The sequence below is a fragment of the Episyrphus balteatus genome, chromosome 1, assembly GCF_945859705.1.
Source record: "Episyrphus balteatus chromosome 1, idEpiBalt1.1, whole genome shotgun sequence".
NCBI lineage: Eukaryota > Metazoa > Arthropoda > Insecta > Diptera > Syrphidae > Episyrphus > Episyrphus balteatus.
Window position 1 is genome coordinate 131839779 of NC_079134.1, and position 288358 is coordinate 132128136.

General features: G+C 31.2%; 6 protein-coding genes, 3 long non-coding RNA genes, 1 other non-coding gene and 1 pseudogene across 16 annotated transcripts; 8 read left to right on the plus strand and 3 right to left on the minus strand.

Annotated features, from left to right (window-relative positions):
* The first annotated feature begins 3468 nt into the window (after positions 1 to 3468).
* Positions 3469 to 6873, plus strand: LOC129907217 (odorant receptor 46a). The gene is given in 5 exon segments (XM_055983315.1): positions 3469 to 4151; positions 4153 to 4416; positions 4479 to 4528; positions 6032 to 6260; positions 6578 to 6873. Coding segments are annotated over 5 exon segments (1176 nt in total). The 5' UTR covers positions 3469 to 3572; the 3' UTR covers positions 6632 to 6873.
* Positions 6874 to 9767: 2894 nt separating this feature from the next.
* LOC129905800 (zinc finger protein 728) lies at positions 9768 to 21986 on the plus strand. The gene is made up of 14 exons (XM_055981366.1): positions 9768 to 9880; positions 10073 to 10511; positions 14966 to 15087; positions 15149 to 15318; positions 15379 to 15528; positions 19540 to 19683; positions 19745 to 19874; positions 19936 to 20109; positions 20166 to 20441; positions 20504 to 20732; positions 20789 to 21024; positions 21085 to 21272; positions 21334 to 21419; positions 21483 to 21986. Exons 2-14 carry the CDS (start codon positions 10088 to 10090, stop codon positions 21728 to 21730), a joined length of 2577 nt encoding a protein of 858 aa, XP_055837341.1. The 5' UTR covers positions 9768 to 9880; positions 10073 to 10087; the 3' UTR covers positions 21731 to 21986.
* Positions 21987 to 22983: 997 nt separating this feature from the next.
* LOC129905905 (uncharacterized) lies at positions 22984 to 32031 on the minus strand. 3 transcript variants are annotated; one of them, XM_055981533.1, is made up of 3 exons: positions 31920 to 32031; positions 25067 to 25408; positions 23675 to 24179 (listed from the first exon to the last, which is right to left on the minus strand). In XM_055981533.1, exons 2-3 carry the CDS (start codon positions 25374 to 25376, stop codon positions 24076 to 24078), a joined length of 414 nt encoding a protein of 137 aa, XP_055837508.1. In that variant the 5' UTR covers positions 25377 to 25408; positions 31920 to 32031; the 3' UTR covers positions 23675 to 24075. The 3 variants fall into 3 exon arrangements, with proteins under 3 accessions (XP_055837507.1, XP_055837508.1, XP_055837509.1); XM_055981534.1 differs by lacking the exon at positions 31920 to 32031 and adding an exon at positions 25790 to 25981; XM_055981532.1 differs by lacking the exons at positions 25067 to 25408; positions 31920 to 32031 and adding an exon at positions 24268 to 25047 and having other exon boundaries at positions 22984 to 24179.
* Positions 31598 to 31679, plus strand: Trnas-cga (transfer RNA serine (anticodon CGA)). The gene has a single exon. It is a non-coding gene; the product is annotated as a tRNA-Ser (tRNA).
* A 6209-nt stretch (positions 32032 to 38240) lies between the features above and the next one.
* LOC129906036 (uncharacterized) lies at positions 38241 to 39594 on the plus strand. Its single transcript, XR_008770708.1, has 4 exons — positions 38241 to 38508; positions 38588 to 38658; positions 38710 to 39262; positions 39347 to 39594. It is a non-coding gene; the product is annotated as an uncharacterized LOC129906036 (long non-coding RNA).
* Positions 39595 to 41105: 1511 nt separating this feature from the next.
* On the minus strand, positions 41106 to 42604 carry LOC129910831 (cytoplasmic dynein 1 intermediate chain-like; annotated as a pseudogene).
* Positions 42605 to 45447: 2843 nt separating this feature from the next.
* On the plus strand, positions 45448 to 47019 carry LOC129905308 (origin recognition complex subunit 4). The gene is made up of 2 exons (XM_055980758.1): positions 45448 to 45716; positions 45773 to 47019. The coding sequence occupies exons 1-2, from the start codon at positions 45525 to 45527 to the stop codon at positions 46949 to 46951; spliced, it is 1371 nt and encodes a 456-aa protein (XP_055836733.1). The 5' UTR covers positions 45448 to 45524; the 3' UTR covers positions 46952 to 47019.
* Positions 47020 to 55049: 8030 nt separating this feature from the next.
* Positions 55050 to 55855, plus strand: LOC129915073 (uncharacterized). Its single transcript, XM_055994537.1, has 2 exons — positions 55050 to 55320; positions 55389 to 55855. The coding sequence occupies exons 1-2, from the start codon at positions 55120 to 55122 to the stop codon at positions 55800 to 55802; spliced, it is 615 nt and encodes a 204-aa protein (XP_055850512.1). The 5' UTR covers positions 55050 to 55119; the 3' UTR covers positions 55803 to 55855.
* A 7287-nt stretch (positions 55856 to 63142) lies between these two features.
* LOC129921371 (uncharacterized) lies at positions 63143 to 182113 on the minus strand. Of its 5 annotated transcripts, none has more exons than XM_056003175.1 (11): positions 181997 to 182113; positions 153090 to 153220; positions 135802 to 135959; positions 94134 to 94206; positions 90642 to 90809; positions 90275 to 90473; positions 84137 to 84414; positions 77359 to 77440; positions 73794 to 74153; positions 66124 to 66362; positions 63143 to 63486 (listed from the first exon to the last, which is right to left on the minus strand). In XM_056003175.1, exons 2-11 carry the CDS (start codon positions 153204 to 153206, stop codon positions 63472 to 63474), a joined length of 1689 nt encoding a protein of 562 aa, XP_055859150.1. In that variant the 5' UTR covers positions 153207 to 153220; positions 181997 to 182113; the 3' UTR covers positions 63143 to 63471. The 5 variants fall into 5 exon arrangements, with proteins under 5 accessions (XP_055859150.1, XP_055859148.1, XP_055859149.1 ...); XM_056003173.1 differs by lacking the exon at positions 181997 to 182113 and adding an exon at positions 173706 to 174521; XM_056003174.1 differs by lacking the exon at positions 181997 to 182113 and adding an exon at positions 154173 to 154221.
* On the plus strand, positions 66062 to 66647 carry LOC129921372 (uncharacterized). Its single transcript, XR_008773509.1, has 3 exons — positions 66062 to 66182; positions 66244 to 66493; positions 66558 to 66647. It is a non-coding gene; the product is annotated as an uncharacterized LOC129921372 (long non-coding RNA).
* On the plus strand, positions 159056 to 169694 carry LOC129921373 (uncharacterized). Its single transcript, XR_008773510.1, has 2 exons — positions 159056 to 159223; positions 169295 to 169694. It is a non-coding gene; the product is annotated as an uncharacterized LOC129921373 (long non-coding RNA).
* Positions 182114 to 288358: the final 106245 nt, after the last annotated feature.

Below are 288358 nucleotides of genomic sequence, written 5' to 3' on the forward strand. Positions count from 1 at the left end.
GCCTTTTTACAAAACGAAAAAGAAAATTATAAACAACAATACCGAAATAATAAAAATTTGGTCTGCTCTTAAATGTAAGTTGTTTCTTTAAATGATTTTTTTTATTGGAGTGGATTAATAGTAGGTTTCCTGATTCTTTCGATCTCTGGCACAATGATTTCACGAATGACACGAATTTTATTATTATTTTCGAATGGAAAGCTAAAATTTATTTTTTGAAAATGATGTTTTTTCAAATTTGGTAACTGTATATTTTATTTACCATCGGGAACCCTCCACAGGATTGAACCGTCCCGTATTTCCATTTTCATCTAAAAATTTCTCTGCGTTCATGTACCATCTCTGCTCATCAAAGAACTCATTATACACTGGTCAGCAAAATTTAACAACAGATATTCTTCTTTCAAAAACAATTTAATTTTTTCCGATATCTCTTTTGTTGCTCGGGTTATCTTAAGTTTAAGTTACTGGCCACAAAATTTTTGCCACAAGAACCAAAATATACTTTTCTGAAGGTTTTGGGGTTGCTGAACTCGAGTCCGCAATCAGAAAAATTCTATTAGCCTCCGTTCTTGAAATATAACCGTTATAAAAACCGTTACAATAACGGTTTAAAAAACCGTTTTTTTTTTTTGGTATTTTAAAACGGTAATATTTCAAAAAACAAAGGCTAATAAAATTTTTCTGATTGCGGATTCGAGTTCAGCAACCCAAAATCCTTCAGAAAAGTATATTTTGGTTCTTATGGCAAAAAAAAAGTTTTATTTGGTTGGCCAGTGCTGTTTCTGAGTCAAAGACCGCTTCATAAATTTTAAATATCTCGGGCAGTAAAAGAGATATCGGAAAGATTTAATTTTTTTGAAAGAATAAAACCAGTTCTGATAGGCACAGTTACAAATTTATTCATAATGAATTACCTCCCATAGAAACATAACCTAGAAAATAGGCAAAATGAAGTTTTTTGACATTTTCTAACGGTAATATTTTCTAACTTCAGATTCAAGTTCAGCACATCAAAAACCTATAGAAAAGTATATTTTGGTTCTTGTGGAATTCTTTTTAACCCTCTGTAGGCACACCTCTTTTTTGTTACGTGATAGGCACACGGGTGCGAATTTGTTTTATACTTTTTCATGTCGCTAGAACTTTTTTCGGTCAAAATATTTTATAGAGAATCAAGTATGAAATTGATGTATTCACAATTCCGAAAAAAAATATTTTCACCCTTATGAAGAGACTTTTTTTTGACGACTTTTTGGAAAAATCGTAATTTTTTTATTTTTGTCCTGCCAAATTCGCACCCGTGTGCCGACAGAGGGTTAAGGGATGCTTTTTTTTTAACCCTTTCATCGATAGAATTTATACGGCTTGTTTTTATTGTAAGTGAATTAAACAATTGAGAAATACTTTTAGAAACATTCACTCACTGTCACGATAGCATTTATAGTGTTTTTGTTTAATGGAATTTGTAAACGACTTCATCGATTTTTATGCAGTTTTTAAAGGTTTGTACTGCTGAGCCAATTGAACACTTAAAATAAATGTTGCTCTAGAAAAAAACTCAACTGCCAGCCTATTTTAAGAGCATCTTAGTTCTTTTGAAAACGATGTTACGATTTGTGGTTGTTTTTCTACACGATATTTGAAAAGTAGTTTTAGAAAAATCATCCAACTTCTAACCAATATTTTTAATATATAAGTATCTGGGAATGCCTGTATAGATTTTGATAAACGAGTAAACATTTTGAAAATTTAGAAAAACCCGCCAACTGCCAAATCTACTGAATATGTTAGGTTTTCGGAATCGGCTGTAACGATTGTGTTAATATGTTGGTTATTTTTGATTAATCTGCTACAGAGTGCTACCCCCATTTTTCTAATACGCTAGTACTAAAAATGAAAGGTACAAACAAAAGTTTCTAATTTCTATAATAATTTTCGAAAAGATGTATTTTATTTAAAAATATCATAAAAAATAAAACAAAAGAATACAAAAGCTAATTTTTTTTACGACCTTAGCAGGTTCCAAATATTTTTGTTATATCAGTCTTCAAACTAAAATATATCAACTTTAAATATCAATATTTCAAAAACACAATGGGCACGTTCAGGAAATATTAGGGACTAAAAATTTAGGCAACGTCATTTTCTGAACGGAAATTTGCGTTAATTGACTAAAGTAGTTTGGATATGATGTTATTGTCAAATTTCGAAATTTAATTAAGACCGCATGGGAAAAACACCGAATTTAACTTTACTTTACTAAATAAATATTATTTAATATAACCGATAATGTACTTTTAATTCGTTTTTCACACAAATAAATTCAATTTTGCTAACGAAATTCTGTAATTGAAAACAATCAGCTGTCATGTTGACAAAAAAAACTTTCCTAGATTTTTAGGTAAAATTTTCTTGCCTAATTTTCCAGTTAGCTTTCCAATAAAATTACCTAAATTTTAAGGATTTCTTTTGACAGTTGACCAATCAGAGGCCGAGAAATTACCTAAATATTTAGTCCCTAACGTTTCTGAACCTGCCCAATGTAGAAATAAATTCTACTCTGTCAGCTTTATTTTTTTGTAATAACATTTGAGATCAATTCAGAAAAGCTAGGTCTTTGTATGTTTTTAAGAAAATGTATAGCTTTTTTACAATTACAGACGATAAGAATAAATTGAGGCTTAACTTACCAATAACCCTTAAATTTACAGATTTATTTATCTAAAATGAAATAATTTCTCATTAATTTATCGTAGGTATTCATATTGAAGTTAAAATTTTTACAAAAATTAAAGATGTTCATTGTTTACATTAAAAAATTAGTTCACTTATTTTAAGCAACAGCAGTCTTCTTTGAAAAAAAAACATGTAGAAATCCACTTAATTTAATACAGATTCCATTTATATTTAGCATATCTTTTTTCTCAGTGTATAAAATGATATGAAGACAAGCAATTACCTTTAAAAGGCATTTTTGTATTCATTGTATCTTATTCCAATTCCAATTCCAATTAAAAAATTAAACAATCCATTGATGGTAAAAAAATCACTAAAAGAAAAACTAGAGCAAAAATAAAACAATTCGCTGATGCTTAAATTTGTATGGGGTCAACATTAGAAAAATGATGTAATAGAAGAGGAATCTAAATCCTCGATTTAAGATTTAAGAAGAGCGAGCATATTTCTCAAGACTTGACTTAAAATGAGTAGATGAGTGCAACTTAAGTTTATCAAAGGTACACTTACTGCAGCTACACTAATGTACCTGCATTATAGATATAAATTTGAATTTTGAAACAGTATACAACAATTTATATTATACCCACAAAAATAAAGTTAATTGGCCATTATTTTAATAATTATTTCCGTATAGATATTGCCTAAATATTGTCCCTACTTACATAAAAATTTAATATGCAACTAATTCTTTCTGCAATTATTGCCAAATTGCTTCTCAGAATTATTAATGAATCAAAATATAAAAGCATTCATTTCAATAAATTCCTTATATATAGAGCACTTCGAGGTCTTGTCACAACAAAAATTATCATTTTCAAGTTTAATTCAAGATGAACGCTAACCATCACGATAAAGTCGAGCAATTTTATAGTATTCAGGAGACCATCTACCGAATATTGGGTGCTTTTAAACTTACTAACAACAACTCAAAGACCAAACAGATGGCCCATAAAATTCATCGTATGCTATGTTTTCTTTGGGTAGCAGCCTATACTCTTAGCCTATTGATATCATTCATAATTCTACCATCAATATTGGATAAGATTATGAAAGTTTTCTACATGCTGGGAACAATGATTGGAGCAATGGCAAAATTAGCATATGTCAAGAAATACGCTAACCTCTATCGAGAACTCGCAAAAATTCTTCACAAAAACATTTTCAATCCATTGGATAAAACCGAAAACGATATATTTTTAAAACATTTTGAAATGAGCAAATTTATTCGAAATTGGTACGGCTACGTTTCATTCATCTCACTCATTTATTCTTTTGTACTACAGCAAGTACTCAATTCTCATGAACTCCCAGCTGAAATGTATACACCTTTTAACATGGATATCTCAACAAATTTAATGATGGCAAAGATCTACTCGTTTATTGCTGTGGGATGTTTGTGTTTTTTAAATATGTATTGCTTTCGATTCTTGGTGTACTGGATTTTTGATTTTTACCCAAGCACAGTTGGAAATTTTGGAATATCGATTGGAAAGAATTGGAAAATATTCGACAAGTGATTTTGAAATAAATATCGAATTGAAGAGTTGCATTCGACTGCATGCTGAAGTGTATGAAGTGATTGGAAAATTGGAAAAGGCAATAGCTTTTCCTGTATCATTGCAAATATTTTGTTCAATGCTGGTTTTATGTTGTAATTTTTATGCAATATCATTTGTAAGTTATTGATTTATCTTCAAGTTGTTCTCGTTTTTATCTTTTTTTTTTTGTATTTTAAGACTTCAATTGGTGATAGTCCAATAGCATTTTTGAAATTTAGTACAGGAAAGTTAGTAAAAAAACAGGCATATTGTGGAACGAAATACAGGACGGCTGAATTTTTCAAATCTGAAAGAGGGGTATTAGAAAAGCTTAAGTCCTGGTTTTCGGGACGGCACCCCCCTGGCGAAATCCGCCATTTTGAAAAACGCGAATCGCTCTATATCTCCAAAACTATAGGTTCTATAGAATTGGTTATCAGACCAAAGTTCTTGGAAAATTAATTTTATTTTTCTTTGTAATACATTATTTTTCTAAGCGGGCAATAGTTTTGAGGTTATGTTGTTTTTATTTGTTTTTCGGCTTTTTTTTAAAGTTTTTATCATTCCCGGTAATAGTTACATAATTTCTTAAACAATAATAGTTATAGACCATCAAATTTCCAATAATTTAGTATATTTTTTAAAATCATGCGATGTATGAGTCGAAAGTTATTGATTTGAAAACAATAGTTTTAGTACGGGAAAGTTAGTAAAAAAACAGGCATTTTGTGGAACGAAATATAGGAAGGCTGATTTTTTCAGATCTGAAAGAAGGACATTAGAAAAGATTAAGTCCTGGTTTTCGGGACGCCAACCCCCTGGCGAAATCCACCATTTTGAAAAACGCGAATTGGTCTATATCTACTTAACTATTGGTTTGACCTAATAAGTTACTTAACCAAAGTTAAAGGTAATATAAACATCTTTTCTTGTGCACTCACTATTTTTCAGCGAGAACAACACTTTTGAGGTTATGTCGTTTCATTTTTTATTTTTTCGGTTTTTTTAATTTTTCTCAGTCCTTATGATAGTTACATAATTGTTTAACATCATAAAAGGTGGATGTTTGACTTAAAACAAAATAATTATGTATACCACAATATTGTAAGTTTTACCATTATTTTTTGTTTTTTTAATATTAAATTAATATTTAGAGGAAATTGTCCGAACACCTAAATAATGAAAAAAACACCTCCTCTCATATCAAATTTTTCTTGTTTTCGCATATCGTACACGAGTTAGCCTTTTTTCATACTTTATGCAATAAAATATTAGTATATTGTTTGAAAATTTTGAGAGGGATTGCTCTTTAAGGTTCTGTATCTTTGGTTCGAAAAGACATATAATCTTCAAAAGTATACCAAATTAATGGAAATTTGATGCTCTACAACTTTTGGGATGATAAAAAATTATGTAACTATCATAGTGACTGAGAAAAATTAAAAAAACCGAAAAAATAAAAAATAAAACGACATAACCTCAAAAGTGTTGTCCTCGATGAAAAACAGTGAATGCACAAGAAAAGTTAATTATATTACCTACAACTTTGGTCAAGTAACTTATTCGGTCAAGCCAATAGTTAAGTAGATATAGACCAATTCGCGTTTTTCAAAATGGCGGATTTCGCCAGGGGGTTGGCGTCCCGAAAACCAGGACTTAAGCTTTTCTAATACCCTTCTTTCAGATTTGAAAAAATCAGCCGTCCTGTATTTCGTTCCACGAAAAAGTCTATCTTTCCTGTACTAATTTAGCATTTATCAAATTGCAATGCTATCGCAGATTTTTTTGATTTGCTATTTTGCAAATGAAGTTACTTTGGTAAGTAATAAGTTGTCACATGCGCTCTACTCATCGAATTGGATCGAATGGAATAAGATTAATCGAAAACTTGTGCTATTAACTATGCTGCGTTTTCGTAATCCAATTAAAGTTAGATCGCTAAATCGATGTTATCATTTCGATTTGGAAGCTTTTACATCGGTGAGTTCAAAATATTGGGGGCTATCGTGAATCAAAAAATTTCCCTAGGAACCTTTTCCATTTTTTAAACATAGGGCCCAACAAAGATCATGAAAAGTTTCCTTCGGAATTTATTAGTATCGGCATTAAATTTCCTAGGGAAATTCAGCTGTGATTTCATAGGATTTTTTTGTTCCCGCCTGGAAATAAATTCCGAGGGAGATTCTTGGTCGCTCTCAAAGGGAAATAATAATCAGAGAGAATTCCTCTGGAGATTCACGATAGGGCCCATTATTTATCAAAGTTGTTTTATAATACTATTGGATTTTTTGTTGCAGATTGTCAACACTTCGTACAGTTATTTTGCTTTGTTAAAACAAATGAATAACTAAAAACATTGCATGTTTACACATAATAGTGATTTAATTGGCAGTGAAGAATTAAAAACAACCCATATAAAACCTCGCTTTCTACATCATTATGATGACCTTTAACTTATAACCCATCCACTAAATAAACAAAACATATTCGTTACCTAAACAAAATTTACCAACAGAATAGCTATAAACTTCAGCTAATGGTCCTCAGCTTTGCAAAACCGCTTAAGACACACGTTTACCAGCACATAACTAACGTCGTCAAAATTAGTAAATATAAACTAACCAAAAAATGACTGAGTAAAAAATCGTTGAAATGTGTAGGTAAACATTGAAAACGGTTTTTTTGAGGATAACTTGAAATTTTGAGGGTCTATGACAAATTTCAAGTGCCGAAATATGATGTACTCAGTTGTACCTACAACTACAACCTCTGCTAGGTCACTTCCAAAGTAATTGACATGATTTTTATTTTGTAACACAGTGAATCGATCTGATAAAAATTAGTGATTCAATGTTAGTGAACTAAAATCAAGATATGAGTGGCACATAGTTGCTATATGGCCTTTAATATTTCTCTTGTTTAAGTTAAATATTTTTGAATGCATATTTATACCACAAAATGACTGAGTAAATCGTTGAAATCTGAAAACATTGAAAAACGGGTTTTTGACGATAAAGCCTATGTACGCTGCTGATGCGAAAGCCTAGTACGCAGATCGCGCTAAAATTTATCTTTCATACAAATTTCCTCCAAAGATAAATTTTAGCGAGGATTTTTAGCCAGGTAGTACGCAGTTCACGCGCTAAATTCGAATTCTCATCTACTACTTCCGCAAAAAGTCCTCCAAAGATAAATTTTAGCGAGGATTTTTAGCCAGGTAGTACGCAGTTCACGCGCTAAATTCGAATTCTCATCTACTACTTCCGCAAAAAGTCTCCACTCAATTTAGCTCGCGAAATAATGCTCAGCGCATTTTTTCACAGATAAATTTTGACATTTTTGTGGTTGTTGTTGTTGCTGCAAGGAATAAGAGACAAAAAAAACCTTTTTAATATATAAAAGAAGAGGAATAAAACAAAATGAGAGTGTAAAAAAGGTATTCTGCAGGTAAAAAAAATATGTAATGTAATATTGAATGTAAGCTGGTATAAGTAAATGAAACTGTGATTCAGCCGTTATTTTTAAATTCAAATTTATCTTGGCTTTTAGCGAACGCGTGTAGAGATAAAAATTGTCGAGATAAAATTTAGTTTAGCGCGATCTGCGTACTGGGCTGAAACGAAAAATTTTCAAGTCTCCAAAGTCGACAACGAAAATGCTAACGAAAAAATATCATCGAGTTTTCTGTCAAAGTCAAAATAAAAATATTCAAAATTGATTTAAAATCAAGAAAAATCAACAGAAAATAATTTTTAAATCAAGCAATAAATGAAAAAATGAATTAGAGGGTATACGGTAGCGGTACGGGTAGCGGTAACGGTACTTCTTGTATGAACAAAATTCCAAACTGACACATCAACGTTCAGATGTGGAATTTTTTTAATACAAATATCGTTAACGCTACCCGTACCGCTTCCTCATACCCTCCGGTGTGGCCAAGCCTTAAGTCAAGAAAAATGCACAGGACAGTAAAAAATAAGTGATAAATGAGCGAAAACTCTCCAATTTTTCGCTAGAGCTGCGTACTGAAAAACGAAAAGCAAAACGAAATTTTCCGTTCAGGTGGCCTAAAATGGCCCCAATAAGGAAAATGTCACATATCTCGAAAAAAAGCAAAATTCAAACTTAAATGCTATATTATTTTCAATGTTTAGTATATTACTCTCACATTTTTTCCCTTGCGAGTTAAAAAAAATCCAAAAATTATTTAATTTTTTTAATTTTCAAGACGTCTACAAATTTCACCGATCAAATTTACCCTGGTAAAATATGGCACACTGTCCAAACATAAGTGATTTTAAATGAAAAATCGAGTCAAAGATCTCCTTTTCCATTTTCTTGGAACAAGTGGTGCTTAACCCCCCCCAAATCTTTCTACGAGTCATTCAAAACCCTGTTAATGTTGGTTGGTCGTCTCCTTAATGTAGTTTATGCAACTTCGAATGTTTTGGATGTTTTTTTCCAGATTTTGGACCGAATATTTAGCCACCATTTTCCCAATAAAAAAATAAAAATGTGAAAGTCACTATAAAATGCCATGTGAAAGTAAGTACCTATGCCATTTTACTCGAGTACTAAGTAGGCCATTTTGGGTTTTTTTTAATTTAAGTTTTATACCGTTATAAAATCGTTCTTAGCCAACTTATTTCATTAAATTAATAAGAAATACTTCATGCATACATACATTAACTCCTTTTTCCAAAATACAATGTTTTTTATACTTTTTTTTTGCAAAAAAAAAATTCACAAATTTCTAACGAGTGTACTTTTTGAGGTGGTTAGAGACAGTTTGACCTGTCAAATGTCAAATAATGGCTTGAAGTTGCTAAAATTTCGTATATGTCGGTTTTGCCAGATAAACTAAAGAATAGCGTTCATAAAACTTTCTAATTATGTTCGATTCTACGATTTCTAGCAAGGGGGCCATTTTGCCTTGGGGTGCCATTTTAGGCCACTTTCTCCTACTTTTTTTAATAAAAAAAAAAAATAAAACAAAACCATCAGCAAAAAAATTTAACCCAAACTTAACCAGGTCCCAGAGCCCAATAAATTTTTAACAGCTGAAAATTTTTTATTCACCTCAATAGTGTCAAAAATTTTACACGGTGTTAACTATTTAACGCAATTCACACACGGCCTTAAAACATAAAAATTTAAATAAAAAACATTCAAATTATTTAAGAATCGGACTTTATTATTATACAAAAATGAAGATAAAATATTTTTGGGAACTATTATTAAGTTTTTTTTTAACCATACCGAAAAATGAATAAATAAAGTACATTTTATTTCAAGAATTATTTGAAAATGTTGATATTTGACGTTTCTGTGCTTTATTTTATGAGACAAAATCCTTAAGGGGCCAGCTACTAGCAACTCTACCCTACTACTATAGTATCATTGAGACAGCACTGACAGGTAGTACTGATTTTTTAACACTCCAAACCTGAACGCCAAAATGCTTTAACCACATGTCAAACTTGACAAGTTGTTGGAAATTCGTGAAATCGATGTAGAAATAAAATAATTTTGTATTTTTTGCCAAAAATAAATAAACAATAACTAAAATTTATTAATTATACAATTAACATAAAAATACAGTAAGTTTTAGTAATTATAATTTACAATAATTGAATTATTGGTTTTATCCTCTCCTGCAAGAAACAACACCAATCTTCCGATGTCTTTTAAAAATTTTCTAATTTCCAAACTTATTAATTTGTTAGAATTATTTGCATTTCAACTGCCTGGCGGTTATTATTTAATTATAATAATTTATTATAAATATTTAGGAATTTAGATAAAATATGAAATTCAATTGCTTGCGATGCAATAATTCATTGGAAAATGAATTCCAATTGATTTTCGATGAAACTGGCATCGAACTGCAGTTGGACAAGCTTCTAGCTGATATCTTTGAAATCTCTGTTGTCAGAGATCCATCTCTAACTCAAGCTCTGTGTGATGGATGCGTTAACTTGCTTATAGAGCTTTACGATGCACAAAAATTCAAAGAAGAAGAAAAGTTAGATTTGCCAGAGGATAATCATAGCAATCAGCAAATAGAAGAGATTACCTCTGAAATTGATACCAAAGAGGAAGTGCTGGAGGATGATATGATTATTGAAGAAATAGAAGAACAAACTGAAAATGAAGAAGAATTCAAGGAAATTATTGAAGAGTCTAATTCCATGGACAACGAAGAGTTTCTTGGTTTTAAAGAAACTGAAGGTACCTAAATTTAATTTTTATAAAATAAAAAACAATACATATTGTACACACCTTATGTTTTCACCAAATTTCGTAGAAAAATTTTTGTTTTTAAAAAAGATAAAAATAAAAAACCAAAAACTCCGTTTTTTGAATTTTTCACATAAATTTTGAGGTTATGTGAAAAAATTGTTGATACAAAAGTTGTAGATCTTTTTATTACCTACTACTTTGTCATACAACTTTTTTCTATAGGATTTGTAGTTTTGCCGGAAATCGAGATATACCATTTTTTACCAATAAAAACTCAACCCACCCACTTCCCGAACTCGGCTCGCCCGTAATTTATTTTTCCTTTAATTTTCATCATGTTCCCCTCCTTTTCCAATGGGTTTCATCCTACTATGATTTTTTTGTACTTTTTAATGGTTTTGAAGGCATCGGCACTGGTCTATTAGGGAAAATTTATTGTTAAAATTAATAACTAGAGTTTCCTTAGACCTCAGAGTAATTTAAAAATGATATTAAAATTTTGAAACGCATTGGTGGATTAAAATCGCTAAACTTGGACCAAGACACCCTAATAAGGAATAAAAGATACTTTAGACATAACACGGTTAAAAAAAAAATAACAAAGTGTGAATGTGATCTATTCTCACTTCACATTGGGTGATGGCATGTAAGGTCAGCCCCCGCCAGTAGTCAGCCACTACGTCATAAAATCCAGCAAAATAGTAAACGCAAAAGATTTTTTTCTCTGAATATTTTTTTTTTTTCTAAAAGCCTAACTATTTTTCTGTCTGGGTGAAAAAAATTGTTACAATGCAGCTGCTCGTTCTCTTGTAAAAAATACCAGTTTGCTCCAAGTTTTCGAAAAAGTCATATTTGTGACTATTTCATAATTTAAAATTAGTGAAAGTGTTTTTTAAAAAAAGCTATAGCTGTTAAAATATTAAAGGTAAGGGCATTATATGATTATTTATAGGTTATTTATAGTTTTTATTTCACTTTTTCTACAAAAAAAATTACAAAATATTGTTAGTAAATTATTTACATGGGCTGACCTTAGGAGACAAATTATTCTTAATTCTCCTAAGGTCAGCCCCCCCCGGCTGACTACTGAAAACTCCTTTTTTAAAATTTTTTTTAACCTGAATATGCAAGATTAAGAGAATTTTGTTCTCTTTTAGATTGGCGCAAAAAAAATATGAAAAAAGTTAATAGTTTCAGTAGTCAGCCGCCCATAAAGGTTATGATAGAATGGGTGGCTGACTAAAGATGACACATATTCTAATGTCAGCCGTATAGCCCTACTAACAATTTTGCTTTTATAATGCTTTACAGAAGCAACAATTGCATCTGTAAAGCTTTATAGAACCAAAATTGTTTGTCGGGAGGTATGTTTAGTTTTTAGAAAAATAAAAACATATGGAAACCTTTGCCGTTTTCCAAAATAAAGTCCGGAGTGAAGAATTATCTACAAAATTATTATTAAAATTATGGAAATCAAAATTTTAAAGACTTAAGCCTACTATGCTGCTAAAGCGAAACGAAATTTTCCATACAAAAAAGCTCAAGGAAATCTTGAACGAAATTTAATTTATTTTGTTTTAGTGTCAAAACTTACTTTTTGATGTTTTTTCTTGAATTTTATTTGCAATTTTTCTATTTTCACTCTGACATACCTATTACTCTATGATTTTTGTTCGTTAACATGTTCGCTATCGAAGTTGGAGACTTAAAAATTTTTCGATTTGCTTCAGCTGTGTACTAGACACACAAAAACCTAAAAAAAAATTCCACAACTACTCGGAAGAGGCAACTACCTGGAGGAACACTGCAGGACCGAATTCATGGTAGAGTTGAAGAAAAATCTAGAAAAATGGGACCCGATACAATACTGAAGGCGGCGGAGGAACAAACTCAGCGAACTGGCTTATAAACCTTGCAAAGTATGGTTTTCTACAAAAAGCAACGAATCTCTTAAACACAGTCCAAACATTTATTCGTGATGATAAAAGGAAGAATCCCCTTTAAAGATGATCTGCCTGGAAAGTCGTGGTATTACGGATTTTTAAAACGTCACCCGGAATTGTCCATCAGAACACCAGAGGGACTATCAAAAGGTCAGATCAGTGACAGAAGAGTCGGCCAGGAAGTGGTTCCGGGATCTGAGGGCATATCGTGGTAGGATGGGGTCAGAAACATTCTTCGCGTATGTAGCCAATAGTTTTGATGGATGGCTTATAGAACAAAATATAAAACAACCACTATTATTCCTCGTCGATGGCTACAAGTCCCACCTGACCATGTCAACTATGTTTGAAAGCATAGATTATGAAACTTATTTTATTTTGTTTAATTAACTTGAAGATACCTAAGTGTCTTTTTTACATACTTAAAGACTTAGGAACTTTTTATTGATTTATTTTTATATTTTGTTTTATAACCATATCTTTTTGCATTGTTACATTAGTTAATAGATTTATTTATCTTCAATAAGGTTTGACTGAAATAAAAGTTCCTCTTTTACCTACTTATTATTTTTTTATAAAATATTTAATTCTGAAAGGAAGACTTGTTGATACTTTTAACAATGATAACCATTTGTATTATAAAAATGAATTTACAAGTTGGGGCTGACTACTGGAAACTCAAGGGGCCGAAAACAGAAGCTCGTGGGGCTGACTACTCCAAAATCACACTTCCATCTAAAAAATGGTCTGTAATTTGTTTTGAGTAAAAAACTCGCTAAATATGTATAGAATTTTATAATCCACACATATCAACTAATCATAAAATGTACATATTATATTCAACAATTTAATATTATATTTTTAAGGTCTAGTTGAATGCAAAAAAAAAGTTAAAGGGCTGACTACTAGTGCCATCACCCTACAAATATTCCGGGGAAGACTTGTGTCGTTCGCGAACTAACTAGTTCAATGAGCTAGTTCATTACAGTGAACTTGTTCACATAAGCTGTGTTTTATTTTCCTCGTAATCCAGATCAGATTATTGTATTTATTTGCGAAACAATAACAAAACAAAATTCTGCTTTTGTTGTAAATAGGAAAATAAAACATAGCTATACTTAAACTTAGTTCAATTTAATTCACAATTAGCAAAGAGGAACATTTGTTTCGATCCATTGTATTGGGAATTTCTCTCTAATGTCATTTTACTAACAACAACGAATTGTTGTTATCACTGAGATACACTAAACAACGATACATAAAGTTCGATTTTCCTGCACATCTGAATTTGGAGGAGAATTTCTTATACGTCTAGTTTTAAGAATAAAGGCTTCAGACTTAAGAAAACAATTGTATATAGAATTTCATCCAAATCTTTTGTAATAATAATTTTAACTATAATAGTTTTATATCCCTGTAAAACTTAAGGTCTTTTAAATGCAAAAAAAAAAAGTTTTACTGCTCTACTTCAAGATTTAGATGTAACAGTGCCTATGTCACTTGGTCCAATACCAGCGTTTTTTTTTTTTAGGTTCCACTACTCTGATTTCTGAGCACAAACAAGTTCCTGTTAATCTGTCTTTTCCTAAAATATGTAAAGCAATATTACTATCTTAACTGTGAACTCTAAAAAAGTAAATTAGAATAAATAAAATATTTATTTTTATTAACTTGATGTTTATTTTATATGTAGAATGCTTCATTTTAACTTAAATTTTGGTAGTTTGAATAAGCTATTTTTTTTTTAATTTTTGGTAGAATGGACTTATTAAACTAAACTGAAAATTGATCGATCGCTCAAATGAACTAAAGTGCCCAACTCTATTCCGGGGTTAAAAAATACATAAATGGTCGTAAAAAAAACTGTAAAAAACCACTCATAAAGGAGTAAAAGTTTACCCTTGCTACCAGTTGTCGGTGGATAAACAAGATACAGAGCGAAAAACAGTTATAATTTGTAATGTTAAGAAAGTAAATAGAATAGTCAACAGTTCCAATCCCCTGAAATGGCGGAATTTTGAAAAGACACCACCACTAAACCAAGAACAGAATTGTTTGCGATTGAAGTTTTTGAAATCGTATACCTACCTACCATATGGAAAGTTGAAGTGTATTTCTTGATATTTTTGAATCAAAGAACATTTTATTTTGATGTCCCTGATGAGTGAAACTATCACTTTTATGTTCTGAAAAAGGAGAAACCATTTTGAGAAAGTAATCTACTACGATGTTATTTAACTTCAATTTCAAATGTGAAATTGAAGTATTTGCAAATGAATATTGAAGAAACTTGTCCCTTAATTATCTAGTATTTGTGAACCAGTATACTGGATTTTTCAGCAGGATCACGCCTCCTTCCACAAAAAATGCATAGTAAAACATTAGAATGAAGTGCAAAATTAAGAAGTACTTCAATATCTGCAATAGTAAACAGACTTGAACCTTGTACCTATTCTGATGTAAAGGAGTGTACAATTAACCTTTATTTTTTTTTTATAGAAAAAGAAGATAAAGATGAACATAATTCTTCTCTAAATGAATTAAACCTGCAGCATTATCTGGAGGACGTTATTAAGAGTGATTTGGAACTCATATCCTTTGATCAGAATTCTGTTTGTAAAGTAAGATTCAAATAATTAGTTTTACTTTAACTGGAGACTTAATTTTAAGCTCATTCCATAGCTTTGTGATGAAACGTTAAACAGCCACAAAGCTTTGCTTTTCCACATTTCAGATAGTCATAAAACCGAGTCTGAACAGTATCCATGCATTTTCTGCGAAGAAGTAAGTTATTTTGATTCCATCACAAATCTGGCTGTGCATGTTGTTCTCAAACATTATGATTTGAATTCGTAAGTTAAAAAAAAAAATTATTCAAATAGAATGACCAAACTGATTAATGATTCTTTTAGAATAACGATATATTGTACCTGTCCCGAGTGTAATACAAGATTTTCATCGTTCCTAGAATATAATAAGCATTCTTGTTACAAACAAAGTTATGGCAGTCGTTTAATACAAGAGTGTGATCAATGTTCGAAGAAATTTATTTCCAATAAGAGGTAAGAATTAAGAACTGGTTTTTTTTTATGTAATATTCACTTTGATATCGGCATTGTAATATTCACTTTGATATCGGCATTGCATGCATTCCTGTATTTTTTTGCTTTTATTTTACTATTTTTGTTTTGTAATTGGTGAAACTCTTATAAGCAATTCGCTATTTTATTGCAAAACGATCAAAACCGTAGCACCTGGACGATAGCTAATAGGAATCGTTTTAGGAGCATTCATTAGTTTTTGTATACAATTTACATTAAATTATGTTTAATTTAAACGATGTTTATTTATTTCATTATTACACTAGAGCGAGGCCTTACATAAGCTTAAATAATAGTAATAGCTCATAAAAGACAAAATAATCAAAATTGTTAGAAATTTAACTAATATTATGAAAAAATAATAATTCTTTTTTAATGCTTTTGTTTTTTTATTTGCAATCATAGTTCTTTTTAATGCAATTTTGTATTTTTTTTTTACGTACATATCAATCATTTGCTGATATTACTTGTCTAAAAAAAGCAGATTTTGAAATAAAAAACAGTTAGTTTCTGATTTTTCGCTTTTTCCATACATTTTTAATTGAGTATGAAGTGAAAAACTATTCATATGAGCCAATTGGAAATCAGAACAGAATAGTTATACCGATTTTACTGAAAGAAAGAAAATTGTATCATGTTTTTTGAGATTATGTTTTTGAAATATGTTATTGCTGCAGCAAATGAGCAATTTGTAAATGAATAAAAAAAAATTTGAAGATTCTCAAACTGTTATGTGCAAAACAACATTTTCACCATTGTACACGTAGTTTATTTTTGATACTCGAGAACAAAAAGATATTGGCAGGGCTTTACGGTGTATGACGCATTACTCCAAAGTTTTGGAAACCAGTTAACACTTTTAGCAAACTAATAATACCATTCTGAATTCAGGTGCGTTAAGAGGAATTGTAGCCACATGGCCACTTAAAGAAATAAGCGACCATTTACTTGTCCACGCTTCTTGCACCAACAACTTTTCGTTGCTTTTACTCATCTAGAAACACTCATTTTGGCAATACGAATGGATCGATGACACATCAGAGGTCAAGATTTTGTAAACGTTTTTTGACTGACCGTGATTGTATTTTTTAGCATTTCCTTGCACAAACCTACACGATCTTTTTTTGAGTGATTGTAAAATTATGCGGTATCCAACAAAATTTTTCTATGGCTTTCGAAAATAAAAAAAAAAAATCGCATTTATGATGATGCTTTTATTAATTGGATTAAATTGGAAAATGCCAAACTTTATGAAAATAATAATGGTTGTCATCTGACAACTCTACCGTTGCTAGAACTCACAACTGACAAGGCTACCTACATAAGTCAGTAAACGTTCTTAACCCTCTACTGCATAGGAAGCCAAATATGGTTTTGTCTGTTTGTATGCACTTTTCTCTTCTCTGTGACCAAAAAAATGGTAAAGATTAAATACAATCCACTTCTTTGTGTTTCTGAGAACCCATAGAGATAGTTTTTTCGTGTGTTCGACACAAAATAAAGGTGTATTTTATAATCACAGGTGAGTCGATCAGTCGCACTGTGGGCTAGAAAGCTATTTTAGCTGGAATTAATTAAAATGTCAACTTCTTCCAAAATTGATAATTTTGGTCTCATTCGATAGATAAATAAACTAGCTATAGTTTCTCATTCAAAGTTGAGGTCAAAACATTCATTGGCTACATCAAAAAACACAATAAAACACAATCGAAAGCAATTTTTCGAAAAAAAAAAAAACAAAAAAGGCCTATTTTTCCTCTATCCAGATATTCGTTTACTGAAGTTGTTTTAACGGATTGATTGTGAAAATTTTGCTAGTTTATCAACGAGTGATGTGTCCAAATATAGTATTTGCTAGTAAATTGTTACTATATTGAACTTTTGTGTATACATTTTAAAGTAAAGTATGTTACTAGCACCGATTTTATATAAAACGAATGTTCCTAAGCTTTAAAAAAAGGCACGCGTAGGCACACTCTAGAAATAATTTTAAAAAGTAGCTAGCCTATATGGCTTTATGTTTTATATAAAACTATGTCCTACAAGAGCAAACTTTTTTCGCTGTAACTCCGAAAGTATAGGGAGCAAAATATTCAGAAAAACCACTTACGATTAAAACAAAACGAGTTGAATGTTTTCATATAACGGTTTTTTTTATTTGCATTAACATTTTACATTCCATATTAAGTAAAAACAACTTTTGTTCGCTTTCAATGATACCATTTTCGAATTTGATGCGTTCAAACTTTAAAGACCCCATTTTTTTGTTTTTTTTAGACCAATAATATGTGTTTTAAATTTGAGAACCTCATTTTATATAATAATTCGCCTATTTTTGTTGTTTTTCTTATCATTAGTGTCTGTTGTGCCATAAAATTATCATTATTATATCATTCCACATCATTTTAATGCCTTTAATTGCAATTTTAGACTGTTTTGAGAATTTCTATAATTAATTCCAGCTAAAATTAATAGAGTTCTAGCCCACAGTGAGTCGTGTGCATTAAAATCGAAAGTGTAGAATATATTCATACTTTAAGCGTTTGTTTAGAAAGTAAAGTGGAATTAAAAATGTATTTTTGATCGATTGTCTAATTGTTGAAAAAAAATTACTGGCCTGGTCTTGGGAGGGCAAAAAGTACGGAAGCCATATTTGGCTTCGTATGCATTAAGGGGTTGTAAATCTACACAATTTGTTAATTTTTTTTGTTGGAAAATTTTGTTTCTTTACATTGTTATTTTGCTTGGAAGCTATGTTTTGCTTCAGAAATGGAGCCCCTTCGCCTTTAGAGACATTTTTCTCATGTAAACCCCATTTCCAGCGGCGTAACCACAAAAATTTTAGGGAGAGGGGGGCTCACCTATAATATTTTTCAATCATTTTATTACTTTTTAGTTTTTGTAACATCTGGGAGTCGGTGAAAATGTTGGAGCAAGACTTACTTCGACAGTGGAAAGAATGTGAACCAGAAGAAATATTTAAAACGGACAAAAACAAATTGCTTTTCTCGGTTCCATGTCATAAAATGAGCCAAATTTGAATTAATTCTTAACCTTTTGTAATGCAATGTATTTATTTTACTTTATTTTGTTTTTATATGATAAATATTTATCTTTTAATATTTTTAATTGTATTCTTTACATAATCTGAATAGATAAAATTAGTAAAATTTCTTACCCTATAATGCATACGAAGCCAAATTTGGCTTATAAACAATTTTTTTTAAACAAATTAATTTAAACAAATTTTTTTAATGAAAACCGTTTTGAAACAACCCAAAGAACCCATGTAAAGCATTTTTTAATTTTTTCGTCCGCTAATATTAATTCATGCAGTAGAGGGTTAACGCCATATCGAATATTTGAAAACAAAAAAAAGCTTTCTGTAATTTACAGAAATTCCGTCAACCCGTTTGAGTTGGAGATCAATGTATAGAAGGGGGCAATGACGAAAAGACATATCGCCCATAGTAAAATTAGTTTTAGTTAGAAACTTGACTATTTTTAAAATCAAAATTTGCCTTATAGAGCAAATAAAAATTGATTAAATTGATAAATAGTGTTAAAGAATTCAGCCGTGTTTTATTGGTAACTCAGTACTTAGCTCTGTAAAATTTTGCTCGGAAAACAACAACTGATTGTTAAGGATAAACAAAATTGTTTTTATTTGTTGGTTTACAGAGAATTTTTTTCTTCTATACTTATCTATACATTTTTGACCCTTCAACAATAAAAGGTTATTAATAATAAATAAAACTAATTGTTTGTTGTTGCTTACAGCATAAAATGTTTACTCAGTAAAATACTGAGTACCAATAAAACACGGCTTTTATAAGTCGTCGGCGTAAAGCAAAATTGTTCTAAGTCCTTAAGTATGTAAGTATCCTATGTACTTAGAACAATTTTGCTTTACGCCTACGAAGTGTTAAAAAACAAACTGATTTCTTAATTATTTACTTCTATTTGAACTAGGTACCGTTTCCATTTACAATTTCATCTAAACAAGCAAAGGCCTAAAGCTTGTTTCATCTGTGATATTTTATTTTCTGATGAAAATGATTTCTTTGAGCACATTATGTTTGCCCATCAGAAGGAAGATTCATTCGTATGTAAAAAGTAAGTTTAAAATTTACAAATAAACCTGTTACTAAGTTATTAAATAAACAACATTTTATAGATGCGATCGAGTATGCACAACAAAACAATTGTACGACAATCATATGGAACTTCACAATTCAGTTAAATCATTTCACTGTCAATACTGCCCAAAGTCATATTTTTACAACCAAATGCTAATTAATCATGTTGTAAGATATAATTGCAACTAACTAAATTCAAATAAACTTATTTTGTATTTGAATATTTAAGCAACAACAACATTCTGATAAACAACAGCATCAATGTGAAATCTGCAATAAGACTCTTACCAACAGACATCTACTAAAACGACACATGCAGATAGTCCATATGGAAGAAACTGAAGATGATGTGTTTGTATGTTCAGCATGTGGACTTATTGGAATTTCTGAAGAAGAAATTATGGTAAAGAAATTTTTCTAACAAGAAATCAATGAATTTATATTTGATTTATATTTCAGTTTCATTCAGAAGATGATAAATGCCTAGGAGCAGAAACAATCATTGAGTGTTTGAAAATTGCTTATGCCTGCGAGTTTTGTGAACTTGCTTTCAAAAGCATCGACACATTAAAGCAACACAGAGAAATCCATCAAGATAATGTATTTAAATGCTGGATATGTGAGGGCACATATTTGGAATTTAAAAAGCTTAAGACTCACATTCTCACACATAACAAACTTGAATCCATACAACAATTATTTCCAATTAACAGGCATTATGTTTGCGATATTGATGTAAGCCTATTTTATTCATTTCAAAGCCAAAAGTTATTTCTCAATTTTTTATTTTATTTTAGTCGTGTGACCAATCCTATCTGACATGGCCATCTTTGCGAGCTCATAAAAACCGCCACGCAACCAAATTTACTTGTGAAATTTGTTCTCAAGCATTTACCACCGAATCAAAGCTACATGCTCATCTTAAATCTCACGACACAAATGAAGAGTACCCCTGTCAATTTTGTCCAAAATTGTGCATTTCTCAAATGTCTCTTTCCGTTCACGTTGCCCGGAAGCACAATAATAGTAAGTTTCTTCATTAAGTTTGTCTTCTTTTGAAAATTAATCGAATCTTTTTAAAGATTACAAAACATGTCCAACTTGCAAGTCAACTTGCAGTTCGGAAGAAGCTCTCATAGAGCACATTGAAATGCAACATACCGAAGCGAAATGTGAAATTTGTGGTAAAGTAACGAAAAACAAACGCAATCTTCAAGTTCACATTCAAATGATACATAGCCAAGTTAAGAGGTTCTTTTGTTCCGTATGCAACAAGGGTTACTTTAATAATAGCGATTTAAAAAATCATGAAAGAGCAGTAAGTATGCTTAAAATACTGGCATTTTATTTTAATTTGTCTGTATCGAATGTTTTTAAGCTCCACCAAGAACCAAACAAGTTCAAATGTGAATATTGCAACTTTAGTTCGAGCTATGAAGCCTCTTTTAATGCTCACATACTTAAGCATGAACAAAATAAACCTTTTAAATGTGATGAATGTGGAAGGGAATTCACTCGAAAGTCATCTTTCAAATTGCATGTGTTGAGGCATTCTGATAACAAACCGTAAGATTATTTTTTCAATTCCATAAATGAAACTCTTTTCTAGCTACGTTAACTTTTGCAGATTTGTTTGCCCAGTTGAACTGTGTGGTAGAAGTTTTGTCATGCTGGGTGTTTTGAATTCACACATCAAAAATTCTCATCCAGATTGTAAATGTTATTTTACTTCAAACAAGGATGCAGTAATTTATTTTGGTTTGTTTGTTTTTACAGGTGAAGAAGTTAAAGTTAAACAAACTTCTAAAATACGTTCAGTTAAAAAAAAGAAACAAAGCAAAAAAGCTCTAAATCAAGACATCGATTCAGCGAATTCTTCTGATTATGTGATAGCAGAAGTTTATTCTGAAAGCGAATATATTAAAGCGGAAGAGGTTGATGGTGATATTGTGATATTTGATGGATCAAATGCAGAAGAAGAAGTTGTATTGGAATGCTCTGAGGAAGCAGATATGTATATATAGATTGAAATTGAACAATGTTTGTTTTTTTTTTTTATTCAATTTTTGCTAAGGACTAAAAAAACATTTTTGCCAGACAAAAATTATTCAGAAGAAAAATTTTTTTAAAGAAGTTTGAAATCTATTTTACTTTGATTGCAATACATACTACTGTTTTGAGTTCCAATTATTCTGCCGAAATTGGCAGATAAACGAAAAACTTTTATAATGTTAAAGCTTTGTAAAAATGTATAAAAGAATAATAAAAAAAATTTAAAGAAATGTACAAATATAAAACCTAATTTTAAAATTGGAAATTGATATTTATTTTGAAAATCGTAAGAGCCGTTTTTTAATATTTTTTTTTAAATAAAAATATCCAAACATCAAAAAAATATAGAATGTAATTCTTATAAATTATAAAATAATTAAAACAAAATTTCAAAAAAATCATCGGCCTCTTTTTAAAAAAAATTGATTTTTCAAAATATTTGAAATATTTCAAAAATATATTTTAGAAATTTTGAAAATTTAAATATTATACATAGCTACTCAAACATTTCACTTGTAATCATAATAAATAAATGTTGTCATTATAATCATTTTGTGATTAAACAAAATATATTGTCATATTTTACACTTTACGCCGGATTGGTGGTCAAAAAAAAAAAAAAAGGAACCTCATAAAACTTACTTGTTCGTTTAAAAGATTCAAGTATTTGTCAGAATATTTCTTAATGTTAAGTACAATCGAAACACTTCATTCCCGTGAAGTGGTTCCATCATTATCATGAACTCATTTTAGAAATGCGTAGTGGTGCTGAAACTATGGGAGTGACTGATACTTATATTTAGAACTGTGTAGGAATAGTGGTCAATTTTGTGAGTACCGAAGGAATTACATAAACCAAAGGAATTCTATATAGAACGAGTGCAAGACTTAAAAAAAAACGTTATTACGAAAAGCTTAAACGAAATGATGTCCTCAAAAGATCTGCAGCGAAAATATGGGCTGAAGTCAGTGCTGGAATTTTTCCTTGCATCCCGAAAGATGTTGACCTTAATGCGTCATCATCGTTAAAGTGCACCACAAAAAAAGTTTTCCTTAAGGGAAAAGCAGTGGAGGAAGCTACTTTCTAGCGGTGGAACGGAAGTAAGTTTGAAAGAAATAGACGTTAAAAACTTTCCAATACGACTGCGAAGTACCTTCCGGTGCAAGGAAATTGATAAATAAACAAAAACAAGCGTTTTGGTTTTTAAATTGTATTTTTTTTTTTTTTTTTTTTTTTTGTTAAAATGATCCTTTTTTTAAGAAAGGTCTGTTTTTATAAATTAGTACATCTACAATTCTACATAGCTGTATATTGGAGTGTATCGAGAACTTGATGTGATAGAGCATTTCTAACTTCGAAATCAGATACAAGATAATAAAATTTATTGAAAAACAAAGGACTGTAATAAAAGATCTTACCTTTTATTCAATATTCTTATTAAAACTCAGGTATAGTTCAACATTAAACATCATTTTCTTGAAAACATTTCATTCCGGTTATTCTTATAAATTCAATACACTCAGAAGATGATGATTTCTATGAAAAAAATGTTGATTGTAATTTGTGTTCATTATTTCCACTTAATAATATAGCAAAGGCTTGCATTTTGAAAAAAATTCTGTTTAAGAATAATCTTGAAGCTTAATTTCTTGAATATTGAACTTGAATTAACTATATTAAGGAAAGGAAAAAAAATAAATTAATTTTTCTTTTATTTCAAAAAAAGGAAATCAGTATATTTGGTATGAAAAAAAAGCATCATTGTTTACGTAAGCCTACAAAAAAATTTACATTCTTAAAATGCACATTATATATATTTTAATTGCCTCATTTAATTTTTTTTTTTTTTTTTGTATTTATTTAAAAAGTATAAATATTTTCTTTTAATAGTAATTTATTTTTTTTATTTTGTTTTTTTTTTTTTTTTCTTGTAAAACTTTTGGCTGAACTACATTTTTATATTAATTTATCAGAACATTTTTTTTATACATTATTGCCTTCAACTTTTGAATTTTGACAAAAATTTTAAACAAACAAAAAATTAATTTTAATTTTTTTTTTAAGAGAACTATAGTAATAATTTTTTTTAGTTTTGTTTTTGTATTTTACTTTTAAATATATTTGTGTTTATGCTTTTATTTTATATTTAACATTTTAGTCAGTATCACATAGTACTTAGCTGTCAACGCACTCCGTTTTTATTTATTTGCTTTTCGTTTTTTTTTTTTGTTGAAGACAAGGAATGTTATTTTTTTTTTATATATATTTTGTTAAACATAAAAAAAATAATATAAAAGCACTTTATTGTTATAATATTCACTTTTGCTTAATCTTTTTTGATTTCTTGTTATTTTTTTGTTTCTCTTGTTTTTTGTGTTCCTTTTCCATTAGAGATTTGTACAACTTATAGCCGAAAAGAGCTGAAAAAAAAAATACAAATATAAATATAAATCAAGCATGTGCAATATGAAATGAAAAAGATAAAAAAATGTAACTTCTTTTCCTAACCGAAGGTAACAACAACACCAAAGTAAACCAACAGTGAGCCAATGAAATACTGTTCGTAAGGCTCCTGTTCTGCAGCCTTATTTTCAATAGAAGATATCGTCTTCTCAAAGGAATCTCCCATTTGTTGTGAGAATTTTTCTTTTTCGCTGGGGGATAGTGTTTCGTATTTTGATTTTAAACTAAGTAAACTATTTAGAATTTGTTCCATAGTCTTGGAATCAGCCCTATTATTTTTAACAATCACTTTTTGCACTGTGTCCCGCAATCGATTAAGTAAATCATCGCCACCAGCCTCAGCGGCGGCGCCTAGGTGATCCACAGAAGCCATAGCCATAATATTTGATGGGTGTTATGCTTGCGGTTTATTTTGAAATACTAATTGTGACTTACTTGGTGCAAATTCTTATCGAAGCAATTACTGAGAATAAGATGTTCAACAACCACTTTATTTATCGATAGGTGGTAAATAAAGTTCGATCAAACAAGAATGTTTGAAATGTGAGATACCATTTTATTGTCAATTTAAAATCGATTTATTTGGAAATCGTTATCTTTGATGGTGATAAGGAAACCCGGTAGACAGAGATAAATTTTATTTTGGTTAATTTAGTATGCCAATTCTAATCGTGGGGGTCAAAAACCTATTTCTATTTCATTTGCATAATTGGAAGTTTTTAACGTATCTCGGACCAGGTGGTTACAGAGGTTTACATTTACAAAATTTTACATAGATATAATTTCAATATTCGTAATTTAATAAAATTTGTTATTTTTTTATTTTCGATTCATCTGTGCTTACCAAAAACCAAAGCAATCAATCCCACCATTGCCATGAACAAAAAATAATCAATCGAACTGGGTCCAATTTGATTAGCTGCTTCAAATTGTTGGCGCATTTTATCTGTGGTCGCTGCATCTGGGAACATTATACTCGATTTGAGATTTTCACGTTCCTCATCGGAAATATCTTTCATGCTATCGATAAGTTTCATAATATCATCCATGCTGGGCATTTCAAATTTGCCCGAGTTAATCATACTGCCCAAGCCGGAGCCGACTTCAACATCTCGATCGATGAGAGTTTCTTCGTGAACAATTTGTTTTTCCATATTTTAAGTTTTTTTTTTGTTTTTGATGCTTGCTGAATATTAAATAGTTTATTAATAAAATTTTATTTATTGACTGAATTTGTTGTAATATTAATTTCCAGTGAGATTTTTAAGTTAGTTTTGTTGTTGTTGTTTTCAGTTATTAATTGGAATATCCTTAAAGACGGTTAGCGTGAAAGAAAAAACATTACGCGACGCATTAGGGCAAAACTTCAATTTATAATTTATGTTTTTTTTCTAACATGCGCCATTGAAGTAGGTATATTTTAAAAGTTTTTTAAATACGAAACATGCCGGATTCTATTAAACAATTTTGAACAAAAGCTAGAAACTCTAAGTACATGCAAGGTGAATTGTGTTATAACAAAGGAATATATTTCTACATCATTTTTTTTTTTATAATAAGAACTAACATTTTATATTTTTTATGGGACTTGAGCACTTAAGGGTACTTTTGACAGAAATATAAGCGATTCAATCAAGAGTATATACTTAACGTGTAGCTTGTGAATTTTTTAAAGTTTCGTATGATTTCTTGAAGACCCATGAGATAAGATTACGAAAGTATCTAATCTTAAGATTTGAATTTATTACTGATTATTTACGATGTTATGTCAATAGTAATTTCATAAATAATAAGTAATAATTTTGTTGAAGATAAGTATACATACATAGCTACTTGAAATATTCAGCTACCAAGAATTTGCTATCATTTAATTTTTTTTTTTGTAAATCACTTTAAGTATTTCCCCGATTTTGTTTTTATGATACAATCCCTTTCAATTGATTAGGTACATTTAAGTAAGAAACATTTGTGACACATTGCGAGTATAAATACTATGGTAGGTATACGATTTTCTCACTTGTTTCGGTAAATGCCATTGCGATACCAACGTATACCAAAATTGTTTCTTGTTTAAACTAATAATAACGGTACCTTCCCTAGATCCCACTATTTTAGTTGCTTAATTAAGGTTTTGTTTTAAGTTGTCCAATAACAACTCTTTCATAGTATCATAAATTCATTTTTAGTGGAGTAACTAATTACTAAAGCTAAAAATATTAGGGAACCCGGTCGAACAGCTCCGATTTGGATGATCTTTTTTTTCAAACGTCGGTAAAACTAAAAGGACTTTAACCTCAATAGGTTAGAAATTTCCGCAGTTGTCGTATTGTCTTTTTTTTTTAAATTTAGTTGAAGATTTTTGAAAACAACAAAAATCAAGGGGCACGGTAGTGCCCAGCCAAGTTCTCTAGCAACTTTGGCACTACACCCTTATTTACAGGAAACAACTCAGGCCATTTTCGACCCCCCTCTAACTTCCACACCAAAGATGCTAGAAATTTCAAACTCGCTACATTTATTGAGCTTGTCAAAACAAAACTCCTCACAAAATTTCAGCCTTTAACGATGAGTAGTTTCTGAGATATAGGGCTTCAAAAATCGCAAAAACCGTAACTGACTGACTGACTCACTCACTCACTCACTGACAGATCATCAAAATTATGGAGAACTTCCCGTTAACGTAGAAACTTGAAATTTTACACGGTGATAGGTCTTGTGGTGTATACAAAGGGAAAAATCGCAAATTTGAGATTTTCAATTCAGGGGGCGTGGCATCCGCCCATTTCCGCTGAATTATCATCAAATATTATAGAGCACTTCTGATTATCGTAGAATCTTGAAATTTGGTAGAATGGTAGAGCTGGTAGTTTATACAAAGGAAAAAATTTAAAATTTGAGAATTTCAGCCAGGGGGCGTGGCAACCGCCCATTTCCGCTGAATTTTCATTAAATATAATAGAGCACTTCTGATTATCGTAGAATCTTGAAACTTGGTAGAATGGTAGAGATGGTAGTTTATACAAAGGAAAAAATTTAAAGTTTGAGAATTTCAGCCAGGGGGCGTGGCAACCGCCCATTTTCACTGAATTTTCATCAAATATAGAGATTTTCAATTCTAAAGCCATACCTTGCAAAAAGTAGTGAAATCACAACAAAAACATTACTGTTAAAAAAGGAGCCAAGTTCTCCTATTATGAAATTATGCTGGCACAAAAAGTACTGAGATGTAAAAGTGTACCAAGTTCTAAAGTTTGGGTTCAAATTCGTATCAATAAAATTTTGATTGTTTACTTGGCAATTTTTGAAATAACTTTAAAAATCGATGGTTAAGAAAAATTGTCAAGAGAACAATCAAAATTTTATTGATACGAATTTGAACCCAAACTTTAGAACTTGGTACACTTTTACATCTCAGTACTTTTTGTGCCAGCATAATTTCATAATAGGAGAACTTGGCTCCTTTTTTAACAGTAATGTTTTTGTTGTGATTTTGTTTTCGAAAATTTTGCTTAAATTTATCGGATTATGGAACTTTTTATTGGACTTTTGTCTACCGGAATCAGCTAAAGACCAAATTATAAATCATTTTCAAAGTGTCCAAATGCCAATAAATTTTATAATATGAAATGTATCTTTCAATACGAAGATGTAAACATTCCCACATGAGCGCTTGATCAAGGGAGATGATCTCATCGAGGATGTTTATACATCGTATTGAGCTGAAGCTACGTTAGTTTAAATGACAAAATGTATAATTCAATACTTCCTCTCAGATTTGTATCTGAAACACCTAAGTATTTTGGTCTTAGGAACAAAATATTAATAAAAAATGTGAATATGGAATTAAATATCCTGTTTGAGAGTGTGTAATATGATATGTACTACTACATTTTTTTATTTTTATTTAATTAATGTCGTATTCGATATCAGAAGGCTTCTGGACGGCTAATCGAAAATGACATAAATGAAACAAAAATATTTTCAAGTTAGTTTAATGGCGTTTTCGATTGGCAGTCCGGAAGCGTCCGAAATCATTCTGAAAGCGTTTTATTCGCACAAAACTAATAGTTTTGTGTGAATAAAACTTTTTCAGAATGATTCCGGACGCTTCCAGACTTCCAATCGAAAACGCCATAACTTTAAAGAAATTTTTTAAGTGTAAATTAATAATTTCAAATAAAATATTCCTGATGAAGTCAAGAAATGACAACGAAATGTAGAGAAAATGTATGAAATAAAGTACTATTTGCATATGGGAATGTAAAAACAAAATAGCCCGATCTAGCATAAACATTTAGTTTCTTTTATTAAGAATTAAATCAAAAATTGGACCGATAGGAATCGAACCAGGAACCTCTACCTTTAAAATCGAATACACCATCTAATTTATTAGCATTTTTTGTAGGGTTAGCCCACTTTTTTATTAACAAATTATTTGAAACCGAATCAATGTTCATAAAATGATATTAATGGAATGTATGCCAAGAAAAACTCTTGTCATATCACCTAAAATCGAGCTGAATGTGTTTGGAATTTATAAATATTTCTACAAAACTCTTTCACCGAGTATGCCTATAAGCTATCTAGCTTAACGGGTACAATGGTTGGTACCCCCGATTTTGGAACTAATTATTGGCACCCTTTATGCAATAAAGCATTTCACAAAAACTACTATTCCCAGTCACAAAAATCATGTTTTTTCATAATTTGTATCAATTCTCCACAATTCTGCATTTTTATTCCGGTTTATTTCATTCTCAGTTCCTTTTAGTCAGTGACAAATTAAAGCCGTTTTATGTTCGTGGAAAAAGTCCTAAAAATACAGTGTTCCTGCTAAGGACACTGAATTTGATAACTGTCCGTTTTTGATTATTTTTTAAGTTTTTGAATGAAGATTCATTTTTTTTAGTTTAAAAATATAATAATTTAAATACATATTTTTAATTGTTTATTTTTTTTTTTTTTTATAAAAAATATTTAAGTTGTTAAAAAGGGGTGTCAATAGTCGGTCCCATATAAAGTAATGGTTTTATTATTGGCAGGGGTGTGCCAATAATGCGTGCATTGGCACATCAATTTTTGTCACTGTTAATAATTGTACCCTTAAGACTGCTACTAATTAAACCTTGTATCCGTTATAAATTTTAGTTTGAAAAATTAGGAAAAAAGAGCTGAAACGGATTGATGGATTTGCTTAAAACTCGGTACAAACGATTTGTACGTGATTTCCAAGACCTGTTTTTAATTTTAATATGTATTTCCTTTTTAACGGATATCTCACATACATATAAAGTTTTCAATTTTCTCGAAAACGAATCTAACGATTTCGATTTAATTTGGTGTACTATACGCAATATTCTAAGAAATTCTAAAAAAAAAACCGTACTTGCGGTACGATTTCTTAACGGCTGATTTTCTCGTAACTACGCAACTGTTTTCAATGAAAATTTTTATATAAAAATGTCTTATACTAGAAGTAAAATAATAAAACTTAAAAAAAATATTTTTGGATTTAAAAAAAAAAGTTAATTATGTATTTTTTGTTTTGTTTTGAAAAAATCAATTTTTTTAATGACCTAATAAATTTTATTGAAACTTTGTTTTTACGTGCCAATTAACATTTTAATGGCTAACTTTAGCTTTAAGCCAAATTTTAGGTATATTAATTTTTAATTTTTTTAATTTTTAAATTTCTTAAAAAATCGTTCATACATTTTTGAAAATCTTTTATATTCCTAACATTTTTTTTTATTATTTTTTTTTTAATTACGTTTAATAAAGTATTTTTATTATTTTGAAAAGTTGCCTTGTTATTGTAGTTTTCAAAAAAGTATAAAAGTTTCCAGAGTTGCAGTTAGATCGCAAAATATTACAATTTGAATTCAACAAAGCAGGGTTTTTCAGAGCAAAAAACAATTAAAAATAAACAAATTTTCTCGAACTGTTATTTGTTTATTTTTCTTTGAACAAAAGCTTCTATTTTTCGTTGTATTTTTTCTCTGAAAAACCCTGTTTTGTTGAATTCAAATTGTAATATTTTGCGATGTAACTGCAACTTTCTAAACTTTTATACTTTTTTGAAAACTATGTACAATAACATGGCAACTTTTTAAAATAATAAACCATTCTCATACCGTACAAATTTTTTTTGCAGTGTTGCTCTCAAATAAAAGTTAGAAATAGATTTTGTATAAAACTTGAAACTGTTAGTTAATTTGCAGCGAAATGGCGTATGAAATAAAAAATATTTTGATTAATTAATTGTTCCTAATTATTTGGCAATGTTTTCGTAAAAGAATTAAAAAAAAAAAAAACAAAAATCAATAATCAATAATGGGCGCCGGAAGCAAAATGATGTTGCCAAGTAGGGATTTTTAGAAATTTCATACGAATTGCATTAAATCGAAAACCGTAAGGATTTGGGATGAACGAGTTACCAAATTCTGAGAGCCCTTAAGTTCCCCAATCAGCATATTTCGTTTGATCCATTACTTTTGGGACACCCTGCAGATATGTATTAAACTGTTTTTAACTAAACTTTGGTCAAAAAAACTATCACGAAAACCACTTGTATTTCTTTCAATTTTAAGGGTGCCAATAATAATTGTACCTTTGGGTACGTTTTCGCTTGTTTTTTCTATTTTAATATTTTAATAATAGCGAGTCTTTGTTTATTAAACATTTTTTTTTTTTCTAATAACATCCAAGTAGGAAATTGTTTAAACTTTAATTTGACATATAAAAACTAATGCTTATTTTTAGAGCAGTCATTGTTTGTTGTTTTTTTTTTTTAATTGAAAGTAATTTTACGGAATCCACCTATGTATCTAGTTAGTAAATTTGCCTAATCTTATATAAGTTCTAGTATAAATTCTTTTGAGTTGCATTTTTATATGGGTGCTATATTATGCCTACATAAGTAGGAGCTATCTTTCATATAAATGAACTGAATTATGTACATATGTAGGTATTTCGACCGAAATTTTTGAATAAACAAAAATAATAACCTCATAGATGACACAATTTAACTTCGTAGGCATTCGTTCTTACATAAATCTTCAAATGCTTAAATAAATATGTTTTTTTCTTTATATTCAATGATAACATTTCAAAATCGAATTATCAATACCCACAGGTTATCTTTAAGACAACTCAACAAAACAAAAGCACTGATTACCCAAAATGCAACGTGGACAAACTAAAAAAAAAAAAAACGATAATACAAAATTTATTGAACATTGAACATTTTGAAATTTCAAAATGTATGTGAAATTGCTCAAGATTGTTGTTGGATTAAAAGAATAAAAATTTAATTTCAATCTTCAATCATGAAACAAATGTTTATGTGCAAACTTTTGACATCATTTCGCAATCAGCAGTCGTGGCCGAGTGGTTAAGGCGTCTGACTCGAAATCAGATTCCCTCTGGGAGCGTAGGTTCGAATCCTACCGGCTGCGTAAAATTTTTTTTTATTTTTTAACATTTTTTTTTTATATTTTTATCTTCAATGTGCATTTTTATTTGAAAAGATTGAGAAATTAATTAAAAATTACTTAATTTTCAATAAAAAAAAACAAAAACACCTGATTCAACTTTTAACCAAAATACAAATAACCGCCAATAAATTGGAAAACAACAACAAAACAACCTTCAATATCACGAATAGGAAATAAACATTTCAAATTATGTAGTACAACCTCTCGAGAGACAGTGAGAAAATAGTATAAAGAACCAAACTGGAGCTATCGATACGATTCCGACTGACGAACAAAATTCAACTGGATATGGATAATAATTGAGACTGCTGCCAGCGGCAAAAAAAATGCGAGTACAAGTACCTAGGAGGTACTCACAATTCATAAATCGCTGCCGGCTTCGGCTTTATTGATACAATTGCTTTTTTTTGTTTTTGGATTAATTTTAGATTTTTTCTGAAACGTAAGCATTTTTCGTCAGCAGCAGCGAAAAAAGCGTGATTGATATCTGAAAGCTCACGACTACTTCCATATTCATTTGGGTAAACAATTTATATATTTTTTTAAATCTTAAAGAGAAAGATATGAATTTCGAAAAATGCTACCGACAAGAACCGAATCGAACCGAGGCGAAAGGCGACCCACACTGGGGCCAAATGCATGAATTCTTGTCAGAAATTAAAAAAAAAAATTGGGGGAAATCAAAAACAAAATAGCTGAACTGTACAGTTTAATACCGAAACTATGCAAAAACGTGATAGTTTTGATAATTCTGTTTGCAAGTTGACCACGTCATTCATTTGAACTTGTGTATTGTGAGAAGTGATTTTATCAGCTGCGATTAAATCGAAAAAAACAAACAAGTGTTCAAATCAAATTTTTAGTAGTCCTTTAATTTTTATAATTTTTTTAATGGATTTAGCTTCCCACAGGTTTATTTACGATATTTCTGTGAAATTATAATTCTGTGTGATTAAATAAAATTTTGGGGAATTTTTGAAATTTGAGTGTAATTTTGGTGAAAAAAAATTGTTTTTTCTTTCTTTCATCTAAAGTTCTATTTATGATCAGATCAATTTATACCTTTGAAATTAGTCTTATTTGTTAGTATATTTGTTTCTTGTGGGAATATCAATAAAAAGCTGCGCATATTTGTGCTTTATAGAAAGTTCGCTTCTCGAATGGGTTAGGGTCTTGACTTAAAAAAATATTTTTTTTTTTTAAAAGGTATCTTTTTTTTTTTTTTTGAGGATCAGATTCAAGTGATATTTTTATTACGAGGCGAACATTGTTTGGGCATACATATGAGGCATTCAGGCTATGTCATAGCAACAATTCAATCTTCAAATTTGAAGGAATTCATTTCAAAAAAATGTTTGCGTGAAACATAAAATATTATTATACAGGGTGTCCCACAGTCATCGCCCGAAATGAAAACCATCGATTCCTGACGTCATTTTAAGTCCAAAAACTTAAGAGGTAATTTTCTCGTTTTCGTCCCCTTTCGAGTTATGACGGTTTTTATGATTTTGCTCTCTTTTATCCTTAAATGGCTTTATCTTTGCCAAACTACATCTGAGTGGAAAGATTTTTTTTTTACAACCAATCAAGAATTTATTATATACTTTTTTTTCTGCGGACAACCATTTCCCCCCAATTTTGCATTAAACCCAATTTTCTTCGTTTTTTTAGTTGTTTTTTGCACTTTTAAAACAATTTTTTTTCAAAAACACTACGTAAATGAGTAGTATTTTCTTAAAAAAATAAGTTTTTTTCATAAAAAAAAAAAAAATAATCAAAGTATTAAAAAGAAAGTAAACAAATTTAAATGAATTAATTTCATAAATTAAAAACATTTTCTGAGCTATTTTGGTTAAGAAAAGAACAAATAGATAACGGCCATATTATTTACTAGTTTAAAAAATACATCTGGATGTAAAATTTTCAAATATCAAAAATAAATCTAAATCCAAAATAGTTATCCCGATTTTAACTATGAAAATAGTTAGAAAAAAATAGTTAAAAATTACTATTTTTGTCTGTGTGATAGTGAATATCATGAATTTGGATTTATTTTTGACATTTCAATTTCTTTACATCCAGATTTTTTTTAAACTAGTGAATAATATGGCCATAAAGCTCAGAAAGAGTTTTAATTCATTTAAATTAATTTTTGATTTTTAAAAATTATTTTTTAATTTTTAAAAACTATTTTTTTTAATTCACTCAGTTTGTTTATTTTTTTTAATTACTTTCAGTAGTCTTTTTTAAGAAAAAAACTTATTTCCTTAAGGAAATAAACTGTGCTTTGATAATAAGCGAAAATAATTGATACTCATTTACATGTTTTTTGAAATAAAATGATATGAAAGTGCAAAAAACAACATAAAAAACGAAGAAAATTGGGTTTGATGCGAAATTGCGGAGAAACGGTTGTTCGCAGAAAAAAAGTTTTCGGACAAACTAAAACTATAATAAATTCTTGATTAGTTGTAAAAAAAAATCTTTCCACTCAGATGTAGTTTGGCAATAATAAAGCCAATTAATGGAAAAGAGAGCAAAAATCATAAAACGAGAAAATTACCTCTTAAGTTTTTCGACTTAAAATGACCTCAGAAATCCAAGTTTTTCATTTGGGACGGTGACTTTGGGACACCCTGTATAAACACTAAATATGTGCTTCTTATTCATTTTCCAACAGTTTAATACCTATACCATAAAAATAATTTCTGCCAAGAATTCATGCAATTGGCCCCAGTGCGCGACCGGTCGATAACATTGGCGGCGACAACGACATTCGCACGTAGCAAGCAGTCACTCTTGCAAGTTCCATGTGGACGATGACGACATGATTTTCGATTTGGAGTGTGTGACTGATTAGGTATCTACAAATTGAAATAGGTAAACAGACTTTTTTTTCGATAGAAGTTTTTTGATTTAATCAAACCAGATGTCTTGAGAGGGATTTGAATGAGCTTTTTTTTTTTTTGGGGACAATCTAAGAAACTATAAGAAGGCATTCAACTATCAAAGAAACAAACACAACTTGGAGGAGGGTTAAACATTCATTTGGGGGGAGTATTTTAAGGACTCACCTGCCAGTCCAAAGACAATTACAGCTGGAGCATAGAAGACAGCGTTTGGAATGCTTTGTTGGAAAGGATCCGATGAGCCTGATAAATCAACCATTTTTTCCGATTTGCAGGAACTCAATCAAGTCTTCAATATGAGAAAAACACTGTAGAAAATTTTGGAGAAAGTGAGTATAAACAATAAATAAATTGGAGATACAACCGAAAAGAGGCTGCACTTTTATATGTACCAGTTAGAAAAGAAAATTATTATAAGAGCACTCAGACGAAACACTTGACTTGTGATCGGCGGCGGCAGATGATTGTCTTGTCGTCGGGAAGAATATCTAATCAGCAAAAGCAAAAGTCGAAATCGGAAGACGTCGGAAATGGAAAAGAAAAGGAAAAATCCAACCAAATGAAATGTACCACAAAAAAAAGATACTTTTTTTTGTGTTGTTATTGCGGGGGGGGGGGTTTCTGTGGAGAAATTGGAAGGAAATGTCATGAATCAAAAGGTTGTGTTTATGTTATACTGCTGTCCTTGTCTAGCAGATAGAAAATATAACATTGGAGTGAAAGAGATGAAAAATATTAGAAAATTGTTAAAGCAGGGATGCTATAGAGGCAGATGTAAACATAAAAATAATCAAAGAATTGTTTAAATCGATTACGATGCTGAAGTGAAACGAAAATTAATTTTCATACAAAAATATCAAACTAAAAATTTTGACATGATTTTCGTTTCATAGTACGCAGCAGTGTTGCCAGTATATTTAAAAGACAAGGAGCAGAATTTAAGAAATCTTGGTGCCAAGAATAGATACTTTCAAAACTCTTTTTTCCCGGGGCTTAGCCTGGTACCCAGCTGAAACGAAAAGAAATTTTCCATACAAAATTTTGTTAAAGAAATCTTGAACGAAAAATTTCGTTTTGCTTTTCGTCTTTCAGTACGCAGCTCTAGCGAAAAATTGGAGAGTTTTCACTCATTTGTCCTGTACATTTTTCTTGGCTCCAAGAGCAGTGTTGACGGTTTTTTTCACTTTTAATTCATTTATTTCTTGCTTTAAAAATTATTTTCTGTTGATTTTTCTTGAATTTAAATTAATTTTGAATTTTTTTATTTTGACTTTGACAGAATACACTCGATGCTATTTTTTCGCTAGCATTTTCGTTGCCGACTTTGGAGACTTGAAAATTGTTCGTTTCGCATCAGCAGCGTCAGTGGCGTAGATAGCTTTTTGCTAAGGGGGGGGGATAGATCTAGTTCGCAAAATTTTTTTTTAAGTTTTAATAATGCTTCTTTGTATTGTTTTTATTCTCTTTAAATTGGAGAAAGTTCTTTCGGTAGTTGACGTAGAAACCAGCAGTGTAGCTAATATCTTTAATAAAATATAAATACCAGGACAACTTTTTTCGGTGCAGCTTTCGAGCGCTTTCAATGAGTTCATAGAGGAAGTATTTTTCCTTCTGATCAAATATCTTTTCTGAGTTTTTAATTCTTCACACAGAGAAAAATATGAGCAGGACCACCTAAATACCAACAGATTTCCTTATTGAACTGCTTTATGAAGAAACCTTATTAATATCAACAATTAATAAGGTTTTTCCATAGAGATTTCTTATTATTTTCATGTACAAAATCTTTAAACATTTTTTGTAAAAATTTCATATTTTTTCCAACTTGGCACTAGAACAAAAATTGTGACCAATATTTCTATAGTAAGTTGGAATAGGTGATCCCGTACATGATCGTATTTTTTTTATTAAAAAAACAAAACCGACTTCCATGGATCAAAACTGGGTTTTATGGTTTTTCTAATGGTACTGAACAGGCACCAGCTTTTCAATACCTACAAAAAGAAGTATCAAAATTGGTTCTCTCGGTCCAAAGTTATGAGGTGACAAACACAAAAAAAAAAGTACAGACGAATTGAATAACTCCTCATTTTTGGAAGTCGGTAAAACAATTAGGAAATCCCGATTGTTTAAATAATATTTCCTTCTTGGATGAAAACTATAAGGAAATCTTATTGTTTTTGTTCTATTTTATGTGGTCTAGTTTTTGGTAAAACTCAACAGTTTCATTAAATTTTTTAGCTGTTTTGTCTATTTCAGACGAAGAATCCTTAGAAAGAACCGGAAACCCTTCTAGTGTGTTTTCATGGTTTGTACATTTTTCTCCAAGGTCCATTACATAGAAATCGAGAAAAAGATTGAAAACAGTAACACGAAAATATTCTTTACTGTACTTTGAACCGAAGGGTTCGAACGATTCTTTTGTCGCTTCACTATTCTCTTATGTTTAACGCCTATGTCAAGGATTTCAGCTAATTTTTTTAAAATACAAAAAACTTTCGAAAATGAGTCGTCTTCTGAACGTTTAATTTTTAGTTGATCCCTTAAATCTTTAGCGAGCTCCATTGCTTGGACCAAGTCTAAATTCACTCTTTGAAACACCGACTTAATGGCAACGAAAGTTGGTAAACCAAATTTATAACCTTTAAGCTAATCAAGAACTCGAAATCCATAGCGTTTTTTTTTCAAAGTGCGCTTCTTCAACTTATTTATTCATGACTGTTTATACTGCACAATTATCGATCCCGAGGGGGGATATATCCCCCTGATCCCCCCCCTATCTACGCCACTGATGCAGCGTACTTAGCTTTGTTCACGATTCTTTGCAAATGGTCTTGTACAAAAAAGTGTAACATTTTCTTACACTAAAACCACAAAATAAACAGACTACATTTTTTTACACTTTTGCTATTGCCGAACCCCACAGTACACATAAAAAGGTAATATATTCCGAACTGACATTGGTCGCCAAATTGTCAAAACATGACAATTTGGCGACCCACGTCAGCTATCGAATTCTTATTTGTTTTAAAATACCGACGAAAAACGCACAAAAACCGAAAAACCACGCACAACACTAATTTTTTAACAATTAGGGTCAATGTGGGTAAATGTAAACAGGGGTAAATGAGAACATGGCTCATAACAAGCTTCAGTTAAGTCTCTGTGACGTATACATAAGTACAAATCGCGGACGCATGTATCTTTTAACTTATACGTCAAACTCAATGCTGTCAAGTGAGTATTCATTCGACGAGCGTATTTTCCGTGAAAGATAATTTTTTAAAGTGCCAAACAAGTCGTTAGTCTTTCAGAAATATTAAATATTTTTGCAGATTCAATTAAGTCAGTATAATTTGCAAATACTTTTTAGTTTTGAATTTTGATGTAGATTCTATGTGAAACAAACAAATTTTAAAATACAGGACATTTATGTCGATTTGCATGTGTTTAAATTTACCCCAGAATATTTTTCATAATGGGTAAATGTAAACAACGTATTCTGGGGGTAAATATAAACATATATTTTTGCTGAAATTATTTGTTTTAATAAAAATAAAGTATTTTTAGTCAATTACTAGGTGTGTTTTTTTGTTTATCTATATAGATTTTGTGCAAAAAAACGACATCGAGATTTTTGAAATGAAAACAATTTACGTGTTAATTACAACAAAAACTTTATCTGTATAGATTTTTGAAAAATCCAGATAATTATCCAGATTTTACTTTCTCTCGATAGAAAACAGTACTGCCAAGGTACATTACACTTATTAAATGTCAGATTCCAATAAACGACAGCTGCAGTTGACAGATATATGACAAAAAAAAAATTAATATTTAAAATTGAATTCAATTAGGAATAACAAACAACACAAATCAATGTAAGTATAAGCATATTTTTTGGAAAAAGATGAAAATTGTACGATAAACTTTGGTTTTTTTTTAATTTAATAATTTTAGGATTCACGTGTTTGCAAGAGTGCGATATCTTCCCCAAAATTAAAGAAAAAAACCTGAAAAGGAGATGGAAAGTAAATCAATTTATTCTTACAATGAACTAGCGTATTAATCTTTTTTTCTAGGAATTATTTCACAAAAGAAGAATTCTGTGTACTATGCGCTTGGGTCTTAATCGTGTCGGTACCTTCAACCCTCACAGCCAAAATGTAATGTCAAATGCTCTTGGAATGCGCGCTCGTTTGCGAAAACGTCTATTCTTAGACGATCAACATGAATAAATGATAACAAAGCTCTTGTTGTTAATAAATTGCATCGTTAGAATGCCCACCACAAAAACAGTCTCTTACATTTTTAAAATGATACACGTCATGTATGCGTGCGCTGCGAAGAAAAGCAAATACAAACATACCTCCCGACAAATATTCCCCCAGGAAACACTTTTCATCCCAAACAGCAGACAGCAACAAGCAAGACAATCCTAACATTGCATTATGCAGCTCATTCAACACCCAAAAATCCTTCAGCTCCCGTTGATGAAAAACCATTTTATAAGAGATCGCTTCACTGCGTTCAAACTTGGACGACACGTGCATGATAAGTGAAGTGTGGAAACAAATGGCATGTTGAAAGTGGTAATTGTTTCAGAGCATCATTTAGCTCCCCAATTGGTTGCAGGTAATATTTTTATTGATTCTCCTTTTTTGGTTCGATATATTCCTTATGTACTCTGCCTGCATTGATGTCGTTTTGTTTCTGTAGGACATGTCTTCTACAAATGGGTCTAAAGCCCCCATCGAGCTCCCGAGAAAATCTGCATGAATCTTCTTCGCAATTGCTTTCCCCTCCTAAACAGTTATGCAGAGGGAGGAATTAAGGCAAAACACATGGATTCCCAACCCAACTTAACCAACCCTACAACTGGACATCCGGGTCTGAACAACTCGAGTACGGCAGACTTTTTAAACTAAGTTTATCCATGTATTATATTTGTTTATATTTTATAACTTTGTCATTAGGTGTGTTTTTTATTACCACCGGTCTTAACTGGACAAAAAAAACGCAGTCGGGGCTAAGGAATTTAAATGTTAAATGCAACAACACTTTAGCCCCTTGGGCTTAGCTGTTAAGCCCGGAAAATTCTCTGGGCTTAACTTTTTCAACAGATTTAAATCTGTGCTACCAAATAAACTTGTTCGTAAATTGTTTAGAATTTCTTTAAAAACATCAAAACTGATGTTTGGAAGGACAATTATTATTTTAAATATTTATTTAATAGTTAGTTGAACTTTTTATTTTCAAAAACACACAAGAAACCCCAAAAGCGAAAAATATGACAACTTTATATTTTTTTGTGTCAGCTGATTTCGGAACATTTAGTATGCAGTGCTGCCAATTTTTCTCGCTAAGCCCAGAGGCGTTTTTTTTAAACAGTTAAGCCCGGTGGTAATAAAAAACAGGGAGCGGTACGATTGATCGCAAACTAAAATCTCTTATAACAAAATCTCGCATTTTGGCAAAAATCACGCAAATCTAAATTTCGCATTTTTAACATCTCACATAACAAAATCTCGCATTTTCAAAATCCTGCATATTAAAATCTCGCATTTTAGAAAAAATCTCACAAGTTCACTAAATTCTTGCTATATCAAAATCTCGCATTAGAAGAATTAGTTTAGAGCGTAAAGTATCTTAAATTTAAATTGCTTTTTTGACAGCAAAATGTATAAGCAACAGATTAAATGAAAAGAGAAGGTCGAATACGACAAATTCACATGCATTAAGTCCTTTTGACTCCAACATTCAACAGTTGAAACTGAACACTTTAAAAAAACTGGCATAGGCGCCTGACAGTTAACAAACCTTTTCCTTTTCTATTTATCTCTTCAAAACAAAACGAAAAAAATCAGAAGAGGGATGTTCTGGGCTTTCCTTAGCTAGCAATATCATGTAGGTTTATAATCTCAAATTGAAATAAAATATTTATTAATTCGCGCGCGCGAATTAATAAATATTTTATTTCAATGCGAGATTATAAATTTTGGGATTTTAGTTTGCGAGATTTTAATGTTGCGAGATTTTGGTAAACGAGATTTTGAAATTGCGAGATTTCGATAAAAAAGATTTCATAATGCGAGATTTTAAGATGCGAGGTTTTAAGAACAAGATTTTAAAATGCGGTCAATCGTACCCAACCCTAAAAAACACACCTATTATTATTTAACGTTAGACCCCCTTTGTGCCATCAAAATTTTAAATGTATCTTAGAAATAAGTTATTTTATTATTAAATTGCAAATTGCAAAATTAAAACGTAATCCGTTTTGCTTTTTCTCATTAAGATTTATCTGACAAGTTTCCAATCCGATATGAAAATTAAATGAACAAATTTGTGCGCGCCTCACTGCATAATCTCGGAACTGCACTTTTACATCAGACTTACAAAATGTTTCCATAAAAAATTCAACACATAACTTTGTATTAGTTTTTAGAAATAAAAAACATACTCAAAGAAAGAATTACTCAGCTTTTGACAAAATTTACCTATATATTTATTTAACATTTTTGTTTCATGTTTTTTTTTTTTTCATAAGTAGGTACCTACTCAGTAAATACTCTTTTACTAATTTTCATTATCATACATACACAAAACAAAAAAAAAACAATCACCGATGCCGAGGGCACTTCGGTATTCCATAAATCAAGGCGACCACTGCCGTCCACAGAAGCGAACAAGGCGGGATGAATTGGAGACCATAACATAATTTGAATTTTCTTCAAATGAATATAATGGTTTAGTGTCCTACAAGTAAATACAAAAAATGTAATACATATTGGTCGTTATAGTAGATATTAAATTTCACCTTAAGACTCCATAACTTTATTGTCCAATCAATGGACGATGTAAGAAACAAATCACCAAAATCTGTTGTAGATTGATTTGGATGAGTTGATATTCCCGTCACTGGACCCAAATGTTTCTCATAGACTTCAGACACACCCGAACGTATTCCATGTCGATAAGCTTGAGTAGAAACAACAATTTATTTATAAGCAAATGAAAAATCACAACAAACTTTTACCATAATAAACATTGCCATCTTCACTACCCATAACCAGATTGTTAATCTCATTCGATGGAAAGGACATGCAACTGATAGCAATTGGGTTCGATTGCCGTGGCTGCAATTCCAGTGTATCTCCATGACCAAAGCTTGCCATCGGATGAGATCGATAACACATTGTCTGCATTCTGTGTGCCAACCATTTGCAAACAATACACTGGATGCGTATGTGCAGTTGCACTTAGAGGTGCTCTGCTGGTTTAGCAAAGCATGTTGACATAACGGCACTTTGACAATGGAATACATCTTCGGGTGTTTGTTTTTTATATTTTGTGTTCCAGACCATTACAACACCATCTGGTTCATTGTGACTCTCCTTAAAAAATTTAGTGGGTTTTAGATAGAATCGTAGAAAAAAATACAAATGCAAACCTCATGATTGTGATATGAAACAACAACCAGTTCAGGAAAATGTGTTGGCCAATCCATTGAAGTGACGCATCGATTCTTAGACCATCGGTCTTCGTGGAAATCTCGATTCAATGACAACCTAGCATGTGTCCTCTCATCGTTTGACTCCTATCACCACCTCCAATGTATTCGGTGTAGATGTCGACATTCTCAGATAGAGCCCTTTCGAAGACACGTCCAGCGGGTAAAACAAACCTTTGAAAGTCCGCCGACAAGATGATCATCTGTTTTTGTTCTTCCGATAGTTCCTTAACTGAAAGCACAAATGTTAAATTAATGTAAAGAGAGGAGAGAAAAAATTCACTTACTTTATTTTTCTCTTCAGGTTCTTTTTTGTGTTCAAGTGGTGTTATGGCTGATGCAACTTCCTTCATAGTGGGCAAACCATGTGGTAGAATTCCTGGTGGTAGTTTGGAATGGAACCCATTGTCGATGTGTGGCAGCGATCTCTGTTCGTCATCTCCTTGGGCATCATAAGTAAGCATAGGTAAAACAGGAACAATTCTACGATTTTTTTTGTTTGTTTTTTTTTTTCTCTCATTTTGTTTAGAGCTTTGTTTTATTAAATTTTAATTTTTTAAATAAAAAAGCAAAAGCAAACTTTTTGACAGACAGTTGTCAAAGTAAATGTTCAGTGCTGCCAAATTTTAACACGGATTCCAAAAATCTCGATGTCGTTTTTTTGCACAAAATCTATATAGATAAACAAAAAAACACACCTACTATTGCTAAAGTGCCGTGGAGTCATATTTTAAAGTTGCCAAATCCATCATTTTCAGTGGATGATGTTGCAAAATCGGTCTTTGACGTTAAAATAAAAAAAAATATGACGTTCAGAGGTGCTCAGGATGCATATTGGGTGCCTATATAAAGAATCAAAGGAAGAAAACAAAAACTTTTATTGGAATTTGAAAAAGTTTTTGTCAAATACCTTCTTGAACGTTTTTCAAGTCGTTATCCATATGATAAAGAGGAAATTCTAAATTTTATATCAGTGTTCACATTTACCCCGAATTTGTAAAAAAACACAAACATGGTGGGGTATTTGTAAACATGCCATATTTGACTGTAATTTCAACAATTTGGGAAATATTTGTTTATATTTATAAAGAAGAATTGCCATCATTTCATATTTGCATTTGAAGATACCTGTGAAGTTGTTCCGTGAAAACATATTAAAATCTGAAGTCAGAAGAAAAAAAAAGCATTAAATTGTTTACATTTACCCACATTGACCCTATCTACCATTTTCCGCGAAGAAGCACCAGGAAAATTTGTTATTTTTCAATTTATAATTATTTTAAATGACATTTTATAAATTAAAACAAAAAAATATTTCCTGTTTACTGGGATTAAAATATAAAAATCAAAGGCCGATTTGACATATTGGTGCCCATTTTTGACAAACAAATTTTGACAACGTTCGGAATATATTACCTTATTATGTGTACTGTGGCCGAACCCTATTGTAACAAAAAAATACAATGGGGAACTTCCAGCGAATGTCATTTCTGGGCTGGTGAAGATGTAAACAAACGTTTTTTGTACTGAAAAATAGCTCTTTTTTTTTTGTAATTAGCATTGGAAAAAATAGGTGTGTTTTTTATTACAACCGGTCTTAACTGGACAAAAAAAAACGCAGTCTGGGCTAAGCAATTTACATGTTAAATACAACAACACCTTAGCCCCTTGGGCTTAGTTGTTTAGCCCGGAGATTTCTCTGGGCTTAATTTTTTGAAGAGTTTTAAATCTGTGCTACCAAACTAATTTTTTCATAAATTGTTTAGAATTTGTTTAAAAACGTGAAAACTCACGTTTGGAAGGACAAAATGTATTAAAATAGTTTTGCTAGCATACATTTTTGTATCTCTTTGTAAAACATACACGAAAAATACAAGAAAATGACGAAAGCGAAAAATATGACAACTCTAAATTTTTGTTGTGTCTGCTGTTTTCGGAACATTCAATATACAGTGCTGCCAAGATTTCAGGTTAAGCCCCGAGGCGTTTTTTGTCCAGTTAAGACCGGTGGTAATAAAAAACACACCTATTATGTAGAAATAGCCACATTCCCCAACTAGCATAACAGCTTCTATAAATTGAAATCTCGCAGGTTCTACTTTGTGTTTGTATACAGCTTATATTAAGCTTGCTTAAGAATTTAACTGCTTATAGAAGTTCAGACTTGTTTAACAACTTCTAATAAGTTGTTTAAATACTATTAAAGAAACTTAAACGAAGAAAGCTTGTTTTTCTTATTAGCCTGTTTAATGAATTTATAGAAGCTTTACAGAAATTACCAAGTTTTGTATTTGATTTTTGGTTTTGATATTAAATAATCTAGCTCGGACACTTTTTGGTTTTGACATTGAATAATTTAGCTCTGACATTTTTTTGCTATTTGAACTGATTAAGTTTTTGATTTCATTAATGAATATACTAGGATAGCCGAGTGGGTAGAGTGATGGACTACCACCAAGCAGATACGAAGTTCGATTCCTGGGTGTGGTAAAAAAATTATATACTCTTAAAATTATTATTAATAGATATACCTACTAAAAACTAATGGAATGTTATATATAATATGAGATCAAAAGATAAAATTCATGATTTAAAACCAGTTAAAAAAGAATTCTTTTTTGTTTTTGTAGTTTTTTTTTAATTTCGATAAGACATGTATTAAAGAGATATACAAGCTCTTCCGAAGCTATCTGTCAAATCTCAAAGCTTCGGTAAAGCTTCGTTTGAGATCCTTATAGAGGGCCAAATTTGTATAACGTTCTCCTTTTTCCATGCCCAACAACCTTACTAAAGTTTAAAAGAAGCTGAAATGTAGCTTTTAACCGAAGCTGAAATGTTAGTTGGGTCATGCTTGAACCGAAGTTGACCCGCAGCTAATCCACCGAAATCGGTGGGTTAAATTCCTGAACCAAAGCTTATCCACATTTGTACAACTGGCACTAACTACATCCAATACACTGATCTCTATAATACACTAGTAATTCGTTTATGCACTTTAGAAGTACTCATATCAGTTTCCCGAATGCCTTTCCATTTTCAGTGAAAAGGAAGTACTTTTATTACGTTCATATTTCACTGGATATTTCTATACTTCTACATTTTCTGGAATGGTTTTTCGTATATCACACGACACGGCTTCTATTTTTATAAAACATTTCATTTGGGGCAATTTGTCCGACCTTCACTGTTAACATTCTACTACTTTCGTTATAATATAAAGAAATTGATACTTGGCAGCACTTAAAACTGTTTTTGTTTTTGGCGCGTATTTTCAAATGTCAATCCATGTAAACAAAAAAATTTGTTTTGTTTTCTTATAATTTTTACTTTTGTTTATTATTTTCTATTTGAATAAAGTTATAATAAACAAATTTTGATAAAAGCATGCCCGAACCAATCAGTGAACCACTCCTCGCCCGACGATTCATCAAAGAACGCCTCCAAAGAGATCGAATAACTTTTCACAGCCACGAATCTGAATGGAAAAATGTCCACGATTTACTCGAACGAACTGCCGAAGTTGGTGAATCCAACTCATTACTTTTAATTGGTCCTCGTGGTTCTGGTAAAACAACTGTAAGTTTAATATATACTTATTTTCATAGATGATATTAATTGAAATTTCCATTTAGCTTGTTAATTCAGTACTCTACTCGTTGCTTCCAAAAAAAGACTTCCAAAAGAACACTTTAATCGTACAATTAAATGGTCTCGTTCACACTGACGACAGACTTGCTCTGAAAGCAGCCACTGTCCAAATGAACTTGGAAAATGCCACAGATGGTAAAGTATTTGGTTCATTTGCCGAGAATTTAGCTTTTCTTTTGGCCTGTCTCAAATCAGGCAACAAAAAGTCCAAAAGTGTTATTTTCATACTCGAAGAATTCGATCTCTTTTGTTCACATCATAATCAAACGCTTTTATATAATCTTTTTGATGTATCGCAATCGGCTCAAGCACCGTTGTGTGTTTTAGGAATCACTTGTCGCTTGGATGTGATTGAACTTTTAGAGAAACGAGTCAAATCTAGATTCTCTCATCGTCAAGTGTTCCTATTTCCTAGTAGCGATGATTTTGAATCGAGAATTGAATTATTTAAACAATTCCTAAGATTGCCGAGTGAAAAAGAATTGAAGGCACTTTGTGAAACGATGCCGAATCCCAAAGAGATGAAAGTCTCTGGAGAATTCTGTTTCCTTCGGAATCATTTTAATCCGTCAAAATATAGTTTCTCCAAGAAATTCGTTGATTCTTGGAATAAACATATTAACGAGTTGGCTTTGAATACAACAGTTCGAACTTGTCTTCAGAATGTCTATGATTTTGATGTGAGTGAGGCATTCTTTAAGATATTTTTATTCAAAATTGTCGCTCAAATTAATGATTCCCACCCTACAATCAAATCTGAAGACATATCTCAGATATGTACAGTTTACGAATCCGATGACAAAGTCCAATTAATGTGTGGCCTATCGGTATTGGAACTATGTTTAATTATCACAATGAAACATCATTCTGAAATCTATGATCGAGATCCATTTAATTTTGAAATCATATTCAGTCGTTTTATGAAGTTTGCTAAAATTAGTAGTACAATGCAAGGAGTAGAGCGTTCTGTTGTGCTGAAGGCTTTTGAACATTTGAGGAATTTGGAATTCATAATGCCATTAAGTTCGATTGCATGTAAAGTGCAGAAAGAATTCGAAATGCACAAGATGGCTTTGACTTATGGACAGATTGGACAGGCGGTTAATAAATATCAGGCATTGCCGACAGAAGTAGCTCAATGGGCACAGAGTTCATTAATTTAAGTATTTTTGATTGGTTTTTTTGTTTAATTTATTGTTTAGTAAAAATAAAATTGTTTTTTGATAGAAAAGATTTCTTGTTTATACTTAAGAAGATGTTGCTGCTAATCATAGTAAAAGAAGATTCCTTTTAGTCCATTGAAATGTTACAAAAATTTGACCGAACCTTGCATTTTGGGTAGGACAAGATTTTTTTTATTTTGATGTGTAGAGGAGGTTAATGTGAGTATACAATCTAGTTTTCGGAGTTGAAAGCCCCCCCATTTGGCCGCCATCTTGGAAAAAGGGGTGTAAACTGTTTTTAATCGATATCTTGCGAACGGTAAGTCCCACAAAAAAATTTCTAGACCGATTTTGTAGATAATTTATTTCTCTACAATTTTGATTAAGGTACTTTTTTGTGTGATAAGAATAAGAAAGTTATACTTGAAAATAAATGTACATTTTCAAGAAAAAAATCTTTGAAGGGCCATAGCTTTTTTTTTACAACTTTTATTGAAAAAATACTCATGACAGTTTTTAAAGTAGTTTTGTTTTTTTTTTAATTTCTCGAAAACGACAAGACTTTTTTGCATCCGGTTTTCAGCATTGAATTTTGAAAACTAAATTAGTACTTAATACTATAAAATTTTGAAAAAAAATTAGTTCGAAATATTTTTTTCGTATTTTTTTTCAAAGTTTTTATTTTGAAAATTATTTTTTCAAAAGCTATTCTATAAAACAGGTTTAATTAAAAATACTATAAAAGAAAGGGTTTTCGGCTTTACAAAAAAATATAACACGTTAAAATAGGTGTAAACGTTGATTTTTAGTAATTTTTTTTTCAAAAGTAAGACAATTTTTTTAGAAAATTGATCTCCTGACTAAATGGTAGGGAATGGACCCTCCTATACCTCATGATTTTTTTCTTGTTTCAACCCAACCTACATATCCTTCTGAATCAGCCTGTATTGCAGTAAAAAAAAATAAAGTGAACATATAAAAGTGCGAAAATAAATTGTTACCTTTTTTTGTAAAACCATTCCAGCAGCTTTATATAAACGAAATCTGCAAAATGAGCACATCAAATTGTTGGAAATTAAATGATCTTTAAAAACTGTCATGAGTATTTTTTCAATAAAAGTTGTAAAAAAAAAGCTATGGCCCTTCAAAAATTTTTTTCTTGAAAATGTACATTTATTTTCAAGTATAACTTTCTTATTTTCAATTTCACACAAAAAAGTACCTTAATCAAAATTGTAGAGAAATAAATTATCTACAAAATTGGTCTAGAAATTTTTTTTGTGGGACTTACCGTTCGCAAGATATCGATTAAAAACAGTTTACACCCCTTTTTCCAAGATGGCGGCCAAATGGGGGGCTTTCAACCCCGAAAACTAGATTGTATACTCACATTAACCTCCTCTACACATCAAAATAAAAAAATCTTGTCCTACCCAAAATGCAAGGTTAATGTAACATTTCAATGGACTATTTTACCATGGCTTCGAATTTATCAATTATTTATATTTATAAAAAACATATAGAAAATTTAGTGGAAATATGGTAAGTAATTTCTTTGACTTACCATTTCTTTGACACTCTTAAGAATATTTGTAATAAAATGCACGACTGGATCGCACGTACTTGCTCCTATGGTAAAAGTAACTAAAGTAAAGAAAATTAGGGAAAATTTTTAATTCGATTTTTTTTTGTAATGTAAAAAAATAAAATCTGTTTTTATAATGAATTAAACACCTAGGTATTTAAATGATCTTAAAATAAAAAAATTGAAATTGAAATATTTTTAAAAATTCTAAAAATATGTTTTTGGAAAAATTTGTAAAATTTTTATATAATCATTTTTATATATAATATACACTCCCGGTCAATCGAAGATGTTCACGCTATAAACGATAAAGAATTGAATTTTGTGCTTAAAAAACAAAAACAAAAAAAAACTTTTTAACGATTCATATTCAAGGATATCCCTTTTTCTGACTTATTTATATAAAAAAGCTGACTCAAAATTATTAAAACAAAAGGAATACAATTTATTGCTATGCTACCAAAAAAGACCTTTTTATCGGTCAATAGAATAGGTTGACTTGTCTTATTTGGGAAAATAAGACGAAAAGAACTAAATTGTTGCTGTAAAGTTTTTTCTATCGATAAGTATGATGTTATTTTACTCAATTTATATTAAAAAAAAAACTTTTTATTTTACAACTATAGCATTCGCACTTTTATTTAAACTAAACACAAATTAGTTTCACCTTTCACAAATATATTTCACCTTTTAGCAAATATATTTCACCTTTTAGCAAATATAATTAAACTAAAAGCAATTATAATTAAACTAAAGCAAACTATTTAAACTTTTCGCAAATCTATTAAACCTAAACGCAAAATGATTTAACCTTTTTTAGAAAAGGCTTTTGATATCGTGCTATGAAGAAGGGATAAGAATTTAGAAGGTGAAATAAGTTTGTGTTTTGGTTAAATAGAATTGCTAAAAGTTTAAATAGTTTGCTTTAGTTTAATTATAATTGCTTTTAGTTTAATTATATTTGCTAAAAGGTGAAATATATTTGCTAAAAGGTGAAATATATTTGTGAAAAGGTTAAATAATTTGTGTTTAGTTTAAATAAAAGTGCGAATGCTATATGTATCTCAAAAACTAAACGGAAATTTGCAAGCGTTCTAGGTTTGGACAGTTCTCATCAGTCTTTCTACAGTTAAAAGAGTAAGAGTATTTGCAGGCGAAGATTTAATTTAAGATTTTAATACGGAAGAATCGAATACCAACCAAAGGATAGTGAGCTTTTCTTTTCATTTTTAGGCTCTTTTTCCCTCGTAAGTCAATACTAAAATATCTGGACCGTCATGTAAAAAGTTATTGCACTTTTAATATATAGTTATATACTTAAAGAACCAAATCCAAAATATTACCAAGTACTCCTTGAAAATAAGTGGTAGGCTGATGAAATTTTGTATGCACGTTTACTATACCATAAAAAAAAAAAAAAAAATAAAAAAAAGCTCATCAAAATAAGACAATGGACTTTATTCGATCGGGCGTTAAAAATTACCTCGAAATCATGTATTGTATTAATAAAAATGTTTCATTAGCTATACTATGATATGCAACAATGCGAGTGCAACACAGAAAAAGTCTTGTATCTACCCTTCCGGATGCAATACAAGGTGGCCCAATATCTCAAAATAACTAATATTGAGTACTACCAATGATATAAATTTTATGCTTTTATCATAAAGTGCACGATTTAGATGCTAAGCCGCCTCACTATTACTAGGTTCTTCGATTCTTCATTTTTTCTCGTTTTACACACACACCTTATAATTTCAAAATTTGAACAATTGTAATTTAGAGAGTATAAAACACGATAATTTTGGTCGTTGTTTTAGTACGACCTATTTTTATTTTTTTATTTTTTTAAATTCTAATTTGGATTGAGATCGAATCAAACTATGGAAAAAAGCTATTTTAAAAAACAAAAAAAATTGTTTTTTTTTATAGAAAAAAATTAATTGGAACTGATGCTATTTTTTTTAACCTTGCAATGTTTGAATAGATGTAACTTCTACATATATCAATATAATTCATCAATATAAGAAGAAATAAGTGTAAGGGTCCTTTAAGTCTGAAGAAATTTAATTAAAAAGTTAATTTGTCATCAAAAACTACGTCCAAGTCTTTTTTTCACTTACTCTGGACAGTTTTGATCCTCTCAAAAAATTATCGATAAACGACAGTAAGTCAGAACAAAGAAATTAAGACGGAGGTCATTTTGAGTACCTACACCACTTTTCAAAAACTGAAATGTCTTCATCTCCAGATTTAAAACTTTTTGCTATTTTAAATTTTTTTACATAATACACTACTAGAAAAAATTAAGGGATCAAAAAAAAATTCCAAATTTTTGGGCAAATTTCAACAGGCCGTAACTTCGAAAGAAATGGTCGTACAAGAAATCGATAAAAAGGAAATTGTAGCTCCAAGTGTCTAGTTTTTGGATCAGAACTTTAAAAATTTTTAACCTCTGCTGTTTTTGAGTAATCGTAGAAAAACCAGCAACAAAAAAATTTTCAAATTTTTTTTAGTTTTTTTTTTGGTCTACGGGCGTGGAAAATTTTTTTTTAGCTTAACCACTATAAGGATCGGATACTTTGTTCATTTAGCTTTAATTTGGTTTTTTGAACACCTCGATACGTCCACTTCTCGCCGAAATATTGGTCTTCAAATGGAAAAGGATCCTTTGTGTTTGATTATCGATATCTCAGCAACCAATGATCGCACAGAAAGTTAAAGGTGGGTTTCAAGAACTTGAATGAATTCTCCTTAACGGCTAGCCATTGCTTTTCCAAAAAAAAATGTTTTCTTATTTTCACATGAATTTGAAAATGCAACAAAAAAAGGGCTTTTGGTGGTTTTTTGGAAAATCGAGCGCTAGATCGAAAATATTGAGGAAACCACTAATGTTAAGTTACAGTTCAATATGTCCATAAAAACCCTACAAAAAATCAAATTAATCCAGCCAGCCGTTTTTTTGTTTCACTCGATCGAATTTTTGAAAAAATTAAAGGATCACGTTTTTTGCTCTGAAAAGCTCAATTTTCTTTTCTCCTTTTTTAATGAGAAAAAAAATTGTTTTTCCTAGCTTTTTCCACATTATTGCTCCAGAAAAAGCTTAAATTTAAAACAAAACAAAATTCCAAAAAAAAAAAAAAATTTAAAAAAATAAAATTTTTTTTCTCTTAAACTTTTCAAGAGAAAAAAATTCAAAAAAATTTTATTTTTTGAAATTTTTTTTTTTTTTTGGAATTTTGTTTTGTTTTAAATTTAAGCTTTTTCTGGAGCAATAATGTGGAAAAAGCTAGGAAAAACAATTTTTTTTCTCATTAAAAAAGGAGAAAAGAAAATTGAGCTTTTCAGAGCAAAAAACGTGATCCTTTAATTTTTTCAAAAATTCGATCGAGTGAAACAAAAAAACGGCTGGCTGGATTAATTTGATTTTTTGTAGGGTTTTTATGGACATATTGAACTGTAACTTAACATTAGTGGTTTCCTCAATATTTTCGATCTAGCGCTCGATTTTCCAAAAAACCACCAAAAGCCCTTTTTTTGTTGCATTTTCAAATTCATGTGAAAATAAGAAAACATTTTTTTTTTGGAAAAGCAATGGCTAGCCGTTAAGGAGAATTCATTCAAGTTCTTGAAACCCACCTTTAACTTTCTGTGCGATCATTGGTTGCTGAGATATCGATAATCAAACACAAAGGATCCTTTTACATTTGAAGACCAATATTTCGGCGAGAAGTGGACGTATCGAGGTGTTCAAAAAACCAAATTAAAGCTAAATGAACAAAGTATCCGATCCTTATAGTGGTTAAGCTAAAAAAAAATTTTCCACGCCCGTAGACCAAAAAAAAAACTAAAAAAATTTTGAAAATTTTTTTGTTGCTGGTTTTTCTACGATTACTCAAAAACCTCAGAGGTTAAAAATTTTAAAAGTTCTAATCCAAAAACTAGACACTTGGAGCTACAATTTCCTTTTTATCGATTTCTTTCGAAGTTACGGCCTGTTGAAATTTGCCCAAAAATTTGGAATTTTTTTTTGATCCCTTAATTTTTTCTAGTAGTGTATATCGTTGGCACAAAGCCAAAACCGCGAATCTGCATTTTTGGCCATTTTCACTTTAATGCGTCATTTAACTTGTTATCGGTACCTCTATTAGCTGCATCGACCCCAATCCTCCATCTTTTGTTTAGAAGCCTAAAATATCAATTTACGTTGCATGAGTTTCCATAAGATTGCATGAGTTTCCAAAACTTTAAAGCCGTTTTTCTCGAAACTACAAATTTGCAGATTCGTGGTTTTGGCGTTGTACCCACGATATGTCATCGGCAAACATTAAACCAAGCGACAAATATAAAATTGGTTGAAAATAATTAATAAATAAATTGAAAAAACACCTGTGTGCACTTTAATCGGATAAGACCGATTTTGACAATTTGTTTTCTTTCAATTAAATAAGACCAAAACCACTTAAGTAGGGTGCCATCAAAACTATATGATTTTAATTTTTTAGCTAACCCTCTTTAGGCACACCTCTTTTTGCGAATATAGTTTATATTTTTTCATCGTGCTAGAACTTTTTTCGGCCTCACTATTTTACAGGGAATCATATATATGAAATTGATGTAGAATTTTCCGAGGAATTCGAATATTGTATTCTCAATTCAAAAAAATATTTTCACCCTTATAACGACACTTTTTTGTAACCACCTTTTATTTTTGTCCAGCCAAATTCGCACCCGTGTGATGACAGAGGGTTAAAATATGGTAGACTTTCTATGATACGAATCACAAAAAAAAAACAATCAAGAGTCCGTTCGTAATGAGAATTTATGTAAAACTTTCGATTACGAACAGATTCTGTGAACTTGTTTTTTCGAAATTCTTAGCAAATCTACGATACGAATACCTACGTTTGGTGATTTTTTTTTTGCGAAAGACGGCAATATACGATATCCGAATATTTCGAGAAAAAATAAATAAAAACGTAGTTATTTAGAATTGAATTGAAGATTACTCGTACATGCACCAATTTTAATTGTCGCTTGATCGTTTTCGAGAAAATTGTTATACCTCAAAAACATAATGTTGGAAGTATGTATGTATCTGATCTAGAGGAAATAGAAGAAAAAAAAAGTTATTGGAAATAAACTGAAAACCATTTAAACTAAATTTCATGAAAAGCAATATATTCGGTAGGCCCTAACTCGATGATCGATGAATGGCATGACGAAAACAACTTTTTACTTGCTCTATAGGGAAAGTATTGGTTTCGTGTCGAAAAAAAAAATTGAGGTTTTAATCAAAACCAACATTACGATGATGGAGAATTCCAAAAAAGTGTGTCTCGCAATTCCGTCCGTGCGTCTGTGCGGTTGTGCGTCCATCTATACACATTTCCACAGCCTAAACGGGTGGATGGATTTTCTTCAAATTTGGTACATATGATTTTTATGGAATTCTGAAATTTGATTTTTTTTTGTTTTTTTATATCTCGTTTAGAACGTATACCTCCCATACAAAAAAATACGATATTACAAATTTCTCGAAAACGGCTCTAACGATTTTGATTAAACTTTGTATACGTAATATTTAAAGCAGTGGCAATGAAACTGCATTTTTATTTTGTCTCAAAAAAGTCAAATAACAAAAAAAAATTTTTTTTCATCTAAAATAATTTTGCCCTAAATGTCGGCTCTTCCCCAATATCAATTTTTTTTTTAAATTTAGATCCAGCTTTTAAAATCTACAAGTAGACTAACATAAAAGTGCTTTGAGCTGCAAGTACGTGCGACCCCAGTCGTGCATTTTATTTAACTTCTATTCGAGTTTTTTTTTGACACAAAATCAATATCAGCCTCGTATAGAGCAAGTACAAAAAAGTCATTCTTTTCACCCAGTCGAAAACTATCAAAAACTACTTAATCTAAAATTTCAAGGTTATTTAACGCTTTATAAGAGCTGTGCTCCTTTGGTCAGTTTTTCAGACATTACTTAAAAAAAAAAAATGTTTAAAAAGTATTTTCATTAGGATTATTGCTTTTTTTATGAACTATTTTTTTGTTTACAATTTTAACTATGTAAGAGTAGGTATATGCTTGTAAGACCAAAGGCCTTTTAAATGCACATTGCATGTTACTAGTTGTTAGAAGAAAAAGAAAGAAAGGAAATTTCTTTATTGGTACAGTGAATTCCACGGGTGGCGTCAATCTGAGGAATAAATTTAAGAATACTCTCTCCTGAAAAATCTGAAATCTGGTTCTCTAAATTTTGATACAAAGCTCTAATAAAAACTCTAGTAAAAACTGACTTGTAACTGAAATTTAAAATGGGTCATCCTTAATTAGATCTTTGACCTTAACCAGGTATTTTTCCTACACCCCTATTTGAATATATCGATCGTTAAAACTAACGCCCATTTGAATTTTAACTGTAAACTTTAAATGTACTTCATCAATCGATACGCATAATTGATTAACCCAACAAGTCTGAATGATCATGCGGGTCGTATCAAAATATTTTCCTATAAATGATAAGAATTGGGAAAACCATAGTCATTCAGCTATCGCAAAGTAAATTCTACAGTCGAGTATGGCTTCCTCATTTTTGTTCTTGTCTTTATCGATAGTCCTTGCGGTGATAGTAGTAACATTAGCTGATGAGAGTCCTGGATTTTTTCTTAAAATTACTAAAAATATTCCACGATTGGGTCGTCGATCGGATAAACAATTTGGAAATTTATTTTTCAAAAACGCAAAACAAATTCCAAGAATTGGTAGACGAAATGAAATGGTAAGTACGAATAGAATATTTGAAGATAAAACAAAATTTGTACAATCTTTTGATATTAATTAAAGGAGGAAAACGATGAATCCAATTCTAAATTACTTAAAACACTCGAGGAAATGAGTAGTCCTAGCAAACGTTTTATTAACCCAGCACCATCAACATCACGAGAATATAGTGTAGTTCAACCCGTCAATGCTAATACCCTGATTGAACTTATTGAAAAGGATGCTATTCCGAGGGACAACATAAAATTTGTTCACTGGAAAGATTTCGATCGTGCTCTACAAGTTGATAATGATCTCTATAACAAAGTTGTGTCATTGGGTAGAAAACCTGATCGTCAATTGAAAGAGGATTTGAATTTTAGTCGCTTTATGCCGTTTTTTGGAAACTCATACCAAGGGGATGAAAGGCTTATCTACAGGGGAGATGGTGAAATGTACTCTGGAAATGATAAGGAACTACTCCAATACAATGAAGTTTAGAAATAATTTATTTTATTTGTCACAATGTTTTTAGTTTTTACACGTGATGAGTATTTCTAGTCAATTTAAAACAGTAAACCTATGGTTAGCTAATGTATTATGTTTAAGATAATAAAATAATTATATATTTCCACATATTTAAGCTTAGATAACTATGTTTTCACTCTACGCTTCAAGACAATATGTTTCAAAATTCTTAGCTCAGCTCTTTCGTTTTCTTTATACATACTTCGGACTTCAATTAGTTTTTTCCTAGAATATTCAATAAAAAACTGTTTCGGGTCTTTGATCCAAAAATATCTGCTTCCGAATGAAAAAAAAAAAAATATTTCGATTGCAAATAATTCAACAACCCGAACTCCTACACTCTTTTGGTTTTCAGTTATGAATAGAGTGTAAATAGTCCTTTCTTTTGATGGCTAATTCAATGGATTTGCAGAAAATTTTTGAAAATTCCGAATTTTTAGACGAGGGGTACCTCTTGGATAATTTTCGAAAATCTTAAAAAAAAAATTTGTAATTTTTTTTAGCTGAATGCATAGGCCTGTTCACTGTGATCTCATATCTGCTAACCAAAACTTGTTTCGGCTCTTTGATCCGAAAATATCTGCTTCCGAATGAAAACAATTATATTTCGATTGAAAATATTTCAACAACCCGAACTCCTACAAACTCTTGGTTTTCAGTTATGAATAGAGTCTAAATAGTCCTTTCTTTTGATGGCTAATTCAATGGATTTGCAGAAAATTTTTGAAAATTCCGAATTTTTAGACAAGGGGTGCCCCTTGGATAATTTTCGAAAATAAAAAATAAATTTGTAATTTTTTTAGCTGAATGCATAGGCCGTTCACTGTGATCTCATATCTGTTAACCAAAACTTGTTTGGGCTCTTTGATCCGAAAATATCTGCTTCTGAATGAAAAAAAAAAAATATTTTGGTTGCAAATATTTCAACAACCCGAACTCCTACAAACTCTTGGTTTTCAGTTATGAATAGAGTCTAAAGAGTCCTTTCTTTTGATGTCTCATTCGATGAGTTTGGAGAAAATTTTTGAAAATTCCGAATTTTTAGACAAGGGGTAACCCTTGGATAATTTTCGAAAATCTTAAAAAAATAAATTTGTAATTTTTTTAGCTGAATGCATAGGCCTGTTCACTGTGATCTCATATCTGCTAACCAAAACTTGTTTCGGCTCTTTGATCCGAAAAAATCTGCTTCTGAATGAAAAAAAAATATTTCGATTGCAAATATTTCAACAACCCGAACTCCTACAAACTCTTGGTTTTCAGTTATGAATAGAGTCTAAAGAGTCCTTTCTTTTGATGTCTCATTCGATGAATTTGGAGAAAATTTTTGAAAATTCCGAATTTTTAGACAAGGGTTTTGAAAATTCCGAATTTTTAGACAAGGGGTAACCCTTGGATAATTTTCGAAAATCTTAAAAAAATAAATTTGTAATTTTTTTAGCTGAATGCATAGGCCTGTTCACTGTGATCTCATATCTGCTAACCAAAACTTGTTTCGGCTCTTTGATCCGAAAAAATCTGCTTCTGAATGAAAAAAAAATATTTCGATTGCAAATATTTCAACAACCCGAACTCCTACAAACTCTTGGTTTTCAGTTATGAATAGAGTCTAAAGAGTACTTTCTTTTGATGTCTCATTCGATGGATTTGGAGAAAATTTTTGAAAATTCCGAATTTTTAGACAAGGGTTTTGAAAATTCCGAATTTTTAGACAAGGGGTAACCCTTGGATAATTTTCGAAAATCTTAAAAAAATAAATTTGTAATTTTTTTAGCTGAATGCATAGGCCTGTTCACTGTGATCTCATATCTGCTAACCAAAACTTGTTTCGGCTCTTTGATCCGAAAAAATCTGCTTCTGAATGAAAAAAAAATATTTCGATTGCAAATATTTCAACAACCCGAACTCCTACAAACTCTTGGTTTTCAGTTATGAATAGAGTCTAAAGAGTCCTTTCTTTTGATGTCTCATTCGATGAATTTGGAGAAAATTTTTGAAAATTCCGAATTTTTAGACAAGGGTTTTGAAAATTCCGAATTTTTAGACAAGGGGTAACCCTTGGATAATTTTCGAAAATCTTAAAAAAATAAATTTGTAATTTTTTTAGCTGAATGCATAGGCCTGTTCACTGTGATCTCATATCTGCTAACCAAAACTTGTTTCGGCTCTTTGATCCGAAAATATCTGCTTCTGAATGAAAAAAAAATATTTCGATTGCAAATATTTCAACAACCCGAACTCCTACAAACTCTTGGTTTTCAGTTATGAATAGAGTCTAAAGAGTCCTTTCTTTTGATGTCTCATTCGATGAATTTGGAGAAAATTTTTAAAAATTCCGAATTCTTAGACAAGGATAATTTTCGAAAATCTTAAAAAAATAAATTTGTAATTTTTTTAGCTGAATGCATAGGCCTATTCACTGTGATGTCATATCTTTAAACCATAACTTGTTTCGGGTCTTTGATCCGAAAATATCTGCTTCCGAATGAAAAAAAAATTAAAAATATTTCGATTGCAAATAATTCAACAACCCGAACTCCTACAAACTCTTGGTTTTCAGTTATGAATAGAGTCTAAAGAGTACTTTCTTTTGATGTCTCATTCGATGGATTTGGAGAAAATTTTTGAAAATTCCGAATTTTTAGACAAGGGGTACCTCTTGGATAATTTTCGAAAATCTTAAAAAAATAAATTTGTAATTTTTTAAGCTGAATGCATAGGCCTGTTCACTGTGATCTCATATCTTTTAACCATAACTTGTTTCGGGTCTTTGATCCGAAAATATCTGCTTCCGAATGAAAAAAAATTAAAAATATTTCGATTGCAAATAATTCAACAACCCGAACTCCTACAAACTCTTGGTTTTCAGTTATGAATAGAGTCTAAAGAGTACTTTCTTTTGATGTCTCATTCGATGGATTTGGAGAAAATTTTTGAAAATTCCGAATTTTTAGACAAGGGGTACCTCTTGGATAATTTTCGAAAAATGCCCCCCGAAAATATCTGCTTCCGAATGAAAAAAAATTAAAAATATTTCGATTGCAAATAATTCAACAACCCGAACTCCTACAAACTCTTGGTTTTCAGTTATGAATAGAGTCTAAAGAGTACTTTCTTTTGATGTCTCATTCGATGGATTTGGAGAAAATTTTTGAAAATTCCGAATTTTTAGACAAGGGGTACCTCTTGGATAATTTTCGAAAATCTTAAAAAAATAAATTTGTAATTTTTTTAGCTGAATGCATAGGCCTGTCCACTGTGATCTCATATCTGCTAACCAAAACTTGTTTCGGCTCTTTGATCCGAAAATATCTGCTTCTGAATGAAAACAATTATATTTCGATTGAAAATATTTCAACAACCCGAACTCCTACAAACTCTTGGTTTTCAGTTATGAATAGAGTCTAAATAGTCCTTTCTTTTGATAGCTAATTCAATGGATTTGCAGAAAATTTTTGAAAATTCCGAATTTTTAGACAAGGGGTGCCCCTTGGATAATTTTCGAAAATAAAAAATAAATTTGTAATTTTTTTAGCTGAATGCATAGGCCTATTCACTGTGATGTCATATCTTTAAACCATAACTTGTTTCGGGTCTTTGATCCGAAAATATCTGCTTCCGAATGAAAAAAAACAAAAAATATTTCGATTGCAAATATTTCAACAACCCGAACTCCTACAAACTCTTGGTTTTCAGTTATGAATAGAGTCTAAAGAGTACTTTCTTTTGATGTCTCATTCGATGGATTTGGAGAAAATTTTTGAAAATTCCGAATTTTTAGACAAGGGGTACCCCTTGGATAATTTTCGAAAATCTTAAAAAAATAAATTTGTAATTTTTTTAGCTGAATGTATAGGCCTGTTCACTGTGATCTCATATCCGTTAACCAAAACTTGTTTCGGGTCTTTGATCCGAAAATATCTGCTTCCGAATGAAAAAAAATTAAAAATATTTCGATTGCAAATAATTTAACAACCCGAACTCCTACAAACTCTTGGTTTTCAGTTATGAATAGAGTCTAAAGAGTACTTTCTTTTGATGTCTCATTCGATGGATTTGGAGAAAATTTTTGAAAATTCCGAATTTTTAGACAAGGGGTACCCCTTGGATAATTTTCGAAAATCTTAAAAATTAATTTTTTATTTTTTTAGTTGAATGCATAGGCCTGTTCACTGTGATCTGATATCTGTTAACCAAAACTTGTTTCGGCTCTTTGATCCGAAAATATCTGCTTCCGAATGAAAAAAAATTAAAAATATTTCGATTGCAAATAATTCAACAACCCGAACTCCAACAAACTCTTGGTTTTCAGTTATGAATAGAGTCTAAAGAGTACTTTCTTTTGATGTCTCATTCGATGGATTTGGAGAAAATTTTTGAAAATTCCGAATTTTTAGACAAGGGTTTTGAAAATTCCGAATTTTTAGACAAGGGGTAACCCTTGGATAATTTTCGAAAATCTTAAAAAAATAAATTTGTAATTTTTTTAGCTGAATGCATAGGCCTGTTCACTGTGATCTCATATCTGTTAACCAAAACTTGTTTCGGGTCTTTGATCCGAAAATATCTGCTTCCGAATGAAAAAAAATTAAAAATATTTCGATTGCAAATAATTTAACAACCCGAACTCCTACAAACTCTTGGTTTTCAGTTATGAATAGAGTCTAAAGAGTACTTTCTTTTGATGTCTCATTCGATGGATTTGGAGAAAATTTTTGAAAATTCCGAATTTTTAGACAAGGGGTACCCCTTGGATAATTTTCGAAAATCTTAAAAAAATAAATTTGTAATTTTTTTAGTTGAATGCATAGGCCTGTTCACTGTGATCTGATATCTGTTAACCAAAACTTGTTTCGGCTATTTGATCCGAAAATATCTGCTTCCGAGTGAAAAAAAAAAAACAAAAAATATTTCGATTGCAAATATTTCAACAACCCGAACTCCTACAAACTCTTGGTTTTCAGTTATGAATAGAGTCTAAAGAGTACTTTCTTTTGATGTCTCATTCGATGGATTTGGAGAAAATTTTTGAAAATTCCGAATTTTTAGACAGGGGGTACCCCTTGGATAATTTTCGAAAATCTTAAAAAAATAAATTTGTAATTTTTTTAGTTGAATGCATAGGCCTGTTCACTGTGATCTGATATCTGTTAACCAAAACTTGTTTCGGCTATTTGATCCGAAAATATCTGCTTCCGAGTGAAAAAAAAAAAACAAAAAATATTTCGATTGCAAATAATTTAACAACCCGAACTCCTACAAACTCTTGGTTTTCAGTTATGAATAGAGTCTAAAGAGTACTTTCTTTTGATGTCTCATTCGATGGATTTGGAGAAAATTTTTGAAAATTCCGAATTTTTAGACAAGGGGTACCCCTTGGATAATTTTCGAAAATCTTAAAAAAATAAATTTGTAATTTTTTTAGTTGAATGCATAGGCCTGTTCACTGTGATCTGATATCTGTTAACCAAAACTTGTTTCGGCTATTTGATCCGAAAATATCTGCTTCCGAGTGAAAAAAAAAAAACAAAAAATATTTCGATTGCAAATATTTCAACAACCCGAACTCCTACAAACTCTTGGTTTTCAGTTATGAATAGAGTCTAAAGAGTACTTTCTTTTGATGTCTCATTCGATGGATTTGGAGAAAATTTTTGAAAATTCCGAATTTTTAGACAGGGGGTACCCCTTGGATAATTTTCGAAAATCTTAAAAAAATAAATTTGTAATTTTTTTAGTTGAATGCATAGGCCTGTTCACTGTGATCTGATATCTGTTAACCAAAACTTGTTTCGGGTCTTTGATCCGAAAATATCTGCTGCCGAACGAAAAAAAAAAAAAAAATATTTCGATTGCAAATATTTCAACAACCCGAACTCCTACAAACTCTTGGTTTTCAGTTATGAATAGAGTCTAAAGAGTCCTTTCTTTTGATGTCTCATTCGATGGATTTGGAGAAAATTTTTGAAAATTCCGAATTTTTAGACAAGGGGTACCTACCCCTTGGATAATTTTCGAAAATCTTAAAAAAATAAATTTGTAATTTTTTTAGTCGAATGCATAGGCCTGTTCACTGTGATCTGATATCTATTAACCAAAACTTGTTTCGGCTCTTTGATCCGAAAATATCTGCTTCCGAGTGAAAAAAAAAACAAAAAATATTTCGATTGCAAATATTTCAACAACCCGAACTCCTACAAACTCTTGGTTTTCAGTTATGAATAGAGTCTAAAGAGTCCTTTCTTTTGATGTCTCATTCGATGAGTTTGGAGAAAATTTTTGAAAATTCCGAATTTTTAGACAAGGGGTAACTCTTGGATAATTTTCGAAAATCTTAAAAAAATAAAATTGTAATTTTTTTAGCTGAATGCATAGGCCTGTTCACTGTGATCTCATATCTGTTTACCAAAACTTGTTTCGGCTCTTTGATCCGAAAATATCTGCTTCCGAACGGAAAAAAAATTAAAAATATTTCGATTGCAAATAATTCAACAACCCGAACTCCTACAAACTCTTGGTTTTCAGCTATGAATAGACTCTTTAGAGTCCTTTCTCTTGATTTCTCATTCGATGGATTTGGAGAAAATTTTTGAAAGCTGGTTTTAGATTAAGAAACAATTAAAAATTCAAAAATTTTTTGGGGAGACACAGGTTTCTAATTTTCAAAAACTTCTCTTATTTAAATGAAATTGAATTAAATATAATATAATACAAGAAAATACTTTATTTTACTTTAATAATTTTTTTATTCTCAGGCAATGTTTATATTTTGTGTACAAAATGTTTAGTTTATAAAAAAACATACATTCAGCAAAAAAAAAATAAGATTAAAAATCAATAATAATCTCTATAATTAAAATCTACTTTCTAATTCTTTATCTAATAAATTGTTATTAATATAATAATTTTCCAATCATTTAACATCATCATCATCATTTCTTGATTTTGTATTTTTTAATTTTATTTTGACAAATATAACGACTTCATGCATAAAAAAAAGAAGTATTACTTTTGTTTAATATTTTATATATCATCGTTCATCATTCTTCTTAAAAGTATTATTTCAATAATGGACTTGGTTTAATTATATTCAAATCCGTATTCATTTTATAATTTGTGATAAAAAAGTCATAGTTAAAAAAGTAAATAATAAAATAATATCATTAAGAAATACTTTTAAGAAAACTATATGAATATTTATTTATATACGTATGGTTTTTATATAACTTAATTTTCTAAAAAAATTAAAAGAAAATATATAAAAAAATTGATTACAATTTTTTTGAAAACAAAATTATTATATTCCTAAAAAAAAATTGCTATTAGAATTAAAATTTCGAAAAAATCAAAAAAACATTTTTTTATCAAACAAAAAGTATTTATCAGTGTATTTTTCATTTTCTTATTTTAATTTCATTTAAAATTTCAATATTTCTGTTGATTTTTTTTTTATATTTTTGAAGATTTCTTGGTGATGGCTTGGTTGGTTATTTTGTTGTTTCTCTATCGCTTATTCGCTTTCTAAATTCCTAGGAGATAGACATTTTTCAATCCCACTCACCGATGTACATGGTTCGAGGTGTCGGAACATAGCCTCGAGTTGGCAGTGGCAAGCGGCCGTATATGTGATTATAAGGTGACTCTACGATGTCTGAATCTGAAAGAAGGGTGATATTGGTTTATTAAGTTTACTGAAATATATTTGGATTTTTATGCTATAAATGAAAAAATTAATTAGGTTTATTAAATGGATCTAGGTTATTGCAATATTTTGGTCTGTTTAAAAAAATTGTTTTTGCGGTATTAAGAAGCTTTCATGTTAGTCACATTATTATAATGTACATTTTTTACACAAACACTGATAAATAAATCTTTTCTTCATCATCACTGAAGTGGTGCAATATCAATAGTAATAAGTTAAAAAAAAAAACGCGACTTAAATGGGTAATTAATAGTCTGGGATGTTACATCTCAAATGTTGTATTTTATTTTTAGGAATTTGATTCAGTTTCAACTTTAAATAATCTTTAAATGGGGATGGTTTCCATATAATAAAATGCTTTTATGAGAGTATCTCAGAATCAGGGAATAAGGAAAAAAAACTTAGACGTTTTAATTCGTGAATTAACGTGTGCGCTATCTATGAAAATCTGTACAAATTGACTATGTGAACAAAAATTTATTTTTTATCTTCTATTCTGACACATTCATGGCACTACTGTAAAGTTAGTTAAAGTTATAAAACAACTACAAGAATCAAACGATTACACTGGTCAAAAAAATCACATCTTTTTTATGTTTTATGAAATTTCTAAACCGATTGCTTAGATTTTATAACGGGAATATCTCGAAAACGCGAGCTAATTAAAAAGGAAAATGCTTACAAAGTAGCAAAAAATGGATTATTGAGATTTTGTAACGGGATTATCCCCAAAAAGCGAGCTTAAAGAATTTTTTGACACCTGAATTTTCGATTGAAAATTAGGGTGTTTTTTTATATTGAGTCAAAATAAGGTGGAAACATAAATATTTTAAATGAAATAAATTACAGTGTAACATAATAAGGTAGGTAAGTTTTCACCAAATTTCGTAGAAAAAACTCAACCAAACCTCTTCCCGAGCTCGACTCGCCTGTAATTTATTTTTCCTTTAATTTTCATCATATTCACTACCTTTTCTAATGGGTTTCATTCTACTGTGATTTTTTTTTTTGGTTTCAAAAATTATCGACCCTGGGCTAACTAGTAACTTAAGGGCTGAAAAAAATGATCTACAAGACTAAAGAAGATTCGGTTTTTTCACTCCAATGTTCAATCCGTAATTCATAATATCGCAAGCTTTTGTGAACAAACTTTTGGGCAAAATATCTACATAAGTATCCCATCAAAAAACCAAAACAGTCACAATAGGAATTTTCAAATTGTTCTCAAAGTAAGTAGGTTCACTGGTTTAGCACCTTTTCCATGCAACTATTAAAACAGTACCGATGTGAAAGAATTTAATTTTGTAATTAAAATATGTTAAGGTAGAAGAACTCTGGGATTCCAAAACGACATTATAAACAAATTGAAAACACACACACATTAAGAAGCTTACGGACAAAATTTTGAGAAAAACGAGAAATTTGGATAATTTCTGAACACTTATTGCAAAAAAATAATTTTCTAATGAAAGATTGACATTCAATCTAAAATATGGTCTAGCCCCATTTTTAGTTTTTTAATTTTGTTTATACCTTATTTTAATATTTCAGTAATAGTTTTTGCAAAATGGTCCAAAACTACTTTTTTCTTGCATAGTTTGTGAGAAACAGAAGTGGAAAACACATATGATATATATGTCAAATTAAAGGTAATGAATAAAATTAGAATATAGTCTAAACGGATTTTTCATTTTTGGCTCTAATTTTGAATAATCATTTCATGAAAAACATCAAAATTGCTCATTTTCTAATGCATTTTAAAATGTGTAATTATATGAAAAAAGCAATATAATTTTCCCCAAATGACAAAATACCTTCATTAATTGTTCCAAAAAAAAAAAAAAAAATTAGTCAAAAAGCTACTTATTATTGCAAAATAACACAATCAATAAAACTCTATTTTATATCAAAAAGTCGTTACTTTCTGTTAACGGCTGATTTTAGTTCAAAATAAACTATTTTTGCAACATTAAGTACCCAACTATAAAACTTCACTTTTAAATCTTGTAAGCCATGTGGAGTTTATTTTTGCTATGAATTATGAATATAACTTTCACGGGAGGAGTTTTTTTTTTGCCATGATACCAAGGAGGCTAGGCTTTTGAGCTGTACGAGACATTGAAAGTAAAATTGGCAAATGGAGTGTAATGAATTGCTTGATTGATTTGTTTTTTGATATATTCCAATCGATGCATTTGAAAGGTGTATATTTATGTGTAATAGACAACAAAGACAATATGGTTGGCACTAAAACAATATTTTGATCATCGAAAGCTATAATATAAAGTATTCCAGGTGGTTAATTTTCTAGTAAGGCTAGGTATTAATTTAAATTGACAATATTGTTTGTCAATCAAGAGAGAAAATTTGTTATGATAAATTTATTGTAAAATTTGCTTTGTTGCTTAGCAAAACAAGAAGAAATTAACACCAAGTTGAGCGAAATATTGAATAATAGATTTAAAATTAAAAAAAAATTATTAGAATAAAAAGAATATATTGTTGTTTATACTTTCCGCACAGCAAATTATGGTAATGTTGAGATATTCAATCAGAGATGAAAAAAAAAAAAATGGTATCAATTTATCCTACCTTTGATAAATAGTTTTTCACCCGATTGACAATTGGTGGAGTGAATTTTTCAATCTTCGGTATTGTATTAACATTCTTTGATTTCTTCAATGTATTATCCGAACGTGAATGTTGTAATAGTAATAACGGACGAGGTGACTTCTGTTGGTACGGGGGCTGCATAACATTAACCAAACCATGGGAATTTATAGGGAGTACTGGAACACCTTTATTATTCTGGGAATGAAAGAGCGGAACAACTGGCAAAACAAAAAGGTACCAGAGGAGAATGGGGGTTAGAATTGGATACCGCAGGATTTCAAGCAATCTAAAATTTCTAAATTAGCAAAAAAGCATGTAAAAGCGAAAGCTTCAAATTAAGCGATTAAAGGTAGGTAATGGTTGTTTTCTTAGCGCATGTTTTTTTTACTGAACACGTTTTGTACGCTTTTCAGACTAAGAAAACACATTCAAGTTCTGCAGAAAGAAACATTCGAAATCAAGAGATAAAATAAATATTTTAAAAATATATAGGTAATAATAAGTATTTTTGAAACACCCCAAAAAAAAATTTAAATTGTAAAAAAAAAGAAAAAAATAATGACTAATAAAATGATTAAGTTACATAGCAATGTACTCGAGTAAATTTCCATAAGATAGGTAATAATTATTGTTGGCAAAAAACAGAAAAAAAAATCCGTTGAACCTTACTAAAAACCTCAAAGACATCAATCTTTTAAGATTCAGCATAAAATGATTGGTCACTAGGGCGTATGAGCAACATTTTTTTCTATTGGGTAAGAGCAAAACTTACTGCTCGTAAAGTAATGTAATCTACTTACATTTCGTCGGCGGAAAGCAAAATTGTTCTAAGTCCTTAACAAATCCTATGGAATTAGAATAATTTCGCATTCCTCAGACAATTTATTGATAATTTTCTGAGGAAGAAGGTTTTTGGTGATGCAAAATTTTTTAATATGTTTATCTATTTGAAATTGATTTGTTGCATGAAGTTTTATAAATGATATTTATTACACCCACATATAGAAAATATTTTTTATCAATTTTTAATGTACCTAACCACTTGTAAAAATAAATCAAAATAAGAGCAACAAACCAGATGAAAAGTAAAACTTGATTTGAGATCAGTAACTTCAAAACAGTAAGAAACTTAAAAACCATAGAGATAGAAAAGAATCTGATTTCGTTAAAAAGTGTATTTGTGACTTATAAGTTGTTTTCTGATGTTTAACACCATTTTTTAAATATTTAGTTAATGGTGACAAATTCTATATAAAATGTATAACGAGAATAACCATCCGAACAAATTCTCATCAGAATTTGCCTTAAAATTAAATCGTATTTGATTTAATTTCTCCTTTACTTTGGGGAATTAAACTTTAGTCGCACGAACTTGCTCTTAGAATTCAAGTTTCTAAAATGTTTAAGACTTTTAATATAGAAAAAGTAGGTAGGTATATAAAAACAAAACAAAAACATAAAATTCGTTTTTCAGAGGAATAAAAAAACATCTGAAATCATTTGTTTAGTTAAAATGTATTAAAAAAAAAATTCAAAATAGTTAGAGTTGATTTTAAAGAACTAATTTTTTATAAATATTTTTTTTTTTAAAAAAAGGTTTAAAATGAAATACAACAGCCGGAAAAAGTATTTTGACAAAATGAACATTTTTCTTACTGATGAAAATAATCTGTAACGGTTAAACATAAAATAAGGAAGTTGACGGTTATTTAATAAGTACAATATGGTGAATCTCATGATGGTCAATGTCAGTCAAATAGTTGGTATTATGCTTCGAGGCTGCATTTTTCGTACAAAAAGTGCTAATTTTTGAGGGAAAAAAGTATTTTGACAAACGTTCTTTTTCAATGTTGGTAAGGTAATTTAATGCATTTTACATGTTTCAAGAACGTAAAAAACTGACAGAATTGTTAAGGCTCCGATTTGTAAAAAAGTGGGCAAAACGGCGGAACTTAACATTGAATTAAGTGCATCTTCTGTTGCAAGTCATAATTTCGGTGTGTCTGTTAAAAAAAACCTGTGGAGAACTGAATTTATCGCGGGAATCTATAAATTACCAAATACTTAAACACAAAAATATAATTATGCTATGCAAAATTTACCACGAATGGTCAAAAAATGAAAAAATGCACTAAAAAAAACAGGCGCATTTTGAGGAATTCACTTTAAATCGCAGACTGAGTCCAAAATCCCTGAATTTGGAAATGCCATTATGTAAAGTTTCATACCAATATGTTTCTTTGAGAATTCAGTTTTTTTCAATTTTTGTTTTATGAGATAAATACTGTACTATCTTCCCATAAATAATGCAAAACTGTCTTCCTCGAGCTTCCTGCCAAGGGAACTTTTGCTAACAAAGTTTTTGATGAAAGAACGGCATTTCCAAATTCAGGGATTTTGAACTCAGTCTGCGATTTAAAGTGAATTCCTCAAAATGCGTCTGTTTTTTTGGTGCATTTTTTCATTTTTTGTCCATTCGTGGTAAATTTTGCATAGTATAATTATATTTTTGTGTTTTAGTATTTGGTAATTTATAGATTCCCGCGATAAATTCAGTTCTCCACAGGTTTTTTTTAACAGACACACCGAAATTATAACTTGCAACAGAAGATGCACTTAATTCAATGTTAAGTTCCGCCGTTTTGCCCACTTTTTTACAAATCGGAGCCTTAACAAGTCTGTCAGTTTTTACGTTCTTGAAACATGTAAAATGCATTACCTTACCTTACCAACATTGAAAAAGAACGTTTGTCAAAATACTTTTTTCCCTAAAAAATTAGCACTTTTTATACAAAAAATGCAGCCTTGAAGCATAATACCAACTATTTGACTGACATTAACCATCATGAGATTCACCATAATATACTTATTAAATAACCGTCAACTTCCTTATTTTATGTTTAACCGTCACAGATTATTCTCATCAGTAAGAAAAATGTTCATTTTGTCAAAATACTTTTTCCGACCATTGTAGGTATTTTATCCATTTATTAAAAAAGACTGTAAAATCGTATCATGGTCTAACATTCATTGTTTTATTTAATAGTTTGGGCATTCAGAGAAATATACCTCTCTAATTACACAATAAGCTGATTCCAAAGATACATGAGTAAATACATATACCAAAGGGGACAAAGGCGTCAGGCGGAATAATTTTTCTAGGGCTAGCAATTTGGAGCGTTATTTTTTTTTGTTAATATATAAAATTTAATTGTTTTATGTTACGTATTTTATTATATTTTAAAGGATATACAAAACATATTTTTGGTGATAGAAATAAAGATGCCGCCTTTTTTATGAAAGTGAACACAAATGAAAATTATTTTCTTCTTTAATCCTAGTACGCTGCCGATGCGAAACAAATAATCCCTCAAAAAAATAACATACGAAATCGTAAAATAAAAATTTCTTTTCTCTGCTGTTTCACCAATAAAAATAAATGAAAATTTTATCAATTAATTTGAAGAAGTCTCCGCCTTTCTTTTTACTTGCGATATAGGTACTATAGGGCAAGTTGAGGATTCGTAAAAAAAATCGAACTCGAGATAACAATTTTACATGACATTACGATGATGGAGAATGCCAAAAAAGTGGGTCCGGCAATTCTGTCTGTCTGTCTGTCTGTCTGTGTGTCTGTCTCTATCTGGAGCTGCAGCCTAAACGAGTGAAGTGATTTTCTTCAAACTTGGTAGTTAGCAGTTTATGGTGATTCCCTAGAGGGGAAATTGAAATTTTTTTTTTATGACCAAAACTAACGGTACCTGCCATATAACGGAAATAGAAAAGTTAATTTTTTTCAAAAACGGCTCTAACGATTTTCATTAAAATTTTTGTGTGTAGTACTACACATAAGAGCCAACTTTTAAAATAAAAAAAATATTTTTTGTACCGTTATTAACGGTACCTGTCATAGAACGGGTTTTTTCATTTCTGAATATCTCGTACAACATTAACCCGATTTAAATGAAAATTTTTATATAAACGTGTGTAAGTAAAGATAATATTAAAAATTTAGAAAATTTTCAAAAAACGCATTTTTGGATTTTTAAAAAATATTTCAAAATTTTTTTTTTGAAAAATCAATTTTTTGAAAACGGATCAATGAAAAATTTTGAAATTTAGTTTTTATGTGTAAATTAATTATTTCTTCAAAATGGCATACCAACTTTTTTTTTGAAAAATGTTAAAAAATTTTTATACATAAAAAATTATTTTTTTAAAAAACGCCTCCTACAATTTTCGAAAATTTTTCTCTAAAAATACCTTTTTATACAAGAAATAAAATTACATATTTGTTTTTTGTTTTAAGATAATTTAAAACGGAGTTTAATTAATTATAAAAACAGATTTAATTTTTTTATACTACTTATAAAATTTTTTCAAAATATCAAATTTTAAATTTCTTGAATAAAAAGCTTTAACATTATAGTTACTTTAAGCATAAGAGCAAGTACGTGCGACCCCAGTCGTGCAATTTATTTTGTATGTACACAAACAATTTTCAGGGATATTAATTGTGTGAGGAAAAATGACATTGTGTTTGCAAGTCCTTCTGAGATTTGTATTTGCTTTAATTTTATAAATATTTTTTCGCTAAGATTTCGCAAGTATTTCTTAGTCCATGTGGAGACTGACGGAAAATTTCGTTTCGCAACAGTAGCGTGCTTATAATATTTGTGAATAGAAAATATTGGGAACAGCAGTTAGAAAATTAAAATCCGTCCAGAAACTTTAAGTGCTAAACGGATAGACCGATTAATGTCAAACTTGGTATGTAGCGTTATTTGGCGACTCTCCAGAGGGGTTTTTGGAATTAATTTTTTTGGACCAAAAATAACGGTACTGGTCATATACCGATTTTAGTTAAATTGAAATATCTCGAAAACGACTCCAACGATTTTGTTTAAAAAATTCAAATATTAGTTTTAAGCTAAGGTCTATATTTCAATGAAAAATTTTTTATTGGAAAATCATTATTAACGGTACCTGCCATAGAAGCGTTTTTTTCAAATTCGAAACTCCGTAACTTCTTATTCGATTTCAACGAAACTTTTTGCGAAGAAGCATTTATATAATTTAAATATAAACCAAAAATAACATTTCCAAAAAAATAATTTTTGGATTTTAAAAAAAAATTTGAAATTTTTTTTTTGAAAAATCAAATTTTCGAAAACGGGACATTGAATTTTTTTTTTGAAATTTTGTTCTTAGATGTTGATTAGTGATTTCTACAAAATGGCATTACAATTTTATTTTAAAACTTTTTTTCCCCAAAAAATTATTTATAAAAAATTGTTTTTTTTTTAAACGGCTCTAACGATTTTGAAAATTTTTTTTTTCTAAAAATGCACGTTTATATATTAATCAAAACTGCATACTTGTTTTGGAGGGCAATTTAATTTCAGATTTTATTTTATTTTTTTTAAAACGAATTTTATTTTTTTTTTCCAAATTTCTATATAAAACATCTTAAAAATTTAAGTAACTTTAACTCCAAGAGCAAGTTCGTGCGACCCAGTCGTGCATTTTATTTTTTTTTGGCGTTGAATAGCATAAATCTTTCTCTTTTTTAAATACCTATCAACATACTTTTTTTTATTGTGGTAGCAAGGAACCTATTACAAAATTGTAAAATTTCCATTTAAAACTATTTTACTTATTCTTTACTTGGTCTTCAATTGGTTTGAAATGTTTGGTTTCTTTTTTTAATCTTTATTGAGTATTAATTACATTGGTTATAAATCCTCTTATAAGAATAGAAGCTCTAGTGAATATTTGACGCCTTCTTTAAGTGAATTTGTGCTAATCCGTGCCAACGTTGTACCATAGTTAAATTTTAAATAAAAACTTAGATTTGAAAGATAAAAATAAACTCAGATTTTGAAGAGATTTTGAAGCCGAATTCTAATAAAGCATAGGTAACGTTCAAATATCTAAAGTAAAATATTTATTTAATAAATTATGAAGCATGCATAGCAATATTATTAGTAGTTAAAAGCATAATGAAGACATTCACTTTTATCCAAGTTGAATTTCGAAAAAAAGGATAAAAATGTATTTCTAATGATTTACCTAGAGCGAAAGTAATGAAAGCCCGACCGACACACAGACTTTTTCTGTTTCTGTGCGTGCGTCTCGTCGTGCGTCGTCGGTGTCTTCGTCGTAGGTAGTCGTTTTTCTTTGTCTGTCAGAGAGAGTATAGGAATACAAAAATAAGTTCCACCGAGTCATTATTATTATATTTGTAGTAGGTTTACGATGCGTTCTGTCTCGAGAGTCCTTTTCATCTTTTTTTTTTTGTTAAGTTTAATAATCTTGTATTTGAATTCGTTTCATGCTTAGGCTGCGCGGTTTACGCGGCTTCAGATATCCATATATGGATTCCATGTCGCTATCGAGTCTATTGCTGCCGTTGCCATTATTCACAAACGAATTGGTATCGTATAAGGACTGTACGGCCACATAATCGGGATTTGCGTTTGCGTGTGAAGGTCTTTTACGCCAGCACGGTGGCGGTACTGGCGGGATTGACATATAATTTGAATGCTCTGTCTGGTTTTTGTTGTTGTTGTTACTGTTGGATGTCAGTCCGTTGTTTGTAGTAGTTGTAGATGTTTGGGCAGTCTTTGAATTTGAATGGGCAATAGTCGGTATGGCAGAAGGCTTAGATTTGGTTACCGACGCCGCCACCGCCGCGGCTGAAGACGGAATTGACGACACAGATGCAGCCGATGACAGTTGTTGTTGCTGACCACGACCACGTTGTTGTTGGTCAATCAACGATGGCTGCTGGCGTCTTTCATAGTTCGAAGGATGGACGTCAATGTGTTTGATTCTATCGTAGATGTTTTTTTGTTTGTTAAGGTCGTCGGAATTCTCAAAGAAACTCTCCGTCGAGATAGAGACTTTGCGAGATCCTGTAAGATCTGTGTTCGATGTCGGTTCTGTCCCGCCATTGATTGGTTGTCGTCCTTCGTACAGTGAGTAGTGTTTTGTGTAGTTATTGTTATTGTCAAGGCTTTTCGGTCCACTGTTGTGGTTAGAGCTTTTTTTGTTGTTGTTGTTGTTGGTTCTATAATTCGGTCTAGGTATCGAAGTCTCCCGAATAGGTTGGGCGCTCAATTTGCGATTGACATTGGCCTTAGTTGGGGCTAGTGCCATTGCGGCAGTGCTTTTAACGTCGCCGTACGTCTTGTCTTCATCGTGTATTTCGTAAATTCGTTGGGCGTCCATTGCCGCCCTGTCCAAGTCGGATATGTCACTTTCACTGCACCATTTAATGACATTGGGCAGCTGTGGTGGTGCCAACCTGTCAATGTCATAATGATTGTATAGCGGATTGTGACGCGTAGAGACGTGACACCTATTGCAATTGGTTGGACGTAAGTAATCGTGTGGAGTTGGCAAAAGCACTGTACTACGTCGCAAAGCGGGTCGGCGACTGTGATGATAATTATTACCACCGACGCCACCATCAACACCATGGTTGCCACTATTTGTTGGCACAGCAGCCGTGCTACCTGCAAACTCCGCAGAGTCTATGGAATATTTGTCAAGTATGGGAAAGTTGGAATAGTTTGGTACTTGGTCTCGGTACGGGCAATGATATGGATGATGGTCAAGCATATAATTCATTTGGCTATAAATACCTATTCCGCTCTCGAAACTTCTAGCCTGCCACATCATTTGCTGGTGATGATGAGCGGCAGCAGCAGCTGCATTGTGTGGCGTTGGTTGGGGAGCGGCATGATGAGCGTGATGCGCCGCAGCAGCTGCGGCCAACATTTGTTGATGATGCATGTAGGGATGAAGTGGAGCTAGTGGCATGTGAACCATTGAGGTTTTCTTTTGTGATAAAGTATTCATATTGCTGTGATTTGTATTGATGATATTATTGTTGAGGGTATTGGTGTTATTGTTGACAAGAGGTTCCTTAATTTCCTTGGATGATTTGGGGGCTTTGCCAAAGTTTGGAACACGTGCACGTAGACCGCAGTAATAGGGATCATCTGTAAAGAAAATACAAAATTGAAAATTTGTTAGATAAATGTAAAATTTCAAAATAAGCGATTTATATGACCTGATACTATATCTACATCAGGAAACTCGTCCCAACAATATTGCTTGAAAAATTATAAGGTACAAATTAATACCTAGGTCTTTCGGACAGATAAATATCAAGTTGCCACGAATTTCAGAGAAAGCGGCATATTCTCAAGTAAATATTTAAAGTTATGAAAACAGAAGTGAAGTCTATCAAAAGTCTTCAAAATAATTCTTTGAATTTCGTTCAAATAAATCGACTTTGTTCAGATTGAAATTGATAAATGAAAAAATAGCTTCAGTAACGTGTACAACGGCTCTACAATTGGAAAGCTCAAGAAATATAAAATCACAGATGAAGGAGCCTAAGGTGCATAGCAGCCGAGAGTTGGAAGAATTTTGGTCCCAGTCAAGATATTAATAAAAGCTAGGAAAAAAGAAAATGACCAATTCGAATTCGGTTCAAGCAACAATAAACTGAAATCTAGAAATATTTTGACAGAATATAAAAAGTGTTTTGTTGAAACTTGGTCCGAAATTTTTCTAGGACAGTTCAATGAAAATCGTTTGAGCCGTTTTCGAGTAATTTAATGTAACTTGAAAATTTTGTATGGGAGGTAAACGAGATCAAAATTCCTGCACAATTTTTCTAGAATTCGGGTTCGGAAACTGTAGATTTTAGGGTCATAATTCATTCACATTAATAAATTTTGTGCCTTACTCAATGACACGTTATTTGTCATGATCATGACGTTCTCAGGGGAGTTGGGCACCCTCCAATAGTAACAAATTACAGTGTTTATTTTACTGATCCTATCACAAAATCTTGTATTGTCTGGCGTTTATTGAAGGCGTTTGACATCAGAGTACATCAGAGAGTGAGATGATTTGGGAATATTCTATCACAAGTAGGTACAAATATGTAAGGTACGCTACACATAGAAACTGAGCACTTAAATGCTGTGCTTCACCAATGCGGTTTTGTAGTCGCTAAAGTATTGAGTTCAGATGTTAAATTTTAGATTCGAAATAGCTTTTTGGGAGTTCGAACACCAATACCACAACGTTTTTCAGTAAGTACATGAAAAACACTGTAGCTAACTTTTATGTCTTGTCGCTGTAAAAGTGCAGCTTTGATTTGAAAAAGCCTTAACTCAGCCATTTGATCTTTTAATAATATTGGTGAAATAAAGGAGATGTGCCACACCAGTCTGGTGTGGCAAAATAAAATCAGATTTGATAGTTGCAGCCACATTGAATTATTTTCGGTGCTAAGCTTAGTTTATCAAATTCACGTTTCGCGAATTTTAGAACTATTTGAACTAAAATTTACCGCCGAAACTTGATTTACAGATTACTCGTTTCGTTAGATGACACAAATACCTACATTCCCATTCAGTGTCCTTCGGAGGTGTTTTTTTAAGGAACCTCCACAAATTCGTCATTTTACTAAGATCCAGTTCACACTGTTCAACTGTTTAACTAAATACAGGTCCTCTTTGACCAAGAAAGAGCACTTACATAAACTTGCTGAGAAAAGATGTAAAACCTAAATAGAAGACCTATTTGATGAGGTCAGCAACCAATATTGTCTACTATTTCTATGAACAGTAATAGTCGTTATTTGCTCAAGAGATTGATCCTCTTTATTAAGTTAATGCACTGTTAATGCCAAAGTGCGTTTGGGATTATAGGTTCGTGACAAAACTTATTTTGCCCACACTCCGTTTGGTGTCTAAAAAAATAAAAGCTTATTTGAGCAAGATCTTGGAAGTCATCAAGGCCAACAAAAATTATTATCGTTAAGACGGAAACACTAAGAAGAAGGCATGGATCGCCTAACTGGAACGCTTTGGCACTAAAACAAATGTAATGACCAACTTTTTAAAATGGTGATCCGTCTGATGAGGGCATCAAGAGTAACCACGTTAGAGCTGATATACTATGATTTATCATCTATTTACTAGGCTTAAGCTTTATTATATTCATAACCATATGGATCTAGTACTTTTTTCAAATAGTTAATAGCCACTCCAAAATATTTAAACCTTGGAGTATAGAATCTACAACCGATAGTGCACGTTTGAAAAAGAAATGTTTTTAGTCCTGAATTTTCTATATGATAATATAGAAGTGCGAATACCTTCAAAAACTAACAATTTCCTAGTAAAATACCCAAATTTAACTATTACGCAAACCAATTTAAGGTCTTAAGCCGTGGGAGTAAGTTGCATTTCCCAGCTTGTCATTACATTTTGTACCTACCTCATTATCCATCATCTGACTCCCGCACTTTTGGCAGCTAAATGTAAGCAATTTCTTTAAAAAACAGGGCTTGTCTGATGATGCATGAACCTGCATCAACGATAACACTACAAGGCGATTTTTATATACTTGGCAATCTCTTGCAATGGCGCTCATAGTTTCGCACGTCAACCAATGTCAAATGTGAACACGTAAAATACCTCTGACATTTTCACCGCCAGTACCAATAAAAATACATCGCTATTGGTCTTTATAGAAAAAAAAACACAATCCTCCCCCTGGTGGGAAGATAAGCAATCAACTAAGCGCAGTTCAAAGATCAGCATGATTTATGTGTGAGCACATTTAAAATGGGTGAGAATTGTACAGAATTGTACAAAAAACAAAAACAGATGTGAAAAATATTTTATTGCCACCTTTTTTGAAACATTCTATCATATTTTCTTGGACTTGCTGGATGGATACAATTGAAATTGTAAAAAATGCATTTTCATTTTTTTCAAATCTATGACTGCCAAGTTATAGTGGCTATGGTGGTGACTTTGCCTGGCGGTGGTGGTGGTCGAAATGTCATTCATGGGAAGAATTATTACATTGACTTATTTATTGCCCCATTGATCTATTACAATTGAAAATTGTGTGTGCAGCAGTTGCGCATGCGCATGCAGTAAGCAAGCACTTATGATGGCAATGATGCCGCCAGCAGCAGCAGCAGCCACTTCGCCGCAAGCTTAGCACAATCTCTAGGTCTAAAGATGATGCCACAATTGCGCACATATGGATAAGTAAGTATAGTAACAAAAAGAGTGCGCTGCATAGAATATGCATAAATGCGAAACGCTCGCGCTTTGGTGTATACAATTTCATAACTCTTATAAAATGTTTATATAGGAATAAAATGCTTACCATATTTCTTGTTGTCTTTTCCTTTATCCGATTTACCTCGGGACAATTTGATTCTGCTCTCTTCAATGTCATCGTAGTCCGGCTGCAAAGATAAATGTTTAGAAAATAAAAACAAATATTAAAAAAAAAAACAAACTCATGATGTTTATAAGAACAAAAAAAAAAGTACTAGATACGACGCATAATATTAAAAATAGAAAAAAAAAAAAGAACTGCGCATATAGATGATACTCATATGATGACATGTAGTAAGTTCTTATACAGTTTCTATACATGGATAAATCAGTTAAAAAAACAAAAGTCGGTGTTCAGTGAGTAGATTGTGCATTAGTTTTGTAAGCTTTGGTTGTTTAATGGCATTGGCATTGTCCATTCTGTCAGAATGGATATATTATGCTGACTTCAATTTCAATTGGCAAATACAATAGCCGTGTGTGTGCGATGTCTGTGCATGTGCATATGCATGCAGTCATTTTGTTTGCATCTGCGAAATGGAATTTGTTTTGTTGAACTATAACAAAGTGGATGGAATAAAAAAAAAAAAAGAATTATGAAGGTGAATAGTTTTTTTTTTTTTCTGTGTTGAGGTTTTTGTTTTATGGATTTGGCATATTAGCAATAAGTGAAAGCAGTCGGTATAAGCTTGTCAAAAATTGATGTAAAAGTTATCTTAATGCGAGTTTTATGAATGTCTCTTCAATGGTTCATGCCATTTTTAGCTTTATGCTTATGACCAAGAAAACTAGCCTGGAAACACGATTTTTTGGATAGAAATAAGGACAATGGCGTAAAATGTGTGTTTGAAAGTACTTTATATCATAATTATTGTCAAATTAGTAAGTAAACTATTTTGTTTACATTCTAAATGCTATTTCTTTCAGAAGTGTTGATAATACAAGAAAGACGAGGTCATCACGCTGATTCTATTCAGCCAGTTAAAAGAGCGGGTCAGAAGAAAGGCCATTAAGACCTCTTATAAAGGGACTGCTATTGTCCCCCCACGACATCACTTTCTAAAACGGGTAAGAGCTTATTGAGTTCGTAGCTAGGAAGTTCATAATTCATATGTACCTCGTACTACATGGAGAAAATAGACCACATAGAATTAAGCGGATCGCACCTTAATTTAAGCGGATTTCTGCATGGTTTTTTTTGCTAAGATGACTTTCACCTTACATTAAGGTGACATCACGTTAAATTAAGGTGACAAGTTACATTAATTTCTTGAATGGAAAATTAAAAAAAAAAAAAACTAAAAAAACCTATACAGAGAAAAATATGACCCGCTAAAAACTAACAGATTGCCATATTGTTTTACCGTCCATACATTTCATAAGGAAATCTTATTAAAATCAACGATTAATAAGGTTTTTTTAAGGAGATTTCTTATTATTTTTATAGAGAAAATCTTATTAAAATTTGGCTGAAAATTTGATTTTTTTTTGCAACTTAGCAGTAGAACAAAAATCGCGATCAATATTTTCATGGCAGGTTGGTTCAGGTGGTAAGGTGGGCGACTAATGATTTGAAGTCTCCAGTTCGATTCCCAGCCTGGTCATCGTTTTTTTTATTTTTTTGCAGATTTTAAAACAATAAGGAAAACCCGATTGTTTTAATAAGGTTTCCTTCTTGGATGAAAACCATAGAGAAATCTTATTGTTTTTGTTCTATTTTATGTGGTCTATTTTTCTCTGTGTACAACTCTGTTGGGTTATAAGGCCAGTGCCTTACTACTGTGCTATCTCACTGTTGGAAATGAGTATGATAAACTGCAAGTAAAGCTAAGGTGTGACTATAATTTAAAAATTTTTATTTTTTGTCGGTTTTTTAAAATGAACATTCACATTTAAATAAGATGAAGTTTACATTAAATTTAACTGAGTTTTAGTGGAATCGCCTTATTTTAAGAGGATATCACCTTATTTTAAGGTGGTGAAATTTTCATGTGAGCATAATCTTATTTTAAGGTGACACTTTATTCTTCATGTAAGCAAATGTTTTCAAATCCTAAATAATTTTCCTGATGGTCGACTTGGCGAAGAAATCGATAAAAACCCAATCGATGAAAGGGAAGCCTCCAGAATACTGAGTTTAATTAGCTACATACATATAAGTATACTCTTATATAGGTGAATCATAAATAGTAAAATCAATCACAGGTGTAAAAAAAATATTGACTTTCTAGCCCATAAAGTCTTCAACGACAATCATACTACAGGAAATAGGGAGCTAAAAATGGGTCATCTGAGAATTTTTGGAAAGGATTTGAATTTGATATTTCATATAAAGAGGCCCATTAAGACGAACATAAAAATATATTTTTTTTGTCTCAAAAACGTGTGGTTTGGTCACCATTTTGAAAAATGCGTTTTTGTGATTTTCTCGGCTCCTGTTTATGGTAGAATGGATTTTTTTGTCTTGTTTTGTAGAAGAACGTATTCTTAAATTTTTTTATCAAATAATTTTTTTTTGTAAAGTTTCTCTATAAAAAGTTATTGACGAAATCATGTAAAATTTTCGGTGAAGATCGTGATTTTTACACTTTTCTTCAGTTTAGGTTCATCTAAGTGAAATAGTTCTCAAAACAACATTGATACAACTCTAAATTTCCTATATTTTGGTATATTAAGTTTTCTTGTACGTCCAAAACTATTTCAGTTATAACTTGACGAAACCAATATTTTGGTTGGCTACAATGATAATGATGGTGAAAAAAAATTAAACTTTTTTTTGCAGAAGAAACAAAATAGGTATGCTTTTCTGAATTTTTTTGGGGTGCTGATTTTTGAATCCGAAGTCAGAAAAAATTTATTGGAATTAGTTTTTGAAATATTAGCGTTATAAAACGCAAAAAAACTTTATTTTTTTAGTTTTTGAGATTGAGCTATAATGTGTAGCAATTTATTTCAGAATTATTTGTAATAGTGTCTGTAAGAACTTTTCTTCTTCCAAAAACTGTTTAAATCTTTCCGATATCTCTTTTATTGGCTGAGATATCTTTAGTTTAAGCTTACCTATAAGCCAAAGACTAACTTTGTGTTTACAGATGCCGAAACCAATAGTCTTCATAGGAGTTTTGCTCATTGACCCCCCCGTGGCACAGTGCGGTGATTCAGTGCAAAGTATGGAAAAAATTCAAAACAGCCTAATTTTTATGATCTTTTCTTTTAACATTATTTTTTAGTCTCATGGCAAGTAAATAGTGTATAAAAACATTTTTTATTTCGGTTATAAGTTTTTGTCATATAAGTACACTAAGGATTGTTATTTTTATAACTCAAAAAGTGCGTTTTTCATACAAATTGTGTGTAAAAAGGCTTGAAACAATCAGTCATAGCTAGCAGGGACGCGGGTGGACGCGGATGAATAATACCTTTTTGGAAAGGTCGTATTTCCCACTTTATAACCTATTAACTTTTTTGATGAATGCACGTGAATCAAAAATTATGCTGAACTTTGAAAATAAGCTGTTTTTGTGAGAAATAAACGGTTACTTTACCGGTTATTAAAACGATCTAAGACTTTGGAGTGCAAAAAAAACCAATAAAATATATTAAGCTTACCCTTCTTACGAGTATCCAATTAAAAACCGGTTTAATTGGAGCAATTTAACTCCGTGGTGCAGCTATTCGTAAATCATCACTAAATGGCCTACTTTTGACATGTTACCTTTAAGAGGTTGTGTAGCTTGATGTATAGTTGCATTTTACAAAAAAAAAAAAATACAGTTCATCTAGTTAGACATCTGGCTATAATTTTGCATTCTTCAAAACCGGTTTTAGAAGGTCAAATTTTTTGACTTTTTTCCACTGGTCGCCGCACTCTGGGTGGTGCTCCTGGACAAACTACTGTACAAGTGCCGAGCCCTTTTCAGGGCTCTCAGCCTTAAAAGGTAGTGACTAACCAATGAGACAAATATAACCTTTCATTTTACTGTGGTCCTTAATTACGTATAGTTTTTGGTCTGTAATTTCATTATTTAATCATACATTAAACGCTATGTATTTTGTGTGCTAATGCGTTCCCACTGCGCTGCAAGCCATAGTGAATGTTAGGTTAGCCTGTATGGGCATTTAAGTTATTCTTTTGTACTGGGCCTTTCCAAACCAGTGCATAAAAGTTTATCTTAAAAAGGAGTATCTTTCCTTAGTTTTGGTGAACAAAAGACCAAAAATTAGTAAAATAGAAAGTGGAAATAAGGTTCTAATAAACTAATGAGCCGACTCAGCATATGAGTACTGCGGGGTATTGTACTAGCCCCTGTGGTAGCTAATGCTATCACAGACTACAATACATTGGGATGGCCCTTCGGGAGCATCGCGGTGGTTGTGGTTTATTCCGATTGCGGAAACAATTGGTAACTTGGTCTCCTGTTGGACTAGTTACAAGAAGTGTTGATACGCTTCGATCCTCAACAAGGGTAATGTGTCATGCACCAAAATGATCTTTAAATTGCTACCAGAATGTATGAGTTTGCATTCTGGGGCTTTGGTCTTGGCCCGAATAGATCTCGTATGTAGATAGGCCCGCCGTGCGATAAGCCTTAATTGGCAGGTACTCACGTAAAGCCCTGCTTGACATCCTGATATAATGTAGTGACTCGTTCGGTGCCTTTGCGGAAATAAAGACTCGCAGTTTCTCAAAAAACCTCTGCGTTAACGCACGAATGGTAACTTTTATTATTAGACTGACGCAGTGTCACGACACTTGTCTAGGATTCCTGTAGAATTAAATGGCTGCGTCATGCTTCAAAGAAACACATGGGTGCACCGGACTTAAACCTATCTTTAAGTCTTTACCTATATTTCACATTATATTCAAAATTTATCAAAAATTAGCTTTTATGAAGTTAAATCAAGAAAATTTTAAAAATTCCTTCAGTTTTTTTTTTTTTATTTAATTTAGACAAGATTGCGTTAGATACTCGAGGTCAAAAACTTTCAGTAATTTTGTCCTTACAGCAAGAACTCTGAGAAGAAATAGTGGATTTGGAGCACTATCTTCGTTTACTTATTCCATTTTCGACAAACTATCCAATAATTCTTTTGTCTTTTGAAATCCTCACATTTTATATAATAATAAATTTTTTAGCTTAAAGGTATCATTTTGTGAACTAAATTTGTTTTTTTTTTTTTTCTTAAAGACTTTCTGTAATATCGTTAAATACTTCTGCCGTTCGTTATTTTGAGCTTGAATTCCACATCTGAATACATAATCAATTGATGAAATTAATCCAAGCTTATTTCGCAATTAAATGAAATTCACCAAGAGTTAAACTTTGATGATTTTCATGGATATTCCAGCTTAAGCTTTCTATGATATTCGTACAATTTTCATTTCAAAATGTGTTATTAAATATGAAAAATCTTTCCTATTTCTAAAATTCCTACAACCTTCAGTATTTAAGAGAATATCTTTAACTTAAAAAACCATCAACAAAGAACTAGAACTTTTGATCGTTCTACTTTGTTTGTAAATTAAAATCATAATCAACAGGTTTGAATTAAAAAAATATAACACAAGTTATTATTGATTCCAACATTCCAATTACAAATTTATAGCACTTCCCACCTACTCTGACTTCGTCAAGACCTCGTCTCTATATATTTATCTGGCACTCTTGCTTACGTAACACAACACCAATTATTACCATGTTCTTCCTTGAACAAGTGTAAAATTGCCTTATGATGTCAAAGAGTTGTGCGCACTGCACATTCCTATACACGACGACCCCTGCTTACACTCGCCCTGCATCTTCTGATCAGTGAAGCAAACTCTTCGATAATTATATTCCATAAAACCATAACAACCGTAGTTAAATCAGTCAACTTAACCGTTTCCCGTCACCCGCACGTGCAAATGCATAGAAATTGCATGCACCGCAAAAACCTCACCAACCAACTCCACCTCTTCCATGAATAAGTTGCTTTTGCTTTACCATGGTAAGGTTTGTTTGTTTCTTTATTTTTTTTTGTCTTGCATTCATGCTCTGTGAGCAAATCAATTCACCTGAAACTAAAACATCACCAAAACAGGTATTTCAACTTCTCTCGAAGACCCTCTGCAGCTGTATAATTTTTCATTTTGCTGTGCCTTAATATCGCAAAAAACACACAAAATTGGAGCAAATATTTCATCATCGCGTTCTTCAGATTACACTGATTAACCAAACTAGAACGCGGCTACATGGCAACCCTCGCTCGCTCCGCACCGCTAAATGTCAATCTCTGCGAGGTGTATATAATTTCAAACATGGCAAGGGTATACACTAGGCCTCCCGCACCTGTCAACCAGACATTAGCATTTCTATCAATATCTGTGCCATACCAAAATGTAGCGGGATTTGATTTCCAATGAATCGAATGCTGATATCGATATGCGCATCGTAATTTCATGTTAAACTCAGACTCAAAGACACAAAACAGAACAGAAAGACATAGTTCGTTAACCATTCAGTCGCTGCGACCTTAAAATTCCAAACCGTTGCCTATTTGGCACGCATATCATATTCGGAAAAACGTTTGTCGTCAAGTCGCGTCGGAGTTCGTCATCGACAGTCTTCATTGGTCTTCTAACAGTGAAAAACTACACAAAACTAACACAAAAAAAAGTTTTGCACCATTGAAGAATTCTTGGCATATCTAACATCTTTTGATGCCACTAACTCACTGACCACCTATTAGATACCTATAAGTCTTTCATTCTTTAAGAATCAAGATACCTTTTTTTTTTTGGTTTTTCTGTAAATAGTTATTGTAGGCAACTTGGGTTTACTTACCTTGGGTATGTCATGGGAATAGATATTATCTCTTGGTGGTAATTTTGGCGGTTTCTCACTGCGTTTATGCGCCAATTGTTGTGTTTGCAGTAACAATTGCTCTCTGGTTGCGGCCACATGTCCAGCTGGTGTCCCATTGTTAGCACCAAAGCCAGAACTGCCCGAACTACCGCCACTGCCACCACTGCCGCCACTACCATTGCCAGCTACACTATATGGATCTTCATCGGGAATTGGTATTCTTGGGCGATTCTTGATGTCAACCACTGGTCGTTGCACTAAAATAATAAAATAAGAGGGAAGTTATCAAAAGAAATAAATTTATGAGGTCGCATTCGACTTGAGAACAATATAAATACAAAATGTGTGTTTTGCTTTTTGACATTAAGTGGACACTAATAGTTGCTGTTTTGTGGTAGGTAATGCGGAAGGAAATCTTTCTTTTGTTTTAGAAAAAGGTGTTACTAGAGGAGGTAATAGATATAATATATCAAGGCGACGAAACCGTTAGGAAAAAGTGGAGATAACTATAAGACGAAAAACACTGAGTATCTTTTTTTTTTTTTTACTAAAAAATAAGAAAATAGAAGCTCTTTCGAGCTCTTCTATTAATAAGAATATTATTGGTTCTGGTGGAGTTAGTAATACTAAATCATAAATAACTTTTGATCATTTAGTTTCAAGAATTGTGACACCTGGGTAACCTTTTTAGGAAGTGCTACCACAGGCTATAAAAAAGTTCAATCAGTTCCTCCAAAAGATACCAACTTCAACCAAGAAAGAAATAGCTATCTCATCTCTGTACACAGTTCTGATGATAGATTCGAATTCAGAAGGTCAAAGTTTATAAGAAAAGTATTATTTGATTACTATGGCTAGATCTGAGTGGCCAATACTAATGCCATTAACGGAAAAATCGATCTAAAAATGTTCTTTTGTTTTTTTTTTCCCCCAATGAAATAAAAATGTAGTTTTTCTACACAGACTTTAATAAAAGGTTTTAATTTAAAATGTAGCATCCCAAATATTTCAAAAATCAAATATATTTTCCATAACTTTTTTGATTGGAAAATAAGCTATTTTTTACTTGCGATATAGGTACTATATATCAATTTATGCATTCGTACAAAAAAAAAAGTTGAGATAACATTTTTCCATGACACTACGATGAGATGCCAAAAAAGTGGGTCCCGGAAGTCCGTCTGTCTGTCTGTCAGTCAGTCTGTCTGTCTGTATAAGGAGCTACAGCCTAAACGGATGGACCGATTAGTGTCAAACTAGGTATGTAGCGTTATTTGGCGACTCTCCAGAGGGGTTTTTGGAATTAATTTTTTTGGACAAAAAATAACGGTACTTGTCATATACGGATTTTAGTAAAATTGTAATATCTCGAAAACGGCTCCAACGATTTTGTTTAAAAAATTCAAATATTAGTTTTAAGCTAAGGTCTATCTTCTAATGGAAATTTTTTTTGGAAAATCATTATTAACGGTACATGCCATAGAACCATTTTTTTTTTTTTCAAATCCGAATATCTCCGAAATTGCTTATTCGATTTCAACGAAACTTTTTGTGAGGAAGCATTTATACAATTTAAATATAAATCAAAAAACAATGTTGATTAGTGATTTCTACAAAATGGCATACCAATTTTATTTTAAAACTTTTTTGCCAAAAAATTATTTATAAGAAACTAGTTTTTTTTTTAAAAACGGCCCTAACGATTTTGAAAATTTTTTTTCTAAAAATGCATCTTAACATATCAATCAAAACTGCATACTTGTTTTGGAGGGCAATTTGATTTCAGATTTTATTTAATTTTTTTTAAAAACGAATTTTATTTTTTTTCCAAATTTCGATTTAAAAAGTCTTAAAAATTTAAGCAACTTTAAGTCTAAGAGCAAGTTCGTGCTACCAGTCGTGCATTTTATTTTAAATTAAATTCGTATAAAATCCAAAAATTAATATTATGCAAAAAAGTGATTTAAAAATAATCAAAACTCATAAAAATGTAAGTTTAAATCAAGTTTTTTCAATTTAATTTTGTTTGTGAAAGATAAATATAAAAAACCAAAAAGTCATATTTTTGGGTTTTTCTCACTATTTCTGAGGTTATATAAAATAAAATGCCCGACTGGGGTCGCACGTACTTGCTCTTGAAGTTCAAAGCTTTTTTATGTTAGTTTACTTGTAGATTTAAAGAGCTGGCTCTATATAAATTAAAAAAAAATTTAGGACAAAATTTTGTTAAATAAAACAAATTTTTGTTATTTGACTTTTTTGGAAAAAATAAAAATGCAGTTTTATTGCAATTGCTTTGAATATAACGTCTGCAAAGTTTTTAAGATATCTGGTTTAAATTGAAAAATTTGTATATGAGGTACACTTTTTAAGCGAGATATAAAAAATAAAATGCACGACTGGGTCGCACGAATTTGCTCTTAGAGTTCAAGTTGCTTAAAATTTTTAAGACTTCTTATATAGAAATTTGGGAAATATAGGTACTATGTATAAAGGTGCAAAAAAAACATAAAATTCTTTTTTTTTTTTAAATAAAACAAAATTTTAAATCAAATTGCCCTCCCAAAACAAGTATGCAGTTTTGAATGATATATCCGTAAAGCAAAATTGTTCTAAGTCACATAAAGCAAACTTTACAGGGGACGATTTTTAATTTCAAATTGGTTGGATTAGTACAAAAAGTTAGTCAAATATCATACTTTTAATTTTTTTTATCGAAAAAGGGACTGAAATCCACATTACATACCTATTTTTTTTTTTTGCAAAAATTTTTTTTTTATGTATGGTCATAATTTTGAAAGAAGATATAAAAAATGTTAATCCAGAAATTATTTTGTGTTTTGGCTTAGAAGAAATAGCATACATTATTGTTCTATAAAAAAGTTATTTTCTCAGTTTTCCGACTTTTTTTGGTGGTCATATGCAGTGCATGTTACTTACATGTAACATGAGAAAAACACATTAGTTTTGCTATTTATTATTTTGGAACATAACTTTTTGCTATTCATATTTCTTAGTTGTGATGTTTTTGACACGATAAAACAGAAAAAAACATTTTTTAATATATTTTAATTTAAGGGGGGAAATCCCTCTGGACGACACCTTTTTCAATATTTTTTTATAAAAAACTGAAAGCACTTATTGAAATTTGGAAAAAGATAAGATATTACTGACATTATTATGTATTGAACAAATTTTTGAAATAAAAAAATAACAAAATGGCGGCTCTGGAGCCTTTCAAAGTTGACGCCTCTAGTTTACGCCGTGCAATGCACAGGTCCAGGAAATCATCTTAAATCAAAAAGGAAATTTTTTTCCGTTAGATGATATTAGTACGCAGTGCATGAACCTAAATTTATTTTTTTTAAATTAAAAATAAAAATTAGAAATCAAAAAAACGAAAAAAACCATGTTTTCTTTTACAAAGAAGTAGTTAAAAAAAATATTTACTGGATAAATTTTATTCAACTTTTAGGTTCATGTTGTGGCCAATAAGTTAAGGAGTAATATGCTTCAAATTTCAAGTCGATAGCTTCATTAGTTTTTGAGTTACATTGCACGGCGCGGAAAAAAACTAGTTTCGAAAAAAATGCGTTTAAAGTTTTCGTTTTCGTACTATGGTAGGTTCGGAGCGCATTGGTTTCGGGACTATCTAGGCACTTTTGAGGCTTCATTTAAGGCTAAGCCCACTGAAAATAGTTTCTTCGGTTGATAAATAAATTTATTACGCAAAAAAAAATAATGCAAAAATAAAAAATTCCAGAGGGATTTCCCCCCTTAATAGCTTGGGTTCGAAAGGGTTAAAGCGACAATTTTCTGCTCGTTTGTCATTCAAGTTATGTTTGTTTTAACGTTTGTTTCTTTTCTCTTTAATAAAATATACAAGTTTACCTCAATAGTATGTGCATACTATTTTTAAATTTTTTTTTTAAACTAAAAACCCAAAATTGGACATAGAACAATTCCTATACAAGTACGTTTTTTCCTTAAATAAAAAGTGGACTTAGAACAAAATATGATGGGACTTAGAACAATCAAGAATATACTCGGGCTCATTTTCAAAAGGCTACTTCCCTGTTTTTATTTTTCTATGTCCCATTAAATTATATTATGGGCGGAATGAGATTTTTTTGACAAAAACGGTTTTCAAATTCGGAAAGAGCACCCACAAATTAGGTAGTAAACCTGCATCATTAACTCATTTTCGGTTAAAAGTGGATTTAGAACAATTTTGCTTTACGCCGACGATATTAAGATGCATTTTTAGAAATAAAATTTTCAAAATCGTTTGAGCCGTTTTTTAAAAAACTAATTTTTTATAAAAAATTTCAAAATCTAATACTAATTTTTTGATATAAAATTGGTATTCGATTTTGTGGAAATCACTAATCAACATCTAAATACAAAATTTCAAAAAATATGTACAATGTTTCGTTTTCGAAAATTTTATTTTTCAAAAAAAAAGTTTTCAATTTTTTTTTTTAAATTAAAATTTTTTTTTTCGAAATCGAGTTATATAAGTGCTTCTTCACAAAAAGTTTCGTTGAAATCGAATAAGCCGTTTCGGAGAGTATCGGATTAAAAAAAAAAAACGGTTCTATTGCACTGTTAATAATGATTTTTAAAATACAATTTTTTCATTAATAGATAGAGCTTGTCTTAAAACTTACATTTGAATTTTTTAAACAAAATCGTTGTAGCCGTTTTTGAGCAATTTCAACTTTACTAAAATCGCTATATGACAAGTACCGTTATTTTTGGTCCAAAAAAATTAATTCTTTGGTTTGGTTGTACAAAACTGTACAAAACTTTGATATACTTTATTTTTAATTTTGCAATAGGTCCAAAATGAATTTTTCCTCTTTGAAAAGGTTTTTAGTCTAAATTAAATTCGCTGCGAATTAAAAATAAAATGCACGACTGGGGTCGCACGTACATACTTGCTCTTGCAGTTCAAAGCACTTTTAAGTTCGTCTTCTTGTAGATTTTAAAAGCTGGATCTAAATTTAAAAAAAAAATTGATATTGGGAAAGAGCCGACATTTAGGGCAAAATTTTTTTAAATGAAAACATTTTTTTTGTTATTTGACTTTTTTGAGAAAAAATAAAAATGCAGTTTTATTGCCACTACTTTAAATATTACGTATACAAAGTTTAATCAAAATCGTTAGAGCCGTTTTCGAGAAATTCGTTATATCGTATTTTTTTGTATGGGAGGTATACGTTCTAAACGAGATATAAAAAAAACAAAAAAAAAAAAACAACTTTCAGAATTCCATAAAAATCATCTGTACCAAATTTGAAGAAAATCCATCCACCCGTTTAGGCTGTGGAAATGTGTACAGATGGACGCACAGGGCACAGACGCACGGACGGAATTGCGGTACCCACTTTTTCGGAATTCTTCATCAAGTAAAAATTAGTTTTTTTTACCTTAAGTGATCTAGCAGCTTGACATTACAATATCACTGGTTGTTTCAGATCTCATTGATGGGCTTCTGTTTGGTAAAGCAAACAGTCTTGTCTGTTTTAGAAACTTCACCTTCATTTTTGACCATCCAAGATCCATTGATCAGAAATTTATAAAAACTAATACCCTACGCTGTCATAAATATTTGATGAGCTTTAGAAGAAGCGGACAACCTTACAATATCATCTCCAATGATCGATTGATTTAAGGATTAAGTTGATCTGATATGCCTTTATCCCCGAGAGGGTAAGGTTCATCTTTTGTGAATTAAAAATTAAACAATCTTCTTAAAATCCAAATTTTTCCTGGAACTATAAAAAGTAAAATGACCTTTGAATTTTAAGTTCAGACGATCTGAGATTCAAAAAAGTACCCCAAAGTGAATCATCATGGCTCATACCACAATGATTAACAAACTTCTTTGTTATCCGGTTGCCAAACCACATTTGACCTTCCATTCCTCAACAGTTGCATCTTTATATGCAGCGATTGATCTTGCTCAGCAAGGGACCAGGATCTACAAAAAAAAGTCTCTGAATAGTTAAGTTTTATTTTCATTCAACCTTGAGATCCACTGAATGTTAAATCTCAACCCACACACAAACATACTGAAATATCAGAAAAAAAAAAAAAAATACTTCTACAAACCTGGTGGTAATTTGCTCTTTAACATGTCCATTGCAACTACATTAACAATGAGTACCCAAACGGGGCAATCCAAGATGTCACTTTCAGACTTAACAAAGGCCACTGCCGACAGGCACTGTGTCTCCAATCTTCGACGATCTGGATAGGCTCGCCTCAGTTCACGATTAACATTCGATTGAAACTTCTTCATGTCGAATAACTGCAAAAATATCAAAAAAAAAAAAAAAAAAAACATTATGATGTCAGTAGGTATCTCTTATTTTTGGGATTGGCTTTTATATTTCATTTATAAAAGAAAAAGGTTTTGCAACTGCATTAAGAATTTTATTTATCATGAGACAAGATATGTAGACGTAGAGTACATTACCTTGACTATTTTTTCACTTTCTAGAGCTTGATTTGGCAGTTTGAGTATATCGGCACCAATTGATGTCTCTTCGTTGGAATTGCTGGCAGTGCTTTTGATGTAGACATTACTTTTGGCATAACGGCGAATTAATATGTTACCTGCGTCGTCCATTTTTATTTTGACGCCCTAAAATGATATTTAAAAAAAGAGTTTTTTTAATTTAACGATAAAGTATTTATACCTAAATTGATTTAAAGTATAACATTAAAAAATTTATTAAAAAACAAATCATTTTGTTTATTAAAATTCTATTAATTCAGAATCACTAAAACCAAAAACTTGAAAAAAAGAATGCGACTGACTCTTATGTTAAAAGTAGCTCTTATGTTTAAGCTTTTTAGAGTCATTCTAATTTGATTTTTTTAAAGAATTTTACTAGGTATAGCAAGACAAATTTTTTAATTGCTAGAACAGAATTTTAAATGATTTTGACTACAAAACGAATTATGCCATTTAATTTCTTATTTAAGAAGGATTTTTCGTAAACGAAATTTCGAAAATATCTAAAATGTTTCTAACATTTTTCAAAAAAAGTTGTTGTGCGATTTTTGAGAAGATACACGGAGAAAAAACCAAAATGATGCCCACTTTAAATCCCGCTTTCTTTAAACAATACGATTTCCGCTTAAAATAATTGGAACCCTTTTAAATTCTGTTAAATTTCAGGTGAACTTCAATTCATTTTAGTATGATTTTATATCTTAAAAAAATCGAATAAAAATAAAAATTTTCACTTCATACTTATTTCCAAAAGTGAGATAGTCTGATGTAAAAGCACTCGCTTGATGACCCAACAATTGTAAGATCGATCCCAGTGACTTCCAGTTATTTTATTTTGTTTTAATTAAAACTTTTCCACGCAAAAATAAGATAATTTTTCTCTTAAATAAAGTGGATTTTTTTCTAAATTTGAACATTCAAGAAATTATGAAGATTTGCCCGTTTAACTTAAGGCGGAAATCTCTTGGCAAAAACCTATGCAGCAATCCGCTTAATTTAATACAGAACATTTGATGTTTTTTTTTTCTCTGTGTATTATTCAACGCTTAAATACAAAGTTCAAAAAAAAAATCATCAAGTTTAAACCAAATATTTTTGTTGAAATCGGTTGAATCGCTTACAGTCGTTTAGAAATGGTGCCGTTAAAAACTTGAAAGAACAATCTTATTTTCCACATTGCAAAAAAATAAATTAATCAAAACCGTTAGATCTGTTTTTGATTGTGCCTAAAACTGATAAAAACACCAACATAACAAAATCAAATTTAGGCTCTCATTCTCGTTTTGAAAATAATATTATATTATTATAGTATGCATTTAAAAGAAGAGTTAAATTATTTTTTTTGTAACCACTGTTCAACGGTGTTATACAATTTTTTTGAATGGTTATGTATTAGAAGAATTATTGTAAAATATGACTTTACAAAAAAAAAAAAAACTGATGGAATCCGTGCATTTGTTGCAGCAATGTGAAAAAAAAAACTTAATATTACTAAACTAATTTTTTAAATTAATATGCTTTTTTTTTGCATTTTGGTACCAATAACTTCCTAATAACTCTAGATACGATACAAACTATTACCATTCTGAAATTCCATATAGACACGCATATTTAAAAAAACGCTGGCCACCTATGTTCCTATAGATTTTTTTTATACAACAACATTATTTCAAATTTTTTTTAAAGAAAAGGTACAACAGTTATGAAAATTTTTAACAACATTAATAATATCTAGGTATCAGCCATTTCAGGTATCCATTCTTTACTGGACACCCTGTATATTGACAAACATGCTGCCAACCAAAGTGCCCTTAAATTAAAATGTCACCAAATTTTGGACATTGATATATGCGATGTGGACAACGTTGCCCGCTAAGAAACTAAATATACCCTAAGCTTATAGAAACAAGTTTCTTTGCGGGTTTCAGAAAAAATTCTTTTGTGAAGGCATTCCACCTGGGTTGGGGTCAAAATTCTGCGCGCGCTTTTTAACATTTTCCAAACACTTTTTTAATTTTTGGCAGAATTTTGTAAAATTATCTTCTAGCAAAATTTGCTGCCTATTTGAGATAACATACTTTCTTACAGTAGGTACTTTCGTACTTTGTCAATTTTTTGTAATAGGTAGGTATTCATATTTTTTTTGATAAATCACTAAATTTAAAAATATTGATAAGAGGTTTTTAATCATAGATATCTTCGAAAAATAATAATTGAGGTGTATTTTGGTATAGTAAACGCATATGCTATGAAAAAAAGGCAGAATTAGCAGAATTGTTTTGTTAAAAAATATGCTGGCAGAATTTTGAAAAGCAGAATTTTGAAAGACAGAATAGAAAAACAAAAACAGAATTTTTAAAAACAGAATTTTCTTAAAAAAAGCAGAATTTTGAAGTCAGAATTTTGACCCAATCCCATTCCACCTTGATTGCAATAGAAAACAGAAGAAATAATATTAAATTAAAAAAACCCAATTTTTTACATATATAGAAAAGTGAAATCAATTAAGGGGGAAAATCCCTCTGGCATTTTTTATTTTAGCACTATTTATTTTTCCTTAATAAATTCATTTATAAACCGAAGAAACTATTTTCAGTGGTCTTAGCCTTAAATGAAGCCTCATAAGTTCCCAAATAGACCCGAAATCCATGCGTTCCGAGCCTACCATAGTGAAAACGAAAACTTTAAACGCATTTTTCTCGAAACGCGTTTTTTCCGCGCAGTGCAACTTGAAATAAAGTGCAAATTACTCGTTATCTAACTGGCCATTGCATGAACCTAAAAGTTCAACAAAATTTGTGTAGTAAATATTTTTTTAACAATTTGTTTATAAAGAAACATTGTGTTTTTTTGTGTTTTTGGTCTCTAATTTTTATTTTACACTTGTTTTTAGGAAATTTAGGTTCATGCAATGCGTATAAATGTATTTTATTGGAAAAAAATTACTTTTCTTACTTTTTTTTTAACTTTTTTTTACTTTTAAAACTAATTTTCTGGACCAGGGCACGGCTTTAACTCGAAGCGTCAATTTTAAAGAGCTGAAAGCCGCCATTTTGTTTTTTTTTTGTTTACTTAAAAAAAAATTGTATCAATACTTCATAATGTCAATAATATAATATACTTTTCCAAATTTCAATAAATGCTTTCGGTTTTCCAAACTAAATTATTGAAAAAGCTGTCGTCCAGAGCGATTTCCCCCCTTAAATATTAAAATACTAACAAGAAGGCTGTTGCAGTTATTGGCGGTGGCATCATGATGTCAAGGTAAATTCTGCATTAAATCATTTTGAAATCAAAATTTCTGTGGTTTTATCTTCAATGACAATCGAATGTCTAATTTATTTTATATTTTGTGGTAAAATAAAATATTTTATTTACAAAAAAATATTCTTATCAATAAATTAATAATCTGTTAATAATTTTTAATTGCATTTTTAGTAGATATCTTACCTGTCCTATATGCCGTTTAAATTCGTCTGTCTTTGGATCTCTCATTGGATTGTCAAATCCACACAAACCGATTCTGTAATAATATAAAGAAGAAAAAATTATATAAATAAAAACAATTGATTTTGTTGATATAAATTAAAGATTAAAAAATCTGTCAAATATTCCCACAGTTGTCAAACTTTACAAAAAAAAAAATAGTCTTTTTTTTCTTATAAAGTTCATTCCTTAACTCACGATTCATCTAACATGTTTTTACGAATGCATAGCACATATCAAAACATACACACTCACTTGACGTAACATAACTTGTATCTGTTGAATGTCTAAGTCTATATGTGTATCTAACTAAATATCTATGTGATTTTTAACTTCAATGTCTTCACCCAATGATATCTGTTGTAGTTGATGGTTGCGCTTGCGCAATCCATGAATTACAACTGTGTTGTATACCCGCCTTGGTAGTGCCAAAGTACATTGTGGCTGGTGCTTTGAAAAAAAAAAACTATTCGCACGAAAATGATGCGAAAATGGGCCATAACAACGTGTAGATCAAAAGAAGACAAACAAAAATAAGAATTTATTCATTTACAGTCAGTGTCAATTAAAATGATTCACTTTGAAATACAATTTGACTTTGAAATATAATTTTTTTAGCACAATATAAATGACAATTCAAAAAATTTTAATGTTTGAGTAAAGCATCTAAAAAAAAACTCATCTATAGGAAAAACCTGGTAATATTTACATTATTAAATAATCTTTAAAAGATACAAATTCTTAACAATTTTCGTTCCTTACAAGAGAAAAAAATAATTTGATGTGATTCTGGTTAAGCGACCCGAACTGTTAACAGAGAACTGACAGCTTTGTCAAAATGTGAATCAAACCCAGTTTCAGTAGCACATATCTTACGCAAAAATGGTTTCATTTTGAGCCTCACGTTATGCATTCAGCAGTGAAAAAAAAAACACAAAAAAGTACAAAAAAAAAAAACAGAATAGATGTTTGCAAGATAATAACGAAAAAAATATCACGCAATGCCCCTCCCGCGCGATTTCAAATGACTATACAAGAGTGATTAAGGTTTCGGAATGTGTCTTGTGGTTTGCAGACTTTTGTTAATGATCTTTAACAAAAAAAAAGTAACAATAGACACACACCAACCATATATCACCATGTTTTTTCATAGCAACAAAAAAAAAAAAAACGGTATCTATACATTATTACTTGGCTTCTTTGTTTAAAAGTTAAGAATAAAAAAAGTGTGTCTTTGTGTCCACCTCCTCATGTGATAGATAGAAAATAAATTATTTGGCGCCACAAAATTTATAACAGGACAAAGAATAAGTTTCACCCAGTTACAGTTGCAGCTGCAGCTGCAAATTTTAATAATGCAACACACTTGGCCTAGCCTATATGCGCGAGTATATAAGTTTGTATCATAGATTGACTTTATTGTGCATAAATTGTACCAATTCTTTTTATTTTTTTTTTTATTTTTTTTTTCTTAATAATAAATTCAAAATCATTTAACATGTTTCAAGGTATTTGACATAAAAATAGATAACAAATTGGGGGAGACAATTTATGTGACTCATTTATATGTATTTATTTCTGCTGCCTTGTATTGATCACTCTGGTGTATGTGTAATATTTTTTTTTATTGATTTTCGATTTGTTCCATTTAAAAAAATTCTGTCAACATGTTTTTTTTAAATTTTTGTTTCTTTAACAAATTTGTATTTAAAGTTTAAATATTAATAGAAATGATGAGTTATTAAAATTGAAATCTAGCATGTTACAGAAAATCTAGTATTTTGAAGTTCTGTCTTGTAGAGAGGGATCAAATGGAATACTCATAATACTATACACAGTTAAAGGAGGGTCTCGGGTATAGATTGGGCCAAAAGACCCAAGGTTGGGGCAAGGATTGGTACTTTTCATTTCGTTTAACGCTCAAAGTGAGGGAACACTTTTTTCTGAAACACGGTATTGCCTCATTTGACCTTGACATCAACACAATAACGACCTTTATGTCAAATATAATCGTTAATTTTCTGGAAACGGAACTTTTTCATTAGTTTTAAAATAAGATTTTTTTTTCTCTAAAATTCTTAGGCCCAGGTTCAATCTCCATTATATGTATTTGAAATCTCCGTTAAAAATTAGAAAACTGTCAAATCGCATAAATATTTTATAATGGAACCTTAAAGGACAATGAAAAAAATTAAACTTTAATTTTGGTTTTGACCATTTTGAAAAAAAAAAAACTAATTGCAATGAAGAAGGTGCCATAATTTTTTATTACATCAATTTATTATTGATTAATTTATTATTAAATCACACATAGACTGCCTTATTTAAAAGTAGTGGTAAATAATATATTACATTTCAATTGCATTTTACAAACGAAAATCAAATATTTTTTGAGAAAATATACATACTTGAAAATATAGAATTGAAAGAACATAGGGTAACTATGACTTCTTTTATTCCAACCCTGTCATGAGTTTTTCTTGTCGAAATAGTTGGGCATATTTTATTTATGTAATCAGTTTTCAATTTTCAAGGAATTGGTTTATTCAATTTTCGGTCGAAAATTACGTTTTTTTTTTATTGAGAATGAATACATATGATTGCCACTTTTAGACGCTTGTGATGGTTTAAATACTGCACTCTGTATGAAATATATTTTTAAGTAAATTTTATTATTAAAAAAAATATTAAAATTAAATAAAAATAAATTGTTCAAAAGAGTACGTATACGCCATGGTGAACATTTTTATTTTTTTTAATAAATTCGCAGAGTTCCCGATTAGAACACAGTAAGTTCAAATGAACATGAGATATACCAAACACGTTGATTTCAACTTGAGATTTCTCGAAAAAGACAAGAGGACGGATTTAGAAAAAAAAAATTTAGTTTTTCTTATAAACCATTACAAATTTAATTGAAAAAAATAACCACGCGGTAAGAAATAACCTCCTGTTAAAAAGCGTCATTTTCGTTTTTATAACGGACGCTCTGACTTCGGATTCGAGCTTAGCACACGAAAAACCTTTAGAAAAGTAAAACTTGGATTCTTTTACCTTGTTGACCAGTGTTATATTCGACAAACAATTTTTACTTGCTCTATAGGGCAAGTATTGGTTTCGTGTCAAAAAAATAATTCGAGGTTTTAATCTAAACTAACATTACGATAATGGAGAAGTCTGAAAAAGTGGTTTTCGTCATGACGTCCGTCGGTCTGTGCGTCGGTGCGTCTGTGCGTCTATGCGTCGTCAAAAAAAGGTGTACAAGAAGCTGCAGCCTAAACAGGTGGACGAATTTTCTTGAAATTTGGTACAGATGATTATTTCGTAATTTCCAAGGTTGGTTTTTTTTTGTTTTTTAATATCTCGCCTAGAACGTATACCTCCCATACAAACTTTTCGAGGTATTGCAATTTTCTCGAAAACGGCTCTAACGATTTTGATTAAATTTGACACAAGTAATGCTGTGCGTATATCTAATATAACTGCGTTTTTAGTTTTTCTCAAAAAATACGGATAGTGGAAATATGACAATTTCTTTTTTTTTAATCGCTAATGTCGGCTCTTCCCGTGTAACGTTAAAGAGTTATTGCTATTTTCTCGAAAACGACTCTAACGATTTCGATTAAATTTGGTATTCGTTATAGTCTTAATGAGTCTAACAAAACTGCGTTTTTAGTTTTTCACAAAAATTTCCTAGAACGGTATGGCGTTGCCGTTTTCTGCCAAATTGATGTATTTTTTAGTTAATGTCGTATATTTCATCAAAGCCAAAGCCAATTTTATTCAAAATTTGCAGACAGATTTTCTTGTCATTTAGAAGTGTAAAATTTAAAAAAAATCTAAAAAGTTTAAAAAAAAAAAAAATTAAATGGAATTTTTTCACTGTTTTCTTTACCTTCACCCGTCCACCCAATTTTTTTAAATGCCTATTTAACCTGTACCTAATACAAGTAAGGCTCAAAAGCTTTTAACAAAATTATAAGAACGTGTAAATGCCTCGAAAATTAAAGAAAAACGAAGTTTTTTTGGCTTGCTGTCCCTATATTGTACTTCCCGACAAACAATTTTGGTTCTATTAAGCTTCACAGATGCTTATAATGCTTCTGTAAAGCCTTATAGAAGAAAAATTGCTTGTAGGGTTATGTATATGTTTTTGACCTGCAGGTGACTTCAAATTTTGCGATAATTTGAATCTCAGGTAAATACAGCTCAAAAATAATTTCTAAATATGTGTTGTAAGTTGTAAGTTAATCAATGGTCAAGAATCAAGAAAGTTCAGTTAAATAAATATGTACAATTTTATCACATGCTCAGGCTCACTTTGAACCAAGGCCTAGTGAATAACAAAAATTTCAACGAACCCTCTGCGGATATGCGTGTAATTAGTAAAGTCCGAACTTCTGCACGAAAACAAAATTCTTCAAGGACTTGTCAGTTCTATAAAACAGACATACATAAGTGCCCCTAAAAAAATGCAATGTGTTATAGAGTGATTTAAAACCAGAACCACAATTTAAACAAAGATTATTCCACTTAAATTTAATAAAATCAATATATTTCATGCAATTATTTTCTATTAATATCTAGCTATATGGCTAATTAAAGATAAAGACGTCTTCAAAAACAGCTTTGTGCACTATAATCACTTCAAACATACATACATACATATATCTTAATCTACTTTCTCTACAACACACATTTTCTCTTGTTTAATTGCTTTGAACTTGTCACAGATGCTTAAGTTTATTTTTATTTTTTTTTTAATTCAACAAAATACCATGAAATTATTCATATAGCATACCATCAGCAAAATTGAAAGTAATCCACCTTTTCAACACTTTAAAATAACTGACCCACGACACATCAATGCATTTATCTTGGCCAAATTTATGTACATGTAGATACTTCTATTAAAATATTCTTCTTTTCTTTGGCATTGTCGTGCCGTGTTGTTTCTATTCAAAACAAAAAAAAAAAAAAAAAAAAACCTGAGGCATGCTACTTATATCTTTCATCACACAATTCACCAAGTCATCTTATTTTTGTTTGGTTTCATGCAAAAACTATGAGAAACAATATTGTAAGAGCAATCGCTTGACTCCATAAGTACTCGTCGTCGTCGGTCGTTCATGATGCCTACCCGAAGAGCATACATGTTTTGACCTTAATACATACATCAACGTGTAATTGTGGCAATATGGTGCTTCTGCTGATGTTGTTAGCCAAGGAGGAGGTTTCTTAAGTTATAGTAGTACAAAGCTAACACTAGCTGATTCTGAACCTCCAATATTACATGGCATTACTGTGGTGTGGCAAAAAAAATTCAAATTCATGTTTAAATCTTTTTTTTGTTTTGTTTCTTTTTTTTTTTTTCTATTCAATTCAATTCATTTGTTTAAAGTTGCAAAGCTACAACAATACAAACACAAAAATAAAAACCAAAAAATACAAGATACAAATAATACCTACAACAAAACAACTTTTACTTTTATTCGTAAATGAATCGGTCGCAAGGTCGTCAAGCGGCAGGTTTTCATCTTCCACCCGACACCAACTTTTAGTATACTTAACCGTCCTGACCACGACGCCGACGATGGCGATGATGACGACGATGTGTGTAGGTACATATAGTGGCTTTACAATTTTACATAGTTTTGTTCAACGTTAAAACTTTTAAGTTGTAAAACCCGTCTTGGGGTAACGCCTTGGTGATTATTATTTATGAGAAACAAAATACCAACAACAAAAAATTGTGAAAACATTTCCCTATCGAGCCCAATGCTTGATGCAATTTGCAACAAGGCCTGGAGGAAAGAATATAGGTAATTTATGTATGTTTAATTCCTGAAGAAGCAGGAAGCAGATATTTATTGAAATTATAAAGGATAGGTGATGATACGGATATAGGATACTTTAAAAAAGGGTTCAAGTTTTAAATTGCGATGCATCTTGAAAATATACACAAATTCTTTGTCATAATTTATCGTCTTGACAAAAAGAAGTTCGTTCAACTGCCTTAGCAAGGCCGAATTGGGGTTTTACGTTGGAATTTTTGTATCATTTTTAATCATTTTTTTTTGTGTTAATAGGGCTTGTGGGTTTATTTACGAGACAAATGAGAGAAGTCATCAGTTATTCAGCTCATTTATATGGTAGAAGAAAAGCCGGAGACTAGATAATAATACTGTTTTAGCCGACAAAATAGTTTTTTATTTTAATCAGCTGGATTTTTTTTTTCTTCTCTTGAGATAAAAGCTGAGAATAAAGATGTTGACATTGAAAGGCCAAGAATAGTATCTTGATAAATACAAAAAAAAAAAAAAAATATACAAACTTAAGGGGTTACTAATTTTATTGGTATACTGAAAAATGTACCTATAAGAAACACCAGTTTGGAAACAATAACAATGTCAACTTCCAAGTTTAGTCTTCTTTAATGGCTCGAAATGTTTAAATTAAATACGAAAATATATGACAATTTTAAATGGAGTAATCATGTGTATTAGGTAAATATTTGTAAATTACAAGTTTGACGAGATTTTTTTGAATAAGGTTTAATGGTTTTGATACCGTTTCGGCAATAAATGAGTATGATTTGTGTTTTAACTGTTTGTAACTAAATATTTACTTCCATGAAGTGAGGAGTTTGAAATGTGAAACAAACGTTAATTTCTTGATGATTGTTTCTGTCTACTTAAGTAGGGGTGAAGGGGGTATATTTGACATTTAGTTTTTAAAGGTCTGTATTTTCGAAAACTGTTAATGTTTTTCAATGTTTTGTTTTGTATTTGATTTATTGACTATTCAAGATTATACTAGCAGTACATTTTTTTGTTTTACAACATTTCAACATTTAAAAAAATAATGTTTTCTAAAAGTCATTCAGTCAAAAGTGCCATTTGACTATTAAAGGGGTACATTTGACAAAGGTGGATTAAACCCCACATCGTGTGTATTATATTTTCAAAACTATCAACGGATCTTGCTCGTCTATTGTTTAATTAGAAACAAAAATTTTTGGTTTTAAACAATCTACTAAACAATAAAACGAAAAAAAAATAAATCATAAAATTCATTTTCTTAAAAGAAGAAGAAAAAACAAAAAACCATAATATATTTCAAAAAAAATTCCGATGTCGATTTATTGCTAAATAATTTATTTAATATATAATTCCCCAAAATCAACGTAAGACTGTACCCACATTGCAAAAGTCAAAGGTGCCCCTAAGTAGTCTCATAACTGTTTTTCTTTTTTTTCAATAACTAATACCTACTATTTTTTTACAAAGCTGGTTTTAATTTATAGGTTATTGATTATGTCATTTAGAAAGGAACTAAGACGTTCACGGGTTTTTATTGCAGGAATTGTTCAATGGGTTATAAAAGAACATAAAACCGCGGAGTGCTATTAAATGAGAGGGTGGAAACTGAAGATAGGGGTGTAAAAGCCCCCTTTTTGGTTTTTTTCAATATATCTCGTAAACCGAGCAAAATTTTAGTATATTGCTCTCAAAACTTTTTGTAGAGAATTGAATTTCCTATTAGAATAATGTTTTTTAAAAATTAAAAAAAAAAATTTCCATACCAAAATAGTCGAAACAATCATAAAAAAAATATCAAAAAAATCGATTTTTTGAGTTTTTTTGCTTTTTTAGTTGTACATTTTTTTTTGGGTTGAGATAGACATAAACATTGCTCCAAAGAAAAAAAGAAGATTAAATTTCCTTTAACACCATGTACTCACTAAATTTTTTCATTGAAAATTAACCGAAGTATGGCCATTTTAATCTATCTTTTTTTCGCATTTTTAGTTTAACTTAAGTAAAACAGAAACATTTGAGGGGAAAGTACGATAACTTAAGCACCAAGAACTGATAATGAGATTTTGTAGAGGGGTTAAATACAATCATTGTTTACTATGGGAGGGGGGATCTATGTCCCCCGTTTTGGCGGGAGGGGCAATTTTCTAAAAAAAATACTTAAAATAAAAAAAAATTATTAAAAAACAACGGCAACACTCACAGTTTTGATTGATACTTTTTTCAAAAGCTAGAATTATAAACTTAATATTAATTTTAAAATGAAGTTATTTTAATCAATTGTTTTTGAAATACCCGATTTCAAATTCAAAACTTGTGAAAAAAAGTTTTAAAAGCACATTGAGTACAATTTTCACAAAGACTGTGGACTTCAATACGAAATTGATCGACAAAGTAAACTGCCTTAATTGATTTCTTATCAAATCATTAAAATCATAATGTTCCTATGCCTTCTACTTTTTGAGAAAATTGAAAAATAGACAAAATACTTTCATTATTGGAATCACTCGTTTATTTCAAAAACAATTGATTAAAATAACTTCATTTTAAAATTAATAGTAAGTTTATAATTCTAGCTTTTGAAAAAAGTATCAATCAAAACTGTGAGTGTTGCCGTTGTTTTTTAATAATTTTTTTTTATTTTAAGTATTTTTTTTAGAAAATTGCCCCTCCCGCCAAAACGGGGGACATAGATCCCCCCTCCCATAGTAAACAATGATTGTATTTAACCCCTCTACAAAATCTCATTATCAGTTCTTGGTGCTTAAGTTATCGTACTTTCCCCTCAAATGTTTCTGTTTTACTTAAGTTAAACTAAAAATGCGAAAAAAAGATAGATTAAAATGGCCATACTTCGGTTAATTTTCAATGAAAAAATTTAGTGAGTACAGGGTTTTGAAGGAAATTTAATCTTCTTTTTTTCTTTGGAGCAATGTTTATGTCTATATCAACCCAAAAAAAATGTACAACTAAAAAAGCAAAAAAACTCAAAAAATCGATTTTTTTGATATTTTTTTTATGATTGTTTCGACTATTTTGGTATGGAAATTTTTTTTTTTAATTTTTAAAAAACATTATTCTAATAGGAAATTCAATTCTCTACAAAAAGTTTTGAGAGCAATATACTAAAATTTTGCTCGGTTTACGAGATATATTGAAAAAACCAAAAAGGGGGCTTTTACACCCCTATCTTCAGTTTCCACCCTCTCATTTAATAGCACTCCGCGGTTTTATGTTCTTTTATAACCCATTGAACTATTCCTGCAATAAAAACCCGTGAACGTCTTAGTTCCTTATTGCCCTGTTTTTTTCGACATAATCAATAGCCTATTACTTAACTTTAAGTATAGTGCTATGAAAATATTGATTCACAATCAAAAACAAATTTTTTATTAGGTTCAGAAATCGGCACGATCATACCGAAAAACGCAAAGTCAAATGTGCCCCGGTGTCAAATGTACCCCCGTTTACCATTCTGTAAACTCTACTTTATTACAGGCAAATAGTACATAAAAAAAAATAAAATAACAAAAATATTACAATCATGGAACATGGCAAATAATTTTTATTTGCAATAGAAACGAAAGATCAAAAAACCCTCACAAGTATTATGGGTGAAATGGTGTTTTTGTCTGTAATAAGACAAAATAAACAGTGAAGTACAATTAAGAACTTTTGTTTTTATGTTATTTAACGAAGAATAATAATTTCACCAAACTGCTCAAAAAATATCAACTTATATATTTTTAGCATCATAACGAATTTTGTCAGTGAAAATTATTTTTAACATGAGCTTCAATTCTTTATACCCTGTTGTAAAACACACCTTTGCGTAAAGGTGCAGGGTCATATGTTCTTACATACATACCAAATGGCCTAAGGTCAACAATTGATTATATTAAACCATTTGTGAGGGTTATAAGTGTGTCAAATATCCACAAAAAGTGAACGAAAACTACCTTATTTCAAAAAGCATGTGGTTTAAAGCTTTTCAACAATAATTTGATATTAATACATATTAATTAATGAGAAAGCGCTATTTTTTTTAAGAATATTTGAATTTAAATTAGATTATTGAAATTATTTTTTAAGTTAAATTTTATGAAAATTTTACAAAGAATTTTTTCATTAATTAATGCCTCCTTTCAAAATTTAAAGGTCTGCCGGATCAAAGCATGGCGATTCACCACCAAAGTCATGGGAACACTAGAAGCAATGAACGCTTCAAAGCTTAACCCTCTGTAGACACACCTCTTTTTTGCGAATTTGGTTTATACTTTTTCAAGTCGCTAGAACATTTTTCGGTATCACTATTTTATAGGGAATTACGTATGAAATTGATGTAGAATTTTCCGAGGAATTCGAATATTGTATTCACAATTCCACAAAAATATATTTTCACCCTTATAAAGACACTTTTTTGCGACTACTTTTTATTTTTGTCCTGCCAAATTCGCACCCGTGCCCGTGGTGTGCCGACAGAGGGTTAATACTGGCTGTTGGACAAAACTTTCAATTTTTACTTGGAAGACTTCTGGGTTTTCAAAGTAGATGTTATTACCTTTAAATTGATACTAAATTCAGCATTCATCTCTAAAAGCACAAAATTACCACAGCGTGAAGTATTTGTTCTTGCGTATTTTAGCATGCACTTTAGGTCATTCTTCAAGAATTATTATTCTTCACAAATGTTATTATATTATAACGGTTATATTATTTTTTAAGAGAAAACATTCTTAAGCTCGTCCACAACACAAGAAAACTTCATCGCTTCTAACTTTAAAACAGGCTGTATGACAAAACTACCAACCTCTGATCCGAAAACCTCTGAATTTGAAAAGAAAATTCTATTACCTTTAATTTGTAACCAGCATCGTCTTTTGGCTCTATAAGATCAAAATGCCCTTTACAACGCCAATCTGGCCCAGCGGTTGCGGACTTGAAGATCTATGGTTTTCGTTACTACTCATTGTCATCGTTCACTTCCAATTAGAAATTTTCTTTAGCTCGAATACAAGGTTTTTAAACCAAGCCAATAAGTAAGGGTTTTCTTAAATCAAAATAACGGAATCAAGAGGTATCTCTTTTATTTGCTGCATTAAGCTTATTAAAGACATGATTTTTGTTGAACTTTTTGTAAGGCAAAATTATGTGCGCATCAATGTTCTAAACTATCTCTCTGTTATTTTGTGTGGAACGAGATTTACTTTTTGCAAAACGCCAGACTGTAGGAGTAGAAATGTCTATTTATTATTTGACACCTAGCAAAGTCCAATAGCATAGGCACACATCAGGCATTGTTGCAGGATGGTCTTCTGCAAATCTATTATCAAGTGTTTCAAGACTTCTCCTAAGACATGCAGTTTTTAATAAAAACACTGAATAATCGGCATTCTAAAAAGTCAAATACAGTTTGAACCCTCAGACCTATAACACTTGTCGTGCATTCCTCTAACGCAACTTTGTTGCTAAAATATTCTGATTTCCGATCAACATCTGGGTAAAATCCTTATAAGGTAATTAAGCATCTACAGTCCTCTAATTAAATGTGTAATTGACATTTTAAAACATTGTCCACTCCTGCACAGAAAAAAAGATACCCTAACTTGTTCCTATCGGTTTTCTTGTGTGCACATTTGACTCATTAAGGCAAATTGCAATCATGTCTGCTAAATCTCAAACTCCCTTTCGTGGGTGAATATAAGGACACTCTTTGTCCATAGATTTGCATTATTTCTGCCCCCATTTGCATCTATTAATTTACCATACCACAACGAGTGCCTTAAGCCACCTTTCGTGAGATACCAGACTCGAGCGTGTAAATTGTCTCCCACTAACGTGTGTGTGGATCTTTGAATACAGTGGCGTCTGCCTAGACACAAAAAAGAACATTAAACCAGACCATGTGCCAGACATCTAGCTAAGGTATAAGTTTGAAATTGAAAGTATCTAAAGATGTTTAAGTGAGGTCCAGGTCAGTAGCGTTATACTACGAGTATAAACAACATAAAATGTTACCACACCACGTTTGACCAAATGTTTTTTTAATTAGTCAGAAGTGGAATCGCACTATAAAGAGAAAACGACTCTAAGACGGACCTCTGATCACTACAAAAAGATACAAGTCATCTCATCACTTATACGAGAACTCAGACGAGACTACACTTCACATAGGGAAGGAAGAAGTTTCAAGAGAATTCATCAGATGCGAGATGCGCGCATCATAATAATTAATTTATTCCGAAGCTTTCGGTCTCGTTCACAGTACCTACCACTTATCTGATGTGTGGGCTGAGAGGTAATTTATTTTCGCGCTATTTTTTTCTCAAGAACCCGAATTAAAATAAAAAAAAAAAAATAATAATAAAAACAAAACACCTTTGAACAATTCCGCTTTTGTGCAAAAAATAATACAACAAAATTCAAAGCACACTTCAAAAGTATAGATAAACATTTAAAATTATAAAAAGCGAAAGGGAATCAGATAAAGGAATACAAAAAAAATTTAAAACCTCTGTCAACCACGCCCTTTTCGAGGTTTTAAGTGAGAAAAATTAGAACGTCCAGAGGTCGCGAACTTAAAAAGACACCACAACAACCATCACACAGCCCATTAAAAGTGGTTTCCTAGTCAATGTCTTTAATCCGACAAAGTGCTGGCGCCAATTCTTAGGAACCAAAGCTGGCTAGCTAATTCGCTCTCTGCAAAATGTTCCTTTCAATTTTATCTACATTCTAAATCTATATTGTGGGTGGTGTTGGAGCTTTATTGTTATAAAAATTTACTTTGCTGTTGTTTCGGGGCTAAAAGGTGGTTGTGTGGTGTCTTGAGATTTGTAAGCGGCACGAGCCGGAGGTGATTTAAAAACGTAAAGTAGAGCATATGGCTATCAAGGCTACACTCACAGAGTTGGTATCACAATCTTAACAAGTTGTTTCCTTTTTTGAATTATTATTGGCATAAGGTACTTGTATAATGTATCTCTCTTTTTTATTTAGACTAAGTGAATGGGTAAAATTGATAATATTTTGATTATTTTTTTCTTATAACTTTGATGTTGTGTTATATAAAAAAAAAAGGTGGCAAGGTCTATTGGGTGTTACCCGGAGGCATTAAAACATGATTTATAACTTTTATACTGGATTGTAGCCTATATTTTACGGTTCAATTAGTTTGTGTTTGAAATGTTTGTTAAAGAACTTGTGTATATGAAAAAGTTATGACGTGAAAAGTTGTGAAATAATCGAATAAATTGCTAATTAAATAATAAGTGCGGCAATTTTTCAAAAGGCATCTAGATTAAATCGATCAAAGAGATATAACTGCCGGTTTTATATCGTTGACCTTATAGGTATATACAAAATTTTTTATTAAAAGCGGATACAGAAGTTAGTTTTTACATTGTTCGTTACTTATGATTTTGCTAAAATGTATTATCGGTATAGCTTAAGGCATTTTTTGGATAAGTAGAAGATATATTTTTTCGGAAAAGCAGCTTATGACTGAAAAAAAAGAGTTTATATTTGTTGTTGTTGTTGTTGCATTATGTTCTTGTAAGTTTGTGAGTAACTATTACAGGAAACTTTGATCACATAACAGTCTTTCATATTTTCGATACAGTTTTTTTTTTTCGTAAATTATTACTTGTATACTTTTTGAGTGAAATGTAGGTCAAATAAAGTGAATGTTTTAATTTTATACAACTCCATTTTAGGTTTAGAAAAGAATGGGAGTTACCAGTTAGAAAAATTGAACAATAATTTTTTGTCTGTTGTTACATTTTGACTTTCTATTTCTAAAATGTGGAAATAGCTATTTTTTTGTTAAATAAATTTAACAACATGTTTGTAATTCAATTGTTACGGTACAATTTTTTTTTTATAATTATCAAAAAGAAGGTGACCATACCATAGAAATCTTCTCAACCTAGTGTTCTATATAAAAATATTATTTCACTTTGTTTGAAGAGTAAGTATTTTATATAAGTTATAATTGTCTTTAATCTTTATAAAACATATTAAATATTTTTGACGTGATAACGTCTTATAAATCGATGAACCATGGCAGCCACCACAAAAAAGTGACGCCATTTTCTAACGTTACACTCTCGCACTTTCGCAGCGCAGCACAAAATTTCAATTCAAAATTAAATAAACTATTAGAGATACAAAAATCTTCTATAGCCTTTTTGAAAGATAATAACTTAAAGCTTAATCCAAATGAAGGATTTTATAAGAATTCCGTCATTTAATAGGGTAAACAGGGGTAAAACCGAAAGATGAAATTTGGGCTAAAATCTAAACGCAAAGTCGTAGAGAATTGATTATTTTGCTCTAGATACTATATGAGACTAATTTAAGAATAACTGCATTTAAGAAAAAATTCCAAAAAATTTTTAAACTAAGCTAGAACGTTTTGTTTGAATGTTGTACACGTGTTGGGGCTATGACAAAATGATGATTTTGGGTAAAGGAAATTTTTTTTGACAATTCTAAAGATGCCAGGTGAAAGATGAGGGAAAATAAAATTAATGGTCTAATACGGATTTTTTTCCAACACTCTGCGTTTCGAAATATGAATTTTTGAAAAACACCTTGTTTTTTAGGGGTATTTTTGGGTAATTTTTGATTTTTAGCTTTTTTTGGAGCGTCCAAAAAAACTTATAGATAGGACATGAAGGTTTTGGCCTTATGTATCCATGTGCAAAAACCTGGAATCGTTTAGTGAGCTTTGACTGAATAACAGAAGAAACAAGTTTTTAAAAAACACGTTTTTTGACCGTTTTTAAACGATTTTCATGGTTTTTTATTTTTATTTTTTTTAATAGATACAGGAATAGATACAGGAATAAAGTATATGGAGTAATGATAGACCATGACCATGATTTTCGTAAACACAATTTTGAGATAACGGTAAAATAAAATTTTAGAATTCAACAGGTTATAACTTTTGCAGATAGAAATTTTATTAAACTTTTATGAGCATCCTGATACAATTACCTTAATTTCTTTTGGTGCTACACAATGTTAAATCAAGAAACTTGCGAAAAACCTCAAAACACCAGTGAAGATCTGTTGCCCCCCGAACAGCATCTTTGAAATGAGATTGATACGTCATATGAAAGGTGAAATAATAAGCTTTCACTTGGTATATATTTTGTATAGGTTGTCAAACAAAAAAATTGATTCCATAGCCTGAGAACATAAAAATAAATGTTTTTTTTTTGCCTTTTTTAATGAAATTTGATCGAGTTCAAAAAATTCTAGCTCTTTTTTTAGATGTCTCATAGACCTGATCGATATATATCTTTTGAGCTAAGACAATAAGCTTTCAGATGGTTTAAAATTTTTTATAGGTTGTTAGGGAAAAAATAGAATTAAGATAAAAGATAAAAATTCATGTTATTTTTGCTTTTTTTTTAAATGAAAATGATTGTTTTCAATAAATTATTTTTATACTTTTTGCGCATTGTAAAAATTTTGAAATAGTTTTATTCTTAAGAAGAAATACTTGTCATAATTTTTTTTGTAAGCTTTTAAAATAAAAAAATTAATGTAATAAGAAAATAAAAAAGGTATTTTTTTTTATAGCTTTTTCTTGTAAATTATGATTGTTTGAAATAAGTAAACGCTTCAACTGACTCATTTTAAACAAAAGCACACAACCTGTATTCTGACGACGTTATCACGTAAAATCATCGTTCGTAAACCGGCTTTACAGACAACCTCTTTTTTTCTAAATTTGTCCTACACTAGTAAATTCATTTCCCAAGAAGCTTGTACGAGTATTTAAGTTTGTTAGATATTTTCGAGCCATTTAGACTATTCTCATTTACAATTGCATTTAATTAAAAAAAACTCAATTTTCAAATAATTTAAAAAATTTGTTTATCAAATTCCCATAACATCTATTAAAAGTTCTACGAACCCTTGAATTTCCCATTGAATGTAGGACATATTCATACTCATACAAAAACACTATTTATAATATTAATAATTCAGCCTCAGGATGTGGGTTAAAAATTCTTTAATAATTCGTCATATTTAATACCTATGTTCTATATACAAACAAATTAAAAATGAATTATGTTAATTTGATATCCTCGAGGTGTTTCAAAAAAAAAAAAAAAAAAAAAAATAAAGAAGACATGTTAGCTACCAACATCTTCTTTATTCTACCAACGCAAAAATTTTTAATTAAAAAAATTTAACTGTCATTAAATTATTAATCAAAATAAAATGTCAAAACAAAATAAGAAAAAAGAAGATCAATAACCTCTTTTTATATTTTCAATGAAAAAATAAATAAAAAAACTAAGTCACAGACACATTCAAGTGCAAAAATTAATCCATGTCATCTACTTGTCTGTTTTGTTGATGAAAAAAAAATTAAAACCTTTCAATTTTTTTTTTGATTAATTCATAAAGAAGTGTTTATATTAATTTTTGATGTACCTACATATAAGATAACACAACAAAAAAAAAACAAGAATCTCAGACGTTTTAAGCGCCTCTTTGAGTTGATGATGAACATTCTCAAGACATTTTAATCTTAAAAGCAATTTAAGGTGAATCAACTTAAATATTTTACACAATGCTTGAAGGCAAATTAGCAACTTATGGCTCAGAATTAAGTGGAAATTTTGATTGTTTTAAGCCCTGAAAAATTTACCGCCCAAGATACACACTACACGGGAGCGTACACATCAAAATAATCACCTTCCTTAAATTAGTTAAATTTTTTGTGGTATTTGATTTTGATGAGAAAACAATTTAAAGTCGTAATTAAGATGAAAAATTGTAGTTTTGTATGCGGAATCATTTTTTATTTGCAATATTTGAAGATGTTAAACAAATCTCAACATTTACCTAATAGAAGAGTTTTTACAAGAAATCTCTACTTTTTTTTCGTCTACAACTTGTGTTTATTTGCCTCTAATTATAAAAGTAACGCTATACTGAATAATTTCTGACCTCTTACAATTTCTAGTACAAAAAGTGCATCAACCTTTTTAGCAAAAAAAATGTTACTCATACACCACAGTGACCGTTTAAAAATTAAAAATTGATAAAAATATTTTTATAGCTGATAAAATAGTGAAACCACTTGAATTTTTATGTGAGTAAGAAGGTGAGATCTCTGCGATTAGTTTTGTTTAGCTTTTAAATAATAAAAAACAAAATTAATTTTGTGTTTTTAAGAAATGCTCAAGTTAATCCATTAAATAGGTTTAATAGCCATTTCGTTGTCATCCAAATTATAACCCAGATTTAACTTGTTTGATTGATGAATTCCAACTTCTTACAAAAAAAAAAAAAACATAAACAAAAAACATAAAAAAAGAAACCGCTTTCGGCAATTAAGTGGGCCAAGGGTGAATTTAACATAAAACAAATTATATACAATTCAGCGTAAAGAAGCGTTAAAATTAAATGAAAAACGAAAAAAAAAAAAAACTTCAAAAGAAAAGAAAAATTGCTACTTGGCAAAGGCCAAGTCTTAATTGGCAAACATTTAAATGGTAAATATGTACATATAACAATACTCATTTATTTAACTTTAAGACCGAGAAGTGTTTTAAAATGTGAAACGCTTTGTAAGATTACATTTTATTACTTTTTGTAAAATTCTATGCTTGTTGGTAATATTTTGTCTGGATTTCGTATTCACTAAATAAATCAAATGATATAATATTCTATCGTTAAGTTGATGATAGTCTGTTGAAAACATTAAAAATAACGGATTTTGTAAGCTTAATGAGTTTTAACTAAGAAACTTCTATTCAATACATTTTTTAAATAAAATTTAAATTAGGTACTAATAAATATTCAAATAAAATAAAAAGACAAATTAAATAAAAAAAACATACTATTTATGATTTTTGAAACAGAGAAATTCAAGCAGTTAGTAAAGATATTTTATGTTTCTTCATTTGATGATAGCTTTAACTTATTGAATTTAACGTCTTTGGTATGCTTTACTTTATAGAAAAAAAGCTCATAAAACTATAAGCTGCTTGTTAACTTAATAGTTAAATTATTATAACTTTGCATTTTAGTACTATCATAATAAGCTGTTCATTTTGTTGTCATATGATATATGAACCCCTTCTGCTGAGTTTCTTCAAATAGTCACCACTTTTACTAAAATAGAAAAGAGTTAACTTCTCCTCATAAAAGGTGCAATTTGGTTTTTATTATATTGCGAAAACAGTGCTTTAAAAGTTTTAACCTCCAAACGAAGTATCTCAATTGATTTCTCGTAAAAGATTGAATTTTTAAGAAAAATCATAAATGATTAGAGCCGTTTTTAAACAACAAAAATTTTCAAATATGTATTTAAAAAAAATTGCAATTTTTATAACTAAGTGTTATAATTAACCATTTTTAAAAGTAGATATAAAAATTGCGCCTTTAAATTAATAAATATTAACATGTAAAAGACAAATAGTTTTAAAAGAAAATAATTAATTTGCAGACTAGTCTAAGAGCCGGCAGCATATTTTGGCTGTTTTGATATAACCAAAATTCGAGTGTGCACATATCTAGATATGCACCACAGTATGTCAACGGAACAAGTCTGGCAGTGATCTTTTTCAGCTTTTTCTTGCCAGACGCATCCAAAGTGCAGCAAAAAATCAATTTTTGGCGTTTTGGTATAACCGAATAAATGATACACCAAAAAATCATAAAAAATCCCCTGATTTCGAATCTGTGGGTACCGCAAGTTTCTTTTTCAGCTTTCCCCCCGCCAGACCGCTTTAAAGCATTTTTAAGTGCATTTTTCTAATAAAAACCCTGATTACTTATTTTCTGTTAGGTATAACCGTATGATGGTAACAAATTAATATTCTATGTCTATTCCAGGTCTAGAAAATATAATTTTAAGCCAGCTATTTTTCAGCCTTCCCTCTGCCAGACGCATCCAAAGTGCAGTCAAGAATCAACTTTTGGCGTTTTGCTAGGTATTACCCCAATAAATGATACACCAAAAAATTATAAAAAATCCCCTGATTTCAAAAATGTGGGTACCAGAAGTTTTTTTTTAGCTTTCGCCCCGCCAGACCACTTTGAAGCATTTTGAAATGCATTTTTCTAATAAAAAACCTGATATCTTATTTTCTGTTGGGTATAACCGTATGAAGGTAACAAATTAAAATTCTATGTCTATTCCTGGTTTAGAAAATATAAGTTTAAGCTAGATATTTTTCAGCCTTCCCTCTGCCAGACGCCCTTAAAGGTTTCCCAAACAGGTTTTTCCATAGAAAAAACACCTAGTTTCTGTTTTTTTCTTATAAAATTGAAATAATATTTTTTTGTTTAGAGTAACCATATGATGGCCAAATATTAACCTTCTCTGCCTTTTTCTGATTTAGAAAATGTAAGTTTAAGCCAGTTTTGTTTCAGCCTACCCTCTGCCAGACGCCCTAAAAGGTATCTTAATAGTACGGGAAAGTTAGATTTTGCTATATGGGGCATGGGGGTCTGGGAAAAAATCCGAAATGCATTTTGAAAAGAATTGATTAAAATAACTTCATTTTAAAATTAATACTAAGTTTATAATTCTAGCTTCTGAAAAAAGTATCAATCAAAACTGTAAGTGTTGCCGTTGTTTTTTAATAATTTTTTTTAATTTTAAGTATTTTTTTTAGAAAATTTCCCCTCCCTCCAAAACCGGAGGACATTGACCCTCCTTCCCATAGTAAACAAGGATTGTATTTAACCCCTCTACAAAATCTCATTACTATTCTTGGTGCTTAAGTAATCATACTTTCCCCTCAAATGTTTCTGTTTTACTGAGTAAAACTAAAAGTGCGAAAAAAAAAGATAGATTAAAATGGCCATACTTCGGTCAATTTTCAATGAAAAAATTTAGTGAGTACAGCATTTTGAAGGAAATTTAGTCTTCTTTTTTTCTTTGCAGCAATGTTTATGTCTATCTCAACCCAAAAAAAATGTACAACTAAAAAAGCAAAAAAACTCAAAAAATCGATTTTTTTGATATTTTTTTTTTATGATTGTTTCGACTATTTTGGTATGGAAATTTTTTTTTTCAATTTAATTCTCTACAAAAAGTTGTATGAACAATATATCAAAATTTTGCTTGGTTTGCGAGGTATATTGAAAAAACCAAAAAGGGGGCTTTTGCACCCTTATCTTCAGTTTCCACCCTCTCATTTAATAGCACTCCGCGGTTTTATCTTCTCTTATAACCCATTGAACGATTCCTGCAATAAAAACCCGTGAACGTCTTAGTTCCTTATTACCCTGTTTTTTCGGCATAGTCAATAGCCTAAGAAATACCAGAAAATAGAGAGATTAAAAAAGTGTATAGCGAAAATTTTTTTGAAAAAATACAACTATGAATTCTAAAGTTCAAAGACACCTTTAAGGATGCGCAGCGCAGTCAACAAAGAGTATTCGAATACTTCAAACAAGTAAAGTGACATCTAAGTGTGACCTTTTCAAAACCTTTTTTTTAACGGATTGCTTGAAACAGAAGATTAGAAGTTAGTATTTAAATTTGAACAAAAAATAAACTTTTAAATTGAACTGATCTTTAATATTGATGATTATGGTATGTAAAAAGTGATTTGACAAGTTATGTAAAAAGACAAATTACTCATTATTGTCTATCATAATGCCATTAAACTGACAGAGCATCAAAAGCGGTTTCATTTAACCTTGTAAAAATAAATGCTAATATATTAAAAAAAAACTGCTTCAATTGATTCCTTATCGAACAGTGAAAACTTTATGTTTCTGTCTTCTAGTTTTTGAGAAAATTGAAAAAATAAAAACAAATAAAAACAAAAAATATTTTGAAAAAAGAAAAATCTGATAAAATAATTTTTCAATTTTCTCAAAAACTAGAAGACATAGAAACATATAGTTAGGCAGTTTTCTGTGTGAGGAATTTTTTTTATTAAAATTCACAGTCTGGACAAAAATAGTATAAAATGAGTTTTAAACAAATTTTTTTTTCGCCTATTTTTAACTTTGAAATCGATTATTTTTGAAAAACTATTGGTCATAATATATTGATTTAAAAATTAGAATTTAATGTACAATTTTGCCTTTTGGAAATAGTATCATTTATTACTGTAAGTGTTGCCGTTGTTTTTTAATAATTGTTTTTTATTTTGATAATTTTTTTTTAGAAAACTGATCCTCCCACCTAAATGGGGGGAGATAGACCTCCATTCAAAGAAAAAAATGTTTGTATTGAGCTCCTCTACAAAACCGTGCCGAAACAACATTTTTGTTATATACACCTAAAAGCTCGAATTTCTGTATCTGGGTTGAAATCGAAAATTTTTTTTTTCTAAGCCAATTTTAAACTGATTTTCATAAAAAATACCTCGTTTGATTTGGAAATAAATATTATTTTAAAATATATTTTTAAAACAGCATGCTGTTGTGAAATTATTTACTTTAATTTAATGTCGAAATTGGATAAATGACGAAAAAAATGGAATTTTTGAACTTTGACAGCTTATAAATTCACAATGTTGGACAATGTACAAAAAGTATGAGAGTAAGTTAACGGCAGCTGAGATGAAGATGCTTCGCATGACAGCAGGAGTAACAAAGCTTGATAGAATTAGAAGTACGAAGATCCGAGGAAGCCTTCATGTTAAAAATACCATCTCCCAAAAAATTGAACACGACCGACTCAGTTGGTATTGCCATGTTCAAAGGAGAGATCCTGAGAACCCCGTCAAAAAAGCAATATCATATAACGTTCCAACACGAAATAAAAAGAAAGGTAGGCCTAAAAACTCCTGGTACAAGCAAATGCAAAAACACCAGCATTCAGTTGGTCTCAGAAACGGAACAATACAAAACCGGGAGGCTTGCCGCCGATTTCTGAGGTCAACCCGGCGAACCCCACAGGCGGATCACTAGTGTGAAGCAGTAACGTGGGAAGGTTATGATCCCCTCGACATCGAGATCATAACAGCGCCGAGAAAAAAAAAAGGAAGAAGAAGACAGCTTATAAATTCTATGTGGTTTAACCGAGTTACATGTTTTATACATTGTTGAAGAAACTATAAAAAAATCGAAAATGGGTAAAAATTTGATGAAGCTAGATTTTTTTCAATGGGTAAAAAACAGTTTTTTGCCCCTAACTCCAGATTTTGGGGGTGTTAGGGACTTTTTAAATACCGCTTCGTAATAAGTGCGACTAGCTCTACAAAACGTGATAGGTCTCCGCCCGCGTATATTTTGAGTGTTGCACCGTGAATTAATTATTTTGTCCACAACTCTAGACAGTTTTGAGACTATTTTGATAAAAAATGACACTCATGCAAATACGGAATGGAAATATGACTATGAAATTACGATGAAAATGAAGACATGAATTAATCTTAGCTCCCCAAACAACCTTTTTGACGAAAAATAAACAGCATTTTTCTATTTCAGTTCCATACTTCAAACTTCGATGGATTTAGAAAATAATAAAAATACTTCACATTACTAACATCTCCATTTCAGTATTCCAAAAGGGTATCGGTGTTTTTTATTTGTGTTTTTTATTTGCTCTCTAAAACACTTTTAAAACAAAATGATTGAACATTGTAGGAACGGACATGCAATTTCTGTCACCAAATAAAGTAGAACACACGATATTGAAAGTGATTTAATGATTTCTAGTTTGTGCTGTGAGAAAAAGATTGCATATTTCTTCTTAATCTAATATTAATCTTACGCAAATTCAATTATACGATTAAAAGCATGCTACAAATCTGTAATTATCACTTTATCAACAACCACACCCATTTCATCTAAATAATTTTTTGAACCTGATTACAATTATGTTAAATCATAACTGAATCTATACTTATTAAAATAAATGATGGAAAGTGGAACTTTTTAAACATGTAATCTCTTTTTAATTCGTCATAAAAAAATACTACTTTATGCAACTACTTAATTTGTTCCAAAAAAAAGGGCTCGGCACAGGCAGTGTGATGACTTAATGAAGCAAACAATTTCCAATTCCAATAAATTGGCATCTTTGTGTATCCATTTAATCACATGATGATAATATTTTGTTAATTTCACTATGGCTGAAGATGTTCAGATTGAACGATATTAAGAAATGACGAATTAGTGAGTTCAAGTAGGTATCTTGGGACAAAAATAAATACGCTAGTAAGAAATTGAGAAAAAAAAACTATTAGAAAGAAATCAGGTATACTTGTGGTAAAAACTAGATAATGGAATCACACAAGGTTGAATACTGTCACCAATAGTTCCTTTTATTATCAATAAAATTTGGTGAAATTTCTTTTTCCATTTATGAAACATTATATCTTGAGCTATTACTTAACTATCTATTTATGCTGTCTTTTGAATGCATTTTCCATTAAAATAACACAATAGATGGCGTAGTAATAATAAAAATAGTAATTTTAATTAAAGAATGATGAATTGATACTATCAATACCCCCACAACAAAGCAGTGTGGGCTTCTTGCAATGTTTATTGCTTGTTTGTAACTTCTTTTTTTTTTTGATAATTTTTTTTTTATCATTTCTTTTTATAAAATATGATAGAGAAAATGATAATGATGATGATGGGAACTGGATATTTATGTTTTTTTTTTTTTGTATTATTAAAAAATCATTAGCGTAAATTGTTTGTTGCACAATTTTAAAGGAGTGTTTAATAGTAAAACTCTATGAGAAATTGAGAAATGTTTGTTGAATATTTTATGTTAATATTTTGTTAAAAATGAATTAATAGAATCATCAGAGTTTTCATTGCCAAATAGTTTTAAAAAGTTTAAAATTTTTTTTGTTGTTAACAGCAGCTTACAAAGACTTTATAAGATCCTCAGAGACTGGTGATATATTATTATATCTTTTTATTATTATTATATTATTATTTCTATATTATTTTGTCAATTTGTAAGAAAGGTAGAAAAAATAGGTGAGATGTAATATGTGAGCCACATTTTAATAAGAAGACAGTAACAAAGTTTTGAAATTCATCATTCTTTTTACCGATTTCCAAAAAGGAGGAGGTATTCAATTTGTCTGTATTTTTGTTGTCTGTATGTTTGTTACTTCAAAATTTTGGACTGTGTGAACCAATATTGATAATTATTTTTGTATTGGAAAGCTGGTGCCTGCCATGTGGTCCCATTTCGTTCAGTTCTGGCTATAGGAACTATGAGAAAAACCATAAAACTCATCTTTTATCCATGGAAGTCGTTTTCGTTTTTGTCATAGAGAAAAAACTTTTTATTGAAAAATAATCAACGGCGTATACAAGGGGGGGGTCACGGGGTCATGACCCCCCCCAAGAACTCAGAACTTAAAAAAGAATTTTTTATGTGATACTGAAATCTCTTGAGTAAGATTACACCGGCACACAAAATAAAAAAGTGTCATGTACCAGGAACCAGACCTATGTTTCTATATGTTTTTAGGCACGCTGAATCCGAATTTCAAGTCCGTTTGGCCCGGTCACCCTCCAGTTTTGAGCTTTGACTGCATTTTGTTTGGATTTGTATGACTTTTTTGGAGTTTTTTGCATTTTTCTCAAAATTGAAGGGTGTTCGGGCAAAACGGACTTGAAATTCGAATTCAGCGGGTCCAAAAACATATAGAAAGATATGTCTGGTTCCTGGTACATGGAACTTTTTTTTTGTGTGCCGGGGATGAAAGCGATTTTATTTTGTGTGCCGGTGTTATTTTCAAAATGTTGAAATTTTAGAACATGAACGAAAATTAAAAGTAAAAAAAAGTTTTTGGTATTCAAACAAACTATTTTACCATATTTTGGGGATGTGGTCATATTTTTAGCGAACGCTATGCTGGATTAGGATTATTTTGAGTCGTTCGATAATATTAGTTGAGCTGTGCTGTAGAGTTTTGTATGGAAACAAAATCCGGATACGACCCTATTATATTCAAAGCTTTTTAAAAGAAATTGAATCTGGTAGGTACACAAAAATAATATCTTAAGGGCAAGACACTGCTTACCAGCAAATAAAAGAAGCAGCCATTTCTTCTATTTTTTTATATGATGAAGTGAATAAAATATGTTTTAAATAGGGAAGCTTTCTGTGGCCTTGCTGTGTGGAGGTCAATTCTGTTGATAAAATTCGTCATCGGCAAAATGTTAAAGAAGGATATCATTTCTCAAATCTTTTTTGTTTTTTGCAATGTTCCAGTTCAATACATTCGTCTGATAAAATTTGGTGAATTTTGTTTGCTTACAGAATATGACAGTATTTTGTACATACTAAATTTGCTAGATCTGTTGCATTTTTTGAAACAACTATCGATTTGTTAATCATCAATGGCCAGCCAATTATAGAAGCAATGTAAGCAACATTATCTAAGGCAATTTAAATATTATTATTAAATATCACTTAGGGCTAATTTTTTGAATAGTTAGATAAACCTTAGTTAGAGCATATTCCTAGGAATAAAAGTTTTTTTTAGAGTGACATTTATTCTTCTGATAGTCTATCTGACGATTGAAAAAGCAGGGCTTAATCTAATAAATACAACTGAATGTTTTTTATATTGTAAACCGCTGATTAATACCTGAAAACGGACGAATTCGAAAATATCGCCAAAATATTTTTTTTTGTCTTTACTATTTTAATAGAGGTATTTTAAATTTCCATTCAATTTTAAAACAAAATTTAAAAAAAATTATATTTTCAAATGCAATTTTTACTTGCGATATAGGTACTATAGGGCAAGTTTAGGATTCGTAAAAAAAATCGAACTCGAGATAACAATTTTACATGACATTACGATGATGGAGAATGCCAAAAAAGTGGGTCCGGCAATTCTGTCTGTCTGTCTGTCTGTCTGTCTGTGTGTCTGTCTCTATCTGGAGCTGCAGCCTAAACGAGTGAAGTGATTTTCTTCAAACTTGGTAGTTAGCAGTTTTTGGTGATTCCCTAGAGGGAATTTTTTTTATGACCAAAACTAACGGTACCTGCCATATAACGGAAATAGAAAAGTTAATTTTTTTCAAAAACGGCTCTAACGATTTTGATTAAAATTTTTGTGTGTAGTACTACACATAAGAGCCAACTTTTGAAATAAAAAAAATATTTTTTGTACCGTTATTAACGGCACCTGTCATAGAACGGTTTTTTTCGTTTCTGAATATCTCGTACAACATTAACCCGATTTGAATGAAAATTTTTTTTTGAAAAATCAATTTTTTGAAAACGGATCAATGAAAAATTTTGAAATTTAGTTTTTATGTGTAAATAAATTATTTCTTCAAAATGGCATACCAACTTTTTTTTTTTTAAATGTTAAAAAAATTTTATATATAAAAAATTATTTTTTTAAAAAACGGCTCCTACAATTTTCGAAAATTTTTTTTCTAAAAATACCTTTTTACACAAGAAATAAAATGGCATATTTTTTTTTTTTTTTAAGATAATTTAAAACGGAGTTTAATTAATTATAAGAACAGATTTTATTTTTTTATACTACTTATGAAATTTCTTCAAAATATCAAATTTTAAATTTCTTGAATAAAAAGCTTTAACATTATAGTTACTTTAAGCATAAGAGCAAGTACGTGCGACCCCAGTCGTGCAATTTATTTTTACAAAACTTTGCGATTCGTTTGCCTGAGGTTAGGAAGACTTTTAATTCAAAAGTTAAAACTGTTATTAAGTAAAAACGATTTTTATTTTAACTTTCTGGGCTAGCGGAAAACAATGAACAGTTGTTTTAAGGCAAATTATTCAATCGAAGTACTCGTACAGTACATTTTATTTTTAGGAGAGAATAGCCTTAATTGGTCAAAATTAAAGCCTAGTACGCTGCTGATAAGAAACGAAAAATCCCATACAAAAATGAAACAACGAAATGGTAAACCAAAAATTTCGTTCAACTTTTCGTTCTGTAGTACGCTGTTCGCCACAACGAAATTGAAAGTCTAAACTTCTTTTTCGCACACAAACAATTGCCGGGGACATTCATTGTGTGTGGAAAAATGACATTTTGATTTTTTTTGTTTGTTTTTGTTGTTCATTTTGTCATTGCATGTCTTTCTGCGATGCGTGTTTGCTTTTTTTCACTTATGTTTGCAATTTTTGAGTATTTTTCGGTCCAGATTTCGCAAGCATTTCGTTGTCCTCGTGGAGACCGAAGAAAAATTTCGTTTCACATCAGCAGCGTTCTAGGCTTTAAGGCTTAACGCTAAACTTAAACGAATCTCATACCGTTTTTGTTTGGTTATTTTTAGAACTACATTCGGAACTTTTCGATTCGAAATGCAAGACGCACAAATTTTAATGTTTAATAATTCAAAAAGCCCATTTTCAAGTTTATGCCTGATATCAAAACTTTTGAAAAAAAAAAAAAAAAAAAAAATTGGCTTGACCCCCCCCAAGAAGCAAACCTGTATACGCCCCTGAAAATAATAACTGGTGTATTTTGGAAAATTAGCCATGCATCTACTTTTTGTAATAGTGAAATCAATCGCATATTTGTGCATATATTTAGTTTATATCTTTTAATTTAAAATAAATGCAAAAGTGATTTGTGTAATTAAAACTGATTTTATTTGTTTGATTTTTTTCTCTGCAAAAAAAACATTTTTGTTTAGGAGTTTCCTTTTGTAATCTTGGAAAATCTACTTTTTCATTGTAAATTGGGTGCGTTTCCCTCGAAATCTTATTGGTTTGAATAAATCAATAAACATATGAAACCATTAATTAAAAAAAACCTATGAAACATCAATTTAAACGACACATCATTCAAAATAATATTCGAAATTGACAGTTTGTGAAATTGACTGTCACAAAAAACCTAGGGATATTATTACTAATTTAGTAAAACAACAAGTTGGGCAACTTTGAGTTTGGAACAAGGGAGCTAACAAAAAATTAATGAATAAAACAAATTTTATTAAAATCTCGAGTTGAAGCTAACTCTCATAACTCATGGCCCATAATCTACTAAAGGCAAGTAGTGGTGAATGAAAACTATTGGTTCCGCATATGTTGGTAGTAAACGATTACGTTTATCTTCGTAGACTATTCCTGCTTCGAAAAATAGTCTTTCGCTGTAAACACTTGTCCCAGGAGAAGAAAGGTAGACTTTTGCAAATGTTTTCAAAATATGTAATTTTGTAGTATGTGTTGACCACCACTTGTATAGGTCCGCCGTTCGATCTTGGCGAACAGTACTCATATATAATTCGATTTTAGATGTCTACCTTTGCAGTAGTAGGTAGTGTATTCAGACATTTATCTTAAAAGTAGTTCAGTTATTCATCGTTACAATACGATGTTATTGGGAATTTTTAAGCCACATCTATTCTTGAGACAAAGTATAAATTTTTTTTAAATTGCCAACGTTTTTTTCTGAGTGTCCTTGGCCGAATATTCGGTATTCGGCCGAGGAATGTGGCCGAATATTCGGTATTCGGCCAAATCAATGTTCGCGGCATCTCTAATGATTATTGCTGCGTAATGTTCTTAACCCTTTCGGACCCAGCGTTACTCTCATGTAGCATTTTTTTAAAAACTCGTAAAAAATATTAAATTAAACAATTTTTTAGGTTACGATGGCTTAATTGAAAGATAATAATGCCTAGTTACTGGATTATTACAAAAAGTTAGTCAAATATCATACCTTTAATTTTTTTTTTTTATCGAGAAAGGGACTGAAATTCACATTTTTTTTTGCAAAAAAAGATATAAAAAAAGTTAATGCAGAAAGTGTTTGGTTTTTTTGCTTAGAAGAAGTAGCTTACATTATAGTTTCATAAAAAGTTATTTTCTCAGTTTTCCGACTTTTTTTGGTGGTCATATGCAGTGCATGTTACTTACATGTAACATGAGAAAAACACATTAGTTTTGCTATTTATTATTTTGGAAAATAACTTTTTGCTATTCATATTTCTTAGTTGTGATGTTTATGACCCGATAATACCGAAAAAAACATTTTTTAATATTGATTTTCATAGCTTGGGTTCGAAAGGGTTAACATTTTTTTTTAATGATTTATCGTAATAAGATTCAACCAGTTTCCAATTAACTATCTATAGTTTCATCATTTTTTTTTTTTTCAGTAAAAATAATATTCCCATAGTTTCAAATTTGATTTGAAAAAAAAACTGAATTCTCTCTGCATACATAATTAAATGCATGCTAACAAATATATTAATCAATCTAAATAACAAGTTTTTTTTTTATGATTTATTACTTTTTTAGCCGGGTCAATTTTATCATAACGTCCATAATAATAGTTTATTTGGAATTCTTTACCCATTTAATGTTTCGATATTTATCATCTTTAGATAAATAATTAAAATGTGTATAAAAAGGTTGTTTAAAGTCATTAATTTACTTTAGAACAAACAAGCATAAGCATCGTTATTCAACTATAAAACTTGTAACTATTAAAAAGCTTTTAGTTGTTCTTGATGACTTTTTTTTTAAATCTGATCTTCAGAATTTGTTTTTTTTCAAGTTTGGTGGCAGCTTTATTATATTTATGAGCATTAACAAAAAATATAAATCTTAAAAGGATCTTCAAATAAAAATGTTTGTTTTATTGATCTAGAAAAAGATTTATTTGTAAAAAAAACCCAAATTTAAAAATTGGTAAGAATGAGGTAATTTGAACTCACAAGCAAATTTTTATACAGAAACAATTTAGTCGTAAAATAACAAAACATCATTGCATACGTAGGTTAACGCAATTTGATTTAGAAATAAATAAAAAGAAAAAAATGTTTAAATTCTTAAAATTTTTGAGACACAATTAAAAAAAATCAAAAGAAGTAATAACAGCCTATGAACTTGATAGGACACACACAAGTTATTGTTGTTCATTCAAAACCTTCAAAAATTTGGGTATTATTACTTAGCAGCATTGTACAAAAAAGGTTTTGTCATTCAAAAAAATTACCAATTTTGTAACGTTTTTATTTTTTGTTTGACGAAAATATTTTTCAAATTCAATTTATATTTTGAAAATGGAATACAAACAAAAATCATAAAATAGACTATTTTTTGGCGTTATATTGTTGCCAACTACGTTTTTATGAAAATAAACAGGGAAGATGTCAAAAATTGTGATAGGAACAAAAATCCATGTAATAGCATCATAAAAGGTCATAAAGCGAGTTTTACTACTTTGGTACTTTTTGGTTTTTGTTGTAAATTGTTTTAATTTTTAGCATTGAATATGAACATCTTTTTTGACATCTATTTAGCTATTAAGCTCCTAGATTTCATGACTTCCCGTTAAGAAATGACGTGAAATGATTTTTGACGCCATAAAGCACCAAAGCGAGGATAAAGATAAATAGTCAAAGCCTTCTTTGGCCAACAGTTTTTTAAAACTTCAACGAGCTAATGACTTTCTCTGATTGTTTTAAGTTCATTTTTACTTCCTATTTGGTAAAAATAATAATTTACCAATAATCGTAAAACCAGGATTTAGGCCATTTAGATAAATTTCGAAAAGCATACGCGACCGGAAGTCCTTAATCAATTTGGACCATTTTTTTTTTTCTACTTAATTTTAACTTCAGATACACCCAATCCTGCCTTTGTAAGCCTCGATAGCCACCAAAAACACTCACTTTTTGTTTGATTTTTCGAAACCTTTAACATAAATTCATGCCATTCCTCAACCGAATTCATTGACTAGAGATTTTCGATATAAGTCTTTGAATTCTTTACTTTCTATAGAAAAATAGAAATGTATGTAATCAGCTTTGCGAAGTTAGGGACCTCAGCTGAAACCGACGACATTGTCCATTGGTGTGAACTACGTCAAGCAAAAAAATCAAGAAAAAAAACAATTCGTCAACACGAAGACACTGATACATAAAAAAAAACTAAGCCCCTTACGTAACAATGTGGTTCCAATTATAAAATTGCCCATCATCAATGTGTGAAACAAAAATTGGACACCAAAAGGGCAGACCCAAACATAAAAAAAAGAAACAAAAAAAAAGAAGAATTTCACAACATGTCTCTCGCATGTCTTTCTGCAAGATGCGGGTTTCCTGTTCCCAAAAACGAAAACCCTTTTTTTTGTTGTACAAAAAACAAAAACCAACGGAATTTAGGTCAAGGCTTGCATTTAAAGAAAGAAAACCTCCGAAGCAATAAATAAGAAGAGTGACCGTGTGTTTCCCACTGTCTGATGTTGTCTCGCGCAACAACATAAAGTTACGTTAATAAACCCTTTTGCTTTCAATTAACTTTTCCTTTCGATGGTATCTGGATTCTTTCATGGGGCTTCTTTATCGTCTTTTCTTCCACCATCATCATCATCGTTGTCTTCTCTTTTTAACTGGAGATGGATTTGCGACAACAGAGGTATGCAGTAAGACAGTAAGCAAAAAAAAAACTTTACCAAAGCGGCGCGGCTTCCACCTGTTAGAATTCATCGTTGCTAGTTGCACGTCACGAGGTTGTGTGGCAGCAACAGGATTGTGAACCTCGCTCAAAACGACTTTCCCCTTCTCAGAAACTGAAAATGTTTTTCTTTCAACATTTCGCAAATGACATTTTTTTGATTGTAAAAAAAAAAAAAAAATAACCTAAAGTTATGCTCTGCATGCCTCGAGTTAGAGAGCGAGGTCTCATCTAGAGTTCATATATAAAAATGTTCGTGGAACTCATCTTTATTTAGGAATGCTAGAGTCTCTAACCTAGGCAAGGTAAGGCACCACCATTCAAAATCAAATGCAAAACTTTTTGCGATTCCATATCGTTTGCGTCTGCTAAAATAAAATATATGTATGTACAACTTCGAGGTTGAACATGCAAAGAAATAACGAGCCTCACATTTGATTGTACAATGCGATAGAGAACCCGTCGTCCGTCCGGTCCGCCTCACCGTTCTTCCGCTGTGTTTCTTGTTTTGAGGCCTTACAACCAGGTCTGGGGACAACAACGACGACAACAACAAGAGAAACTCGTGACATTTTTGGGGACAGTCACACACAATATTAATTGGCATCTTTTATGTCCGAAGACTCCAAATCCGAAATCGGAAGGAAGGAACTATACCCGCAACCAAACGCGGATCGCATGTACTTTATCTGGTTGCTTTGATTAATCCCTAAATAGAATAGATACCTTTGCGCAATTGGCATAGTTACTATGTGTGGCGTGGGGTGTTTATGTCGTCGCCGTTGTCGACGGACAACGACGGCCGAACTTGGTCTTTGGTTGCCTTCATCTTCTGGGTACCTTGGCAAGGCCATAGGCCATTAGATGTAGCAGCCAATAGTTAATGGGTGGTAGATTAACAGCCACCTTTGGAAATAGAACCATGTTCATGCTCCAGCAATGTACCAGTACCATATTGAATATGTTTTATTGGCCGAGAATGTCCAGAGTAGCAGTTGCGCAGAGTCGAGTGTGTAGGATATAGCTACTTTGTGTGTTGATTTGGGAAGATGCTCATGCGTCCCGGGCGCGTGCGTCAGGATATTTATAGCCACTTAGGGCTCACTGCGCGTGTTCACCAACTGTGCTGTGGTTTCCAGCTAGGCTACACAATATTGCCGATAAGGATCTGATCTATTTTTATGTTAATCGTGTTTGCGCGCGGCGCACAAGGATTTGCGCACTCGTGTGATTTTGTGCGCAAACTACCATCAGCAAACGTGTAGGCGAATCTGTGCAGTAATCAGTTTTCGGATGCTGATCGAGTGAATAAATATGGATTTTGCAATCTTTGTGTGCGGAGAGTTGCAAAAAAAAAAGGAAGTCTTATAGTCTCATACGCCTCCTGTATGCGTATGCGGTGCATATTGACATCGACCCTATAGCTTTCAACACCGATCTTTTAGGAGTCGGAAGAGAGAGATAGTTTATTGTTTTTGTCGCCATTGCTTGGTGGATGTTGTTGCGAAGCGTGTGTTACAGGAAGTTGCAATGTTTCGTATTTATTTATTGGGCTTTTGGAATTCATTGATTATGGAATACATTCGTGTTATAATTTGAAATTATGGCAATGGCATTTTCTTTGAACATTTGTTGTGTCGTTTTTTTGTTTGTTTTTGGTGGTTATTTGGACTTTTGAAGACTAACTTGTCGGGGTTGATTGGTTGAGATTGTTTAAGGAACTGCTGCGAATTGCAAACAGCAGGAGGTAGTTGTTCATAGATGTGATTTATGATAAGGAAGGTAATTGTTGTACAATTTTAAATGTTGCAGCTGCATTTGAAGATATACTACTTTGTTGGTAAACATTTCCATGTCGTAAGCTGTGTTCAAGACCTAATATTCAATCAATTCAATTTTTGACGTGATAACATCTTATAAATCGATGAAACATGTCAGCATCCACGAAAAAGTGACGCCATTTTCTCTCGTTCCACTTGAAATTTTTATTAGTTTGGCAAAAATAAACTATTGGAGACACAAAAATCTTCTATAGCTTATTTAAAAGATAATAATCTAAAGTTTGAAGGATTTAAAAAAATTCCGTCATTTAATAGGGTAAATAGGGGTAAAACAAATTTGAAAAAAGTGACTATTTTCTAAATGCGACGTAGAAATTTTTTTTGTAATCGATAGATAAATTTATTGTAGTAGATAGTGTTGAAAAAATTCTAAAAAATTTCAAAACTAAGTTAGGTATAAATGGTTTTTTAAAAGAAAAACATGAGGTAGACCTTTGACAAAGTAGTGAATTTTTTTTTTTGAAGAGGGGTTTATCCCAAGTACAAATCTCAGTTTGCGTATTGTTTGGTCTTGTTGGGCGTTCGCCATTTTGAAAAACGCATTGGTCTCAATATCTCGAGAACGACTGGTCGGACAGAAAACTTGGATCTACTTTTTATATTGAAATATAATTATCTTTCTTTCTCTAGCCATTTCAAATATCAAAAAACGCACAATTTCCGGTACTGTAACTCTGAAATTATTACTCCTAGAAAAAAATTATGTAATAGAAAAAGAAAGATTAATATATTTTCAATCTAAAAAGTACTTCCAAGTTTTCTGTCCGACAAGTCGTTCTCGAGATATTGAGACCAATGCGTTTTTCAAAATGGCGGACGCCCAACAAGACCAAACAATACGCAAACTGAGATTTGTACTTGGGATAAACCCCTCTTCAATACTGCATTCAAACTTAGCTGACGTCATAACTTTTTTCGGATTTTTCCCCATTGACTCAACTATAGCTTCTATTCTTATTATTTAATAGGCATATGTATTTCAGCGCGTTTTTGTGTATTTGGCTTATTATAAGGTTTGTGTATGATTTATAGAACTGTTTCATATATAGAAGGTAACACATTAAGCTATGTTAAAATTGCAAAAAAAGTACATGTCACCACTGAATATTTTGACATTTCGATGTGCCAAAGGCCTCGCTTAAAAAAATCACCTTTTGAGAAGTAAATACCTAATATGTATTTTTTTTTTTTAACATAGAAAAAGATTTTTGATACAGATTTATAGACAAGAGAAATACCTTTCATTTGATACCAATATTAATTTTGTACATCCGTTATTACGCATTCTACGATTAATTGTTCGAAAAAATAGCTGAAGTCTTGATTTTGAAATCCGAAACTTCAAACTCAAATATCTCCAAAACCCCACTAACGAATTTGAAAATATTTTACCCATGTAATGTGCTTATCTTCACCTTTCATTTGACAACAATTTCGTTAGTGAACACACTGGGCCCAAGCTCCATAGAAAAATGTGCCATCTCCTTCCTAGCGTTCAGAAAATCTCAAGCTTATAGAACATATTATAGTCTATAATTGTGCGCATGCTTGCGTAAAAAATTTATATTTTTAAATGATTTTTGACCGATTAACGGGAAACACAAGTTTTTTTATCCCAAGTTTTTTAACCAATTTTTATTTTTATCTTTTTTTTTTGTTTCAACAGATAAATGAATGAAATTTATACTGTAGATAGAAATAAGCAGGACTATATTTGTGCAAAAATTTGGAACAATTTTGTAGTCACAATTTTGATCTAGAGCAGATAAAAATTTAATTTAACTTTATTGAACATGCTGATAATATTACCTTTCATATGATATATAACCCATAACGGTACATTTACCTCAAGCTTAAGAATGTTAAATTAAAAAACTTCAGAAATACCTCAAAACACCTGTGGAGATATTTTGCCCGTGACCAGCCAACAGTGTTTAAAATTTGGACATGGTTGGCTTTACAAAATTTTAACTTTTTTTGTAGACATCGTAGAAATATTATTGAAGCGTCATATGAAAGGTGAAATAATAAGCTTTTTTTTGATATAAATTTTTATATAGGTTTTGATAGAAAAAAATTAATTTAATAGCGTGCGAATATAAAAAAGATTGATATTTTTGCTTTTTTTTAATGAAAACTGATTGGGTTCAAAAAATTATAGCTCCTTTTGTTGATGTCACACAGACATGGGCGGTATAAATATTTTGAGCTGAAATAATAGGCTTTCAGATGGCATACCTAAAATTTATTATAGGTTGTTATTTAAAAAAAATGGATTTTTGGGTGTTGGAAGTGATTTTTTGTTAACGAAAGACACAACTGTAAACCGACTTTACAGACAACCAAATTTGTCATTGTTTTAAAAAATTCATCTTTTTGATAATTACAGAAGTAAGGAGCGTTCTTAAATGGACCATTTTAAACTTTTTTTGATTATAAATGGCTCTCTTTTTTTACACATTTTTAAACACGTGCTTGTCAAAGTGTCAAAAATATATAGTTTTAAAAAATCAAATCAAAATCAACTTTGAAAATATTACGTAAGCCTTCATTTCAATTCAACTTCATGCTGCTTTTTAGCTGTCATCTCAACCTTAATATTCAAGCTTTTATTTCTATATATTTCGTGTGGGTAGTGTACACATGCTTCTGTTTACAATCAACATAACCACTGTCCACTTAACGGGTATAACAACTATCAACTTCAGCATCCCTAAGATAACAATGAGTCAGAGCTTTTTTTTAAAGCCCAGCTAACACGTTTTTTTTTTGTTGTTTTTGTTGTGTGTCAAACAAAATATCTTAAAAAATAAACAAAAGAAAAACAACAAAACAGATAGAAAATAAACATTAGAACTCCCACAATTTGCTAATGGTCGGTATACACTATTCCCACTCAAAGTTAATGCTTTTTTTTTTCTTAATGTTGTGACATCCGCGTGTCTTTTTGTTAATTTAATTTTAATTTTATTGGATTGAATAATTTTGGTGACAGAAAACTGACAAAAAAAAAATACAAATTCACAAACCAGAACTGGTGTATCCAAAGCCGGATCTAATTCCTAAGATGACACACGATCATTTTAATTTTTTTTTTTTGGTTGACAACGGTGTTAAATTAAATTTAAAAAAATACCTTAATTTCGTGCGATATTTTGAGAATGGACCAACGTCATCATGGTCATAGAAAAATTGCTATAAGCTTTGAATTAAGATAATAAAGTCATCTAAGTATGATGACAATAACTCGTAAGTGATATTCATAAGGAAGTGGAAGTGTGTTGGTCTTTATGCAATTATAGCAGTTTTTTTTTTAAGACCTTCAGATATAGTAACTTTGGTCAATAAAGGTAGGTATGTTTAAATAAATAAACCATTTTCTTTATGACTTAATAAAATAGACACTTACATTTATGTTGTATATTAATATGAATTTAATTTTAAAATAAAGAAATTAATAAAACTTTTGTGTTTATTTTTGTATTAGAAATTTTAATTTAATGTAAAGAATGACAGCTTCACTAATGAGTTATGATTGTTCTAAAACAAAAAATAGAAAAAAAAAATTATCCTACCAGTTCATTAAATAAAAGCTTTTTTCCTTCAGTGTATTAAAAATAAATAGGCTACATATTAATTTATAAACTTGTTGCGATAGAATTTTTGTCTGTTTTTTTTAAGAACAGGCTGTAGCTATCAGCAATTTTAGACTTATTCATTCTTTACCAGACAATGTCTATAAAAAAAACCAATACATTTTATAACTTACTCGTACTTAATAGAAATTTGTCATTTCAAACTTTTAGAAACTATTCCACAACATTTTTTTCTAGAGAGATCATTCAATTTTTAAACTATTAGTTTTGAAAAAAAAAACATTCTGTTAAATGTCCTACCAAAAGAAAATTTAAATTAATGTTTTTTTTTTATGAGCACAAAGGTAATTTATACCAAGTTACAAGGTAACATTACTGTGTCTGAGATTTGCATACAAAAGCTTAACCAATTTCGCTCTACGTAGTAAAATGTGTTTTCTAAAGCGATTTTGGTTTCGTGTCAAACACAGACTTGGATGTTTTTTAAGAACACAAAAACTTCAAAATCTTTGGATCCGTTTTGTAAAAAATAATTTTTTTTTTTAATAAATTTATTAAAAAAAGTTGGTACGCCATTTTGGAGAAATTACTATTTGTCACCACGTTAAAACAAAATTTCCAAAAATTTCAATATTATCTTTTCCGTTTTCAAGACAAGTCGTTTGGGAGACAGCATTAATAACTCTGGCCAACAATTTTCAACTTTTTAAAATTTTCCAGAAAGATTTATATCAAACTTTATAGATTTGGGTTCAGTTAGCTCAAAAATCATATTGGTTTCTTTCTAGCAGCCCTAGTTTTTGAAATAGGTAGGTATCATATACGGGGGGATATTCATACTAATTTTTAAGTCTTTTACTTATTTTGAGCGTTTATTCAAATTTTCCAGAAAAATTTATATTAAACTTAGGTCCATTTTCTTCACTCGGAGTTGAACATAACTTGAGAATTTTTAATATAAAATTTCTCAAGTTGTGTTCAACTCCGAGTGAAGAAAATGGACCTAAATGTACATGGGATCAGTAAACCTTAAAATCACATTTATTTATTTCTAGCAGCTCTATTATTTGAAATATTTTAGTTTTTCACATTTTGGGGGTAATTTCATACTATTTTTTTTTTAGATTTTATTATTACAAGTGTTTTTAAAGTTTTGCTGGAAAAATTTATTTTGAATGTATTGTATTTTGGTTCAGTAAGTAAAATTAAAATACAAAAAAAAAATTTTTTAAATAAAAAAAAATTTATGAATTTCTATGCCTTTTTCATTGATGAATAATTTGAAAACTAGAGGTGTTAGAAAAAAACTAATGTTGTTTTCGGAATCAGCACCCTAAATTTAGCATGAAATGATAAACAACGGCCTGGAAAATTGTTGTGTGTTGGGCAGTGTAATGTTTTCAAAAAAAAATTATCACATTTAAAATGTGAATATGATTTTTTTTTATAAAAATCGTAAGGAAAATATAAAATTTTTACAATTTTATTTTATTGCAAGTACCTATTGTTCCTGTAGTCAAAGTCATGCGTCTAATTTATTCGCACATTCATTCTAGGTATTTGCCAAAAAGAATTATGAAATTTTACTTAAACCTTCACTTAAAATCTAGTAGCTTGATTTTTCGATAATATTCAAATTTGAAAAGATTTGTTTTATCAGTTTTCATCAACTGTTCTCAACTGATTTATACTCTCTCAAGCTGATTTTTGCATTGTTCAACTCTAACAATTTAACAGCTTATCAAATAAAAAATATTTAAAACAATATTTTCATCAAAACATTTACTTAGTTGCGAAAAGTTTTATAATCCAGTCAAATAAGGGTTTCACCTCGGAATGAATGGTAATAGAATTTTTTTTTGCTCAATACCTTCGTTTTGGCATTCTATAACATACCTCAAAAGTCTAGAAAAATCTAATGTCCGCGAGTCGCGATTTTCAAGGTCAAAGCTCGAAAGGAGATTTTCAAAATTAGCAATAATAGACAATGGTATTATATACACATATGATACATTTCTTCGAGGTATTTTTTAATGCTGATGCCAAAAAATCTAAAATCAAGACAATCTGACGTCTCTGAAAAAAGTTATACCTGTTTTTCATCGGTCAACCTATATTATTATAACAGTTGCTAACTTACTACCGGAAAACCCTTAAAAGTTATGGTAGAGGAACCAAATTTTGCATGAAGGTTTTCATATCCATTATTATTAGGAATCAAAAAAATACAATGAAAAAACCATTCATATTTATGAAAAATTAGTATTTTTTGAAAAAAGAGGAAATTTTGGAATATGCACTAAAAAACATCCTGGTACAATCTTGGAATTAGTGCTAATAGGCTAATTTTTTTGTTCCTATCTTTGTTTGGATATTCTTTATCTTATGTCAAAAATCTAAAAAAAATCTCATGTCCGCAAGTCCTAATTTTGGAGGTTAAACTAAGTTAGGTGCAGACTTAAAAAAATTAGTAAGAAAAGTTTAAATTTGTATATGTATACCAACATAAGCGACATGATTTAAAGGTATTTTTTAACACTTACTCCAAAAAAACTCACAATAAGTCAACCTGACCATCCCTGAAAAGTAATGCACCTTATTCATGTTGATCTGACACCAGTATCTAAGTGTTGTTTTTCAATTTTTTAAAATCTGCACCTTATCTTCAAACCAGGAAAATTAGGACTTGCGGACATGAGATTTTTTTTAGATTTTCGACATAAGATATAGAATATCCAAAGATAGAAACAAAAAAGTTAGCCTATTAGCACTAATTCCAAAATTGTACCAGGATGTTTTTTAGTGCATATCCCAAAATGTCCTCTTTTTTTCAAAAAATACTAATTTTTCATAAATATGAATGGTTTTTTCATTGCATTTTTTTGATTCCTAATAATAATGGATATGAAAACCTTCATGCAAAATTTGGTTCCTCTACCATAACTTTTAAGGGTTTTTTAGTAGTAAGTTTGCAACTGTTATAATAATATGGGTTGACAGATGAAAAACTGGTATAACTTTTTTCAGAGACGTCAGATTGTCTTGATTTTAGATTTTTTGACATCAGCATTAAAAAAATACCTCGAAGACATATATTATATGTGTATATAATACCATTGTCTATTATTGCTAATTTTGAAAATCTCCTTTCGAGCTTTGACCTTGAAAATCGCGACTCGCAGACATTTGATTATTCTAGACTTTTGAGGTATGTTATAGAATGTCAAAACGAAGATATTGAGCAAAAAAAATTTCTATTAGCATTCATTCCGAGGTGAAACCCTTATTTGACTGGATTATAATTAAAAAGTAGAAAAATAAATGTGTATTTGGTGTAAGTTATCAAAAAGTACAAAGACCATTGATCAGAGAAATATCTCTAAATTTGATAATTCGCCAATCTTCAGATGATTCAAAACTTAGTAATAAATGATTTTTCCAAAAATGCTTGGGAGAACCCGAAAATAAAAATAAGTAAAATATATGGATTCAAAATTCAACGAAAAACGTATCTTTTTTCTTCAAAATTTAACTATTTGGTAGTGTGTTCCTAAAGGGTTGGGGTCAAAATTCTGCCGGGGTCAAAATTCTTTTGTCAAAATTTTGCTTTCAAAATTCTGCTTTACAAAATTCTGCTTTCAAAATTCTGCTTTTCAAAACTCTGTTTTTCAAAATTCTGTTTTTCAAAATTCTGCTTTTCATAATTCTGTTTTTGTAAAAAATTAAAAAAGGGTTTGGAAAATGTTAAAAAGCGCGCGCTTTTAAACATTTTCCAAACCCTTTTTTAATTTTTTGCAAAATTCTGTAAAATCATCTTCTTGAAAAATTATCTGCTTATTTGATTACTTATCTACATAATTTGTCATTCTTTGAATGCATATTAATTTTTGTTTTATGAATGAATAAATTTGAAAACATTAAGAAAAGGTTTTGAATACTAAACATTTCCAAAAATAATGCAAAATTTTTTAATTTGTCAAATAAAGATGAATATTCAAAAATTTGAATAAGAAAAGGAATATCTTGAATCAAACAACATCGGTGCCAATAAGTTATAGATTTTATTTGAAAGAAAGTCAGTCTATGCATTTTAAAAAATATTTGCGACACTTTAACAAAAAAAATTAGGAAAGTACCAATGTTAAATTACATTAAAGAGGTGTATTTTTCTTTAGTCAGCGCATATGCTATAAAAAAAAAAAACAGAATTGGCCGAATTTTTTTTGTTCAAGTATAATGCTGGCAGAATTTTGAAAAGCAGAATTTTAAAAAGCAGAATTTTGAAAAGCGGAATAGAAAAAAAGCAGAATTTTGAGAAACAGAATTTTCGTTAAAAAAACTGAGTTTTAAAAAGCAGAATTTTGAAGCCAGAATTTTGACCCGATCCCGTTTCTAAACCTAAGGACTCATACTTTGAAAGTTTAAGAGCAAAAAATTGTGTTTCAAAATAACTGCTAAGTAATACATAGTTATACAGTTAGCGACGCATGATTTTGTTTTTCAAATCTGTTACAATTTAAAATATTCTGGGCTTTGTTGAATTTAAAAATTAAAAAAAAAAAAAAAAATGAACAACAGCTCGCAAGCATTCTGAATTCTTAAAAAAAAAATGCAAGGCTAATAACATTTTTCCTCCTTCGCTTTAATCGTGCTTCTAACTTGTTTATGTCAGTTCTTAAATGCCTAAAGTAATAGACATTATGGCTCACTTTTTCAACCTGTTGCGTGAACTAGTCTATGTTATTTTTAATGAGAAATATTCTCTTCAATAATAACTACAATAATTCTAGTCAGGTACTAACACTCTATTAAACTCACGTCTTTGCAAAGTATTTTTCTTTTTTTTTTACTAAGAACTTGTTTTAATGGCATGTAAATTCTTTTGAAAATTAAAAAAAAAAAAAGATAACATGCAAATGGGACAACTATTTCAACTTTACCAAGGTAAATCCCCTTGCCCCTTTTTGTAAATGCATTGCATAAAAAATAACTTACCGCATTCCATCAAATCCATCGTCTGAACCGTTAATAGTTAAAACTGGGGCGCGTGCATATGCTTTGGCTACGCGACGATTCCGTTCAAAGACAATGACTTTAGCCCAAATTTCATCGTCGATTTGGGTCCATTTATCTAGAACCTCTTGTATGTGTTCCTGCAAAGAGAAAAAAAGATACAAAAGAAAATTATAATCTTTGTGTAGTTGTCCTAGATTTATCAGAAAAGAACTTATTATCTAGCTTAACATCATCGACTTAACCATGAATTTATTTTTTAAGTGATTACAAAAAAAAAAACTATTATTTCCCTGCAATAAAATTTAGCCCAAAATGAGCTCATGTGTAGTATCTTGTATATGTCCTCGTTTTGGGAGAATATGTAATCGAAGCTTTATAGAAGTATACTTGCATACATTAACAAGCTGCAACAAAAAGATCTACCAAATAAGATATTCCAATTGAAACGGTTATTCGAATGGTGGGCTCCCTGTATTCTTCCCTCTGAACTAAAGATACTGTATCTTTTGGTTATAGGTGCTAGCTGCACCATGCGCCGCACCAACACCATTAAAAATTATAACAACAAACGGCCTTGCACACGATATCACTTTTACTAGTAACTGTTGGGTGCTATTGCTGTTGGTAGATTGCCGTTGGCTCTAACTTGTTTGTTGTTATTGTTACAAGCTTGCGTCATGGCTGGTGCATTTTCTTGCGCACCTAACCATGCTTCAGAGAATTCATATAAAAGTTGCTGGCTTTTGCTAGTGCTTGCAGCAGAAGTGTAGCTTTTGCCTCGTACCTTAGCAGCAAAAACTGGGTGGAATGACGGGCTGGGGGAGAAACTCTCTTGAGTCTTGAAACTTAAAATCTATAAACATACAAATCTTGAGCAGATACAATTTTTGCGGGACGTTCTCATTTTTGTTTGTTGTTGTTGTAAGTATATTACCAAGTGTAAAAAGGAGATAGAAGTCATTGTTGTTATGCTATACAATACTCGACTTGGAAGTATGTATATCTTTTGTTTTCATATTGCACAGATTTGTTTTTGTTATTTTTTTCTTCGGTTTTGTTTTGTTTTAAATAAATTGTTTAGTTTAGAGATGTATTTCACAATAAAAATGTCTGTCTACTGTATATTATGCATTTTAACATGTTTTAAATACTACATTTTGTATAGGTAGTATAGGATACCTGTTTATAATATACTCAAGTAAGGCACATGCTACTCGTCGTACTTCTTGTAATGGAGAATGTTGTACAAAACTTATTTCCGCATATTTTTTTTTTTTCTTCGCTTGATTTGAGCATGATATTGGATGGTTTATAATAATGAACATATACGTTTTGTACATGATTTTGGTGAAGACAGGTGGTTATTATCAATTTGGAAATTTTCAATTTTTATAGTCACGAATATATATGGCTGATCTAACATCAGCAGCACATAATTCACGTGATAATGCAAAATTATAAAATTTAAAAGTTTGAAAAAACCTTCAAAAAAGAATAAAAGAGTTTCAAAAGGAGAGTTGAACCTTTGCCGAAGTTAGTTATGAAAAGGTGATTTATTGGCTTATAATTTATTCTTCGATGTAACTTCTTGAAACCTCATCAGATGAGATTACTTTTAAGACTTTAAAGCTAATTTTATTTAATTTTCCAGATTAACTCTTTTTGTATGAATGCAAGTTTTTTTTTAGAGTCGAAGAACTCAAAAAGTTATTGCATAATGATACTCATTTTCACATCCCGAAACGATTTTAACAATGTACCGTAGTCGTAGCCCAAAAGCAATACAAAGATTTTCCCCACGTTGGGCGCCAATTTGTTACACTTTTTCCGACTACAATTATTATTTTTATTAAAGTAAATTTTAAAATCGCGACTGACAACTTTGATGGCGATGACGATGACGACGACGACGGTATGATGACTATGAGCTGAATTTGTTCAGCGAATTCAAAGCAACAAAAAAAAGTGTAACACACACAGCAAATTTATATGCTGCCACCACGGCTAAATCAGCAAGGGGTGGGTTCAGCGAATATTATGATTTGATGATTATAATTTAATGAGCGAATTAAAATAAAATAAAAGGTAATAATAAAATTTTTGAATTCCAACTTACTTTCACCAGGGGCGTCGCAAGCTGAAATTTAAAAATGAAAAGGGCGCCAGCAATTTTTTTTGGAAAGGAAATTACAAACCTTTTGGAGCGAAAAACGACGATGGAAAATTAAAAATAAAAAGAACGAATTTACTTTCTCTAGTGGAGATTTGAAAGCTTTTATTTGTTTGGGAAACCTTGCAATTAAGTAGGGCAAAAACCCAAAATCTTTTCGACCAATTAAACAAAGAGTTTTAGATTATTAAAATGGAACGCTAAGTTCAGTTTTTCGAACTGTTAAAAATTGAAACTAACTGGGTCGCGTGTCCCGCAATTTCGGGAAAATAAACCGAAACAAAAGCCAACGGATTTTTATGAAAAGGTTATCAAAATTCACCAACAGTAAAACGAGTTATAATACCAAATATAAATTCAAATTCTACTTATCTTTTTTTTTTCTGGGTTGCCAACGATCCTATGTAACTTTTCCACCCCAATTTCACCCTTGACCACTCTGCCAATTTTCCTCCCAATTTTTCTTTTCCAAAAATATTAATTTTAACAACCACTAAAATTTTTATTTTCGAAAACTATTTAACAAAACTATACTGCCGAAATTAAATTCTTTTTCACTTTAAAATTTTTCTAACAATTATCTTTTTCACAATTTTCCAATTTTTGATCTTTATTCTGAGCTTGCCAGTTTAAAAGTGAACGACGATCCTTTTTCGCTCTCATACCCCCAGTGCTTTCGGCCAATCCGGAACAGCCGATTCCGATCACGTCATTCAGCAACTCTCAGCTCATTGGCTGCAGAGCGCCCATGTCGGAATCAAACGGTCCTACCTACTCGCACTCTCGTTCTCCCATGGTTTTGCGTTATCATCATGGAATTCGCCGGCAGCTGAATCGTTTCCAGTGGCGGGAATTCCATGAACGCATTCAGCCATTCATCCCCATTTTTTTTCAAGATAAAAAGAAAGAAAAGAATTAAAGTTAAAACAATCTAATTTCGGCTAACAAAATGCATTTGTCCCCACCAGGATAACTAATGAGAAAAACTTGGCAAAGATGGCACCCAACCCCATTCATTTTTTCTTTTGTAGGAAAGTTGGCAATCACTTGTTTTTCACCGCGATTCTAAAATTAATACCAGTGGACTTTTGTTAGATTTAGGGGAATAGAAAAATAACCTTAGCGTTCCATCTTTTACAAAAATATATATAGGTATGTTGGGCCCTCGGCCATACTCAAATTTGAGTGTCTTCAGCAATCGGGAACCAAATGTAACCCGTGCTTTTGCTCGTATACTAATATACTTTTATGTCGACCATCTTTTGGTCAGTCTTCTGCATCAACCAGTTTTTGTTAGGCCATCTTTTGCAGTTTTAATTATGTGTTTGGTTTGACCCCCTCTGGGCCGATTTTTGAAGTTAAGGCACGACCATCTGTCGGCATATTTACATAATTAAGGCTCAACCACCTGTCGGCCGATTTTACTACTTCACACTCCCTCGGTATAATAGCAGAGTGCACTTCGTCGATTCGCACACCAATCCAATTTAGGTGCTAAGATCAAGTTTATTGTTTCTACAAATTTACTGAAAGAGATTACCAATGGCTGATGACCCATGGCTGCCCTCGTCTCTCTCAGTAAATCGAAGGAAACACCTGTAAAACAAACGGGAAGAAAGGGACAGAAAGACCAGTCATTGTTGCGGTAAATTTTACCGTAACAGATGACGTAAATTTAATAGCACCTAACATTCAACCAGCAAACAAGAAAGATGATTTTAACTATTCTTCATTTGTCAAAGTAGTTTAGTAGTTTTTTTATAATGAAAAAAAAAAAAAATCCTCAAGTCATCGACCAACATACCAAAAAACAAGACTTTATGAAAAAACTCACTTTCATCGCTACTAAAATTAAAACAGGCTGCATTTCCAAACTGACAACCTTGGACCCGGGAAACTTCTGAATTTGAGAAGGTATTACCTTTAATTTGACACCAATATCGTCTTTTAACTCTACGAGATGCACAATGCACTTAACCACGCCAATCGTGCCAGGGTGTGGACGGTAAGACCTGTGGATATCCCTCTTTCACTTCCTATTTGAAATTTTCTTCAGCTCGATGAGTTGAGCGTTTCTACAGTGTTTCTACAGTCTACAAGTATAATTTGGAAAATTTTGTTTGAAGCCTTTAAAAAGCTTTGTTTGACATTGTTTAAAAATTGTAAAGAATCCTTCAAACAGGAATTTGTTTTAATTTGAATTTGAGGCCTAGATTGGTAGAAATGGCGGTCTAATACAGAGCATTCTCACAAAAGATGAATTTGCGCTGATTTGTATACTTTTGATGTCATAAGAGTGGTCTTATTTGTTCATATAGTGATAATGTGTGGTTCTGACCAAGAATTTTGGTCATTCATAAGAGACTGTTGGTCTGAACTTACCATAGTCAGATACCGAGTTCGTCCACTAGAGTTCCTAGTGTCACTGGCTTTTGACCTTATTAATTGACTGAAGTTATTTGACATAATGCTGACAAAAAGAGAACCCCGTCAAAAAGTAATATCATGCAACATTCCAATACAAACAAAGAAGAAAGGTAGGCGTAGGCCTAAAATATCCTGGGTACAACCAAATACAAAAACACCAGTATTCAGATGGCTTCAGAAATGAAACAGTATAAAAACGGGGCGATTGTCGCCGATTTCTGAGGATTTCTGCAAAACATCCTAAATCGGCAAACCAATTTTCTTTTTCGTTGACATAATGTAAGTGATTTTATGTCGGTTGCTTACTTCCGAATAAGAATCAGGTCTTCCTTCCTTCCTATTTTTGGACGAATAGGTCAAAAATTAAAAAAATCTTTTAGAAGCCATGTTATTTAAAGACATATGCAGTGTTGCCAGAGCCGGCTATTTATCGCCAAACAGGCTCCTTGAACATTTCACTCGCTTCTTAAAATTTTTATTTCCGATTTATCGGAATTTGGCTCTTATAATTTTGAACTTGACGATTTAAGGCTCCTTTAACATCCAAGCATTTTACAACAAAAATTCACCAGAGATATGAACAGAGACAACCAATTTGCATATAGCAAAGGTCGAATTACGGCATACGTTCGTTTACGAATGGGTGTCCCTATCGTTTTCTAATAATTAAATAGGGACAGAAATTGTCAAAACGTTAACGTATGATCGTAATCGTGTGCCGTTATTCGACCCCAGAATATATTGACAAATGAAATACAAATAAAATTATACTTAAAGTCTGCTTGGCAAAAGTTATCTGAAAATTTAAAAAAAAATCAAAAATCTCATCCCAAAAAAATTGTTTGCGTTTTTAGACCATTTTTGAAAGCGGCTATTTTTGGCACCAAGATTTTTCAAACGGCTCCTTGCTTCCAAAATATTTTGGCAAACCTAAACAAGTGTTATGTTTGCTCTAATAATATCTAAAATCATACAAAATCTTACAAAATGTACCAAACCGGTAAACAACATTAATCAAGAATCTTAAAAAAAAAAAACTAAAATAATTGTGCACTACAATTTGTACTTTTTGCTAACTTCATTTTAGCACGCATCGACAAAAAAAAAACTTAAAAATTGTATTTGCATTTGTCAATTTCCCGTTTTAAATTATTATAATCACCTTTAGCAGTTACAAAATTTTAATTGCACTGTTAATTAATTTGCAGTGAGTAAAAAAACAAATCACAACCGCATAACAAATTTCATTTTTATCGTTGACATCTACCCTCGATTGAATCACGCCGTTTAAATGTCACTTACACAAAAAAAAAAAAAACAATATCGCTATGCTTGTTTCCGTTGCACACAAAATATGTTTGTATGTTGTCATTCAGACATTCAGTTCCCATATCGCATTCATACAAACAAACATACATATTACAATGCATTGTATGAGATGCGAAATTATGTCATAATTCAACTATTACAACATCCACGTGCGCCTGGCCTGTGACTTGGCCTATTGACGCCACCATATTGATTGTTGTCGTTGTTGGGTCGATTCATTTTGTTCGTATTTATAGATGGGAAACTCTAGATTTTATTGCGGCGCTGCAGCTTCTCCGGATATCACCATCGATAAAGATACAGATATGTTCAAAGTGTTATAGCGATCAGTTCAAAGAAAGAGAGAGGCGACGATAAGATCGTGATTCGGTTGCGCGTCATCATAGAATCCACCATAAGAAATGCTACAGGGTTGCCACTTTTGATTTTATTCATATTTTTTTTTCACGAAGTACAATATTTTAAAAAATTCTTTAGAAGGTGATGGCATAAACCAAAGATATGAAAGCTTGAGAGTTTTCAAGAGCTATGAGCAAATTTTTATTTTTAGAGATTTTACTGAAAAAGTCGATGTAATTTATGGAGAAAGCAGTTACAGATTGCAAATTCAACTGTAAGCTAAAAAAATCCGTCGCATCACCAAATTCCTCGCAAATTGGCAACACTTTTCTGTCGCATACAAAGGTGTTGCTTAGATTCTATTCTCTCAGCATTTTGCAAAGCTTATAAGATATGGAATTGTGTGACCAAGTATGATATCGCTATAATCTTCATCGCGATATCTCCATCGATTAAATTAATACGTTTTCAAAAATGTAAATTTCATATTGATACTTATTGTTAGGGTCCCGTTATTTTGTATTTATTTTTGTTTACTTTATTCCATATGTGAGATAATCGATAAGATTTTTTTGTTGAATATTCTAACAGTATTTGACAAGTATCGGTTACTGAATTTGTCTTTTGCTTTGATGATGTGAGTGTTTGATTGCTTTTGGGCAAAAAAAAACACAAAGTCGACATCAAATTTGGGATTTTTTTTTTTAATGACTTTTTGTTCCAAAAGTTGTTTTTTGATTTGATATTGTTGTTAACATTTCACAGGCATGTTCAATCGTGGAAGAAAGAATTAAATTCCTCAAAAAGTTCAATAGAAGATGAACAACACACAGATGGATGGACGAACGAATCGGAAGGTTGGAAAGTCTTCTTCTTTTTTTTTTTTTTCTTCGTCGTCGTTGTCGGTTAAACGTTAGGTATTATAATCGTTTTTTTTTTTTTTTATATATTTAGTGTTGGAGCGTTACTTGTTTAGCTATGTAAATTAATTTTGTGCTGAACTTTGATATTTTTTTTTCTGTTGTATTTGTATTGACTTAAGTTTACTCTGAGCTTACGAGGCTTACGGTCTTTGGGGATTCAGCTGATTTTGCTAATAACCTAATTGCAAAATCGTAAGCACACCATAACAATGTTTTATTTTTCTTCTTCTTTATATTTTCGCTTTCAAGTGCGCTCGAGTATGATGGTAGCTACTATATAAGTAGATGGATAGTATTTGTGAATCTTCTTTAATGATTTTAGCTGAGCTGCTTATTTGTTTGAGCAAGTTTTCACAAGTTTTTTTTTTCTATTTTTTTTTTTGGTTTCTATTTGTCTGATGTGCATCCATCTTAATGTAATTTTATTTTGTTTTGTAAAAGGTTAACAAGTTTGTAAAGATGTACATGACGAGAAGATATTGTTCAAGTAGTATATAGAAAAAAAAAACTAGGAATTAACATCGCATAGTGATATTTAGATATTGCAGAGGTGTGCGATGGCACAACATTGTTGCTGCTGTTGGTTTTTTTTTTTTGTCGAGAGAATTATTGTAAGTTTGACAATATTGTGACATTTAAGCTTGTTGCTTGTGTGTTAGAATATGATTGGGAATAATTAAAACGTTCATAAGAATAAATAAAAAAAGAAAAAACTTTTATTAAATAAATGTTAATATTCTTATCACTTAAGTGGGTTGCCACATTTTTAGTCCTGAACATTTTTTTCTTATTTTGGAAGACTACCCTAAGTCAAAAATATCTGAATCTTAATTAATAAAATTTATTCTTTTATATTCAAAAGAACTTTTTATTCATGCATCGAATAGTTTAACCACTAAATATAGTGTACCTTATTTAAAAAAAAATTTTTAAATGGGAGCGGGTCATAATTCTGCTTGTCAAAATTCTGTACGACAAAATTCTGTGGGGTTAAAATACTGTAATACCATAATTCTGTACGGCATTATACTGTAAATACAAAATTCTGTACGTCAAAATACTGTATCAACAAAATACTGACATGCAAAATTCTGTTTTGTAAAATTCTGTACGGCAAAATACTGTATATCAAAATTCTGTAAAAATGCTGTAAAAAAATATAGTTTTGATAATGTAAAAAAGTGCGCGCGCACTTTTTTACATTATCAAAACGATATTTTTTTACAGCATTTTTACAGAATTTTGATTTACAGAATTTTGATGTACAGAATTTTAAAATACAGTATTTTGACCAACCAGAATTTGGTATACAGAATTTTGACTTTCAGAATTTTGTTCCTACAACATTTTGCACATACAGAGTTTTGACATACAGTATTTTGGCATACAGTATTTTGAATACAGAATTTTGCAACATACAGAATTTCGACCCCAACCCTTTTTAAATGTGATCGTAAAATTCGGTTAGTGATGGGAACTACCGACTAAAAACTATGACATTATTCGGTAGTTGCAAAATAGGATAGTTCGAAATCATTCATTGATTCATTCATTTAGTTACTATTTTCATTCGAATAACTTTTTTCTTTCGATAGTTTTTCCGTTCGAATGATTTTTTTATTTGATACATTTTTTCATTTGAATAATTTTTTTTTTGATAGCTTATTCATTCAAATAGTTTTTTTATTCGATAGTTTTTTTTTGTTCAAATAGTTTTTTTTTTCCAAAAACCCTAAAAACCAAAACAAAGCTATTTTCGAATTAAATTATTCGTCGTATTGTCAAATCTATTGACCTTAACCATTTTATTGCAATTTGAATCGATTGTTTACATTTATAATGAAATATATTTTTCAATATTTCTCTCCACACTCAAATCTACAGTTTTAACAACATCACATATTATCTATTGTGCCAACTAAATCTAAATATTATGCTAATTTTTGTATATCCAGGTTCGCTGATCAGCTCTTTTGTTTACCAATGTTTTCATTCAACTTTCGTAGTAAATTTGCCTAGTAAACATTTTATTTTCTTGTGTTTATTATTATAAATTTCCAAACACTTTATTTTTGTATATTCACAAAGATCATTGACTTAAAATGAAATAATAAATCCTTTCTCTTGTTGATAAATCAACAAACTGAAGAAAAAAAAAACATAAACCACTCGCTCTAATAAATTTTTGATCGAAATCTAAAAATGTGTACTAATTGCTTAAGGTCATTTCCAAAAATTAGCTTTTACCCTTTCGTAATCAAGTTCCCATTGTTAAATTCTTCAGTCAGCTATAGTTATTTGGACAAAAATAAAAATTTTAAATTGAAAAAAAGTGTCTAGAGTTTGTATGGATATGGGTATGAATACTTTTTTGATTATGCTCTCATTTTTTGTTGTTGTTTTTCATTCATTCCTTTCTTTTCTTCATACTTCTTCAAAACTGATTGATATCTTGTTTGATAGCTGATATGAAACGCATATTAACCTCACAGTCAGATCTTTCATTCATTCTTTAAGATCACTCTCTCTCTCTCTATCTCCCTCTGTATATTTGATTTATCGAAATGTTAACAACAACTGGCTCAGCATGGAGCGCGAAGGCAAATGGTCGTGGTCTATTTCAAATGGCTCACACGCCGGAAAGGTATAACTGACCACTGCCATACTTTCGTAACGTTGTAATACGAACCAAGCATAACGTGCTGCGCGCTAGCTGACTATATACGTACATACTGTTTGCGTTCATAATCAGTTAACTGGGTTAAAAGCATTGGAATTCAGTCTTGGCCAGTTGTTGCTTGGCCTACCCCAAAAGCCTGAACCAAACCAACTGCAGTATTATATTTATAGAAAAAAAAAAGAAGAAAAAGAAAAACTTCATCGGGAGTCGCTAACGAAGCCAAGCCAAGTGGCAGGCAGGCGACATGGTGTGGTATTATAGTAAGTGAGTCCCTTGCGTAATCATGTCTTTAAGTATGCGAAACACTGATGATTATGTTTTTCTTTATTGCAATAACATATTATGTAGGTATATGTATAATCATGAGTAGCGTTGCGATGCTTTTGGCACTTTGTGGCGTTGCCATTTTGTGGCTTGTGGCTATGTTTACCTTCTTCGAATTTTTCGAAGTTTTACAGCTAACGTCTGCGATGAATCAATTAAATAAATGTAATTTATCTTTTGATATTTTTTTTTCTGTCCGAAGGGTCAAACGTTTTATTGCATGTTTATAAAGCTTATCAATCCGGTTTTTTTTTTTTGGTAAAGTTGCATGTTTATTTTATAAGTTATCAAGATTTGTTTGTTTGATTGTATGCTTTTAAATAAAACCATGCTAAGTTTGTATGATTTTCAAGAACCTTTTTACAACTTTTTGACACCTTGTATTTACAAAGTGAAGTCAAATATTGATCCAAAACTAAACCAACCCAAAATACACCAAAATAAAGAGAACTTTTGTCCTCATCAAACAAAAGCGCACTTATTATGCATTTTAACACCGATATTTCTTGCATTTCTTCTTAAGTGATAATTAAATGCATTTTTGTATGTGCCAAAAATTTTGAACAAACAAGTTCTTTGATTTACATAAATGTGACATCTTTAAAATGCATAAACAAACAAATTAAAGAGGTCATGGACATTGTCTTCTTCATTTCCTATATTTGATGTATACGATACAATACAACAACCTACTTTCAAATGCAGTTGTATCATCATCGTCTTCATTATTCTTCATGGTCAACAATGTGCGTTACTCTGGCCAAAACAAACACACAAAATGCACCTCAACTCAATAAGGTATTACAGAGATATTACATCTTTCTATATTGCCTTAAGATTCAATCTTTCAAGGTCTACTGCAAATGATCGTGATTATTGTGTTCTACATTTTTGGTGAATGATGAAGATGTTATGGTGGTGTTTTTGAAAATAAGTTTAATTCAATAGTACTCGTATATTGGAACTTGGAAGTATAATTATACTCTTTTAAATACATGCATTTGAAAAGAATATGTACAGGTAAAATATGCATAAAAAGAATTGGGATAAAGATGTTAGTTAAAGCAGGGATAAAGGAGTCACAAAGTTCTTTAAAATGTTTTTGGTAAAAGGGTGTTTTTTTTTAATGGGTTGAGTTATATGTGAGAAATGTATCATAACAGCTGACATAATTTTTTTTAATTTTTTAAACTTGGTGAAAAAGTTTTGTTTGTTATAAGAACAAAGAATCTGAAATTTTGGTTAAAACTTTGAATTTGGTATAGAAAGCAAGAACAAAGAGTTTTCATAAAAAAAATTCGATGAAAGGGTGTTTTTTTCGAAGAGATAGTAAAATCTGTAATTGGTTCCAAATGTTTAGACCTCTAAATGTTCATGCGTTTTTAGTTTCTCTCAAAAAAATCGGATCGCCATTTTTTGCTAAAACTGACATTTTTATTTAAACTTTACATACAAAGATTTGTTATCGTTCTAAATGATTTTGTGTTTTAAAATTAAAAAAAAATAAAATAAATTTGTAACATAAATTTTTTTTTATTTTTTTTTTATAGGTATCTAATAAAATACATGAATTTCCAAGGATTAGATAAAATGTAGGTTTGTACTTTCAACTAAAAGAGCAAGTACGTGCAATCTATTCGTGCATATTTTTCTTACTTTATTTAATTTAAATACATGTTGCATTATTCTGGAAACTTGAAGTCGTTTACAGTTATATCTTTTAAACGGTTAAAGCAATCTATTTGATGCCAAGGCATTTTTTGTAGAACGTTTAAGTCCCTACAAGAATACATCTTGTTAATTTGAAAATAATGAAGTTTCAGTGAATTGAATTTTAAAAGTAAAAATTGTTTTTATAATTTTTTTTTAACTTTGACCTCGAATATCTTTAGAATAATGGTTAGATTAATGAAAAAAGTTAACAAGACCTTTTTTGTGGAGCAATGAATTTTCTACAAGAATAAGTCTTGCGCGTTTGATTATTATAATTGTTCAATTTGTTACAAAATTAAGAACAAAAAACGAATTTTTAAAGATTTTCTCGATTTTTGGACCTCAAATATCTATTAAACGGTTAGATAAACAAAAAAAGTGTATAAAGCCTTTTTTGTAGCGCGTTCAATTTCCTACAAGAATATGAAATAAAATTTGCCAAAAAGTCAATTAACAAAACAAATGATTTTTGTTTAGTAGAAGCTTGATGTAAAAATTTAAAATTGCAAAGCGGAGGATCTTCCCATTAATATAAAGAGCTCATATTTGGTGTGTATATTCTAGAGGTGTCTAGCAACTCCGATTTTTCGGAGTATCAAATAAAAAAAAAGAATTTCGTTTTTTTTTGACCCACCCTAATATGTAGTTTCTATAATAATATTAATTTTTTTTTATTTTATTTCCTTTAGAAATATGTGAAAACTATATCCATTTTTTAAACTTTGCGTGAGTAGTTCTTAGAAAAAAGTAGAGTTCGTTCTCACATTGCATGGAAACAATGTTCACTTTACTAAAGTGGATATACTGAACAATAATATAACTCACTGTATAAAGGCCCAGGAAGTTAATTTCCTGCATTCTGTTTACGTTATTACTGACGTCTTCTCAAAACTTCTTCCGACTATGCATAGGTCAAAAGGGTAATGGCTATCATTTCTATTTATCGTCAGTTAACTGAAACTTTTAATCTTCCATTATGACAAATGGTTATTTTGACATTTTGTTTATATTTAAAATCTATGAAGTTAACGCTAGATAGGAATTCTTTATTGTGCACACCGTGAGAAATCAAATCCACGCTTAGACTTAAATATCATGATTACATCAACCAATTTTTGAGACCACACACATCTTTAACATTATTTTGTCAACGATAAATTAAGGTTAATATCTTTAAAAAAATGTCAACCAAATCTATACCTACTAACTGATCAGTCAATTATTTTAAACATGCATTTTACCATTTAACTTTTCCTTTCACATCATCACAACAAAAGAATCTCAACCAAAAAAAAAAAAAAAGCCAAACATTAACCATTTGCAAAAGTTAAATGTCAGCATAAACAAATCACTTTAGTCATCACGTTCCACCCATCAACAGTCCAACCCTGATTGACTTCTTCCATCAACTTTATGTCATTTTCTCAAGATCCAAACAAAAACAATCTCCCTAAAGGCGATGAAAATTGACGACAACACAAGAGATTTTTTTTTTTTTTTTCGTAATCTCATCAAACGACATCGAACGACATCCAAGATGACAACCTAGTTTACCCTATACAACAGAGCAGATAAGTTTCCTGTAAGCCATATATTTCAACAGCTGACGCCATAGAGCTTTCTAACAGAAAAAAAAACAAGAAGGTGACTTATAATACCACAATGACATGGTATTATGTATAAGACTTTTCCATTGCCTATGGCTGAAATATTTTTAAGGGAAATAAAGGAACCCCAATCTGAGGCTATCTCCAGCCAGCTGCTCCCATTCGTATAACCCAAATCGAAAAAGAAAAATAAGGAAAAAAAAAAAAATAAGATATTGTTCCCTTTTTCTTTTCTTTTTTTTTTTTGTATTTTTGAGTCAGTCTCAGTTGTTGTCTAGCTCGAATGAGGAGCTCCTATTTTCAATGGAAATGAGCCCAATTGTGAGGTAATGGAAAACCGCCACTCCATTGCACATTGTCTTTTTGATTTGTGTCTTGTTCCCATAATAAAACTTTGGCAAAAACATTTTAAAAGATTTTCCTGTTTTTTTGTTTTCGTTTCGTATTTTTTTGATTCACTGCGCTGCTGTACCTAAACTATAAACGATTGAGCAACACACTGTGCTACAGTGTGTGTCTATGTGCATGCTGCTATAACACTTTGTAAGTAGATTTTGGGCCCAGCTGTTAGCAGTAAAGTACATGGCCCAGACCTGAATGGAATACGACTCCTATGCACCATCCATCACCACAAAAAACCACTTCCTCCCACCAAGACACACAAAGTGAGAGAAAAACCCAATTTTCCTCACTCGCGAGGAGTAAGAACCGCCAAGGCAGTTTCATTTTTTTCTTCAGTTTTCCATCAGGTAAAGCCCGATCAAGCGGTACCAAGCTATAACAACCTATTCCAAGCAACAAAACAGTCTGTCTGTCCATTCAACTACGAGTATACTCTGTGTCTGTATGAGTAGAATGGAAAATGAAAGTTGTTTTCACGAGTTTCCGTCTGTCTGTGGAGTCTGACGTGCAGATTGGCATATACTCGCATGTGTATCTGAGTTTCTGTATCTCACCTAGTTCACCTGGTTCAAGAAAAAAAATCACCAAGACCAAAAAGGAAACTCAAAAAAAAAAAAAGACGAATGTGCGGGTTGCAGGAAAATATAGGTAAAAGAAAAAAAACGAGTTTAATTGTGCAACACATAGTACTTGGGGGCAAAAAAGTTTCATTTTTTTTTTTGTTTATACTTTTAAATTGCATGCAGGGTAAAGGGTGCCCTTTTTTGTGTAGCGCAGTCGACATCGATTAAGTCATTTTTTTCGACATGCACGAATGAAGGTATTATGAGGAATTGTGGTGTAGAATTCCTCAGCAGTTTCAAACAATACAAAAAAACTCTGAAAACAATGTCTTTTCTGCAGAAATTAAGAAGAAAAAATGAAGGAAAAAAAAATTTAGATAGATATTTTTATATGCACTGAATTCAAGCATAATGTACCTACTTATATTAAAACTGGACCTTATTTTTGTCTTCCTGTTGTCGAAAGTGTAATACGAGCATTATAAGGGGGTAACATGAGCTTCTTCTGTGTACGCGCTGTTGTGCACAGAGCAACCATAGGTAAGCCTAATGACACATTTTTTTTTTTTTTTACAAAAAAAAGTAACTGATATCGCGGTTAGATTGTGACTTACTTTCAGAAAATGTTACATTTTGGAGAATAAATTGAAGAGAAATGTGTTACGCGAAAAAGAGATTGTTCAGGGAGTGACGGGTTGAGTATGTATAATTGTATGATAAACTTTGAACAAGTCGGTTATTCAATCGGGTTTTTACCTTTTAATTTGTCATTCAGCTACTGTAACTCCTTATTTGAATACATCCAAAATTTTCAATACATTAAATTTTAAAATTATAATTGAATATTCCACCACAATTCAATTATTTTTTTACTTTCTAAAAATGGTTAAATACTCATAAAAAAATGAGTAGTAGAAAACTACAAATGTACTATCTAGCAAATATCTTTTCTTATATTATATTTTCTTAATTAACAAATAAGCAAATGCATTAAATTGCTTTTTACAGCCCTGACGGGCACACGTGCCTTCTTTAATTCATACTTTTTGGTATTATTGTACATTAGGGTGGGTCAAAAAAAAAAAAAAAATCCCAAAAACTATTGGAATCAGTGGGCATTGGTTTGAATACAAATATCTTCTAAACGGTTAATGCAATTAATTTAATGCCACGACTAAGATGCCAATCATAAGAATACATCTTGGTTATTTGATAATAATGAATTTTTAATGAATTAGAAAATTTTGAAAAGTAAAAAATGTTTTTATAATTTTTTTTAATTTGACCTCGAATATCTTTTAAATGGTAAGATTAATAAAAAAAGTTTTTAAGACCTTTTTTGTGGAGCAATCTGTTTCCTATTTGAATATGTCTTGTGCGTTTGATTGTTAAAATTTTTACAAAATTTAGAAAAACAAACAAATTTTTAAAAAATTTTTCGATTTTTAGACCTCAAATATGTAGGGGATAGTGGGGCAGTTTTGAACACGGGGCACATTTGAACACTGCATATAAAATTTTAGTATATCAATCTTTTTTAGAAGTATTACGATATTTAAACCCGTCAACACGATATCCATAAATGTCAATGACTTTCCATCGTTATCTCGGCTGACATTCAGATTTATATGTGGAAGGTGATTTTAATAGTGGTTTTGCATTATTTCAGATTTTTAGTTGTAAGAGTTTAAAAAAAAAAATGCTGCGTGATTTCAAAACGCAATATAATTTTTGTTAATGGTTAATGAATTTTAAACTAATTGACGGTGAATTTTTGAATAAATATATTAATGTTAAATATTTATTCAACATTTTATGTAGTTGACACAGTTGGGGCAGTTTTGAACAAGAACAAGAACATGTTCAAAACCGCCCCGAGCAGTTTGTATCAGACAGAATGTGTTTTATTTAATAAATCGTAATGTTCTTATAAAAAAATAATGAAACTATCAATTGCGGGCAAAATTAAAGAAAAAATGGGAATATGTACAACATAATTGAAGATTTAAAAAAATGAAAAAAATTGAAAATAAATCTATTTTACTCTGAGAAGCATAAATGGTGTATAAATACCATTTTTCTGCTTTTTTTTTTGAATTTTTCTTGGGTTTTGTTTTTCTTTTGAACTTATAAATGTGATAAACTGATAACTATAGTTTAAATTTTAATGTTATTTTTTCTGAGTTTTTATTATTTGTTGGTTAATTGAATATGATATAATAATCAATTTGGAGTTTTTGTATGTTCTTATTAAAAAACTAATAAAAAGTTAAGTTTTATTTATTCATTACAACGAAACTAATACTGCTGTTCAAAAGTTCCCCTTCCACGTTCAAAACTGCCCCATTTGAATATAAGAGCCCATATTTTTAAAACATCAAAATTCAATATAAATAATTTGTTTAACTAACCAAATGTTCTTTGAAATCGAAGTTCAATGTTACTGTTCAATGTTAGTAAACTTTACAGATCAAGAAAACGAACATATTTCGTTTAAGCAGTGGCGAAAGAAAAAAGCGTTCAAATGTGCCCCACTCTCCCCTATCTATTAAACGGTTAAATAAACGACAAAAGTGTATAAGGCCTTTTTTGTAGAGCGTTTTATTTTCTACAAGAATATGTAAAGAAATTTGCTAAAAAGTCGAAAATATTTTTTTAGTAGAAGCTTGATGTAAAAATGGAAAATTGCAAAGCGGAGGACCTTCCCATTAATATAAAGAGCTCACATTTGGTGAGTATATTCTACAACTTTTTCAAAATTTATACAACAATAATAATAAATTAACTCACCTTATATAATTTATCCTTTTGATACCAAACATCCTCTTCTTCTTCTTGTTGACTAAAAGTCTGATCCAAATTTAGATCATCTCTAGACCGGGATAAAATTTTTCGTCGCGATACCATTTTTATTTATTTAACTGCAAAGAAAAAAAAATTGTTTTATAAAAAAAATTCAAAACAGTTATAATTACAATTTAATATTCATAACACATTCATAAAATAAAAATAAAAACTCAACCAGCCAAAGCAAAATTTCAAATTTAAATGCAATCCTTTTTTGAAGCACCTTAATTTGATCTTTATCTTCAATCAGAACTTCTCTGATACATACATATACCTTAAATATGTTTACACACAAAACCACTTTTCATCATATAAAAAACCAGGAAGCATTTTATTCGTCATATCCATGCGTAATCATAAAAATTCGTACTCATTTCAAGATACATCTGAGTTTTTTGGAAATGAACAATAATAATTCCCACTTAACAAAAAAAATACAATCGAATTTAATTAAGAAGGTGAATAGGGTTTTTGAACTTCATACAATCTCGCATGCGGGTGTAGAAAATACAAACTCACATAAAATTTCTTCCATTCGCAATGACATGTATTCAATTTGACATTAATTGCTGCATTTATATAGTTTGTCAGTGCGGTTGATGACTTTTCAAGACAAATGTTGTCATGTTAGATTGTATATTCAAGCAAAAAATAAAAACAAAAACAAAAATATACCAGGATTCACTGTCTTAAGGATGAATTACCTATTTGAATTTTAAGTATGTGCACGTGCGCTGGATTAATAGCACTATTAAGTGCTTTTAATGGAGGCAGTTCAAACCAGATAGGGTTGTTCAACTTCATTTTTTTCGGGAAGAGGCTATCAAAATGTATAGATATTGTGGCGCCCGCCATTGCTGCGCCACCATGAAGGTTGGAAAATTGCATGATAATAAATATAAGGGGTTTTCTTGAATGATAAGTGGTTAATTCTATTTTTTGATGAAAAGATTATTCAATTTCTTTATTTTCGTTAAATGGACTATCTGAAAGGATATTTTTTCTTTATAAATTTGTTAAAATTACCATATTAAGTGTAACATATATTGTTTCTGGTCCATTTTGTGGCACATATGTATATATTTTACATTTACAGGGACTGAAATTCAAATTGCTGAGCAATATAAAATTTAAATAATTTATGACAAATAAAATATTTGACTCGTTTAAAGTAATTATCGATTGATTTTTGTTAAGTTTGAATTTTCCAATAATTTTTAAAAAATTTTTTTTTTTTGAGACTTTGTAGCGTTATAAAATTTTAAATAAAATCCACAGAATTGAAACGAACATTTCCAAGGAATTAATGGCCATAGAAGGTCTAGAAATTTAAAGTCTTGCTAAAAGCTATTTAAAATAAACTTAATTCCAACTTAATAAACTACAAGCCAAACAGAGCTCGGAGAATGGAAAGATCAACAAATAAAGAATATCTAATTGGTAGGCCAATACCCAAAGAATATAGCAGTACTCCCATTTTTCCATTATTAGATATTTTTCTTTTTTTTTAACAATTTATTTAAATCTCATCTATCAACCTGTATTTACGTTTTGCATTTGAATCAAGTTATAACATGAAAATGGAGGAAAGTAGCACCTAAACTTAAATTAAATTGTTTCAATTTACGGTCACTTGCTTAAGTTAACTAAACGAAAGAGTTGAGCATAGAACTCGATTTTACATCTTTATTTTATTATTTATTTATTATATTTTTTGAAGAGTATTACGGTGTTATTGAAATATACACAAACATTTTAAATACGTTTTTGAATGAACGTATTTCATTATTAGAAATGTGAAAATGTTGATTAAACTTTGCTGAAATTTATAATAAACTTAAAGTTTTTTCAATACCTACCTAGTATTGGAGTAAAATTAAGCATAAAATTGGTAAAACCACGGAATCCAGGGAATTTCGATAAACTTGTAAAACGAGTATAGGGCTACATTATTAAAAGGTTAAATAAGAAAGTTAAAAACAAAAATTTCACCGCTCTCGATTACAAAAATTTTTAAGGACCGTTTACTTTCATTCCGTATGAAAGCGTTCAATCGGAATTGCTGTCTCATTTGAGATTTTGTTCAAATTTTGTATAAATGTTCTCTTACATCAAGCTTCTACAAAAAAAAATCATTTTTTTATTAATTAACTTTTTAGAAAATTTTTTTACATATTCTTGTAGAAAATTGAACGCTCTACAAAAAAGGCCTTATACCCTGTTTTCAATTATCTAACCGTTTAGTAAATATTTGAGGTCCAAAAATCAAGAAAATCTTTAAAAATTCGTTTTTTGTTCTTAATTTTGTAAAAAAATTGAAAAATTATGTAATAATCAAACGTGCATGACATATTCTTGTAGGAAACACATTGATCCACAGAAAAGGTCTTATTAACTTTTTTCGAGGTCAAAGTTAAAAAAAATTATAAAAAACAATTTTTACTTTTAAAAATTTTCCAATTCACTGAAACTTCATTATTTTCAAATTAACAAAATATATTCTTGTAGGGACTTAAACGTTCTACAAAAAATTCCTTGGCATCAAATTGATTGCTTTAACCGTTTAGAAGATATTCGTATCCAAACCAATGCCCACTGATTTCAATAGTTTTCTTATGACCCGTATGCATTGCGATTTGGATACGAATATCTTCTAAACGGTTAAAGCAATCAATTTGATACTGAAAAATTTTTTGTAGAACGTTTAAGATCCTACAGGAATACATCTTGTTAATTTGAAAATAATTAAGTTTCAGTGAATTGGAAAATTTTTAAAAGTAAAAATTGTTTTTATAATTTTTTTTAACTTTGACCTCGAATATATTTAGAATGGTTAGATTAATGAAAAAAGTTAATAAAAACTTTTTTGTGGAACAATCTGATTCCTACAAGAATATGTCATGCGCGTTTGATTATTATAAATTTTCAATTTGTATTTTCTACAACAATATGTAATAAAAAAGTAATTAATAAAAAAATGATTTTTTTTTGTAGAAGCTTGATGTAAAAATGGAAAATTGCAAAGAGGAGGACCTTCCCATTAATATAAAGAGCTCATATTTGGTGTGTATATTCTAGAGGTAACTAGTACAAAATCGAAAAAAACGAATTTCGATTTTTTTTGACCCACCCTAATGTATACCTATTTTTCATCCTTTAGTAATATAGTCCTCAGTATGAATGAATCAAAAAAAAAAAAAAATATTTTTTGTGAAAAATGTCTGTTAATAATGTTTTTCCTTCCGTATATCTGCAGCTTTTACTATCGTTCTAAAGTATTGCCTCTTTGGAATAACCTCTTTTTTTTTATTGACCTATTCACTCTTTCTTTTTTCTTTCGTCTTGTATTGCCTCTCTCTAATTTATTTTGCTATGTATAGGTATATAAACAATAAAAATATTCCTTCACTTCACAAAAATGTTTATAAATAAATCTGTTTATAATATTATAAATAATAACATGCTACCAATTCACTCCCCTTTTACACTTTTATGAGTTCATGTTTTTATGTTAAAAACAAATAACACAATTACATTCAAGAATGTCTACTGTGACCTGTTTCCAAGAAGTCTATGTCATAAGAAACCCACTTAAACAAAAAACAAATCAGTGAAAATACTCACGTATATCCCACGTGATTTTTTTATATATTTTGTTTTCATAAATTGTATATTAAAAACATAAAACAAAGCTAATTTCAATACATAAAAACATTCATTACAAATCAATAAAAAAAATTTAATTTATGGTCAGCCTACTTTCAGAACTTGGCCTAATTCTTTAATAATATCTAATAAAATATTTACCTTCCCACCTCCGCATACTTGAAAAAAAAATACATATACACTCACACTAACACACCATTAGATTTAAATAAACGCCAATATATACCTAAGCTATAAGATCCACATGTTGCATAATTTATAAACCACAATTTTAAACTGGCTTACACACCAAAACTAAATTTAAAATATCTAACTAAATTAAATCAAGCTTAAAACTAGTTGGCCATCAACAGCATTTTTATTCAAATTAATCAAACTTGCTTAGACGAAAGAAAGAAAAAAAAATAAAATATTTCAGCAAAAATTAAATTATTTTTTCTTTTAAAATTTTATCACATATAAATACTCCCATCAACACCGCATAACGATGATTGTTATTATCTCACACTAAAAACGCGTGTAGATATTTTCAAACCAAACACTTAACAAAAAAAAAAAAAAAAACAAAAATACAACAACAATATAAATGCCATTGGTTATGTATTAAAGAAAGAAAAAAAGACCAACACAAAATATAATATCAACCTCAATGATATGTAAATTAAACCAAATCAGTTGTTCTTTTATATATATTTCTCACACATTTCTGCTGTATAGCTTTTTGGCTTCTTTTTCTGTACCGTAACTTAAACCCAAATAACAAAAAAAAAAACACTTAAATTTTGAAGTGCAAATAAATCGCAAACTTTATCAAACCATCATCATCTCTCTCTCTCATCGAGTCAAGTCAGTCATAGACCAACAAACGTGACATCAAAATTCAACCTCCAATAGATTTTATTTGTGTGCCAAGAAGAACTATCAGCAGTATCTATAGTAGCTCCACCTTTCCAGACTAACCGAGATAGAGTTGAGACAATAAGATACTCTCGCAAGCAAATTGGTTTGCATTAGCAAACGCGCAATGTAGGTGTGTGTCTTTAATAAAACATGAGTTAAATAACCACCACCATCATCGCCACCGAATGCGAGTGAGAATCTCTTATCGTGCAAGATATTTATTTGCCTCAAACAACGAACAGATTTACTATGTTCGCATATGATTACCCGGCAAGCATTTGGTAACATCAACAAAAGCAATGGTAGAATCTCTTAGACTTTGGCTTAGTCAGTGCTGCCCTTTCTGCATTTGTAGAGTGTCATTGACAAAAAATAGTAGCTAAGCCTCTCTGACTGCTGTGTGCTATATGCGAAGGCAAAACGACACCATTTCTTTCGAAGCAATTGGTATTCTTGCAACCAAGTTGCTTCTTTTGGTGGCACTTCACAAGAACTCGTAGACGACACACACTCATACGACACAGAAAAGATACAAAAAAATATTTAGCGCAATGGATTTCCTGACTTGCTTACTCATTACGTGTATCTATTTAAGCAGATTGATTTTATTTTCACAATTTATTTGTCCGTTGGTTGGTTATATCGTTTGTCCGCTGTTCGGGGGATTTGTATATACACAAAGAAAAAAACTCTTAACGCATATTACAACTTACCACTAGCTGCGGTGATGTCGTCGTTCATCCGTTCACAAAACTCCAACCAAGTCAGCAGCCATATGAAAAGTGGGAAGAACGAACGTACGCCTGTTGCATAATAAACACTCGATTGTCATTCAAATGAGGTTCGCTAACCTGTGGCAGACTCTTCAAAGAACTTTATCAAGACATCATCATCATCAAACCTCTTCGTCAGCCTTTCAGCCAACGGCAAGTTTATCTTTGTGTTTATATTTGTCAGAGAGATTCCCAAAATGACTATGTGACGATGACGCGAAATGAGCCCATTTGGCGCAAAGTGCGAGGGATCTTACTGTTCTCTTACCCTAAAAAGTATAAACAAATTATAACTACACTGACAGGAGGTCCACCTCTCATCACATTTTTTTTTTTTTTATATATTTTTGTTGAAATTTACAAGTCTCGTGTGAAATCTCAAGAGTTTGTCAGGGAGTTGAAGGAAACAAAAACAAAAATTTGAAGGAGTGTGTCTGCAAAAGTGATGTCTTAATTTATGCGAATTGGTAGATAATGCAGTTTTACGTGAAGTATTTTTTTCAAAAAGACCTCTCGCCACCATCTTTATACAAAGAAACTCTTCTGACTGCCATCTTTTGTTAATTTTTTTCTTCGTTTATTTGATGTTGGATAATTTACTTCTTTGCATTCCAATGAACAAACATTTCCAAAGAAAATGCAACCTAATCTGGTGGACTTTACTCTGATCTGGTCAAGACAAGACACAAAAAAAAAAAGAATAATTCAATTTCTGACATTTTTACACCTCCATTCAAGGTATTTCTTTCTTTTTTTTTTATTATATTTGTCGACACTCTCTTTTATTTGCATAATATGCCTAAAGCTTAAAATAAAATTCAAATTAAATATTACAACATTACTTTTTTTTATTTCGGTTATAAATCGAAAATAAAATCCCATGTTTCCCATGTGGAACACCAGTTGCGAAAAAAAAAGTTATATCCCAAACACGATAAGTAGATAATAATGCACTGATAAACATATTATTTTCATTTTATCTTTAAATCAAATTATAATATCGAAATGGAGGTAAAACAGTAATTTAACTTGAATTTAATTTGTGATTACTCGTAAAAATTAACTAAACAAAAGAGCTGAGAGGCGAACTCGATTTTATTTATTTAATTTTTTTTTTTTTATTTTGATAAACTGTTATTACCTTTTTTTTTAGAAAAAATAAATTGCTCATCTAGTTTGTTAACTAATTTTATTAAAATTATAATTTAGGTATTTGAGATGAGTAAGCATATTGCGGTAGTAATAAAAAGTGAAACTGGACATATTACAAAATATTTATTTAATAATTTAACCACGATTTATTTGTAAAAGTGATTAACAAACAATAATTATTAAAATTAAATTATATAAGCTGTTGTTAATGAGGAATAACAAATATAAAATGAAAATAGGAGCCAATTTTGGATGAACCTATTATATTTATTATAAAATATGAGGTTATTTAAGCAACTCAGTATTTACTCATTTTATGCCAAACAAACCAATATTTTTTAGTATAATTTGTTTTTATATTGCTTTTAAAATGATGAATAAGTAACTTCTTAGTTGTAGAAGAAACACGGCTTCTGTCGGCCTGTGACGAAGTTTAAAATTATGATTTTTTTTAATCATATTGAGACAAATACGTCGAAAATACATTTTTTTACAGTTTCTATACGACCGCGAGCTAAAAAGAGAGCCAGGTTTAAAGTTCTGCTTCAAGAAAATCAAAAACACTAATGTCGTTTTCGATTGGAATCACTCAAGGATTCACTCATTCTGAAATCCAATAAAACAGTTTGAATCACTTCCACTCAATTCTGTTTTTTGCGTTTGTGTTAGTTATTCTGTGAAATTTTGAATGTCAAATATAAATTAATTTTTTTTTCCTTCAAATGAAATATTGCAAATTAATTTTCAAAAACGGTAATATTCAGCTAATAAATGGGACAGTTGGTTTGCAGAATATTTTAAGTAAGTATATAATGCGTTTATTTGTTTAATTACAGAAAAAAATAACATTTTGAATGAAAAACCAAAAAAATTAGTTATTGAGTGATTATTTTGACTTTTAAATATTCATGTATTAGTGCTTCTGGATTTGATTCTGATTTTGAATCGAGAAGAGAATTTCTCTTCTGAGAAGCGTTCTTGCTGTCATTTTTAATACAATAAAACGGTTTCAGAAGACTTCCAAATGCTTCCGGACGCTTCTGGACGTCCAATCGAAAACGACATAAGCATTAAGTTGGTCTCAGAAATGGAACAATACAAGACGAGAAGGCTTGCAACCGTTTTTTTTAAGTCAACTTGGTGAATTCCACAGACAGATAAGTTATTCAATGTCGAAAATATTTTTTGTCTATGACATTTAAAAGTTAAAGGTATATCGAAAAGAAATGCAAGACTTGTAAATCATAAAATTTTTACAAAGTATGTTTTGACACATGTCTTCCTCCTAATAATTCTTTAGTATAATTTCAATAAACGTAAGGCCTTGAAATTATAGATCTTTCGTATATTTTAATAATAAATTTGAGTGAGCAGATTTTTACAAGCAACCATTTTTACAAAACATTTTTGAAAAGTCAAAGTGTTTTTTTTTTTTGCTATTTATTGGTGGTTAAAAAAAATTACGTTTATTTAGCAGCCAAAATATTCCCATCAACGAGTTCCATGGCATCAATTTGATGAGAGGGATCAGTTAGAAGATATTGCAAATATATAGATTTCAAATTATTGTATAGATTTATAATTGAAAGTGCTTTTTTCATTTAAATAAGCTGGGTGGAAAAAGTTAAAGAAGACGTGTCTAATTAAACTATGAAATATTTTCTGAATTTAATTGTTTGAAAATACAACAACTTCAAACAGAATTTTGCAAAACATTAAATGTTTAGCGCTCGCAGAACCGCAGTGCCAATAAATGTTATGATTTTTTAATTTATAAATGAGCCGAAAACAATCGTCATTGAAGTGTAGGATCTTGGCATTATCTTTGACTAAACATTTTTTGTATCTCACATTTATAAAACTGTGTCTATGGCAAATTCTATTTTTGGTTTTGGAAGTTTTTTTTTTTTTGGGTTTGGAATTTTTTAAGTTTTTAATGGTTCATCAAAAAGGCTAGATTTAATTATTTTATTGTATTAAATTTAACACTCTACAAAAAGCTTCATTTTTTTTCATGAACCGCCCCGTTAGAAGTTAATCAACTTTAAAATATAAAATGTAATTTTTTCTTCATATTTTTCCAATTTTGTTTACAAAATTTTAAGGGTTTTCAAAGAATTTGGCAAACTTTTTGAATTTTTTGTATTCAATTTTTTTGTTTTTTGTTTTCACAGATCCTTTTATTTAAATAACAAACTCTTAATACTATCGTATTCGAATTTTTCAAAAAATTCGAGTTACATAATTATTTTTTCAACTAAAAAATTTTTCGCGTCGTTTTTTTTTTAATTTTATAAACGCATTTTACTTACAAAATTTTCTCCCGGCTCTTGATCTTAAGGTTATTTTAAACCTAAATTCAAAAACCACAAAATTAAAAATTTGTCTTTCATTAAATTTCTCAGTTTTAATCAGTTTGTTCAAAAAAAAAAAATAAATTTTTTTCTTTACGATGCTATATTTTTAATACTTTTATAGAAAACATGGTACAAAAAAACCAATTGAATTTTGTTTCACCGAAACATCTTTATTAGGTCAATTAAAATTTTTACCATTGTTAGATATTTAGCTTGTTACCACTTGGAAGTATGTATGTTAAAATATAACCATTTTTTGTTTTTGATAAATTGCAAATATGTTGCAAACTTGTTAAAATAGAAATGTTGTCGCTCGTCAGAATTAAATGAAATATTAATTGTGAACAACGCAGGTTGATTAAAGAAACATCTATTCATATTATATAAATAGATACAAACTTCCATTTTCGGCACTCATTAAACTAGAATTTAAATTGTACAAGAACTATTGAATTCTGGTATAAATAATTTTAATGGCACGTTATTAAATTTTTTTCATTTTTGTTTTTTATTGTTTAATAGAAAAAAAAACTAACTAATATCATCTATAAGTAAACAATGATGTCATTTAGCTGTTTGCCCTCACTTTGGGGTTTGAAAACAAAAATGTATCTCCCTGGATCCAACCACTAAAAAATTACCAAAAATCTTTAAAAAAAAAAAGAAAATAATCACTGTTCAAATCAGTTAACTAAACAAACCAGCCACTACTTTCAATAAATTGATGCCAGAGGTTAACTACAATCTTCCAATCCCCAATCGATTTTATCGAATAAACTACAAAAACAAACAAAAAATTAACGATTTTTTTTTTTTTGTTTATGTAACCATAGACAAAACTATGAGTGCACATAGTAAAAAAAATAAACAAAAACAAAAAAAAAAAATAATAATATAAACGACAACAACATAAATTGTTGGTCGTGCTAAAAGAAGTTATAGCCTTCTTTAGTATTTATACAAAAAAACAAGAGTCATTGCAAAATGAAAGGTAATGTTCATGTATCTGCACTTTTAATACACCACCACCACCACCATTACCAATCTAACCTTATACCATCGAATAGTTTTGGCAGCATCAAAGAGGTAGTAGGTACATATCTTTAAGCGTGAGTGAATGTATCTTTATCTTTTGAACTATTAAATAAATATCTGCAATCATTGAAGATTATCGAATTGTTCAAATGAATTTTAGAAAAAAAAAATCAAAAATTCATATGTATTGATCTTTGAACAAATTAGGAAACTTAAAGTTGTCACTAAAAAAAAGAAACAAAATAGAAAGTTTCACATAAAAACATCAACAAACAACAATATAGAAGCAACAAAATTTATGTTAGGAAAAAGATAAACTTGTTTTAACTGGTTTTTATTGCTTTTTTTTCTTGTCGTTTTATCTTTTCCGTAAATAAGAAAAAAAACTAAGATATAATTTGACTTGTTGCAAAGAAAATTTAATCTTCTTCAAAAGCTCATTTTGCAATGCAATACCAAACCGACCTTGAGAGATAAATGCAAAAAATACTAAATAAAAATAATATTTCAAGACCATTTGAGTAGGTAGACGTTAAAGCTGTTTGCTTTCCTACGCATTAAAATCGGACGGAAATTCCACCCATCAATTAAAATTTTTATGTTGTCTTAGTTCGTATTGAGTCATCGTTTTGCAAAGAAGAGTGTTGGAACGTTTTGGCAAATGTAATTTTAGAAACGTTGCCAGAAATTTTACTGTGGACTTTATTGTTACATCACCTCAAATGGCAAATCATTTGTAATGGAGGAAAAAAGATTGCTGCTGAAATAACAAACATTAAACAAGTTATGAGAAAATTCTTGTGGTTTCTATCGAATTTTGGAGCAAACATTTGAGACTGTTTATTGCATTATTGCACATTTAAATTCATTACAAAGGGCTTTATAGTCAAGAGCCGACAGATAATTTTGAGTCAAGAAGTATAAGTATAACCTAAACGTAATACGCAATTACAAAGGTATATGAGATCTTATAAGGAAAAGTAGTGCAGTGAGAATTTCTTTCTATTTTATTGTTAATTGAAGTTAAGTGTGTAAAAATACATACTGACCAATGCTCTAACCCGGAGCTTTAACCCTAATTCCTCGACCCCTCAATTTTTCAAATCACTTTTGTCTCTTTTTTTAGTTCAAAATTCCACATCAAAAACGCATTCTCTACCTCATTTTGTGTTTCATATCTTTTCAATATGTTAATAAATCTAATTAATGCATATGGAGAAATTAACCGTTATATTTGATTATGTCATTTCATAAATTCTATTAATAAATTTATACCATAGTTATGATATGAATATGATGAACATGTAAAATCTAAAATCAAGTTCGCTTCTCAGATCTTTTGTTTATTTTTTCTTAAAGTGTCATAAAGAGATTTATAGACTAAAAACCTGTTTAACCGTTATATTTCGGTTTGAATAATTTAACTTATATTTAATTATTTGTCATTGAATTACTTTTTTTTACTAAAATATTTATTGAAAGTGGTTTTGTTGTTAAATTAACAAATTGTGAGAAATCTTCATCACTAAAAATAATAATCTTTGAAAGGAATCATAGTTATGAATGAATACCTGCAAATTCTTCCAGAAATATCATAATAGTGTGAATAAAAATTTTATATTCATTATCTCAAAAGATTATATTATCCATGGTGATTTTTTATGATAATTATTCATATTTTGCTCATTTAAACGGTTCCTATTTAGGTCCATTTATCTCTGAGTCATTTGTTATTTTTAAACACAAAATTCGCTTATCCAATATTTGTGCCACCGTTAAAATTCTTCTTCCTTTGAAAATTTACCGGCAAATTTATTTTTTATTTCCTTTAATCAACAGAAGAACAAATTTCTTGGAATTTCAGGCACAAAAGGAAACAAATAAATGAAATGTTTTTTCGTTCTTTTTTCTTATTGATGTTTTTTTGATCGTTTAAGCAGCTCCAGAAGACCAAAAGACATCTTTTAGAAATCATTCTTCTAAAATATAAATATTTTGCAATTTTCAAGACAAAGTTTGCATAACAGAAAAAAAAACAAGTTCGTTTCTCAGCTCTTTTGTTTCACCTATAAATTCACACAAATTAGAGTTTTCCTATGTGAAATTCATATCAAGTTCTCGTTTAATCTTGAAATTGGTATGTTATTTCAACAATACAGCATTTCAACAATAAATTACAAAATCAACAAGCTCCACATCAACGATCCATGTTAATTATATATATTCGTGGAGAAAGTATCCTTACGCACACGCGATTTTCCACATTCCTATGCCTGGCTTGTATTATTTTTTTGTTTGTTACAAATTTAAACTTCCTCTAACATAACTTTGTACTTGAATAAAAAACGTAATAACTTCTCCCACAGACAACTCATTAACGACAAATTCTTTAAAATTACACACATCTAACTAAACTGCTGTCGAAGCAAAAAAAAAAAGAGAGAAGAAAAAAAAAAACATGTTTTGTTTTTTCTTTGCTTTCATCAAGTCGTTAGCTTCAATAAATCTCTTTAAGTGCGTACACTCGATTTTGATATAAAAATTACTCAATAATTGTTCATACACATTTAAATATATCTCTAAGCAAGCGCATTTGTATGTGAAAATCAGGCTTTCCATACGACATTTTCTTTCAACCAACGGGAGAGGAAGTCAATCCGAGCGAATACCATATTTGTTTTTTTGCTCCTATAATATACCCTCCTATACTCGGTCGTTTTAAAGCCAAAGTGAAAACTCTTTAAAAAGCATATTATAGATACAATTTTTTCCGCTTGAATAAATCTGGCAGTGCAAGTGCACAACATAGTTGAGCTCTGATTTTTTTTTCGCTCATGTTTTTTTTTTTGCTAGATTCATGAAAACGTTTTTTTTTTTTTTTTTTTTTTATTTTCTTCCATTTTTCTTTTGTCTTTACACTTTAGCAGCACATTTACACCACTTGTTGCATTAGAGCAAGCAAGTTGGTTGAAAAAAAAAAAAAAGAAACTCTCTCCTAACTGAACCGCGGATATCAGAGTCTATAGCCGAAACATTCATATAATTGCTTTGGATAGATATATTTTCCCCATATCATCATCATACCAACTGAAAGATACATAATTTTATATATATATATTTTTTTTTTTTGTTATTATTGTTCATTGCTCTACCCCACTGCAGTGGGTACGTTTTTCTTGTCTAACAATAAACTGTGAGTTATTTTTTGAGTTCATTACATTTGATGGTATCCATGGGTATTGGGATATGGAGTGGCAAATGTGAAAGCAGGTGGCATGTGATAGATACGTTTTTATTGCTGCTATTTTTTCGGCTTAGTGCCAAGCTAAAGCATATTATTCAAGTGAATGTATCAACAAAAAAAAAAAAAAAAGAAAAAAAAAACTTGAAGGAGGAACGATTAATTATTGCAAAATATCTACCAACTCATTGTCCATCTACTAATTACAAATAAATTGGAATTAAACCACAAACGAGCAACAAAAGAAATACACAATTTCATTTCAACAATAAAAGGAGGTAAAGGAATTTTAAATGCAAGTATTTTGCGTATTTAATTAAAATTTACCATCCGCAATTGTTATTTTTTTGTATGTCGGTATTAGATTGGTAAATATACATTACAAAATAAGAATACAATTTGCCTACCATAAATCAAGTTTAGAAGTTTTTTTTATTGACTTATAGCTCCATAGTGAGTGGTTTTCTGTTACACCCTGAAGCAGAAGATCCGTTGGAATTCCTTTCAAAGCCATGATGTCAACGACATGAAATATTAATGATTAATCAAAGGCGCTCTAAGAATTTTGTGTTCATCTTCTTTTGTTGTTCTTCTTTTTTTTTATTATGTTAACTCATAAGTTAGATAATTTTTTTTTGTTTTCTTTGACTAAAATATGGCAAACATACAAAGAGAAAGGTTTTGGCAAACACAAAATTTTAATTTTTCTAGAAGATGAAAGGAGAAATTTAGGAATATTAAAAAAAAAATTGGAAGGGTAATGAACGCAAAATGCTAAATTGTTTTTGACTGAGTTCATTCATGTTTGGGGGATTTATTTTAAGACATTTTTGTTTAGTGGTTTTTTTACAGGGTGTTTCGCAATTAGCAAAGAAACCAGCTAATTATTTTATGCGTAGTTTCATCTCCTGACCTTGGAAATTACATTTTAATAACTTAAAATGGATACTTTTTGGAGATGTAATCAATTTAGTCGTTGGTTTTCCAAGCATATAGTCCAGTAATTTTAGGTTTTATCAAGCTCAAAACTAAAATTGAACTATGTTTAAAAAGTGTGTTCTAAATAATGAAGGCGCTTATTGTACCAAAAAGAAAACATAGAAAATTTACAAAAAACGTGGTTTCCCCTTTTGCATATTATTTTTTATCCCAGTGTGTTCATTTTTACATTTTTTAGTTAATCTGTATTTACGTAATAAAATAAGTTAATAAGACCAAAAAAATGTAAGCTGCTTCGATAAAAACCTCAAAAATTGAGCAAATTAAACCACCTTCACCTTCTCCCAAAATGGTTCATTTTACTGAAAAATGTTACAGGCATATGTGGCAGATAATTTGACGATGAACAATTTTTATATTAACCTGTGAAGATGACCTCCGATCAATAGGTGTCGAGATATTTGCGAAAAAATTTTCGTGACCTTTTGACCCTTAACTAAAATGACTGGACTAATACGAGTGTTCAGGATATATCGTGGGCACAAAGCCAAAACCACGAATCTGCAAAATTGTAGTTTTGAGAAAAACGACTTCAAAGTTTTGGAAACTCATGCAATCTTATGGAAACTCGTGCAACGGAAATTGATAGTTTAGGCTTCTAAACAACAGATGGAGGATTGGGATCAACGCAGTGAATAGAGGGACCGATAACAAGTAAAATGACGCATTTAAGTGAAAATGTCCAAAAATGCAGATTCGCGGTTTTGGTGTTGTGCCAACGATATGTTGATTAATAAATGACTAAGTTAAACAAAAGAAGCAAGACTTGAATGCTGAATAAATAATAACTAGAATAATTTTTTGGGAATGTCTTAAAAGTTTATGTCCAATGTGTGAAAACTCTTTTAGAAAAGTGTTTTATTAAGGGAAATTTTCGAAAAAAGGCAACAAATTTGGACTCTTTTTATTCCTTTTGCAATATTTGTTATAACTTGTAAAGCAAGCCGAATTTGAAAATTTTACATTAATTTTTATATTTTTTTAGAAATCAGAAAATTTATGCTAGTGTTTTTTGCTTATTTATTCAGCATTCATTAATATTGTTAAGATTGGTCATTTATTGCTAAAGATAAAGCCCGAATACTAAGTTTTCTTTAAAAAAAAAATCGACAAAAAAACTTTGAAAAATCATGTCTCGAATAGTTATCTATAAACATTTTTTTGATATGATTTTCGAGTTTCGGGATCAACTCTACACGAAACTAGTGTTATACTCATTGTATTTTAGTAGTTTCATAATCTTATAACCACTTAAATGCATCGTTTTTATTAACCTAATGCTTTTACTCGATATTTCATTTTTTTTTTTAATTTTTTGTACACCTACTTTTACGTTATGATACAAAATCGCTTCCAAGTACGATTTCAATAAGAAGAATAATGCATCATTGATTAATATTATTGCTTTTTAATCAAGACATAAAATTCAATTATAAATATGATTAAACTGGTTTTTATTCTATAAATCTAATGATGACAATCACAAGAGAAACTAAACAAAAGATTTGAGGTGCGAACCTGATTTTAGATTTTACATGATAAAATCATATTCATAAGTCATTGTGATGGCTTAAATCATAAATCGAGTTTATTATATGAGATTATCCAATATAACGGTAATGTGTTGTTTTTTTTTTAATATGAGCATTTATAATGCATATTGGAATTAGAATAATAGAAATTGATTTAAAATTTTGAATATTTTAAAAATGACTTAAGGTCACTGAATATATAAGTAAACGACTAATGTTTAAAACCATTGAGATATGCAATTACGACCTACAAACTAATATTATCTGTTTTGCCAAAACAACAAATCAAATAGATAAAACTAAATTGTTCAAATTCCAGTCTCATACTTTGAAAAATGTTTATTAAAGAAGTATCTTCTGTGATCCTTTCATAGCGTTGGGCTCCATTTGAATAATGATAGATTCCACAGACTTCAAATACTATTTTTTTCCATCAATATCTTACCATTCCAATGCATTTATCCTAAAATATTTTTGTTTTTTCCTTCCGTAGGTTGAATGTCAATTTCCACCACACAAACTGTCATTTCAAACAAAATTTTCTATTTCAAATGAATCAGCAGCACGTACTTTAGTAAAAAAAAAAAATGCACTTCGTGGCTTTCGGACTTTGTTTGGGGTACAACAAAAGGGAACTCTCATATATGTATGAGTTGAGTATGTAAATCTAAAGAAAGAGAGATAGTCCGCCCATTCGAAGAAGTGAACATTGAACACGCCAACACGTATCGGTGATTGACCCTAAACATTACAGACAAATATAAATATGTACTATACGCTCGGAAGCGTCTTCATAAACCGCTTCACTTATAAAAGTATAAAGGTATACTAACTCGTATATTGATTTTGTTTTTTTTTTTACTCAATGTAATAAATATTATTATTATTTTTTATGATATGAGTATTTTGTTGTTGTTTTTATTTTGTTTTTTCATTCATATAAAAAAAAAAAACAATAACCGATTTGTGAGAGCGTATACGATTATTAATAAGAATTACGTGACAAGAAATTCATGTGCATCGATGACAACGATTATACTCGTCGAAGTCAAAGAGAGAATATTTTAATGCACTTTCAAAAAAATCGTGTAATGCATTTTCAGTGGTAATAAAAAAAATGAAAAGAAGTCAATAAAGAGGGTCATCATATTATTGAAGGCATGGTGGTAGATAGTTTTGGGAGCATATATATCGTGATTTGGGGAGGAAATATTTTAATGACTATTTGGAACATTAATGTTTTATTATTATTTTGGGTGGTTTTTACTACACCTAAGAATATAAATGTAAGCGGTAGACAACGATAGCAAAAAAAAAAAACATTTGAAATGTGCCGCTTAATATCTAAAAGGCCGTATGATTGGGTAAACATTTTGTAAAAACAAAATTTTGTCGAAAAGTGTCTTTCCGGACTTTCGTCGTTCTTAAAAGACTTTAAATTTTTGCTTACTCAGGAGCAATAGTTAGTAAGGAATATTAAATGCGTTTTATATCCTTATACTTTGAAATATTTGGAATGAGTACTTTGTTATTATTGTTTTAAATTCAAACTCTTTTTAAAATCGTTAAAAATCGGGTCAAATGGCGTATATCATGATTATGTCTTACTACAAAAGTAGTATTAGGTTTAAATCTTTTTAATTTATTTTTAAGTGAAGAATACATAGGTCAGAGTTCAGATTTACTTACTAATTTGCCTATATTCTCAGAATCAAGCTGTTAATCAATACTCAGAGCACTGATTAATTACATCTATTAATCTTCTAGGCGTGTCCGTGCAAGTTGATGAGAAGAATTTGAGTAAAATGCGTGATAGTCATCTTCAGCATGATTGTGTTGGACACTTTTTCAGTATCAGTTATTAAATATGTTTTTAAAATGAACATAGTTAGCATCTCGGCATTTTTCTTTCGCTTTAAGCGGAATATGAAATTGAAGCCACATAATATGCAAGAGTGAAAAAATCAGTTCATTTTAAAACATTTGGATTTACTCTTTAGGAGAGCAAAATGTTTCTTTTACGTGTTTTAGCAGTAATTTATGGTAACTTTGAGTTTCAAGATAAATTATATATTTGATCTTTTTAGCTTGAAGAATACATCTACATTCTACATTTGAAGCTTTTTGCCAAACTATTATCTTCTTTTATTAAATTGGCCAATTTGCAAGTTTTGTTTTGTGAAAATATAAATAACTCAACTTAGCATTTCTGTCTAGTTTTTTTTTTTTTTGTAACTGTCCTATATCTACAGTATTTAAATAAAGTTGTGGTTTTAATTCATTTGCCTGGTTTTATTATAAACAATAGCTCTGCTTTTTACTAACTCCGTTTTTGTTTGTTTCGAAGATTTTATTCAATCAATTTTTTTTAAGTTACTTTTGCAAATTGAATAGTTTCATTTTGATAATTTAAGGAAATTCAGTGTTTAAATTTTTGATCAATAAAACCCAAAATAGTTGCTATTCAGGTTTTAATGTAAAGCAGGTTAAACAAAAATGTGCAAACAAGACAAGCTAGAAAACAATAATATTATCTTCTGTTGTGCCCATAAAAAATATATTTTTTTCAAAATAAATTTTATTTCAATAAACAGACATCAATTTCTGTACAAAATTATTAGAAAAAATCATTTTCAATCAATAATTTTTTTGATATTCGTCAGGACACTAAAAATTGGAAATAATTCTGAAAAATGCTATCTAATAAAAAATAATTAAATATTTCAAAATTAAAAAAAAATCAAAATAATGTATGGCATAGAACTGATTTAAGGCTTGTAAAAGCAAAACAATTTTATAGCCAGTATAATGTTAACATTATTCAAATTTGTTCTTGTAAGCCGAACGTTTTGTTTTTTTAATTGGGAAAACCTTCAGAAAAAAAAATTGATAAAAATAAAGGGTAACTCAAAGTAATGGTTAGACCATCGTATTAGCTAAATAAAGTCCTTCTGAAGTTTTGATAAGCTCCTTTATTTGAGCTATCTGTTTGTTTCTTGTTTTGTTTGTTAAATTTATTTTTACGATTCTTTCACCCAAAGAATGTATCGATTTTGTTAAACAAAATTGCATTTGAAAACATTTTTATTCCGCTCCTAACCTTGTCACTAATTATTTTAATGTTAAGAAATGTTATAGTTTAAAGTTTTTCGGGTATTTCCAAAAATATTGAAATTGTTAACTTTTTTTTAAACTTGGTTCTTTACTAGTGTCCGACATTTTTTGGGCCATTATAATAAATAGCTGTTCCAATTAATCAGAACTATATTAAATTTGACCTTCAGTGTGATGTAGGTATAAATTAAAAATAATAATTTAAAAAAATTACAGTCGGGGGAAGCAAATAACTCGCTCAAAAATGGATTTTAAAAACCTTAATATGCATTTCAACGAAAACCTTTATGATTTATAAAAACATTGGGAACTTAATAATCACTTTTACTTAGGTATAAGAAGTTTATGTACATTCCAATGTTTTTCCAAGTTAAATCAAATTATATGTGATGGAAATTGATTTTTTTTTTAAATTTAAAATGTGCCAGTTTTACAGAGACAAAAAATAGTAAAAAATAAAGACTGTCCCAAGGACTTTGTTCAAAGTACTTTATTGTCTTTCATTTAAGTATAGCTGGATGGAAATTGTGTTTGTTTGTTTGTTTTGTTTTTTTTTTTTTTTTTTTTTGTTATGTTTTTACTTGAGTTTTAGTTGTTCAAGTAGTCAACGAATATTGAAGTAGTTTGAAGAAAATCAGATTTCGTGAAAAAAGCCCTTAACCGATAATATGTATAACGGCTGCTGCAAATTCTTACTGCAGTTAATGAGTTTAAAACTATAGCAGAATCTTTTCATAAGTTTAATAGTTTTAATATTAATACAATATGTATTAGTGAACAGTTATATAACTTTCTTTGATTAGTTAGGCATACTTGAAATTTGCTTATCTCAATCATTTTATTGATTCATTTTAAACAGCCCATTTTTAAGTGAGGCGAAAAACTCAATTCATACGCCAATTTGTCTCAACATACACAACACCAAATGACTCACAAATCTGCAAAAAAAACACATAAAAAACCTCTTCATCTTCATTAAATTACAAAAAAAATGTGCATCATCTTCTATACACTCACACGTATTTGCTATAACCTCAATCCCCCAATCTTATAATAAATGTTTCTCTCATTCAGTTAATTTTTTTTTTTTCTTCAACCTCGAATATGAAAAGATACAAAATTATACTTAAAAATCCCTACAAAAATTGCTTGCACACATCGAAGAATTATAAAAAAAAAAGAAGCTACATTCATCAATTTCCACCAAGAAGACACCTTGACTCATTACGCGCCAGAGGAAATACTCTTACGCAATGCATTTACAATATAATATCTTAACAGAATGAATGAAAAAAAAAAAAACATAAAACAAAACAAAAAAAAAATGTAAGAATACCTCAACAAAATGGAAATTAAAAAAAAAATAAATAAATTAACAACTTAAACCACACACAGAACAAAAATCATGTTTTGTGTAAAAAAAAAAAAAAAAAAATAGTTAGGTAATAATAATTCCTCATTTGTCTGAGTTGATAATTCACCCACCTTCTCTAACCTGCCAAAACCGCCCACAAAAACAAGCACTCGCCATATCCACACCACCTATAACAAAACACCACACACGTCTTCTTACAAACTTACTTATTCCTTATTTGGTATACAAACTGTATTTTTAAATATCGTTTTTTTTCTGTCTTCATTCCCTCTTTCTTGACAGAAGTTAAAAAAAAAATATTAATTTCATAAAGTTTGCCATTTAGGGTGGTTTTACCGTTACATTCAAACTGTTTTTAGGATAATGTCCAAGATATAACAATTAAAAAAAATCAAATGACCTTGTTAAGACTTACCTCAGAATTTTTGTGGTCTTATTCCCAAAATTTTATATTTTTTATACGTTTAAAGGATATCCTGCTGTTAGGGGAGGGGGATCCCGTTGTCTTCTCAAATGTTAAAAGTCAACAAATTTATACAACCACTTAGCGAATGCGAATTATCAAAATAATAAAAATTAGTTTAAAACGATGATGATAGTGATGGCAGTGGAGAGTACATAAAATTTTTTATGTTTTTTTTTTTGTTTAATATTTTATTAACGAATCGAATTGAATTTTTGTTTGTATATATTTTCTTTTGCAATCTTTTTATAATTTCACTTTTTTGTGTTATTTTTTTTTTACTTCTTCGCTTTTTCTTTGCTGGACGACGATGATGATGGTTAAACGCTTTCTATTCGTTGTTTATTTTTTTTTTTTTGTATTTTTAACTGCTTGCAACTGTGTGTGTTTGCTACACAAATATAATTATAAATAATATAATAATTTTTTGTTACTTTCACAACAACAATTTTACAACGTGCACAAGATATTAAAAATAAAAAATTAAAGAAAAATCGATTTATTGCGGAACGGAACGACAAACGAATAAAATCACGACGTCTAAATATTTAAATTACAAGATCACTATAGCCAATGAATATTAATTGAATTTTAACTGAAGACTGTCATGGATAATAATTTTAGCTGCTGCAATACGCGATCACATTCATATTGTGTGCAATATTTTTTTTTTTTTAATTTTCAATAATCTCACAATAGTCAAAAAGAATTAATTAGATGGTCAACTAACCATCGTCTAACTCTCTTCTTTGTTTTTTTTTTTTTTTTTAGTTGTATGGTAAAAACTAGATTTTTTGTTTAAATTTATTAAATTCGAAATATTTTTAAATTCAAAAAAATATATATATATTTTATCTACCACAAAAAATTTTTTTTTAAAGAAAGAGAGCAGCACCTGGATTCAAAGGTTGAAAATTGAAAAATTTTCGGGAGAAACCAGCGTACTCGACGACTTTCGCGACTCAACTAAACTTTAGTTGAGTGGTAGGAGGAAATCGATGGTAAGACAACACACTTTGGTTGTCGAAGTTATCTTTGTTGTTGTTGTTTTTTGTACGTAAGTTGGTCGGTTGGTTGGTTGGTTTGTCTGGGTGGTTTTAGCTTGAGAAGGTGCAGTTGAGCAAAAGTTGATGGTGGTAAACTGCTATACAGAAGAAAAGAAAACTTCAGTATACCACTTTTGAACCATGGCTTAAAAATGTTAAAGCTACTGGTTGTGCAAGTGTATGCGTGTATTGGCAAGAAAACTTTAAAATTTTTGGTTTCACTTGTTTATTTGATTCTTCTCTTGAAAGAAAAAATTAATTCCATCGAAGAGAAACTCTTTTTTTTTCAAACTTTAAAATCTCTTAAGACATTTGCATTTGATTTTTTGTTGTTTTTATTCAACTTCTTTTTCCTGAATTTTAATCGAATTTTTGTTTCTTTTTCTTGTTTTCTTGTTTGTTTTGTTTTTTTTTTTTAATTTTTTTTATTTATTGAGTTGAGAAATACTCGTCCCGTGGTGCATTAGAGGTGGTTGTCTATTTTTTTTTTTTTTTTTCTAACAAAAATTTTTGCTAATTACCATAATTTGTGTTACTTTATGGTATTTAACGGCGAATGGGAATTGATTAGGAAGAGATAAAATAAATTGAAATATAAAATTGTAAATAAAAGTTGAATAATAGCAAAAGAAATTATTTGAATGAAAACAAATCAAACATAATTGGTAGAATTTAGTATGAAACAAAAGAGCTGAGTAGCGAACTCTTTTATTTTGGTAATCGTTTTAATTTTTTTTATCGATAAATTTGTTCAGATAACTTAGATATTATTTAAGGTATTCAAATAGTTGTAATTATTGACGGATGTTGGGAGCATTGATAGCAAATAACACAGCGGCACCCAGACCTCAAATAAAATTTTAGGTTTAATGCGGGAATAGAGCTTAAAAATGTTCTTCTGATGTCTTATTCGAATTGGGAGACATTTTTTAAAATGCATTTTTTTCGGCAAGAGGTTAACCTTGAATTTTTTTGAAAACCCACATAAAAATAAATTTTATGTCTGTAATCCAAAACTTCTTTCAAGACTTTTTTTCGAAGATATCTGCTTTCGAAAGTAGGAAAAATTATATCTCAATTGCAAATAACTGAGCACCCAGACTTAAAAAAAAACGTTTGGTTTTCAGTCACAAATTAATCTTTAAAATACTTTTCTTTTGAAGTCTTACCCGATGATTTTGGGAGTACATTTTTTAAATGGATTTTTTTTCGGTAAATAGTTAACTTTGAATTTTTTCGAAAATCTCAAGGCCTGAACTCATATCTTCAAACCAAAACTTGTTTCGAGACTTTTATCGAAGATATCTTCTTCAAACTTAAGAATGAATCCTTCGGATACAAATAACTCCACAAAAAGACCTTAAAGAAACTCTTGGGTTTCAGTCACGAATAGAGCTTAAAAAGATCTTTCCTTTGATGTCTCACTCGATGATTTTGGGCGAAATTTTTTGAAATGCATTTTTTTCGGCCAGGGGTTAACCTTGGATTTTTTCGAAAATCAAAAAAAAAAATTATAATTTTTGACCAAAATACATAATTTGTTTCGATACTTTTTTCGAAGATAATACATATCTGCTTTCGAGTTTAAGAAAGAAGACTTCGATTGTAAATAAATCAGAACCTAGATTTCAAACAAACTTTTGGGTTTCAATCCTAAATAGAGTTCAAAAAGTGATTTCTTTTTGGTGTTTCAAACGATGATTTAATCAATCTTTTATTTTTTCGAAAATCGAAAACATTCAAACGCAATAAACTGATCCATAAAAACATTTTATTAATTTTCCCAACTGCAGCTGGTGATGACTTATGTCTTTATTAAGCAAACTGTTTTTTTTTTTTTTGGATAAAACTCATTTATTTTTCCATAGCACACATAAACAAGTTTAAGCTAATTTTATATGGTAAAACATTGAAAAAAAAAACATACAATAAGATAAAATAAAAATTAAATTGCAAACAAATACAAAACAAAAGATTTGAGCTGCAAACTTTGCTGTTATTTATTTTTTTATTTTTATTTAGTTTCTGCACTATTTTGGCATCCTAATTTTAAGGTATTGTTAATGTTTTGTATACTTAAGTCAAGGAGATTTTATTTCAATAGAATTCAAATATTTGTGTATGTTTATTTCTGTCTATGAATTTTGCAATTGTGTTAAAAGATATACTCTTGTCAGCTACTTGAAATGATTTTTTTGTTTATGGAAATTTTATTTGAAATTAAGATATGCTTAAGGCAAATTTGAAATTAGTTTAACGATTGTGTTATGATATACCCCAGACAGGTTTTTTTTCAAAAAAAAATACAATAGTCACAAATAAAAATTTAAATGGTCCTGAAGGTCTTGACCAATAAAGCAACTTAACTTGCTTTGAATGAATTCGCATAAATGACAATGATTAGTAGGAAACATGAGACTAAAAAAAAAAAAAACTACAAAAAGTGTTAAACTTATGGATATTAATAATTAAAATTCAATCAAAGTGTTATATTTCATATTGTATTTCCTTTTGTTTAAACTAATGTTAAAACTAAAATTGAGAATTTAAAAATCGTGATCTTGAATCTTTATGATTCATGTACATATTCAAAACAAAAAAAACGCATAAGAAATGAAATCATTTTGAGCATTCGTAATTTATTTTGTTTCTTTTTTTCTTTTTGTATTATTATAAAAGCTTATGTCACATGAAGCAAATTAATGTTAGTTTTATCAAAGGTGAAGTTTTGTAGAGCTTTGAATTAATTAAACATGCATGGGTGCGACTCCGTCTATATCGAAATTCATAAGGCATTGCATGGGAAAGTTTTTTTTTTTGCCATAGAAGTTGGTTTTTAATTATGATATTAATCAAACCATTGACAAGTTGAGTCTGGGCTAATATTGCTTGGCGTGGCTTATTGTTGTCTAATTTAAAAAAATTAATTAATTGGATATTTTTAACGATCTTCCATTAATTATTTTTTATTAAGTGAGGATTGCAAATGTTTCTAATTCTGCATGGACACTCAAAAATTGCTTGGGTTTGTTTTTTGTTCATTTTGAGTTTTTATTTTTGTTTTATCTTATACAATGCAAAATGTTTGTCGCTTTAGTGATGTAATTTTCTATTTTTTATTTAAATTTTAAAAATTGCGCAACTCATCTCTTAGAAAATAAATTGAAATTTATTGAAGGATTCTGGACAACCATAGTTTTTTATTGGAACTTGAAAAGGATAAAAAAAAATGGTTAAAGTTATCCAAAGGAAGTGGTGTTATATTCTTCAAAAACTTTTAAATTTCAAACAGAAATTATTCGTTTGTTTTTTTTTATAATCTTGTATCCGGTGTAAGAAAAATAATATAAAATTCTATTCATTTATTTTTACCAATACCATTTGTTACACTTTTTCATAATAAAATTCTTATATTTCTCATCAAATCTCTAACACACTTCATCAAACAAAAGTAAAATAAAAATGTATTAAATTTGACAGCTTATATGTTAACTTAACTGTCACAACATACAACACACAATATACACTCAATAATCTGTCAGAGCTCATAATGTCAAATCATATATACAAATCGAATAAATTAAAATTGAAATAAGATCAGTTAATAATAAAAAGATGTCGTAATCGTGTGTATTGTATATTGTCGCACACACCAAAATGACAAATGCTCTTCCGTCAAATTTAGATTGTTGCGATGTTTATAATGCAAATGTCTGTATCATTGTCTGGAGTTAGAAAATTAACTTTTGACATTATCAGGATGTTAAATGCAAATCGAACAAGTTTGTATTAAATAGAAGAGTGATGTATCGAAATCATTAATAAATTACAAATTTTGAACTAACTGCAGCGATTAGTTAGGAAAAAACAAATCAAAAGTCAAATAAAGTGCAAACTGTCTAGAATCTATTAATATTTAACATTTATTTATGTTTTGCATATTGCAATTATGTTTATTTCTTATGGGATATTCAAATGTATAACGGATAATGGTGTTTAGATAAATTGATCTATTAATATTTTTTTTTCAATTTTAAATTGATTTTTATGAAAATTAATTGATATCACTTACAAAGTCTGGACAAGAATTCTATAACAATTTATTAAAAACTAAGTACAAGAAAAACCACCAATGGTAATAATGCATTCTATTTACAAATAATGTATATTGAAATGAATTTGTAATATGACGCATTTTTTTTTACAAATTGATTTGGCTACATTTTATCCCATTTTAAGGATATCAAAGAATAAAAAACAACAATCATTAAATGTTCATCCAGGATATCTACAAAACTAAATATTGTATGAAATTCGACAAATATTTAAAAAAAAATATTTAATGTACACTAGGGCGTTTCAAAAAAAAAAATCGCACATCGAAATTTTTTATTACCCCATATCCCCATAAGAATAACACAAGAAAATTTTTTTTGAAGTGAAAACTTCTTCAGTATCGTAGTGATTTGAAACAAGATGAAACGAAAACGCGACACGAATTCAACTTGTTATAACTTTTTTGTTTTAATAGATAGATGAATTAAATTTGCACTGTAGATAGGTAATTAAATAGATTGTAATTGTACAGAATTTCATTTAATTTCATATTCAAAATTCTGAGATAACGGTAAAAAGATATTCTTTTCCTACACACGTTATATCTTTTGATCTAGTGCACATACAAATTTGATTTAACTTTAATACGCATGCTGATAACATAACCTTTTATTTGATATATCACACATAACGGTACGTGCTCTACAAGTTACACAATCTTAAATTAAAAAATTGAAAAATACCTCAAAACACCTGTGGAGATCTGTTGCCGATGACCAGCCACCAGTGTAGGAAGTACCGTAATCTCAGTCTGTAAATTCGACATGGTTGACTTTAAAATTCTAACTTCTCTTGTAGGCATCTTTGAAATGAGATTGATACGTCATATGAAAGGTGAAACAATAAGCTTTCAGATGGTATAAAATTTTTTATAGGTTGTTAGGGAAAAAATGCATTTAATAGCGTGAGAATGATTGTTTTCAATAAATTATTTTTATACTTTTTGTGCATTATAAAAATTTAAGTATGGCTTTATTCTTCAGAAAATTTTATAAGCTTTTTAATGGTAATTTTTTGAAGTGAAAACTTTGTTAGTATCGTAGTGATTTGAAACAAGATCAACGGCGTATACAAGGGGGGAGTCATGGGGTCATGACCCCCCCCCCCCAAGAACTCAGAACTTAAAAAAGAATTTTTTATGTGATACTGAAATCTCTTGAGTAAGATTACACCGGCACACAAAATAAAAAAAGTGTCATGTACCAGGAACCAGACCTATGTTTCTATATGTTTTTAGGCACGCTGAATCCGAATTTCAAGTCCGTTTGGCCCGGTCACCCTCCAGTTTTGAGCTGTGACTGCATTTTGTTTGGATTTGTATGACTTTTTTGGATTTTTTTGCATTTTTCTCAAAATTGAAGGGTGTTCGGGCAAAACGGACTTAAAATTCGAAGTCAGCGGGTCCAAAAACATATAGAAAGATATGTCTGGTACATGGAACTTTTTTTTTGTGTGCCGGGGATGAAAGCGACATTTCGCGACAGTGCCAGCACACCAAAAAAAAAGTTGTATGTACCAGGAACAAGACCCATCTTTCTATATGTTTTTGGACCTGCTGAATCCGAATTTTAAGTCCGTTTTGCCCGGTCACCCTCCAGTTTTGAGAAAAATGTAAAAAAGACCCCAAAAAAGGCAAAAAACTTCCTTTTTTTGAGTTTTTTGCATTTTACTCCTACTCAAAACTGGAGGGTGACAGGCTTTCAATGCAGAAATTTGAATTTATTTGTTATAAAAAAAATTTTAATTTGGACCAACATTTTTTTATGCAAAATATTTGTGTTTGCGTAAAAGTTTTTTTCATGAAAAATTTTTTATATGCAATAAATATTTTTTTTTTTAATTTCAAATTCATTTTTTTTTTATTGTGATTTTTACAATTTGCAACTCACAGCTACATATCACAACGTTTTCCTGTTTATCAATTTTTTTTTTTTTCAAAAACTTTTGTTCGTTTTTGAGTGTTTTTTAATACTTTTTTACTTTATTTTATTTAATAAAAAGCATTATATCCATATAATGCTTTTTATTAAATAAAATAAATTAAAAAAGTATTAAAAAACACTCAAAAACGAACAAAAGTTTTTGAAAATGTTTTTAAAATTTAAAAAGTCGAGCTGGGTTTGTTTCCCATGTCGGAAATGAGACTATTTTTTGTTTTCTCTTTTTTTTCTACATTACTAGAATAAAAGTTTATTAAAGGGACACAGTATCATATTTTTGAGGCTGTTATCGTTTCACGTCTTAAATTCACGTCTTCTAAATTCAATAAGGGAAATGATTTTTATTCTAAAAAAATCGAAAGAAAAGTCCAAAAAGATATCTTAATAATATTAATTTCTTTTTTTTCAAAATCTTCTATTCACTTTTATTTTTGTTAATTAAATTAATCCAATCTAAAATTGAACTTAACAAATTTAAATCAACAATGGATTTGCAAGTTTTGTTTTTTTTTTTTTATTTTCATTAAAATAAATACCAATTTATGTTAGCTAAATTTAAGTTAATGAAAAATATTTATCTGTCCAAAGATGTCATAACAAGGTGGCTAAAAACAATATATAAATGGCATTTGATTGAAGATGTTTAAGAAATATGATTTTTTTTATTGTTTAATAATGTTTCATTTTGACGCTGTTTTAAATTCATTTGATATGCAAATTCATTATCACAAACATGAGTTGATTGATAGAATAATTAAAATTTAATACTGTATCATTGTCATTGAAGAAGTTCACACACACAATTTTCATGGCTATCGATTTCAACTTTGGTAAACTTTAGTAATCCGAATCGGAACTCAATAAGTCTTTTTTTTTCGAACACAAAAATAATTTAGTACATCACATATTATTTCTTATATAAGTGAACATAGTAAAATAAAATCTATTAAATGCAATTTGGTCATGTAATTGTAAAAAGAAGGCTCAAGGATCTTGAGCCTGATAAAAAGTAAAAAAATTCGTACAAAAAATTGTTCGTTCTATTTAAGGTTTTTATTAAAAGAGCGTAACACAGTTGAAAGGTAAAATAAAATGTATAACCATGAACTTTGTGTCTTTATTTTTAAACATTTTTATTTACCTTGAAGCCAAACTTCTTGGCTTTGTTCGACATTCTTGTATTGTTTTGTAGAACAAACCTTCAAATGATCATCGAGGTTAAGGATTGGTTAAGGAACGGAAATGTTCGCTAAAAAAAACCGCAAGATTATAATTTCTTATGCTCACCAGTCACCACTGATGAATTAGAGTTGAAAGGTTATACATCAAAGCATTCGAAGCCTTTTTCATCAAAAATCGATTAAGATTTTGACAGATGATTCAAAATTACTAAAAAAAAAGGAAAAAAATACTCATCAATTGCACAACAACGGGTATGTCTTCAATATACATATACATATTTGCGAATTTCATATAAGATACTCTTCAAATGGGAAACAAAAATTGACTTTGAAGACCAACATCAGTTATATTGTGTGCCATATGTGTGAAATCAAAACAAAAGAAAACAGTTAAAGTCTAATTGAGTATCATTTCGAGTTAATTTATTTTAACAACAATTTTGTTTTCTTTTTTGTACTCCTAAACATTCTCTGCGTGTCTGTCTTGTAGTTGGACTTGAACAGATGCAACACACTAGAGTTTACGTGCTAGGAATAAATCAATTTTCTGGAATGTTGAACATTCCATTCCAACGCACATCTGCCAAAACAATGATTTTGAGCCAAAAGTTTGAGTGAAGTTTGAGTTAAAAAAGTATATTTCTGTTTTGTTACCTATTATTTTTTTTTTTTTTTGTGAAATTCCAATTTTATGATGTGATCTGAATTTTTTTTAGCTTGTCATAAATGCATACAATGAATTGGTTCATAATTAAAAACTTAACATTTTTTCTTATGTTGTAAAGCAACTCTCTCATTAACAAACCATCCGAGGAAATACAAATGACGTATTCCAGGACCTTTTCCATTAAAGGAGAAGTCCAATTACAATTGACTGAAAATTAACCAAGATAAATTGATTGATTATAATAGCCGGGTTTTATTATCCTCTTGCTTTACAACAAAAGTATGAATTTTGTTTTGTTATTATAACGCAAATAAATACAATGATCTGATTTGGATCACAGGGAAAATAAAACACGTCTATTGACTAAATGTTATAAAATATAAACAAACATTTAAGACGATCAGAATAATAATAAGTCAAGTCCCTTTTGAAATTTGTGCATTATTATGAATTTTGAGAAGCTTTTTCTCAGCAATTAAAGGAACTTTTGAAATAAATATTTCACAGATCAATAGCCCTATGTCTCTAGAATTTCTTTCTTTCATACTTTTTGATTTAAAACAAGAGCCTTATTTTTTTAAGACTTTAAAACATCCAACCCTTAGAGAAGTGGATTCCCACCTAGCATGGGAACTTGGTATACCAATTCATGAGAATCAACAAGAACGAATATTTTTATACGAGAATCTTAATTTAAGTACATTTATTGAACGATAAAAAATGAATGGGTACATTTTTCAATTAACGACTTATGTATTTATAGACCAGAGACAATCCGGTTTACGAAGGGCAAAAGTTGAAAATATTATTATAGCAGCATAAGGGTGGTGGAAAAATTTAGGATAAATGGTATATATCGACAGTTAAACTTCATAACCTCGTAAGTCGTTTTTGTCTATTTTTTAGTAATTGAAAAAAACTTCTCAAAACAATTTTTGAAAAATAAAAGAAATAAAAAAATTGTTTGTTTAATATTTCAAATCCATCATTTTGTTATTTCTTTCATTTTTTTAAATTGTTTTAAGAGGTTTTTTTTGATTTCTGAAAAACAGGCAAAAACCACTTACGAGGTTATGAAGCTTAACCGTCGATATATGAAAGAGGAAAAATAAATTGTCCACAAAAAACATTGGGGAAAAGTGGGAGGATGGGCGAATAAATGGGGTGGGTGCAAAAATCGCGGTTTCTTACGATTTCTGTCGAAAAATGTAAAATAAAAAAGTTATAGATAGTAAAAAGGTCTACAACTTTTAGTCAAACCATTTTTTATGTAACCTCAAAAATATTGAAAAAAAATGCAAAAATACTTTTTTTTGGTTTTTGTTTTTATCTTTTACAAAAATGGTTGGATTTTAACAAAACCTGGTATAAAATTACTTTATTATGCTTGTTACCTATTTTATAAATGTTTTTGAGCAAAAATTAATTTTTGGATTACTGACTAATTTAATATGTATGAAAAATAGCCTATTTTTCAATTAAAAAGTTACCGAAAAAATTTTTGGTTTTTGAAAATTTCGTAATGCCGTTATTTAGATTAAAATTTTTTATTTCAGACTATGTAGAAAAACTACACTTTTATTATATAAAATATTGAGAAAAATTGAAAAAAAAAAAAAACGATTTTTAAGATCGATTTTTAAGTAAAAAAACAAATTATACTTTTCTAATGGCCTTTGACATTCAAATGGCTTTAACGTGAAAGTTTTTGAGATATCGTATTTTGAACTTGGAAAAATACTGCTGCTAAAAATTTATTGTTTTTCAAAAATTATTTGCACTGGTCTGTTGTTGTTTTAAGAAAAATAAAATTACATAAATGTTTAATTATAATTTTACAGTTAAAAACATTTTTTTTTTTTTTTGTTGAAATGTTCGTTGAAATCGGTAATATAATTTATGAGAAAGTAAGTCCAGTCAGGCAGACAAACAGACTTATAATATACCTATATATCGCAATTGATGAATATCTTTAATACAACAAGAAGCTCAAGAGTCAGAATTGTTTTAAATTATTTTATTTAAATTTGTGTTATGTTAGAATTTAAATGACCAGTTATAATATTAATTTTTAATTTTTTGTGTTTAAAGTTTAATAAATGCATAATTATAACAAAAACTTTGATAAATTGAAATTTTGTACAGAAATTAAAGATTTTTTTCCTTGTTGTCAGAAATAATAATATAAAAGCTAGAATTATGTTTAATAAATGATTCCATGCGCGCAAGTAATCGTGTGTGGGATAGCACATTGTCTGGATCAAATTTCAATATTCTTCTGAAATTTAATTTAATAAAGTGAATTATTTATATTTGGCATGATTAAAAAAAAAACCATTGAGCTAAGACGATTTGATGCCAGACAACCACAACATTATGAATAATTGCTGCCAATGTAAATTTGGAGGAGCTTATAATGTTTAAATTTAATTGAGTGCGCCGCTACATAAGATTTATTTTTTTTTATGGACATGGAACAAGGAAATGATATTTTGACATATTGTCAAATGAGATGAGTGGGATTTTGCGAAAAAAATTTGAATAATTGTATTAATGACGAAAACAAAAAAAAATCAGGAACAATTTTTGAATCAATTCTAAAAATAGATAAAAACTTGTAAAAGTGTACATTTGTCATAAAATTTAGATGAATTATTAAATCAATTTGTCTTTAAAACTTAAAAGATTTTGTCAAAGTCTTATTTTGATGTTTAAATTAAAAATTTATTATGCAAAATCAATCTACCTTGCAGTCTATTAGAGGTGAACGACTCTAAAGTCTCTTCAGCATTTAATCAACCTTCAAAGTTTGTTCCATACTTAAAATGATTTCCATTTGATTTCTTTTAAAATTTGTGACTATTAGTGAGACAGATTTAAATGCTTTTGACTTTGATGTGACGTGTTGCCACTATTAACAGCCAACAACAAAAACACAAATACCATCGAAGGCTGCAATTAATTTGAAGCGATTTGAAAGCCATCTTGACAACAGCCCCATCGCCATCACTACATCGCTCCCAGAGCGCCGCGCCGTGCAGAATAATGACTTAATAATGAGTGAGGTTGTTGCACGATTGATTCCTTCACTATATTATACTTGTTAGTTCTCAAGATTTGCTTTGGATTTTCCATCAACAACGATAAACGACGTTGGCGGCGAAGACGCGACGCATCGATCGTGATTCGTGAGCTATGAAGATGCTGTAGCAGCATCAGTAGCTGACTAATGAGTCAACACAACAAAAACAGTAACAATCGGCAGACGAATTAAGAGCATTCTTCATAATACGAAAAATAAGAAGAGCACTTTTGGTTAAAAAGTTATTGGCCAAATTGAAGGCCATTTGCATGAAAGATGTGTGATTTGTTAAACAAATAAAATTAAATTCGTCGAATTAGTTTGTTAAGACAGATAAATGCCAGTTATGAATTAATTAATCTAAATAAGAAAGAAGATTTATTGATAAAAGGAGAAGTCTAGTTTTGAAAAAAAATAAAATGAGAAGATAGCAGCCTTGAGATGTTGATGTTTTTGGGTTATGTTTTGTAAACAAAGTAATTTTGATTGAACTTTAAATGTGTTAAAGGTGAAGATCATAATTAAAAGTAAGTATTTGAAATAATATATGAACAAATTCAATATACCTACCAACTCAAAGAAGAAATGGAAAATTGGAAATAGAATTTCCGGATGCCAGTCAGTTAGATTGCAATCAAATTGTCAAAAAAGATCCAAAATTGTGTTCAAGATAACTGAACATTTCTTCCTCAAATCCATTGAGTGAGACATAAAAAGGAAGGCCTCTTTAAGCTCTATTCATAACTGAAAACTTTAAGTTTAATCAAAGGCTGATATCTTTTGATTAAAGTCTCGAAACTGGTTTTGAATCAGATATGAGTTCAAAATCAACAGGCCTGTACATTCAGGTAAACAAATAAAACCAACTTCCACGAAAAAGTGACGCCATTTTCCCCCGTTGCACCTGTAATTTTTAGCAGTGCGGCAAAAATTTCAACTTAAAATTAAAAACAAACTTTTTTAGATACAAACATTTTCTATAGCTTATTTGAAAGACTATAACCTAAAGTTAAATACTGATGAAGGATTTTTAAAAATTCTAACATTTAATAGTGTAAATGGGGGCAAAAAAAATTGCATAAAAGTGGCTATTTTCTAAACGCAATGTTGTAAGAAATTGAATTTTTTTTAATCAAAAGATAAATTTATTGTTAGGCTACCAATGGTATTAAACAAATTTTAAAAATGTTCAAAACGAAGATATAAATATTTTTTTTAAACTAAAACATGAAGTAGACCTTTGACAAAATAGTGATTATATGTAGATAGGGGAATTTTGTTTTGATAATTTGAAAAATGCCATTCAAAAGATAATAAAAAAAAAAGATTAGGGGTTTATTCCGGATTTTATCTTAAGTCTCTGTGTTTCAAAATATAAAGTTCTTAAAAACACCTACTTTTTTTGGGTGAGTTTTTATTTTTAGCAGTTTTTCGTAGCGTTCAAAAAATCTCAAACTTATAGAATATATAGTTCTTAAATTATTTTTGACTGGATATCAGGAAAAACAAGTTTTTTTTTGTCCCAAGTTTTTTGGCCTATTTTAACCGTTTTTTATTTTTATCTTTTTTTTCACAAATAAATTAATGAAATTTATACTGTAGATATAGATAATAGGAAGGACTATATTTGTTGCCCATGACCAGCCAGCAGTATGGGAAATACCGTATTCTCAGTTTGAAATTTCGAAATGGTCGGCTTTAAAAAATTCTTACTTTCTTGTAGGAATCGTAGAAATATGATTGAAGCGTCATATAAAAGGTGAAATAATAAGCTTTCAGATAATGTAACATTTATTTTAGGTTGTCTTTAAAAAACAATGAACTTTAAGGTAATTGAAAATAAAATGCACGACTGGGGTCGCACGTACTTGCTCTTGCAGTTCAAAGCACTTTTATGTTAGCTTACTTGTAGATTTTAAGAGCTGACTCTATAAATTTAAAATAAAGTATGGCTTTATTCTTAAAAAAAATATTAAACTTTTTAATGGCGTAATTTTTGTGTAAGCTTTTCATATACCAAAAATTGATATAATGAGAAAACAAGAAAGCTGACAAATAAATATTTTTTATATATCATTTTTATTCAACAAAAGCACACAAACTGTTTTCTAATAACGTTAACATGTAAAATCATCGTCTATAAACAGGCTTTACAGACAACGACTTTTTTTTTGATTTTCCACAAAAAAAATCCCTTAAAAAAAATAACACATTTTAAAAAATTTCCTCAAATCCATCGAGTGAGACATCAAAAGAAAAGTCTCTTTCGGGTTTGCAGGGTCCAACCCGTGACATCACTAGTTCGAATGTTTTTTGTAGAAAACCAATGAGAATGTCAACTTTTGGTATCCTTTTTGAAAAATAAGTTAGAGATCTTAACACTTACATTTCTAAAACCTAAAGAACTTTAATTTAACGATGATTTTGTTGCATTCTTGGTGATAACACAAAAATGCAGTGGTGTCTTCAAATAAAAACAAAAATAGTAATGCAAATAAGTATTAAAAAAATAGTGTCTGCGTTAGATTTCAAACCAACAAATTGGATTAGTAGGGTCATGAAACCAATAAAATAAAATTTTTAGTGTTTTGAAATGGTTATTTGAAAAAATTGGATGAAATGAAGACAGTAATATATAACATTTTTTGACAAAGAGTTGGTAATACAAGTTCCTACCACCATACACATAGTTTTGCATTTTGTGTACTTTCTATCAACGCCCAAATATTTATACAAAAGTTATAAGTTATAACCTTGTAATAATTTTTCATAACAAAATATTAATTCAAAGTTTTATAGGCCAATTTTGTTTAATAACAAAATTTGCTACATGTTGAAAAACAAACACATAGTTTTTAGTACCAATTACCAAGCCTTAAAAAATTTAAAATTCAAATGAAAAAAAAAATCATGTACTGCTACTTAAAAAATTCTTCAAAAAAAAAAAACTCAATAAATTGTCCCAATGGCATTAAAAACTTCAAAGCTCACAAAAAAAAAAAAATAAACTACCAAACGACACCACCCAAAAGCCATTTAGGATATATTTGCCATTTTGCCAAAGAATGTATATTCCAATTGGACTACCAAATTTGGGCAATCTTGCATCATTCATCTCTTCACAAGAGTCCTCTTACTCAATCGCATTGATTTTAATAGACAAACAGTATAAACACATTCAGAAAAAGTGCCGCCATGGGTTTTTTTTTGTTGTGTCAGTTCAGCAGCTGCACTGCAAATGCCAATCACTGAATAATTTTTTTTTTTCATTTGAAAATTACATATTTCCATTTACTACCAAATCATCCAAATATGGAGTCAAAAAAAAAAATATATTATTTTGAGAATATCTACTCAATATTGACGCATGATAGCCGCCGCCGCCATTGCTTTGTTATATACAGTGCGAGTGATGGTGGGAATAAATGCCTACCCTCAATTTGCTTTCAGACTTTAATTTGTGGGCCAAAACGAACGAAACAATGTTCCAAGCCTTAGAAGTTGCGTAAAAGTAGCTCTTAGGTGCGCGTATAATCTTGCATTTTGATGGGAGCAGCTTATACAAGCTTGATTTTAGAACAAATTTTTCATTGCAATGTCATTGTAACGAATTTTTGTACAACTTACTCCCTTTTCCATTCTTCTCGCAGCCATCAAACCCCTGATGACTGCTTTGACTGGAAACATTGTTTTGTGGTTGAGCCAAACTCAAGACATTGTTTGGCGATTGAACTTCTTATGAATTCAAAGCGCGTGTCAAAACTTTCAACTCAACTTAGTTCAGCGATATTGGACCGCTTAACTGTTTTCAGGTGGCCAAGCAATAAAAGTACAAGCTACTGGCAAGCCAAGTAACATATGTGGATTGCTGGGTTCCCCAAGCCCCAAACAACAACAGTATAAGTTGTTTATAACAAATTCACCGTTGTGTTAGCCTTGAGATACATAAAATGTATCTGCAGCATTAGTTTTTTTTTATATATTTGAATGTGCTCTAGTATCATTATGTGGCAGCATAGATAACAAAAGGTACCTCCAACAATCGATAAAGGGTAAAGACGAAGGAATCTCACAGTGGTACATACATGTAGCAGCAACGGGTGGGTAATTTGACAGTAAAGTTTACAAGATACTCGAAACAGTGAGTGGCAAATTATTTTTTCTATAGAAACCATGAAATTTAATTGAACTGCATAAGACTAATGCCGAACATGCGACAAGCATACAATGGAGCTTTTGGGTGTGGTGGCCTACACGAGTCAATCATTTCCTCATTGAAATACATTTTCCAACAAAAAAAGAAAAGAAAAAAAACTGCTCGAGTTGGGTGTTATGCAAAGACCTTGCAACAATATTGAGCATAGTGTTGGGTAGGAGACGATTTTTTTTCTAAATAAGCATTTGTAAATTGCTCATTGTTCAAAGTGCACTAATAAAAAGTGTACAGAAGTATCAAGAAAAATGTTAAAATAAAAAATACGAGTATTTCACTTTTCAGCCCACCACCAACTCAATGGAAAGAATAAGAAGCCAAATTATTTCGTGATCTTGTATCCATTTTTTGTTAATTTGATTGGCACCAATGATAAAAGCCCGTTAATTGTAACATTTTGTATGAGTATATTTGAAGGAAAAATTGAGAAATAAAGTTCAGAGTTTAAAAGGTTATAACGGGTGTGGGGTGGTAGGAAATAAATATCTACTTGTTTGGTAGTTGTGAAGAAAATTTAATTGATATTGATACAAATGCAGTTAACAACAATTCACGATTCTAAAGGTTTTGTATTTCAATTAAAGCAATAATTCCAAAGAGTTATATGATTAAGGGCAATGAGTATAAGGTCGATCCGAATACTATACAATGTGTAACACTTTTAGCACTTTTAATAATCGTCAAACTTTTTCAACTTCGTGACAGCAGGGCAGTTCATAACTTATTTAACAAAAAGTAAATTTCAAAAGGTTTCTTGCGCTGTATAAGCCAAGTAAGATATAATTGATTTGGCGCGTCAAAAACGCATCCTAAACACGTCCAAAACGCATCAAAACCACTTCCAAAACGTGTACTCAATTAGCACAAAAGTCTAAAATACACCAAAATATTTAAAGTATTTTTTGAACTTTCGTGATATCCATTTTGAATATAAAAAATATACCATTTTCTCGTATATAATAAACCCCGCTGCACAGTGGGGCGACCTATATGACAATGTTGGAATTTATTCAAAAAATAAAACAAAATATATCAGTGTTATTTGTTAATTTTCTGTTATATAACATTCCAATGCATCAAAACCAGACTTATTTTATCTTGGTGGATGACTTTTCACTCCAAAACGAGCACTTGAAGTTGCCACATTAGATGTATTTTAATTGTGTTGTAAAAAAATTAACAAAATGCTTTGATGTTCAACTAGCTGCCATTTTTCTTTAAATAACAGTACAATTATGATTAAACATGGAATCGAAAGAGTCGGTTGTATATTTTATTATTTAAATAAAAAAATATAAATCAATGAATTATTTTCCTCTATTTTGTATCAAAAATGAAGTATTTAAAATTGTTAGTTGGAAACTAAGCTATTTTCTAAAAACTTTAACTTAAAGTTAATTTCCACACACTTCCACATCGAGATTTCAGTATTTTCATATACCTTGACTTATTATCTGTTTAATTCTAAAAAGAACAGGTGCTCATATGTGCTCCATTTTTTTTTTTTTTTTTTTTTTTTTTTTTTAAGTAGGTACATCCTCAGTATATTTTAAAAGGCTTACTTTTTGATCCAGGTTTATTAGGAAAGTTCTTATTTTTAAAATATATGTAAATTGTTGCCTCCATAATCTGATATGGTTGGAACAAAAATAAGAATATATTCCTTAATTAAAGTTCCTGACTTAATTCTAACCAGTATTGTAGTTTCAAGGAATTGTAGTTTCTTATGAGAATAGCATGGGATTTAAGTCCTTGAATAGTAGACTTTAAAATTTAGCGAAACTAATGCATAGTACGACAAACAAAAAAATTATCTCACTTCATCATTAATTTCATCCCTCAAAAAAATAAAAATAAAAAATGTTGAAAAAACGGTCAAGAAGAGAATAAATATTTTTCCCCTATATTCGCTGAAAAATCATTTTTGAAACAGAAATTTTTGCACACGTTCGTAAACCTATCTCACATATATGGACTATAAGTTTCAGATTTTTTGCAAGCTTTCAAGAACTCCTAAAAATAAAATACCACTCAAAAATATCCCTAAAAGATAGCAGTTTTTTCAAAAATTCATATTTAAAAAATTAGGGCCTTAAAAAAAATCCGTATGAGAAACAATTTTCTTATTATCTTTCCATTGGAATACTTAGTTCAAATTTCGGTGAAAAAAAAAATCTTTCATCTATTTATAACAACCACTTTTTCAAAAATCTACTCCCTGGATTGTTTTTAAAAAACTATTCATAACTCAGAATTCAATTTTTTAAGAACTTTTTTAACATTTCAGCCATTCTTCCAACAATTTTATCCAACAGATGAACAAAAATCAAAAAACTTTCTACGACTAACCGTTTAGAAATTTTTTGTTTACCCTTTACCATGTCATTTTACCCCAATTTACCCTATTTAATGATTGAATTTTTAGAAATCCTTTCTCAGTGTTTAGGACATAAACTTTTAAATAAACTATAGTAAATTTTGTCTTAAGTTGGACTTGGCGTCATATGAAATAAGATAAAATTCCAATCTATACCACATATAGCTAACGGCAAGTGGAACTTGAGGAAGAGTCATGCTTTTTTATGTTTGAAGCACGGGTTCATTGATTTATAACATATTATCACGTCACAAATACAATTCAGCCAACTAAATTTCGCAAATGAATTAATTCCAACTTTCGGGGTATTTTGCCCCATTGTGCGCTGGTTAAAAAATTATACCGATTTTCGGTATATGTATAACTAGCGCTAGTGGTATAAAAAATAATCTGGTTTTTTGTGAAAAATTATTCCTTTGAAATTGAAAAATACACAATAAATCTATGGATGAAATACACCATTTAAATTAATTTGATTTATAATTTGAACCAAAGTTTATATTTTTACCTCAAACAGTTTGATGAATTAAAATTTACACTGTTTCTTATAAAATAAATAAAAATGAATTTTTATTCCCTATCACAATATTGCCATGAGAAACTAATGATTAAATATGAATTTGAGTGCCTAATTTAAGAACGAAACACATTTTGTCTACTAATTTTAGATACTACCCCGTCTAAAAATCGAGCGCCTCAAAAATTTCAATAAATTAATTATTTTTTTTTTCGATTTTAAAAATCAGTTTTTCAAAAATTATAATTTTTTTTGTTGTTTTTACATTTTTTTGAAGCGTTCCTTTATAATATAACTTAAACGAATCGAAAAAACTAAGAATGCGGGATAATTAGGTCGATTAGGTATATACTATTATAGTAAAATAATTAATCGCTGTCTTCATTTTTGTATATGGCGGCCATTGAAAAATATGGCGTCTCCCACTTAAGCCGTCTGGAGAATTTTATGTCCACAGGGTATACTTCCTACACTAAAGAGAGTGTACGCGTCCAAAACTCGTTAAAAACGCGTCATAAACGCGTCCAAAACGCGTCCATAACGCGTCATAAACTCCTCCTAAATGCGCCCAAAACGCGTCCTAAACGCGTCTTAAAAGCGTAATAAACACGTCCAAAACGCGTCATAAACGCAAAACGCGCCTAAAACGCGTCTTTATCAAAAACTTGAACTTTCGCAGAAACTTTTTTATTTATTCTTTTTCTGACCACAAATCAGCATCCAAACATCTGAGTTAACTTTTTTCATAAAAACGTTTCGCAATCTTCAACCTTCTTTTCTTTTGCCCAAATCAACTATTGAGTTCAAGAAAATATTGCAAGAAAGAAGGTCAGATAAAGTTGATAAAACAATCATTTAACGCGGATAAGGAAAAAGACCGTAAGTGACTACTGTGGCCCCAGAGGACATGTCCCATATTTCCAGTAACAACTTACAAAATTATTAATTCCACGCAACTAAAATGTCTCTCAGAGAATTCCACAGGACAAACCAAAAACTAATCTGGTATTTCATTTATATTTTTAAAATTTTACCAAAATAGCTTCCTAGAATCAATCATGTCATTTCGTTGACATAATGACAAGCTCAAAACTTCCAAGTTATCGTTTATTTTCGTTCCAATGTCAGTTAAGTTCATGTATAAATTTCCATGACATGTCGCTGTCCACTTATGTCTCTTGATCTGATGCCGAATTTTTCCCTTAACAAACCATTAGTAGTGAACCTGATGTGCATGGGTTTCTTCTATTGACCATATATTCATTTATCCTATTCCACCAAACAGAAAACGTACTTTCCATTAATAAATCACCAAATATGACATCAAAGAGCCCTTAAAAGCTAATTGGATTTTCCGCATCCAGAATTCCCGAAAAGACTCTAATCCACGGTAGTCACTAGAGTGGCCCTAACAAGTTATCCCAACTTCATGGTGTACATTCCTCGTGTTTTCCCTCATTATACCTATAGCTTGGGTCTTTAGTGACCAACAAATGACATTTGAATATTGGCGTGCAATCGACCGTCCACACAAAGATCCATCTAAATGTGCGGCTTATGCAGCATAAGGTAATTTTCCAATTGTGTCACTTACCGGATTATGTTTCCTTTCTATAAATCGCGTGCTAGCTATAAGTATGACCCTACTTTGGATAATTTAATTGACAACATGGCAGTAGCACAGCAAAGCTACATAAATAAGTTTGCCGCTTGGCGGCTACCTGTCTTCTAATAGCAACATTCTGCTGCCCCATTGTCTATTAGGTGATTAAACTTGAAAGCGATTGTAGTTTAAGATTCATGTATCAACTTTTTTTTTCAAAATTCTTATCGGTTTAATGTGATACACAAGAAAACACCATTGTCAACATGACAGCCGCTACTTTGCTGCTGACCAGTTTGGTGAACAACATTTTGACTCTGATGATGGATGACGTTTCATGCAGCTGTCATAGATTGACAATTATTTTTCTCTCCATGATTTGACATTCTAAAAAGTCCAAACCACTAACTGGGTGGATATAACTTCGAAAGATCCGGTTTAGTTTCATTCGAATGTTATCGGACAAGAATCTTATAATTTGTATAATCGAAAAAACTATCGAATTGAGTCTGTTGTCCGATTAGCTCGAAAGGTCAATTATTGTAGGCAAATTTCAATTTAAAAAAATTAATAAAAACCAGCTTATCTACTTCTGGTGCATAATACGATTAATGTGGGTGACATATCCCAATATGAATTAACAACTTTTTTTCAATTTAGTTTCATATGCGAATATCGTGTCATGTTTTTTTAGGATTAAAAATATTATGAGATAATATAAATTCATTGCTTAAGGCAGGTTAGAAGATTGTGTTGAGTTTTCGATTGGGATTTGTCAAATTATGTTACTTGCTACGATCAATCAAATTTTTCAATTTATGTAATCAATAAGGTTTTGGTTGTGAAGTAGATGAATGAATGGCAGATTTGAGGGTTAGATAAGAGTTTTACCTATTTAGCTGTGTCCTATATCATATTTCAGAAGTCACTGAACTACATTTTTTTTATTTATCATAATCAAGTTGGAGACTTTTTGATATATGTTATAGTAGCTTAATTGACTAGAACCAGAACAAATTAATTTTTTTCCACTTCATTTGATTTGTAGGAATTTAAACGGAAGTCATTAATATATGTTAATTTTTTTGATGTGTTTTTAGAATTTTAACCTTTAAATCTCTTGCTATTTGGAATATGTTAAATAAATTGGAGATAATCTTATTAGTTGCATTGGAGACTGGGTTGAAAAAAATTACAAATTTAAAACAAATATTTATTGCAAATAAAAAAAATTTCCATTGAAAATAAAATTTTATTGCAAATAAAAATATTTTGCATTGAAAAAAAAAATTTTATTTCAAATAAAAAATTTTCTGCATTTAAAAAAAAAAGTTCAACGCAAAGTGTGGGCATTAAATATTTTTTTTTTAATATTCGTCGAATTTCCTACAATTTTGAATATTTGACCATGCATTAGGTTCAATAGGTTGAAATTGCAAATATATGGTCAAATAGTCAAAATTGTAAGAAATTCGATGAATATTCAAAAAAAAATTTTTATGCACACAATTTTTTATTTTTCAATGCAAAATATTTTTATTTACTATAAAAATTTTACTTTCAATGCAATTTTTTTTTTCATTTGCAATACATTTTTTTAATGCAAAAATTTTTAGTTGCAATAAATATTTTTCTAATGCAAATTTTTACTTGCGATATAGGTACTATAAGGCAAGTTAAGGATTCGTAAAAAAAATGGAACTCGCGATAACAATTTTACATGACATTACGATGATGGAGAATGCCAAAAAAGTGGGTCCGGCAATTCTGTCTGTCTGTCTGTCTGTCTGTAAGAACCTCGAGCTACAGCCTAAACTACTGAAGCAATTTTCTTCAAACTTAGTAGTTAACAGTTTTGGGTGATTCCCTAGAGGACAAATTGAAGTTTTTTTTTTAGGACCAAAACTAACGGTACCTGTCATATAACGGAAACAGAAAAGTTTATTTATTTCAAAAACGGCTCTAACGATTTTAATTAAAATTTTTCTGCTTACTGTAACAGATAAGAGCCTAGTTTGATAATAAAAAAAATATTTTTTGTACCGTTATTAACGGTACCTGCCATAGAACGGTTTTTTGGATTTATGAATTTCTCATAAACAACAAAACAGATTTCGACCAAATTTTTAATACAGAAACGTTTAAACAATAATTATTTAAAAAAAAAATTAATTTTTCAAAAAACACATTTTTGGATTTTTAAAAAATATTTCAAATTTTTTTTTTTGAAACATCAATTTTTTGGAAACGAGTTGGTAAAAAATTTTGAAATTTTGTTTTTTGTGTAAATTAATTATTTATTCAAAATTGCATATCAACTTTTTTTTGAAAAATGTTAGAAAATTTTTATATATAAAAAATTATTTTTTTAAAAAACGGCTCTAACGATTTTCGAAAATTTTTGTCTAAAAATTGCTTTTATACTAGAAACAAAATGGCATACTTAGTTTTTTGTAAAAGATCATTTAAAACGGCATTTAATTATTTATAAAAACAGATTTTATTTTTTTTTTTTGCACCACTAACGAAATTCCGTGAAAATATCAAATTTTGAATTTTCCCTTATTTTGTTCACTGAAAAACTTTAACATTAGAGTAACTTTTACCATAAGAGCAAGTACGTGCGACCCCAGTCGTGCAATTTATTTTTGTTTGCAATAGATATTTTTTTTGCAAATTCCTTTTTTTTAATTGATATTTTTACAACCCTGATTGAAAAACAATCTACAGAAGGATATCAGCTCAGTTTTAGAACAGAAAACCAAAAGTGATGAAAATGTCATTGTTGAAGATTTGGAAAGAATTTTTTTTCCAAGATGCTATAAACAACGAAAACTGCCAACAAGCCGATATAAAGCCAAATATCTCGGATAACAATGGTAGAAATAGTTCAAATATTCACCTACCTGATTTATGTAAACTGATGAAATTGTACAATGAGGTGATGTAAAAATGAGGTGGCCGGTATAAAATTGGTGACACCCAATAATGTCGTTACCGGCACGATTATATTTATAGCTGCCTCCCTTTATGGCCGTTTCAGAGAAAATATAAGATAATGGAAGCTGAAGGCGATGACTGTTGCTTGAAATCAAGTTATAGCTTTAAAATGCATCATTGAAATTTTTTATTTCAATGTTCAATAAAATGATAAAATTGTATTTTAGACTGGGCCAAAAAAAAAATATTTTTTTTTTTAAGTTACTTCGAAAATCTTGTTCAGGATGATGGAAAAAAAATTTGGTGAAAATTTGAGCCGTTAAAAAAAATTTTAAGAGGTCTATCATCGGTGTTTTTTATTTTTATACATGATATGATGTTTTACAACAGTACTGCTAGACGATCAAAGTAAAAAAAATTTCTGTTCATTTTTTCTTTCAATATTTTCAAATTAGCAAGATGTTTTCTTGTAGGGACTTAAACGTTCTATAAAAAGTTCCTTGGCAGCAAATTAATTGCTTTAACCGTTTAGAAGATAATCGTATTCAAATCGCAATGCATACTTGTCATAAGAAAACTATTGAAATCAGTGGGCATTGGTTTTGATACGAATATCTTCTTAACGGTTAAAGCAATTAATTTCAGTGAATTAGAAAATTTTGAAATTGAAAATTGATTTTTTAATTTTTTTCTCGATTTAAATCGTGAATAACTTCTTTAGAACTCAATTAAGGGAAAATTACTACGAGACCTTTTTTGTAGAGAATTAAATTTCCTATAAGAATCTGTCGTGGTTTTATTTTTCTATTCACTTATTTGATCATCACAAAATTCCAAAGTGAAATAGTCAAATTGAAAAAACACTTTGATTTAAAAAGCTTAATTACTCGAATACGGCTCGTCTGACGAAAATTTTCAATGTGATCTTTTTTGTAGGAAATTTAATTTTATATAAGAAAAAATGAAAAGAAATTTTTTTTACTTTGATCGTCTAGCAGTTCTGTTGTAAAACATCATATCATGTATAAAAATAAAAAACACCGATGATAGACCTCTTAAAATTTTTTTTAACGGCTCAAATTTTCACCAAATTTTTTTTTTTCATCATCCTGAACAAGATTTTCGAAGTAACTTTCAAAAAAAAAATATTTTTTTTTTTTTTGGCCCAGTCTATTTACTCCAGTCAAAGCGTCGGAAAAAATGGCCTCACCTTGCGCAGACAGGCACTGTCAGTTTTTATTTCATGGATCGATAGGGGTATATTTAAAAGGCTTAAACCCAATTTCTCACCACCTGATCATTCTTATTAGCGGAGTTATTCACAAAAATGCATTTTTTGGGATATTTTACTTCTAAGCTAATATCTTTGCTCCAGATTATCGTAGACCAAAAAATAAACATACATTCTCTTCCTTATAATATTTTCTATCGTTGTATGTAATTTCATTGTATTTGAAAGAGTAAATATAAAATGGCAGCCATTTAAAGTCAAATTCTTGTTATAAAAAAACACATTTTTGTCATTATTTCGAAAAAAGCTTATATCATGATTGACATTTTTCTAACCTATTTTGTAGCCCTGTTTATGTCCTGCATTTTACAGAAAAAATGAGCTCTTTATCACTAAAGATGGCCGAGCTATTGATAAATGAACGCATGCAAAACCGGTGCGAAAACACCCAAAAATATCGTTTTTTGGGAATAACTCGACTTCAGAATGTCCTACGGCAAAAAATAAAGCAATGAATTGTTCGTTAAAACATTTTCTATCAATTTAGTGCAGATTATTTTTGTTGAAACAAATAAAAAATAAGTAATATTAAGTCAAAGTCGTTTTTTTGTTTAGCAAATTCTTGCCTTATTATTTTGCAAACGGTGCGAGTATTGGCTAAGAAAATAAAATATTATTGTAGTCCTTTAAATTATCTACAATTCAAAAAAAAATTTAGCTTTCTACGACCCACGGGAGCCGAGCTATTATAATTTTAAGAAAGCATTAATGCGTACGAAAATTCAAAAAAATTTCCCTTGTTTATGATTCGAATACTAGTTCTCATAGACCGAGAGCCCAGAGCAGATTTTGGGAGTTTTTGGATAACCGAAAATGAGTCATATGTATGTGTAGGTAATACCGTCCTGATGAAGAATTCGAAAGTCTGGCAGGTTTATTTCACGGCATTCTATGGTTTATGGGGAGTTGAAAAATGCATTTTTTCCGATTTTTGTGTCGAGTATATAACCACTTTAATTCATATAGAGCCGATAGAGGGCGATACCTTGATTGCAAAAAGTTCGGTCCCAGACGTTTTATTCGCGGCATTACCCCCGCCAGACGTCCTTGAAGATTCGCGAAATGGCGATTTTCATACAAAAGTCAGAATATTATTTTTTGCAAGATATATAACCGTCTGGTGGTACCTATTAAGAAATCACCACTACCCCTTGATAGAAAATAAATTAGTGCCAGACGTTTTAACCACGGCATTACCCCCGCCAGACGTCCTTGAAGAGTCGCGAAATGGCGATTTTCATACAAAAGTCAGAATATTATTTTTTGCAAGATATATAACCGTCTGGTGGTACCTATTAAAAAATCACCACTACCCCCTGATAGAAAATAAATTAGTGCCAGACGTTTTAACCACGGCATTACCCCCGCCAGACGTCCTTGAAGAGTCGCGAAATGGCGATTTTCGTACAAAAGTCAGAATATTATTTTTTGCAAGATATATAACCGTCTGGTGGTACCTATTAAAAAATCACCACTACCCCCTGATAGAAAATAAATTAGTGCCAGACGTTTTAACCACGGCATTACCCCCGCCAGACGTCCTTGAAGAGTCGCGAAATGGCGATTTTCATACAAAAGTCAGAATATTATTTTTTGCAAGATATATAACCGTCTGGTGGTACCTATTAAAAAATCACCACTACCCCCTGATAGAAAATAAATTAGTGCCAGACGTTTTAACCACGGCATTACCCCCGCCAGACGTCCTTGAAGAGTCGCGAAATGGCGATTTTCGTACAAAAGTCAGAATATTATTTTTTGCAAGATATATAACCGTCTGGTGGTACCTATTAAGAAATCACCACTACCCCTTGATAGAAAATAAATTAGTGCCAGACGTTTTAACCACGGCATTACCCCCGCCAGACGTCCTTGAAGAGTCGCGAAATGGCGATTTTCATACAAAAGTCAGAATATTATTTTTTGCAAGATATATAACCGTCTGGTGGTACCTATTAAGAAATCACCACTACCCCTTGATAGAAAATAAATTAGTGCCAGACGTTTTAACCACGGCATTACCCCCGCCAGACGTCCTTGAAGAGTCGCGAAATGGCGATTTTCATACAAAAGTCAGAATATTATTTTTTGCAAGATATATAACCGTCTGCTGGTACCTATTAAAAAATCACCACTACCCCCTGATAGAAAATAAATTAGTGCCAGACGTTTTAACCACGGCATTACCCCCGCCAGACGTTCTTGAAGAGTCGCGAAATGGCGATTTTCGTACAAAAGTCAGAATATTATTTTTTGCAAGATATATAACCGTCTGGTGGTACCTATTAAAAAATCACCACTACCCCCTGATAGAAAATAAATTAAAGCCAGACGTTTTAACCACGGCATTACCCCCGCCAGACGTCCTTGAAGAGTCGCGAAATGGCGATTTTCATACAAAAGTCAGAATATTATTTTTTGCAAGATATATAACCGTCTGATGGTACCTATTAAAAAATCACCACTACCCCTTGATAGAAAATAAATTAGTGCCAGACGTTTTATCCACGGCATTACCCCCGCCAGACGTCCTTGAAGAGTCGCGAAATTGCGATTTTCATACAAAAGTCAGAATATTATTTTTTGCAAGATATATAACCGTCTGGTGGTACCTATTAAAAAATCACCACTACCCCTTGATAGAAAATATATTAGTGCCAGACGTTTTAACCACGGCATTACCCCCACCAGACGTCCTTGAAAAGTCCCGAAATAACGACTTTTGCATGAAAATCGTTATTTCGCGACTCTTCAAGGTCGTCTGGCGGGGGTAATGCCGTGGTTAAAACGTCTGGCACTAATTAATTTTCTATCAGGGGGTAGTGGTGATTTTTTATTAGGTACCACCAGACGGTTATATATCTTGCAAAAAATAATATTCTGACTTTTGTATGAAAATCGCCATTTCGCGACTCTTCAAGGACGTCTGGCGGGGGTAATGCCGTGGTTAAAACGTCTGGCTTTAATTTATTTTCTATCAGGGGGTAGTGGTGATTTTTTAATATGTACCACCAGACGGTTATATATCTTGCAAAAAATAATATTCTGACTTTTGTACGAAAATCGCCATTTCGCGACTCTTCAAGAACGTCTGGCGGGGGTAATGCCGTGGTTAAAACGTCTGGCACTAATTTATTTTCTATCAAGGGGTAGTGGCGATTTTTTAATAGGTACCACCAGACGGTTATATATCTTGCAAAAAATAATATTCTGACTTTTGTACGAAAATCGCCATTTCGCGACTCTTCAAGAACGTCTGGCGGGGGTAATGCCGTGGTTAAAACGTCTGGCACTAATTTATTTTCTATCAGGGGGTAGTGGTGATTTTTTAATAGGTACCACCAGACGGTTATATATCTTGCAAAAAATAATATTCTGACTTTTGTACGAAAATCGCCATTTCGCGACTCTTCAAGGACGTCTGGCGGGGGTAATGCCGTGGTTAAAACGTCTGGCACTAATTTATTTTCTATCAGGGGGTAGTGGTGATTTTTTAATAGGTACCACCAGACGGTTATATATCTTGCAAAAAATAATATTCTGACTTTTGTATGAAAATCGCCATTTCGCGACTCTTCAAGGACGTCTGGCGGGGGTAATGCCGTGGTTAAAACGTCTGGCACTAATTTATTTTCTATCAAGGGGTAGTGGTGATTTCTTAATAGGTACCACCAGACGGTTATATATCTTGCAAAAAATAATATTCTGACTTTTGTATGAAAATCGCCATTTCGCGAATCTTCAAGGACGTCTGGCGGGGGTAATGCCGCGAATAAAACGTCTGGGACCGAACTTTTTGCAATCAAGGTATCGCCCTCTATCGGCTCTATATGAATTAAAGTGGTTATATACTCGACACAAAAATCGGAAAAAATGCATTTTTCAACTCCCCATAAACCATAGAATGCCGTGAAATAAACCTGCCAGACTTTCGAATTCTTTATCAGGACGCTATTACCTACACATACATATGACCCATTTTCGGTTATCCAAAAACTCCCAAAATCTGCTCTGGGCTCTTAGACTATCAGTGAGAGGGGTTGTTTTCATTGTTTCTTGTTATAAGAGAATTTGTCTTATGTTTTTTCGTTGGTCATTTGGACCTTTTTTAAAAAATTAATTTCTCGGCTCGTGTGGGTCGTAGAGAGCTAAATTTTTTTTTAAATTGTAGATAATTTAAAGGACTACAATAATATTTTATTTTCTTAGCCAATACTCGCACCGTTTGCAAAATAATAAGGCAAGAATTTGCTAAACAAAAAAACGACTTTGACTTAATATTACTTATTTTTTATTTGTTTCAACAAAAAGATTGTGCACTAAATTGATAGAAAATGTTGTAACGAACAATTCATTGCTTTATTTTTTGCCGTAGGACATTCTGAAGTCGAGTTATTCCAAAAAAACGATATTTTTGGGTGTTTTCGCACCGGTTTTGCATGCGTTCATTTATCAATAGCTCGGCCATCTTTAGTGATAAAGAGCTCATTTTTTCTGTAAAATGCAGGACATAAACAGGGCTACAAAATAGGTTAGAAAAATGTCAATCATGATATAAGCTTTTTTCGAAATAATGACAAAAATGTGTTTTTTTATAACAAGAATTTGACTTTAAATGGCTGCCATTTTATATTTACTCTTTCAAATACAATGAAATTACATACAACGATAGAAAATATTATAAGGAAGAGAATGTATGTTTATTTTTTGGTCTACGATAATCTGGAGCAAAGATATTAGCTTAGAAGTAAAATATCCCAAAAAATGCATTTTTGTGAATAACTCCGCTAATAAGAATGATCAGGTGGTGAGAAATTGGGTTTAAGCCTTTTAAATATACCCCTATCGATCCATGAAATAAAAACAGACAGTGCCTCTCATCGCAAGGTCAAATGACGCTTTGACTGGAGTAATTGTATTTAAAAAAAAAAAAAACTTGTTCAAAATCGAATATTTTTTAAAATATTTTTTCTGTTATAATTTTCATTTATTTATCCATTTTAACCATAATTTCTTGCTTCATTGTCTTAAAAACGGAAAAAATTGTTTCAATGATGCATTTCAGTATGATATCTTTAACTGGAGAACTGACCACTTAGAAATGCATTTATCATTAGAAGAAACTATTTTCGACTCGAGGCATTAACATTGAAGGCCTGAGAGTAGCCATTTTTTTTTTTTTTACTTTAAAAAATATCATCAATATTTCAAAATTTCAGTAACATCACACTGAGGGAAAAAACAACTTAAAATGAATAAATTTACTTTGAAGACGAAAATTTTAAAATCAAAGTAGAACATTATTGTTAGTTTAAAGTGGTTTGCCGTTATAAAACATCTTTAAATCAAAGTTGTTTCAACATTGAAAGAAAACATCAATTTATTAAAAAAAAAAAAAAAAAATGTGTCTTAAACTAGACGATTAATCCGTATCAGTGTGCTTGTAAACGAGAAACATCCTACATTTACCAAATTTTGACTTTTCCGTTTCAACATCCTTGATTTGAAAAAATTATTTTGAAAAACATATAAAATCTGAGACAACATTGGGTTTCGAAAAATTAAATCAGTTAAAAAATACAATGAAAAATCACTTTTGGCAACCGCTGTTTAATCGGGCTAAAAAGACATGAACAAAGGAAGGTACCTACCAAATAAACCTGTATAAGACTACAATTTATCCTTGTCCAGCTCTACAATAAAATCTCTAGTTAGGAGATATGAAGAAAACCTACCTAAACTACAGTTTAAGTAAGCATCTCAGATCAGATTTCAGTTATAATTGCTTCAAAATTGGACCGTCATATTAATTTTCTAAATTATTTTTTTAATAAACAAAAGAGCTGATCAACAAACTCTCAAATGAAAAATACCACTTTTCATACTAAACAAAACATAAGTATTTAAACTTTGCGTGCATGATGGAGATAAATAATTTTTCAGCGGAAATATTACTAGCTCCAAGTTACAATATTATGATCCAAATCTAACAGGCTTCATAATTAATAAATGAAAAAAAAATATTATTACATCCAATTTCAGATTATGACTTCCAAAACATAATGAATCTAATCAAAGCACCAACTAAACATTAATTACATTCCAACATAATCCACACGAAACATTACAAAGAGTTTTTAATCAATTAAAATAGTTTCCGGTGTAATACCAATTACAACGCGCACAACCTTCTTCAGTGACACCGTTCAGCTGTGAAAACAACAAAACATAAATTCCCCCAAAAAAAAAGTACAACAATGCAAATATAAGAACAAAAAAAAACGTTTATACACAGAATCATTTTTCAATGATTTATAGACTGATTTAATAAACTCCAAGCTTATTAAAACTATGTTTGTAATTATACACCCGAATGCAGTGTAAATATCCCCACATCAGGTAGGTACAACACGGGTATAATATGCTTAACCCACAAGAAGGTTGACTATCATAAATTAACTTTGTGTGACCTTGGTGTTCGAGAACGATTTAAATTCATGTTTTTTTTTTTTTTTGTTAATTTTTTTATTTTTATAAATTCACCTAGGGGTATTATATCTTTGTGTTGTACTGTGATCGGGTGCAACAGTTTCTTGTTTTGCTCGTTTGTATCAACTAAAGTTGTCTACCAATCATTTTTTATTATTTTTTTTTTTTTTTTGTTTTTTTGTCATCTTCACTTCTGACGAACAAAGAAATATTACCAGATCCAGATGGTTCTTTTCGGTGGTAAGGAGTATAGCTCTGATGATGAACTTTGTTACTATGAGTTTTTTTATTTTAAAGGAGCGGAAAAAAACCAAACAAATATCAAGGTCACGAGCTAAAAATAAATTCACTTACAACTTAAACTTTTTCAGTCAATTCAACAAAAAAAAAAATACAGAAATGCACCTTTTAAGCTTTTTGATGAACCCAAAGTTGGCTTCCAGATCGAAAACTATTAAAGGTGTGGAGATGTAATGAAAATGAAAATGCCAAGCATTCCGAATTGGTTCGGAAATATGTCTTGGATGTTTATAAGGTTGGAATTTATAAGCAACTTTTTACTTACCTTCCTACTGAAAGTGCATGGCCATCATGTGATGGCTTTAGTAGAAAGGAATTCGTTTTATACATAAAGCAGTTAAGAATTGATCTAGGGTTCTCCTTCTGAATTATGAAATTTTAATCACGTAAATATGTTTCCTGAGAGAGAACAGACAGGCACAGTGAACGTGTTTTACGAATTTATTTATCGATTATTTATTTTTTGTTTCAGGAACCTCGATAGCTAATGAACTGAACTGGTTAGTTCTTTCCGAAAGTTCTCTTTTGTTCTTAAAATAATTTTAAAAACAAGTTTAAAAATTTGAAATGTTATTCTACCGGATTAATAAATTCCTTAACTTTATTTATTAAAATTAAGTTTTGTTCTAGTGATAGTTCCGCTTTGAAGTCAATCCTAAATATAATTATTTTAAAGTTTTTTTTATCTTATGCATCTTGTTTTTCAAAAAAAAAAAAAAATATATAATTATTAAATAAATCATCAAAAAATCAACGTTTTACTTAAAGTTATGCAAAATACTGGTCGTTTTTCTGGTTTTAAAGATAATTAAAGTCAGATTAAATTTCATTTTCAATTAAGGTATTTTATAAGAAATTCTGCATAATTTTAATAGTTTTTTATTTATTTTCGACTCTTGATTTTATATGTAACCTTAAGATAGATCTTTAGAGCAGTTAGCTCATTTTAGTATATTAACTTTGCCAACATGAAACATTTTAGATATCAGCTAAGCTATAAACTTATAAATTCCATATTTCTCTATGGAAAAAAAAAAAACAAAAACTTAGAATCTGAAAGATTTCCTCAAACGGCACGTACTAACGCTTATGCGAAAAAAATTTCCAAATCCAAACTTTCCTTGCTGGAAAAAGGTGTGGAGCAAAAATTGGAACCATGGCTATATATTGTAGACAAGTAAGTTGCCTTAAAAACGGAAACAATTCACAATTCTCACCCAAAAAAACACCCTTTCATATATGGGATTTTTTTTGAAAGTTTATATTTCTTTAGTTTTTAGAAGCACTACACTAACCAAAAGAGTAAAATAAAAATGACCCGAATTAAGAGAAGATAAAATGGAAATTTATGGAGGAAAATTGTAGGTCGAAAACTACTACAACGTCTTATAAATTGATGAACCATATGGCAGCCACCATAAAAAAGTGAAGCCATTTTCTAACGTTACACTCTCGCACTTTCGCAGTGCGGCAAACAATTTTAATTAAAAATTAAAAATAAGATACAAAAATCTTCTATAGCTTATTAGAAAGATAATAACCTAAAGCTTCCATCAATTAATAGGGTAAACAGGGGTAAAACGGAAAGATGAAATTTGGACTAAAATCTAAACGCGAAGTCGTAGAGAATTTATTTTTTTGCTATAGATAGATGAGATTAATTTATGACTATGACAAAATGATGATTTTGGGTATAGGAAATTGTTGTTTGACAATTCTAAAGATGCCAGGTGAAAGATGAGGGAAAAAAAATTAAGCGTCTGATACGGATTTTTTTCCAACACTCTGAGTTTCGAAATATGAATTTTTGAAAAACACCTTGTTTTTAGGGGTATTTTTGGGTAATTTTTTGATTTGTAGCTTTTTTTTGGAGCGTTCAAAAAATCTCAAAGTTATAGAACATGTAGGTTTTGGCCTACTTGCCTATTTGCATACATGCGCAAAAACTTGGAATCGTTTAGTGAGTTTTGACTGAATAACGGAAGAAACAAGTTTTTAGAAAACACGTTTTTTTACCGTTTTTAACCGATTTTCATCGTTTTTTCTTTTTATCTTTTTTTTTTCTTTAATAGATACAGGAATAAAGTATATGGAGTAATGATAGACCATGACTACGACTATATGTGTGCGAAGTTTCAATCATTTTCGTAAATACAATTTTGAGATAACGGTAAAATAAAATTTTAAAATTCAACAGGTTATAACTTTTGACCAAGAGCAGATAGAAATTTTATTAAACTTTTATGAGCATCCTGATACAATTACCTTTCATTTGGTATAGCACACATAACGGTAGACTAACTAAAAGCTACACAATGTTTAATCAAAAAACTTGCGAAAAACCTTAAAACACCAGTGGAGATCTGTTGCCCCCCGAACAGCCACCAGTCAGTGTGGGAAGTACCGTAATCTCAGTCTGGAAATTCGACATGGTTGACTTTAAAAAATTCTAACTTCTCTTGTAGGCATCTTTGCAATGAGATTGATACGTCATATGAAATGTGAAATAATAAGCTTTCACGTTGTATAAAATTTGTAATACGTTGTCAAACAAAAAAATTGATTCCATAGCCAGAGAACATAAAAATAAATGTTTTTTTTTGCTTTTTTTAATGAAATTTAATCGAGTTCAAAAAATTCTAGCTCTTTTTGCAGATGTCTTATAGACCTGATCGATATATATATTTTGAACTAAGACAATAAGCTCTCAGATGCTTTTTTTGATGAAAATGATTGTTTTCAATAAATTATTTTTATACTTTTTGCGCATTGTAAAAATTTTAAAATGGTTTATTGAAATGAAAGAAATACTTAGCTTTTAAATTGCATAATTTTTTTTTGTAAGCTTTTAAAATAAAAAAATTAATATAATGAGAAAATAAAAAATGTATTTTTTTTAGCTTTTTCTTGTAAATTATGATTTTTTGAAAAAAGTAAACGCTTCAATTGACTCATTTTAAAGAAAAGCACACAACCTGTTTTCTGACGACGATATCACGTAAAATCATCGTCCGTAAACCGGCTTTACAGACCTCTTTTTTATCCACATTTTCCAAAAATAAATCCAAGGCTAATCCCTTGCCGAAAGTAATGAATTTTAAAAAATTTCCTCCAAAATTTATCGAGTGTGGCATCAAAAAAAATCTCTATTAATAAGTGAAAACCAGAATTTCCTTTAAGGTCTTGTTGCTGAGTTATTTCCCTACGAAAGCTTTTTTTCTTGCATTCTGAAGCAGATATTTTCGTTCCAAAGTCTCGAAAAAAGTTTTAGTTGATGGATATGAGTTCATTGTTTTTCATACCTACTTTCGGAAGCAGATACCTTCTGATCAAAGCGTCGAAAGTAGTGAGCAAAAGCAAGTACCCTTGTGTTAATAAGGGAAAACATCCTTTAGGAAATTTTGTATGTTTCCATTTTACTTCAATGAACGCCTCCATTCTTCAGAGCATAATTTTAAAACTTGATTAATTTGTAGTATTGAGCCTGTTATCATTCCGCAACTTAAAAAATAAGCTTCTCTGCCACTTTTCACTTGACAAGCTCCAAAAGTCGCTTGGATTTTCGAAAACGAATTCCGAATTCATAGAATCGAAATGTTTTGTATTTTTAGGTACATAGGTACTGCGTTATGGAGTTTTCCACAATGTAGAAAGGACCTTATCATTTCCCTGAGATAGCAGAATAATCCATGTGATGTTTGATTACATTTTATATGTTTCTTTTAAAAGTAGTTAAAAAGTACTGAAACTTGAAAAAAAAATATTTACATATTTTTCCATTTTAATAGTCCTTTATCAATCCTAAAAAAAAACGGTGTTAAAATATCATCATTTCCACCGTTTTAATGCAAATACCATCAGAAAATAACCTCATCATCATCATTCTATTCTAACCCATTCATCGAATCTATCTGTTACTCCGATTTATCTTCAATTTTTATGGTCAAAGAATCTGCGTTAAATGAAATTTTTCTTATCCATCGTATGGGATTACCTTCACACAACTCGATCATTTGATTCGAACAGAATGTTAAGCTGTGATAGAATGCACCTACGATCGGAGCAGCAGCGTCAGCACCACCGCCAATGTGGTAGCACCAGTACAGTGGCTAGAACAGAAGTTGTTTCAACTTGACGTCTGTGGCTGTAGTTGCGGCGGCGACTGCGGCGGCATACCTAAGGTGATTATCTTCATTTATTCTTGAATTGAAAATAGATAGCACGGGGCACCTGTTGACTTGATATATAAATCATGGTGTCAACTGTTTGAGGTGTTCAGTCGAGTGAATGTGTTAGGGCAAACATTGTAAATATACAGTATACAGAGTTGTTATGGTGCATTAAATCAAAGCATTGGTGCACTGGTCAAGCGCGGCATTGGTTTATGCATCAAATACAAACTTATTTATATGTATACTATACAAATAGAGGAGGAGGTGGTTTTCTTGAAATAGTTTCTTAAACGCCTGTCAGAAAGAGTTTAACAGCATTTGTGGGTTTTAATTAAGTCGTTTAGTTGGAAGAACTTATTTAAAGCAACAGACAATGAGGTCGAATTTATTTAAGTTGTTTAAAATGAGCTCAATTCTTTGATATGTTATCAAATTAAATACACGAATGTTCATGAAATATAACAAATATGAGTAAAAGCTATATATATTCAAAAGAAACCGGGAAAATTGTATTATTTCAACTTTGTTGATCTGTAACTTTCTTAAAATCAAAAAATTTTGTGTTAACATCCCGATAAAAAATGGCTTCCGCCGCTCCACCACGTACGCACCACTTTTTGACCGCCGCACCACCGCTGCACCACGTAGCACCATTATCAGAAATTTCTTTTGCGCCGCATCACCGCTGCACCACGTCCGCACCATTTCATTTTGAAAAAATGAAAAAGTACGACTGCACCATGTCCGCACCGCAGTGGTGCACCGAAATTTTCCGCGAAACGGCGGTGGTGCAGCTGTGGTGCTGCGGTCAAGTTGTAGAAGGTTAGAACTCATTCTAAAAATAATGTATAAACTGCTTAGCTAAAAATTCTTGCTCTTTTAACAAATTGATCAACAAAACTTTTTGTAAAGTTACAATATTTTCAAGTGTTAGAGGGGAAATAAGATTCACATTCTTGCATCTTGCCACATAACTGCAACTCAAGTTTTTTTTTCTCTTTTCAAACAAGACGAAAATAAAACTAAAGCTTAAACTAGTTAGCAACCATAATTATTATTTTATTCAAGCCAAACTCACAATTGCAAGTTGTTATAAAAAAAAAGCCAGTCCCCGAAAAAAAAGCTTATTCACTGATCACTGCATTCATGTTCAAATATTAAAAATAATAAAGAAAACAAGTTAAGAGACAGACAGCGCAGACAAAGTCACTTTAAACATAGCGGAATGTTTTGAAAGTGAGAGTAACTAGCACCTGGAAATCGTGTCATATGGTCTGAAGTGTTTTTGTAGTGGCACTGGCATAACACCACAGGTACAACCTGTTTTGCTAGCTTTTATATTCATATACTCTTATAATATATTTATTTTTATACTCTTAAATATTACTTTTGCTCACAATAAAGCTCAGCTTTAGATAGCTGAGTAATCTTTGAGTTGATGAAGAGAATTCTATTTTCTTTGTGTGGGTCTATAAATTAAACACTAAAAGAAACACGCAAATGAATAATAAAAACAAAACTTTATGATGCTAATTAGTATAGAGCTTAAATAAAACGGTGTTTTAAGCTTCTGTTATATTATGATCGCGAAACATTAATATAAGGGATTTTTTTTGCGTGGGTTTGATAGCAAGTTGCATACTTTGAGGAGTTTGTACGTATTTGTTCAGAGGGTTGAAATATGGATATTTTCTCTTGATAGGTATGGTACTTTATCATAAATTCTGTTTGAGATGAAATAATTAAAATTAGTTATAATGAAAATCATTAATAAAAAGTTCAAACCGTACCTAGAGGATTGGAGAAAATTGAAAACGCTCATTTTTGAACCTAAATAACTAGATTATTTTTCTTTTTAACCTTCTTCTCTATTCGGCTGTACTTTTTTTTTTTGATTAGGGTAGAGTTGCCTAATTCCGGCCGTCAACAGTAGCCGGCCATCTTTCAGAAAATCGTTATAACTAGTGATTTTGTAGGATTTATTCCAAATTTTTGCTCTTATGCTGTTCTTTTAAATGTCCCTCTTAAAATAACAATATTCTTATTATTCTTGTTATTCAGTTTTCTTAGAAAAAATAACTTTTTTTGAAGTGATCCAATCGGGTGTGGTTTTTTTGTAATTTTACTGCCGAAACCCACTATCGTAATTAGTGTTTTGTGGAAACAATTTTCGAGCTAATGCTTTGAAATGTTGTTTTTCTTATAAAATATATATTATTCTTCAAATAAAAAAGTTTTAAACAGGAAAAAGATGCGAATTTTGGTAATTTTAAGGGGGGCCAGAGATAGAACACAAAAAAAAAAGCATTGAAATTCAAGAGTTTCCTGTATTCGGCCCCCTTTTATTGATAAAAGTTTAAAAAATGGGGAAAAATAGATACATATTTTAATCATTTAATGTTATAACTTATTAACAATCAAAATTGTTTCTAAATTCTTAAAACACAAAGATTTAAATAAAAAACATTCAATTTATTTAAGCTTGACGTAATAAAGTATGTGGCCGGAAATAGGAAACAAAGGCCGGATTTAGGAGAATCGGACTTTTTTAGACAAAAACTGTAATAAAATATTTTTGGGAAATATTATTAACTTTTTTTTTAAGAATACCGAAAAATTAATAAATAAAGTACATAAAGTACTCTACCCTATCTATTTGAAAGCTAGTGCTTGCATTTCAATTTGGTCCAGTTCATAGTAGGTTTCGTTTCGATCCATTAAAGTCGTTGTTTTTTTTTTGATAAAATAATTATTATACTCTTAAAATTTTATTTCAATATTTTTTTTTTTTTTTTTGAAAATAAAACCAAGTTTCCTTCTTTGCAAGTTTTGAACGACTTTTTGAAGACGAAGAGTGTAGGTATAGTTACGGAGGAGAGATGTAAAATTAAGAACACATTTTGAAACTGAAAGTAATTTTCAAGTAGTTGAAAGTTCTCGCTTTCAAATATAATCAATTTTTAATTTTGTCATAACAACGAAAAGAAGTTGAAACCATTTAAATTATTGTAGTTTGCATTTTTTTTTTCAAATTACGACTGAAAATGCAAAGTAACATTTTTTGTTAGTCAAAATGTGATAAGGCAAAGTTGGAAACTCTTTGTATTTTTACTTTGCAGAAAATTATTATTTAGAAAAAGTGCAAAATGCAAAGTGCAAAGTGGTTCTTACAATAGGGCCCTGTTCACTATGAACTCATATCTGTCGAGACTTTGGTCCGAAACTCGGGGGCGTACACTTCATTGAAGCAAGCAGGGCGGTGCCCCGGGCCGCCGACACCTCAGGGCCCCGTCTGGAGACAAAGCAGAAAAGGCACGTTGTTATAAAAGTAACAAAGCAAAAAGATAAGAAATTTGACATGAATCACTTCGGACACAAGAGAGACGAATGATATTCTTCAGTGTAATGCGTAATGAATTGATAGCTAGCCCCATAATATTTCATATAAAAAAAATAGTACCTCAGGGGCCCCAAAAACATAAATATTTTTTTTTTTTTGAAAGAAAAATTATACACATATTATTCTTTTGGGCCCCAAAAAATGTTACTTCAATAATCTCAGCGACCAACAAATGATATATTAGGGGCCACCAAAAAAGAAGTAGGGCTTATACGTTCTTTTTATTTTTTCTTATTTTCTATATTAAAAGGGCCCAAAATATCAAAGGAGCAACATCTTGGCCCCGGTAACTCAACGTACGCCTCTGCCGAAACTATATGCTTCCGGAATCCAAATGTACAAAAACACACAAAATATTTTGATTAAAAATAACTCAGCAAAACAGACCATAAAAAAATACTTTTGGTTTTCATTTTTTTAATAGAGCTGAACGAAATCTTTGTTTTGATTGCTTATTGAAAAGATTTGGAGGGAATTTTTAAAAAATCATTTTTTTTCATGCAAGGGGGTTACCTAGGATTTTTTTTTCGAATATCTGAAAAAATACAAAATTTTAATTTTTGTGCCCAATGACTGTTTCGCGATTGACTGTTTCGCCCTATTTCGGACACGAGAAATCGATTGGCGCCATTAGTTTTTCGATTTATCGGTACGACTTCGAACAACATTTTTTTTGAAAGTTTTTCAATTATTTTGAGAATTTTCCACTGTTTTTAGTCATTTTTCAATCAAAAACAATGTTTATATTGCTAATTATTCTGCTCAAACGTTATTTGCTACCAGAAGAAAGCCATTATAAACAATTTTGAACAATTTATTTGAAAATTTAGTGATATTTTTTTTTAATTAAAAAATAATCGAAATTTTTTACGTTTTTTCGCTGTTTTTGTTCTCTTTTGCACAAATACATTGCATGTTTTCTACTAAAAATTAATTTAACTGTGAATTTAGTGTTGGTTAAACTTCGACAGTCTATCGATAACAAACAAATATCGAGTATATCGATACTTCACAAAAATATCGATAGTTTCAATACTTCCAAATTATTTTACCACAAGGCTACCGATATTTTTCTTAAAACTATCGATACAATCGACAATGGAAACTATCGATATCTACCAAATACTATGTAAATAAATAATAATAAACACGAAAACTTAACTTGTAGTTCAAATTGTGTTTAATTAATTTCAAAGCTATCGATAATATCGGTAGCCTTGTGGTTAAATAATTTGAAAGTATTGCAACTATCGATAGTTTTGTGAAGTATCGATATACTCGATATTTTTTTTGTTATCGACGATATCGATAGACTGTCGAAGTTTAACCAACACTAAATTAACAGTTAAATTAATTTTTAATGGATTACATGCAATGTATTTGAGAACAAAAACAGCGAAAAAACGATAAACAATGTAAAAAATTTCGATTTTTTTTTTATTTAAAAAAAAAAAATCACTAAACTTTCAAATAAATTGTTTATAATGTCTTTCTACTAGTAGGGTTGCCAGGCGTCCGGGTTTTCCCGGACATGTACTCTTTTTTGGCTGTGTGGGGGACGTCCGGGATAGTTTCTATCAATTGTCCGGGATTGTACTCTTTTATAGCCTTTAAGTATCTCACTACTTGTATGCTACTCTTAATTCATTTAGCCCTAATTTTTCAATCGTCAGACAATATATCGTCAATATAAAAAAAAACTTTTATTCCTACGAATAAGCTCTGAGGTTTATCTGACTATTGAAAAATTGGCCCTTATTATTCAAAAAACGAATCGAGTTCATTAAAAGCGAGGCGTTTTTATTTTGGTTTATTATCTACTCAATTCTGTTTTGTATTCTGTTCCAATATAATCAAAACTCAAAAATATAGAATATGGCAAAATTTTAAACGATTAAGGAAAATCTAAAGCCACTTAAGTAAGTTGCTAAGTCAAAAAGACCATTTCTTTACTTAGTAACTTACTAAAAACTTTATTTGCATTTAACTAAATCGTTTAAAATTTTTCGCAATTGGTTTTCAATGGAATTTAAAAATTTTTTTTAACTGGAATTGCATTGCAACTTTTGTAGTATTATAGCTCCAATGTTTATTATAATACTATACCGAGAAGGCCAAACTTTGTCTCAGGGTTTTTTTTTTTTTTTTTTTGTGAAAAAATAAGAAAAAAATGCTACGGGAACAAGGGTTAAAAATGTGATTTTTAGTTAAAAGGATTGTTCGGTTATTTTTTTTTATAAAACTATGCATTTTTTTTTGTCCTAGTTTTGTACATTTTTTTTTTTTTTTGTCCTTATTTGTCCGGGAAAGTCCGGGATTTTGCATCTCGATTACTAGTTTCGTCAAAATATATCTGGCAACCCTATCTACTAGTAGCAAATAACGTTTGAGCAGAATTCTTAGCAATATAAATATTGTTTTTGGTTGAAAAATGACTAAAAACAGTGGGAAACTCTCAAAATAATTGAAAAAACTTTCAAAAAACAATTTGTTCGAAGTCGTACCGATAAATCGAAAAACTAATGATGCCAATGGATTTCTCTCGGGTCCGAAATAGGGCGGAACAGTTATTCGCGCGCCTGTCAAGAATTTCGACTTGCACAGTGTTATGATTCAATTAAGTCAATTAAAAAAACCGTTTCGGAAAAGTATCAAAATCAGTGCCATAACAACTGTACTCCAAAAGTATTTAACTTTTCATAAGAAAAGTTCACTATATTTTTTAACCTTAATGAGTTTCACACATTTTAGTCACCTCATTCAGAACTTAAAATCCAAAAATCAAATAAAAATTAACCCGAATTTAAAAATATGCCACAGGCAAAAAATATTTCCCCCAAAAAAAACTTGCTAAATGCAAGTTTATGTTTTTATGAGTTCTATATACAAAATGATAAACTCTGAGTAACTGGATTGTCCCATTTCTACAAAACTGTTCTTTCCGATAAATAAACTATGTGTCACAAACTTGTACCTGGTGACAAACTTTTTCAATCAAATGAAGTAAAGATGCACGAAATTCTAAAAATAATATTTTCCCACATAATTAAATTGCTTTACCATTGATGTTGGTTCCATAAATAACTGACATTAAAAATGTGATCCTGAAAGAGAGGACACAACTTGAGACGTGAGCCCTCATCCACTTCTGAGTTACATGCATTCTCTGGAAAAGAGATACCAAATCAATGATTTATATTCCACGAGACACACATTGAATTGAATATGGTTCTTCGAATTAAATTGATTCTACCCAGATTCTTGCAAAGTATGTTAATGATTGTGACATTGTGAAGTTGGTGGATTTGGCGGTCAAAAATGATGATCAGCTGCAAAAGAATCTGATGGTTTGCTTAACCAACAAAATCGATAAAACTCGAAATATCCCACATAAATATGAATTTTTTGGAAGTCAAATGTTGATTTTTGGTCAAATTGTCAATTGACCCAATTGCTTGGAGTTTAAAACACTTCGGAAGGAATCAATATTGATTTTTGTTAAAAGAAAAATAATAATACACCAAGAACAATTCTTTAATAGTGGATACGTGTTATTGCATTCAGATTGGATTCATATGAAAGATAAATTACCATAAGAAGATTTCTTAACGATTTTTAATGACAATTCTGTGCAAGTAAAAAAAAAGAAATTCAGTAGCACCTCTAAAGTTCTTTATTATTCTTTTATTGTTTTCGATTTATAATACAGAATTATTAATGAATATCACCAAAAAAATAAGAATACTTTTGTATGTTCCATTATTTTGAGAGTTCGTTTTATATATTTAATTCTTTTTTTTTTTAGTTGGTATTAACCTAATAATATTAAATTTCACTACTTCTTTCTCTGTGGGAAAAGTATAAGTTGTTGAGTTATTTGAATTCAGAAATCTTGGAATGAAGCCTTGAAAAAGGTTTAGGTTTAAAAAACTGAGTTCATAGTAGGGTTATGCACTTGGGTACAAAAATTAAAATTCAAATTTTCCGGATTTTAGACGAAAAAAAAACGTTTAAAAAAAATGTCCTCTTAATCCATCGAGTAAGACATCAAAGAAAGAGCTCAATTCACGAATAAAATAAAAAATTTACTCTTATGTCTTGTTGGTACAAAAACTACAAATCTACTCCTTTTTTGGAATTTCCGAAAAAAAATCCAAATCCCCTCACCCAAAAAATGCGTTTTAAAAAATTTCCTTCAAATAAATCGAGTGAAACATGAAAAGAATGGTCCCTTTCTCATAAATGAAGTTAAAATATATTCTAAGGTCTTGTTGGTAGACAGTGGCGTATCCAGAAAATAATTTGGAGGGGGCTGGATCATTTCTCAAAAATTTAGAGGGTACCTAAAAGTACGAAAAATGTTTCTATTATTTTTTATTCATCTTTGATCGAGAGAGAAGCGCTGTGCTGCGGTACTGAAAGTGGTATAGTGGCATTTAACTGCTTCGTACTACTGTCTCCTATTTTCACATTCAGAGTACCTAGTGTTTTTTCAAAGTTTGTATGTCGCAAACATTTTACACAAAAAGCGAGTTGAGTCATCCTTAAAAAAAAACACTTTATTTCGTTCGAACTTTGAGATGTGCTGATTCCAAAACTGTTTACAGATTTATTCCTATTACGCCTACAGTTTTTGAGCTATTTTCGATATATACGCCCATGTTCTGCAATTCGACCGAAAGTGAATTCAATTTACTTTTCAATTTCACGAGAAATGAAATATCAATATATTCTTCATTTCGATCGATTTCAAAAACTTCGAAATTGTTTCGAACCGTCAAAACTGATAGATCTTCCATTTTTATTTTGTTTCTAAAGCAAAATTACTGCTGCTTTTTCAATTGCAAATTCATTGAAAAAGGCCCCAAATTCACGAACAGAAACATAGTGAATTGAATTCGATCAGAAAATCTAAATGAGTGAAAAAATGCAGAACACCTAATTTCACTTTCGGCAAGTGAATACCTACGCAAAAAGTGAAATGCAGAACGTGAAAGTCTCAAAAATGAAATACTTTTTTATGTTTAATCCAAAATATACCTACTATATGTTTTTTTCGAAATGTGTTGCTTTTTTAATCCAAATCAGAAACGCAAACTGGATTTTGCATAATGATTTTCAGATATCAAAAATTTCTATTTCCAATATCTTTGAGAAAAATATTATTAAAAAAAAAAGAAATTTTGCAAAATTTAACCGTCAAAATACTAAAAAAATGATCTGAAGGATCCGGAATTGGACTAAAATCCGAAAAAAATTACCCCAAGCCTCAATGTCACCTAAGGCTCTTACTCAAACAAACACAAACAGCCGTTTCAGAATTTGGAGGGGGCTCGAGCATCTGTGCTGCCTCAAAATCTCTAAGATTTACGAACAAGTTTCAGTTAATCATGTACATTATGATGAAATCAGTTAAATAATAACATGATCTTGAAGGCTTGGGGGGGGGGGGGGGCTTGAGCCCCCTAACCCCCCCCCCCCCTCAATACGCCACTGTTGGTAGGTACAAAAGCTACAAATCTGTTCTTTTTTTGTATTTTCGAAAAAATTCAAGTTTAACCTTTTGCCGGAAAAAAATATTTTAAAAAATTTCCTCCAAATCCATCGAGTGAACGATCAAACGAATGGTCACTTTAAGGTCTATTCATGAAAAAAATAAAAATAAAATGCACGACTGGGTCGCACGAACTTGCTCTTAGAGTTAAAGTTGCTTAAATTTTTAAGACTTTTTATATAGAAATTTGGAAAAAAAAATAAAATTCGTTTAAAAAAAAAAATAAAATAAAATCTGAAATTAAGTTGCCCTCCAAAACAAGTATGCAGTTTTAATTGATATATTAAGATGCATTTTTAGAAAAAAAATTTTGAAAATCGTTAGAGCCGTTTTTTAAAAAACTAATTTTTTATAAATAATTTTTTGGAAAAAAAGTTTTAAAATAAAATTGGTATGCCATTCTTTAGAAATCACTAATCAACATCTAAAAACAAAATTTCAAAAAAATTCAATGTCCCGTTTTCGAAAATTTGATTTTTCAAAAAACAATTTTCAAAATTTTTTTAAAAATCCAAAAATTATTTTTTTCAAAATCTTATTTTTGGCTTATATTTAAATTATATAAATGCTTCTTCACAAAAAGTTTGGTTGAAATCGAATAAGCAGTTTCGGAGATAATCGGATTTGAAAAAAACCGTTCTATGGCAGGTACCGTTAATAATGATTTTCAAAAAAAAATTTTTCATTAGAAGATAGACCTTAGCTCAAAACTAACATTTGAATTTTTTAAACAAAATCGTTAGAGCCGTTTTTGAGATATTTCAATTTTACTTAAATCGGTATATGACAAGTACCGTTATTTTTGGTCCAAAAAAATTAATTCCAAAAACCCCTCTGGAGAGTCGCCAAATAACGCTACATACCAAGTTTGGCATTAATCGGTCCATCCGTTTAGGCTGTAGGTTCTTATACAGACAGACAGACAGACTGACAGACAGACTGACAGACAGACAGACAGACGGACTTCCGGGACCCACTTTTTTGGCATTGTCTACCATCGTAATGTCATGGAAAAATGTTATCTCAACTTTTTTTTTTTGTACGAATGCATAACTTGATATATAGTACCTATATCGCAAGTAAAAATTACTCTGATGTCTTGTTGGTACAAAAACTACATTTTTTTTTTTTTTTGTATTTTTGAAAAAAATCCAAGTCTAACCCCTTACCGAAAACAATTGCATCCGAATCCATGGACTGAGACATCAAGATCTCTTTAAGCTCTATTCTATACTGAAACCTTAAAATTTCTTTGGGGTCTCTTAGGTACAAAAATAACATCCATTTTTTTTTTTTGGTTTTTGAAAAAAAATCCAAAAATCTGCCGAAAAAAACGCATTTTCAAAAATTTCCTCCAAACGCTTTGGGAGAGACATAAAAAAAAAGTATTTTTCAAGGTCTTTTCGCATAAATAAAATTAAAAATATACTCGGAGGTTTTGTTGGTACAAAAACTGCAAATCTATTTTTTAGGATTTAAAAAAAATCCAAGATTAACACCTTAACGGAAGAAGTACACTATCAAAAATTTCCTCCAAATCCATTGAGTGAGACATCAAAAGAAAGGTCTCTTTAAGGTCTTTTCATGAATAAAATTAAAAAATAACTCTGAGCTCTTTTTGGTACAAAAACTACAAACATATTTTTCGTTGTTATATTTCGAAAAAATTCCAAGAAATGAATTTTCTAAAATTTTCTCCAAATCCATCGAGTGAGACATCAAATGAAAGGTCTCTTTAAGGTCTTTTTATGAATTAATTTTAAAATTAACTCTGTGGTCTTGTTGGCACAAAAACTACAAATCTAATTTTTTGGATTATCAAAAAACAAAAACCTTGCCGAAAAAAATGCATCTCTTCTGAACAATCAAAGTGTAGCTATTATTTCCATAAATCTTAGCGTATTCCCAAAAAAAACAATTATCTCCAAGGAATTCATCCACACAAATCAAAGAATTTCTATTATATTCTGATTCCATAATTTAATAGCACAACACTCGATCAATTTATACAACAATGCAAAAAATAATAACATCACGATGCCAAAGACCTCACTCATTTAGCTCGAAGGTCACCTTGACTAATCAACACCCATCAAAACCGTTTAGATATACTCTCCAACTGCTGAATCATACTCCACATAACCGCAATTCAAATCCGACCAATTTAATGCATGTTTTTCCCCCCAAGTCTTATCTCCGATGCTGTTATACAAGCTTTATACAGCGGAACAATAATATTTAAGTTACGGTACAAACCCCCACTTTGACAGATTCCTAACTCACCAAAGAAGTCTTGAAAATTTACATTTTCATATAAGCAAACCGGAGCCACACCAATATTCATTGCGAGCGATGTGTCACAAGCACCGAAATGACGACGACGACCAAACGAATAGAACACTCATGAACTCTTTTGTCCTCGAACATTATGCATTCACTGTACTCCATCTGGCCTCGTATAGGTTCGTAATGGCACTGCCTGGTGCTGTTGGAAGGAAAAAAAGAATTTAAAATGCCAACAATGTACCATCGAGAAGCTAAAGTTTATTTATACTTAGTCCGGAACTCACTGCTAGCATAGCACTTCTCACACAAAACTCACAAAACGCTCATTACCAAATCCGAAAATTCGAAAGTCATGCCCAGAGAGCAGTGTTTAGATAATCAGCGCAGCCATCAGTTGCAGAATCATTAGAATCAGCAATGAGAAGGCATATCTTCATCTCTCTCAGAGTCGGAGTCGGAGCATGTCCTTCTTGATCTCGTTTTGGATTTGCAAGTGGGTATGTACATTGGAATGAGGTATTACACAAAGTTGGTTTGGTTCTCTCTCTATTTGCCGCTTGTAGCTGTCATCGAGAGTTCACTGTGCTGTCAGAACAAATGCCTTTCATAAATAATAATATTCTTGACCTTGGGCTCTTAAACGGTGCTTCTAGTCAGGTAAAAACGGGCCTGGTGTGTCCCTTGTGCGCTAGTGCTTTGCTAAGGCTGGTACAATTGAGTTTCCAGAACAATAAGATCGCACAAACCATGTCGAAGGATATATAACGGCGTGTCAGAGCGAAGAACTTGCGACTGCAGTTTTGCGCGGCGACAGTATTATCCGCTTCTGCGCGCCTGCCATCGCGCAGGCAGAGGCATATCAAACCAAGGAGAACCGCATTAACAATGCAAAATCATGCATTTATGCACTCTAAAACGGGCGAACGTGACAAATTCTCTCGCCATTTGTCAGTCGGTCCGTCCGTGTAATGTGGCATGCTGGGCTAATACGGGACAAGTCGGTATATCATAGCGAGTTAGACGGGCGAACAACATAGAGGCGCAAGTTTAAAAAGGCCAACAACAACAAAAAAAAAAATAGAAAAGAAAAAGAAAACAATTGGCGCTAGTGATGTACTTTCATGTAGGTACTTAAGAACTGTTTTTCCTTTATTGGCGTACTGGGTCTGATGGATGTGGGGAGAATTTTAGAAAACTGTGAAGTCTTTCAGTGGTATTTTGAGATGGGAAAACCATGTTGAAGTCAAATTTGTTTAGATTTTGACAAAGTTTCGTAATTGCAGGTCCTTACAAATTATACATTTAGGTACTTAAATAATTCATACATCTTACACATGCTAAACATAACAAAATAATACATTATCTATCAAATCTTCGCAAGGGTGAAAGAAGTGACTGAGCTACTTCATAAATAAATAAAGTGATTTATAAACTGAGTTCAAAATATTTTACAAAAATGCTAATTTTTGTAAGAATTTGTTCAAAAACCGAAATATTTTTACTTTAAAAACATCAATGTCCAAACCATTAATATGAATTGCTTCAAATTGAGGGTTTTCGGTGGTTAGCTAGTCAGTGCCTAAAATCATCTCTCAAAAATCGTCAGTTTCTTCGAAATCAAAGAATTTGTTACTACTGTCCTTTGTACGAGAATCCCAAACAGTAAAATTTCGTAATCTTTACCAGATTTAAAAAATGAAAAGTTATAGACATTTAAGCTTTTTGAACTCTAAAAACAAGTTCATGCGAGCCAGAAGTCCATAATTTAGATTAAAATACATAAAATGAAATAATTTTTTTTGGGAAATCATGTTTCGAGACAGTGCATTGGATTTGTTGTTTTTTTTTTTTTTGAAAATTCAGTTTGAAGTATGTAAAAATTTGCTACAAAGAAACATACCACTTGCCGGCGTCAAAATTCTATTGTCAAATTTTGCATTACAAAATCCTTCAAAATTTAATTTTTCGGAGAATTCTGCTTAATTGATTATATGATTACTTACTTACTTTCTCAATTTTGTATGCTTATTAATTTTTTGTTTGATAAATCAATAAATTTGTAAATTTTATGAAAAGGTTATTATATTTAGATATTTTCGAAAAATAATAATTTAGCCCGACAAACAATTTTGGTTCTATAAAGCTTTACAGATGCGATTGTTGTTTCTGTAAAGCATTATAGAAGCAAAATTGTTAGTAGGGAGGTCAAAATTCTGCCGGGGTCAAAATTCTTTTGTCAAAATTCTGCTTTCAAAATTCTGCTTTTTAAAATTCTGTTTTTCAAAATTCTGCTATTCAAAATTCTGCTTTTCATAATTCTGTTTCACAAAATTCTGCAAAAAATTAAAAAAAAGGGTTTGGAAAATGTAAAAGCGCGCGCTTTTTAACATTTTCCAAACCCTTTTTAAATGTTTGGCAGAATTTTGTAAAATCATCTTCTAGCTAAATTTTCTGCTTATTTGAGATTACTTTTTTAAATCAATAAATTTAAAAATATTCATAAAAGGTTTTTAATTATAAATATCTTCGAAAAATAATAATCGAACATTATTTAATTAGTCAAATAAAAATTGATATTCAAAACATTAAATAAAAACAGAAATATATACTTTATCAACATCGTTTCTATAATTAGTTTTCAACGGTATACTCGTATAGATGTGAGTTATAAGAAAGTCAGTGCTCTAAACAGTTTTAAAATTATTTGTGATGGTTAAACAGCAAGCAGTTAAGAAAATATCAACCTAAAAAACATTAATAAGTGTGTTTTGGTATAGTAAACGCATATGCTATGAATAAAAAAGCAGAATTAGCAGAATTTTTTTGTTAAAAAGAAATGCTGGCAGAATTCTGAAAAGCAGAATTTTAAAAAGCAGAATTTTGAAAGATAGAATAGAAAAAAAGCAGAATTTTGAAAAACAGAATTTTCTTGAAAGAAGCAGAATTTTGTAAATGAGAATTATAAAGTCAGAATTTTGACCCGCTCCCGAAAATTTATTAATTTATCAAATAAAAATGAATATTCAAGGAATTGAATAAGAAACGGAATATTTTACAACATACAAAATCGTTTCTAATATATGTAGTATATTTAAGATGTTAGTTGAAAGAAAGTCAGTCTATGCATTATTAAAAATGGGATCGGGTCAAAATTCTGGCTTCAAAATTCTGCTTTTCAAAATTCGGCTTTTCAAAATTCTGCCAGCATTATAATTGAACAAAAAAATTCTGCCAATTCTGTTTTTTTTTTATAGCATATGCGCTGACTAAAGAAAAATACACCTCATGTAATTCAACATTGGTACTTTCCTAAATTTTTTTGTTTAAGTGTCGCAAATATTTTTTAAAATGAATAGACTGACTTTCTTTCAAATAAAATCTATGTTTAACTTATTGGAACCGATGTTGTTTGATACAAAATATTCCTTTTTTTATTAAAATTTTTGAATATTCATCTTTATTTGATAAATTAAAAAAATTTTAATTATTTTCGGAAATGTATTAAAAACCTTTTCCTAATATTTTCAAATTTATTTATTTATAAAACAAAAATGAATTTGCTTTCAAAGAATGACAAATTATGAAGGTAAGTAATCAAATAAGCAGAAAATTTTTCAAGAAGATGATTTTACAAATGTTTGCAAAAAATTAAAAAAGGGTTTGGAAAATGTTAAAAATAATTTAATTTTTTTGCAGAATTTTGAAAAACAGAATTTTGAAAAGCAGAATTTTGAAAAACAGAATTTTGAAAAACAGAATTTTGAAAAGCAGAATTTTGAAAGCAGAATTTTGTAAAGCAGAATTTTGAAAGCAGAATTTTGACAAAAGAATTTTGACCCCGGCAGAATTTTGACCCCAACCCATTAAAAATATTTGCGACAGCTAAACAAAAAAACCTTTATGAAAGTATAGGTAGGTACTCATGTTAAATTACATTGATGAGGTTCTTTAGCAAGCGCATATGCTACTGGCAGAATTTTTTTTTTTTTTAAATATGCTGACAGAATTTTAAAAAGCAGAATTTTGAAAGACAGAATAGAAAAAAAGCAGAATTTTGAAAAACAGAATTTTTGTTAAAAAAGTTAAATTTGAAAACCAAAATTTTGAAGTCAGAATTTTGACCCGCTCCCCTTTGTTTTTTCTCAATGTCAATTGAGCCAAAACCAGTGAAAAAAAACTTTATAACAGTGAAAAATAAAATTACAAAAAAAATGTTACACATACACCACAGTGACCGGTTAAGTGAACTTCATCCTTAAAGATGATTTTCAAATCCAATTCAAGATTTTTTTGATGGTGATTCAAATAATATAAATAACTTATTATACATTATAAACTCAAATAAAAGTGGTTGAGAGTATAAATAGACTTTGGATGCAAGAAATTATTTCCTATTCAAGAAGACCCCACTGTATCTTGCTGTAACCTCAGAAGAATAACCCTAAAAAAATATTATGAATGTCCTCCGAAATGAAGAAAAACTACATTGTTGAACCTGCTTCCTATATATAAATTACCATTACCAACAATACTATACCACTCACGAGCAAAAACATTCTCATATCGTTTGTATCTTTTCTTTTAACAGAAAAAGTCATACTTCGTATAATTTATTAATTTATCTCGAACCACAGAAATCATGCTTCTTCACGGATAGGACAGACACAACACGAAAAAAGACATCATATTATCTATACTCCTCTATACTCTTCAATAATGCTTTGAACCATAAGATATAGAAGATACAAACCCACCGGCACTATCAATATACTCTCACAACTCGTAACTCGTCCTAACTAATCCACAACTTAGAACGAAATGGAGTAGTTGTTGTCGTCGTCCTTCAATTATATTTACTTTAGTTCTTCTTATACGAAACGGTGGTGCTCTCGCGCATATCTTTTAAAGGAAGATGAATCATTTAGGACAGAATTTTTGCTCCTGCTGCATCTGGGGGAACAATAAATCTCCGTTGCAGCCCTCATTTTGCTGTTTTGTGGATTCTCGAGTGAGCATAACAACGTTTTCCATACGTGTTGACATTTCTTACAAGAGTTTTTGTTGATTTTCTAGATTTCCATATAGCGTCGTCGCGCACGCGTCATCGCGTTTCGATGTCGTAGTCGTAGTTTTTGCATCAATATCTTGCTCTCAAACCTATGTTTTAGTTCTTGAGGTGGGTTTTGATCTAGCAGAGGCGTGAATAATCCACATCTACACTTTTTAAGCAAGAAAATTGAAAAGAAAAAAAACGATATTCATCGGGCTTCTTAGAGTTCAATTACCACGGATTATGGTTGATTGTGTATCTTTATATCTCCATAGTCCACGGATGGATGGAGTGAATTAAATAATTCCTATATTGCAGCTATTGTATCTTATAAAGGTGCATTTGTCGGATATGCCACAAGACAAAACACCTATATATCCACCATCAGCAGACACCACCGCACTAGCCTCCACCACTACTTGGTGACTGTGACAAATGGACAACTATGAGTCTTGAAATGAGACTGAACAGCTTTTTTGTTTTTTCGAACCAAAGCTTAACCAAGTCTATATAGCTCCTTTGCGATCAGATGGCATGTGGTCACACCTTGGAATGCATAATTCAATTGGATACGGAACATTTTAGCTGTGTTCTTATTGTTGTTATGTGTCTTTTGTTGTCATTTTGTGCATTGGGGCTTCTTGTGGTTTTGTTAAGTATAATATGCCATCGATTGGATTATGGAAGCAGAGGGAATGGGTGATATTGGTGTGCTTTATTGTTTCGAGAGGTGGAACAAATTCGAAGTAAAATGTTGTAATAATTTAAATGTCATCAGACGAAGTATATATACACCATCACGGTTTATGGAGACATGAAGATTTAAGTTAAGGAAGGAAAGGAAAGTATTATCGTATCAAAAGATTCGGGAGTTTGATTGAAAATATGTATTATATTTTGACTTATGATTTATTACAAAAGTATTAAAAAATACAAAGTTGTACGTAGTTTTTGCTCGCAGTTAAATGTTGGGCTTATCAAAATTCACCCCTTGTGGGATAAAAAAGTTGACTGCGTGGAGCGGTCTTTAAAGTTCATAATATTGTAATTTTTGTTCTGTGTTTTTGACTTGACACTCACTGAAGAAAACTTTAATAATATTTAAGAAATGACGAAATTAAGTACATTTTAAGGTTTGTGAGTTGAGTGCCGAAAAAAAAACATGAAACGAGTTTAAATTCATTATATCTATGTACAAATTTCAAAGTATTATTTTCGCTTATGTCATAGTTGGTATAAATTTCGGCTCCATTGTCCTTAAGTTGTAGTGAAATAATAAAACCGAAAATCAAATACAAAATGTAAGGTGCTGTCATTTTAAATTTAGGACAACTGAATCTATAATATAAATCTCCAGTAAACATTCAAGTCAGCGATAAGATGAAATGTTTTTTTTTTTTCAATGGAAGAAAATATTACGTATACACCATGGTACCCATTTAAGCTAAAAATGTAAAAATTGAAAAATGTTTTTATATTTTTATAAGCTTAGTTATCATCATTAATAAATGGACTTTTTTCTTACATTTTTTTTTGGGCCTCGTTTTCTGATGGAATGTCCTAAATACATGCTTTTGAATAATGTACTTTTATAAATTTTTAATATTGTGACCGTTGTCATTTTTTAAAAATAATTTTATTCAATTTTTTTTTTACAAAAGCGTTTAACTCAAGTAGGTACAAATAATAAGGTTATATCTTCAGAACGTTGTCAAAATTTGTTTGTTAAAAAATTGAGACCTTTTTGGTCGGCCTTTATTTTACTTGCGATATACATATGTACTATATATCAAGTTATGCATTCGTACAAAAAAAAAAGTTGAGATAAAATTTTTCCATGACATTACGATGGTAGAGAATGCCAAAAAAGTAGGTCCCAGACGTCCGTCTGTCTGTCCGTCTGCCAGTCTGTCTGTCTGTATACGAAGCTACAGCCTAAACGGATGGACCGATTGATGTCAAACTTAGTATGTAGCATTATTTGGCGACTCTCCAGAGGGCTTTTTGGAATTAATTTTTTTGGACCAAAAATAACGGTACTTGTCATATACCGATTTTAGTAAAATTGAAATTGCTCAAAAACGGCTCCAACGATTTTGTTTAAAAAATTCAACAGTAAGTTTTAAGACAAGGCCTATCTTCTAATGAAAAATTTTTTTTGAAAATCATTATTAACGGTACCTGCCACAGAACCATTTTTTTTAAATCCGATTCGCTCCAAAACTGCTTATTCGATTTGAACGAAACTTTTTGTGAAGAAGCATTTATATAATTTGAAATTTTTTTTTTCTAAAATCAAATTTTCGAAAACGGGATATTGAACTTTTTTGAAATTTTGTTTTTAGGCATACCAATTTTATTTAAAAACTTTTTTTCCAAAAAATTATTTATAAAAAATTAGTTTTAAAAAAAACGGCTCTAACGATTTTGAAAATTTTTTTTTCTAAAAATGCACCTTAATATATCAAACAAAACTGCAAACTTTTTTTGGAGGGCAATTTGATTTCAGATTTTATTTTATTTTTTTTTTAAATGAATTTTATATTTTTTTTCAATATTTTTTTGTTTTTATATACAGTCAAACTTCTTTATAACGAACCTTCAAGGGAACAAAAAATTGCTTCGTTATAAAGAAGTTTTATAAAAAATTCGTTATAAAGAAAATTTATTTTTTAATACTGCATGTGTTCTTTTAAAATAATATGGTACAAAAAAGAACTCATCTTAAGGAAATTTATTCATTTATATTTTTTAGTTAAAACATATCAACTTTGAAATTGAACATGCACATGAATCATAACTTTAAAATTTTTAGTTAATTCTTTAACATTGTTGATAGTGTACTAAACGACACATCAAATTTTTCAGCCACATACTTTTCTTTTCTCCACTTTTAATTTTATCAATATTCTCTCATAGCGAAATAGCCTTGTGATTGGCTAACTTAAAATGTAAACTCAAACGAACGATTCACATGTCTATATGCGTACAATTTCTAAATCACATGTACCCTTTTTCATGCATCCAAACTAGGGTTGCCAACCGTACTCTAAAAAAGAGTATTGTACTCTATTTCACGTATGTGTACTCTATAATCTATAACTCTGATAGAGTACGTCAAAATACTCTTTTTTTACCACTACAAAAACATCTTAACATTTACAAATTGGTGGATAACTTTCATATTTCTAAAGATAATTGAATGAAAAAGAATATGAGGCTTAAAGTATTCGACCTTATTCAAAATTTGAACAATTGTAATTTATACAATACAAAACACTATATGGTCGTTGTTTTAGTATGACCTACTTGTTTTGTTTGTTTCTTAGTCGGACTTAAAATTTAATTTTTTTTTTAATTCTATTTTGGAATGAAATTGAATCAAAGGAAGGAGTAAGCTTTTTTCAAAACTTAAACTTTGTTTTTTTTTTTTTTTGAAACAATGAATCGCAACTGATGCAATTTTGCTTGATTTTGCGATATTTCGAACATCGAAATAAAAAAAATTATAGAATATTAATACCTTGATTTTTTACAAAAAAAAGGTTTAAAATATAAATTAAAGAAAAATGTTTAAAAAGGATTTTTTTTACTTTTTCAGAAATATTAGCTTAATTTTTTTTTAATTCTAATTTTGTTCTCTATTTTCTTTAATTTGTTTAAGACCTCAAAACGTAGATTTTTTCTTGTAAAAAATCAAGGTATTTATGTTTGAGTTAAGCTTCTTATTTCTTTTTATTTCGATGAATTATATTGGTAACTTCAAAAATTGTGAGCTATATACTATCTGTTCTTGCAACTTCAGCATTCACTGAGAGAGTATTTTGGGTCATGAATATGAAGTGGTGAGATTAGAGGAATGGGGGTTCATTGAAATTGATAAAAAATTAGCTCTTAATATATATAAATTTTGAATTTGAATGTTTAGAGTTATACACATTTTTTTTAAATAACAAAATAATTATTATACATTTACTGCAAGAAGCACCAAAAAATACATTTTCAAGACTTGAAATAAATGGTACTCTTCTTTTTTCAAATGTACTCTTTTTTTTTCGTCTCTGAAATCAAATATACTCTATTCCTTCTTAAAAAAGTTGGCAACCCTAATCCAAACATACATACATACAATAACTTTAAGAAAATTCTTGCCAAAACGGGGAGTTCCCTTTTAAAACTCGGTATACAAATCTAGTGAGCTTTTTTTCAAATTTGAAAATTGACATTTCGTTATAAAGAAACGAATTTGCTCTTGGGTCAAAAAAAATTAGTTCTTTATAAAGAGAATTTCGTTATAGGGAACTTCGTTATAAAGAAACTAATTCGTATGGAATGTTTTTTAAGGGGAAGGGGAACGAAATGAAATTCGCTATAGAGAAAATGACGTTATAAAGAAGTTCGTTATAAAGAAGTTTGACTGTACCTACATTTCCCAAATTTCTATATAAGAAACCTTAAAAATTTAAGCAACTTGAACTCTAAGAGCAAGTTCGTGCGACCCAGTCGTGCATTTTATTTATTTTTGAATCGCAGTAAACAAGAAATTTGTTTTTGTTTTAATTTATAAAATGTCGTTTGAAAAAATTATAAAATGAAAAATAACACATTTTCTTTGTGTTTCTTGTCGGAAAATGGTCAAATTGTAAAAAAAATTTGTTTTGTGCGTCCTTTATCCGGTTTTTGTGCGTTTTTCGTCGGTAATCTAAAAGTGAAAAAATTGACATGGTCTCAGATTTTTTTTTATTTTACGATCAAAATTTGTCAAATTTGACGATCAACGTTCGGTAGATATTAGCTTATTGTGTGTACTGTACGTTTAAGTAGGTAAACTTAAAATTGGAAATAAATAAAATCCAAACAAATGTTTGCTTTTTTTATTAAATTTCCTTTTTTTTTCAAATTGGAAATATAAGCTGTGTTTTTTTGTTTATCTATATAAATTTTGTGCAAAAAAACGACATCGAGATTTTTGAAATCCATGCAAACATTTGGCACCACTGTACATATACTTTGGCAGCTGTGTGTCAAAAATTTTGCTTTTGTTTTTTTTTATTTTAACTCCGAAGTGGGAAGGCCATTACATCCAAGTTGGATGCAAACAAAAATTTTCATATGGCCATGGCATCCATGTTGGATTCAAAAATTTTTTTTTTCACAAAAAACCAAAAATGATCTGTATATTCTACATTTTAAGATCATGACCATTAACATTAGTTGCGTCGTTCTTGTGTTATAAGCTTTTGAAGGTAGCCATATTGAATTTTTTTTTTCGATTTTTTAAAAATCAAATGTGAAAACTTTATTTTTATTTCTAATTTTTCGAAAAAACTTTGGTACGGGATCTATTTAAGACCTTATCTGAAAAGTGCATTGCGTATATCTCGAGATATTAACATTTCAATGCAACCATGTCAAACAAATTTTTGATTATTTTTTTCTATGAGAGTTTTTTTCAAAACTCGTTTTCTCCCTTTTTTTTTTGTTAATATTTTCAGATATTTCTGTATGAACACAACAATTAAACTACCTTGGCACTACTGTTTTTATCGAGAGAAAGTTAAATCTGTATAATTATCTGGATTTCCAAAAATCTATACAGATAAAGTTTTTGTTGTTTTTAACACGTAAATTGTTTTGATTTCAAAAATCTCGATGTCGTTTTTTTACACAAAATCTATATAGATAAACAAAAAAACAAACCTATAAATAAAATTTAAAAAAACAAATGTTTGGTTTTTTTATTAAACTTATTTTTTTTTGAAAAATCAGTTTTTTGAAAACGATTCGGTGAATTTGTTTGAATCTGTATATGTCAAATAATTTCTATACATATTTGAATTATTTTAAACGGCTCCAACAATGTTTAAATTTTTTTTCTATAAATTCACTGTAGCACAAATTATGTAGGTAATGGCATACTTCAGTTAAAAATTAAAACCTATTAGAAAACTTTTTTAATTTAAAAACATATTTTTATATTCTTTTTACTTTTCTTTACATTAAATTAAAATTAATCTGTATTTAGTTTAACATGAAAAGTGCTAACATATTTACCAATTTTACAATAACAGCAAGCACTTGCGACCCAGTCGTGCATTTAATATTTTACAGGACAGTACAGATATACCTAGAAAACCCATTGCGATAGTTTTTTCTCGGTTTAGAAATTCATAAAAAAAAAACAACTTTGTATTAGCAATTTAATAAAAATTATCTTTTTTTCCTAAAATTTAGAAAAACTCCTCATATACGTATGGTGCACAAACGATTGCAGTTTCAAATTTTTGATTTTGAATTTTTCAGTGTAATTGTTTGTTTTTTTTTATTATTTTTTAGGGTGAGCAATCATGACCAAAAGGTGGACAAACTAGACAAGTTTGTTTAAAAAAAAGGGGGTCGCAGTTCAAGCTTTATGCATTGTTCCTTAAGTTTCAAAATCTTGTGATTAAAATATAAAGTTTATATAAAAGCTTTCAATGCAATTTCGTTAAAATCGAATAATTTGTTTTTGTGAGAGTCAAAAATTCAAAAAACGGTTCTATAGAAGATTCCATTACAAATAAAACAAAAAAAAGTTTTCACTAAGTGTGTGAAGTCAAAAATATTAAATCACATTCCGTTTTCGATACATACCCGTTAGAAAATCCGAAAAATGATTTTTCACTGTCTTCTAGGCCATTTGTTAACCAAAGAGAATATAGGCCTATTCCAAATATTTTTTTTATTTATCTGCATCAAAACTGACGGAAACAAAACATACAGCTACTTAATTAAAAGATAAATTCCTGTATCTCTAACCATTACTTTGTATTCATTTACATATTATAGAGGATAATAATTTCTACCACTAAACTACTAACACGGTTTTTACGATCAAAATCTCTTGGATCTAACCGCGCCGCCGCGCCACTCCGACATATTGCCTTACTATCCATCCCATTATTTGTCTATATGATTTCCTTGATTGTATCTCATAACTTTTTCTCACCATATAAAACCCACAGTAATGTTAACCTAAACATCATAATTCCACGGCTGATTCCCGGATTTAATGCCAAGAACAAAATAGTCCTATCCTCAAGTAACTCCTACGCATGCGCCACCAGTCAGCGGTAAATATGCGCAGTGCGCGCTCGCAAACGCTACAAGAATAGCACATGACGCAATTACGCAATGCCATCGATTGGGTTATATGGAAGCAGAGGGAATGGGTGGTATTGGCGTGCTTTATTGTTTCGAGAGGTGGAACAAATTCGAAGTAAAATTTTGTAATAATTTAAATGTCATCAGACGAAGGTATATATACACCATCACGGTTTATGGAGACATTAAGATTTAAGTTAAGGAAGGAAAGGAAATTATTATCGTATCAAAAGATTCGGGAGTTTGATTGAAAATATGTATATTATATTTTGACTTATGATTTATTACAAAAGTATTAAAAAATACAAAGTTGTACGTAGTTTTTGCTCGCAGTTAAATGTTGGGCTTATCAAAATTCACCCCTTGTGGGATAAAAAAGTTGACTGCGTGGAGCGGTCTTTAAAGTTCATAATATTGTAATTTTTGTTCTGTGTTTTTGACTTGACACTCGCTGAAGAAAACTTTAATAATATTTAAGAAATGACGAAATTAAGTACATTTTAAGGTTTGTGAGTTGAGTGCCGAAAAAAAAACATGAAACGAGTTTAAATTCATTATATCTATGTACAAATTTCAAAGTATTATTTTCGCTTATGTCATAGTTGGTATAAATTTCGGTTTAGTTTACTTTAAATATGATAAACTGGAGATTTTCAATAAGCTCCATTGTCCTTAAGTTGTAGTCAAATAATAACACCGAAAATCAGTTACAAAATGTAAGGTGCATTCATTTTAAATTTAGGACAACTGAATCTATAATATAAATCTCAGTAAACATTCAAGTCAGCGATAAAATGAAATGGACACCATGGTGTCCATTTAAGCTTAAAATGTAAAAATTGAAAAATGTTTTTATATTTTTACTAGCTTAGTTATCATTATTAATAAATTTTTTCATTTTAATATATCAAACCATGGATTGAGAATATTAAGTGGTTCATATATCCAAAATGGACTTTTTTCTTACAATTTTTTCGGGCCTCGTTTTCTGATGGAATGTCCTTAATACATGCTTTTGAATAATGTACTTTTATAAATTTTTTTAAAATAATTTCAGTCGATTTTTTTTTTTTACAAAAGCGTTTAACTCAAGTAGGTACACATAATAAGGTTATATCTTCCTTACGTTGTCAAAAAATTGAGACCTATTTGCCAGGTCAGCCTTTATTTTTTATTTTTGAATCGCAGTAAACAAGAAATTTGTTTTTGTTTTAATTTATAAAATGTCATTTAAAAAAATTATAAATTGAAAAATAACAAAATTTCTTTGTGTTTCTTGTCGGAAAATGGTAAAATTGTTAAAAAAAAATTAGTAGTGTGCGTGCTTTATCCGGTTTTTGAGCGTTTTTCGTCGGTAATTTAAAAGTGACAAAATTGACATGGTCTCAAATTTTGTCAAATTTGACGAGCAACGCTCGGTACATATTACTTTAGGTATTACGTGTACTGTACGTTTAAGTAGGTAACTCTAAAATTGGAAATAAATAAGACTCAAACAAATGTTCGGGGTTTTTTTTTATTAAATTTCTTTTTTTTTCTAATTGGAAATAAATAAAAGTTAAAAAAATAAAATGCACGACTGGGGTCGCACGTACATGCTCTTGCAGTTCAAAGCACTTTTATGTTAGTCTACTTGTAGATTTAAAAAGCTGGATCTAAATTTAAAAAAAATTGATATTGGGGAAGAGCCGACATTTAGGGCAAAATTTTGTTAAATGAAAAAAAAATTTTTTTGTTATTTGACTTTTTTGAGAAAAAATAAAAATGCAGTTTAATTGCCACTAATTTAAATATTACGTATACAAAGTTTAATCAAAATCGTTAGAGCCGTTTTCGAGAAATTCGTAATATCGTATTTTTTTATATCTCGTTCTAAACGAGATATAAAAAAACAAAAAAAAAACCAACTTTCAGAATTCCATAAAAATCATCTGTACCAAATTTGAAGCAAATCCATCCACCCGTTTAGGCTGTGGAAATGTGTACAGATGGACGCACAGGGCACAGACGCACGGACGGAATTGCGGGACCCACTTCTTCGGAATTCTCTATCATCGTAATGTTGGTTTTGATTAAAATCTCAATTTTTTTTCGACACGAAACCAATTATACTTGCCCTATAGAGAAAGTAAAAACAAATGTTTGGTTTTCTTTATTAAACTTATTTTTTTAAAACAGTTGTTTTTAAAACGATTCGGTGATTTTGTTTGAATCTATGTTTTTATGTGTCAAATAATTTTTTATTTGAATTATTTTAACACTGTTTAAATTGTTTTCTAAAAATTCACTGTTGTACAAATTATGTAAATGTATGCTTCAGTTAAAGATTAAAACCAATTAGAAAACTTTTTTAATTTAAAAACTTTTTTTATTCTTTTTACTTTTCTTAACATTTAATTAAAATTATTCTGTATTTAGTTTTACATGAAAAGTGCTAACATATTTACCAATTTTACAATAACAACAAGCACTTGCGACCCAGTGCATTTAATATTTTACAGGACAGTACAAATATACCGATAAAACCCATTGCAATCGTTTTTTCTCGGTTTAGAAATTCATAAAAAAAAAACAATTTTGTATTAGCAATTTAATAAAAAATATCTTTTTTTCCTAAAATTTAGAAAAACTCCTCATATTCGTATGGTGCGATTGCAGTTTCAAATTTTTGATTTTAAATTTTTTAGTGCAATTGTTTTTTTTTTTTTTTTATTTTTTAGGGTAAGCAAACATGACCAAAAGATGAACAAACTAAACAAGTTTGGTTAAAAAAAAATGGGTCGAAGTTCTAGCTTCATGTAGTGTTCCTAAAAACGTTATAAATAAAAAAAAAAAAACATTTTCACCAAAAGATAGACCTTGTCTAAAGCATAAGTAAAATTTTAGGTGTTTTTCAAGTATGTTTTTGAATTTACAAAATGAAACTTCAACACCTGTCGAAAACACACAAATATATTTTCGAAGAAAAAACAAGTTATTTAGATAAAAACCGAAGAAGAAAAAGTTTTCAAAGGACAAATTGTAACACTGTGGCAGTATGATTCTTTTTTTAGTACATACTGTATCATTATTATTTGTAAATAACGTGTATTCAAACTATTTTTTTTTGTGATTTGCATCGAAACTGACGGAAACAAAGCATACAGCTACTTTTTAGTCATTTACATAATATAGAGGATAATAATTTCTACCACTAAACTACTAACACGGTTTTTAAGATCAAAATCTCTTGGATCTAACCGCGCCGCCGCGCCACTCCGACATATTGCCTTACTATCCATCCCATTATTTGTCTATATGATTTCCTTGATTGTATCTCATAACTTTTTCTCACCATATAAAACCCACAGTGATGTTAACCTAAACATCATAATTCCACGGCTGATTCCCGGATTTAATGCCAAGAACAAAATAGTCCTATCCTCAAGTAACTCCTACGCATGCGCCACCAGTCAGCGGTAAATATGCGCAGTGCGCGCTCGCAAACGCTACAAGAATAGCACATGACGCAATTACGAATGTGCGCAACCGTAACGCCTAATTTAGAAACTATCATCTATGCCGCCATTATGCGCATGCAAGAGCAAGTTAACCGAGCTAATTTATTTCTGACAGGATTATGAGAGCATCAAGCCGACTTACCATATAAATATGCATGGACAATGGCGCAACTACATACATTGGCGCTTTATGCGTTGTGATGGTCTTATAAGAAACTTTACGTGCCCATACAGTACGGTCGGTGTTGAGATTTATTCCACTTAAGTGCATCACAAACATGTATACCTTGACATAAGGCGTATTTGAAAATATTTAGCACATTTTATATAGAAAATGTCCTCCTTTTTATTGTGAAATATGGGTCATTTGGCTTTTTTGTTAAACGACTTGGAAATGAATGCAAGTTGCTGCAACATGTTGCAGAAACATATTTTCTTTGTGTGAGTCTATTCACTCCAAATCAATTTTCGTGTCGATTTGAAATTTCTTTGCTTTCAATATCTATACTGTTAATTACATTGCAATCTGAAAAGATGTTCTTCCAGCCCACCTGCTGACTTGTGGAAGCTCTATCTATTGATTAATGTTGCCCGATAGAGCTGACATCGTTTGAAAGGTGGAAACCTGTATTAATTAGAGGGCCCTTTGGCTTTGGCGCACTGGAGGTCGTTTGATACGCGCATCTCTAAGAAGATAAAGTAATCTAAACCGGCCATTCGATGCAGTGATTGAAGTCCTTTGATATTGAAATGAAAATATTTTTTCTTTCTAATAGATGAATTGAAAAGTGCAGTGGTGCCTAAAGGAATACAAGTGGTCGAAATATTTGTTTTCTAATTTCTGTGATGTCATTAATATTTCTTCTCGAGATATCAAGCCTTGAAAAGAATGATGAGTAAAGTTTGATCTATGAAATTTGAAATTTTGATGAAATCATGACCAGATTTTGGTGGAAGAGATTAAGGGGCTTCACTTTCGTTTAAGCAACATTATTTTGGAAATTGAAATTTACTGAAGACAAATTCTCTTGCGGCAACTACACTGCCGGTCATCTGAATACGTCCACATTTTAGTTCATCTTATTTTTAGCCTGACTTGGTATTTATTGCAATTGTACATTTTTTTTACATACTCAACGAGAGAACATCTTTATGCGCTTAGCTTAGGAGAACAAAAATTGTCTTGGGACCTACCGTTCTTCTCACACGGTAGCTAGACCAAATCTATTCATAAAAACAAGTATATTTTTTGACTCATCTAAATAGGCTCAAAAGCAAAAATGTTAATAAATGATGAGTTGCATGGGTCAGTTGGACACAAAATTGTGTCTGTCAATAAATCTGATTGTCTATAACCTATAAGGACGAAAACGGGTCGGAAAAAAACATTAGGCGCGGAAAAAATGGCGAAAATAAAAGAAGTCTTTGAATTAGGCCGAAATCAACGATGCATTGGGACAAAAATTAACACAAGTTAAAATTTAGCATGCAGTTTTTCGCGCACTATCCAAGGGTATAGAAACAACATTTACAATCGAAGTTGCTTAGCCACAACATTGGCCGATAGATGTGCAATGATCTGAACAGCATGACTTTGCGCTAAAAATTAAGCTGAAAACCGGTATGAAATGCAGTTTAACGACGGCAAAACGGGTTGTCAGAAGTGATAAACATTTGAGAAGAACAAATCTTGGCAAAAACTACCACTTTACAAACCACGAAAAGAAACTCGCCTCCAATAGTAAAAAAAAAACTGTGTAAGAAATTGCAGATCGAAAGTTTTTTAGAAAAAAATAGCTTGCACTTAATGACACTGCCTTCACAGTTATGCAGACAACTTAAAATAATCCTTCTCTCTACGAAGGTCATACAAATAGGAATTTAGACCTCAGGGTCAACTTAATTAATTTTTTTCCTTTGTAAAATCACCGGTTGGAAATTCGACTTCACGACATGTTTTTTTTGAAGTTATACTTCTTATGGGAGGGTGGGTATGAAAATTTACTTTTTGACAAGAATGTCAAAGGGATTATGACGCGATCACCCTGGGTAGCAGGGCTGTCGTTTCACCTTTAGAGTAGGCAGTACTTTAGTATTTAAAAATGTAGTACGCCGCAGTACGGCAAACATAAAACTCACAACACGTTGCAAGTTACATGTTTCATGTGGCAAGTTGCATGTGGCAAGTCGTATGTGGCAAGTTGTATGTGGCAAGTTGCGTGTAGCAAGTTGCATGTGGCAAGTTGCGTGTGGCAAGTTGCGTGTGGCAAGTTACATGTGGCAAGTTGCATGTGGCAAGTTGCATGTGGTAATTTCCATGTGGCAAGTTGCCAGGGTTGCAAAAAGCTCACATTTCAGCTCAGCTCACAGCTCAGCTCAAATTTGAGCTAGGTACCATAGCTTAGCTCATTTGAGCTGAGCTGAAAGTGAGCGCCCCAACTTCCAACGCCTATATCTCGGAATTTTGAAAAAAATTAAAAAAAATTTTTTGATGCCAAAAGGTAGCGGGGACTCTAACCTACATTTGGGTAAAACTCTCATTCCTGTAGGTCTACGCGTTCTCAAACCGGGAGAACTTAAAAGTAAAAAAAAAAATAGGCACGATTCTGAAAAAATAGGCATGATGTGGCGGTTTAACATGGAAGGCGATTTTTTAAAAATCTGATAATGTGCAAAGCGTAGGCCCATGACACAAGCTATCATTTGGCATCACTCCCAAAAATTGCTCTCAAGCGGTTTAATTTCCAGGAGCGTTCAAAGATTCGGGGATTTTTCGAAAAAAAAATGTACCCCAACTTTCAAACGCGATTTTCTCGGAATTTTGAAAAAAATCGAAAAACCGGATTATACCACTATCGGCTAGCTGAGAATATAAGCTTTCATATGGCACCACTCCCCTGTCTCTAGATCAAAGCGTTCCAACGACTATATCGCGGAATTTTGAAGAAAATGAAAATAAAATTTTTTGATGCCAAAAGGTAGCGGGGACTTTAACCTACATTTGGGTACAATTCCCATCCCTGTAGGTCCAGGCGTTCTCAAACCGGGAGAACTTAAAAGTAAAAAAAAAATAGGCACGATTCTGAAAAAAAAATGCATGATGTGGCGGTTTAACATGGAAGGCGATTTTTTAAAAATCTGACAATGTGCAAAGCGTAGGCCCATGACACAAGCTATCATTTGGCATCACTCCCAAAAATTGCTCTCAAGCGGTTTAGCTTCCAGGAGCGTTCAAAGATTCGGGGATTTTTCGAAAAAAGATTTTACCCCAACTTTCAAACGCGATTTTCTCGGAATTTTGAAAAAAATCGAAAAACCGGATTATACCACAATCGGGTAGCTGAGAATATAAGCTTTCATATGGCACCACTCCACTGTCTCTAGATCAAAGCGTTCAGCTCCCAGAAGTTTTTTCGCGCCCCCAACTTCCAACGCCTATATCGTGGAATTTTGAAGAAAATGAATAAAATTTTTGATGCCAAAAGATAGCGGGGACTCTAACCTACATTTGGGTACAACTCCCATTCCTGTAGGTCCACGCGTTCTCAAACCGGGAGAACTTAAAAGTAAAAAAAATAGGCGCGATTCTGAAAAAAAAGGCATGATGTGGTGGTTTAACATGGAAGGCGATTTTTTAAAAATCTGATAATGTGCAAAGCGTAGGCCCATGACACAAGCTATCATTTGGCATCACTCCCAAAAATTGCTCTAAAGCGGTTTAGCTTCCAGGAGCGTTTAAAGAATCGGGGATTTTTCGAAAAAAAAATGTACCCCAACTTTCAAAACCGATTTTCTCGGAATTTTGAAAAAAGTCGTTAAGCGTATACCGTACGTTCTGAACCGCACAACATGTGTAAATTTCACAGAATAAATTGAAAACTACATGGACGCAAGGAGGATGAAAGAATTAATTTATTGTTCACTTGATAAAAATGTAAAAAAAATAAGTGGGGATTAATTACTTAATAATAGAAATTAAAAATATCAAATGAAATTCATTTACATAAAACTGAATGAGAAGTATAACTTCAGTCGCGTGTACATGTGTACACACACTCTTTTTTTTTTTATTATTGGAGGCAAGTTTCTTTTCGTGGTTTGTAAAGTGGTAGTTTTTGCGAAGATTTGTTCTTCTCAAATGTTTATCACTTCTGACAACCCGTTTTGCCGTCGTTAAACTGCATTTCATACCGGTTTTCAGCTTAATTTTTAGCGCAAAGTCATGCTGTTCAGATCATTGCACATCTATCGGCCAATGTTGTGGCTAAGCAACTTCGATTGTAAATGTTGTTTCTATACCCTTGGATAGTGCGCGAAAAACTGCATGTTAAATTTTAACTTGTGTTAATTTTTGTCCCAATGCATCGTTGATTTCGGCCTAATTCAAAGACTTCTTTTATTTTCGCCATTTTTTCCGCGCCTAATGTTTTTTTCCGACCCGTTTTCGTCCTTATAGGTTATAGACAATCAGATTTATTGACAGACACAATTTTGTGTCCAACTGACCCATGCAACTCATCATTTATTAACATTTTTGCTTTTGAGCCTATTTAGATGAGTTAAAAAATATACTTGTTTTTATGAATAGATTTGGTCTAGCTACCGTGTGAGAAGAACGGTAGGTCCCAAGACAATTTTTTTTCTCCTAAGCTAAGCGCATAAAGATGTTCTCTCGTTACGTATGTAAAAAAGATGTACCATTGCAATAAATACCAAGCCAGGCTAAAAATAAGATGAACTAAAATGTGGACGTATTCAAGTGACCGGCAGTGTATCTCCTAGCAACTCCACTCAACATTTCATACATCTCTACGAAACCCACCCCACTGTCGATCAAGCTATAAAGATGGATTTCCTAAAAACTGATAAAAAATCACTTTCCATCCGTTGGAAGTATAAATTTATTTGCCCATCACCGCAACGTATCACTTGACAAAGTCAATAAAAAACCATAATTGCAATGTAAATCCGCAGACATTTCGTCGTTAGACCTTCAAGCTCCGGATACTCTCTTGTGGATGTCGGATTTCTAAGGGTCTTGATTTTTTTGTAATCTTTCGTTCTCACTCGCAGTCGTCGTCGCTGTTGTCGTGGTCGTCATCATCATCGCGTTGTGTTCTAACTGAGTGACTGACTTAGGATCACTCTGATCGCTTGTCGCTATGTCCGTCCACAACACATCAACGCAGCTATCATGACCGAAGAAATACCAACTAATACGCTTAAAAACAATAAATTCTACAGCAATTGTAGAGAATAAAAAGGTCCTCTGGGTTGCTATCTATCTATAAAGTCAAGTAAAAAAGACCTACACTAGCTGGCAGAGAGAATCAGCCGCCCAGGTACATATCTTTGAAAACCAAAGAAAAAACAAATACAAAAAAAAATCCAAAGCAAGTAACAAAAATATTACCAACATAAACTTTAAGCAAAGTATGGCAAACCCAAGGAGTTATTGAAAGGTGCCCCGGACATGGGGGCAAATGCGTTTGCTCTAAAGGGAGAGAGATGCTTTTATTTTTTTGTTTGTTAGTTTTTTTTTAAGATACTTTTATCGTACTTTCCAGCATTCTAACCTAGAACTCTGTTTTTTTCGTTGAGTTCTATTAAGTGATGGTGGTGGTGGTAGAGTTAGGAACAAGGCCCACAATATAGTAAAGGTACTATTATACAGCCGGATGGACATTCTTGCGTTCGTCTATGTCTAGACGACCGATCAGAGTTCGTCTAAGATGACGACGACGTTTATGTGAAATTTCTGTGTGTTTGCTATAGAGAAACTTTTGGTGGGCAAAATTTATACCCGGTTAACATGTCAAATGGAAATGAACCAGGACCGCATTTGTTATTTTTCGGTCTAAATGAAGTTATTGTTTTAGATAAGAGTTCCAATTGTAAGTGGATATTTTGAATTAAATTAAAATTTTCAACTTGTTCTCTGAGCAAACTTTCAAAAATTTTCAATACGATGTAGTAGATACTTCGCACGTTGCGAACAAGACTTAAGTCATCGACAAAAATCGTCGAATAAAGTCGTCGACAAAAGTCGTCGACTAAAGTCGGTGACAAAAGTCGTCGACTAAAGTCGGAGACTAAAGTCGGTGACAAAAGTCGTCGACTAAAGTCGGTGACTAAAGTCGTCGACTAAAGTCGGTGACAAAAGTCGGGGACTAAAGTCGGTGACTAAAGTCGGTGACAAAAGTCGAAGAATAAAGTCGGTGACAAAAGTCGGGGACAAAAGTCGTCGACTAAAGTCGTCGACAAAAGTCGTCGACTAAAGTTGTCGACTAAAGTCGGTGACTAAAGTCGAAGAATAAAGTCGGTGACAAAAGTCGGGGACAAAAGTCGTCGACTAAAGTCGTCGACAAAAGTCGTCGACTAAAGTTGTCGACTAAAGTCGGTGACTAAAGTCGTCGACTACAATCGTCGACTAAAGTCTTCGACTAAAGTCGGTGACTAAAGTCGATGACTAAAGTAGTCGACTAAAGTCGTCGACAAAAGTCGTCGACTAAAGTCGGTGACTAAAGTCGGTGACAAAAGTCGGCGACAAAAGTCGTCGACAAAAGTCGTCGACTAAAGTCGTCGACAAAAGTCGTCGACTAAAGTCATCGACTAAAGTCGTCGACTAAAGTCGGTGACTAAAGTCGGTGACTAAAGTCGATGACTCAAGTCGGTGACAAAAGTCGTCGACAAAAGTCGTCGACTAAAGTTGTCGACTAAAATCGTCGACTAAAGTCTCCGACTAAAGTCGGTTACTAAAGTCGGTGACTAAAGTCGTCGACTAAAGTCGTCGACAATAGTCGTCGACAAAAGTCGGCGACAAAAGTCGTCGACTAAAGTCGGTGACAAAAGTCGGTGACAAAAGTCGGTGACTAAAGTCGGTGACAAAAGTCGGCGACAAAAGTCGTCGACTAAAGTCGGCGACAAAAGTCGTCGACTAAAGTCGTCGACTAAAGTCGGTGAATAAAGTCGGTGACTAAAGTCGGTGACAAAAGTCGGTTACAAAAGTCGTCGACTAAAGTCGGTGACTAAAGTCGTCGACAAAAGTCGTCGACTAAAGTCGGTGACTAAAGTCGGTGACAAAAGTCGGCGACAAAAGTCGTCGACTAAAGTAAAGACTAAAGTCGGTGACTAAAGTCGGTGACTAAAGTCGGTGACTAAAGTCGTCGACTAAAGTCGGTGACTAAAGTCGGTGACAAAAGTCGGGGACAAAAGTCGTCGACTAAAGTCGTCGACAAAAGTCGTTGACTAAAGTTGTCGACTAAAGTCGGTGACTAAAGTCGTCGACTAAAATCGTCGACTAAAGTCGTCGACTAAAGTCGGTGACAAAAGTCGTCGACTAAAGTCGGTGACTTAAGTCTAAAGCCGGCGACTAAAGTCGGTGACTAAAGTCGTCGACTAAAGTCGGCGGCTAAAGTCGGTGACTAAAGTCGGTGACAAAAGTCGTCGACTAAAGTCGGTGACTAAAGTCGGTGACAAAAGTCGGCGACAAAAGTCGTCGACAAAAGTCGTCGACAAAAGTCGGCGACAAAAGTCGTCGACAAAAGTCGGCGACTAAAGTCGGTGACTAAAGTCGATGACTCAAGTCGGTGACAAAAGTCGTCGACTAAAGTCGGTGACTAAAGTCGTCGACTAAAGTCGTCGACTAAAGTCGTCGACAAAAGTCGGCGACAAAAGTCGGCGACAAAAGTCGTCGACTAAAGTCGTCGACAAAAGTCGTCGACTAAAGTCATCGACTAAAGTCGTCGACTAAAGTCATCGACTAAAGTCGTCGACTAAAGTCGGTGACTAAAGTCTAAAGTCGGCGACTAAAGTCGGTGACTAAAGTCGTCGACTAAAGTCGGCGGCTAAAGTCGGTGACTAAAGTCGGTGACAAAAGTCGTCGACTAAAGTCGGTGACTAAAGTCGGTGACAAAAGTCGGCGACAAAAGTCGTCGACAAAAGTCGTCGACAAAAGTCGTCGACAAAAGTCGGCGACTAAAGTCGGTGACTAAAGTCGTCGACTAAAGTCGGTGACTAAAAACGGTGACAAAAGTCGTCGACAAAAGTCGTCGACAAAAGTCGGTGACTAAAGTCGTCGACTAAAGTCGTCGACAAAAGTCGTCGACAAAAGTCGTCGACTAAAGTCGGTGACTAAAGTCGGTGACAAAAGTCGTCGACTAAAGTCGGTGACTAAAGTCGGTGACAAATGTCGTCGACTAAAGTCGGTGACTAAAGTCGGTGACAAATGTCGTCGACTAAAGTCGGTGACAAATGTCGTCGACCAAAGTCGGTGACTAAAGTCGGTGACAAAAGTCGTCAACAAAAGTCGTCGACAAAAGTCGTCGACAAAAGTCGTCGACTAAAGTCGTCGACAAAAGTCGTCGACTAAAGTCGGCGACAAAAGTCGTCGACTAAAGTCGTCGACTAAAGTCGGTGACTAAAGTCGGTGACTAAAGTCGGTGACAAAAGTCGGTGACAAAAGTCGTCGACTAAAGTCGGTGACTAAAGTCGTCGACAAAAGTCGTCGACTAAAGTCGTCGACTAAAGTCGGTGACTAAAGTCGGTGACAAAAGTCGGCGACAAAAGTCGGCGACAAAAGTCGGCGACAAAAGTCGTCGACTAAAGTAAAGACTAAAGTCGGTGACTAAAGTCGGTGACAAAAGTCGGGGACAAAAGTCGTCGACTAAAGTCGTCGACAAAAGTCGTTGACTAAAGTTGTCGACTAAAGTCGGTGACTAAAGTCGTCGACTAAAATCGTCGACTAAAGTAAAGACTAAAGTCGGTGACTAAAGTCGGTGACTAAAGTCGTCGACAAAAGTCGTCGACAAAAGTCGGCGACAAAAGTCGTCGACTAAAGTCGTCGACTAAAGTCGTCGACTAAAGTCGTCGACAAAAGTCGGCGACAAAAGTCGTCGACAAAAGTCGTCGACAAAAGTCGTCGACAAAAGTCGGTGACTAAAGTCGTCGACAAAAGTCGTCGACAAAAGTCGTCGACAAAAGTCGTCGACTAAAAGTCGTCGACAAAAGTCGTCGACTAAAGTCGGCGACAAAAGTCGTCGACTAAAGTCGTCGACTAAAGTCGTCGACTAAAGTCGTCGACTAAAGTCTGTGACTAAAGTAAAGACTAAAGTCGGTGACTACAGTCGGTGACTAAAGTCGTCGACTAAAGTCGGTGACAAAAGTCGGGGACAAAAGTCGTCGACTAAAGTCGTCGACAAAAGTCGTTGACTAAAGTTGTCGACTAAAGTCGGTGACTAAAATCGTCGACTAAAATCGTCGACTAAAGTCGTCGACTAAAGTCGGTGACTAAAGTCGGTGACAAAAGTCGTCGACTAAAGTCGGTGACTAAAGTCGGTGACAAAAGTCGGCGACAAAAGTCGTCGACTAAAGTCGGTGACTAAAGTCGGTGACTATAGTCGTCGACTAAAGTCGTCGACTAAAGTCAGTGACAAAAGTCGGGGACAAAAGTCGTCGACTAAAGTCGTCGACAAAAGTCGTTGACTAAAGTTGTCGACTAAAGTCGGTGACTAAAGTCGTCGACTAAAATCGTCGACTAAAGTCGTCGACTAAAGTCGGTGACAAAAGTCGTCGACTAAAGTCGGTGACTAAAGTCGGTGACAAAAGTCGTCGACTAAAGTCGGCGGCTAAAGTCGGTGACTAAAGTCGGCGGCTAAAGTCGGTGACTAAAGTCGGTGACAAAAGTCGTCGACTAAAGTCGGTGACTAAAGTCGGTGAAAAAAGTCGTCGACAAAAGTCGTCGACAAAAGTCGTCGACAAAAGTCGTCGACAAAAGTCGTCGACAAAAGTCGTCGACAAAAGTCGTCGACAAAAGTCGGCTACTAAAGTCGGCGACTAAAGTCGTCGACAAAAGTCGTCGACTAAAGTCGGTGACTAAAAACGGTGACAAAAGTCGTCGACAAAAGTCGTCGACAAAAGTCGGTGACTAAAGTCGTCGACTAAAGTCGTCGACAAAAGTCGTCGACAAAAGTCGTCGACTAAAGTCGGTGACTAAAGTCGGTGACAAAAGTCGTCGACTAAAGTCGGTGACTAAAGTCGGTGACAAAAGTCGTCGACTAAAGTCGGTGACTAAAGTCGGTGACAAATGTCGTCGACTAAAGTCGGTGACTAAAGTCGGTGACAAATGTCGTCGACTAAAGTCGGTGACAAATGTCGTCGACCAAAGTCGGTGACTAAAGTCGGTGACAAAAGTCGTCAACAAAAGTCGTCGACAAAAGTCGTCGACAAAAGTCGTCGACTAAAGTCGTCGACAAAAGTCGTCGACTAAAGTCGGCGACAAAAGTCGTCGACAAAAGTCGTCGACTAAAGTCGTCGACTAAAGTCGTCGACTAAAGTCGTCGACTAAAGTCGGTGACTAAAGTCGGTGACTAAAGTCGGTGACAAAAGTCGGTGACAAAAGTCGTCGACTAAAGTCGGTGACTAAAGTCGTCGACAAAAGTCGTCGACTAAAGTCGTCGACTAAAGTCGGTGACTAAAGTCGGTGACAAAAGTCGGCGACAAAAGTCGGCGACAAAAGTCGGCGACAAAAGTCGTCGACTAAAGTAAAGACTAAAGTCGGTGACTAAAGTCGGTGACAAAAGTCGGGGACAAAAGTCGTCGACTAAAGTCGTCGACAAAAGTCGTTGACTAAAGTTGTCGACTAAAGTCGGTGACTAAAGTCGTCGACTAAAATCGTCGACTAAAGTAAAGACTAAAGTCGGTGACTAAAGTCGGTGACTAAAGTCGTCGACAAAAGTCGTCGACAAAAGTCGGCGACAAAAGTCGTCGACTAAAGTCGTCGACTAAAGTCGTCGACTAAAGTCGTCGACAAAAGTCGGCGACAAAAGTCGTCGACAAAAGTCGTCGACAAAAGTCGTCGACAAAAGTCGGTGACTAAAGTCGTCGACAAAAGTCGTCGACAAAAGTCGTCGACAAAAGTCGTCGACTAAAAGTCGTCGACAAAAGTCGTCGACTAAAGTCGGCGACAAAAGTCGTCGACTAAAGTCGTCGACTAAAGTCGTCGACTAAAGTCGTCGACTAAAGTCTGTGACTAAAGTAAAGACTAAAGTCGGTGACTACAGTCGGTGACTAAAGTCGTCGACTAAAGTCGGTGACAAAAGTCGGGGACAAAAGTCGTCGACTAAAGTCGTCGACAAAAGTCGTTGACTAAAGTTGTCGACTAAAGTCGGTGACTAAAATCGTCGACTAAAATCGTCGACTAAAGTCGTCGACTAAAGTCGTCGACTAAAGTCGGTGACTAAAGTCGGTGACAAAAGTCGTCGACTAAAGTCGGTGACTAAAGTCGGTGACAAAAGTCGGCGACAAAAGTCGTCGACTAAAGTCGGTGACTAAAGTCGGTGACTATAGTCGTCGACTAAAGTCGTCGACTAAAGTCAGTGACAAAAGTCGGGGACAAAAGTCGTCGACTAAAGTCGTCGACAAAAGTCGTTGACTAAAGTTGTCGACTAAAGTCGGTGACTAAAGTCGTCGACTAAAATCGTCGACTAAAGTCGTCGACTAAAGTCGGTGACAAAAGTCGTCGACTAAAGTCGGTGACTAAAGTCGGTGACAAAAGTCGGTGACTAAAGTCGGTGACAAAAGTCGTCGACTAAAGTCGGCGGCTAAAGTCGGTGACTAAAGTCGGCGGCTAAAGTCGGTGACTAAAGTCGGTGACAAAAGTCGTCGACTAAAGTCGGTGACTAAAGTCGGTGAAAAAAGTCGTCGACAAAAGTCGTCGACAAAAGTCGTCGACAAAAGTCGTCGACAAAAGTCGTCGACAAAAGTCGTCGACAAAAGTCGTCGACAAAAGTCGTCGACAAAAGTCGGCTACTAAAGTCGGCGACTAAAGTCGTCGACAAAAGTCGTCGACTAAAGTCGGTGACTAAAAACGGTGACAAAAGTCGTCGACAAAAGTCGTCGACAAAAGTCGTCGACTAAAGTCGGTGACTAAAGTCGGTGACAAATGTCGTCGACTAAAGTCGGTGACTAAAGTCGGTGACAAAAGTCGTCAACAAAAGTCGTCGACAAAGGTCGACTAAAGTCGGCGGCTAAAGTCGGTGACTAAAGTCGGTGACAAAAGTCGGCGACAAAAGTCGGCGACAAAAGTCGTCGACAAAAGTCGGCGACAAAAGTCGTCGACTAAAGTCGGTGACAAAAGTCGTCGACAAAAGTCGTCGACAAAAGTCGTCGACTAAAGTCGGCGACAAAAGTCGTCGACAAAAGTCGTCGACAAAAGTCGTCGACAAAAGTCGTCGACAAAAGTCGTCGACAAAAGTCGTCGACAAAAGTCGTCGACAAAAGTCGTCGACAAAAGTCGTCGACAAAAGTCGTCGACAAAAGTCGTCGACAAAAGTCGTCGACAAAAGTCGGCGACAAAAGTCGGCGACAAAAGTCGTCGACAAAAGTCGTCGACAAAAGTCGGCGACAAAAGTCGTCGACAAAAGTCGTCGACAAAAGTCGGCGACAAAAGTCGTCAACAAAAGTCGTCGACTAAAGTCGTCGACTAAAGTCGGTGAGTAAAAACGGTGACAAAAGTCGTCGACAAAAGTCGGCGACAAAAGTCGACTAAAGTCGGCGCCTAAAGTCGGTGACTAAAGTCGGTGACAAATGTCGTCGACCAAAGTCGTTGACTAAAGTCGGTGACAAAAGTCGGCGACAAAAGTCGTCGACAAAAGTCGTCGACAAAAGTCGTCGACAAAAGTCGGTGACTATAGTCGTCGACTAAAGTCGTCGACTAAAGTCGGTGACAAAAGTCGTCAACAAAAGTCGTCGACAAAGGTCGACTAAAGTCGGCGCCTAAAGTCGGTGACTAAAGTCGGTGACAAATGTCGTCGACCAAAGTCGTTGACTAAAGTCGGTGACAAAAGTCGGCGACAAAAGTCGTCGACAAAAGTCGTCGACAAAAGTCGTCGACAAAAGTCGGCGACAAAAGTCGGCGACTAAAGTCGTCGACAAAAGTCGGCGACAAAAGTCGTCGACAAAAGTCGTTGACTAAAGTTGTCGACTAAAGTCGGTGACTAAAGTCGTCGACTAAAGTCGTCGACAAAAGTCGTTGACTAAAGTTGTCGACTAAAGTCGGTGACTAAAATCGTCGACTAAAGTCGTCGACTAAAGTCGGTGACAAAAGTCTTCGACTAAAGTCGGCGGCTAAAGTCGGTGACTAAAGTCGGTGACAAAAGTCGGCGACAAAAGTCGGTGACTAAAGTCGGTGACTAAAGTCGTCGACTAAAGTCGTCGACAAAAGTCGTCGACAAAAGTCGTCGACTAAAGTCGGTGACTAAAGTCGGTGACAAAAGTCGTCGACTAAAGTCGGTGACTAAAGTCGGTGACAAAAGTCGTCGACTAAAGTCGGTGACTAAAGTCGGTGACAAATGTCGTCGACTAAAGTCGGTGACTAAAGTCGGTGACAAATGTCGTCGACTAAAGTCGGTGACTAAAGTCGGTGACAAATGTCGTCGACCAAAGTCGGTGACTAAAGTCGGTGACAAAAGTCGTCAACAAAAGTCGTCGACAAAAGTCGTCCACTAAAGTCGTCGACAAAAGTCGGTGACTAAAGTCGGTGACTATAGTCGTCGACTAAAGTCGTCGACTAAAGTCGTCGACTAAAGTCGGTGACAAAAGTCGTCAACAAAAGTCGTCGACAAAGGTCGACTAAAGTCGGCGGCTAAAGTCGGTGACTAAAGTCGGTGACAAATGTCGTCGACCAAAGTCGTTGACTAAAGTCGGTGACAAAAGTCGGCGACAAAAGTCGTCGACAAAAGTCGTCGACAAAAGTCGTCGACAAAAGTCGTCGACAAAAGTCGTCGACAAAAGTCGGCGACAAAAGTCGTCGACAAAAGTCGGCGACTAAAGTCGTCGACAAAAGTCGGCGACAAAAGTCGTCGACAAAAGTCGTTGACTAAAGTTGTCGACTAAAGTCGGTGACTAAAGTCGTCGACTAAAGTCGTCGACAAAAGTCGTTGACTAAAGTTGTCGACTAAAGTCGGTGACTAAAGTCGTCGACTAAAATCGTCGACTAAAGTCGTCGACTAAAGTCGGTGACTAAAGTCGGTGACAAAAGTCGGCGACAAAAGTCGGTGACTAAAGTCGGTGACTAAAGTCGTCGACTAAAGTCGTCGACAAAAGTCGTCGACAAAAGTCGTCGACTAAAGTCGGTGACTAAAGTCGGTGACAAAAGTCGTCGACTAAAGTCGGTGACTAAAGTCGGTGACAAAAGTCGTCGACTAAAGTCGGTGACTAAAGTCGGTGACAAATGTCGTCGACTAAAGTCGGTGACTAAAGTCGGTGACAAATGTCGTCGACTAAAGTCGGTGACTAAAGTCGGTGACTAAAGTCGGTGACAAATGTCGTCGACCAAAGTCGGTGACTAAAGTCGGTGACAAAAGTCGTCAACAAAAGTCGTCGACAAAAGTCGTCGACAAAAGTCGTCCACTAAAGTCGTCGACAAAAGTCGGCGACAAAAGTCGTCGACTAAAGTCGTCGACTAAAGTCGGTGACAAAAGTCGGTGACAAAAGTCGTCGACTAAAGTCGGTGACTAAAGTCGTCGACAAAAGTCGTCGACTAAAGTCGGTGACTAAAGTCGGTGACAAAAGTCGGCGACAAAAGTCGTCGACTAAAGTAAAGACTCAAGTCGGTGACTAAAGTCGGTGACTAAAGTCGTCGACTAAAGTCGGTGACTAAAGTCGGTGACAAAAGTCGGGGACAAAAGTCGTCGACTAAAGTCGTCGACAAAAGTCGTTGACTAAAGTTGTCGACTAAAGTCGGTGACTAAAGTCGTCGACTAAAATCGTCGACTAAAGTCGTCGACAAAAGTCGTCGACTAAAGTCGGTGACTAAAAACGGTGACAAAAGTCGTCGACAAAAGTCGTCGACAAAAGTCGTCGACAAAAGTCGTCGACAAAAGTCGTCGACAAAAGTCGGCGACAAAAGTCGTCGACAAAAGTCGGCGACAAAAGTCGGCGACAAAAGTCGGCGACAAAAGTCGTCGACAAAAGTCGTCGACAAAAGTCGTCGACAAAAGTCGTCGACAAAAGTCGTCGACAAAAGTCGTCGACAAAAGTCGGCGACAAAAGTCGGCGACAAAAGTCGTCAACAAAAGTCGTCGACAAAAGTCGTCGACAAAAGTCGGCGACAAAAGTCGGCGACAAAAGTCGTCGACAAAAGTCGTCGACAAAAGTCGTCGACAAAAGTCGTCGACAAAAGTCGTCGACAAAAGTCGGCGACAAAAGTCGTCGACAAAAGTCGCCGACAAAAGTCGTCAACAAAAGTCGTCGACTAAAGTCGGTGACTAAAGTCGTCGACAAAAGTCGTCGACTAAAGTCGGTGACTAAAAACGGTGACAAAAGTCGTCGACAAAAGTCGGCGACAAAAGTAGTCGACTAAAGTCGTCGACTAAAGTCGGTGACTAAAGTCGGTGACTATAGTCGTCGACTAAAGTCGTCGACTAAAGTCGTCGACTAAAGTCGGTGACAAAAGTCGTCAACAAAAGTCGTCGACAAAGGTCAACTAAGGTCGGCGGTTAAAGTCGGTGACTAAAGTCGGTGACAAATGTCGTCGACCAAAGTCGTTGACTAAAGTCGGTGGCAAAAGTCGGCGACAAAAGTCGTCGACAAAAGTCGGTGACAAAAGTCGGCGACAAAAGTCGTCGACAAAAGTCGGCGACTAAAGTCGGTGACTAAAGTCGTCGACAAAAGTCGGCGACAAAAGTCGTCGACAAAAGTCGTCGACAAAAGTCGGCGACAAAAGTCGTCGACAAAAGTCGGCGACAAAAGTCGTCGACAAAAGTCGTCGACAAAAGTCGTCGACAAAAGTCGTCGACAAAAGTCGGCGACAAAAGTCGTCGACAAAAGTCGTCAACAAAAGTCGTCGACTAAAGTCGGTGACTAAAGTCGTCGACAAAAGTCGTCGACTAAAGTCGGTGACTAAAAACGGTGACAAAAGTCGTCGACAAAAGTCGTCGACAAAAGTCGTCGACAAAAGTCGTCGACTAAAGTCGTCGACAAAAGTCGGCGACAAAAGTCGTCGACAAAAGTCGTCGACAAAAGTCGTCGACAAAAGTCGTCGACAAAAGTCGTCGACAAAAGTCGTCGACAAAAGTCGGCGACAAAAGTCGGCGACAAAAGTCGTCGACAAAAGTCGTCGACAAAAGTCGTCGACTAAAGTCGGTGACTAAAGTCGGTGACTATAGTCGTCGACTAAAGTCGTCGACTAAAGTCGGTGACAAAAGTCGTCAACAAAAGTCGTCGACAAAGGTCGACTAAAGTCGGCGGCTAAAGTCGGTGACTAAAGTCGGTGACAAATGTCGTCGACCAAAGTCGTTGACTAAAGTCGGTGACAAAAGTCGTCAACAAAAGTCGTCGACGAAAGTCGTCTACAAAAGTCGTCGACAAAAGTCGGCGACAAAAGTCGTCGACAAAAGTCGTCGACAAAAGTCGTCGACAAAAGTCGGCGACAAAAGTCGTCGACAAAAGTCGGCGACAAAAGTCGTCGACAAAAGTCAGCGACAAAAGTCGTCGACAAAAGTCGGCGACAAAAGTCGGCGACAAAAGTAGTCGACAAAAGCCGTCGACAAAAGTCGGTGACAAAAGTCGTCAACAAAAGTCGTCGACTAAAGTCGGTGACTAAAGTCGTCGACAAAAGTCGTCGACTAAAGTCGGTGACTAAAAACGGTGACAAAAGTCGTCGACAAAAGTCGTCGACTAAAGTCGTCGACTAAAGTCGTCGACTAAAGTCGTCGACAAAAGTCGGCGACAAAAGTCGTCGACAAAAGTCGGCGACAAAAGTCGTCGACAAAAGTCGGCGACAAAAGTCGTCGACAAAAGTCGGCGACAAAAGTCGGCGACAAAAGTCGTCGACAAAAGTCGGCGACAAAAGTCGTCGACAAAAGTCGTCGACAAAAGTCGTCGACAAAAGTCGTCGACAAAAGTCGTCGACAAAAGTCGTCGACTAAAGTCGGTGACAAAAGTCGGCGACTAAAGTCGTCGACTAAAGTCGGTGACTAAAGTCGGTGACTATAGTCGTCGACTAAAGTCGTCGACTAAAGTCGGTGACAAAAGTCGTCAACAAAAGTCGTCGACAAAGGTCGACTAAAGTCGGCGGCTAAAGTCGGTGACAAATGTCGTCGACCAAAGTCGTTGACTAAAGTCGGTGGCAAAAGTCGGCGACAAAAGTCGTCGACAAAAGTCGTCGACAAAAGTCGGCGACAAAAGTCGTCGACAAAAGTCGGCGACTAAAGTCGGTGACTAAAGTCGTCGACAAAAGTCGGCGACAAAAGTCGTCGACAAAAGTCGTTGACAAAAGTCGGCGACAAAAGTCGTCGACAAAAGTCGTCGACAAAAGTCGTCGACAAAAGTCGTCGACAAAAGTCGTCAACAAAAGTCGTCGACTAAAGTCGGTGACTAAAGTCGTCGACAAAAGTCGGCGGCTAAAGTCGGTGACTAAAGTCGGTGACAAATGTCGTCGACCAAAGTCGTTGACTAAAGTCGGTGACAAAAGTCGTCAACAAAAGTCGTCGACAAAAGTCGTCGACAAAAGTCGTCGACAAAAGTCGTCGACAAAAGTCGGCACAAAAGTCGTCGACAAAAGTCGTCGACAAAAGTCGTCGACAAAAGTCGGCGACAAAAGTCGTCGACAAAAGTCGGCGACAAAAGTCGTCGACAAAAGTCGGCGACAAAAGTCGTCGACAAAAGTAGTCGACAAAAGCCGTCGACAAAAGTCGGTGACAAAAGTCGTCAACAAAAGTCGTCGACTAAAGTCGGTGACTAAAAACGGTGACAAAAGTCGTCGACAAAAGTCGTCGACTAAAGTCGTCGACAAAAGTCGGCGACAAAAGTCGTCGACAAAAGTAGTCGAAAAAAGCCGTCGACAAAAGTCGGTGACAAAAGTCGTCAACAAAAGTCGTCGACTAAAGTCGGTGACTAAAAACGGTGACAAAAGTCGTCGACAAAAGTCGTCGACAAAAGTCGTCGACAAAAGTCGGCGACAAAAGTCGTCGACAAAAGTCGTCGACAAAAGTCGTCGACAAAAGTCGTCGACTAAAGTCGGTGACAAAAGTCGGCGACAAAAGTCGTCGACAAAAGTCGTCGACAAAAGTTGTCGAATAAAGTCGTCGACAAAAGTCGGCGACTAAAGTAGTCGACAAAAGCCGTCGACAAAAGTCGGTGACAAATGTCGTCGACCAAAGTCGTTGACTAAAGTCGGTGACAAAAGTCGTCAACAAAAGTCGTCGACAAAAGTTGTCGACAAAAGTCGTCGACAAAAGTCGGCGACAAAAGTCGTCGACAAAAGTCGGCGACAAAAGTCGTCGACAAAAGTAGTCGACAAAAGCCGTCGACAAAAGTCGGTGACAAAAGTCGTCAACAAAAGTCGTCGACTAAAGTCGGTGACTAAAGTCGTCGACAAAAGTCGTCGACTAAAGTCGGTGACTAAAAACGGTGACAAAAGTCGTCGACAAAAGTCGTCGACAAAAGTCGTCGACTTAAGTCGTCGACAAAAGTCGGCGACAAAAGTCGTCGACAAAAGTCGGCGACAAAAGTCGTCGACAAAAGTCGGCGACAAAAGTCGTCGACAAAAGTCGGCGACAAAAGTCGTCGACAAAAGTCGTCGACAAAAGTCGTCGACAAAAGTCGGCGACAAAAGTCGGCGACAAAAGTCGTCGACAAAAGTCGGCGACAAAAGTCGTCGACAAAAGTCGTCGACAAAAGTCGTCGACAAAAGTCGGCGACAAAAGTCGGCGACAAAAGTCGTCGACTAAAGTCGGTGACAAAAGTCGGCGACAAAAGTCGTCGACAAAAGTCGTCGACAAAAGTTGTCGAATAAAGTCGTCGACAAAAGTCGGCGACTAAAGTCGGTGACTCAAGTGTTTTTCCATCTCATTTCAAGACTCAGAACTTCGAAACTAATGTACATCGGTATCTCCTTTCAAACCCCTCCCTATTTTCTTAATGCTCGAACTGTGTTCATCATATTAAGGGTAGATTAATCCCTTTAGTGCGCTCTCGTTCCAAAAAAAAAAAAAATAGTCGGCGATTAAAGTCGATGACTCAAGTCGGCAACTCAAGTCGGCCGATAGAAAGTCTATTGTGTGCGGGGGCTCGAAGAGCCTATTTCGCAAAAAATTCGCAAATGAGACTATTTCGCAAATTAAATCATTTCGATTGTCAAATTGTACACGAATTTTTTTTATTGTAAAACAAGGAAGGCTTCAGTTAAGGAAGTGTGAAATAGCAGAAAAACTCATGTCTAACCTTCTTTCATTTAACCTTTACCGTCAAAAAGAATCTGTACCTATAACAGAGCCCTTCTTTAACCCATTAGGTTTATTATTTCAATTTTCAATTTCGGCCCTGAACAAATACCATTCACTGTTTATAAACATTTTGATAGTATAGTGTAGGTATGGCGCTGTCTTCACGTCCATATCATTTGCTGTCATCCCATCGGTGGTGAATATTATCATGGAGTTCAGATTGGGGTCCAGGACACATAGCGAATTGAGGAAAATCAAAACGAAAAACAAAAAAGCCAAACTCAAATTCGCTTTCTTAAGTTTTATTGGAAAATGCGTGTTTTTTTTTTGGTGGATATTTATTGGGATTTGTGTTTTAGGTTATATCCACGGGCGCAAGCCATACAATGATATGTCCTTGCTGCGGGGACAAAGAAGAATATATATAATCAAAGGGCGGAGATGGTGTGTTGACATCCAGGAGATATGCCGCACTATACACCAAGAATATGTTGGTCATATGTTAAATCGAACAAGACAGTATGTTTTTGGCCTTAGTGCCTAGATATATGGTGCAAAATGGCGCGGTGTAGGGTTAAAGTGGGTATAGGGAGTATATGTGTGCTTATGCGTGCTAGAAACATTCGTCCTAACCAATTGAGATCTTTTCTGATGAGAGAGTGGGCACACCACAACCGCCGACACAGCTTGTTCGAACATTCTAATCAAAGTGTTTGTTGCATTAAATCGACAATGAAAAGGTTTGCCTTTAGGGAAAAGGTACAAGTTGTACCTATCTGAGATATTTGTGGTATTACATTGATGTTAATTAATAGGAATAAAATGTTTTTGTGTTTAATGGACGGTCATGAGGATATATTTAGAACACTAAGTGCTTTTATAAGTTTTCAACCCACAAAAAAAACAATGTACGATTAGACAGAGGCCACCCGAGTAAAAATAAAAATTGAATTTTTTCGGGGCACCACCGCTGCACCACGACTGCACAACGTCCTCACCATTTCATTTTGTATGAAAAAATCGCTGCACCATGATACATAAAATTTTCAATTAGAAGTCCAACGCCACTTGACCACCAAGTCATGTTTGTACGAACTGGCGGTTTGTTGCTCAAGTCAAAATAACTTTAAAGACGACTTAAACATTTGTATAAGTACGAGAATAGAATTTTTGATAATGGTGCAGACGTGATGCGGTGGTGGTGCACCGAATTTTTAATTCAAAATGAAATGGTGCGGATGTGTTGCAGTGGTGGTGCGGTGTTTTAGAAATTTTTAAAATGGTGCGGACTTGGTGCAGTGGTAGTGCGGCGGGTTAAAAAATTTTTAAATGGTGCAGACGTGGTGCAGCGGTGGTGCAGCGGTGGTGCAGCGGTGGTGCAGCGGTGGTGCAGCGGTGGTGCGGCGGAATTCTATTTTTACTCGGGCAGCTACTGAAGAACAAATGAAATTTCTAATACATTGATTTCTTAGTACTTATTTCTACAGTCTACATAAGGAAATTTTAAAAATAGTTTGAAACTTAAGGGTTAAAAACTAGCAGAAACGTTTTTCAAAATAAAATCCTATTCCTTTTTGACAGTTACTTTTAATATTCAACAAAACATTTCTTTTTCCCTCAGTGTATTCAAACCGTGTATCAACTCTCTATATGTCAGATGTCCGTCGACAGTTGTCAACATGTCGTCGAATATATCAGAAGGTACACTTTAATTGTCTCAGTATAACTGGCATTCAGATTGAAAGATAAGATCTTCTACCTTCCACCAAGCATAAAATTTGTGCATGAACTAAAAAATCACTTTATTCGTGACCAGCACCTTCTTCATACAGCTTGTTGCATTGTCTTCAATCATTTCTTCAAAACAAACCAACACTTACACTTAAAAAGGATTCACTTCAATCTTACACTTATAAGTGTATCATTCAGTTCTCGATTTGGCGCTAGACTCCTCTCTCTTTCTGTACATCAGCGCAATTGTGTGGTTTCTATTAATCTTGGAACACAGTCCAAAGTTTTTTGTTTGTTTTTTTATTTTCTGTCACAAAAACGACCTTCAACTTTCATCCAAATCCAACCTTGTTTGGTTCGTTTTTTTCGTTTGGACGCCATGCCAGTCAAAGAAACATGGTGTTTGCATTAGTGGCCAACATCAGTAGGAGCTAGTCAGTCACCCTCTCTGTTTTTTTTTAAGAATTTTATTCGTCACTGGACAATGTTGTCGTTAAATCCATTAAATTCTGTAGCAACAAACCAAACCAAGTTAAAAAAAATGCGACCAAAGTTGAATGTGTCATGTTGTTGTGCAAAGATATCACAGAACTCCATCGATATGTCCCAAGTTGTTGTCTGGCTATTGTTGAGGGCTTTATATAGATCCCAAGACTCAACTATATACTCAAACTCATGCTGAGTGCCGATGTTGTAGTTGGTTATATTGTCTGAGGGGTTAAATAATCCCAATATTAGTTGCACTCGTGTATAACATTGTTCGGCGATCACCTTACGGTAATCTGATAAAAATTATCCTTGTTTCTGTTTCAGGTTAAACTTGGAGTCTTCTTTTGCCCTTATATGCAAAGTGACACAAGAAAACCAAGTTAGCGACATTGTCATTTCAATAAAATCATTTAGATACAGTGTGTTTGAAAAGTAAATTGATGATTTAAGATTTAACATTACCTATATACTACGATAAAGCAATTATGTTATGCAACACGGTAAAACGAAGTACCTACTTGGTTTCCAAGATTGACAAACAATACTTTTTAGCAATTTTCGTCTTTTGAAATTTCCATTATAATAGGCCTACAACATCTTTTATTATACACTTTTTCCGTACTACTTTCACACAAAAATTAAGTCTAGAAACACGTGTCGAGGGATGTAAATCCTTTACCTTTAGAGAATAAAGATCTTTTTCAACACTTGGAATGATTTTGACACTTCTATTGATTAATTAATTGTTTAACTTTTCTTGGAGATTTTGGATTATTTGCGACTGTTTTTTTCGATATCTTGCACCGATTTTTTTTTAGTAGGTATATGTAATTAATTTATTATACCTATACATTGTTATACATTTTTAAATAGTTTTGCAAACGCCTGGGAAAACTTAAAGCTCGACTTAAAACTCTGGCTTATTATTTATTTTTCACTAACATTCATACCACACCTACATAATTATTGAAAAATGTACAAATTAATTTGATAGCAAAACTTGTTTAGTAGATGCTCAAAGAGTACCGATTTTAGGAAGAGATAACCTGAGTTTTGGCCCGAGAGAGCGTCAAACTCTAAGGGCAACTCGCTTTTTTTATATTTTACTGCCAATGACTTTTTGAGTTAAGTTGCTGTTGTATACAAAATGAAATGAGTGAAACTTATTTCCAAAGCCCCATGTTAGCCACTACAATCCAGATCAGATGAACCAGACATCGCAGATTTTAATTGAAATGCTGACTTTTAAGGTGAAAGTTCAAGATAGTGAAATTTATTAAACATAGCCGCAGAATCATAACATTTCAACAAAAACACGTTTGGCTTGCAAAAAAATACGTTTGCATTTTTAAAAATAAGTTCAATTCTTTTTTTTTTTTTTTTGAAAAATCAATTTTTTGAAAAAGGACTAATCATTCATTAGTTATATTTCAAAAAATTAACTAATGACCATTTTTTCTTTTTGAAAATTTTTCTAAACATCTTATACCTATAAAAAAAAATTTAAAAAAGGCTCTAACAATTTTATAAATAGTTTTTCTTAGAATTCTTTGTTATACAAGAAATTAAATGGCATACTTCGTTTGGTTGTTAAAAACAATTAAGGAGATGTTTTTTTTCGAACTTTAGACCAAGAACTATAATATTAGGTATGTTTTAATTTTTAAGTTAAAAAACAATCTTTTATGAATTTTCTTTTTCTTCTTGATTGTTCTAAGTCCCATCATATTTTGTTCTAAGTCCACTTTTGATTCAAGGAAAGTGCGTAGGTAGGGGAGAAGGGGGTACATTTGACACTTAGTTTTTAAAGGTCTGTATTTTCGAAAACTGTTAATGTTTTCCAATGTTTTCTTTTGTATCTGATTTATTGACTATTCAAGATTATACTAACAGTAAATTTTTTTGTTTTACAACATTACAACATTTAAAAAAATAATGTTTTCTAAAAAAAGTCATTTTGTCAAAAGTGCCCCGGAACCGGGGCACATTTGACTTTATAAGGGGTACAATTGACAATGGTGGATTAAACCTCACATCGTGTGCATTATATTTTTAAAACTATCAGCGGATCCTGCTCGTTTATTGTTCAGTTAGAAAAAAAAAAAAATTTTTGGTTTTAAACAATCTACTTAACAATATAATGAAAAAAATAAATCAGAAAATTTTATTTTCTAAAAAGAAGAAGAAAAAACAAAAAACCATAAAATGTTTCAAATAATCTCTCCATTTAAATCTTAATCAAAATTAATCGATGTTGATTTATTTTTAAATAATTTATTAAATAAATAAATCCCCAAAACCAACATAAAACTGTGCCCACATTGCAAAAGTCAAAGGTGCCCCGAAGGAGCCTCATAACTGTTTTTCTTTTTTTTCAATAACTAATACTATTTTTTTACAAAACTGGTTTTAATTTACTTAACTTTAAGCATAGTGCTATCAAAATATTGATTCACCATTAAAAAAACTTTTTTATTAGGTTCAGAAATCGCTTACATACCGGTGGTCAAAAATTACATCAGAAATACAGAAAACACGAAAACACGTGGTACTCCGCGAAAAGTTAATGAAAGACGACGAAATTTCGCAAAAATTTTTTAAATCAAACTTAGCTTCTTTCTTCATCCAAACTATTATTAATTAAGGGCGCGATCATACCGAAAAACGCAAAGTCAAATGTGCCCCGGTGTCAAATGTACCCCCGCTTACCCTACTTGTATAGGAATTGTTCATTGTCCAATTTTGGGTTTTTAGTTTAAAAAAAAAAAGTATGTATTTACTAATGAAGTAAGTTTTTATGGTTTCAAACAAACTTTATAAAAAACATAACTTGAATTACCGAAGAGCAAAAAAATATAGCTTTCAATCAATTTGAAACTTAAAAATCGTCTCCTGTAAAATTTGCTTTTTGTGACTAAGAACAATTTTGCTTTCCGCCGACGATATGTAGGTACATATTAAACATTTTTCGAAAATTTACAACTTTAAATATTTCCTAAACTAGTTTTGCTTTAGTCGACTTAGGCCGTGGGTTAAATATTTAACCTCTGTTAAATTTTTAACACTATTGAGGTGAATAAACAAATTTTCAGCTGTCAAAAATTTAATGGGCTTATTAGCTGTGTGAATTAAGCTGCAAAACAAAAGAATTATTGGTGTTAAAAACTTTTATGAATCTTTACAACATACAAACTTCCAACACAAGTTGTTCTATGAATTTTATTTTTGATTCACATGCATTTGCAATTTGTTTTATCATCAATAAAGTGAAATACAGGGTGTCCCGGAATGAGATAAGAAGATTTTGAGGGATGATTCTTGGGTATAAAAAAATTGTTCTACAGTAACTCTCTATCTACAAAATTGATACCCTTTAGCGATGATTTAAGAAAACGCTTACTTTAATATGCCTTAACTCATGTTAATGTTAATAACTCCGTTAATACTAATGATGTAATGATAATGATATTCTTTGTACCTGCATTTAAAAAATGTTAATATCTTTTTTAATTGCTCAGATATTAATTTTTAAATGGAATTATTTTTTCTTACCCATGATAATTTTTTATTTTCTTCGATAAATGTGTTATAAACGTAATGTTTTATAAATTTATTCTTATCAAAAAAACAATAATGAACAAAAATGTTGTTCACAAGTTTGACAGAACACTTATAGATTTTATGATATTTAAGGAAACCTGCACCAGGTAAAATCTCTAAAAAATGTGTTTTTTTGCTGTAGTCAAAAATGGGTACCTACGAATTAAAAATTTATTTTTGTAGTTAAAGTAGGAAATTTTGTTTATTCATCTCAATAGTGTTAAAAATTTAACAGAGGTTAAATATTTAACCCAATTTGCACGGCCTTAGAGTGAAAAAAGTTAACTCCACTTTAACGGTTCGGAAAAATTGACTAAAAAATTGCCAAAATTGGTCAAATGTTTGGCTGTTTAAGCTGTTAAAGCTGTTTAAACATAAAATAAATCATTTATTTTTTTTAATTTTATGGCACCATTTGATTGCCTCATTTAAATCTAAAAAAAAATTATTATTTTTACAAAAATGGAGAGTATCGAAATGGTGTTTGGAAATTGATCAATTCTACTCGTCGTTTTGGAATATAGCTTTCTTTCAATGCATTTAATTCACTAGAATTCATTTTAACCCATTTTTTAACATTTTCTATCCTTTTTTAACAAAACCTATCAAATTGTGAAGAAATACGACCGTATTTCAGCTTAATATAATTCCAAACTTTGACAAAATTTCTTAAATATCAAAATGAATATTTCAAAAGAACACTTCAAAAGCTGCTAATTTCAAAATAACCATCAATTCTTTTCGTCCAAACAAGCTGACTACTTGTCTCACAGACTGTTTAAAAAAAAAACTAAAGCAAATTTCTTGACCATCCCTTTGAAAACATCAACGACAACTGTATACAAGTCTTCCCTTTCAAGGAAAATCAATATTATTTTCTACAATAAGATGAAGAAAAGAAATATCAAAAAAAAAGACGAAAAAATAGACGGATGAACTTAACTGAAAGTAAAACGGACAACTTCAACACAGTCAACAAACTGACAGCACCCAAAGAAAAACTTCTCAACCCCAGTTCAGTTTCTTGCGCAAAATCAAAGTTAAGATAAATGAAAAAAAAAAAGTAAAAAAAACCAATCCAGAGCATCATTAAGGCGATCCATTGCGCGAATTTTATCAACTTGGATATCCAAGCAACCGAAGAGTAAGAGTAGGTGGTTGCTTACTAGCCCTTCATGACGTTCGAACCAATGTTTTTGCGTCAACATTGTGGAAGGTGGAAACCATACAGCCGGACGCTCTCGGACATTCTTTTCCAGAATCTCACTCTGTGTCCTGTTTTTATTTGTTCGCCGCCATAGTTTGCATCAGATGTCAAATGTAACACAGCCCACTGTTCTATAAAATATGTTAATTGAATTTTTTTGCTCCACAATCCACCACCAACCAGTCAGATTGTTCTAGCCCCAGAAGTTGACTGCATCAATGCCAGTTACTTTGTGGGTATGGTGTCGTGTCATTGTCAGGGATCGTTGAAACGGGTCGGACTGGAGAGCGGAGGGCTTGAGATATTTTTTTGTAACGCGCGTTACTTCATTTGTTTAAATCAAACGCGGGTTGTATTATACACACAGAAGAAGTTTGGTGGCACTTAAAACAATAAATTGTCCGATTTCGTTGTTCCAGCAATATGTTCGCCGCCTTGATAAAGACCCCAAGACTTATGGCATGTAGCAACAAAGGGACAATTTCTAGCTAAAAGTAAAGGTATAAGTACTGAAAAGAGTATATAGACTAGATGATGGGGTCCCTTAATTAACGCACGATTTGTTTTATAGACTTGAAAATGCCCCCTTTAATGGATTTCCAAGAAAAATGTTCCAGACGTTGGAAATTGGAGCATAGCACGAGATTCTAGAATTATTAGGTAGAGTTCCTACAGGATCTTATAAAAGCGTTGATAATGTACCAACTTCATAGACTAGTGTGTTCAAGTCACGAAAATAAGGTTAGCATTGACTTTGGAGTGGGTCATGGTGCTACGAAGACATCGACGACGACCAACGACGTCCGAAGTAGACGACGACGACACTATGACGAGGATCATTCCATATCGGAACTGAAGATCACGATTGATCCAATTAACCCTGGTAAATTCAACCGCAGACAGACTTTATAATGCTATGAGCGAAAAAATTGTTGCCATTGGCATGGATTCTATTGTTTATGACCTTTTCGTGACAACGTTATTTTATTTAAAATGACGATAACACTTGGTTACAGTCTTTATAAGCTTTTAATTCAACTTAAGCCATAGAAAAAGTTTTTGTGGGAAGACGTAGGTATAGCTTTTTAATGCCTTGAGATACGGGAAAGCGCACCATTAAAAAATGTTTGTTAAATTTTGCTTACCCTTTGTCTAGAACCCTTTTTGAAAAGTTAGTATTTCAATACACCTCCAAAACGGAGACGGAGTCTAAAAAATTCGGAATTTTCAAAAATCATAACTGAAAAACAAAAGTTTGTAGGAGTTGGGATTGCTGATTTATTTTCAATCGCAAGCAGATATTTTCGGATCAAAGTGTCGAAACAAGTTTTGGTTAACAGATATGAGATCACAGTGAACAGGACTATGCATTCAGCTAAAAAAATTACAAATTTATTTTTTTAAGATTTTCGAAAATTATCCAAGGGGTACCCCTTGTCTAAAAAAACGGAATTTTTAAAAATTTTCTCCAAATCTATTGAATGAAACATCAAAAGAAAGGACTATTGAAACTCTATTCATAACTGAAACCCAAAAGTTTGTAGGAGTTCGGGTTGCTGAATTATTTGGAATCGAAATATTTTTTTTTTCTTCATTCGGAAGCAGATATTTTCGGATCAAAGTGTCGAAACAAGTTTCGATTTACAGATATGAGATCACAGTGAACAGGACTATGCATTCAGCTAAAAAAATTACAAATTTATTTTTTTAAGATTTTCGAAAATTATCCAAGGGGTACCCCTTGTCTAAAAAAACGGAATTTTCAAAAATTTTCTCCAAATCCATCGAATGAGACATCAAAAGAAAGGACTCTTTAGACTCTATTCATAACTGAAAACCAAAAGTTTGTAGGAGTTCGGGTTGTTGAAATATTTGCTAACGAAATATTTTTTTTTTTCATTCGGAAGCAGATATTTTCGGATCAAAGAGCCGAAACAAGTTTTGGTTAACAGATATGAGATCACAGTGAACAGGCCTATGCATTCAGCTAAAAAAATTACAAATTTATTTTTTTAAGATTTTCGAAAATTATCCAAGGGGTACCCCTTGTCTAAAAAAACGGAATTTTTAAAAATTTTCTCCAAACCTATTCAATGAAACATCAAAAGAAAGGACTATTGAAACTCTATTCATAACTGAAACCCAAAAGTTTGTAGGAGTTCGGGTTGCTGAATTATTTGGAATCGAAATATTTTTTTTTTCTTCATTCGGAAGCAGATATTTTCGGATCAAAGTGTCGAAACAAGTTTCGATTTACAGATATGAGATCACAGTGAACAGGACTATGCATTCAGCTAAAAAAATTACAAATTTATTTTTTTAAGATTTTCGAAAATTATCCAAGGGGTACCCCTTGTCTAAAAAAACGGAATTTTCAAAAATTTTCTCCAAATCCATCGAATGAGACATCAAAAGAAAGGACTCTTTAGACTCTATTCATAACTGAAAACCAAAAGTTTGTAGGAGTTCGGGTTGTTGAAATATTTGCTAACGAAATATTTTTTTTTTTCATTCGGAAGCAGATATTTTCGGATCAAAGAGCCGAAACAAGTTTTGGTTTACAGATATGAGATCACAGTGAACAGGCCTATGCATTCAGCTAAAAAAATTACAAATTTATTTTTTTTAAGGTTTTCGAAAATTATCCAAGGGGTACCCCTTGTCTAAAAAAACGGAATTTTCAAAAATTTTCTCCAAATCCATCGAATGAGACATCAAAAGAAAGGACTCTTTAGATTCTATTCATAACTGAAAACCAAAAGTTTGTAGGAGTTTGGGTTGTTGAAATATTTTCAATCGAAATATTTTTTGTTTTTTTTTTTTTTCATTCGGAAGCAGATATTTTCGGATCAAAGAGCCGAAACAAGTTTTGGTTAACAGATATGAGATCACAGTGAAACGGCCTATGCATTCAGCTAAAAAAATTACAAATTCATTTTTTTAAGATTTTCAAAAATTATCCAAGGGCCCTTGTTCAAAAAAACGAAATTTTCAAAATTTTTTCCAAACCCATCGAATGAAATGTCAAAAGAAAGGAGTCTTTAAACTGTATTCATATCTGAAAACCAAAAGTTTGTAGGAGTTCGGGTTGTTGAAATATTTGCTCACGAAATATTTTTTTTTTTTTCATTCGGAAGCAGATATTTTCGGATCAAAGAGCCGAAACAAGTTTTGGTTAACAGATATGAGATCACAGTGAACAGGCCTATGCATTCAGCTAAAAAAATTACAAATTTATTTTTTTAAGATTTTCGAAAATTATCCAAGGGGTACCCCTTGTCTAAAAATTCAGAATTTTCAAAAATTTTCTCCAAATCCATCGAATGAGACATCAAAAGAAAGGACTCTTTAGACTCTATTCATAACTGAAAACCAAGAGTTTGTAGGAGTTCGGGTTGTTGAAATATTTGCAATCGAAATATTTTTTTTTCATTCAGAAGCAGATATTTTCGGATCAAAGTGTCGAAACAAGTTTCGATTTACAGATATGAGATCACAGTGAACAGGACTATGCATTCAGCTAAAAAATTACAAATTTATTTTTTTAAGATTTTCGAAAATTATCCAAGGGGTACCCCTTGTCTAAAAATTCAGAATTTTCAAAAATTTTCTCCAAATCCATCGAATGAGACATTAAAAGAAAGGACTCTTTAGACTCTATTCATAACTGAAAACCAAAAGTTTGTAGGAGTTCGGGTTTTTGAAATATTTGCTAACGAAATATTTTTTTTTTTTTTTTCATTCGGAAGCAGATATTTTCGGATCAAAGAGCCGAAACAAGTTTTGGTTAACAGATATGAGATCACAGTGAACAGGCCTATGCATTCAGCTAAAAAAATTACAAATTTATTTTTTTAAGATTTTCGAAAATTATCCAAGGGGTACCCCTTGTCTAAAAATTCAGAATTTTCAAAAATTTTCTCCAAATCCATCGAATGAGACATTAAAAGAAAGGACTCTTTAGACTCTATTCATAACTGAAAACCAAAAGTTTGTAGGAGTTCGGGTTTTTGAAATATTTGCTAACGAAATATTTTTTTTTTTTTTTTCATTCGGAAGCAGATATTTTCGGATCAAAGAGCCGAAACAAGTTTTGGTTAACAGATATGAGATCACAGTGAACAGGCCTATGCATTCAGCTAAAAAAATTACAAATTTATTTTTTTAAGATTTTCGAAAATTATCCAAGGGGTACCCCTTGTTCAAAAAAACGAAATTTTCAAAATTTTTTCAAAACCCATCGAATGAAATGTCAAAAGAAAGGACTCTTTAAACTGTATTCATATCTGAAAACCAAAAGTTTGTAGGAGTTCGGGTTGTTGAAATATTTGCTAACGAAATATTTTTTTTTTAATTCGGAAGCAGATATTTTCGGATCAAAGAGCCGAAACAAGTTTTGGTTAACAGATATGAGATCACAGTGAACAGGCCTATGCATTCAGCTAAAAAAATTACAAATTTATTTTTTTAAGATTTTCGAAAATTATCCAAGGGGTACCCCTTGTCTAAAAATTCAGAATTTTCAAAAATTTTCTCCAAATCCATCGAATGAGACATCAAAAGAAATTACTCTTTAGACTCTATTCATAACTGAAAACCAAAAGTTTGTAGGAGTTCGGGTTGCTGAATTATTTGGAATCGAAATATTTTTTTTTTCTTCATTCGGAAGCAGATATTTTCGGATCAAAGTGTCGAAACAAGTTTTCGTTTACAAGGGGTCTAAAAAAACGGAATTTTCAAAAATTTTCTCCAAATCTATTGAATGAAACATCAAAAGAAAGGACTCTTGAAACTCTATTCATACCATAACCATGTCGCCTTATCGCCTTGTCGCCTTGTCGCCCTGTCGCCTTGTCGCCTTTTTAGTTAGTTACATTAAGTAATGTTAGATACAATCGAAACCTGCTGTATTAACAACAAAAATAACAAAGTATTTCCATTACACGTGTACAATTTTCTTTATTCTTAAAATAAATATAAATTAATTAGAAATCGCACCTCACTTTTAACCTGACAACAAAATATCAAAAACTAATTTTAATAATTTGCTTTTGGGAATTTTATCTCTATTTGGCCAACATACAAATTATTTCATTCAAAAATTTTGAAATTCGATATTTGTTTGTTTTTGTTTTGGTATTTCCGAAGTAAATTCTTTTTTTGTCGAATTTTTTAATAGTTTTATTAAAGGATTAAAAACATACGGAACAATCAAATGCCATTAATTAATTTAAGTGTTTTCTTTTGTTTTTTGAATTTTGTTTAATTGTTTTTCCATTATCTGGCTTTTGTATATCTCGCAACAACAAGTAGTATAATTCATATTTACATATTTAAGAATTCCGGTAGTTGAGTTATTACTCATTATAATGACTTACTCAACAACCAAAACATTGCCCCTCACTTTTTTGTATGAAAAAAAAAAAAAAACACCAAAACAAAGAAAAGTTCATCGAACTGTATGCGTATGGATTCCTCATATCAAAAACTATACCAACAAAATGTATCTATGTAGTATATCAATAAAAAATACATTAATGTAACCTCAAATTAAACTAAACTTGATGCATATCGAATGGAAAATCCAAAAAACAAAACAAAAAAAAACAAGAAACAAGAATTAAACCAGTCTTTTGCGATCTAGCCAAACGTGATTTGAATAAATTTAAGAAGCGAGTCAATATTTTGAAATGCATATATGAAATAATGTATTATCAGCACCAATCTGTTTTTTTTTTTTCAATCAGCAAACTTCTATATAGTAATTGGCCAATAACACCGGTAGGTCTAAGCAATTAGTTAACACGTCACTAATATTACATCATTTTTGGTCGTTGGCTTTGGTACTTCTAGGCTTTTTAATGATTTTCCCATGAGTTGACTTCAAAAAATGTGATTCTTTTTGCGATGACTCGATGCGACAGAAGAAGTTGAGTAGATATATTCACATGACTGTATGAATGATAGATATCTGCAAGATACTTTTGTTAACAACTCGTTCTTGAATGGACCATAAGAGACATAAATATAAAAGTAATTAAATGGAAATACCAGACAGTTCAAAATGAACGGCCTTGAACTTCGGATCAAAAAAAAAGATACAGAAAAGTATCTCAACGTTTAGTCGGAAATGAATGAGTTACATCCGCAAGAAGAGTATCTCTGATAATTTCTAGGTATAAAACGAGAAATTCCCACAAAAAGATGTGAAGCGACGATTTCTTCCGAAATATCATTTTTAAATGAAGAAGAGCCAGTATTTTAAATTTCGATGCAATGATGCGCTTTGCAGAGGCAAAGTTGCGTATTAAAACAACAACAAACACACAAAATGATTAATTCGAGAAAAATAACTTAATAACTCACTGGAGGCAGTACCTACTCCGTGAGATGATAATTGACCAATTATACCAATAGTGTGTATATTGTAGTTTAAAGAAATCTATTGTGACAATTAAATTAAGTGACTATGATGAGCGTTAGAATAAATATAAATCAAGTGTTGAATATTTACCTTTATTAGTATTGTCAGTTTTAGAATGTGCCAATTATTATTATTTATATTCCAAATATGGTACTGTCCAGGAATTCAACAACGGAATTGTTATAACTTTTTTTTTCTTCTTTATATCAAAGATTGGTGTGTAATTAACTTTTGATCTTTAAGCTGGCAGGCAGCACAATTTTATTGTGTGAAAAGAATAATAGCATTCTTTTCCCATCATAATTCGAGTACCCAGTACATAGTATTGTGTCATATTATATAAAAAAATTATGATGAAATTGAACCAAAATAACATTGGTGACCACATAATATGGTTGTAAGTTGTTTTTGTTTTTACTTTGCGGGAGCCTTGAAGTCGATTTGCAATCATTAAGAAGAAACTTTTTGTCAGTTGTAGGTAAAATAAATGTTATCCGTCTTTATAAATGTCTTTCTGTCGGAAATATTAACAACGTGTTACAAATGTTTTTTATTAAGCTTAATTTAATTTTTACTACTTTAAAGTTATTTTTTTTGTATTTATTAATGATGACAAAACTTTATAGTTTTCAAAATCTAAAAGGAAACTACAATCAAATCAAAACCAAATCAAAATGCATTTGAAATTAAGGAAAAAATATTTGTTGCAACCAAAAAAAAATTGCATTAAAAAAATATTTATTGCAACTCAAAAAAATTTGCATTAAAAAAAATATTTGTTGCAACTAAAAATATTTTGCATTAAAAAAAAACACAGTGCAACTGAAAAATATTTGCATTGAAGAAAAAATTTTATTGCAAATAAAAAAATAGTTTGCATTAAAATAAAAATTTAATTGCAAATAAAAATTTTCTGCTTTGAAAAATAAATTCATTGCAAAATGTGTGCATTAATTTTTTTAAATATTCGTCGAATTCCTTAGAATTTTGACAATTGTACATAAAGTTCAATGTTATAGTTGGGAGTTTGTTTCTATTTCTTCTATTAGGTTCATATTGGATTAATAAATCACAGGTGAACTTTTCGAACAGCCGATCTAATTATTGAATATGAATCCTAGTTTTTCTACCAGATAAAGAACATTAATTAAAGAAAGAAACTCTGCATCAAAATATGGATGAATTACGAATTTGATTTTGTGAAAATAATCCAAAATTTAATTACATAAGAGAGCTCAAACATTTTTTAAGAAATGAGAAAAATTGTGTTACATTTGAGTAGTTGTCAAATGATTTGACTGATCCTTAAAACAATAAACAATGGCCATCAAAAGATTCAAAAGTCAGTTCTAGCATGGTGCGACTTTGGTGACTTTTATATTTTTGTTAGTTACTTAAATAAGTCGGATTTTGGACATGAAATATTTAAAAGTTTAAGCTGAATATTTTGTACTCTGTGACTAACAGATATTAAAATCATTTCAATAATAGTAAAATTATAAGTTATTTTGATCCTAACAACAGTGAATTTAAGATTCTTGCTTTAATTACATCTTTCAGTTAAAACTTAAAAAAAAAAAAAAAAAACAATGTAAGGATCATAAAATTTTCAAAATCTTGAAATGAACATTTTTTACTACCACTCTTAAAATTTGGAAAATTGAAAAAGTTCAATTTTTATTTTTAAATCTTAGACTCCAACTCCAAGGAACAATAAAATGCGAAGAATGATCTGTAATAATTTTTGTGATGTCAAAACCTAATTTGATTATGCTTGATACATTTTAAAAGAAAATATTTACACAATCGTTAGGGAAATATTTTTAATACCTAAATGATTTTTTGAAAAAAAAAAAAAAAACAATTAAAAAAAATTAGTTTTCCAAAAATCCAAAATTTAATTGATACAAATTTTAATCAAGACTTTAAAACTTGGTACACTTTTACATCTCACTACTTTTTGTACCAACATAATTTTAGCATAGCAGAACTTGGCTCTTTTCTTAACATAAATGTTTTTGTTGTGATTGCACTACTTTTTGCAAGATATTGCTTTCCTTTTGTTTAAATCGGTAAGTTACAAGAATTCATACATGAATATCACACAAATCGAGCGGAAATCACTGAAAGAATATGCTTTGCACAAAACTTTTTAATTGTTAAGTTTGTATATCTTAATGTTCGTGCTGACACCAAAATAAATTTTGTTCAACATTTTGAAAGTCGTTTATTTTTCGCTTATATCTTATTGAACAATTTGAGTGTTTTTTTTTGTTTTTTTCTTAAAACAATTTGGTTAAAAATTTCGTTCATGGAAAGCTACACTTTTAGTTTACCTAATATAGTATAGTTTTAAACCATAGGATGAAGGGCGTGCAGAAGTTCATTTTAATTTAAAATACAAATATAGGTAAGTTGCATTTTGAAAATATCACGTATACGCCACAGTGAACTACGTACAAATTAATTATAAACCATAATTATTAAAACATATCTGTGAAACTAAAACGATCTTCACCAAAAATATTTTCTACATAACATCTAATGCAGTCATATGGAATGAGGACTAATTTATTGAAATTCCTTGTACGTGACTAATCAAATCAGTTCTTCGAAGTTTCTGGTGATTCTGAAACCTGAACAAATTAATATATCTTTGATTTATTTCATTCAACTCTCTGCGAAATGAAAAATGAATGAACAGTTTTGTAAGGGTTTTTCAATTGGGTGAAATCGGCTCACTTGAATCTAAAGCTCAAAAAAAGGCAATATTAGGGAACCCGGCCGAACAGCTCTGATTTTAATGATCTTTTTTTTCAAACGTCGGTAATTAAAAATACTTTAAAGTCTATAGATTAAAATTTCCCGCTGTTGCCGTTTGGATTTTTTTAAACTTAATTAAAGATTTTTGTGAACAAAAAAAAGATTTTTCCAAAAATTTTGCTTAAATTTCATAAATTTACTAATGCCAAAAGATTGTCTAAGCTAGGCAATTGAAGAAGAACAACTATATGGGAGTGAATGACAATCTTCCATCGTTTAGGCGATAAGTGCAATTTTCTCACAAAATGACTTCAAACACAAAAAAAAATATTTGAACACAACGGCAACACCTACAATAATCAAATATACATTTTTAAAAAGCTAGAAGCTTATACATATTTGTATAATTAAAATTAAGTAAATTGAGTGAAGGGTTTTTGAAAAAATGGTAATTATACTTAGATTTGTGAAAAAAAAAAATTATTGGAAAAATTTTAACATTTTGGTAACATAAAATTCATTTATTTTTCAAATTTTGTAGGCTATATTTGTGATAATTTGAAATTATAAAAGAAATGTCAATATGTACACTGAGGGAAAAAATAAATTGAAGTTGAAACGTCTTTGTTTCAAAGATGAACTACTTTGATTTATGTGACTTTAAGAAACGGAACCATAAAAAATTAAACTTTTTTAAACGTTGATTTTAAAATGTTCATCTTCAACTCAAAATCATTCCGAATAATAGTTATATCAATGTGGTTTTCATTGATTTTACGTTGTTTTATGGTGGCTTTTCCCTCAGTGTATTACAATTTATGAAAAAAATTAAAAAGTATTTCATTTTCGAAGAACTTTTTTACTTGCTCTATAGGGCAAGTATGGAGAAGTATGGAGTGGTTTTAATCAAAACCAACATTACGATGATGGAGAAGATCAAAAAAGTGGTTTTCGTCATGCCGTCCGTCGGTCTGTGCGTGTGTGCGTCTGTGCGTCTATCTGTACATCGAGCTAGGGCCTAAACGGATGGATGGATTTGCTTGAAACTTGGTACAGATGATTTTGACGTTATTCCCTAGACCCGTTTTTTTTTATTTTGTAAATTTCTCTTTTTTAACACATATCTCCCATATAACGTTTTCGAGGTATTGCAATTTTCTCGAAAACGGCTCTAACGATTTTGATTAAATAGACTTATTGATTATAACAAACCTGCGTTTTTGGTTTTTCTCAAAAAATGCGGATAGCGGAAATATGGCGTTGCCGTTTTTCAAAAATTGGTATATTTCTTAAGTTCATATATTTCATCAAAACATAAGTCAATCTTATTAAAAATTTACAGACATCATTTTGAAGTATAAAATGTAAAAAAAAAAATTTTTTTAACATTTTTGAAAACAAAAATTTTTTATTTAAACTTTCGATTTTTTTTTTCTCGACACTAAACAAAATCTTAAATTTCCAATTAATATTTAAGATAAGGATACTGTGAACTACAAGAGCAAGTACGTGCGACCCAGTCGTGCATTTTATTTAATAGAAGCTTTGAAAAAAAAATTAACTAATTATTTGTTTAAGTTCAAAATTTAAAAATAGAGTTATTTTTTCTTCATTCAATAGCCCTTATTGTCGAAAGTTAAATAACAAAAGTTCTTATTTGCCAAAGTCTTTGAAAAAATTAATTATTTCAAAAATATATTCAGTTTTTATCGAAAAATCCCATGCAATTGGATTAATTTTTAATTTTTTTTTTTAAAACTATACTTATTTCCTTTTCTTCTTCGGAATTAAATAGTCATATTTATGACCAAAATATAAAAAAAAAAAAATTTATAATAATATATTTTATTACGAAAAAGTTTAAAAATAAAGGCATTAAAGTTTTTTTTAATAACATTTTTTTTTTTTTCAAAATTCTGAGTTTAAGGACCATTTTTTTCAAAAAATATTCATTTAATTTTGTGGATTTAAATTTTATAGATAGGAATGAGCTTCTGGCTTTTTTAAAATGTATTTTTTAATATTGTAAGTGTTGCCATTGTGTTCATTGTGTATTTTTTTATTGTGTTTAAAGTCGGTTTGCTAGAGAATTGCATTTTACGCTTAAACGACGGAAGATTGTCAAAATAAAACATTTCAGAGTAATGATGTATAATTTTCATATTCTAAGCTGTTCTAAGCCGACAAAACAAGTTTTAGAATTGAAAATCAAGAATTCTAAACTTCAGGCTGATCACATACATACTTATAAATAATATTAACACCTGAACTTTTTTTTTCAAAAAAACAGCGAAACTTAAAGTTTGTATATAATTCAAACTATACGTACTTATCTAAGAATAGCAAAATATTATTCTGTCAGTGACACTTTTTTCTAGGATTTTTGCATTCATTTGCGAGAATGCGTTGTTCTTAAAGTTTTTTTTTTCCTTAAAATTATTTTTCTCTACCTATAACGCATGTACTTGGTTCGAACATTAATTTCAGTTGACTAACACACCAATACTAATAACATTTAATTTTTAAAATCCTCTTTCGCAACAAATGTCCTTCTCTATAGAAACAAAAATTATTCATGATATGACGCACTTATTAAAAATGATGTTCGGCAATGTTATCAATTTGGATCCCTGGCTGAATCAATATCAATACAATTCAAGGCCACTTTACTGCTTATGAGATGACCAAGACCATTAAGACATCGATTTCTCACGAATTATACGCATGACGAAAATAAATTCTCTCTATAGATGCACCAGCAACCTTAAAAAAGATTCATCCAACTTCTCTCGAACAAGACCAACAAACAATTAAGCCAAACGACACCGGGCGGCGGCGCGTAGGCGTCAGGCCTATGATATATGACAACATTTCTTCAAAAACTATAGCCAACAAGATAATTACATTTTATCAACCATATAGGTAGGTACACTTTATGCCAAACACTCATATCTATTCGCCCTCAGTTCCATCTCAAGGTCTCTAGGGATGAATCCTTATTCTATACTAACATATACTTTATATGCTTGTCTAGCGCGTGAAAATTAAATTTTATTTCTATATTTAGCATAAATCTTTTTAAGTGTGGGCAGTAGATACTACTTAGCTACATATACGCTTGATCAGTCCTATGGCCTAAAGAATTCATCTGCAGAGGTCCAATTTATGACCCATGGCATTCAGCCGCAGGAATGTCTCCTTTATCTGACACTTCGATTGCTTTTGTAGTGCAAAAAAATGATAATTGCCACACATATCCTTAAAAATAAATCCCAATGATATATTGTCACGTTCAATTCGAAAGACGAACAAAACACATTCCCCCTAAACAAACAAACAAAAATCCTTTGGTCAGGATCAGGACCTCCGAGATTATGACAACTGTATGACAATTAATCAAAAAATCCATTTGCTTCTTCTTCGTCTTCAACTTAAAAAAAAAAAAAAAAACAAACAAGAAGCAAAGAAACAAACTGTCAAGTAATGGAAAATTGAAAATATGTCCATTGTCACGACGAAGTGGTGCCTTAAAATACCATCCATTCTAGGATAGTAGCTATACCTAGTAAGAACCATAGTAGTAGCCTACGCAATGCTTTGTGCTTACAACCAACAGCAGCCAGCCACCGTTCGTTGGGGTAAATTATGAAGTCAAGGAGCATGCAAATCACTGCTAACAGCATGGTGTCTTCATAATGGGAAAATTGGTTTCTAACTCGTGCCGGGATCGGGGCTGTTGGCGCTGCTGCTGTGAGACTGTGTCCCTTCGTATTTACACAGCGTCATGTTTTGCACCGCACTATCTGTGAGGACATATGGATATGCGGTCTACCAGAGCGTCTCCACTACACAATATAATGAGCAGCAGTGCACTGCAGCATCAATTCAGTGGAGCGGCTAATGGCAGAAAGTGAATCTGCTGCACTGGGAATTCTAAAATATCACTTTCAATAGTTCAGAGAAGAATTGTGGTACTCAAAGTAGTGCACAGTGGTGCCGAACTACAAAAAGAATGTTTTATTTAGTTTTGGTCATAACAGTTGATTTGATAAAAACAGTGTTTTTATTTCATCTTTAAGTAAATCATATCAATTTTTAATATGAGTGCAGAAGGTGTGACAAAAAGGTAAAGTCTTGAATTAAAGATTTTCCAATTGAAAATTGGGTTTCTTTATATTGGCTTTAAATTTAAAAAAAAATCATGTGTGCAATTCACACACAAACCTTAAAAAATCATTTTTCTTGCAAAAAAAAAAAATAGAAAAAATATAACTATTTTTATTCTATCACCTTCAAATCCATGTTTTTTATATGACAACCTATATAAATTTTATATCATCTGAAAGCTTGTTGTCTTAGCTCAAAATATATATAACGATCAGGTATATGCGACATCTACAAAAAGAGCTAGAATTTTTGGAACTCGATCAATTTCCATCAAAAAAGCGAAAAAAAAAACACGTATTTTTGTCTTCTCACGCTATTAAATCCATTTTCTTCCCTAACAACCTATAAAAAATTTTATACCATCTGAAAGCTTATTGTCCAAGCTCAAAATATGTATATCGATCAGGTCTATGAGACATCTACAAAAAGAACTAGATTTTTTTAACCTCGATGAAATTTCATCCAAAAGGCAAAAAAAAACATTTATTTTTATGTTCTAATGCTATTTAATCAATTTTTTTGTTTGACAACCTATACAAAATTTTATACCATGTGAAAGCTTATTGTTTCACCTTGTATAATGATACATAAATCTTATTTCAAAGATGTCTACAAGAGAAGTTAGAATTTTTTAAAGTCAACCATGTCGAATTTCCAGACTGAGATTACGGTACTTCCTACACTGGTAGCTGGTCATCGCCAACAGATCTCCATAGGTGTTTTGAGGTATTTTTTCAATTTTTTCAACTTAAGATTGTGTAACTTGTAGAGCACGTTCCGTTATGTGTGATATATCAAATAAAAGGTTATGTTATCAGCATGCGTATTAAAGTTAAATCAAATTTGTATGTGCACCAGATCAAAAGATATAACGTGTGTTGGAAAAGAACATCTTTTTACCGTTATCTCCAAATTTTGAATATGAAATTAATTGAAATTTTGTACAGTTATAATTTATTTAATTACCTACCTACAGTATTTCATTTATCTATCTATTAAAACAAAAAAGTTATAACAAGTTGAAGTCGTGTCGCGTTTTCGTTTCATCTTGTTTCAAATCACTACGATACTAAAGAAGTTTTCACTTCAAAAATAACAACATCTTAAAATATCTTTTTTTAGAGCGGCAAATCCATTCCTTAAATTGATTCCTAAATATATTTCAGATAATCATTTTTAAAAGTATTTTGTTGAAAAAAAAAAAGAAAACCAGGTCGCAGTGCAAAGCCAATATTCTGCCAAGTCTCATGCTTGTTTAATGTTGCTCAACAAAGGCTCAGGAAGGCAAAAAGTTGGACCCAGTGAAAGATTGTTTTTTGGAGCTGTAAAATCGTTGCCATCGGTTTCAGACTTCAGTGGACCTTAAAAAAGATATGTGTCGCGCTACAGGAAAAATCAAAGAAATAAGTTTCATCAAGCTCAGTGAAGAAAAGGCTCCTGAAAATTTAGAGCACTTTTGTCAGTGTTTAAGCCAAATGGAACAAGATAATCTTCTCCGAGGAATAGAAGCACTAGCTGCATGTTTGGATTTTAACACGAAGAAAAGCAGATCCCAAATATTACTTTTATGACTCAAAATAATATTTTTTTTTTTTATTCGTTTGAAGTGAAAAGGTACTTCGAAGAAAAAAAATCGATGTAGAAGTTGGCCTCCCTACAATCCAGATCTCAATCCGATCGAAAATATCTTGTCAGTAATGAAACTTAAGGTTACAAAACAGCTTCCAGAATTATACTTCACAAAAAAAAAAATAATCCTTAAAAATGTGGCAAATACTCAAACAAAAAACTTTTCGTTAAAATCAATTTTTTGCACCCGTAACGCCGTTACAGCATGTGAAGATTCTAAAAAATCTAAAAAAAAAAGCTTAAAACCGCATATAAGAAAACAAATCCTCATTTTTAAATACGACAACTACACATTTTTGACAAAATTCAAAAAAAAAAACATTGACCAAAATATTTCGAAGCAACCGGCTCCTAGACCCATGATCAGGATTCTGAGAATTTGTTTAGTACAGAAACCAAAAATGTACAGTCCAGTAAACTATGTTAATTAAAAAGCTTTTTTTTTGGAGGAGGAAGGAAAATTTTAATCCCAAAACCCATTTCTAGGAAGGTTTTAATGATTTTTGTTTGCTATATATGAACTAAAGTATTCCTTGACAATAAATTGAACTCCTTGCAATTAAATGATTTCTAACACATGCGGTCGCTTAAAAAGCGCGATAAGTAACTACACAGATAAAAAGATGAGAAATACCATGAATAATTTGGAATTTCGCTAATTAAATCGTCACCTAGTTATTTTTGGATCATAAGAAAATAATTACAAAAACCCCCCAGAAGAATCTGCAAAAATTCTACCTACCAAGTTTAAATTGAATTGACTCCTTTATTAAGGATACTGTTAGGCAGACAGATAGTATAGGAACATATTTAATGAATTTCGTAAGGGTACCATTTATACCGTTAATTTTATCGGACTTATCGCGGATTTTTTCCCTATTTCCCGAAAAAACACCCTTTAACATAAAATTTTTGTTCGGGTTCTTGATTTCTGTTATAAATGAAACATTTTTACCAATTTTCATTTGTGTAACAATTTTTTCCTAGTTTTTGTGGTACTAATTCCGAGTTTCATCATTTCTTAAAAAAAAAACACCCTTTCACTCAAGATAATTTTGTACACTTTATAGATTCTTAATTCTAATACCAAACAAAACACTTACACCAAGTTTTAAAAATTAATCAAATTTAAGTCAGCTGTCATGATACCTTCCTCACACACAACTTAACCCATCAAAAAAACACCCTTTTACCAAAAATAATTTTAAGAACTTTATGAATCCTTTGTCCCTGCTTTTTTAAAATCTTCATCCCGAATTTTTATTAGTGTAGCATGTTTTTCGGTTATATTTTTCTTGTTGAAGTAAAAAAACAAGCATCCTTGTTTTAAATCGGCAATAACTTTTCTAAGAGCAATCGTATTGACTTTATGTCATTAGATTCAGCATTAAAAATAAATCATGTGTGCAATTCACACGTGGTAGAAGTGAAACCTTAAAAAATCATTTTTCTTGCAAAAAAAAAAATCGAAAAAGTCTACCTTTTTTTATTCTATCGCATTTAAATCCACTCACCTATAATAAATTTTATATCACCCGAAAGCTTATTGTTTCAGCTCAAAATATTTATATCGACCATGTCTATACAACATCTACAAAAAGAGCTAGAATTTTTTGAACCCAATCAATTTTTTCATCAAAAAAGTACAAAAATCAATCTTTTTTCTCCCATTAAATCTATTTTTTTAAATGACAACCTATGATAAAACATCATCTGAAAGCTTATTTCACTTTTTATATGACGTATCAATCATATTTCTACCATGCCTAAAAAAAAAGTAAGATTTTTTTTTAATCCAACCATGTCGATATTTCAAACTGAGATAACGGTAATTCCTACACTGGTGGCTGGTCATCGGCAACAGATCTCCATAGGTGTTTTGAGGTATTATTAAATTTAAGATTGTGTAACTTGTAGAGCACCTACCGTTATGTGTGATATATCAAATAAAAGGTTATGTTATGTTATGCATGCGTATTAAAGTTAAATCAAATTTGTGTGTGCACTAGATCAAAAGATATAACGTGTGCAGAAAAAGAACATCTTTGTACCGTTATCTCAGAATTTTGAATATGAAATTAATCAAAATTGTGTACAATTATAGTTTATTTAATTACCTATCTACAGTGCAAATTTTATTCATCTATCTATTAAAACAAAAAAGTTATAACAAGTTGAAGTCGTGTCGCGTTTTCGTTTTATCTTGTTTCAAATCACTACGATACTAAAGAAGTTTTCACTTCAAAAATACCTTGAAAACATGTGTCATATGATGATATTCGACAAACAATTTTTTTCAGTATATTTTTGACCTTCACCCCCGCCCTCTTGTCCGCGAAAAAACACCCTTCCACCCAACTTTTTTTTATAGACTTTTCATGTATACTTGGTTCTTATCCCAAAAGCAAACTTTTTGATAAGTTTCATAAGTGTAACAATTTTTTTTTTATTTCTTGATTTTATGTACTATTTTACCTGTTAGACCGGGCGGCCACTGCAGAAACGCTCAACTCATCGAGCTAAAGAAAATTTTAAATGGGAAGTGAAAGAGGGCTATTAGTAGTTACGAAAACCACAGGTCTTCCCGTTCGCATCCTGGCACGATTGGCGTGGTAAAGTGCATCGTGCATCTCATAGAGTTAAAAGACAATATTGATGTCAAACTAAAGGTGCTATTGTCAGCTATCAAAATTCAGAGGTCTTCCGGGCGAAAGTCTGGCAGTTTTGTCATGCAGCCCGTTTTAAGGTTAGAAGCGATAAGAGTGAGTTTTTTCATAAAGTCTTGTTTTTTGGTATTTTGGTGGATGAGTTAAGGAGTTTTTTCACTATAAAATAAAAATAAGAGTTATTAGCATTTAAATATAAAACGATGTTTTGGAAAAAGCTTGATAGTTTATTAACAATAACCCAAATTATATGCAAAACTACGAATAATTCATGAAAAAGTCTCAAATAATACGCTGCGCCCCTTACAACTTACCGAATTAAAAGTCGAATTTAATTTCAAATTAAAGCTAATAATGTCTTTTTTTGAAAACCAGAGGTCTTCCAAGCCAAAAATTGGAAGTTAAGTCACGCAGCTTGTTTTAAGGTTAGGAGCGTTTTTCACTTAAAACGTTCAAGCAGGCTGGGGAGTGAAATGTCAAGATGTCGCTTGGAAGACCTCTGGTTTTCAAAAAAAGACATTATTAGCTTTAATTTGAAATTAAATTCTCCTTTTTTTTCGGTTAGTTGTAAGGGGCGCAGCGTATTATTTGAGACTTTTTCGCGAATTATTCGTAGTTTTGCATATACTTTGGGTCATTTTTAAGAATCTATGAAGCTTTTTCCAAAAAACCGTTTTGTATTTAAATGCTGATGACTCTTATTTTTATTTTATAGTGAAAAAGTTCCTTAAGTCATCCACCAACATACCAAAAAACCAGACTTTATTAAAAAACTCACTTTCATCGCTTCTAACCTTAAAACGGGCTGCAGGACAAAACTGTCAGACTTTCGCCCAGAAGACCTCTGAATTTTGATACCTGACAATCTCACCTTTAATTTGACACCAATATCGTCTTTTAGCTCTATGAGATGCACAATGCACTTTACCACGCCAATCGTGCCAGGATGCGAACGGGAAGACCTGTGGTTTTCGTAACTACTAATAGCCCTCTTTCACTTCCCATTTAAAATTTTCTTTAGCTCGATGAGTTGAGCGTTTCTGCAGTGGCCGCCCGCTCTATGTACTAAGGTACAATTTCAAGATTTGAAAATTATCGTGAGAAATGTTATATTAACTATTTCAGTTTTCAACACAATAAAAATGTTACGTATACACCACAGTGACCAACACAATAAAAATGTTACGTATACACCACAGTGACCGACAAATTGTTTGATTTGGTTCTTGATTGATGTATCTACATATTCGTGCACTATATCTATCCACTGATTGGCCTCCATGTCTATACCTCTTCTCAAGTATATTGTCTCGATTGTTGTGACTCTCCCGCCAGTCACTGATCAACTGAAATGAAAAATATTTTCTCGCACTAGTGTACATTTATATTATTATTGTTTCAACTGCCTCAAGGCGCCACTTGTCAGCTAAGGTTGTTTAAGAATCCATTAAAAATCTTCAGAACTGCATGTTGTAAATATTATGTGTGTGATGCCTTCGCCTTTGTAGGAATTTCCCATGACCCTTATCAAGTCAAAAACTCTTCTTATATTCCTTTCGCATACTGTGCGTGCGCGTCTATGCAGTGTATTATGATTATCTTATTATGCGAAATGCGAACGAACTTCATTGCGTGATTGGTGGTCTATTGGAACTCGGAACATATCATTAAAACTCAATTGATCATCATAGAAAAAAGTGGTGAATTCATCATCATCATCATCCTGATCATCGTGTGTGTATGAAAGATTTGCATATACATGAAGTCTATCTTTCTTTTCTCAGCCATCAAAAGCTAATTCCAAATTCAGAAATGCAGAAATGAATTGATTTTTTTAAGTTGAAATTCTTTTTTTTTCTGTTTATTTTAATCGATCCACTATTTAAATGAGAATCAGTAACCATCTTTACTACTGCGACTCGAATATTTTTAAATGCTTCAACTTAGTAGAGGTATAAGACCTAGACATATGTGTAGTACGTGTGAGTTGTGCCAAAATCAGCATATTAACTATTGGCACGAAGCGTTCAAACACTCGATGACCTTGAATTTTTAATCATGAGTATCTATTTTTTTTTTTTTTTTTTGTTGGATATTATTATAATTGAAGATGAATCCATTTTGATGGGAGTGACACAAACAAGCACACTAAAAGGTGTTTTTTAAAACTAGAAACATTGTAGTTAATTTTGTTCAGACAGATTGATAAAAATAAAAAAAAAATCGAGAGTTTAATTCTGCCTTGAGATTTAGTTAATAAAAATGTCACATTCATAGTTTTGATGAAGAAAAAAAAAGTAATTTATTCACAAGCCTATTTTTTTTTTTTTTTTTTTTTTGCTATTAGTCTTGTAGACAAATTTATGTAAGTTTTTATTAGAATCATGAAAAACCTGAAAGTTAAGAACTATACCGAAACTAGTTAATTGTGAATTAATCTGATCATGATACCAACTTGTTTTTCTTTTTTTTTTTAACTAAAATAGAAGATTGTTCACTAAGAATGTTTCGATACGATTTAATTTAAAAGTGGTTCTGCTTTAAAAAAAATGTTGTCCTTTGAAGAAGACTAGTTTTATGTTAATTTTAATTTTAGAAATCGTATATGTATGCATACTTACACTTTCTTAAAAAATAAATATTTAAGTTAGAAGGAAGAATTAAATTAAAGGTGTTTTTTTTTTTAACTGGAATTTGTTTTCCTAAAATGGACTAAAAAAAGTTATGTTAAAAGTTACCTTGTTCAGATTCCAATATTTCTGTTCAGATTTGTCATTTATTAGTAAATGTACAGCTCTTATACTAAGTACGCATTGGACAAAACCAGCAACCAAGTACAAAAAACCAAAAATAAATAAGAGACAATTTTCAAAAAAAAAATACTTTTAATAAAACAAAATTATTAACTAAACAGCAAATAAAGTACTTAAAATCAAAAATAAAATCAAACTGTTGAATTTTTTTTTTAATTTTTAAGTTCAAAAAGTTTTGTTCAAAAAGTAGTAAGCGACGAACAAATGAAGAACCAAGGCCAAGTGACTTACAACTCTCAAGCATTTCGGTGTTAGTGGAGTTTGCAAAAAAGGAGGGAACCTACTAATACTGCAGGTTGAGTGAGATTCCTTGTCTTTTTTTTTTTTTTGTGAGTCAAAGGTTGTCCAAAATTTAGAATTCAGGATATTAGCTTTTCAAATAAATTCTTATTTTTTATAGAGTGATTTGTCCGATTTGTCCGATTTTTTTTTTGGTTAGATTTTCAAACTTAAGGGGAATTTAAACTTCACTACTTTTGCAACATCGTATACTCTTATTGCAAATTGCAATGTAGCGGATCTTCTAAACGGTTAGAGATCAATTCTGTATAAGTACAAAAATTCAGTTTCTAAAATTCTGTATAAAATACTTTTAATCCAAAATGGTATGTTTAATGTTTTGAAACAAAAATTATAACCCAATAATTTGGTCTATCTTGGTGAACTTTTTTTAAATAATTTAAATTCTAAGAGGTCTTGAAAATTCTGTATTTTAAAATTCTGTAAATCGAAATTCCGAAATTCTGTAAATTCGTAAAAATACGCACTTTTTTCATATTATAAATAAACAATTTTTGTTTTATCATTTATAGATTTTTGGAAGAAGCTTTCGAGAACGTGTGAGATGAAGAAAACAGTATTTTTAGTAACAATTAAAAACATTTCTTATTTCAAAATAATCCGAAAAATAATTTTTTTAAATAGGTACGAAACTTTTTTTTTTTAAAGTAAGCTTTTTTATAAGCAGGTAGGATGTGGATTGTAGCTTGAAATACACAGATAGACAGACTTAAAATTTCACATTCAATAACATAGTAATGTTCTGTCTGTTATCTCTAGTTTAATTTTTTCTGAGGCGTTTTAAGCCCATGCATCAATTTTTTCGTCTCAAACATATCATACTACGCCACGTCATTTCTCAATCAAAAAATTGGTCGTGATACTTTCATGAAATTCTTTAAATATATTTAATTTTTATTCAAAAACAAGGATTATAAAAAAAACCAGACAAAATCAATACCTACCTAAGGCAAAAGGTTGTTTTATCGAGAAAAATTTAGTGTAGTAGTTTTGAGACCAAAATCCACCCTAGAAAATTATCGGCGAATCAGTTTTGAATTTTACTTGATCTGTGTACTTTGCCTTAAATTTTCACAGTATTTTTAAGTCTGTATATTCTCAAACTTTAAAACAAGTTTTAACATCAGCTCTTTCGTTTTCGCTTTAAATAAAAGAAATTTTACAACGCACTTTGAAAGCCAATTCTTTTCAAATAACTTAGATAAATATAATAATCAACAATGTAATTTGAGTGTTATCGCTTTATTTTTTTAAATAAAAATTATTTTTTAGCATCTTTAACTATATTTTCATTTATGCACAATTCCAACATTATATCGAATTCAAAGAACCTAATTTAAAAGTCATTTGGTATATGAAAATCCAATTAATTTTTCATTATTCAATGTCCATCTTGATTTGATTAAGTCTCCACTGAGTTTTGTCAGCTGTGATTAATTGATCTTCAGATGGAAAATTAAAATTCTTAAAATAGAACAAATCTTATACATATACTGAAAATATAACCTTCATCACTTCATTTCACTTGGTTGTTTAGTTTAGTCATCCCTTTCGAATAAAATGCATGAAATTCATAAAAATATAATTTCCATCCACACAGTTTTCTACACTTCTGATTTTGACACCCTGGAACGGATTAATAGAAATCCACAGCACCACCATAATATATACTCAATTAGTCAGAGTGTTACAATCTATGATCAGCGAAACGAGCTAATTGTGTTGTCCCATGACCGTCGTCATCGTCGTCGTAGGGCGCCGGCCGCCACCAGTCGCCATTTGCCACTAACACTGCCGATGACGACGACACGGTTGCTTCTGGCTGCATGTGTCAGATAAAATCAAAATAATTCGCATTGTAGCACAATTAATGACGACATTATTAGTACCAGTAGCTGACACGCGGTTTCTATAGTCTTTCGATCTTGACCAAACCTCCAGCGAAGATGGGTTTTAAAATCAGGCTTTAACCATAGAAAAGAGTGGTGCGCAACCTGACACTTTGTCTTTATGTCTGTGTTGGTATAAAATGTCGCCAGAATAGTACGAATAACCCTCTTCAATAGCTACATAGATAAATCTTTTTAAAAATGTCTGAAGTGCAAATTTATAACATACGACCAAGTCGGTGATAAATAATTGATGTTTAGAGCTTAGGCTTGAGCGTTGGTAGCACTCTGAATATGACTGTCACTGATGAAACTGTATAATTAATAAAAAACTGTGTGACAGTTGGCGGAATAAAAAGTAATCTTGAATCGAAATAAAAAAAAAAAAAAACAAAGCTTAGTCTTGGTCAGAAGGTTCAAGGCTATGATTATTCTTATCATCGCCGTATAGACTTCTTGGTGGTGAGTACTGGTTTTGTAGGTTTATTACTTTTTTTTTCTGAAAATAGAAACGTTGTTTAGGTGGGCGCTGTTAATCTTTACTACTTGGTGAGCTTTATAGGAGAAGTAATTTTTTGTGTTCAGAATGTCACAATCTCTACACAAGGTCAAGTTTTTATGTTTCTTTTAAAATTCTTAAAGTTTTGTTCTCTGCTACTTGTAGAAGCAAAATAATCAATAAGAGGTGAGTAAAGAAATATATTAAAGTACGTTTCTGGTCAGACGTAAAGATTGTAAATGTAGTTTTAAAGCTATATTGACTTCAGCACATCGAACGAAAGGACGAAAGTTAACACTTTACAGCAAAGACGATGTTTTAATCCTACTCTCCAAGTTCGGCAAAGAAGACCAAATCGTCATTTATACGTATTCGTAAACTAAAGGCAAAAATTCTTGATTGTTTTTTTGTCTTATGTCTCTAAAAATAAAGATTGTTATATTCATTATAATACTTCGCTTCAGGTAAATGTCGACGACTTAAATATAAATAAGATTGAAGACATTAGCTCGCACATCACTATTTAAATTTTATATAACTTCAAGCTATAGACAATGAAAGTGATGATGTCCAATTATTACCTAAGAATCATTCTCTAATTCATTTGACCACCCTAATTGCCTAGATCTACTTCTTTTTTTTGTATTTTAATTTAAGCCTCAATTTATCACTTTTCAAAAAAGCTTAGCCGGGTCTTTTTACAAAGTGACTTTAGACTTCAAATTTTTAATGCGGGTATGTTAATCACTGCCAAAGCTAATCAAACTGGTCTTCAATTAACTTTATTCTGAAAAAAATTCTTTCATAATCATTAAGCTTGCATCATTATGGTACACCGACACTATATAAATAAAACAATGAATAGGTTCGCTTTAGGTACTCATTTTTTCTCATTCATTAATCAAATTAGCCAGTGAATTCAATTGAAATTGTAACAAGAAGAAAAATGGAAAAAAAAATTCTTAATTCTCAGAGATTCCAACTGTGACTCAAGAATATTCACAATGACAGAAAAGCTTAACAAAACCAAAACAAAAAGAATTCCAATTCAATCTTTTTCCGCATCAGGCTTCTGTTTTTTGAAGGCTACACGAGTCACATACTTTAAGTATACAAAACTTATGTTGCAATATTTTTGTCTTCTATTTATATTTTTCTGTTTTCTTAAACCAACCTAAAGTCTTTGAAGCTAATTTAAATATTAATCGAAATCAAAAAAAAAACATCATAACAAGAAACTATGGCGCATATTATTATTAGTCAGCTAAAAAGCAATTAACATAGAAATTGACGCAAAAATTCAGCTCTCACCATCGCGAGTTTGTTGCTTCCGCAAAACAAAACGAAAATTTACTTAAAATATCGTTGAACTTCGGAAGTATACTTGTACTGAGACCCACGCGGTCGACCTTACAAAAGCTTGAACAAAAAATTATGTGAAACGTCACTTGTCAGTCAAAAATGTATGTTTTTTTTTTTTTAATTTGTGTGGTTATGACTCCGTAACCAGTACACAACTTTTAAGCTTGTTTGTTTTTGGTTTATGTTTGTTAATTGTTTTAATCAAGTTTTTGAGATGCAAAATTTCAAATTCTCTCAGAAGTAAAATTGTAACTTGTAAGACCTTAGCCTCAAGACCTTTTAATTAAGATATTTTGTGTCAAATGGCACCTTCTTTTTTTTATCAATCTTAATCAACAAATCTATAAATTTGTTTAAGACACTTCTAAACTGATTGAACTTATACAAGTTACTCCTTATACATATAAATGTCATCTTGAAGCTTTGAAGCCAAGCCTTCAAGACATGATGCAATGTCACCTATACGATGCGCATTTCACCATTTACCATCGAATTACTGATGTTACAGATGGACGTGCCATTTAAGCAAAGTTATCGACTTCTTCTGGTGTCATTACTCATTCCGATTGGAGGAAGCTTCTTCAATCTTCAACTATCCATTCCAAATCTCTTGGAATCATTACCGCGCAAAAGCTAAGATAATCGTCAAAACGAATGACTAAAAGTATTTTGTTATATACGTCATGGTTATCGATGTCGATAACATCAACATTGGTCTGTGGTGTTGTTTGCGCGATGATACGAAATTGTGGATTTTATTAAACAACAGTGCACTTTCGCAATGGATTCAAATAATGTGAGCGTTGGAGAAGGTCAATCTGGCTGACCAAAGAGGTGAATAACTTTTTTATGAACTATGAGGGAGCTTGCCTGCGTGCCTTCATGAATGAATCTATGAACTGTTTTGGTTTTCGATAAGCAAAAATTATCGGAAATACCATGAATATCCACGACAATGGTCATCAGAATTGGG

What these genes read in the sequence shown, in the direction of transcription:
- LOC129905800 (XM_055981366.1), top strand. Translation starts at nt 10,088, where the DNA reads ATGAAATTCAATTGCTTGCGATGCAATAATTCATTGGAAAATGAATTC. An exon ending in AAACATTATGATTTGAATTC is followed by an intron (nt 15,319 to 15,378) that starts GTAAGTTAAAAA and finishes TGATTCTTTTAG; the next exon opens with AATAACGATATATTGTACCT. An exon ending in ATTATGTTTGCGATATTGAT is followed by an intron (nt 20,442 to 20,503) that starts GTAAGCCTATTT and finishes ATTTTATTTTAG; the next exon opens with TCGTGTGACCAATCCTATCT.
- LOC129905905 (XM_055981532.1), bottom strand. Translation starts at nt 24,601, where the DNA reads ATGGCTATGGCTTCTGTGGATCACCTAGGCGCCGCCGCTGAGGCTGGT. An exon ending in TGGTGTTGTTGTTACCTTCG is followed by an intron (nt 24,180 to 24,267) that starts GTTAGGAAAAGA and finishes TTTTTTTTTCAG; the next exon opens with CTCTTTTCGGCTATAAGTTG.
- LOC129905308 (XM_055980758.1), top strand. Translation starts at nt 45,525, where the DNA reads ATGCCCGAACCAATCAGTGAACCACTCCTCGCCCGACGATTCATCAAA. An exon ending in GTGGTTCTGGTAAAACAACT is followed by an intron (nt 45,717 to 45,772) that starts GTAAGTTTAATA and finishes ATTTCCATTTAG; the next exon opens with CTTGTTAATTCAGTACTCTA.
- LOC129915073 (XM_055994537.1), top strand. Translation starts at nt 55,120, where the DNA reads ATGGCTTCCTCATTTTTGTTCTTGTCTTTATCGATAGTCCTTGCGGTG. An exon ending in TTGGTAGACGAAATGAAATG is followed by an intron (nt 55,321 to 55,388) that starts GTAAGTACGAAT and finishes TAATTAAAGGAG; the next exon opens with GAAAACGATGAATCCAATTC.
- LOC129921371 (XM_056003175.1), bottom strand. Translation starts at nt 153,206, where the DNA reads ATGGTATCGCGACGAAAAATTTTATCCCGGTCTAGAGATGATCTAAAT. An exon ending in ATTCCCATGACATACCCAAG is followed by an intron (nt 77,441 to 84,136) that starts GTAAGTAAACCC and finishes TTATCTTTGCAG; the next exon opens with CCGGACTACGATGACATTGA. An exon ending in AAAAGACAACAAGAAATATG is followed by an intron (nt 74,154 to 77,358) that starts GTAAGCATTTTA and finishes TTTTCTTTACAG; the next exon opens with ATGATCCCTATTACTGCGGT.